Here is a 229,177-nt window from a genome sequence, read left to right on the forward strand (position 1 = left end):
CTACATTGCAGCCGATAATTAAGGATAGCAACTGTGCTGCAGGGATCTGTTTACCTACATTGCAGCCGATAATTAAGGATAGCAACTGTGCTGCAGGGATCTGTTCACCTACATTGCAGCAGATAATTAGGGATGCCAAGCAGATGTGAAGGAGGTGCTAGTTAGGTACAGCAGGGAATCAGTCCTTCATTTTGTAGGGTAGCAGGAGAGCATGTTCCCTACCCACCCTCCCTGTTTAGGTTAGGTGTTGGCTAAGTTGGCATCACCCAGGAAAGTCTTAGCGGTTACAAATACAATGAGGGTGAATTCTGACATTTGGCACTACAAAATAGAGTAAAATTGCATTTCCTGGTTGTGTTTTGTGATCAGCAATAGAAGGAAAGTTGATGACACGCCCCATGAGAAGTATCCAAGAGGAGGGCAGGAGCAGAATACTTATTATTTACAGGAAATTATAAACATAGAGAAAAATATTAAAGTGATACTGACACTAAAAAATACTTTTTAAAATAGTCATTTATATAGGATCATTTTTTTTACCAACAGGTTTGCTTCTGTCTGACCTCCTTCCTCAGTCAGAAGGTGATCATTTTCTTTGCTTCCTTGTGCAGAGTGAAACCCCGCCCCCACTTCCTGTTCAGGTCTCTCATCAAAAGAAAAAAACCCTGCTCATGCACAGACTGGCTCCTGCTGCCTCCAGGCATGCGCAGAAGGCTCTCCAAGTCGACTACAGTCGAATTGAAGAGAGAACTGAACAGGAAGTAGGGGTGGGGCTTCAATCTGCACAAGGAAGCAAAGAAAAACAAAGAAACAAGATGTGAAAAAAGAGATCACATATATTCTTATGGGATAGGGAGCAAAGGAGAGGAAGTTTGATACAGAAGAACATGTTTACATAAAAGGAAATAAGATATCCTGTGTTTTTTTTGATAAAGGACTCAATGCAGCTTTTCTTAAATAACATTGTTAATTGAAGATTCAATGGTAACTTCAATCATAGGAATAACAAGCTTAGCTACTTCTTTAGCTAAAAGGGAGTATTCATAACCAGATGGATTTGACTGAGGTACATTTTTTTTTAGAGCTAAACAACCAGAGCCAGTAACCATCTCTGGATTTTTTTCTAGGTTTTAATTTATTTTTCTGTTTTCTGAATTTTTGCTGTTGCTTCTTTCCATTTTAGAGTAAATCAACAGTATTTGTATCTCCTACTTACATTTACCAGCTTAAATATGAAGCAATCAGCAAAATTTTAAATTGAATAAATTCTCTATAAGTTGGTGAAAGTTTCAACTTCCAAAGCAAAAACACAAACTCATCAAAAACTACTTGCCGTCATTTTCTCCCCTCCCTTTTTTTATTAGTACATAAATTAGAAAATTTGGAAGTTAACCAAAATAGACCATAAATAAAGTGTCCAACCTTCAATCAGAAGTTTTAGAAACAAATGTAGTAATGTAAAGTATCTAGTTAAGAATAAGGGCAAGGAGGACGGCCTGGAAAATGTCTGCTTTTGTGTTTTTCAGGCGGTCCTCCACTCCACTCCACGTGCCCACACTCGGGCAGTTGCCATAATCTTTAATGCAGGCACACAGAGCAGCATAGGGGAGCGGATATGCTTCTCTCGGCCTGGCTGAAAAACGCAGGGCTGAGAGAAGCAGATATATGCTTGATTTGGCTTCGCCCAATAGCACAAGTCTCACTAGCATGATACTTTGTAGGTTGAAACAATGTATAGCATCAACAACGTCAATCATTTATGGCAGCATGGTTAGAGTGAAAGGAGAAGTTCATTAAAACAAAGAGATACCCAACAAGTGAATTTCAGTGAATGTCTGGACTGAATAAATCAGAAATGTTTCCAGTTACAACTAAGAAGTTATTTGTATGTGCACCACTTCAAAAGTCATATAAATCACTATCTGAGGTCAGTTGTAAAACTGGAGAATAGAAACTCAAATGCCAATCTAAGCAATAATAAAACAGTATTTCTAAATGAAAAAAATAAGTCTCACCAAGATCTAAATGTCACGCTTGCCACCATACCTGGAAACTTTCTAAACCAGGCAGAAAGTTTTGAAGCAGACAGTCCCTACAGTGAAAGAAAGGTCAGAGGAATTCCAGCTGCAGAACTGTACTGCAATTTAAAGTCCCCGATCAGCAGGCACTTTCCTTCATCTATAGCACCTTGTTGTTATGTTTGGGGCTGCACATTCAGGGACTGGGGTGATTTAGTGCACAAGTGCTGTGCAGCTTTAAGATGGAGAGCATCTTGTCTGCTGTGTGTATGCTCCAGATCTTCTTACTTTTATAAAACTTGGTGCAAATGTAACATATGGACATATCATTTATATCCCCATTAAAACAAAATTCAGTTCCTTTTAAAAGCAAATGTGCATTCATGGGCGCAGATATTGACCCTTTTTTATGTGACAAACCATTATATGAAAGCTGCAGTGAAGTCTCCTGGTTGATGCTACACGTGACTGATTCTCAGCCTTCCTCTCTGTCTGCACTTGGAACCACTAGATTGGCCCGGGTTCTATTAATAATGAATTAATGATTCTAAGGTAACGTATTCCTTTTCCCCTCCCCCTACTAGGCTATTGACATATTGCTGGTCTTTGTATGCAAAATAAACATATATTCTGGGGAGTGTAGGGCCCATAACAGTAAATTCAGTTTGCAGGGCTTCTTCTTTTAAAACTCCAGTCTAACTGGCTGAATTCTTTGATAGACAGTATATGGCGGCTTGTATTCACCCAATCAGAATGGACAGATAGCATTCATATATAGGCGTCTTTGTATTGTGCCATTCCCTCAGGCCTCAATTCACTTGAAGCCTGAGCTATTTCTTTTTACCATTGATTACTCGTATGTGCTCTGTTCTGCTTAAGATGGTTGTAATCCCACTGTACAGACATTATGCATCTTTAATGTTAAATTATTGGACTTTTTCCAGGCACACTTGATAAAAAACCCTTAATTCAAGAACCACAAAAAATGAAGAGCTACAGCAAATTGTCTAAGTATATTACTATCTACTTCATACTAAAAATGAATTTAGAAGTGAACTACTCCTTTAAGGAAGGAGGGCTTGTGGAAAAAGAAATTTGGCACAAAATATCCTCATAAACTGCTTTTATGATGTACTGCATCCAGCAAATAACAGCTTGATAGGGATGCTACAAATCCATCACTTTCACATTTGGCAGAACACCAAAGATTCGGATAACAGAACCTAATTTGCATGCTAAAATTTAAGGATTTGAACAAAAATTCAAATGCATCAATTAAGAATATGAAAAAGATTTTTAGTTGTCCAAAGATAAAAAGGTCCCATGAGTTCTGCAAACAAAAGTGCTGCTACTTGGTCACATCCCAAACAGAATACTGGACCTACAACATGCTTTGTTTTTTTCTTTAAAAGAAGGAAAGTAATTTTGGCATTTTACTGCCAATAGATTCACTACATTAGTGCCACCTAGAACGATATATTTGTTCTGCAGAAACATTACTTTATCTGAGTAAAGAAGCTTTCTCTGTTTAAGGTTGCAAATAACTTTGCTCTTCTATCTTTCTCTGCTTTGGGTTTATGCATGTGTCCATTTAAAGGAACAGTAACATCAAAAAATTAAAGTGTTTAAGGGCTCTGGCACACGGGGAGATTAGTCGCCCGCGGCAAAACTCCCTGTTCGCGGGCGACTAATCTACCAGAGTTGCCTTCCCCCTGCCATCCCACCGGCGAACATGTAAGTCGCCGGCGGGATGGCAGACACGGTGGGGCGATTTCGGGAAATCGCCGAGATTTGCGCGAAATCGCGCCACCGCGTTTTAAAAATGCTGTACATTATATTTTGCGCTTCTGTACCAGCCCAAGGCAATCACATCCCTGAAATCAGTACATTTAGCATCAAAATGTAATAGACAGCCCTGTAGCATCAGCTTATATGGCAAACCCTGCTTGATAATTTTCAACAACCCCTAAGCTTAGTTTCCCAACAGCTGCCCAGAGCATACTGAACATGTGAGTGTCACTGACACTTCTAACAGAATCCAAGATGGGGAGCTCCTGTGACAACTGTTAAGACCTATATCATAACTACTATAGTGATGCTGAAACTTTAAGCCAGTGCAGTAAGTTTAGTGTATAAAATATGGCATTTATAGCCATATTCATCTTTATGGTTTAGTTCTCCTTTAAGCACTTACATATTTATTCTCACTATTCTATTTTACCCTATACCACCCCTCTTGGTTTGTATTTATTCCTTGGAAAGCTGTGCACGCATTTGTGGTGCAATATAAATTAATTAATCCAGCAGAAACAAGGCTTGGAATCATAAGAAAAAAAGTGCCGAGACGTAATTTTAATATACATTTTAAGTGCTGTATTTATGCATTAATTTGCTTTTGTAAAATGTATGAAAGGACTAACCTGATAAAACTGACAATCGTGATTTATTAACATGAATTAAAATGCCCAACCAGTGCTGTAATGTGACAGTATATTACAAAAATTACATGTTATATACTGTACTACTTCCACAAAGATTATAGTTTGCAAAAAAAAATATATATATGTACAATGTTTTATCAAATGAGGTGGAAGCTTTCAGCCATATACAAGCAAAATACAGTATTTACAAAACTTCTAATGAAGTCAAGTTGTTAAAACAGAACTATACATTAATTTACAATGTTGTGTATAACTATTGGAAAAATGTTTGTTGCAACAATGAAACTGAATGGGTGCATATTTATAATCTAACATACACACGGGGCACAAGAGGCAGCTGAACCTGTTAGTGCCACGATTCATGTATTACCACATGTAGAAAAACATACAGTGGAGATCAAATAAATGTTGGGACAAGCAAATGTACAAGTTCCGCAGTAATAACAATACTGCCATAAAGGAAAAACTATGAAAACAAAATTGGAATGTTTACTCAATACTGGCTTAAAAAGCACACAGTACTTAAAAAACAAAATCAGAAGGAAAAAAGTACAATGAAACGCACTGGAATTTAAATTTGTACAAAGTTTCATATACAGGCCATAAAAAGTACCTTCGTAAGGTACATATAAAATATACAGTTTATTTTACACAACATTTAAAAATGTTAACACACAGGTTATCCAATTCTAATGCCATCCTGAGCCATGGTAATTATTCTGGAAGGTCGGAGGTACCTGTGGCCTATGAATAGGAACCTGGCCAGGCACTGTTGATGCCTGCTGAGGTCCTTGAACTCCATGAGCAAGGCTTACAGAGCCAGGATGCGGACAAAAACCTGCAGGTGTTGCAATACTGTTTGGTCCTTGTGTCTGAATATGAGAGTTCTGGCCAGGAAGTGGGAGATGCGGTCCTGTGGCAGAAGACTGGTGCTGTGGTACAGGTCCAACTTGGTTATGATGGGAAGCTTGTGTTGAATATGGTGCTACACTAGGATGAGCTCCTGAAGAGAAAACAGGTCCTTGATGAGTTTGCATATGAATAACTTGTGCTGATGCCGTGTGATTTCCAGCACCACCTAAAACATTTGCTGCTTGTGGAGGGGGTGGAGGTGGTGGTGGGGGAGGTGGAGGAACTGTATTTAAAACATGCTGGTGCTGCACTTGCAGGCCTTGGTGTCCTGCTGATACATGCTGAAGATGCGAATGATGAGGACTTGGGCCAGGTGGTGGAGGGGGTGGTGGAGGTAAATGATGCCCTGGTGTCTGAGAATGAATATGTGAGCTACTGGCTACTGGAACCGTATGACCTGGGCTTGTAACATGCTGAACAGAGTGCTGCTGATGGCAGCTTGGAAGAGGTGGCGGGGGGGGTGGTGGAACCCCTGTAGCTTGGAGATGTACATTAGGGCTTTGAGAAGGCAAATAATGTCCAGAGTTTACATGGTGTCCTTGAATTGCTGGTTGTCCTGCTGCAGTTGGATGACCTTGATTTGGACCAGGTGTAAACACAGTTTGTTGGGACACAGCTCCCTTTATCTGACTAAAGTTCTGGAAGTTTATAGAGGGCTGCTGGTTTTGATAGTAAGTTGCTGTTGGAGGTGGGGGTGGGGGAGGTGGAGCAGGACTGCTGGCGGTCTGTTGATTAAAGGGAGTATAAACATTGGAGCACTGTCCTGGCTGGGTCTGGGAAAACAACTGGCCACTAGAGGGCTGTGGATTAGCAGGCTGAAGGCTTTGCACTACGGGGTAAAAGTTTGGAAGAGACTCTCTTTGTGGTGTTCCCACCTGATGCTGCTGGGGATGATGTGGCCTATATGGAGAACCTAATTTTTGTGAATGAGGCTTTGGTGAAAGATAACCATGTTGTACTGGTGTTGAAGATTTTGGAGGGTGTTCAAGAAGAGGAGATGACGGACAATGCAACTTTAAAGGTGTAGAAGGTAGCTTCTGAGCATGGGGAATGAGAGACTTAGAAAGGAGCTGTTTCTGCTGAGAATCGGTGTTACAAAAATTAACATCAGCAGTTGTTGATGGATTCACCATGGTTTCTTGGGCAGGATCTAGCTTTGAGGGCGTCTTTCCATGAGATAAATTAGGCACCAGAGAACAGGGCTGCATAAAAAAAAAAAAAAAAGAGAAAAGAGAAAACTGTATAAGCATGTAAAGTTTTATAATTTATTCTTTTGTAAAAAATGTTATTCTCCAACCAATGACTAACTGTAATAATGGTGTGTGGGCAGCCATCTAAGTTCATTATGCATGATCACGTGCTTTCAGAAACTGCCAGCACAGCACAATGCCAGTCCATTCAGGCAGCTGTCACCCTCACTTAAGGTCCCCATACACGGGCCCGATTGTAGCAGCCGATATCAGTCCCTTGGACCAATTTGGCAGCTTATCCGCCCATGTAGGGACAGAAACGAGGGGCATGGCCGACCGATATCTGGCCTGAAATTACCCAGATATTGATTGGCCAGGTTAGAAAATTCAGTCGGATCGGGGACCGCAACGGCTCGTTGATGTGGTCCCCGAACCGACTGCCGCCGTTAGAATTCGATCGTTTGGCCCAAAATGCAGATATATATCTATATTTCTATATCTGCTAACAAAGAAAAAGTGACAGCAGGTCTTTATATTGAGTGTGCCCCTTTAAAGGGTGCAATTCCTTACCTTACTCTGTTTAGGACTTCTACAATTCTTACTGGATATGTCTGGTGACTGGCATTCCTTGGCATTAGCAGGGTCCCCACCTTCTATGTCAGCATCTTAATAAAAAAAAAAAAAAGATAAAAGGTTAGCTATGGCATGGTCTTTGATGGAGAAGTTTTTAACATATTTAAAATGTATGTGCTCAGTTGTAACTGGGTTGTTTCCTTTGCCGTTTGGCAGTTCTTGGTCAGCTGTGGGGAAATATTTTTTCCCCTTTCCAGTAATCCCAAACTCCATCTTACGCTTGATTCTTGTGCCAAGAAGATATTCACATGTCTATGAATAGTGCATGTTTGAGCTATTTGTCTGGGCTTCCAAACAGAGGTATAAGCCATAAACATAAACAGGCTGCTTTGAGCTGGCTCATCAGTGTAAGAGCGGTCTGGTTCAGTAATAAAGTGCAGATTATAGAGTTGGAACCTAAAGGTGGCCCTCACACTGGTCAGGTACACTCCCCAAATGATTGTACTCATGGAAATCTTAAAGAACAGGGCCAGATTTTAACGTCCCTAGGATGGCGATAATTTACCTGGCTGCCCCCCACAGAGTGCCCACACATACGCAGAAGTTAGAAAGTGAAAATGGTTTTACTTTCTTGTTTCATTCAGCGAATAGCTTGTGTTGAAAAGTAGGGTATATTGTCCCTTTAACAACAATGTACCTGAACCAAAGAGTGGGTGGGTGCTTATTTAGGCAGGCGTCTGCAGGCACCAAAGCAGACAACCTCACTGCAGGTATTTAAAAGCATTTCTACTTAAACTGGATAGATATATTAGCAACTCAGCCACAATGGTATTTAACAACATTTTTCTTATTTAATCTGGGAAAAGCTGCCAGAACAAAACACTGCAAGAAAAAAAATATTGTACAAATTCATCCATACAATTTTACTTACCATCTTTGTCCTTTCTGTGGTCACTCAGTAACAAAGCTCTTTGATAGCTTCTCTCTCTGACTTGCTCAACACATGTTGATGCAGTCCTAAAAAACATATGAATACAATTAATTTAACTACACAGTAAATGTATAGATATGGACATTAATTTATGTGACACTAGAGCTGTAGTCAAATAAGAGAGCTCTTACGAGCTTGAGTGTGTTTGCTGGGAGTTGCAGGTTGAACCATGCAGTTTATCATTACAAGAAAAGGCAGAAAGCAGGGTTAAGTTCTATTTAACCCGCTCATGCTGATAAAGGTGTGCATAGGTGCATACTGTCCCTTAGCACAGAATCCATAGGGTAGGCACTCACGATTTTCAAAGTTAAACTTGCCTGGGTGCAGTCCTCATGTATATGTACAAAAATCTTTCGAAAGTAGTAGTAATAGTAGTAGTAGTAATTGTTATATTCTACAAATAAAATTTTTTGTTCACCATAAGTCCTGTGTGGAGCGGCCTACTTTCGAAAGATTTATTTATTATATATATCTCAAAAGTATTCGGCCCCCTTGACCTTTTCCACATTTTGTCACATTACAGCCACAAACATGAATCAATTTTATTGGAATTCCACGTGAAAGACCAATACAAAGTGGTGTACACGTGAGAAGTGGAACGAAAATCATACATGATTCCAAAATTTTTTACAAATAAATAACTGCAAAGTGGGGTGTGTGTAATTATTCAGCCCCCTGAGTCAATACTTTGTAGAACCACCTTTTGCTGCAATTACAGCTGCCAGTCTTTTAGGGTATGTCTCTACCAGCTTTGCACATCTACAGACTGAAATCCTTGCCCATTCTTCTTTGCAAAACAGCTCCAGCTCAGTCAGATTAGATGGACAGCGTTTGTGAACAGCAGTTTTCAGATCTTGCCACAGATTCTCGATTGGATTTAGATCTGGACTTTGACTGGGCCATTCTAACACATGGATATGTTTTGTTTTAAACCATTCCATTGTTGCCCTGGCTTTATGTTTAGGGTCGTTGGAAGGTGAACCTCCGCCCCAGTCTCAAGTCTTTTGCAGACTCCAAGAGGTTTTCTTCCAAGATTGCCCTGTATTTGGCTCCATCCATCTTCCCATCAACTCTGACCAGCTTCCCTGTCCCTGCTGAAGAGAAGCACCCCCAGAGCATGATGCTGCCACCACCATATTCAGAGTGATGTGCAGTGTTATTTTTCCGCCACACATAGCGTTTTGCATTTTGGTCTCATCTGACCAGAGCACCTTCTTCCACATGTTTGCTGTGTCCCCCACATGGCTTGTGGCAAACTGCAAACGGGACTTCTTATGGTTTTCTGTTAACAATGGCTTTCTTCTTGCCACTCTTCCATAAAGGCCAACTTTGTGCAGTGCACGACTAATAGTTGTCCTATGGACAAATTCCCCCACCTGAGCTGTAGATCTCTGCAGCTTGTCCAGAGTCACCATGGGCCTCTTGGCTGCATTTCTGATCAGCGCTCTCCTTGTTCGGCTTGTGAGTTTAGGGGGACGGCCTTGTCTTGGTAGGTTTACAGTTGTGCCATACTCCTTCCATTTCTGAATGATCGCTTGAACAGTGCTCCGTGGGATGTTCAAGGCTTTGGAAATCTTTTTGTAGCCTAAGCCTGCTTTAAATTTCTCAATAACTTTATCCCTGACCTGTCTGGTGTGTTCTTTGGACTTCATGGTGTTGTTGCTCCCAATATTCTCTTAGACAACCTCTGAGGCCGTCACAGAGCAGCTGTATTTGTACTGACATTAGATTACACACAGGTGCACTCTATTTAGTCATTAGCACTCATCAGGCAATGTCTATGGGCAACTGACTGCACTCAGACCAAAGGGGGCTGAATAATTACGCACACCCCACTTTGCAGTTATTTATTTGTAAAAAATGTTTGGAATCATGCAAGCCACTGTATATGTATGTGTATATATATATATATATATATATATATATATATATATATATATGTATATGTATATATATATATGTATATGTATATATATATATATGTATATGTATATATATATATATGTATATGTATATATATATGTATATGTATATGTGTATATGTATATGTGTATATGTATATGTGTATATGTATATGTGTATGTGTATATGTATATGTGTATATGTATATGTATATATATATATATATATATATATATATGTATATATATATATGTATATATATATATATATGTATATATATATATATATATGTATATATATATATATATATATATATATATGTTGCAAGAAGACAGGCACTCACGTATAAGTAGGTCCAAGGGAGCCTGGGTGCAGTCCCAAAATAATAGATGGAGTAGCTGTAGAGAGAGTCCGCACTCACAGGTCTTAAGAAAATATAGAAGTTTTATTCAAATCAACATCTAACGTTTCGGCTGCATCTTTGAGAAAGGCCGTGGATGCAGCCGAAACGTTAGATGTTGATTTGAATAAAACTTCTATATTTTCTTAAGACCTGTGAGTGCGGACTCTCTCTACAGCTACTCTATATATATATATGTATATATATATGTATGTATATATGTATATATATGTATATATATATGTATATATATATATATATATATATATATATAGATATAAGATATATGATGATATAAGATGATATGATAATATAAGATATAAGATGATATAAGATAGAGATAGAGAGAGATAGAGATAGAGAGAGATATATATAGATATATAGATAGATATAGATAGATAGATAGATATATATATATATATATTTTTTTTTGTTTAGTTCTAAGGATGTACATGATTACTCGGATTGTAAGTAAACAGACTTGATTTAGTATAAGAACTACTAGAGTCCTTACCACTGCACTTCAGGATCATTTTTTTCAGTGGATGAGGTGTCAGTTACTGAAGAAGTTTGTTCGGTTTCTTCAGAAGGGACAGACTGGACTTCAGATGGCTGAGTTAAACAAGTGCTAGCGTCATTTTGATCAATACACTCTGCAACAGCACTACAACTTTCAGAAGGGGTGCAGTTGACAATACCATCCGGATGAGGAGATAAAGTGACCAGAGATAAATTTTCCTGTTTAGAGCCACTTTTTCTTGCTTCTTTCTGTCTTTTTCTATATTCCAGCAATGACACCTAAACAGAGCAAAAGGAATACAAATATGATTTGCAAACCAGTTTGTGAAATATGTTACCCTTTTGTGAAGAAACAGTTCAGAATGAAAGGTAAATAGGAGAAAGCCTGACTACAAATAAGAGCTGTAAAAATAACAATACAAGGAAACCTTTGCAGTAAATCTGTTTTTGGTTGCAGGTGTCAATAACCCAGACAACCAGATTATGTTTAGTAGCAGGCCAGAAGGAGGCAGATTAGTAGGCTTAATAATTAAAAAAACATAACAGAAACTAAAGCCTGACAAAGGGTTAGGTCTAAAATTATGTACCAAAAGTCTCATAATAGCGAATATCCATGCGGCCCACAGTTTCCTTTGCAGTTCTGAGTTCTATAGTAAGTATACTATAAATGCTTCCTAAATGATCCCTTATCTGGAAACCTGTTAACCAGAAAGTTCTGAATTACAGAAAGGCCATATCTGATAGACCATTATAAGCAAAGAATACTAATTTTTACAAATGATAACCTTTTTCTCTGTAATATTAAAACAGTACCTTGTACTTGATCCCAACTAAGATATAATTAATCCTTATTAGAGGCAAAAAAGCTAACTACTGGGTTTATTCAAATGGAGTCTATGGGAGATGGCCTTCCCATAATTTGGAGCTTTCTGGATAATGTATCTCATATCTTACAAACCTTATCAAAAGTCAATCTCTCATGGGTAATGAAAAACAAGATATCAGTGGTATAGAATAACAACCATTGTCCTACAAGTAATAAATATATGCACCACATAACTGCATGTACTTGTGAAGCATTGCAGACATGTGGTTCAAAAGACCAATTACCAATGTTCATATACCAGCCATACATGTACAATTACGGTCCAAGCCCTTTGTATTGTTTGTAAGGTGTATAACTTCAAATGAACTTATACTTGCACTCATTTGTCACTGAATAGCCACTTAGTGGTGCTGTGTTTTTACACTTTGGTTTTTAACAGGATAATAAATAAACTTGTAGCATTTTATGTTCCACGCTGTGATGGACTGTCTATCATACTGTCTCTTCATATCATCTTTTGATTTACATTTGAGCTGTGTGCAAAAACAAAATTATTTTCCCTTCATGGCATTACTTAAAATGGCAAAAAGTTTGTTCTACTGAACCAATAGGACAGAATCTTTAGTTAATATAGAAAGCAGACAGGACTTGATTATGGTACTAGGGTGTATATCTAAGCAGAGTGAAGTCCATTCAGCAGGATAGGAAGCTGCTATACATCCGATATTTTAAAAACAGAGTTTTAGCATGCTGTCTCATTGCCATTAATGTTAGGTTAGAATCAACATATGATTTCATATTATGGTTAAAGAAAAAGGTCACAAATGTTACAAAAATCACTGGTGCTGCAAGTCTGGACTGAGAGAATTATTATTTAGGAAAATATGCTAAAAAGAAAGAAAAAAAAAAAAGTGCAGTTATTTAAAAAGAAAAACAAAAAACCCCACAAACCTTTTTCTTTTGCGGAGGATTAAGTGGTGTACCATTTCCGTCTAATATCCCATCACCACCAAGAGATCTTCCAAATCCAGAAACAGTTCCCTCCTCTGCAGAGCAGAAGATAGGCCCATCTATGAAAACGCCCCGTGAGTCTTCTGGGATCAAGCATTTGGATTCATTCATTCTGAATCCACCACCAACTTCAAGCTGGTGAGAAGGGGTTAAATCTCTTAAATTAGAATTCATGGACAAGAAGTTCACCCCTGTTCTATTTGGACTTTTAATCCAAGTTGAATACATGGTGCCTTGTCCACTAAGAGCAGTTTCCTGTAGGCTATTTAAATCAGTCCTATCCTGTGGAGGCTCCATGACCTTTTGCAGAGAGCTATGTTCATTTATGTCTGCTCCAAAATGGACCTCTGATGCAGCATCATTTTCACCAGGACACTGACCAGAAACATCAGTCCTATTCCTAGGGCTGCAGTAGCCAAAAGTCTTTATTTCTTGAAGCCCCATGTCAGACAAACTGGTATTTCTGAAAGAATTCAATGCTGTAGATGCCCGGTCATTTCCCTGCAAAGGGGTAAAAAAAGTGTTAAAATTTAATTACACTCACATAGCATGGTCTCTGCTATTAAGAAATTTAAGATGCACTTACTTCCTGACAAAAAGATCTTCGGTTCACTTCTGGTGAACTATCAGGTGAAGAAATACTCTGTAAAGAAAAGATCAACGTTGGTTGTTTCACATCTGCAGCTTTAGTTAGAATACTCAAAGAATTGTAGATTACATCTGTTTAAAGTACTTGAACACATTTTCAGGACCTGGGTCATGCCTATAAACATAAAATCTGTGTGATTAGTGCTCATAGATAGTATGCTCTATACAATACCTCAAAATGCATGTTGTTTCCACGCAGACAGGGTGTTACTGGAGTAACTGGTGAGTAGGTTTGCTTGCAACCGTTGCGACAGATTTCCTCTTCTACTTTTACCCTGGGTGGAGTAGTAAATAAGGATGTATCCATGGAAGTAATATCAGTATGTGTAGGGGTAGCATAAGGAGATGCAACTGGTGTTGAACTTTCGGAAAAATTGCAATCCAAAAAATTAAACAACCTTCGTTTCTTCAGTGGAGTTGTAAAATCTATGTAAATTAAACAAAAAACATAAAATGTATGGAACGTAAACAATACTAATGATATAAACATTTGTGCAAACAAATGGAATCTAACCTGCATGTTGTATAAATAATGATTACTGGAAAGCAAAGAAAAACACTTTTTTTTTATGAATACACAGAAATCATACTGCCAATGAGGCCTCATTTAGCCCTACTTAAAATACATTGTACAATGAACAATGTATTATTACTATAAGAAAATATTAAGCTAGAACATACAAGAGAAATAAGTTACCTGATGAAAACATAAGTGGCTAATAAACCTTTATTATATCACAGGCACCCAATAGCATTAAATTGAAGTATTAATTTTATTAAGGCGATGTAAATCATGCCCTTTGTTCGGTTTCACCTTTCTTTTAAAGGGAAATAGCAGAGAAAACACATTATGTGCAAACTATTTTCCTCTCCCACAATATACATTAAACAATGATTATTTTGGATCTCACCTGCCAGGGGAGAGCTGCCATTCATTATTAGATGGCATTTATTTTCATGTAATGAAACCGGACTTTGAGATCGGTCCTGAGCAGGAGAACCAAATGGATTAACCCCCGAAGAATTTTCTTCTTCCAGAGCTTTCTTCAACCAACGCTGGAGTAATTAAAAAAAGGGTTTTGTAAAGAAAGTTTACTTAAGCAAGCACTCGTGCAATTTAAGAACAAGGAAAGGCCTAACAAACTTGAACCACCAGTGACTTGACTTTAGGTCCAATTTAAAGGACAAGGAAAAGTAAAGTATAAAATAAAACAATAACTCAATTGACTAATTTTTCTATTTTCAGTGCTTTCTGAGACATCACTTCTAGCTTGCAAGTACCAGGCTTTTGGCTCAACAGCCATTCAGAGTGGCTATATGCACACAGAATCAACTAACAAGTTTCCATTATATATCAGGTTCTGCTATCACACAAACACACCTAGTTCTATCTATATAATCTAAGAATGTTTTGTCATTAGGGACATGTCTAAAAAAAATTGCAGTGTAAGGATACCTTTGGGGCTAGTGCTCCAGGATGGAAGCACAAGAATAGCTTCTGTCCAACAAACTTCTGCCATTCCTTACATATTGATGGATTGTTAAACAAGTATGTTTATAGGAGGCTTGGGAAACCGAGAATCACATAACTCTTTCTAGCTGGTAATTGCTTTGCAGTGTTCTATCATATAATTTTTATTAGCCAGTATTATAAAAAGCAGTTCTGTGGGAGTGTCAATAAAGGCTAATATAGTAAGCTAACAAAAAATGTAATCTATAAAACCTAGAGCGAGAGGATGTCTAACATAATTTGCCAAAACTCAGCTTCCTCCATTCAGCTCTCTAACCCTAGTTAGTCAGCAACTTGAGGGGAGGGGGTCACATGAGACACAACTGTTCACTTAATTTGCTTTTGATCCTGAGCACAAACATCAGATTCAAAAGCAAACTCACTGAACAATTAATGTCCCTTATGCCCACCTAAAGTCACTGATTGGTTACTGAATGGTTACAGGTTAGAGAGTTGCAAAGGAGGAAGTAGTGTTCTGGCTATTACATTAGACATCCCCTCACTCCAGCCTTCATAGATTACATTTTTTGCTAACTAACTATAATAAAAACATTTTTTAAAGGTTCAATATTTCTGTAACAGTAATGAATCAGGCCTTCAAATTTGTCACAGAAGCTCATTATGTTGGATTTTGTTCAATGTCAATGACACTGCACATGCTCAGGGAGGGCTGGGTGAGAAGCTAAGCTTAGGGGCTATCACAAATCATCAAGTATAAAAAGATGTTTACTGTTAATCTACTGGGCATATAATTACATTCTAATGCTAACTGCAATGGTTTATGGTTTCAGAGTTGCCATATAATGTAAATCTGAATAAATTACTAATTGTGATTGTATCTTGCCTTTTATTTATTTTATACATTTAGTAAATTTTAAGTCTGTCCTTAGACAGCAGCACAGAGCATGTGCAGTGAATCAACACAAAAGATGATAAGGGGCATCTTTGGAGGCACAGATCTTCACTACTACAGGACTGTGGGGTTGCCACAGTACAGAAGCCCAAAACATATTGTGCAGCATTGCAACCCCACCTTTTTAAGCTTTAACTCTTCTTAATGTAACCTGGTATGCAAAAATAAAAATATTTAGTTCCAAAAAGCATTACATTTCGGTGTATTTGAATACCTTTTTGCAACAACTGGAAACATTCTCTTCATTTTTCTTCTTCTTTTTCTCAGAAAGGAATGGTGATGTAAACCTAATATAATGCTTAGGAGTGGTGTACACATGAGGACTATACATTAAACCTGGTAAGGAATTCAGCTGAGTAGCAAGGACTTCAGGATCTGTGGTTATTCTTAAAGGTCTTTCCAATATGGGCTCTCCAGGTTTGCCAGCTTTCTCGTGCTTTTCATTTAACCATTCATTTACCAAGTGCTAAGGGAAAAAGAAATACAATAACATTACATTTCTTTAGCAGTATATTTGCATGCACAAAAACATAATTTTAGCCCTGAAACTCCGTGGTGGCTTTTAACAATTAGCAAAATGAAAGAACCTGTGGTCTGAATACTTTTGCAATGGACTGTAGATAAAAGGCAAACTAATAAAACATTCCAGAAAGGGCTGATAAATTAATAAGATTACTAATTTGAGATCTATGCAAGATTTTTACGCATTAAATGAAGAGTGTGGCATTAAGGGGCACAATTTTAAAAATGATTGTACACACCCCCTTTAACTTTACTTAACTAACCCTGCAAAAGCTACACAAAAGCACACAAAGACCAACAAAAGGTACATAGTGGCATCTTTGTTGTGGGCAATGGAGAAAAAAAAGATATATATTAAAAAAAAAAAAAAACAACACACCAAAAAAACTATTTCACCCCCATATAACAATGCTCTTAAGAGTCTCAGACTCTAATATTAATTTCCTACCTATTTGGTATGCAAAGAAAACATACCTTTTTTGTTTTTGGGTACTTTATAGAACATTTGCTTTGAACACAAGATTCTGTCTCTGGAACTTCTTCTGTATTATGGGGACTGCTTTCATTTGGAGGTTCTTCAGGTACAGCATTATTTTCTGTTTCAATCTGCTGTGGTACAACCTCAACATCTGGGGAAGATGGCTGGATATCTGAGCAGGTACTTATAGTCCGGTGCCGACGACGCTGTTGTCCAATATGAGTCCTACTTCTTGTAAAACTCTTTCGCTGCTTTGTGCGATTTATTTTGGCAGGAGTAGGTTTGCTGGCAGGTTCTTCCTTAACTGGTTCCTATTTTATAAAATGAGGGAAAGAAATGGTAAGGTGTATGAAAGTCTTACAAAACTACATTTGTTGAACTGCAGTAAGTAACAAATTATCCATCACTGGTAGAAATCTTATCTGATGAGCCCTGAGAATGGGGGGCTGGACAGACTACCGTAAAATCCTATTTGACTTCAGTCTGATTATGGTCTGCTGATACCAATTTTTGTAAAACATGTGAGGTGTTAGGAGACCAGGATGCACAGCTCCCTTCCATAACCAGTTAGATCTACATTTATAGGCTGTTTGAATAATGGCCACCCACAAGCATTAACAGTATTTGGCAAGTCCGCTGACTGGATGCCTTGCTATTAAAATCCATTTTATTTGGTTAGATAAAGAGAACTAGGAACTACACCTGACTACTTTATCACCACCAAAGTACACTGATGCTTTATCCATAAGGAATTAGTGCTCCTCCAGCAAACACAGAATCATAACAAGTGACAGATTATGGTACATTTAACAGGGACAAAGTAAAACTTAAGCTAAAATTACTGATTTAAAGGTGTACTATACCCCCCTTTCAATATGAATTTTACGAAGTGTTTGGGCCAGACATACTATTTGCCTATTGTTTTAATCACAAAAAATTTATGGCCATTTCTTAAAGAAGAACTATAGCCACCCCCCCCCCCCGGGCTATAAAAGCCCCCTTAACTAGCACATATCACCCTGCATAAAGGACTTCTCTTTATCTACCTCGCAAGGAGCAAACATGGAGTAACTTCAGTTTCCCTATTTGCTCTTTTTAGCTTAAAGGAGAACTATAGTATAGCTAGTTAAGCCCCCTTAACTAACACTGCCTTGACCCCCCCTCACCTTTCCCTTATCGCACAGTTTCTAACTTTTAAAGGAACAGTAACACCAAAAAATGAAAGAGCTTTAAAGTAATAAAAATATAATGCATTGCTACAGTAACACTAGTATAATTTATATAATAAGCTGCTGTGTAGCCCCGGGGGCAGCGATTCAAGCTGGAAAAAAGGAGAAAAGGCACAGGTTACATAGCAGATAACAGATAAGTTCTGTAGAATACAATAGTGTTTTATCGGTTATCTGCTATGTGCCTGTGCCTTTTCTCCTTTAAATGGCTGTCTCCATGGCTACATAGCAGCTTATTTATATAAATAGAAAGTCTACTATAAAAGTAAACACCCAACTTTTACCAGTGCAGGGCAGCAGCACATTATATTTTAGTTACTTTTATACACTTTCATTTTTTGGTGTTACTGTTCCTTTAATACTGTCCCTATCGCTAACCCCAAGATAAAAGAGCAGAGTAGCGCAGCTGCGTACCTGGCCGACATCTTCTCTGCAACTGAACAGTCTTTAGGTCGCCACACCGACACTAACCCTGCTTGGACATGCGCAGCTGGTGGTAGCAGAAAATCTGGTCAAACTGCACATGCAGGGTCCGTGTCAGCAGTGAGACCCAAAGACTGTTCAGTTGCGGAGAAGATGTCGGCCAGGTACGCAGCTGCGCTACTCTTCTCTTTTAGCTTGGGGTTAGAGATAGGGACAGTTTTAAAAGTGTATGTACATGCCGTACTGTTTGTTGCTTGCCTGGTGCTAGGGTTTGGTATGTGGTGGAATGAACAGACAGATTACTGGGAGCAAATTGGAATCCTTGCAGCAGGATCTTGACAAACTAGCAACCTGGGCAGCTAAGTGGCAGATGCAATTTAATGGTGATAAATGTAAGGTCATGCACCAGGGATGTAAAAATATGCATGCCACTTATACCCTTAATGGGACTGCACTTGGCAAATCCATAGTTGAGAAACACCATGGAGTCCTTGTAGATAATAAACTTGGCTGTTGTAAACAATGCCAGGCAGCAGCTGCAAAGGCAAACAAGGTTTTGAGCTGTATTAAAAAGGGCAAACTAGATTCACTAAAATAGACAATGTTGATCATTTACTGATAATTGTCTCTATGTGTGTTTAGCAGAGGCAATTCTCACTATTGTCTATGGCAGGGTATTTTCTGGAGTTTAGTAGCTGTGAAAAAGTAGCTGCTACTAGTAGCTCAGTGTGTCTTCACCCTATGGGTGAATAGTGAATAAATTTTAGCAAATCTATGCCCCTTTAAATACAGCTCAAAACCTTTTTTGCCCCTCGCAGCTGCTGCCTGGCATTGTTTGCATACCATATGAATACTATATAACAGTTTAGTAACCAGCCCCACACTGATGTGTGACCAGTTTTTAGGAAGATTATATACAGGTATCGGACCCCTTATCCGGAAACCCGTTATCCAGAAAGCTCCAAATTACGGAATGCCCGTCTCCCATAGACTCCATTTTAATCAAATAATTCAGAATTTTAAAACCGATTTCCTTTTTCTATGTAGAAATAAAACAGAACCTTGTAATTGATTCCAACTAAGATATAATTAATCCTTATTGGGTTTAATTAATGTTTTATTGATTTTTTAGTAGACTTAAGGTATTGAGATCCAAATTACGGAAAGACCCCTTATCCGGAATACCCTTGGTCCCAAGCATTCTGGATAATGGGTCCTATACCTGTACTACTTTTTTTTGTTTCCTATGCAAGTTAATGAGGTTGATCTACTTTTGTGTTAACTTTTAATTTGATGTAGAGAGTAATATTCGGAGGCAATTTGCAATTGGTCTTCAATGTTTCATTATTCGTGTTTTTCTATTTATTTTGCTTTTTGTTTAGCAACAATCCAGGTTGGAATTTCAGCAGTGATCTGTTTGATAGGGTTCAAAGTACCTAAACAACCAGTGAGTGGTTTAAATGAGACTGGTATATGAATAGGATAGGTAAACTATAACAATAAAACTTTAGCCTCACAGAACAATAGTCTTTTGGATACTGTTGTCACTAACCCCCATATAAAAGCTAGAAGGAGCAAGAAGAAGATGGCAAAAAAAAAAAAAAAAAAATTAAGACCAATTATAAAGTTGCTTTGCACAAGCCATTCTAAAACATACTAACAGTTAACATAATGGTGAACCACCCCTTTAAAATCAACATAATGAAGTCCTATGGTAACAGAGACTGTAATTTATGTCACCAAGCTTGCCTGATACATTGCAATAACTAGCCAACATTATGTACCGGAGGGAGCTCCAATTCACTGATAATCTGTAAGTCCTTGCTCTCTGTTTTCACATCTGGTTTGGAAGTGCCAATTCTTTCTAAAGCTTGTTCTCTTCTTTTTTCTCTTTTTTCCAGTCTTGCAAAAGCTTGCAGAATAGCTTCCATTTTTCTTTCTTCTCTAGTCTAAGAAAAATAATAAATATTTATTTATCCTTACAGCATCATGTTAAGTCCTTAAAACAAAAACAATTAAAGCCTTTTCAAATAATAAACACAAAAAATATGTAGAAACTTTAGAAATTTGTAATATTAATAATAATTTATCTTGCACAGAAGCTGAACCTTTTTAAATAGATACTATAATAATTCAGACAAAACACGTAAAAACCATTACACGCAAACGTTGAGTTACATAGATTAGTATTGTAAAAATATAACTATATATAGTTGTATAACTGAAAATATTTCATAGTTCCTTAAGCCAAAAGAAAAAGGTACACCATAAACCTTACATCACTCACAAGGTGAATCTTTTCCAGCTTTACTTGTGTGGAGAATCCTGATTTGCATTAACGGATTCTGTCACTGCAGATTTTGGCCTGAGATGACACAAAAATCCACCTTCCACCCTGACTGTTAAAATCCATTAGCGTACTACCAGGCTTTGAAGCATCTTTGCAGACTGGAAACATTTTTCATTTCTTCCACTGTCAGCAACTCATTAAATTACCAGTTGCGATATATGGAATACAGAATACTTGGATTATTGAGTGCAACGGCACACGATTGGGGTGACTTCGATTTCAGCTAGTGGGTAACAAACCACTTGGAATCACTTCTCATTAATTTCAAAAATATTTTCAGTACTCATTTCTTGCACTGAGGGGTCAGGTGATGGTCACACAGCATTAGCTCGACTGCTCTCAGCCTGAGTTTTTTAGGCAGTTAAAGAGAAGCACAGCTCAGTGTATCTACGCTGAGAAGCACAGCTTCCGCCTGAATGCAGGTACATGTAGTGAAGATCGGCCGCAAAATGCTTGCTTCTGTGTTTTCCGGGTCTATTTCTGCTATGTGTGCCGAAACTCAGGATACAAGATACAATAAAGATACATAAAGCTAAAAAAATAAAAAAAGATACACAAAGCTGAGGGAGAGAGTGGATCCACCTGTCTAAAAACTGCAGGCTGAAAGCAGTGGAGCTGACTTTTTGTGTGCCCTTGCTCTAAAAAGCGGCCAAAAAGCATTTCCAAGCAACCACAACCCAACACAAGTCTAATCTGCACGTTAAAGGACCCCAAAAATAATTTTTTGCCTAATAAAAGAAAACATGATTCTAAGCAACTTCCCAATGTGAATGCATGAAAAAAAATGTGTGCTTTTAAAGTTATTTGTAAATGGAATTGCTACTGAAAACAGCATTTGCTGAACTCCTGCTAGTTACTTTTTAAACAATGCTGCAAGTGCAAAGCTCCCCCGGCAAGGCAGGTCTGTCAATCTGCTGGCTTGCGTTACATTGTTTCAAATGTCATAGCCACCAGGGTATTTAACAGAAAAAGACAGGCAGACAGAGTTTTATAGCAAAAACCATTGCAAATCTGTAATGAATGTATACAATGTATACAAATTATATTTCGGGTTGACTTGTCCTTTAAGTACATCCCAGCAAACCATCTATTTTTAGAACACACATATTCTGACTAAATCAGTTAATACATGTTTTTATATATAAAAAAAAAAAAAAAAAAAAAGTTTCAAAAGCGTAATGAATCTGTTTTACCTACAAAAAAAATGTTTCAGGTCAGTTACAAAGAGATTTGCTGTTTTCAGAATCCAGGACGAACTGAGCAGCATTTCTCTCGGTTTCCCTCAGTTAAGAGTCACCTTTTTAATAAACAACTGAGCAGTGACTAGGCCTGCCCAGGACCTTCCACTGTTTAGTTTTCTCTGAAGAAATGTACACTAAATTCCAGCAGCGACACCTTGTCACAGAGCAGGAATTCTCCTTTGTACTGCATACTCCACAGCTGGGAAGGATGAGAGCCCATTACACTGTTACCTCTTGGAGACTTGCTTGTGTAATATCTTTATTATAGTCATCATGGGTAGACAGACAGATATGAGGATGCAATGTCATTTACACACTAGCCAGTGTGTAAATATAAGATGGTTTTAGAATACAACAAATTCAAGCACCCTGAACACACCCTGAAACCCACTCTCCTTTCATTAAAGGTAAGGTGGCTATACACAGGCAGATTTAAGCTGCTGATTCAGACTCTTCAGACTGATGCAGCACCTTATCTGCCCATATGGGGCCCTTCAACAGGCCTACCTGACAGATCTGGCCAAAAATCATCCAGATGCAAGCAGGTGGGTTTGATTTTCCTCTCAGATTGAGGAGCGGATAGGGTCCCTTGTTGCTATAGCCCGTATTCCAGTTGTTCTAATCCAAATGTTAGGCCCTGTTGGATTAGCCAAATATCACCCACCCGCAGCTCGTATTTCCTTCACTGTAATCAGACCATTTGGCCCTAGTTGGCTACCTTAAGTGGGTATATTGTGGAAAAGATCTGTGCAGTGTATGGCTAGCTATAGTTGTAAATACAGTCCTTCTTGTCCTCAAGTTCCATTTCCTACCTTATGTTCTGAACTTGTAGAGAGCGCCTTTGGAGTCCATGCTCAACTCACATTGAAGGATAAGTAAGTTTTTTATTTTAAAATAACCTAAAATTTGTCTAAGCAGCCCCTAGAATAACAAACCTTTCTCCCTGCATGGAAAGTTGGAGGAACTTCACACTAGACAAGGAAGTAACAAAAAGAGCTGTAGTTGAACTGGCTGTAATACAGAAATAAAATAAATCTGGATGCAGAGGGGAAAAGTATGTAATTATGGGGCTTCTTAAAGTCATTTTAGAGATTTAAAGGCGAAGGAAAGGTAAAAACTAAGTAATCTTTATCAGAAAGGTCTATGAGGTGAATAGAGCCATAAGCACATAAGAGAGTCCTCTTTCATGCTGCACTGAGTGCTCTTTCAAAAGAAACACAGGATTTCTTGTCTTTTTGTAAACATGATATTCCAGTGTCTGACTTCCTCTCAGAAACATCCTTAATTCCTGTAGCCAGAGTCTGCGTAGTTCTCTCCTCTCTCCCGCGTCCCACAAGAATGCCAAGAACTCCCTCCCCCTTTAGGAATGTGTGATCTGAGCTATAATGGCTAGACTGCAGGCAGGAAGCTACTTAAAATGGCAGCTGCTGTCTTAAGCAAACAGAGAAAGTTTCTAAAGCTGTTTACTCAGGTATGGTAATGGTTTCTGCAGAATAAATATATTGTTCTAGGTGGCACTAACGTGGCAAATCTACTGGCAGTAAAATGCCAAAATGACTTTATTCTCCTTTATTAAAAAAAAAAAATTACTTATTGTTTAACTTAATTGTTACTAGCCAATCAGAATCTGACAAATCAACTTTATGGTCAGTCTACAGGTTTATTGAATGGTTTAAATTTTTATTGCCGTAAGGACACAGATGCAGGACCCACTGAAAGGATAAGCATAAGTAAGGCAGATGGGTAGATGTAACATAACCACATTTGGTATTATCTTTGTAAATATCGGTTTTAAAGGAGAAGGAAAGGCTAAGTCACTTGGGGGTGCCAAAATGTTAGGCACCCCCAAGTGACTTTTAATCGCTTACATTTTACCCCGGGCTGGTGTCCCAGTTCAGAGAAAACCGCACCAGCCTGGGTTACCTGCAGCGAATGCTTCCTGTTCAGTGTTCCTGCACGCCCAGTAGAGTGAATAACCGTTCTTTAACAAAAAAAAAAAAGTTGTCTTTTCACTCTACTGCACATGCGCTGGCCCAGGGATTTTGCCGGCAAAGCAAACACGGAAGGAGGAAGCGCTCGCTACAGGTACCCCGGTCTGGTGCGATTTTCTTCTAACAGGGGCACCAGCCCAGGGTACAAGGTAAGCGATTAAAGTCACTTGGGGGTGCCAAACATTTTGGCACCCCCAAGTGACTTAGCCTTTCCTTCTCCTTTAATATTCTATGGAGATTCGGTGTTTTGTATTTGTTTGTCTGTAGTATTTTGCATGTTTATTACTACAGATAAAAATACTCCTAGCATTCATAATTACGATTCATTAAAAAGTCAAAATGTACATTTCTTAACAAAAGTTGTTGACGCCCCTTGATAAAGGGCGTCACATTGCCCAAAACATGTTGTGTATTTTGGTCTGAAATAAATAGCATTTTAGCAGAATTCTGCTTTATGGTGCTCTCCTCTATATTTGGATTGTATTGAAGGGCTCAGCGGTGTGCCTTGCGAGGATTGATGCATCAAGCCTGATCTAAGGACTATGCGGTTGAATACCTATTTGTAGATAAGGAAGTAATTGCTTTCCAAATGCAGGTTTTAGCTTCTATCTTAGAAAGGACATACACAAAGTAGGGAGAGGTATGTCATTCTAAGGGCTGTTAAAGTACAACATTTAAAGTATGCAATTAAGTGGTGATGCTTTAAACAACTCTTGTCCAGGTTATATTTGCTATTGTGTAACAGATTAAAATAGTTTGCCCTGGGAGAAAATTCTACCTTTTACCACTTTGGGAATGTTTCACTAGTATCTATAAACTTTAACAAAAAAATTCTAGTCCAGTGAACTGCATGACACCCCCTATACAGAGGTCTCAGTGTTATAACATAACATGTTTGTTTCATTAAGAGAAATGTGTCACTTTAATTAAAAGGGTAAGAGTCAACACATCAAATTACTGTAGGCCTGGTGCTCTCCTCTATACCTTGTTACAGCTAAACACTTGGGGATAATCAACAGAAGTACAAAATATATTTCCAGTTGGCAGCCGTGCTATAAATGACTATAATTTATAAAGATACCTATTAAGATGCAAATAAATAAGAATCTATGCCTTTATAGTCAACAGAAATGAATGCAACATGTTAAACATTTTTCCACATAAAGATCTTATGATATATTCACAGATGCTTATTTTTTTTACATTATGCTGGTACTTTAATGCTAGTTTTAAGCATCCAAATGCAGGTTTTAGCTTCTATCTTAGAAAGGACATACACAATGTAGGGACAACACCTAAAGCACAACACCTAAAGTATGCAATAAAGTGACAATGCTTTAAACAACTCGTCCGGGTTATGCTTGATATCATGTAACAGAATAAAAGTTTGCCCCGGGAGAAAATTATACCTTTTACGACTGAGGTACTATTTCACTAGTATCTATGCCCAGCATGAATGTGATAATGAACTTAGGTGTGAGTGAGCAACTGATACAAAGCACTGTATAAAATGTGTTGGTGCTATAAAATGTCTGACGTTATATTACTCACTGCTTCTTGAGATTGTTTGCAGTATGGATCATCAAAGAATAAAGGGGGCGTTAAAAGTTGATTGGCATGCCAATATATATATTTTTTTAAACAATACCCATGTTTACAGCAGAATGCATGAAACATTTATTTTCAAAAACTACTGAAATGTTTTGAAACTGTAAATTATCAAGCATATTAAATACATTTTATGATACGATGAGCAAAAAGACGACTTTTAAAGCAGCGCCATAATGCAGAAAATTATTTACCATAACCACATAGAGCCATTTAACAAAAATCAGAGGCATTTAGAAAGCCAAGTGAAATGAATGCAGTAAGCAAGCCTTTTATTAGAGAACAATGCAAACAGGAAGCAATTATTATATCTTTGTCTAAAGCCTAGGAGGAAGCAACAGTCAGCATGGGAAGAGCAGCTGTCATTATGGCCAAGTGACAGCTTAAACTAGCAACTATCTTCCCGACTTACCATCTTCCTTTTTCTTTCTGCAATCTGCTCCTCTGTTTCCATTTCTACGTCATTGCTAAGAGGAGTATTTTCTTCTATATCATCATTAATATCTGGCTCCTGAAAGATGGGATGGAAATGACTGCTTTATAGAAGCTCCACTGCACTAGTAACTCAAGGGACACTAAACCTACCAAGTAACTACCAAAGACTTAAATTATCTCTCTGAGGTGCATCGGTGCAATTTCACATTAAACTGATGATCAATCAGTGTTTAAAAGATTAGGTTTATTTCAAAATAATCCTTTCAAATGGCTGCTACACTGAAACTGAAAGTTCGCTTTCAAATTTAGCTTACAAAGAAGTTTTCTTTGGAAATGTATGCCCTTATCTGAAGGCTCAAATGTCTTTAAAGTCAATATATAGCCCCACAAATTCCAAACTATACACTGATACTTAAGCATAAAGTTCCAGAAGAACTTGGAGTGAGGGGAAATCAGACATGTTTATTTTAAAGTCACACCTACATAAAGGATAACTGTGGCTAAAATCCATGTTGCTTCAAATGACAAGGCTCAAATTTGTAAAAGTGACAGCTAATGCAACTCATTATCTAAAACCCAGTTCTGTTTACCAGTTCAGTTCCTGAAACCTGCTCAGAGCACAGAACTTTATTCAATGATTTAAATGATTTAGTCACGTTAACTTTTAAATCCAGCAATTGGTCTTTTTTTCCCCAAGATAAACAAATGGATAAAAAAATCTTTCAACCTAAGAGCCTAAAATACAAACACCCCTAACTTGGGCAGCTTGCTTCTAGGTCAGTGCTGTCCAACTTCTGTGGTACCAAGGGCCGAAATTTTTCCGACCTAGGTGGTGGAGGGCCGATAATGGAAACCAGTTTTGGCCACTCCCCTTTTTGAAACCACACCCACTTGAAACCACACCCATGTTATCACATGACCATACCCATATTAATGGTTGTAGTACAGCAAAAACCTGCCATACTCTGCCTGCCCTACCCTGCCTGTGTGTGTGTGCCATACTCTGCCTTCCCTATCCTGTGTGTGTGTGCCATACTCTGCCTTCCCTATCCTGCGTGTGTGCGCCATACTCTGCCTTCCCTACCTTGCCTGTGTGTGCGCCATTACTCTGCCTTCCCTACCTTGCCTGTGTGTGCGATACTCTGCCTTCCCTACCCTGCCTGCATGTGCCATACTTTCACTGTGTGCGCCATTCTTGGCTGGTTTTTGCAATACTTGGCCTGTGTGTGCCATACTCTGCCTGCCCTACCCTGCCTGTGTGTGCCATACTCTGCCTGCCCTATGCTGCCTGTGTGTGCCATACTCTGCCTGCCCTATGCTGCCTGTGTGTGCCATACTCTGCTTGCCCTATGTGTGTGGCACACACAGGCAGCATACAGTGACACAATGCTGGCACTGCTCCTACAGTCTGCACAATAACTATATATTAAAAAACTTTTTTAATTGCAGTACCACTTCAATATATGCTCTTTTTGTAGGTGTGAACAACACAGGGGATTACATATTTAAACAATAAAGCCTGATTACAGCCTGAATCTGAGGTGAGAACCATGCAGGGGGCCAGTTAATCACAGTACTGATACCATTTAAAGCTTACACAAGAGTAAGCCATCAAAGCAGCCAGACAAGTGGGGGGCCACACAGAGGGGGGTCGTGGGCCGCATGCGTCCCACCAGTTGGACAGCACTGTTCTAGGTGATACTCAGGGCCAGAACTAGAAGAGGGCAGAAGAGGCATGTGCCTATGGCTCAACGAGGGGGGGGCACATACCTCTTTTGTCGCCTACTCCTAGGCTAGGACTGAGTTCCCATGTGGATCTCAGATAGCTTGCGAGCACGCTCTTTCACACACCTGTGTGCAGGAGCAGTGTAGCTGGCGGTGTTGCCTTGGTTGCACAGCTGGCTTGGCCCCTCACAGGTAATAAAACTCCTAGGAAATTGCCTCCTCTGTAGTTTTAATAGATATACTTTCACAGTATAAAGCTATATACGGACACATGACACACAGAAAATTTCTTTGCATTCTAAAAATATTTAAAATATTGAATATTTTAAATATTGAATTCTACTTAGATTTGTCATAGAAACCACCTTTGAAAGTACTATAAAAAGAGGTAATCATCCAGCCACACAAAAAGTTATGCATTCAAACCTGAACTTAACTAAATGTTAGATTACTTACATGGTAAACCTGTGTAAATCCTATGTCTGTTGAAATATTGGGGTTTTCCCCCAATATTTCAGTCTTGTAGTCTGTGCACTTTGCAATGCCAGTTAAGATCATTACAAAATGGAAATTCTTACCTGGTTGTTTGATATTGACAATCTAAGAGGGGAGAGCTTTCTTTGCTTGTTATCTGATGTTTTAAATTTGTTAATTGCTCCATCTGAATCTATTACAATGTTCTGGTTTTGAGATTCTCTTTCTTTTAAAAGTTCTTTTTCCTTTTTCCCCTTTTTTCTTCTAGTTTCATAGCCACTGTTATTTTCTGTAGGCTCTGTACTGCATCGGAGAACTGGGCAGTCTGGATTGTCTTTGAAGCATGCACAATCCACCTTATATTTACTGCGACCAAAAAAAAAAAATAGATGTTTTAGAGCATAACAAATGTTAAATATTTTCAAAGTTATTAAGAGAAGCGTTAGTAGGCTCTTGTATGTTACAAACAAAACAAAGGTCTATTATCTTCTAGGAAAACACAGAAATCAAGTGCCTGGCTCAACCAAATCTGAACCCTAGTTATCAAGATGCAGTTGGCTATGTTGCTCATAGCCAACTGGGGCTCATTTATAAACATTGGGTAATTTGCACCTGGGCAGTAACCCATAGCAACCAATCTGTAAACAGATTTTCCAGCCAGCTGCAGGTAGAATGAAAGCAAACTTCTGACTGGTTACCATGGGTTACTGACCAGGTGCAAATTTGCCCAGTGTATATGTTTCCCTAAATGTCCCTGGGTCACAGTGACACTGTGGTTCCCATTTAGCAGAGATGGCTGGGTGATTTGCAATATACGTATGTTTTTTTTTTTTTGTTTGTTTTTTTCAAACTTGAAGGGGCCTGTACTGTAATTAAAAGGAAACCCTTAAACATTAAAACCCTCTACACAAATATATAATATAAAACACTGAATATAAAACCTCAATATCTTATAATATTGTTGGGTCATTTATATTTTCCTATATTTTTTTTAATAGAAAAGATATTGAAACATCATCACAAAATATTAAATGTATATTTCAGAAATTCAAGTAGAAAAAAGTAAATAAATCCATCCTCCCATTTATGTTACTTACCAATTTGCATAATCAAAATCAAAAGCAATAGTGATTTCTGCCCCTTTTGGAATGCTTGAAATGGAGTATATATATAGGTGAATAGTTCCTTCTTCAATAACATGTCGCACCTGTAATTTATAAGGGGGAAAAAGATCATACGAGAGGATATTTTTAAGATATGAATGTTTAACGATGCATCCTCAAACTGCAGTGCTCATATGAAAGTGGACTTCATACAGACCAGTCATGGATTCAATAAAAAAAAAAAAAAAAAAGCTTCATGACTTTACCCAGGGCATTAAGCAAAGGGTTTCTTATGTCTGAGAGCCGATTCGTTTAATACTCTCAAAGCCACATTTATCACAGTTTGGCCATCAAAGCCACACTTTCATTAAAGGAGAATGCAAGTCAAAATTTAAAAAGCATACTGCCCAATAGTCCTCCTATTGTTTAGTAAAAACGCCACACTTTTGGCTCACCTAATCAAATATTTACTCAGTCACACTTACTTCACATTTTCTATCTGTTTTCTTGAACAGGCAGCCATCTTTAAAAAGGAATTCTCCCTTCCTTTCCCTCCTTGCTTCATACTGCACATGTGTTTCATTAACCTTTCCTTGTCCTTTAACGCTTATAAATATAACAGGTTTTAGGTATGACGATAAACTTTTTATTTCTAAATTACACTGTTTACATAGCAAATAACTCACTGTACTATTTCAATTGTTATTCTTGAACCAACAAATGTATTTTTTTGTTGTAATATTGGTGTGTAGGCGCCATCTCAGTGCATTATACCTGAGTCTGAGCTTTCAGAAGGAGCCAGCGCTACACATTAGAACTGCTTTCAGGTAACCTATTGTTTCTCCTACTCCCATGTAACTGAAGGAGTCCCAAGCCACACTTACATTTTTTTTTCAATTGAGTGCTGTTATCATATCTACATTTAGCAATAAAGGTGTCAGGGAGCAGCTATCTTGCTACCTTTCCATTGTTGCTGGGGAAATAAGGGTACTGCAGTAAAGTGTGACCATGTGACAGTAAAATATTATCAAGGCACAAGTCACATGACTCTGGCACCCTGGGAAATGAAGAATGGCTGACCCCATGTGAAATTTAAAAATGAAATAAAAATAAAAAAATCAGTTAGCGCTTTTAAAAAGAATGGATTTCAATGCAGGATACTGCTGAAGAAGCTCTGTTAACTGATGCATTTTGAAGAGAAAAAAAAAAAAATTCTCCCCCATAGCAGTATTCCTTTAAGTTAACGTAATTTGTTACAGAATGTCCTATTCCTAGAAACTTTTCAATTTGTTTTAATGTTTATATATTTTGAATTCTGCCCCTTTGCAGCTTTAAAATGCGGTTTCAATGAAATTATTTTTCAAAAGTTTTCAAACATAAATGTTTAATTTATTCAATAGTGTGTAAATCTAAACATACCTCAGCATTAGGTGTGCAGGAACGTCGTATAAATCGAGCCTCATTTCCAAATGTCCTTGCATCAACACACATTTCTAATCCATGAAATTTAGAATAAAACAAAATAAAAGGGTATGGCCTAAGGAAAGCATAAAAAGAAAAATAAGACTTATACCAAACAATATTTTCAAATTATAGGGTAACATTTGTTTTGCTGCTTATAATAACAAATCCAAAGAATTTATTATGCCAAATAAATTACCTTCTCTGTTTCCCAATTTTCTAATTCCCTACTACTTGGGTTTATTTTGCATATATGTTTTGACCTTTATTGCTCACAGTAAATAAATGCTTCTGTCTACCAACACAAATCTGTAGGCTAATAAGGTCACATTGTATACATTTTTTAGAAGACTGATAGAATGCACTCTCCTATTATTCATCACTTGATTTGCCAAAGGTGGTCAAAGGCTTCCGATAAAGATAAACTGCACCTTTATATTCTCTTAATGTTAATCACACTGTAGAAAATGATTATGAGGCCCTAAATATAATTATTATGCACTAGATAGAAGCTGTTCCTTTACCTGGGTGCCAGAACTAGTATAAAACAAAGGACAGAACCAAAACAAAGGCTGAATCTTGTTTTTGTCTCCCTCCATTTTCAGATGGTTATTTTTTAAAAAATATATATGCTGTAGCAACCAAAGCACTATTGTTCTGTGAAGCCAATTATGTTATTGTTACATTGTAGTCTTATCTTTCCAACCAGGCACCTCTTAGGGCTCTGGCACACGGGGAGATTAGTCGCCCGCGACAAAACTCCCTGTTCACGGGTGACTAATCTTCCTGGGTTGCCATCCCACCGGCGAAAATGTAAATCGCCGGTGGGATGGCATACGCGGCGGCGCAAATTCAGTGAAATCACTCAAGTTGCCTCGAGAGGAAACTTGCGTATGCCATCCCACCGGTGATTTACATTTTCGCCGGTGGGATCGCATTTCGGGGAGATTAGTCGCCCGAGACACGGAGATTTGTCGCGGCCGACAAATCTCCCCGTGTGCCAGAGCCCTAATTCATCTCCCATTCAATCCAACAACCAGATAGCTGCTGGAATTCCAAGCTGGAGAGCTGACCAAAAAGCTAAATAATTCAAAACCACACAAAAAAAGAGCAACTGTACCAGAATATGACTGTGTACATCACACTAAACTACTACTTCTTTAATCAGATGCAAAATAATTCAAGAAGAAGAATCATGCATGTATCCGCAGGTCGAGAATCTGCCCTGTGAGGCTTAAGCCCAATACCTATACCTCATTGTAAGTATTGAGGTTCTGTTTGGCAGCACAACTGGTTTTTATGTACCCAAAATTTGCCTCCAAGCCAGGAATTAAAAAATAAGCACCTGCTTTGAGGGCACTGGGGGCAACAGCCAAGGGGTTGGTGAGCAACATGTTGCTTCTCAGTCACTGGTTGGGAACCACTGCCCCACATGTTTAGGAAGAAAGTCAAATCACATAGGTGTTACTGTAGTTAAAGGAGAACTAAAGTTTAACAAAGAAGTAGGGCACAAATGTTGCACAATGTGTTTTGGGCTTCTGTACCAGCCCAAGGCAACCAAAGCCCTTTTGTAATAAAAAGATACGTGGCTCCAAATAATGCCCCCAGCATCTCCTCATCTTTTTGGCTGATTAAGTGCACATGCTCTGTGCTGCTGCTGGGTTACTTGAGCTTAAGTACCAACTCACAATGTACTGCATATAGAATATAAATGTCAAAATATAAGACCTAGCACTAATTCATTCACATTCTTATTACATGGCAGCTCTGAAACCAGTGCAATTAGCATTAAAATTTAGTAATCAGCCCTGAAGCCGCAGCATATAAAACAAGCAAGTCTCATTTTCAACCCCTAAAGCTGGCCATACACGCACCGATAATATCATACGAAACCTTGTTTCGTACGATATTCGGTGCGTGTATGGCAAGTCGGTGATTCGACCGGTATCACAGGAGGCTGCTTATATCGGTCAACTCGCCGATCGGCCAGGTCAGAAAATTTTGATCAGGCGCCATAGAAGGCGCCTGAGCAAAATCTGCCGTCAGGGCTGAATCAGCAGAAAGAGGTAGAAATCCTATTGTTCTACCTCCTTATCTGCTGTTTCAGCCCTGACGGTGTGTGGCGGATCTGACTATGTTTCGTGCGACCAACTTCGACAGATCGCCACGTGTGTGGCCACCTTAAACTTAGTGTCTCAACAGCAGCAAATCATTTACTTTAACACTGAAAACAGTATTTTTTAATTGTAATATTGCTGTATAGGCAGCTACCTCAGTTAATACACAAGTTGCCGCAACCGATCGCACACCATTTGCGGCGTGCAGATTTGTTGCCGCAACTTTAAAAAAAAAAAAAAAAAGTTGTGGCAACTTATCCCCCCCCGTCGCATTGTTCTACTGATCAGCTGCTGGGAAATACCATCCCAGAGGAGAGTATATAAATAGCCGGTGGGATGGCATTTCCGGGAGATTAGTGGCCCGTGACAAGGGAGGTTGTGGGCAACTAGTCTCCCCGTGTGCCACAGCGCTAAAGGGTTACTTAAGTTTATCCGAGAACAAGTCACATGGCTGTTGCGCCCTGGGAAATGAAGAATATGGCTAGCCCCATGTGAAATTTCAAAATTAAATATTAAAAAGGATTCAATGCAGGATTTTGGTGGAGAGGATCTATTAACTTATGTGTCTTCTATGACAGTATTCCTTTTACTGCTATAATGATGCTGAATATTTAGGCTGGTCTAGTATGTTCAGCATAAAAAATTTCTAGCCATATTCATTTTTAGGGTTTAGTTCTTCTTTTAGTACACTTTCCTCCTCTAATGGCTACATTATTTTAACTGTGGCACCTAATGCAGCCATGGAAGTTGCAAATATCTTTGTTTGCTCATTCGATTTAGATAGAGCTATTATAAAAGAATTGTTCCAATTATTTATAGTTAAAAATTAACAGGAAAAACACATTTTCAACATAAGCTAAATGTATTAGGGTGAAAACACACAGAGCTACTAGTAAAAGCTACTTTTCACAGCTACTAATATAGACAATTCTAATCATTTACTGATAATTGTCTCTACATGTCTTTTAGCAGAGGCAATTCTCAATATTGTCTATGGCAGAGTATTTTCTGGAGTTTAGTAGCTGTAAAAAAGTAGCTGCTACTATTAGCTCAGTGTGTCTTCGCCCTTAAGCTTATTTTGAACAAAGCTCAATAATTCAGACACACATAGAAACCACATACCTTTTAAAGAAATACCCATTTGCTTCAAACTGCTCCCGGAGCATAAATTTTCCCCTGTATTCTATAATTAGTGTTTCAGGAAGCAAGTCTTTGGCAGCCTTTAAGATTTTTTTGTTCTTTTGTAGATAGCTCTGTAGGAACAAGACATCTATTTTACTGCTTCGATTTCACAAGACATATTGCTATTGCACTGAAGTGTCATTGCCTCAATTAGAGTTAGTATGCTATCATACCCTGCCACTCCATTTTCCCTATATCATATCCAACATCTGCAGTCTTCTCCAAAAGAAGGCGGTGGTAGTATGGCAGTAATTTCTTCTTTGTGTACATTGCAAAGTAATAGAAAGGTATAAGGGCAATAAAATGTTTTTATTATTCCAGAAACAGAATGTGTAAGATTATAATTAGAACGTTTATTACCATGATATGAAGCCTATATTACATTTTAATATTTGTGATAGTTCCCCTTTAACAAAAAAACTTAAGCAATATGTTCAATTTACGGCATAAATAAAACAAATGATTATGTAAAAAAAAAAGAACACACCTCTACCGGTGGCTTGAAAATTAGATTGCTGGTGTTAAAGTTGGTCTTTATTTGTTCTTTATTATCATTTTCGTTACTGAATCTCAAAGCAATCCTTTGTGCCTCTTTTTGAACCCCTTCACTGTATTGGTTGTTGCTTGCTTCTTCATAGTGGTCCATCCAAGTCTTGATTTTATTCTCCCATCCAAAAGCATAATTGTCTAAGGGATCAATTTCTGGAGCAGAGCCCTAAAATATAAATAAGCAATACAAATTCAAATTCCCACAGAATACCCGATTTATATATTTCAACATAGTGTACTCGTTATTGAATCAGTTTCTCTTGAAGTAGAACTAAAGCTTAACTAAAGTAGTAGACAGGAAAGGTTAACTATTACGTCTACATTTTTGTCCACGTAGAACCTCAATACATGTTGAGGACACTTCCATGTGGTTAGAAACACGTAGATGTAACAGTTATCCAATTATATATAACATTTTAAAAACTTAGGTAAACAAATTCTGGCTTCCACACTCGACTAATATGTGGCTGATTCTGTTTTGTTCCTTTTTAAAGGAGGAACGCTGTGTCCACTAAAAAAAACTTAAAGGATTTTTAGCATGAGTGCATTACAAATTCTGTTCTCTCACTTCCACATAGGCAATACTGTCCTGAAGAAACACAGAAATGGAGGAAAAAAGCAGAAGCTTAGACCTTTAACAAATTCAAGCTGAGAAGAACCGAGAACCCTAAGGGTGTTCCACACTTCATGAGCAAGGATACCCTAAAGGAAGCATTCCAAACTCTATAAAAAGTTTAAAAGCCCAGAGCATAAAGAAAACCTTATAGGGTTGTTTTACTTTGCTTCAAATCAATACTCAAGCGTGCATGAGGTGGGCTTTGCAGGTTTTCCCGCCACATCATTTTCTGTTGTGATGCGATCCTCTAAAAGACTAATTTTTCCAGTCCATAAAAAAAAAAAACCCAGATTTTCCTTCCAGTGTCTCTTGGTTAGTGTTGTCAAGGGTTCTATTCATACCAATTCCCATATTAATTTTTTTCCAAGGCTTAATGTAACAAATAAGGCGTTGTGTTTGGTACTAAGACTGATGTAACTATGGCAGTTTCTAGCATTCTTAGAAATCAAAGGTTTTTACTACATGTACAAGTCTTCTCTGTCAGAAGTTTCCATGGTTTGTGCTTCTTATGAGACACTTTAAATTAACAGCACTCTCTTCTTCCATTCAGGCTCACATTAGCCAAAGGGCATTAAAATAATTCTGTACCTATTAAGACCTATTCATCAAGACAGCATCCAGGGAGGTAGCAGAGGTGAATTTCTTCCTCTGTATAAATATTTTTTGGTCTTTTTGATTTACAATTGAAGGTTTATAAATCATCCGATTCCATATTATTTCTTGTTCCAGTTTTAAGCTCACAACTAAGGTGTTCTTCCCTTCAAGAGAATATCTTTGTGGTAGACTCATGGTTTGCAAGCAGTTTGCATTGTTTCCTTTTCATGGCTTATGCTCCATGAGGGTTGTGTGACACCATGCTTTGCTAGTCGAATTCCACAGTGCTAGACCTCTAGTGGAACATTCTTGGTGTATGGCGCCACACACACATGAAATTCTCTGACTTAAAAGCTGAATCTAGATGTCTTACATTGATTCAAGTCTCTGGTGGTGTCAGTGTGAAAAGATAATAGGATGCAGTATGCAAGGGTCTTTGTCCCTGAAAGATTGGTGTTCCCTTTAAGGGTGACTGAAGTCAAAGGCATTTGATAGAGATTTTTCTGCCTCATGCTAGCACCTGTGGTCATGATAGGCAGACCCTTGGCTAAAAGCTATTTTCTGTCAAAAGGCTAAAAAAAGCTAAAGAATGTGTTTGCTTATTCCAAGAAGAGTAGTCTCCATCACAAGACCGATAAATCAGATCCCTTCCAGGTCTGAATAAAAGCTTACCCTTAAAATGGATAAAATACAAGGACTTCCTAGTTCAAAACTCTGATCATAAATTTAGCCAGAGACATCTGACTGCTAAAGCTAGGAAAGAGGATATATTTCCTTGAAGCTGTGTGATAGTGGCATAACTACAGAGGAGCTGGGTTGCTGGTGAGTAGGCACACATGCAAAGAGGCAGGTAACCTTCAATTTTGTGGGTGGGATCACAGGTGACTCATGACTTTGTTAGCATTGAGGGTCACAACATTTTTTTTCACTGCACACGTGTACATTTTTAAGCCACTGTATACATTAATTTATGGTTCCCAGGATGAATATTGTGCACTCAAAACACATCATTTGGTACCAATCTGTTTTTTTTTTTTGTTTTTTTTTTTAAAGTGTCCTTAATAGCCATATAATAGCAAACAGCCAAAATAAATTAGTGGGGCCACTGGAAAGAAGATATGGCCATTAACCACTGCAGAATTAGGTGCACAAAGATAGACAAAGAATTTACTGTGTATCCAAAGGACCAGATATATCTTAGTGTTAACATAGCCTATGTCTAACCATTCCTTTAGAAAGAAGCTTGACAAGAAGTGACCATAATTTCCTGTTTGCACAAACACAGATGGATCACTCAGTGTAATGTTCCAAAAAGCCCTGTTATAGTTGATTATGTTTAGAGGGGGTCCTTCTAAGGATTTTACCTGCAGTAATTGCATATATGACACTTAAGCGTGAGGCTTTCCAAACAGAAATATGCAAAGGAAAAGTCACTATTGTACGACGCAAAAACCATTTTTAACAGTTAAAAGGGTCACATGACATATTACAGGAATCAGTTAAGTGTATCCAATATGTTTTATCCTTCATCATTTACAAATGGCTACTGCCCCAAGAAAAGTTGCATGTGCATTACTCATATGAAACTGCTTTGCAGTTAGCCTTATGGTGCAGCACAGGACACTCAAAAGATTTTGCTGCTTCAATAGACCCTCATCCCTCAAGCAACAAAGATGTTAAATGATTGTCCCCTTAAGCAAAAACCACAGATGTGCCTGATCCCTGAAGTAAAGAGCAGGGATATGCTTCTACTAAATCTACTATTTGCCAGAATTCACATACCGACAGTTGGGCATGCTAGAAAGAATTCAATTGATCAAGAATCAAATTAACACACACACTGCCACACATATAAAGAAGGTTAAAAGGAGACTCATAATTCTAACTGCAACAGAACCCTATGCTGTAACACTTGTTTTTATGGTTATACTAGCCAAAACACATGAAAATTACACCAAACTATACCTTAACACGTGATGATTTTCTTGATCCTTCACGAAAAGCCTGAAGGAGACAAAACGGAAAAATAATTTTTAAAAATCTAAGACATCAAACAATTTACAGATCTTGTTTTAATTTGTGGCGACATGAAACAACATGTAAGTTGCCTAAATCTGGGTATATGGGGCTATTTATACTAGTAGAGAACAAAGCGAATGCCCTTATTCTTAAAATACTTTTAGTTCACAACTAATTGAAAGCAATATTGTGATCTTCAACTTTGCAAACATGACTGACACAAATCCTCTTGGCTTCAAGTAAATCCTAAGGCCACAAGTCAAACATGGCATACTGACTGCTTTACTCCATTTTTATTTTGTAGGCAGCAGAGAGACGCAAATCCACTCTTATCTGTGGCTTGTGGTTGCGGCACTGAGAGGCACAGAGTCAGTCTGCAGTTTCACAAAGCAGAGATTGGCCCATAAAATCAAAAAGCATGCATTTTCGTGGTGATCTCTGCACCATGTAGCTGCACTCAGGCCAAGGCATGTCAACATTTACTGTACCTGGATGAAGACTGAAATGTTATGTCTTACTGATGTACTTATAACAACAAGGTTAAGTTTAAGCTTCACCCGCTTAGCTAAAAAAATGTGTCCAAATTCAGGCTTCAAGGGTTTTGTTTAAAGCATGACAGTCATTTTAGACTGTTGTATACTATTCATTCACTTAAAATGTAAAAAAAAAGGCTAAATTGCAGAGGACAGGTTAAGGGCTAAGAAGGGTCAAAAGATTGCTTTTTTTTATTGAAAGAGGCAGATCACTGTGAACCACTGTGTCAAAACACAAAACAAACACAAAGCATCACCCCATGATTTCTCTATGAATAATATGTATCCCTTATTGACCCAAATAAACCCCTTAAGGTGGCCATACACGAGCGATGTCGCCAAGCGAGCGGATCTTCCCCCGATATCCCCACCTACGGGTGGGCGATATCAGGGAGCATTTAGGTTAAAAAAAAAATAAACAGCATTCACAGTCTACGTGCCAAACTAAATTACTTTACTTGACTCAGCAACTGTATTGCATACTTATAATGTGCTCTGTTAAGCTTCCCACTACAAATGTAGGTAACAAAGTGCTGAAGGGATAGCTGGACTGTGAAATAGTAAGCGAACCACTGAAATCTTCTGAGTGATCTTCAGAACCATCAAGCTCAAAGCTGGCCTTTCACTATAATTTATTATCTGGCTACACCCTGACATTTTACTAGTACTGAAAGGGTGAGTTCTAGAACAGAGTGAAAATACTGACCAAACACTTTTTAGTACCTTAGTGCTGAAATATCCAATTGCAAAGAGAGAAGTCCAAGCACACTACAAACAGCACATTTCACTTTACGTCACAATGCTTTATAGCATCAGTTGAAATTAATGTTAAACATTTTACAATGGCAATCTATCAAGTAAACAACTAAAGGAGGAGCAGAAGAGCTGCTGCACAGAACACGTAGCGGACAGCTTCTTCTGTAAATATAAACCTAGTGGTCCAAATTCATGTTCATTTATCGTGTTTTTACAGTCATAAGATACATAAAAATGAGTGATGATTGTTTACACTTTTTCCATACTTGCCTTCTTAACTTTAGAATTATTCTGCTCCTTCTCACCACTTTTCTTCCTCTTTTTGTCATTAACCTTATTTACTCTAGTGGCAGTGAGAGTAAGAGTTGTTGGGGTGTGCTGGAAAGCAGTGTACAGTTCCATGGGAACTTCATCACAACTTTCTGTTGCACTGGTGTCACCATCTGTAAAAATACATTAAATGACAAACAGCATACTATAAGAAAGCAGAGCACAAAACTTGATCCATAGTACATTAAGATTAGTTTCCCTGAACAAATAACTGGAAAACAGACTATAAACTAGATTGAAATATATATTTTAAAAAGGAGTGTTCCATATCATCCCAATAAGATAATCTAAAACAATCAGCATAAACTGAGTGTTTTTTTTTTTTTTTTTAAGTAAATGAAGTATTTTTTTTAAAGGACATTAAATAAAATAGCCAAATAGGTCACTACATACATGGAACTGTATACTTACATCTCAGATTTAAACCATTTGTCAAACAGACAATATGAAATTGGTGTAAAAAATATTGTCAAAAAGCTTTCAAATAGACAGAATTCAGCTTGTTTTAAAAATGTAGGCTAATAGAACATGTCATTCACATACGCACAATGGATGATATGGAATTAGATAATTTACAGGACTAAAGTGTAGGAGGAAATTTAGTGTCATTCCTTGTACAAAAAGTTTCTGGGTAATTGAGGTTTGTAAAGGTCACACTTGAGATGGTACCTACCAGATAAAAGGCCTCCGTTGTTGCCTCTGCCATTGTAGCAGGTTTGAAGATCATCTGCATTAGAGTCACAAAAGTTAAAGCCTAAAGGTATGTGGTCATTAGGATTTATTAACTCATTGGCGCATTAACATTCTCTGCCTTTGAGTGAGATCAAGTAAATACAAGATCCCACTGTCAAAGAATGCCATGCCTCCTTAATAGGCTTCACTATTGTCCCAGCTATGGAGATGATCTATAGAGCTGTGTAATTCAAAAATACTAGAAAAATGTTGTATTGGCATCAAATGAAGGGAAGTTTGCCTGTATGCTACATGTAACTTTACCATAACAGAATGTCAATGTACGTTATCAATTCTGTGATTTTGATAATTAGTAAACTTAAAGTCATAGGGTTTCTATGCACTTAAAAATGTTGTTGGGTTTCTTTTGGCTAGTCCCTCTCTGTTTCAAGACAGAAAAAAGGGCAATGTCCCTGAAGAAATAAAAATGATAAATTATATAATAAAAGATGCATGAAGTCTTTAAAATGTGATACTTCTCAGCACTTTAAATTTAACTACCTGTATATTCTATCATGTAGCTTAATTTGTACTGACAATACTTAACATTGGGATAGATCTGATTGGTAGAAATATGAGTTGGGGTAATCAACCTAATTCTAAGCAATTAACTCATGTGACCACTTACAATTATCATTCAGTGACACACAGATCAATGGTCATACAATATGGGCAGAAATAACTAAATTGTATGGCATGCTGAAATGTAACACTTTATCATCCTGTTATTCATCAGATGAGACTGAAAAATAGCTCCCAGCATGAACGCATTAATAACATAAGGAGTAAATTAGGAAATCAAGGTCCCAGTCTCCATGACTTTAAGCGGGAATATGCCCTTATTCAACATCAGTTCAATAAATAGAGCTTGTGCTAAGCATACTTGTTGCCTATTACTTTTATTACCAAAAGAAAAAAAAAAAACTTGTTTTTCTTGAGCTAAACAGGGAAACTGATGCTACTCCATGTTTGTTCTTGCGAGGTAGATAATTAGATTGCAAGTGCACAGAAAATACTCTTGCATTATAGAATCTTGCTAACACACAACAAATGATTGAAGGGAAGGGTTGTATACTGGAAATTTAATAAGCTACCTTACAAGAACCAAACACTGAGTAGCTTCAGATATCCTGTTTGCCTTGTTTGCTTTGTGGTTAAAACAATAGGCAAAATGTATGTGCAGCACAAGGCCTATTCATATAATTGCTCTTAAGTAATAAAAGAGCAAATCTGCCAAACTGCCTAAACTTATTCAACTACCAGTTTGTTTTTTTTTTAAATTGCATACATTTTACTAAACTTGAATGCTTGCTTATTAAAAAAATTGAATCTAAAAAACTTAATTGAAGGCTTCAAATTTGTATTCTAATTTTTAGTGGGTCAACAACAAAAAATAAAAAAGAAAACATTCTTAAATTTTGTCTAGAACAATTTTTATTAGCTTCTACAAGAACTTGCAAGCTTTTGTCTGAAGGCTGACAATCTGCAATGTGAGATGTTTCCCTTAGCAATTAACATTTTTCAGCTAGCTGCAGGCAGAAGACTATGGTTGCTATGGGTTACTGCCCATGTGCAAATGTGTGTAGTGTTTTTTAAATGAATGCTAGTATGTTTCTCAGTACAGTGATTGGGAAGCTGCCAGTGGTGTAAATGCTCAGTTTTCCCTGCAAAGACTGAGGTGATCAGTAGGTCAGCATTCCAGAGACCCTATGCTTAAACCTTATCTTGACCTATCTTGGCCAAATTAACCTTAAACTCCAAAGCAAGGGTAATAAGATTAATACCTAATATGTCATAAAAAACAGACTTCTCAAAGACTTACCATTGTTCAAACTGGAGTCATTTTAAAGTACCTACTTTGCAAAGATAAATTCATGTATCTTTGCTTATTTTTAAAAAAATAGATACATTTTAAACCTACCTGACAAATGTTCTCGCTTTTTCTGCTGAAGTAAAACTGCTCTCTCTTTATCCAAAGCCCTGTCAATTGGCAAGTAGAAATTTCTATTTTATTAAAGGATACAATAAAAGCATGACAATTTGTAATATTACTTTTATAAGACTCTCATGTAGATATTCAAAATATATTTGAAAATAAAGACTACAGTGGGATATTTGGATATATATTGGACAGTTGCTATCAGCATACTGGTATAAATATAAATTATGTAAAATTAAACCCAACACTGGGTTGCACCAATTTCATAGGCACATGTAGTGACCAAATGAATTAGCACAGAATACTCCGATTTAGAGCATGTAAAAACAATCTTTCCTTTAATCCCATGCATCCCTCACAAAGGCTTGGGCATGTGTGCATTAAAGTACAGCTCCCAAGTAGTAATATACTCGGCATGCAGAGGCCGAGGTGCTGAAACAGGTGCTTTGGGCAGCAAAAGCTCTTCAGCTGGTTGTTCTGACATGCTCTAAATCGGAGTATCCTGTACTAATTTATTTGGTCACTACAAGTTCCTATGAAATTGGTGCTATCTATATATAGATATATTTCTATCCATCTATCTATATCCACCAGGATATCCACACAGGTCTTACAAAGAAATACTTAGGTCATTTATCAATGGAGACTGACGTTTCGGCTACACTACTAATAAATGACCTAAGTGTTTCTACATAAGACCTTTTTTTTCTGGTGGATTTGTTACCTGCATATTGGACTGCACCCAGGCATCTCACACTCCAGTATATGTGAGTGCCAACTGCATTGAATAATATTATACACATAATGCGGTCTTAGAAAGATATTGAAGAGACTTTTATTGTGGAGACATCATTCTGGATTCCCTGGGTTGATCGATAATAAAATCAGTTGCTAAGTCTTTAAATTCAATCACAACAGAGTAGAACAAATACTTATGTGACAAACTCAGATGAGCTTTGGTATATTTACATTAAAGAATAGCTGATCTATAAATGGCAGCTGTCATTCTAGCATGGGTTTTGCACATAGCTGAAAAATTGTAACCATTATCAGCTGTCCTGGCTCCCAAACAAGTGATATAAACCCAATGATGACATTAGTTTTACAAAATAAGCTATTGCTGTTATTTAATATAATGCTGCATTTTCAGGAAACTAAAGACACTTGCATGCATTAAATGCTTTGAAATTTTACAGGACAATAGAACTTACCGAGGCTGACAACGCTCACATAAGTAGATGTCTGGAATATTTTGCCTGTCAATACCCATACAATCAATATGTTGCCAGACACTGTGGGGGGGGGGGGGAAATCCTCATTAGAATCTTTTGCAACAGCATGTTGAGTACAAAGATTTTAGTGTAATACTTAATACTATATTACAGTGCCCATACTATACCAATACTATATTCAGTAGCTTGCAAATTATTCAAGCTTATTTTTTTTTATAGCAATAATAATGCGTGGACATCATTCACCAAGTGGCATGTGGATACAAATACATAACATATATGAATCAAAGCCTCAACTGCCTCACTGTAAATAGGATATATATTTTTCCTGGAAGTCACTATTACTGCACCATTATTTACAAGACCAAGCACACACACATTATATATAATGACGTGAACTGAAACACTACCGATACACCAAGTGCATACAAGCAGTGCATGCACATGTGTAAAACATAAGGAATAAAAAAATAAATGATAATAACCACCAGCATCAACTGTTTAAATTACAGTTTCAGTTAGAACTAATAAACACAAGGAGGGGTAATTTATTAACACAGGGCAAATTTGCACCTGGGCAGTAAACCATAGCAACCAATCAAATTTGTATTTTCATTGTTCGATCTGCAGATGGCTTAAACAAGCTAATCACTGGTTGCTATGTATTACTGGCCAGGTGCAAATTTGCCCAGTGTTGATATTAGAGCCCAAAGGTGTTTTGTTCGCCAGCAGTCAGCAGCAACTAAAAGGTCAGTTTCTACTTTAAATAAATTGAAAGCGCCCTCAGCAACTTATATGAAGAAGCGAAAGCAGGAACCGTGTGGCAAAATGCTTGTGTATGTGATTTTGCCAAAGTCAGGGCCAGAAGTAGGGGTACGCAGAAGAGGCATGTTCCTAGGGTGCAACAGTGGAGAGAACGCTAGGCACATACCTTTTTCACCAGAACCCCCCCCCCCCCAATCCCTCCCCTCATCTTCAGCACATGCGCTCATTCACGCATGCCTCATGTGCAGAAGGGCGTATCCGGGGAGGCCAGGTTGCCTAGGGCACATGGTGCCACACAGAGGTCTGCCTGTAACTGCTTCATGTGAGTTGGATGTGGCACTTTTCATACTATATTATCAAGTTTTTTCCCAGGACAGCAGTAGCAGTCTAAATACTCATGTGAAGTAGACCTTGAAGTGAAAGGGACAACATAGGTAGTTTTGTCCATTTTTCATATAGCTAAATTACAGGATGGTTTCTCACTGGCATGTTCTATTTAGTCCAAAGTAAAGCTAAACTGGTAGCAGCATAGACCATAGCATTCTTATCAGTTCAGGCAGTTAAATGATTCAGAAGAGGTGCCAGAGAAAACTTATCTTGTTACCTGCCCACTGTCCTGCGGTCAGGCTCTGCTTAGATTAGTTTGGGGGTACTAATATCAATTTACAGGGCAGCAGTAAAGAAAGACTGAAACTTCTCTTCAGGAGACTAAGGGCAGTGGCAAACAGGGAGATTAGTCGCCCGAGATAAATCTTCACTATTGCGGGTGAATAATCTCCCCGACATGCCATCCCACTGGCAAGAATGCAAATCGTGGGAAAAGAATGGCATGTCTGATAACCTGATATTGAATACAATAAAACTACTTACCCACCCCACTGTAGTATACTGAGCTTGCACTGCCCCATGACCATGTCCTTTTAACTTTAACAGGAGACCCAGATAACATCTGTACATTTACATTAAAAATGAACCAAACACCTTATTTGACTTAATACCGTAGGATGACCGTAATGTATTCAATCTGTTTATAGCAAGCATAACATTACAGCAAGGGACACAACTTTTTGACCCTGGCCTACAACTTAAAAAGTCCCTGAATTACAATGTCAGAATTATATATTTATTTTTTCCCATACAAGTCTTTGGTGGATTACATTTCAATGAGATACTACACATTGTAGGTAGGGTATACTTTTATGTTCTCTTTCTAAAAACACACAAAACCACACAGAATAAAAATATTTAACACTAACAGGGAAAGTTTGAAGCACAAACAATTAGTGAGTGGCCTTTCCCAGAACACGTCAAGAGTTTCCACAGGGAAAATTATACTACTTTGACAGAATCTAAATCATAGGTTTAGGAGAGAGTTGAAATTTAAACACAGACTATTCATTTGGAGTTAGAACTTAAGCAAAGCATATTTTACCTGCATTTGTCACAACAAATCATATATCCATCATCATGAGTAAAACCGCAGATACATCTAGTGACATCAGTTCCATAGCTCCCATCTTCTGAAGTACTTATTGTTGTACCACTGGAAGTCTCATCAAAGTTAGGAGCAGTAAATATGCTTACTTCATTCTTACTAAGGACAGGAGGAGGAGATGCTGGAGGTGTTGGTGGAGGGCGAGCACCATAGTTGTGATCCTATAGATTCATAATTACAGATCAATTATAATAGAATTTAAAAGATAACTAAATAAAACACAACCACCTCAAAACTTTATCATTTATCAACTAACATTATACATAAATGAAGTAATTTCAGAACAATTTAAGAATCTCTTTTTAAAATTAACTTTTATTGTTTGCAGTGCCTTTAGAATTTACATCAAGTTTGGGTTAGTATTTCTAAACTAATTATCGAAGCATACTTACCGCATAAGGCAATCCAATATAACTGTGCGAATGATGAGAACTGCTGGTATATAACTGATGTGGATAACTATTTGACTTATCAATGACGACAGGGCTAGCTTCTACAGATTCTGGTCTGTAAAAACAAATATTTTTTGCATTACAATATAATTTTAGAAAAACATTTTCAACAGGAATTCTACGGTGAAATATTAAGTGCTCCATAAAACCAACTAGAGGTGTGCCAGACAACAAGTGTGCACTGTCCAGTCAAATACAACTGAAACAATGTCACAGGTAACACAAATGTATCCAACAATGGTCATATTGACTTGCGATTCCTAAGGTAATGGAAGTATACTTGTCAGTATAATATAATAGAAAATAATGTGCAAACTGTCTGATCTCAAAATGTTTACATATACAAAGATGCACTAATAAGACAATCACAGAAGATCACTATAGATAAGGTCTGTGCAAAAAACACAGGTTCACTATCTGGTCATCACAAATAATCAATCATGGGGCACTGTGGAAACTACACTTTGAAAACGACCTTGTGAGAGTAAAACTTAAAGAGGCACCATTAGTTAGTTAAATAGGTTTCAGCTGAACACACTTTTTGCCTATTATTTTAAAAGCATTTCAACATAATTTTTTTGCCTAATAAAAGAAAATATAATTCTAAGCAGCTTTGCAATATACATTTATAACAAATTTGTAATGGTTTTTAAGTTATTAGTTATTTATTATTGCCATCAAAAACAGTGTTTGATCTCTTCTATTGTCTGCCTGGTAGCTGTCTTTTGAAACAATGTAACACAAGCCAGCAGACTGACTGACAGACCTGTCTTGCTAAAAGAGACTGGCTTTTGCAACATTGTTTAAAAAGTCATTACCCGGAGTTAAACAAATGCTGCTTTAGGGCTCTGGCACACGGGGAGATTAGTCGCCCGCGACTAATCTCCCCGAGTTGCCATCCCGTCCAATGTAAAGTGGACCTGTCACCCAGACATAAAGAGCTGTATAATAAAAGCCCTTTTCAAATTAAACAAGAAACCCAAAATCATTTTTTTATTAACACATCCATATCAATTATAAAAGCATTTGAAAATCCCAACTGTCAATCATATATTGCCTGCCCCGTCTCTATGCCTTAGGCATAGAGGTGTGGCAGAGAGTTACTTTCACTTTCAATTCAGAACTTCTTAGGGCTCTGGCACACGGGGGAGATTAGTCGCCCGCGACAAAACTCCCTGTTCGCGGGCGACTAATCTCCCCCGAGTTGCCTACCCCTGCCATCCCGCCGGTGAACATGTAAGTCGCCGGCGGGATGGCACACGCGGAGGGGCGATTTCAGGAAATTGGCGAAAAAGACTCGCGAGTCTTTTTCGGCGATTTGAGCGAAATCGCCCCGCCGCGTCTGCCATCCCACCGGCAACTTACATGTTCGCCGGCGGGATGGCAGGGGTAGGCAACTCGGGGAGATTAGTCGCCCGCGAACAGGGAGTTTTGTCGCGGGCGACTAATCTCCCCCGTGTGCCAGAGCCCTTAGATGTTGCTGCCCTCCTCACCACATAATTTTGTAACCAGTGCATGGACATGGGCATCAGGTCCCCCCATACTGGCACAGAGACAAGATTTTGCAGGATGAAATGCCTGCTTTGATAACAGTGTCCACAAAATGGTGCCTGCCTGCTTACTGCAATTGTGAATTCCAAGGCTGAAGAAAATATAATTTATAACAATTTATATAGTGTAAGTAAAGATTATTTTGCTTGACAAACACAATAGAAAACAATTTGGAATTATTTCTCAAGGTGACAGGTCCCTTTTAAATAGCAATTCAATTTACAAATAACTTTTAAGCACTTATGAATATGAATTTAATAAATTCATATTGGAAAATTGCTTGGATTGATGTCCTTTAAAATAAATAAAGGAAATAAAATAGTTTAGCAATTTCTTGCAGTAAACAGAGCAAAATCTTAAAAAACAAATGTAAAGTACCATTTTACTTCCTGTCCCTACAAGCAATATCAAAATAACTGAAAATCCTTTTGTATAAAGCAAACAGGTATAGCTGGAGAAAGGGAGGCATTAATTTATACACAGGGCCCCAAACCACTATCCAGTGAACTAATGTTAAAAAAAGGACCCATATTGTCTATTTAAAATAACTTTTATTTATAATGCAGTCATTTTAAAATAGAGCATTAGATTGGATATGGTCAAACATAAAATTTTATTTTCCAATTACTGTAAAACGTTCCTCATTCTAATACATATCAAGAAGGAAAATATTTATGAACCACTTATCAACATAGAAGTAATGATTTAAGGACTAATCTTGCCAACAAATGAAAAGTAATTATGTTGTTGATGTACTGCACTGGTAAAAAAATTGCTTTAGAAACACTACCATAGTTTATACAAAAAAGCTGATGTGCAGCCATGGGGGCAGCCATTCAAGGATTCAACAATAAAATGTTTTTTAGTTCTTACAGAGAAGATAAATTGGATCAAGTGTCATTCATGACTATCTGCAGGACTATAAAATCAAAACCTCTCATATAAAATAGGAAATTTGTTGCAAGGAAACAGTTCATGTGTAGATCAGACAAACCTTAAAGGAACAGTAACACCAAAAAATGAAAGTGTTTTAAAGTAATTAAAATATAATGTACAGTTGCCCTGCACTGGTAAAACTGGTAAGTTTGCAACAGAAACGCTTCTATAGTTTATATAAATAAGCTGCTATGTCAACACGGGGGCAGCCATTGAAGCTGGGAAAAAGGAGAAAAGGCACAGGCACATAGCAGATAACAGAGAAGATTTGTAGAATATAATGGGGTTTTATCTGTTATCTGCTAAGTAACCTGTGCCATTTCTCCTGTAAATGGCTGCCCCCGTGGCTACACAGCGGGGTATTTATATAAACTATAGTAGTCTTTCTAAGGAAAACACACCAGTTGTACCAGTACAGGGCAGCATTACATTATATAATAATTACTTTTATACACTTTCATTTTTGGTGTTACTGTCCCTTTAAATTAAAAAGGCTATAAGAATCCACTCTAATATTCAGTGATGTAAGTGCACGCTTTGTCACTATAGGCATCAACCAAAATACCTGCAAAGCACTTGACAGCCGGCCATAGTTCAGGGTAGAATATAATACATACGAAGGAAAGGCTAATAAAGAGTTAATCTCAAGCTGCAGGCATGCCTCCAGTTCTCTCAATAGTGCCCTTCAGTCTCCCCATATTTCTCCCTTTCAGATGATCAGAAGCCTCATAGGAAAAAAAAAAGCTGAGCTCTGTAAAGAAAGTTCCCATAATGCCGCACCAAGACCAAGACTGGTGTACATGCTCAGTTAGTAAGACTATGAGGAAGCTTCCTGCCCATTGGCTCAGATCCACATTCCTAAGGGTAGGGGGGAGGGAGTTCTTCTTGTAAATACAGCCATAAGCACTCACAAAAAAGCTGCACTGTGTCCTCTATCGAAAGAAACACAGGATTTCTTGTCTTTCTTTGTGTAAACATGTTCTTTGGTCTCAGACTTTCTCTCTCAGAAAAATCCTTAATTCTTGGGGTTGGAGCCTGCCCAGCTCTCTCCTGCTCCCCCCTTACATAAGAATTAATAATAATTCACTCCCTCACCATATTATCTGAGCTACCAACGGCTAGAGCAACAGCAGGGAAGCTACTGGGACCAAGCGAAAATGGCAGCTGCTATCTTAAAGGACAAGGAAAGGCTAAGTCACTTGGGGGTGCCAAAAGGTTAGGCACCGTTCTAGGTGACACTGATGTGGCTAATCTATTAGCATTAAAATGCCAAAATGCCTTTTCTTCTCCTTTAAAAGGTGGTTTTAATAGTTCTAAATTTATTTGCAGGAAAATTTGTTTAACCTGTGGTACAACTTGAACATAAATAAGGCCATGAAATACCCCACAATAATTTCCCACCAGGGCAGCTACCTGGGCTTACTACCAAATAAAGAAAAATGCTTAATTATCTAACATAGTACAAGTATGGGACCTGTTATCCACAATGCTTGGGACCTGGGGTTTTCCAGATAAGGGATCTTTCCGTAATTTCGATCTCCATAACTTAAATCTGCTAAAAATCATTTAAATATTGAATAAACCCAATAGGATTGTTATGCCTCCAATAAGAATTAATTATATCTTAGTTGGGATCAAGTACAAGGTATATTTTATACTATTCAAATGCTGCAAAAGGGTCAGTGCTCCCTAGACGTGAATTTGTTTTTTTTTTCCCCAAAACTGAACCAACTGGTTTATACAGTGTGCACATTCACGTTTATTTCAGAACCACTGGTCCTATGTTTCCCCTCAACCCTCTTAAAATCCACATTTTCTGTAATCACACTGCACGTGCATGCACCTTTCAAAAGAATGGAGAACTCATTTACTTGTAGGCTGCACCGCAACAGAATCTCATCTTTAAAAAAAATCTTTATTTGAAAAAAAAAGGACTGTGAACTGAACAGCAGCATGGAACTGCATACGAATGGAGAACTAGACAAGAGAAAGGTGCAAGCAGAATAATGGACTTGCTACTGACTACAAAAATAACCCCCAAATCATCAGTATGTTATACCCTGGTAAAATATTATGGAAGAACTTAAGAAAATAAGGATCTGCCACATAACGTTGCTTTGCACAAAGCATCAGAGAAAACTAGTCAGTATTTTTTTTTTTTTATGTTGTACTTACTCTGAGCCTGCAGCCATTTCTAGATAAGGAGCCTCTGCTGTGTCAACCCGCAAAGGGATCGCTATACTCATGACGTTCGCTTTTGATAGATTCGATTGCTACGGAGTCCTCTGCATCGGGATCCAAAACACTGGGGCATGCCAGCCACAGTGCTCATTGCAAACATCTAAGTGCATCCACAAACCTTTGAAGGGAGAGAAAAAGGCACATTGTATTTTTATGGACTTCACAAAAATAAATTAAATAAATCCAACAAACACAATTTCAGCAATCATACAAGCAAGGGCATAATGTCAAATTACTGTTGTCAAAAGAGAACAGCAGAGCATCACCTATATATATATATATATATATATATATATATATATATATATATATATATATGGACAGAGAGCCGCACACACAAGGACTTAACGATAAAGTGAAAAAAATTTATTCAAAAAAATTTATATAAAAATTATATATATATATATATATATATATATATATATATATATAAAAAAAAAAAAAGGGAAAGTTGTGCTCAACCACTAAATTTTAAACCATTAGGCGGGGGTGCAATGAGGTTGTGACCACAAAATACATAGAAACAACAACAAGAGATCCTCTGCACTCACCCATTATCAATATATAGGACATTAAGACATTCGGTGCATTTAAGCTACTAAGAAATGCCCTTCCCTTTAAGCAAAACAGGGATTGTTTGTCCATATATTGCAATATACTTCAAGCTGGCCAACTGCGTCAAAGTCATCCCTTTTGACCAGTTCCTACACTGACTTATGCGATTCATTAAGAATTCTACTACTTCAATATACATTTAGCCAAGGGACTAAGTTTTACCTGCAACTTTCTTGCTTTCAAGGTTAAAACCCCCATATGGTTGCCCTTTTATTGGCTCCACTGGGATCATCTGACTGCAGCTGGGAAGGGTGGGAGCTACAACAAGGAGCTGGCCACTGCTCCTGTATAAGCTATAGCAATAGCTATAGAAAGTTGAGCACAACTTTCCCTTTTTTTGCTATAGCTTATACAGGAGCAGTGGCCAGCTCCTTGTTGTAGCTCCCACCCTTCCCAGCTGCAGTCAGATGATCCCAGTGGAGCCAATAAAAGGGCAACCATATGGGGGTTTTAACCTTGAAAGCAAGAAAGTTGCAGGTAAAACTTAGTCCCTTGGCTAAATGTATATTGAAGTAGTAGAATTCTTAATGAATCGCATAAGTCAGTGTAGGAACTGGTCAAAAGGGATGACTTTGACGCAGTTGGCCAGCTTGAAGTATATTGCAATATATGGACAAACAATCCCTGTTTTGCTTAAAGGGAAGGGCATTTCTTAGTAGCTTAAATGCACCGAATGTCTTAATGTCCTATATATTGATAATGGGTGAGTGCAGAGGATCTCTTGTTGTTGTTTCTATATATATATATATATATATATATATATATATATATATATATATATATATATATATATATATATACCACGGATAGCTAGCGAGGGATGATTTTACAATCTTTTTATTTTTATGTGTTATTGTACTCTGTTCCATTTTCTCTTATACTGTGGTTTTTTGGTCGCACAATTCACACTAAAATTTTAGTTAAGTAAAGACAACTTTCGTGTGAGGTTTTTTAGGAACACTGACGTCACATCCTCACGTCACTAGTGTATGTTCCCGCCACAATTTGTATTTAGGCTTGTCTCACAACGTTGTTTGTAACTTTGAGAAAGGCTGGTATTCCAGCCGAAACGTCAGTCTTTGTTATTTTGCCTTTAATAAAAAACCTTTATGTTTATAAGTCCTGTGTGAAGCGGTCCTGCTCTCTACGGATACTTCTACTTTGTTTGGGACTGCACCCAGGCGATGGATCTCTCCTTATTCGTGAGTGCCCATCCGTTTTGTGTTTGCATATATATATATATATATATATATCCAAAAAAGACCAGCAACACCGAGTTATATTCCAAAAACAATCAATTGTGTATTAAAAACGCATGAACAGCCAACGTCACGTTTCGGTCCCCATCGGGACCTTTTTCAATGGCCCCTTTATTGGAGCTCCCTATAGATCCTCTCACTTCTATGTACCTGTGAGAAATGAGGGGTGGGCGTGTCCTAACGGTCCCTGCCAGAGGCACAGTAGGAGAGGGGTAGCCAATCACAGCCTTGCATTCACACAAGCAAAGACAGGCTTCAGTTCTCTATCAGATCAGCCTATCTGCTGATTAGTTCCTATCCTTCAGTGCTGTGTACTGAGGGCCGCCGGCTCTCCTGCACATCCAGAGAATTCAGCCAGCAGGAAGTGGAACAGGTGGGCGGGGCTAGTGAGGTTTTGGTAGAATGTCTCAAAAAATCAGTTTGAAACAACATTTTTAAGCACAATCCTTCTATATCTAGAGAAGTGTAATTCACTGGCACATTGATCATTTTTATAGGATAGGTCTACTTTAATACAGTAAAATTTCCTCCAACAAAACATCTATAGACAATATTAAAGACAATATTATTTAACAGGTGATACATTATAAATGCAAAACAAAAGTTCAGTACACAAGGCAAGTTTACAAATGTGGGTCCCTTGCACTATTAACCAACAAAAAAAAAAAAAACACTCATAATGAACACAGAGAAGCAAAGTTTTTATTCTACTTGGGAAGGAAGCTAACTTGACCATTCGAAATAAAATCTTAGTCATGTTTCACTTCCATGTTGTACACAAGGAGTGACGCTGTAGAGCACCTATTCATCCCTTTCCTTCAATTGTTACTTCAGTTGAAGAATCCACAATTTCATGCCAGTTCTGTTCAGTCAGATTTTAATTAAATCTTTAACGAAGTTCGAAAGACATCCTTAAAAGGGCTGTGTTATGCACAAATCTATTCTTATATTTGGGTGGTCAAATATTAACACTTAAAATGAATTAGGATCATGAAAAGTGGGCAAAAAATTGTCCTTAATAAGCAACTGAAACCATACTGCACTTTAGATGTCTGATGTGCTATTATAGTACCACCTCCTGAATATAAAAAGTGAAAATAGAGAAGATTCTGCTTGGTCAATCTGCTTAGCTGATATTATTTTAATAATAAATAATGTGTGGATCCCCACTATCAAGGTATCTTAATTAGCCAAAAGCTAAATTTTTCGCCAGGTTTTGCTGCCAAAAAATTTTCATAGACTTCAATGGCTGGAAAAAATAGTTGCTCAGTAGCGGTGAAAAATGCCCATGGACTTCAATGCAAAATAGGACAGAGTTGTCCACCATTAATAATAAATAGGTAAATCCGCAAATAGGCACATGCAAGTCGGCCACTAACATCCACCATCCATCTGTAGTGTCAAAAAACAGGACCCATAAAATGCAGTTTTGTAGCATATTTGACTGATCAATAATTACTCACTAGGCCCAGCCATATTCACACAGGAAGAATTAGGCTTGCAAACAAGCAACCAAGAGTCAAGCATTTATTTTGCTACAAATTCCTTAAGATTGACTACTAACTGCTAGATAAATTACAATTACATTTTTGCGTGCTGTGTACCAAAAACATGAAAGTAAAGTTCAAAAGCAAGCTCTGTGAGAGTCACTCAACTGACGAGCACAATAGAACTTGACTCAAATATCAACCTAAGCCTAAATCTAACCTTGGAAACAGGCCAGAAACTCGATACCAGGTCATGGAATTCTAATGTGGCCAATATTCCTATAACTTCATTTAAGGGGTATATAACTTCTTATAACACAATTTTATTAAAGGGGAATTCCCACTGCCCACTAAGGGGTTGATTCACTAAAGTGCGATAACGCTTATCGCATGCTTTTTTGCGTTAAAAAGCACGAGATAACACCCGATTCGTCAAAGTAATTTTTCACGCATTAAAACGCATATCACATGCGTTAAATCGCGCGCTACTGCAATGCGTTATTTAACGCATTGCATTAATTTGCGCATAGAAATAACCCTAACACATGATTCACAAACACATATGAAGCGTTATACGACATTAGTCTGTGCGAAGATTAACACCTACTTGGGGTAGGCGGTACTTAATGTGGTTCGTGAGCTTTTGGCAACACAATATGGACTTTGCAGGGGGATTTTTTCAAGTATGTGTTGGTCCTAGAGAGATGCAGCCTCCAGTTTTCAGGGAAATGGTCATTTTCAGAACAGTAGTTTTCTGAAAGTAATGATTACGTGCGTAACACGGCGAAAAATAACGCAAGAAAAACATTCATCTCGAGTTAAATAACGCAAACAGCATTGCGTCTAAATTTTGACGCATGTCCTTTTTTAGTGAATCGTGCGTTAAGTGGCAAAAAATAAAATGCGATAACATTTTTAACACATGCTATAAATAGCACTCGTTTTAATGCACTTTAGTGAATCAACCCCTAAATCTCTTTTCATACAGGTAAAGGATCTACTAGGATGTTACTATAACATCAAACAAGAGCACATTAAATACCAAACTTATGTTTTTATGATTTATAATAAATATATCCCCAACTATCAGTGTACACTTCAGTGTAAAATTGTTATTCTGTAAAATGAGAGAATTAACAGAGGTTCTGAATTCTTTTGTAAGGCATTGTATAAACTAAAAGCACACATTATATAAACACCACCCACACATTCTGGATATGAACAGTCTACACACCCTTATGGATTACTGCAGTAAAATAAGTCTGCTTGGATCTCTTTAAATGCCTTATAGATTTTACAATTTTAACTTGTTCCCCATCACAAAGTTTAACCTTTACTCAAACGGAAAGGGTATTTCCTTTGTATTACACATACTTGATACAGAGCTATGGTCTGATTTCTGACTGGGATATTCAACATGGCTTTTTTTTTTTTTTTAATTAATTCTGTATACTAGCTTTAACCTTTGTCCCAAACTTTATATCTAACAGGTTTTAAACAAAGAAATATATTGGAATCTGGATCTACTGAATTTCCCCCTCTGCCCTGTTCCCTTCAAAGCAGAAAAAAGGCAGAAGACCAAAACCACAAGCTTGACATTAAGCACAGCATTGTATGGATGATGAGCTATAATTGCTTTGCACCAAGACATTATTTTGTATATAAATCTAAAAAAAAAAAAAAAAATCTGCCAGATCAGCATTTGCAAACTATTTAAGTGCACATCTTTTTATGTTCAAACACCTTTACTGGTTAACAACTTCTGCAATATAGATTTTGTATATGGTATTCATAGGCCTTAGATTAAGTATGCATCAGAATTAAATAAACTAAAGCATGGCAAAGGTTTTTAGTAAATTAAAGGTACTCATTAATTACAGTAAGAATTGCTTCCCCTAAGCTATAAGTTTGGGACATTCAACAATAAAAAGGTCAGAAAAGCCTTCTAAGCAAATTTACTCTTGACATCAGAGATTAAACATAAACCGGCCATAAATGTTAAGATTTTTAAAAGATATTTTCAATATTTTAAGATCACGTTTATCTCAAAATGATTGTTTAAAAGTATATTTTGTCAGTGCAGCTTCTTCCACTATGTCCTCTTCCTGCTGAATAGGTACAGCTGGGCTGGGGGCAGTTTTAGGGGACTTTTGGCCCGAAATATTTATGCTGCTGCAACCCTTTAGTAATACTGACATTTTATTATGGACTTACATAGGAACCTGCTAGTGTCATTTCAATGACAGAAAACAGAATGCTATTTCAAAGGGGGAAGATATATTTTACAATTATGAGGTAATTAACCTTGCAGAACAAATACAAGAACTATACAAAGCCAGTATAGGCTTGCAACTATACAGCAGCCTTACACATCATAATTGCATACTTTTCATATTCACAGTTTTGGCGTAAACATGAACTACCACAGGCAAATACATTCTGGATTTTAGGTGTTGGCATGAGCTGCACAACAGGAAAGTTCAAGTACAGCTTTTGAAGGAACTGTATTGAAATACATAGAGCTGACTCACTGATGAACAGGAGCCAGAAAATAGTTCTATGTAATAAATAATTTTTACAGAAGTCAGCTTGTAGCTTACAGTACATTTTGGGGAAAATTACTTTCATATAAGTCAGAAAGGACAATGAGACAAGTACACAGAAAGGATACATATAGATTCAAATGTTATTGAGAAAAATGTATGCTTTTACACTATCAAAACTGATTGTTTTGAGAATGAGGTCACATTGCAATTCTAAGTGCACAACTCTAATTATAATTACTTTGAATTTTCGGTTGCATATAAATCTACATAATTTCTAACAATAAAGCTTGTAGCTTATGTCACTACTTTTAACTTGTCATTATGCATTTACATAACAGAAAAGACACCCACTAAGTACAGGAACAACTGCCTCTTCTGAAGATACTGAAACAATATCCAGAACACCAACAATGTTCACTCAATCTTAACTTGTCACTACATGGCGAGTGAACATTAGTTTTGATGCCAAAGCATATAATTACATTCTGTGGGAATGCACTCAAATGGCAGGCTTTACCACACCTTTTCTAAAGTAAAGGACAGGGACACTCAGTGTAACTTCAGACAGAATTCTGTGTGTTTTACTCACAATAGTTTTTCTCAAAGAAATTTTTACCAGTGCATAACAAGCAACAATAACACAGTCCTTTTGAACCAGAACAGCCAGGGTGCCTATATATAGGTCTTGCTCTACAGTAAAGCTGTAGCTAGTATTAGGGCAATAGCACAGGTGAAGATTTGTCTGGAAATGTACACTACCCACAAGTGAGAGGTGTCCTCCCAACACATTTAAGGGCCCTGTTTAATACCATTACCTCCATATAGTTGGGGTACCACTAGGGGGCGCATTCATTGAAGTACGAATCCGAAACATGCAATCCGATATTTTCTGATAATTGCAAAAGTCACAAAAATTCAGTTTGTTTGAATGCGAAGACTTCGTAATCCCAATCCGAATGTTGAAACAATCTGAAAATCACTAAATTATTGTATACGAACGATCGTAAACGGCGGGAATACCTTTCTGATTTTGAACCTTCAGTGCATGATTTTGGAAGCCTCCCATTGGACTCAATGGCACTCTGCAGCTCCAACCTGGCTCAAGGAAAGTCACGATACCAAAGCTTAAATGAATCCGGAACTTTCTTACTCGTTGCGACAAATATGATTTTGTTGCGCAAATTGTTGCAAAGTAACAAGAAAAAATAAAATTTTTTTATATTTGGACCAGTCGTGCTTTAAAGGAGAAGGAAAGGCTAAGTCACTTGGGGGTGCCAAAATGTTAGGCACCCCCAAGTGACTTTAATTGCTTACCTTGTACCCCAGGCAGGTGCCCCTGTTAGGAGAAAACTGCACCAGCCTGGGGTACCTGTAGCGAGCGATTCCTTCTTCTGTGGCGAAATCCCTGAGCCAGCACATGCACAGCAGAGTGAAAACCTGACTTCCTTGTTAAAGTTCGGCTTTTCACTCTAGTGCGCAGTGCACTAACGCCGACGAACGAAGCGCTCACAGGTACCCCAAGTCACTTAGGCTTTCCTTCTCCTTTAATGAATGTGCCCCTAGGTGTTAGTATTTTGGTACAAAAAATCTTGGTTCATAACCAAGTGCAGATATACCTTTTCCCAGGCCCAGAGAATTGAGATTGTCTATTCAGTGCCTTAATATTTCCCTTGGGTTTTAGTAAAAATGGGTCCCCCAAATGGGAAGCCTCAAAATTATCATGTAAAACCCCTAAAATCAGGCATATTGGAAAGCCCCAGACTCATTGACCCCCACAACTAAAATGAAGGGGAAAATTATTGTATTCACCAGTGGTTGGCTCAGCTGATCAACAGGTCCGGCCTAAAGGTGGCCATACACGTAGCAATTTTGATCTTTCGTGCGACCATTGGTCCACGAAAGATGATTCCCACCCCCCACTGCCTTCAATGGCGCCTGATCAAAATCTCTGATTGGTGCGTGTATGGCCAGCTTTAGTTACACTTTTCCTTTCGTACAGGATTTGCTGGGCCCATACACTCCAAAATAAGGGAAAATTCCATCCCAGTATTACCTTATGCAAAATAAATTTTACCACCCCTACCTCATGACAAAGTTACCACACTGGGTTTTAACTGTAACCAGAGCAGTAGGATATCCCTTAACATTCCCATGTATAAACATTACTTCTATGCAGTGTACTTTTAGTTTGTCTTATCCACATGGTTAGCATAAAATAGACTGATCACACTAGCAGTTGGAGGTTGGAGAAATAATGAATGTGGTCTTGTGGCATCGCAAGTCATTGGTTCAGTAGAATGGGGGGCAGCCATTTGCTATATGGCCAAAGTCATTGCACTGCCAATATCTGACCATGACCCCAACATGGGCTGCTGTGTTTGGCTTTATGGGAATGCTACATTGAAAAAGGGAACGAGAGGTTCCCAAAACGTCTGTATCCTTCTCACTGATTACTCCAATAAACCTGCATGGAGGCAGTTTTTTTGCACCTACTGAATCATGAGTGACTTCCTTTTTTGTATTTTGCACTTAATTTGGCTGTACCTAACTCTTTGGGACAAGTTTCAGCTGTTGACTCCTTTTCTAAATACCCTCTCTCACAGACATATTTCTGGCCTTTATTAAAAGTTACCAGGTGCACCTAGCAGCTTGCAATTTATCTGGGTGTGTCATCCTGGAGGTGTTTCGAAGTAAATCCTTTTTGTAAAAGCTACAAACTGTTTTCTATCTCTGTGGTCTCTGGTTATAGCAATATCTTAAGACGGTCAAGAAGATTATACATCTGGGATATAGCGGGCAGGTAAGTTGAAAAAGACCAATTATGCTCACTTTGGACCAGTGTACCCATATTAACTCTAAGCTGTTAAAAGATCTCTTCTTTCAGTTTAACAGTCTTGCGGCATCTATTTCTTAGGTCTTAGTAGGTCTTTCGGGGTTCAGCAGTTAGATATAGTGTTATCACTCTGGGCCACTGCCCTACTTGTAAAATTTCTCTCTGCATTTAATTCAAAGACTATTAAATATGCCTCAATGTCATCTGTAGAGGTCATTTTCTGTAGAGAATTCTATGCTGCTTTGTGAGCAATTATTGGTGTTGGGACCAGGGCAGTACCACTCTGTTGGTTTTTAGGCTTATACTTTTTGCTCTAAATGACAGTTTACCTAATGTTGCTGCTCCAAGGCAACTGTACTGGCATCTGTTTGTGTGTTTGAGTCATTAATAGTCACTGTTTTTGCTATTGCATAACTATGGCTTCCTCAGGTCTATTCTGCTTTCAGAGCTCCCTGGGTAGTGGCATTTGTTCCTTCACGCTTATTCTTTGTTGCATAATACTGGCTTGACCTAGCTCTTTTCTGAATGATTTCATGTCTCTGCAGTTTATAATATATCCCCACCTACGGGTGGGTGATATCGGGTAGCAAGAAACTTAAAAAAAAAATAATCCGATCGTTTGGCCCTGGGGCCAAACGATCGGATTACATTTGCGGCCATGGGGCAGTCGGTTCGGGGACCGCATCAACGAGCCGATGCGGTCCCCGATCCGACTGGATTTTCTAACCTGGCCGATCGAGATATGGCCAATTTCAGGCCAGATATCGGTCAGTCAGGCCGCTCTGTTCTGCCCATACACGGGCCGATTAGCTGCCGAATTGGTCCAAGGGACCGATATCGGCAGCTATAGTCGGCCCCTGTATGGGGACCTTAAGGCTCCTGGCATGTAATCTACTGATGCACAGCATTGCCAAACGAGGACGAACCACTGCAGTTTGTCACTGCCCGTTTTCTATCATTTGTGTGCTTTGCAAGAATGATCAGAACCACAGAAAGGCAGCCAGGCCCATAGCACATCACCCTTTGTACATTCTCAGTCTGTTTGGCCTATGTCCTGATCAGTCAGAGAGCTTACAAAGTCAGTCTGTGTACAGCAACCTAAACAAAAAACATTGATCCCAGCATACTTACATATTTATAGTAAAAACTGTGACATAATACGGAGCCCTTTCCCAGGACAAAAGCATTATTCTAAGTGTCATCTCGCTGGAGAGAAAACTCATACCTGCCACTCTTACATTTTTCTTGGCTTCTACATTTTTAGTTTACCTATCAGCTAGAAAGGACAAATGGCTTAGGGCTCTGGCACACGGGGAGATTAGTTGTCCGCGACAAATCTCTTGTTGTCACAGGCGACTAATCTCCCCAAAATGCCATCCTACCGGCGAAAATGTAAACTGCTGGTGGGATGGCATATGTGGCGCCGCGATTTCGAGGAATCGCGGGTGACTGATCTCCCCGTGTGCCAGAGCCCTTATGCAGGCTACTGCGAGCGACTATACTCCTGGTGGGAAACCAAACACTACATAGTAGCCCAAAGGACACTAGCTACTACACAAGCACAGGTGAGGCTTATGTTTCTCCACACTGGCGATTTATATAAATGCCAGTAGGAAAGCATTTTCAGGGGATTAGTTACCCTGGGTAAAGCAGATTTTCTGTAGGTGACTAATTTCATGGTGTCCCATGACCCTTAAACATTTAGAGGCATAAACAAAGACTACATCCTGACACCATTACTCACTGAATGTTAACGATAATTTCTGATGTGCGGAAATGTTATGATCCGAAGGTTACGAAATTTTTATATCCAAACGATCATAAACAGCGGGAAAACCTTTCTGACTTTGAACCTTCAGTGCATGTTTTTGGAAGCCTCCCATTGGACTCAATGGCACTCTGCAGCTCCAACCTGGCTCAAGGAAAGTCAAAATACCGAAGTTTGAATGAATCTGAAACTTTCGTACTCGTTGCGACAAATACGATTTTGTTGCGCAAATTGTTGTAAAGTACGAAAAAGTTGCAGGACAAACCTACCACACATTTAAAACAGGCACCATTACAGACCGACAGTGGGCTAATGATCATTTTTAGCTCAAAGTGAAAGCTGCCATATATTTATTATTATTGCCTACAAGATTAGGGGTGGTTCCAATTATGCTATCTCTCTCTTTAAAAGGTAATGGTTCCTGTAAGAGTGTTTGCTACACTGTACAGTACCATCTCTGCCAGCCACAAATTCCAGGTTGGGAATATCTACCTAAGCCTGATGTCCCACAGAGTGGTTCACTTGACCGCTATAGATCTCTGCTGTCGTGGGCAACCAACTGCTTCGAAATGCTTCGACAATAGGAGTTACTGGTGGAGAGCACTTTGCATCGCTTTGGTTCTCTGAAGTTGCGCAAAGTTACCTGCAGGAGGAAACTTTGCGTGACTTTGGAATACCAAAGCAATGCGATAGCCTCTCCACCAGCAACTCCTATTGTTGCCAGTTGCAATTTGCCACAGTTGTGCAACAACCATATTTAGAAGGCAGTTGGGTAGGTAGAGACTGTGCAGGGGCTCCACTGTGTAAAATGGTATAAATGATACTAACATGTTGGAAGTTATTATGAAGTATCAGTGTGTCATAAAGTGTGTCACTTCCTATTATTCCAACCCATGTTAATTACCTATCCCATACCCAACATCTCTTCTCCAAGCAAGTGTGTGGGTTTGGTAAAGGCCCTAAAAAAAGCTAGACTGGACACTGTTTACAAGCAAAATAGACCATAACCCAACTTTGGAAAAACCTGCAGCTACCCAAGCCTTTTACATCTGACCAAAACTGCTGGCAACATCACAAAGGGAGAGTAGCCACTGATGTGACGAAAAGTTAGAGGCCACATGCAAGAGGATAGTAGGCTTTGTGTTTGTAGATTCATGCTTAGATACAACCCTCTAAGGCAAAGGGCACATGAGGTGCAGCCTCAGCTTATCTCTGCCAGCATTTTCTTATGTGCTCAGCTGGGTCTCGACACTGATAGGCATGGAGTCATCCTACATGGAGATACACAGAGTAGATATCAGGGCAGAAACACATTTTGGTGCCAGTATCAGACATATGTCTGTATGTGGGCTGATGCAGTGCCTTTCGACACACAATGGAGAAGATGGGAGCACATTGGCTTCACTTCTCCAGCGGAGAAAACACAAGAGAAGGCCTAAGAGGGTGGTGTCTGGGCTTTGCCTCGTGTACCTCTAGCCTTACAATGTGGTACAAGTATGGAGATCTGTTATCCAGAAAGCTTGTAACCTGGGGTTTTCCAGGTAAGCAATCTTTTCGTATTTTGGATCTCCATACTTTAAGACTACTAAAAAAAATTATTCAATAAACACTGTAAACAAATTTTTGTAAATATATTACAGAGAAAAAGGAAATGTGTAACAATTGTAATGATTTGATTAAAATTGAGTCTGTGGGAGATGGCCTTCCTATAATATTGAGCCTTCTGGATAATGGGCTTGCAGATAACAGATCCCATAGCTGTACTGCAGTTCTGAAAAATATAAAATATAACCCCAACCAGCACTTCGTGAATAAGTACAGGTACAAATATATTTACATTTTTGTGTAATCAAACCATTGCTTTTCGGAACCTACTTTGAAGCTTCCTTGATAATGCTAGCCACTAAACACATCAAAACAATGGTTTGTTGAATGCCATAATGCTTATTCATAACAAGACCCATTCTGGCATTTGGACAAGGTGACTTTTCCTGCAAAAAGAGGGATTGAATTCCCCTGGGTTATGACATGGTGGAAATTGTCTCACAATGTAAATATCTATGTTTTGATGTGATAAAGGCCAATACCCATGGCTATTATCCCAGACATTTCCCTCAAATTTCAGCTATGTTGTCTGCAGCAAGATGCCACAAAAAGTTTCATGTGCCAATTTTTCCTGCAGAGAGATGGTTCCCTTGAAAATGTTTTCATGTATATGAACCAACACAGATAATGGTCACAGACAAATAATTACAATAAGGGCTCATTCTTACGAGTGTTTCTTCCTGTGCTTTTCTGTGGTGGCATTCTCCTGTGTTCCAGCACAAGAAAATCATCCCATTATTTCTAATGGGTCTGTACTAACACAGGCGCATGTAAGTACCGAACACAAGTGGAATGCAGCATGTTGCAGTTCACCTGGGTTCAGCACTTACACGTGCCCGTGCATTACTTTCTGCGCCCAGGAGAATGCCTTCTGAGTATAAGCCCTAATAGACAAGTAAAAATCTCCATTACTACAGGTTTGCTTTTACACAGAGACGCACATACCTCATAAATTTCTATGATGTATATGATATAAGTGAGAGACCAAAGCAACTTTTTATCATTTGCCATTTTGTATGATGCATTACACAAGATTTTATTAGATAGAAGTGTTATCTGATCAAGGTAACCCCAAGTCTCTAAAATATATTAAATCATACTAGTAGCAAAATATGCAGATCCTTAGTCACTTGTATAAATTAAAGTGTTAATTATTTTAGCAACTAAACATTACACATCTTTTGTTAAGGCACAATATTTTACAAAATGTTTTCAAAAGGAAAACAATCTTTAAAACTGCAGTAAAGAAAGCTGATGAACAAAATGATTTTTGTCGGTGGCAGCTAGGGAATGCATCCTATGACGGCAACAGGAGGCAAGAGAAATAAATAATGTGTCAGTCTGTAATGAAGTATTTGGTAACATAGCTGTTTCGGACATGGAAGGCTACATAAAATAAGTGCAAAATAGTGCTGTTAGGTTTATCAGCATTGCATGTAGGAAAGTGCCTGATAATTTGTGATAGCAATATTCTATAATGAAACTGCTATTTTCAAACTAAATGACATGTTCCTTTTTTTATTAAATATACAATAGGTAAGCCTCCATTATTGAAGTTGGGGGATTATTATTTGCCTTTAAACACCAGCGTGTGTGCTGCAGACAAATGTGCTGCATGGGGTGTGGAGAACCCAAGCTGATTAGATTACCACAACATCAGCCGGGGGCCGCCATTTTTAGCCTTTCCAAAAGGACAAAAGAGGGAAATACCATGAAAATGCACACATTCTTAGCAAGTATGAAAATCATTTCTTATGCCAAGCATGTTTACATAGGTTTAAAAAAAAAATGTTTCCCACTGTACATATTAATGTTTTTAAAAAGCCAATTAACATAAAGCAAGAGGGCAAGATACAGGCAATTTTAGTGCAGCAGCTCTACTAAACTCTAAACCAACAAACTAATAAATCCATAGGTTTCTGCCTAATAAAAATAATTTTCATTTAAAGCCACCTACGTTCTAAAGCCTCAGAATTGCCATGACTAACGGAAGAAAACATAGAAAATATGCATGTGCAGAAAGAATCCACCTATAAAAAAAATATATGCACTCAGGCCTATTTTTGCAATGGTCTAAGTTAATTTAGATAAGTTGTTTACTGAAGCTTGATATTATAAAAAGGCATGAGGGTGCATGGTTCCTCATCTATTCTTTGTGAATTGGTGTTGTGTCTGTGCTGGCCTGGGTTACACACACACACACACACAGTGGACCGTTTGTTTCTCTCCACCCCCCTTCTATGTCTGCAGCTTATGAGCAGAAAGCCCTGGAAAGAAGAGACCTACGGGCTTTCAAAAGGGAGGGTTAAGGTGCACACACAAACACACTGATCACAATATTCAACTCTTATCGAATGTGACAAAATTCTATAATTAAAAAAACATGCCATTATGAAAATGCACTTATGAAAATGATACTTTTTAAGCTCACTTATCCAAAGTGCACATTTATAAAATACAATTCAACAGTGCCTAGTGAGTTAACAGATATTTTAAAAATATGCAGAAAAGAATGAATTCTTTACACATAATCCCTATTTGCTGGGTGGCAGCAGCACAGTCCTTATGAATCCATGCCTATAAAATATGAAAACTGAAGAGGCTGAAAAGAGGAAATGGTAGAGGCCTCAGAGAGAAAAAAATACTGTGCAAGATAAACAAACCTTAAGAGGAGGGGACCAGGATGGGGTGTGTGTACAGTGCATTTATGTATAAAGAAAAGTGTGGGGAGTCCACTTATTGCTTTCCAGTGTTAGTGGCAATCGATCTAGAAGCTATAAGTGCAGTCTAAGACGTCATTATTGTAGCCCTTTATCAGACATTAAAATACAGTGGGTGCTGGGAGTTGCATGTCAGCAGCTGGAGAACTACAAATTGGGAGTTTCTTTTGAAAGGCAATTCTGTATATAAATATTTGCCAGACGCAGCTAGACTTAGCATAGCCCCGCCATATTTATCAGTAAAGTACTAACCCCCATCACTTACTGCCTAGTTCACACAGAAAGAACCGCATATTGTCAACTATCGTGTATATGAAGCTATGCAGAAGTATACAAATCCATTCCACAACAATACACACAGGGTATATTTATATATATTATGCGTACATTGTAGTATATCCATGCTATGAAACAGGAAACCCTCTTACTGAAACATTTATAGCAAGGCTAATAATGCGACAGAAGACGATGGGAAAAACGCAGTTATTAAAAAAAACGATAACAATATAAAGCCAGTAGTGAGACTTACCTACTATAATCAAACGCCAGACGAGAGGACCCCGTTACACCACGAACACACCCCCTAATGGAACAGGTTTGGTACGGCCGTACTGAACAATACACAATTACGGGAAGCGTTCCCACTGACAACTACTTTGGCGACTGGAAAATCAGGCGTCAGTAGCAGTAACCGGGACCGTTAACGAGATTTTAAGGACGAATTATCAGTAAAGAATCAATGTAGATGCAACGCAGAAGCTTACAGAAAATAAAACGATAATTTCTACGTGCAAAGATGGTAGGAGAAAAAAAGTAAATAAAATAAAAAACGAAAAAAACGTTGTTCTCTGCGCCCGTGGTAGTAGAACCCCAATGTGTACAAACCCCGCTCCTCCCGTGTTTCAGCCTACGCTGGCTCTATGTCACTGCCTCTCTCTGGAAAATGGCGTCCGCTAATAGCACAGGGCTCCATAGCCTAACTGTCAGGGGCTGGAAACAGAGCCACTGCGGGCATGAAAAACTAGTAGCTAAGGTCTTTGCCCATAGTTAATATGGTGAAGTTACGATAACAGCCGTCGCCATTTTGCGTGTGGGCAAAACCGTACCCTGCTATTTCCACGCCTATCCCACTTTTACAATGTAAAGGGTGGCCCTGTGGTCGCCATTTTGTATGATGGCGAATGCTTGCAGAGTGCACAGTGGCTGTAGACTTGCGATTTACTGCAAGCGTGGGATCTTCTTGTATGCGAAAAAGGGAAAGTTTTAATATCGATTTGTGAAACGTACAGTATAACACCCACACGCTGGGCAAGAAATTCAGACTGGGTTGGTGTCATCTAAAGCCTGAATGTCCAATTTGGGGCCCTGAAGCCAACAAATTCCAAGATTCCAACAAATCCAAAGATGCTGGGGTTATTTTTTAGAAATCCATTTAAGGTGGGCTTTTTGAACTAGTCGTATTCAAATATCTTGTTTAGTTGTGTGACAGATTAAGAGACATACAATGTTGTTTCAGTAATAAAAGGGAACTTTTATCTTCAAATGTATAGTCGCAACACAGCAGTAAAGCTCGCTTTTCGTTATCCAATCTCTGGTAACAAATGAACATGGAGGAGGGGGAAGTCTTAGCTAGAATAACTCGCGGAAATGTTATTGGTAATATGAAGGCGTTTCCTTGCTGAGGTCTGCGTTTATTACCATGGTATTTACTGGCTTGGTAGTGTCTCTTATATCGGGGTTTCCCAGACAGTGGTTGCAGGGGCTGTGACATCCTGCGCAAGCTCGTATCGGCTCATAAAAGGCTGCTGACTACTCCCACCTTGTTTCCATGGAAGGAGAACTCAGTGACTGGAGGAGAAGCCGTAATACTTCACTTACAATGTCGCGTGAATGCTGTACTTTTTTTAAGCAAAATTGTACTACAGCCATACCTCTTTACAGAGTCTTACAGAAAACGATCTCGGATGGTGAATGGACAGATGGTGCACTAAGTATTTTTATTTGTGTTTTAATTCGCAATGACAGACGGCTTTTTCCTACTTTTATTTTTTTAAAATATATGTAACGTAGTCTTTGTATGTTGATCTTATTGTCTTTGTATTGGAAGTTTGTAATGGCGACGGACGCCCTTTCAGCTTCCTGTCACAGTAGTGCGTTATTGCTTGTTGAGGGGGCGGGTTATTTATGTAAGCCAATAGCTGCGCGACTAAGGATTCCCTTTTGTGTGCTGATTGGATGCCCGTGACATCATGCTGCAGCAGGTGGGTGGTTCAGGAGCTGCCTGGGGATGCGGGTGCGGAGGGAGAACTCGTCGCCATTATGTCTGAGTTCGAAGCATCGCTAGAAGAGAGCTTTTCTTTCTTTAAGTTACATTAAATAGTGATTTTGGCGGGGAGGTGTTTCCCTTAATGACAACGAATTACTGGAATGCAGCGTAGATTTGTTGTAGACCGTTGGAATAGACAGCTTTTTATTTTTAAATGCGTCATTTCAAAATGGCGCCGTGAAAGGAGTAGATAATTTGCACGTCCTCTTTGAATCATGTGACTGTGTTGCTTAGCAATATGCTTGGCTCAGTACCAACTAGGCAGACGGATGTGGAAAGGGGGAGGAAGTCCCAGAGCTAGATGGGGGAGGTTAGACTGGGCTACAGTTCATTTCACAGAGCCTTCCTATTGACATTTAAGCCCATTGTGTACTGACCTTCGTCTTTGTGAGACCCAGTCTAAAGTAGTCTTTTGCGTTAATGAATCCGTTTTCTTAATAAAGTGAAGTCATGGAAGAACTAGAAAGGTTAGGGTGTGGTGGAAATCAACCTGAAATTGTGTAAGAAGCAATGCAGGGACTTTTTAGGACTGTGTAACCATGTAGTGTTTGTATGATTAATTTTGAAAGAAAAACTTGAGTAATTTGCATGTATAGAAATTACTGGCAGTTTATATATTTCACCTAACAAGTCATCTTTAGTTAAGTATACAGATGAAAAAGTCTTTGATTGTCGCAGGCGACTAATCCCACTGGCTAGAATGTAAAACGCCGGTGGGATTGCCTTTGTAGGGAGATTAGTCACCCGCGGCAACAGAGATTTGTTGTGGCGCGACTAATCTGCCCTAACTGGAGAACCACTAGAAAGTTTCTCAGATATTGAATTTGGCCATACATTGAAATATCCCCTTGTTTGGTCATCTTTCTGCAATATGGCCACATTGAGATGGGCAGTATCAGATCACAATGGCGTGGATACAGGCCGTCAGTGAGGACCACCTTAACAAGCCAATGCAGTCATTATGCAGAGAATTTTAAACCTGTCCAAACATACTTGTGAGGATGGATGGATTAGCCACCTGCCATAGATTTCTGCTACTGCAGTGACTAATTGCTTTGAAATGCCTTTCCTACTGCAACAATAGGAGTCACCAGTGGAAAGGCCTACGCATAGATATGTCCCATGCATGCGCATAATAAGCAAGCTCATTATGTGCAAGCGAAGTAAATAGGGCCACCCACCCTGTAATTGCTTCCCCCACCTGAGGTGCGGGCTACATAAGTAGAGTAATCCTAGGTTAAACTCACTGAAATGCTAGTTTTTTTTTTTTAATTTTTGTTAGTTTTCTTGTGATGGGTAACATCTTCTGTTCCTTCTGGCATAAAGCATGGCAGCTTCTCCAAGATGAGGTCTTTTCCTTGCTCCATGCTATTTATTTCTTGTGCTTGACTGATGTTTGCTACATCTTGTGACTTTTCTTGTGAACTGTGCATCAAATTTTGCAGATCCAACGTCTCCTCACTGCATGTAATATTTGTTAGCGCATGTTTCGCCAGTCTGAAGGCTAGGCAGAAGCAATGCAGTGGACAGTGATAATGGTGGCTGTGAATGTTTAATTTTTGGTATCATCTATATATTAATATGCCTTTTTATTGAGTTTTGGACTAAAATACATATAGCTTTTCAAGACACCATACTGGGAATGAGGTAAACCATATGTTTCCAGAAGTAAAGAACAGCAAGGTTGAAAGGATTTAGACAAGAGATGGCAGTAGGTGTGGGTAGTGTAAAAAGATGGCGCATATAAGATGGCTGGGAACATACCGTGACACAAGTGAAGAAATATAGTGAGGAGAGCAGAGGAGTGAAGGGTTTTGAAAAAGTATTTTATGTTATCCTTTGCTTAACAGGCAGCCATGATAAAGATTTTTTTGGGGGGCTGAACATCTGCTTCCTGATTTCAGAGAGAATAAGAGTTTAAGGTGGATTGCAAGGGAGAGAGGTGGGAATCTAAACAGCATAGGATGAGGGCATGGATTAGTGTTTTAGCAGTATCTTGGCAATACTGCGGAGAAAAAAGTGTCAGGTTTGGCTAGTTAAAACAGCACTGATTTAATTCTTTGTAGAACTAAACTACACAGGAGGTCTGGTAGGATGTTGGGATATTAGAATAACAGCAGCACAGTCCTCTAAAATCATTAGTCTTTATTTGCTCTGTTAAAGGAGAAGGAAAGGCAAAGTCACTTGGGGGGTGCCAAAATGTTAGGCACCCCCAAGTGACTTTAACCGCTTACCTTGTCCCCCTGGCTGGTGCCCCTGTTTGCAGAAAACAACACCAGCCCGGGGTACCTGGAGCGGATCGCTTCCTGCTTCCGTTGGCTGAAATGCCAGCGGTCGTCGCATGCGCGGTAGAGTGCGACTTTAATATTTAAGTTCGGCTTTTCACTCTACTGCGCATGCGCGCGCGTGCGTGCAGCGAATAACAAAGGAGGAAGCGATTGCTGCTACCCCGGGCTGGTGCTGTTTTCTGCGAACAGGGGCACCAGCCCGGGGTAAAAGGTAGGCGGTTAAAGTCACTTGGGGGTGCCTAACATTTTGGCACCCCCAAGTGACGTTTACTTTATTTCTCCTTTAAGGAATTTAAGACTGCCAGGGCCTTACATGTTTCAGGTGTTAACATGCTTAATAATGGTCACAATATGAGAGTTGGGAAGAACTAATAATCATGCAGCCTTTTTCTTCAGTAGGACATTGAGATGAACTTGTGCTGCTAAGTTTTTTTTTTTGTTTTTTTTTTTTTTGTAAAATGGTGTCCGATCAAAAGAATGCATCCTACAATTCTGTAGTCATGTGGGTCAAAATATAATTGGACTGCTATCAGACCCAACATGCCTTTCAGAAGGGAACACTGCATGCTTCGTCTGCATCCACAACATAAAATCTTGATGGTGTTTGAAAGACACTTTCTCTTTTTAATTCAGATTGTTGGATGTAGATGCATAAACAAGACCCCATATAATGACTTTATCTGACTTATGGGGCGATTAGTCACCACAACGTTTTTAAATAGTCGCATCGACTAATCGCCTTGTATATTAACCCAGGGGTCCCCAACCTTTCTTACTCGTTGCTGCAGCTAATTACCCATTGTGTCTTTGCCCTTACAATACAGCTTAGGGGATCTGATTTTGTAGTATCCCACAAAATCTTGTGCTGTTGCATGACAAGATTTTGTAGGTCAGGTAAAATCTGACTCACAATCTGATTAAAATTTCCTGTTTAGTTTAGCCCTAAGAAGACGAGTTTTGTCAAGATGTGCATTTTGTTTGGGTTGTAACAGCACTTTTTGTTAAATTAATGGCCAGCTACAAGAAAAACAGATGTTCAACAGTATTGTAACTCCGTTTGTCACGGTTTGCTAGCTTATATAAATATTTTTGCTTTCATGTGATCTATGCATGGTTACAATAAAGTTAAAATTTTCAAGTTTGTTTTATTCTGAGTGTTTTATCAGTGAAAAAATCTTTTTACTTTTAAATGGACTGAACTGGATTTTGATATTCAGCATCTGCAATAGCATAAATTACATTTCAAGAGCCTGGGTCTTTAAACAAAAACTATTTCATGAGTTTATTGGATATAATATTATATATAATATAGGGCCAGTTTCATCACAGCCAAAAATGATAATGCACATTCTACTAACCAATCTTGAAAACAATGGGTAAGTAAAGTATACTGATGGATGTTTAGTTATTTAACTTTGATAAAGCTCAGGACTAAGGCACATGGTGTGGTTTTCATGTTTTTTTGCTAAGTTTAATAACTAAACATCCATCCTTCCCATATAAAGGGTATATGGAATTTCTTAACTGTTTAGGCAAACATGTCAGCCTGAAGTTCCAAGTAATCATTAGTGCTACAGCAGCAATGTAAGCAGATCTTCAACTCAGTTAATGGTCATTGCCCTACAAAAGCATTCTACTGTTCATACACTGTTCCTTGTATAAAGCTACTACAATCCGGACTTGGATTTCTTACGATTGAGTGCTATTTTGATATCTTGCTCCCTTCTGCTGATCGGCTGCTGAAAAGGTGGGTTGATACCCTCCAGCTTGCAGCTCAGCAGTAAAGTGTGTCTGAAGTTTATCAGAGCACAGGTTACATGGCTGTAGCACCCTGGGAAAAGAATAATATGGCTAGCCCCGTGTAAAGTTCAAAATTAAATATAAAAAAAAAAATATGTTTTTGAAAAACTTATTTCAATGCAGGATTCTTCTGTAGAAGCTCTACTAACTGATGCAGTGATAGTATTCCTTTAATCTGATCTGTATACAGGTTGATGAGGTTGTAGGTAGTAACCCCCCCTTTCCCCACTTTGGAGAGTTGTGAGCTGGCCATACACAAAGATTTGCCAAGTGATCGGCCACCTGTGTGCTGGGCCAAATTTGGCTGAAAGGATCGTTTGGCTGCCAGACCAACAGTCTGCTCATATGAAAGGATGGGCCAGAGCAATACGCCAGTGTGGTCCTAACGTGATTTTTAAAACCAGTCAAATCTAGACTTCCCCCAGTTAGTTTAGGCATCCAGCTGTTTAGTACTCACATGTAGGTCAACTTTTGTAGCTTAAATTGACCCGTGTATGGCCCTCTTTAATCTAAAAGCACTACTATTCTTTGTAAAACAGGTTGGTTTTGTGTCCCTTTGATTGCTGCAATCACCAGCCTTGGAAAAATGGCAATCTCTTGTCTCAAGAAATTTTAAATAGTAACATAGTAAGTTGGGTTGAAAAAAAGACATGCGTCCATCACGTTCAACCATAATGCCTATATATAACCTGCCTAACTTCTAGTTGATCCAGAGGAAGGCAAAAAACCCCATCTGGAGCCTCTCTAATTTGCCGCAGAGGGGAAAAAATTCCTTCCTGACTCCAAGATGGCAATCGGACCAGTCCCAGGATCAACTTGTACTAAGAGCTAGCTCCCATAACCCTGTATTTCCTCACTTGCTAAGAATCCATCCAGCCCCTTCTTAAAGTTATATAATGTATCAGCCAGCACGACTGATTCGGGGAGGGAATTCCACAACTTCACAGCTCTCACAGTAAAAAAATCCTTTCTGAATATTTAAACGGAATGGGTGCCCTCGTGTCTGTTGGAAAGGTTATTATATGATCCCCTTATATATTAATACATAGTTATTGTGTCCCCTCTTAAAGGAGAATGCAAGTCAAAATTTAAAAAGCATACTGCCAAATAGTCCTCCTATTGTTAAGTGAAAACACCACACTTTTGGCTCACCTAATCAAATATTTACTCAGTCACACTTACTTCACATTTTCTAGAACAGGCAGCCATCTCTAAAAAGTTATTCTCCCTTCCTTTCCCTCCTTGCTTCATACTGCACATGTGTTTCATTCCCTCCCCCCCTGGCAGATCCACTTCTGATTGGCTGGTGGGCATGTGTAGCTCAGAACAGCAGACAGGATCAAGTTACACACATGCTCAGAGAATAGGAAGGCTGCTGCTGGCACCTACAGGAAGGGGAGAGAGATTTCAGTGATGCCACTGTAGTCTTCACACTGCTGTAGGCTGCCAGCACCATATCTCAGAGAAGCAAGCAGGGATCTGGGAATTTAGATATGCAGTAAGTACTTAAAAAGAATGCCTTTAGACTTACTTTTAATTTATATTAACCTTTCATTGTCCTTTAATGGTTTCTGTAGCATATAAGCATTTTGTGGCTGAAATTGGACTCTCACTCCTCGTGACAGGTAGATTCTGTTCTTGTAAATGTGATGCTGCAAGGGGCTTTTCAGCCAGCTGCAAGACACTGGAGAAATAGGGGCTGGCCCTTACATTATTTTTTTTAATACACAAATCCAATAAAGAATAAATGTAATTGGCACCCTCTCCAAAATATTGCAAATATATAACGGTACCAGGCTGGGATACCCTTTCTCACCACTTTGGCTGTAGCAATACACAAAAATGCTAACATTACAGGATTTAAAATAGCAGGGACTAAATGCAAAACGGCTACCGTATTTTCCGGCGTATAAGACGACTTTTTTACCCCAAAATATCTGTGCCAAAGTCGGGGGTCGTCTTATACGCCGGGTACTGCAGCTTGCTTCCTCATATGTCCGGCCAGGGCCGCCGTCATTGGTGGCCAGCGGAGAATTTGATTGGTTGTGCCCCGTACGTACGTACGTACGTATGCACGCACGCATGGGGCGCAACCAATCAAATTCTCCGCTGGCCACCAATGACGGCGGCCCTGGCCGGACATATAAGGAAGACGCAGACGAAGGAGGTCGCTGGTGGGGGAGCCGCAGGGGGTAGCTTGGATGGGGGAAGCTGAGGGGAGCCGGAGGAAGTCGCTGGGGGGGAGGAAGCTGGAGGAAGTCGCTAGGGGGGGTGCTGGAGAAAGGCCACTGCGCTGACTTTCAGACTATGTACATTGATAAAGGGTAACTTTAGCCAAGCAATGATTTGTTTCTTTATGGCTGCAACAGAGAAGTGACATTCTGATTTGTTTATGCTCCATGTACACTCACAGCTGCCTACCTGCATGATGTATTTTTTAGGGGGGCCCTGGTTACCAATGTTTTAGGGGGCCCTGGCTACTAATGTTTTAGGGGGCCTTGGCTACCAATGTCCTGTGTGACCACTCTAACCAATCAAAGCAGTTGTATACAACAACCAGCCAGTCGCCTGGCCTTTGGTGTGTGTTGGAAGAGGGGTAGTCTTATACAGCGAGTATATTCCAAACACTATATTTTAACTGCAAAAGTTGGGGGTCGTCTTATACACCGGAAAATACGGTAGTTATACTGATGATCTTTTACTCATATATATATATATATATATATATATATATATATATATCTCTTAACACAGAGTTTTACCAGATCTAAAGGCTAAATCAACTTAAGCACTAACATTTTTCAATAAATTCATATTGGAAATTTGCTTGGAATTAAGTTTTCTTTTATTTGGCAAAAAATTATTTTTAGGGTTGACAGACCTTTACTATAAACTCACTGCTTTCACACTTAGAGGCCTACCCACTGCTACATGATTGGCATATTTGCACTAGCTGTACTGTGCATGCACCAGCCGGGTGGGAGAGGGTGGAGCCTGGTATTTAACTGGCCACACACCCCAGTAGAACCATCAGGACTTTGATGTCATTTCTAATCTATATAACGCCAAAATTAAAAATGTGAGATAAGGTCTCACCACAGAAAGATTCACCCACTTTCTATTCATTCCTATGGTACTTTTAGAAGCATATTTATCAAAGGGTGAAAGTAAGAGTTGACCATATAATAAATAAGCTTCTACAAATCCCATAGGAATGAATAGAAAGTAAGTGAATTTTTCTATGGTGAGTCATAATCTAGCATTTTGATAAATCTGACCGTATGTGTACATATCACAAAATCCAAGTTTGCTATGGAAAAACAGCATCTATGCAATGGACCTAAATGGCAATTTTGTCCTTGTCATAAATGTTGGGCTAGTTGCGTCAGTGACTTAATATCCCACAGTGCCCTGTGTAAACAGTCGCAACAGTGCTCAATTTGGATCATGAGGCAGGCAGTGGTGCCAAGCAGGCCTGGGCCGGAAATCTGTGGGTTGGTATAAGATTATAGACAGTCACTATTTATTGGGCTGATGGGGGTTGTTTGGGCCTCTGTGTACTTGAAATGTCAGGGCCTATTCAATGACCCCTCAGGATGGCCTTTTGTAGATCTTTTACATGTTTAGATTTTATGTCAACCATGCCCAAAGTGCACTGATTGTCCTCAGAGTTCCTTTAGGGACTTCATGAACTTTAAATCTTATGTCTCATCTGTCTTGAAAAGTGTTTTATGCTGGCAATCTTTTCTTCCAGAAGAGTTTTAGATCTTGTTGGTCTCTCCTGTTGCTCACCAAATCCAGTTTTTTTTTTTTATTTGAAATTTTTATTGAAATTTAGGTTACATAGGATTAATCAATCAGTTAGAGCAATTATTATGAAGTAGGAGAGAGCATAGAGGGAAGAAAAGGAAAGGTAAGTCATAGGGAGGTATTGGTGGAGGGAGGGGTTGTCCGAGGTTGCTGGCTACTTGTTTAGAAATTCAGTACCATAAACAGGTTTTCATAAGAAAAAGGTGTGTCCTTCCCCCTGGGAATATAGAGGGGATAAACCTCATGGTGCCAGTGTTCCCTCTGAAAATCAGAGAAAAGAGAATAATGATAAGTAAAATAAAATCACCATGTCGTATTTTTTCAGAACATCCTAAGCCTTCTAAAGCTGTGTAATTCTCTATAACACTCAATACTAAACAAAAAAAAAAAACCAATATATATTTTAATGTAGAAAAACACCAGAAATGTATTTTTATAAACAAAAAATACTACTGCTTTATAAAGCGCTATGTCTCCCGAGCGTACCATTTTACAGAGATTGCAGATTGGATAGATCCAACCACCCATAGCAGCAGACTACCAAATTTCAAAGCACCACACCAGAACTTTGCTTACTTTAGATTGTAGATACTAAGGGGCCTATTTATTAAAGTACGATCGCTCCGAATACATCTAATTCGTATTTTTTTGTACTGTGTGTATTTTCTGCGACTTTTCCCTACTTTGCGACAAAATCATATTGTTGCGTTGAGTACAAAAGCTTCGGATTCATTCAAGCTTCGGTATCGTGACTTTCCTTGGGCCAGGATGGAGGGGCAGAGTGCCATTGAGTTCCAAAAACATGCACAGAAGGATCAAAGTCAGAAAGGTTTTTCCGCCGTTTACGATCATTTTGATACGAAATTTTGTGACTTTTGGATTGCCAATACGATATTATCGTGACTAATACAATTTTTTTGTAAGCATTTTCGTGATATTTGCGATTATCAGAAATTATCATATCCAATCCGAATTTTACCCATTTCAGGATTCAAACTTGTACTTTGATGAATCAGCCCCTTGGTCTTTCTACTCCAAGCTACTAAACTGCAATGCTTTGCTAAAGTTAGTGGTTTGAGTGAAATCAATGTTGATTTAAAGGATAAACATGTCTCTTTGTTCACACTACAAATTAAGATAAATAAATATTTTTTCATTTGTGGAAATTGCTTCAAAGCCTGCACTTTATCTTACATTTATCCTTTGGTAAGATAGCAGATAGTTGAATGTCTGGAGTCTTAAGCTGGCCATACACGCACCGATAATATCGTACGAAACCTCGTTTGGTTTAGTCATATTCCAGATGACTGGTCTCATTCACTAGACTTGCCTCTAATAAAAGATATGGATGGTATGTCTAACCAGCAGTTCCCCAGCTTTGGCAACATTACCAGCATCCTTTGGCAGACAAAGCAATAGCTGCAACATAACTCATTTTTATTGAAATTAAAAAAAGCTGCAAACCTAGAATTCCCCAGCTGTTGAAGAGACTATGTACTACTATATTATTAGACATATTCAGTTGCTGCTCTATGTCTGTCACATACTGTAGCTTATTTAAACTTACCAGTATATTTATTTCTACAGTCATGGCCAAAATTGTTGGCACCCCAGAAATTTTTCCAGAACATCAAGTATTTCTCACAGAAATGTATTGCAGTAACACATGTTTTGCTATACACATGTTTATTCCCTTTGTGTGTATTGGAACAGAACAAAAAAGGGAGGAAAAAAAGCAAATTGGACATAATGTCATACAAAACTCCAAAAATGGGCTGGACAACATATTTGGTTGCACACCCTTTGGAAAAAATAACTGAGATCAGTCGCTTCCTATAACTATCAATAAGCTTCTTACACCTCTCACCGGGAATTTTGGACCACTCTTCCTTTGCAAACTACTCCAGGTCTCTCTTATTGGATTTTAAGATCTCTCCACAGATGTTCAATGGGATTTAGATCTGGACTCATTGCTGGCCACTTTATAACTCTCCAGCGCTTTGTTGCCATCCATTTCTGGGTGCTTTTTGATGTATGTTTGGGGTCATTGTCCTGCTGGAAGACTCAAGATCTCGGACGCAAACCCAGCTTTCTGACACTGGGCTCTACAGTGCGACCCAAAACCCTTTGGTAATCCTCAGATTTCATGATGCCTTGCACACATTCAAGGCACCCAGTGCCAGAGGCAGCAAAACAACCCCAAAATATCATTGAACCTCCACCATATTTCACTGTAGGTACTGTGTTCTTTTCTTTGTACGCCTCATTCCGTTTTCGGTAAACAGTAGAATGATGTGCTTTACCAAAAAGCTCTATCTTGGTCTCATCTGTCCAGACATTTTCCCAGAAGGATTGTGGCTTACTCAAGTACATTTTGGCAAACTGTAGTCCTGCTTTTTTTGTCTCTATGTCAGCAGTGGGGTCCTCCTGGGTCTCCTGCCATAGCGTTTCATTTAAATGTCGAGGAATAGTTCGCGCTGACACTGATGCTCCCTGAGCCTGCAGGACAGCTTGAATATTTTTGGAACTTGTTTGGGGCTACTTATCCACCATCTGGACTATCCTGCGTTGCAACCTTTAATCAATTTTCTCTTCCATCCACGCCCAGAAAGATTAGCTACAGTGCCATGGGTTGCAAACTTCTTGATAATGTTGCGCACTGTGGACAAAGGCAAATCTAGATCTCTGGAGATGGACTTGTAACCTTGAGATTGTTGATATTTTTCCACAATTTTGGTTCTCAAGTTCTTAAACAGTTCTCTTCTCCTCTTTCTGTTGTCCATGCTTAGTGTTGCACACACAGACACACAATGCAAAGACTAAGTGAACTTCTCTCCTTTTATCTGCTTTCAGGTGTGATTTTTATATTGCCCACACCCATTACTTGCCCCAGGTGAGTTTAAAGGAGCATCACATGTTTGAAACAATCTTATTTATCCTCAATTTTGAAAGGGTGCCAATTAATTTGTCCAGCCCATTTTTGGAGTTTTGTGTGACATTATGTCCAATTTGCCTTTTTTCTTCCCTTTTTTGTTCTGTTCCAATACACACAAAGGGAATAAACATGTGTATAGCAAAACATGTGTTACTACAATACTTTTCTGTGAGAAATACTTGATTTTCTGGAAAAAATTCTGGGGTGCCAACAATTTTGGCCATGACTGTATATAATTCATTTCTATAAGATGTGCAACAACAACATAATTGTGTCCTGTTTTGTATAAGCTAAGAGTGCTTCTGTATTCACAATTAGTGATGAGTGAATCCATCCTGCCTTGCTGAAAATTGCAAAATCGTGGGGAAATTCACAACACACTGAAGTCAATTGTCGTTTTTTCATGGCAAATTTCTCCTGCAGCTTTACAAAGGGAGTAACAGGAATTTAAGTGGTATCATTACTGGTAGTTGGAGAGAAGTAACTATGTTTGACCTTTAATTACATTTCCCCCATAGTTACAAGTAATAAAATTGATTTTTGAGCTTTTTAATTATGATTTGATATTATTTCTGTGCATAAGAATGCAATATAATGCATTTGTAATTCATTAACTAAGCTAAAAGCTTCTCTATCTTAAGACTATTGCTTGCATACTCTTTATTTTTTTACATTTGCATTATTATCATTTATTTATATAGTGCCAGCAAGTTACACAGTGCTTTACATTACGTTGTCATTTATAACTAATATCATTTATAACTAACAGGGTTCTTACAATAATTAACCAAAAAAAGGGTTACAGAATTAGAATCACAGGGCACTGTGATTATAATTGCAGCTTCCATTTTCCTGACTTGTGCAATGATATCATCTAGTGGCCAATTTTAGTTATTACACTGGAATAAGAGCAATTGCAAAACCCTTTCACTGCTAGTAGAATTAATCATTTAGTTTTCTGACAATTTTTACATTTGTTTTTGCTATTTCTGAAATGTATGTATAATTACACTTCTGTGACAAGAGAAGAGAGACACAGGATCTCAAACTTTGAAGAACAATTTAAGCAATGGGAACATCAGCATGTGGCTGAATTGAGAACACTCCACTTACTTGAGAATTCTCAAGTTGCTTCACACAATGCCAAAATTCCAGCAAGTTGCATTTTTACTTGAATTTTCTTGATCGTGACAAGAAATACCGACATCTTATTGGTTGCTATGGGTTATTGCTACCGGGCAAACTAGCCTTTTATTACATATGGAGGTTTATTTGTTTAAATATGGCTGCAGGTGCATGTCAAAATAGCTACATAGAAGAAAAAGTGGGCAGGTATGAAAAGACCAGATGATTACTAAAAACCTATTGCACTAGCACCACCTAATGGTATACATTTTCTTGTAGTGCTCGTACATGATATGGTCAGGCAATGCAGCTGTTATCCAACAAATTACTCAAGCATCAACTGGCATAGTGTAGCTACCAGTGGTAGAAACCCCTCCAGCCAGTATGTATAAGCATAGTACGGAACTAATGAAAAAGGTTTATGTTTTTTACTAGTAACTATAAAACCTGCATGCATGTCAATGCAAAGCAAAAATAAAAATATCCTGATTATCAACCCTAAGTTATAAAACTGCAAAAGTAATTGACATGGTTATTACAAATTTAGTCAGTCAAGCTATCATGGCAGCACAGCAAATATCACTGCTGCCCCTCTGCACTGGGGGCCCCTGAGTTTGATTTCAACCAGAGCACAGGGCTACAAGGCATTTGTATGTTCTGGTGTCTCTACAGGTTTCCTACAGATTCCCTGGAATGTCTGGCCCACAGGGCAACCTAATCAGGTTATTTCTCCAGCCAATACACACAAAGGGAATAAACATGTGTATAGCAAAACATGTGTCACTGCAATACTTTTCTGTGAGAAATACTTGATTTTCTGGAAAAAATTCTGGGGTGCCAACAATTTTGGCCATGACTGTATATTATTCATTTCTATAAGATGTGCAACAACAACATAATTGTGTCCTGTTTTGTATAGGCTAAGAGTGCTTCTGTATTCACAATTAGTGATGAGTGAATCCATACTGCCTTGCTGAAAATTGCAAAATCGTGGGGAAATTCACAACACACTGAAGTCAATTGTCGTTTTTTTCATGGCAAATTTCTCCTGCAGCTTTACAAAGGGAGTATCATTACTGGTAGTTGGAGAGAAGTAACTATGTTTGACCTTTAATTACATTTCCCCCATAGTTACAAGTAATAAAATTGATTTTTGAGCTTTTTAATTATGATTTGATATTATTTCTGTGCATAAGAATGCAATATAATGCATAGTGTAGCTACCAGTGGTAGAAACCCCTCTAGCCAGTATGTATAAGCATAGTACGGAACTAATGAAAAAGGTTTATGGTTTTTACTAGTAACTATAAAACCTGCATGCATGTCAATGCAAAGCAAAAATAAAAATATCCTGATTATCAACCCTAAGTTATAAAACTGCAAAAGTAATTTACATGGTTATTACAAATTTAGTCAGTCAAGTTATCATGGCAGCACATCACTGCTGCCCCTCTGCACTGGGGGCCCCTGAGTTTGATTTCAACCAGAGCACAGGACTACAAGGCATTTGTATGTTCTGGTGTCTGTACAGGTTTCCTACAGATTCCCTGGAATGTCTGGCCCACAGGGCAACCTAATCAGGTTATTTCTCCAGCCAGGCATGTGGGCAAATTAACCAATTAAATTACAACATAATTGGCCAATGTGTGTCTAAGATCAGCTAGCCTGTCTATTATAGTTATATTTTGTATTTAAATATTAAAATACATTCCTTTTGGGCTCAACATAGGGGCACATGAAGATAAGCTTCCATGAGAGGAAGGTCTTTTTGTGTATTTATTGATGTACAATGTCTTTAGTTTAGGTTTGTACCTTGCTGCATTTCTTAAGGTGGATCAGGGCAAAACATTTGAAAGCTTGAAAGTAGTTGCCAAGAAAATCTATGAGATACAGAACAAAACTCCACTTGGCATGTGCAGACAATAGACTGAAGGACCCACCTATCCAACATATTTCCTTTCCATTTTCGAAGGCAAATAAAAAAAAAAAATTCCTCCTACATGCATAAAATAGTATGTATAAACTAGAAAGGGAAGTTTGAGAACAAACTTCATGTTGGGTTAAAAAACATGAAGTCACTGAATGGGCTCTGCCCACTTTCTCTAACCTTGGACCACACTTATACAGTAAATACCACTGTGCAAAGTTTGGGGACCCTGGTTTTAATAGTGTCTGAATGGCAGCAACTTAAATTTCCCCACTGAAAGTCAATGACATCTGATTGGCTGTTGTTGGCTCCACCCACTTTTTCTAACTCTGAACTGCAGTTACCAGGTGACTAGCTCTGCAAAGTTTGGAGACCTTAGTATTAATATTTAAAGAATGGCCGCAGTTTAAATTTAAACATATGAAGTCTATAGGTGAAATCTAATTAGTTGTTGTTGGCCCCCCCCACTTTTCTAAACTTGGAACATAGTCACCTAGTGACAAACTGTGCAAAGTTTGGGGACCCTGACATTAAACATGTGAGAATGGCAGCAGTTAAAATTTTCCCACTGAAAACAATGAAAGAAATGTGATTGGCTTTTGGCGGCCCCGCCCACTTTTTCTAACCTTGAGTACAAAGTCACACAGTGACTGACTGTGCAAAGTTTGCGAACTCTGGCATCAAACCAATAAAAATCAATAGGTGAAATTTGATTGGCTGTTGGTGGCTTCGCCCACTTTTCAAAACATAAACTGCAGTCCCCTAGTGACCAAGTGTAAAAAGTTTCGGGACCCCGACGTTATTACTGTGAGAATGGCAGCAGGTTGAATTTCCGCCAAATCAATAGGTCAAATCTGATTGGCGGTTCACAGCTCCGCCCACTTTTGGGCATCCAATAATCATCCTATTTTCATTTAGGCTGAGCCCATGACTATGTGATTCAAGTTTGGGGAGCGTAGCCTCAAAGCTGTAAGATTGGCAGCAGTTTCAATTTCCCCATTAAAGTCAATGATTAAAATTTGATTGGCTGTTGTTGGCCCCTCCCACTTTGGGGTCATCCAACAAATGTTGCTGCTTCATTCGGAGTGACCCCATGATTATGTTATTCAAGTTTGGGGGCTGTAGCTTTAAAGCTTTAAGTGTGGCAGCAGTTTGAAAATCTTCCCTGTCAAAGTCAATGGGAAAATTGGGGGATTCGGAGCAGCGCCACAAAAAGCTATTGCTCCGCTATAGGGCGAAGATGTGTGGGGAGTTTGGGTGTTGTACCCCTAAAACTGTAGGAGGAGTAGCGTTTAGAAAATGGGGGGCGCTATGAAGAAGAAGAAGCGGAAGAATAAGCTAAAGTCGAAGAACAGTATGTTGGGGTTTTCAACCCAACATAATAATGTCAGGAAAGGTAGAATTTATTACCTGGAAATTGTGTTTCCTTCAGGTCCCCTCAGGTAGCATACCTAAATGTGGCCATACACGTAGCAATTCTGATCTTTCCTGCAACCATTGGTCGTGGGAAAGATCCTTTGTTTCCCCTAATGACGTTCAGGACTGAATTGTCAGATCTGGAGGTAGAAACAATAGGAATTCTACCTCCACTTGCCAATTCAGCCCTCAATGCAGATTTTATTTGGGGGCCTTCAATGGTGCCCGATCAAAATCTTTTAAACCGGCTGATCGTCAAGACGACCGATATCCGCAGCCTTTGCAATATTGGTTTCGTTAATCAGCCATATACACACCGAATATCGAATAAAACAAGGTTTTATATGATATCATCAGTGCATGTATGGCCAGTTAAAGGGAGACCCCTCTTCAAGGACAAAAACTTAAATACTACCTTGTTTTCTACAATCTTCAGTGTTTAAAGGAGAACTAACCCCCCAGGAACAAAAGCCCCCTTAACTGCCCTGCATCGACCCCCCTCGTCTCTCCCTTCTCGCATAGCCTATAACTTTAAAAAGTGGCCCTATAGAAAAGCCCATGCTAAAAAATGCAGAGAAGCACAGCATCGTACCTGGGTGCCATCTTCAATGCTTCCAGTCTCACTGTCGATACGGACCCTGCTTGAGCATGTGCAGTTGGGGCTAGGCAGAAATCAGCTGGGGGGTGAGTGGAGTCATTGCAGGGCAGTTAAGGTGAGGGGGGGGTTAGTTCTCCTCTAATAGAAGATAAAAAACATCAGGCCCACAAGCAGCACACCTAAAGCTGGCCATACACGCACCGATAATTACATAGTTAGTTACATAGTTACATAGGGTTGAAAAAAGACCAGTGTCCATCAAGTTCAACCCATCCAAGTAAACCCAGCACACCCAACCCACACCTACCAATCTATACACTCGCATACATAAACTATAAATACAACCACTAGTACTAACTGTAGATTTTAGTATCACAATAGCCTTGGATATTCTGATTGATCAAGAACTCATCCAGGCCCCTCTTAAAGGCATTAACAGAATCTGCCATTACCACATCACTAGGAAGGGCATTCCCCAACCTCACTGCCCTCACCGTGAAAAACCACCTACGCTGCTTCAAATGGAAGCTCCTTTCCTCTAATCTAAAGGGGTGACCTCTGGTGCGTTGATTGTTTTTATGGGAAAAAAGAACATCCCCCATCTGCCTATAATCCCCTCTAATGTACTTGTACAGAGTAATCATGTCCCCTCGCAAGCGCCTCTTTTCCAGAGAAAACAACCCCAACCTCGACAGTCTCACCTCATAGTTTAAATCTTCCATCCCCTTTACCAGTTTAGTTGCACTTCTCTGCACTCTCTCCAACTCATTAATATCCTTCTTAAGGACTGGAGCCCAAAACTGCACTGCATACTCAAGGTGAGGCCTTACCAGGGACCTATAAAGGGGCAAAATTATGTTCTCATCCCTTGAGTCAATGCCCTTTTTTATACAAGACAGCACTTTATTTGCTTTAGTAGCCACAGAATGACACTGCCTGGAATTAGACAACTTGTTATCAACAAAAACCCCTAGATCCTTCTCCATTAAGGATACCCCCAACACACTACCATTCAGTAGATAGTTCGCGTTTATATTATTTCTACCAAAATGCATAACTTTGCACTTGTCAACATTGAACCTCATTTTCCAGTTTGCTGCCCAGTTTTCTAATTTTGTCAAATCGCTCTGCAAAGCGGCAGCATCCTGCATGGAACTTATAGTTTTGCACAATTTAGTGTCATCAGCAAAAATAGAAACAGTACTCTCTATGCCCACCTCCAGGTCATTAATAAACAAGTTAAAAAGCAAAGGCCCAAGGACTGACCCCTGCGGTACACCACTAACCACACTGGTCCAATTAGAAAATGTTCCATTTACCACCACTCTTTGTACTCTATCCTTCAGCCAGTCCTCTATCCAATTACAAATATTATGTTCTAGGCCAATATTCCTTAATTTGATCATTAACCTTCTGTGAGGTACTGTATCAAACGCTTTAGCAAAGTCCAAGTAGATGACATCAACTGCCATTCCAGCATCGAGGTTCCTGCTCACCTCCTCATAAAAGGCGACTAAATTAGTCTGGCAAGATCTGTTACGCATAAAACCATGCTGGCACAAACTAATAGTATTGTGAACTGCAATGTATTCAAGTACCCTATCCCTTATTACTCCTTCCAAAAGTTTTCCAACTACTGATGTCAGACTAACAGGCCTATAGTTTTCAGGCTGAGAACTGGATCCCTTTTTAAATAACAGCACCACATTAGCAATCCTCGTTTCGTACGATATTCGGTGCGTGTATGGCAAGTCGGTGAGTCGACTGATATCGCAGGAGGCTGCTGATATCGGTCGACTCGCGATCGGCCAGGTTAAAAGATTTTGATTGGGCGCCTGAGCAAAATCTGCCGTCAGAAATCCTATTGTTTCTACCTCCTGATCTGCCGTTCCAGCCCTGAAGGTTAGTGGCGGATTTAACGATCATTTGTGCGACCGATGGTCGCACGAAAGATCGCAAATCGCCACGTGTGTGGCCACCTTAAGAGATACTCAAAAGAAAAAAACAGGGATGGCATCACTGTTAGTGATATTTTATGCCAAATGTAATCTGAAAAGGAGTGCACAAATGACCAAGTTGCACCCTTACATATCTGCTCTGAGGAAACCTCTGTTTTCTGTGCCAGTGGGGTTGAGACAGCTGTCAACAAACGCACTCTGATCTTTGTCAAAGGAGTTTTTCTAGCAGATTCATATACTTGATAATCAGTTTAAACTACCAGGCAAAAGGCTATCCTTGGAGAACAGGAAAAAACACTGAGGACTGTACAGAGGGAGATAGTATTTAAAGGGGACCTGTAACCTACACATAAAAAGCTGTATTAAAAAAAAACTCCTTTGCAAATTAAACATGAAACCCACGTTCTTTTTTTTATTAATACAGCCATACCTGTTATAATTGTATTTAAAAACCTGAGCTGCTGATCATATATTGCCTGCCCTGCCTCAGGCATAGAGGCAGGGCAGACAATTACTGTCACTTTCTACATGCCACTGCATTTATGTATCCTGTACATGGGCATGGCCATCAGGTGCATCAGATTATGGAACATAAACAACATTTTGGGATACAATGCTTGTCTTAATAACAGCATTTAGAAAATGGCAGCCACCTGCTTGCTGTGATGGTGTACTTGCAAGACTGAGGGAAACAAGATGAATAGAATTTATGTAGTGTAAGTAAAGTTAGTTTAACTCAACTAACACGATAAAAGGGGATTTGCAATTATTTCTTAATGTGACAGGTCCCCTTTAAAGGAACAGTAACACCAAAAAATGAAAGAGCTTTAAAGTAATAAAAATATAATGCACTGTTGCCCTGCACTGGTAAAACTGGTGTGTTTGCTACAGTAACACTACTATAATTTATATAATAAGCTGCTGTGTAGCCATGGGGGCAGCCATTCAAGCTGGAAAAAAGGAGAAAAGGCACAGGCTACATAGCAGATAACAGATAAGATCTGTAGAATACAATAGTGTTTTATCTGTTATCTGCCATGTGCCTGTGCCTTTTCTCCTTTAAATTGCTGCCTCCATGGCGACATAGCGGCTTATTTATATAAATTATAGTAGACTTTCTGAAGTAAACACACAATTTTACCAGTGCAGGGTAGCAGCACATTATATTTTAGTTACTTTAATACACTTTCATTTTTTGGTGTTACTGTTCCTTTAAGTGTTTTTCCCTGTACTTGGAGGAGGCGCTCTCCCTCTTAAAGGAACAGTAACACCAAAAAATGAAAGAGCTTTAAAGTAATAAAAATATAATGCACTGTTGCCCTGCACAGGTAAAACTGGTGTGTTTGCTACAGTAACACTACTATAATTTATATAATAAGCTGCTGTGTAGCACCGGGGGCAGCCATTCAAGCTGGAAAAAAGGAGAAAAGGCACAGGTTACATAGCAGATAACAGATAAGTTCTGTAGAATACAATAGTGTTTTATCTGTTATCTGCTATGTGCCTGTGCCTTTTCTCCTTTGAATGGCTGCCCCCATGGCTACATAGCAGCTTATTATATAAATTATAGTAGACTTTCTGAAGTAAACACACAACTTTTACCAGTGCAGGGCAACAGCACATTATATTTTAGTTACTTTTATACACTTTCATTTTTTGGTGTTACTGTTCCTTTAAGTGTACTGCCTGGGGACCAGAAGGAAACCTGATTTATTTTCTGGCTGGTTGATTTAATACTACATTTGTCTCATCCAGTGGTGCCCATTTACTCTGTAAAGTGCTGTTGGAGATGATGGTTCTATTTAGATAATATTATAACAAAAAGGAATTATCTTCTGATCTGTATCTTTTAGAGATAAATGTTCCTTTCTTTTAGTCAGGCTCTAGTGAATAGAGAATGAAAAAAAATAATTTTCCTATAGTTTTCCTTGTTTCTAATAATGATTCTAAGGATTTGTCTAACTCATCTGCCGTAGATTGACATCAGTCTACAAGACAGGACTTAATAGCAGCGGGTCATTACATGTATTTGTGGTACCTATAACTTTTATCCCTCATTATCTATCCTTATATTGCTACACTGCCAGATAACTTTTTCTAATTTATAGAACTATGCGTAATTTCCACGATATTTTCCTTAAATTCTGCGACTATTTCGTGCTTTGCGTCAATTTGTGCGACAAATTCGTATTTGTCGCAACGACTAGGAAAGTTTCAGAATTCACTCAAGCTTCGGTATCGTGACTTTCTATTGGCCAGGTTGGAGCTGTAGAGTGCCATTGAGTCCTATGGAAGGCTTCTAAAATAATGCATTGAAGGTTTAAAGTCAAAAAAGGTTTTTGCACCGTTTCCGATCATTCTGATACACAAATGTTGTAACTTTCGGATCGCACCACAATATTTTCGTACAACCACAATGTGAATTTTTGCGCAATTAACACACATCAGAAATTATCGTGGTTAGTCCGAATTTTTTCAAATCGTGCTTTTAAATATTCAAAATTCGGACTTTTATAAATGTGCCACTTAATGTTAGTGTGTTGGGGGATCCTTATCTGAGAAGGATCTGGGTATTTTTGTAGATAACAAGTCGTCTAATTCCAGGCAGTTTCATTCAGTGGCTACTAAAGTGCATAAAAAATGTAATAAAATTAAGGGATGAAAACATAATTTTGCCTCTTTATAAGGCTCTGGTAAGAGGAAATTATAGAGACATGGGGATATTCTTTTTTCTCATAAAAACGATCAGCGCACTAGAGGCCTGTTAATGCCTTTAAGAGGGGCTTGAACAAGCATAGTATCCAATGCTATTTTGATACTAAAATCTAGTTAATATAGCTATTAGTACAAAGAGTTTATTTATGTAAGTGTATAGATAGGTCAGTAGAAATCTATATATGTGCAATGGGGTTCACTTGGTGGACTTTGGTCTTTTTTTCAACCAACTTAACTGTAACAAGCAGATGAGCAAGTTAAAAGGCACAGATACATCAGGGATATCATGGGTATATTCCTAGCGCAGTGGTAATTAAAAGCTGCCAGAAAGTAACAGGTTACATTACAGTTACATTTCCCAGCAAACACTTCTGCTGTATGTGAATGTTGCTAGGGAATACAAGTGTTTTCCCATGTAACTCAGGCGTAAAGGAAAACTGTACCCCAAAGCAATGTAGATCTGTATTATAATAATATATTGCATTAACAAGCTCATATGTAAAACCCTGCTTCATCGAAATAAACCATTTTCATAAAAATATACTCTTTAGTGCTATGTGCCATTGGGTAATCCTAAATAGAAAATTGCAATTTTAAGAATGATGGGATGCCCCCTGGGATTATAGGATTCACAGTGCACACAAATAAGCCAAAGGCACACATACATGCTAAGCCCCATCAGCCAATTAATGGACAGAGTTCTGTCTTTTGCTCCCACACTGCTTCCTGTTACAGTTAGAGCTGCATTATTTCCTGTCAGGTGATCTCTGAGGGAGCACACAGCCCATCACTAAATGGTGGATCAAAGGAAAGGCCAATATTTACTGATATATATATTCTAGTTTGGTGAGAGTCTTTAATAGGTCACTTCACATGATTTAAACTATCTGTTGGTTAAAGGGGAAGGAAAGGCTAAGTCACTTGGGGGTGCCAAAATGTTAGGCACCCTCAGTGACTTTAATCACTTACCTTTTACCCCAGGCTGGTGCTCCTGTTAGGGGAAAACCGCACCTGCCCGGGGTAGCTGCAGCGAGTATTTCCTCTTCCTTATTTCTTCTGTCTTCGGAATCCCTGGGCTGGCACATATGTAGTGCCAACTTTTTTGTTAAAGTTCGGCTTTTCACTCTACTGCGCATGCGCAAGCGGGCAAAGACAGCAGAAGGAAGAGGAGTGGAACAGAATAACAAAGGCCAGATCATAGAAAGAAACTCAATGACCAAGCACCGAGCATTGGCCAGGGACAGGCTTTTAAAGGGACAAGCTTATGGATGGAAAACACATGAGGATAATGAGGTGGAAGGAGAAAAGGGAGGAGGCAACATTTGCAAGGAGAGTGACAGGAGCTTTAGTCAGGCCCCAACTACCTCCAGTGGCTCAGGAGGCAAAAACACACAACCAGAAACACCCAAACCAGTGTTCCAGTCCTGGCTGAACCTGACATTTTTTCTGTGAGTCTTCATCATGTGGAAAGTATAGTCCAAAAAGAACAGGCATACTCTCCTTGTGTCATACTCACAGAAACAAGTAATAGGAACATAAAACAGGGTTGTCCATAAGGGGTGATCATTTTCAAAAGAAAAAACTATGCATGCAGTATTTACCTAACGTGCAATGAATTCAGTTTGTAGGCAAATATAACCTAAAACCCTTGTCTAAAAAGGTTAAATATTTCTACTAAATCAGGATTGGGCATAACAGTAGCTGGTGGTCTGGGGCCTTTTCGTTGTCCTTTGGATTTTGACCTTTGCCTGACCTTGACTCTGCTGTTTGCCGTCTGTATTGACCTTTTGCCTGTTTTCTGACTATTTCTGGATTTCAGCTCTGTATCTCGGTTGCATGGTTTTGACCTTGGCCTGTTCCACCTTCGTCTCCTCTCCCAAACTCTACTTAAACGCTAGGTTCCCTAGTCTGCCCAGAACATTTGCCCTCTCACAAGTCCTGGCGGCACCCGAGTAGCGGAGGCTCCTCCTGAAGCGAAAGGTGGCTGTTATAGGCAGAGGAGTGAGCTGAGACCGGGACCTTAGCTTTTGTTCTGGGTTTGGGATTCCGTGCGTGACATTGAGACTCAGTAATGGTGAATTTATAATGTGCCTTTTAATTATTCTGTAGTCAATCCGCAAAACCATTTAGTGAACAGAAGATTCAATTAAAATGAAACATTATATTAATAAACCTACCTTATTTACTGATTTGTGGATGGAGATTTGTTTACACAAGATAAACAGCCAGCCCTTTGCAAACTGCATTTGGATTATACACAAGGAAAACAGGTTACCCAGCCAGCACGCTCATTTACTGACTAGAGGCAAAAGCTGTTAATCTATGCCCTTGGTTTGTGTGAAAGCACAGAGCCAGAAGGACACACTTTAGTTCTTATAGTGGTTGTGTCATTATGGAATTATCAAATGGCATGTTGGAAAAATATAATTAAAAAAAAAAGCTTTTACCTGTAATGTTTAAGAATATTATTTCTAGGATATCGTCATTTAAACAATTACTTTTAGCTTCTTCTCTTCATTGTATTGGTGCTGCAAGTTTTGTCCACTGGGATGTCTAGCACTTTCTGTGAAAACAATAATATCATTGTTTCAGGATCAATTTACTCAGTGTCGGACTGGCCTACAGGGATACCAGGAATGTCAGTGGGCCCTCCTGCTTCTAGCCATTTGGCCAAATTCATGGTTATTACTTATTTTTCTATGGGAACAAAGCAACTAAATATATAGAATAGAATATAGTATGTAAAGATAAACTAGGAACATATAGAGACTGAGTAAGAAGTGGATAAAAAATAGTTTGGAGAGTGGGCCCATGGTCTTAGGTTTTCTGGTGGGCCCCTGGCATCCCAGTCCGACACTGCATTACTGGTCATATATTTGCTGCTTCCCACTGGATGGAATCTATTGGAGTGGGGCAGTGGGGGAATAGTTTTATTCATTGTGAGTAGTTTGGGTGTACTGGTGGCATTCATAGGTACACATTTACTAAAACTCTAATTCTAACAATCCTCATTTTTAAGAATTTAAATAAACTCATTTCCACAAATATCTGACATTTCCTTAAAAGTCTGAACAGAAAAAGTCCCTGTGGGGGGAAAAAAAAAGTCACAAAACTGTGATTCGGATAGCTGTTTTGACACATAGTAAATCTTGAAAAATTTTAGACTATTTTTTGCGACCTTCAGTGCTACAAAATCTGAATCTGGAAGAACTGTATGTAGCTGCCTGCTTGGCCTGCAAACAATTGGACAATAGACAACTTTCATTGTCAGCTGCCGATCAATATTCTGACCAATGTCGAAAGAAAGATTGCTTGATTTATAATTGTTCGTACCTTTGTTTCTGAACCTGTTTGAATTTGTCTCTAGATTCCTTCTCTCTCTCGCTGATCCTGCCTTCCGCTGGCTTAGACTTCAGCCTGCTATTGAATTCCCCTTTGCTGGTCCAGACCTCAGCCTGCATACTCACTATGCCCATGCCTACCCAAACCTTAGTCTGCCTGTTGACTATGTCTTAACCTGTTTGCAGACTTCTCAGTTGGCTCCTCTGCTGCTCTTATGTCAAAGCAGGTAGTTGTGTTGAAAGTGGGGTGTAGAAGATGCAATGGCTTTTAATCTGCCACTTACTAAGCTTTTCAGACATTGCTACATCTCAATAAAATGTAAATGTTCTACTGCAGTTGTTCTCTTATTGGCTAATTGTGTGATTTGTTAAGGCAATAAGAGTATGAAACCAGTTATTAAACATCCCAGCACCCAAAAGGTTCCGAAAACCAGAAAAAAATTGTTCCAAAATGTAGTACAGTAAACAAAATGGTTAATACAAATTAGGCTTGTGAAAATTATATCAAATGTATAGTTAAACAGACTCCGTTTTAACTTTAGAAGGAGTTACAATACAATACATTGGATGATGTTTGTTGTCATCTCTATATGTGTGATGTGGAAATGAACTTTCAAACCTGCTTATACCCAATCACCCACATTCCCTCGGATCAAGAGCCCCACCGTTGCTGTAACAATGCACTCACCAATTAAATCTAAGTATAATCCAATTTTTGGTTCCCTTGGTCATTTGTATACATTGCAGGAAAATGAAAATAGCTTTTTATTCCAGCGTGCATCACAAAGCCATTATTTTGTCAAATTTGGGAGTGGCTTATATGTATCCCCAACCCCTCCCCCACAACCACTGTAAATTTTGAAGCTGATCAGCCAGTTCTTGCTAAAATTGATTGTAGTTAGGTAAAATCCCTTATACTTATTAGGAGTTAAGAGACTGTTGGTATCATAGTCTTTAATTTATGGTTGCTGTTTTCTAGAAGTTTTCTATTGTTTTGAAGATAGAAAAAGCCCTCTACTTGATAAAGACACACAAAGTAAAAATGTACAAGAATATAATATAAAGACTTTTTTGTGTGCCAAATTATTGTCAGCATTAACCATATTGCTGAAAAGAATTAAACTAAAGCAAACAAAAGATCACTAGGTGGTGCCAATTAGTTTTGCCAATTAGTTAGACACCCCCAGTGACTATAAACGAAGCGCACTTCTGCATAACAGTTTTGGTTCATACTGAATTAGTGGAAGTGTTGATTAGCGAATGATACACTATATAATACTTTTCATTTTCTGTTTTTCCTCCTATTTGAATGTCCTTATAGCCTAAGACATAAAAGGGCACTTCAAAATTTGGATTGTGTTAGTAGTTGTATTCACAGCTAAAATGAAACAAACTAGACCTACAAATTAAAATTACACGAAAATGGCACTTTTAAGGCATCCATAAAGTATACACTGAAAAAATGGGTTGGATTTTCTGCTTCGACATTTACATTTGACACAAGTGTTTCATTTATGGACATGAATGAAAGTATAACAGCATGACACTATAGAAGTGGATGTGTGGTGATGTTTACGAGGCTCTCTCCTTAATACTGACATGGTAACACACATTATCGTACTAAAAGATTTTACTACCATAAATGTAGGATCCACACAATATTTAGCACATATATAATATATATGAGAAGTTTTCTTATTAAGGTTCCAAAGTTTCTTTAGAGGTGATGGAAGCAAAAATGAATAACATGAAGGAGCACTTAAACAATTCAGATCCATTCTGTGCTACAACAGTTTACCAAGATTTGAATCTTTAAACTCCTAGAGAAACCTGTTTTAAAATCATTACAATTACACACAGTATTTTAGTAGTTCATAGTCATTATTTGTTCTGTCAATTTCTCTTCTATCACAGTAATTATTCACTTACAAAAAAAAATCCTTTACTGAATAAGAAGTTGAACAATTTAGATTGAACAGACAGAATGAGGAAAAGATCCAGAGGTCAGTTTAAGGGTGTGACAAGTAAATCAGTTCAGGGGTGCAGGGTCTGCGATGTGTTTTTCTATGGTACAAGAGAGAATCCATTTACATTTCCCAAAAATGATGATCGGAACTCTTCAAATCATCCAAATTCCTTACCCTCCAGGCAATGCATTAAAACTGATGAAGGAATGCTGTAGCCCTCTACAAAACTCTTGCAGTCTTCATGTGATTGCACAATCCATGTCCCTGTATAATTTATAGTTTATTGGAAGTATACACTCAAATGCTTCATGACCAACAATGATAATAGGCATATTCCACTTAAATATGACCGTGTTAATAACAATCTCAGTGTCTGAGTGCAAAGCTTATAGACAATTTGATGTAGTTAATAAAATATACAATCTATTTACTAGACATCAAATATAACTTGTTAGACAACTTCTAGGATGAGAAACCTATGTATATAACAAGAAGACTGAATATAAAATAGTTCTTTTGAGATGAAATTTAATTAAGTTGTGTGCAGTGATGCAGATTCACATCTTTTAAAGTAATTTTCCTTTCAAATGCTTCTGAAATGTTACCCGGATCTGTATTGTCCACACACAGTGAAGTCTTCTTAACACGAGAGAATGCTGTATAAAAGCTATTACTTTGTCTCATTTGTGCTTCTTTATGTAGATATTAGCTTAATAAAACTGAAAGAAAGATAAAGAAAGAGAATGAATCACTTTTTTTTAATACAAAATGGAACAAAAGATGCTGCCATTTATACAAAAACTCTGAGACAGACAAGGCTTTATGAATGCTAAGATAATTAATAAAATATTTCACACATTTCTCAGAGATTTCTGAATTCCAAACAATGATTATGTAATTTACTCTAACAGCCATGAAAGTTTGTATCATCATATAGCGTGAACAACTTCTTTGCTGCCTATGGAAAAACACTGATAAGAATGAGTACTTCTACACACTACCAGCACAGCCCTCAGTTGGCAATGAATAGAGGCCTACATTTGAATATTTCCCAGTAAGTTTCCAAGGCAGATTACAGTAATAGTTCAGATAAATTTTTATCATCAATCAGCAAATATTAAAAACTGATTATATTGTTGTGGTTCTTTCAGTATTACTATAGTACAGAACTTACAGTGTTTAAAATAATCCAAAGTCAACTGATGCAGGATGTTTTCAACAAAATCCATGCTGGTGCAAAATATCTGTTAATCAGTAGTTTCCAACAGATATGAATTGTGATTTGGGTACATAGTCTTTGTATGTGAAGCACTGGGAAAGCATACCTCTTGTGTGATGTGCAGCGCTAGTGATTGTCGTTTATTTCCATCCATTCAGCTGCTTATTCACCACACTTAAGAAAAAACTGCAGAGTCAATGAAAAAAATATCCCATAATGCAGTGTTCCTGCACCAAGACCAAGACGGGAGCATGCGCATCAGCTAGACTCAGTAAGCAATGAATGCACATAACTTAGATCATGATTCCTGCAATGCCCACCCTGTTTCAGAACACCCCAATAGCAACTGAGTCACATGGTTGCTATGGGGGCAAAAGCAGGAAGTCACACACTGATCGGCAAGGGCTTTATGCTTTTACTTCCTCAGCGCAGATCAGTGTGTGTGCGCCAGCTTTTTCCTGCCTCCTGTCCAGCTCTGCACAAAATCAAGGTTTGCAGGGCAGCGGGGGGGGGAGAAAAGAGAAGAAGCGTTCACACTTGCGCAGAGTAATCACGGCGGCCATGTTAGTGAAGCAGGATGGCACCAAACATATAATAAACTGTATTTTGGGGGGAAAAAGTTACCAATTTAGTACAACAAAGGGCTCCCAATAATATAGTAAAGTCTTGTGGCAAAGGGTTTCCTTGTCCTTTTAGTGCATTTTTTGCATGTTTTCAGTGAATCATAACGTAATGAATGACCACAGAAAAAAGCTGCTGGTGCCCAGAAGGCTCTGCTCTTCCACTACCCTGCAATCGAATATATAAGCTGAAGATTTCAACTTATAAATCAGACACCAGATCAGACTAAATGCAGGGACTAAGGTATGTTATTCTGGGGGTTGTTTAGAGTCATTTTAAAGATAGAAAAAAAAGGATTACTTCTTCTTTAAGCTTTGCATGGTATCAATATTCTCAGACTGTTTGGGTGCACCCTATTTTCTCAATTCGCACTGCTCTTTAGAACTGGCATGCAAGATTCCTTCTGGGGCATACAGTGATAAGAGGGGTGTAATCATATGGAAATACTGCAGCAGGAACCACCCCCCCCTGTCAGTACAGATACAATAAACTAGGTCAACGCAAGTATTCTGCCAACTTCACAGTTAAATATACTGTCTGTGGCCTTTAAAGGTGTTGTTCACCTTTGAGTTAACTTTAAGTATGATGTAGAGCAGTAGCTTTTTATTTATGTAAATTTCTGATCAGCAGTTTTCCAGTTTGGAATTTCAGCAGTTAGCTGGTTGCTAGGGTCCAATTCAACCAGGGAGTTGCTTGAATGAAAGACTGATATAGAAATAGGAAAGGACCTGAATTTCAAAATACGTTATAAAAAGTAATAACAATAAAACTGTATACTACTAAAAGTTATCTTAACGGTGAACCACCCCTTTAAAGGAGAAGGAAAGTGATTTTGGCATTTTACTGCCAATAGATTTGCCAGATTAGTGCTACTTAGAACACATTAGGGCCGATTCACTAAAGTGAGTTCAAACGTGCGTTATTTATAGCATGTGGTAAAATTTTTAGCGCGCCTAATTTTTCGCGACTTAACGCACGATTCACTAAAAGCATACTTGTGTTAATTAACGCGCTATACTGCATGTGTTATTTTAGTCGCAAAGACTATTTTCGTGCGGTATTTGATGGTACATGCGCTAATCAAGCCCCGCATATAAATAGTCTCCTCGTATAAATAGTCGCTGCATATAAATAGTCGCTGCATATAAATAGTAGCATATAAATAGTAGCCGGATATAAATAGTAGCCGCTTATAGATAGTCGCCGCATATAAATAGTAGCCGCATATAAATAGTCATGCGAATAAACGCACGCCATGTTAGCCATACATGCCAATACTTGCAGAAAATTACTGTACTGAAAATGCCCATTTCCCAGCAAAACGGAGGCTGCATCACTCTAGGGCCAACACAGACTTGAATAAATCCCACTGCAAAGTCCATATTGTGTTGCCAAAAGCTCATTAACTGTACTTTTCTATAATTACCGCCTGGCCCAAGTAGGTGTTAATTTTTGCATAGACTAATGCGATAATTAGCGCATCGAAGTGTTTGTGAATCATGCGTTAGTGTTATTTCGGCGCACAAATTAACGCATGTGTTAAAATTAATGCATGTGTTTGCGCGCAAATTAACGCACGCGGTAATACTGTAGTGAATCGTGCGTTAATTTTCGTGTCTATTTTAACGCAAAAAAGCGTGCGATAAAAATTAACGCACTTTAGTGAATCAGCCCTTATATTTATTCTGCAGAAACCATTAACATACCTGAGTAAACAGCTTTAGAAGCTTTCTCCATTTGCTTAAAGTGGACCTGTCACACAGACATAAAAAACTGTATATAAAAGTCCTTTTCAAATTAAACAAGAAACCCAAATTCATTTTTATATTAACACATCCAAACCCATTATAAAGGCATTTAAAAATCTCAGCTGTCAATCATATATTGCCTGCCTCGCTTCCATGCCTTAGGCATAGAGGCGGGGCAGGCAAGTACTTTAACTTTCAATTCAGCTCTCACTTCCCCCTCCCTCCTAACCATCTAATTGTGTAGCCAGTGCATGGGCCTGGGCATCTGGTCCCCCATTCTGGCACATACACAAGATTTTGGTGTGATACAAAGCTTGTCTTAATAACACTGTCCACAAAATGGCACCTGCCTATTTGATGTTATTGTGTAATTCCAGGACTGAAGGAAACAAGATTTATATTACTTATATAGTGTAAGTAAAGTTTATTTTGCTTAACAAACACAATATAAAAGAATGTCAAATTATTTCTTAAGGTGACAGGTCCCCTTTAAGCTAGCAGCTGCCATTTTAGGTAGCTTCCTTCCTGCAGCTCTAGCCGTTACAGCTGAGATCACACATTCCTAAGGGAGGGGGGAGCAGGAGAGAGAAGAGAACTGCGCAGACTCTGGCCACAGGAATTAAGGATGTTTCTGAGAGAGGAAGTCAGACACTGGAATATCATGTTTACAAAAGAAGAGACAGGAAATCCTGCGTTGCTTTTGATAGAGGACTCAGTGCAGCATTACTGTAAGTGCTTATGGTTGTATTTACATAGACCTTTCTAATAAGCTTACTTAGTTTTTACCTTTCCTTCTCCTTTAAGGATAGCAGAAAGAACAGAACATGAGAGGTGGTTTCCTGCTGGCAACAGTGACCCCGTCTGTCACCACAGGGCTGTGCCTCAGCTTCTGTCTGCAAGTGGTGAGAAGCTGATGCACTTCCATCTGCTCCTTTGTGTACCTGCACTCACAGACAAGGAATTAGCCTGTTTGCAAAGTAGATTTTGGAGTGAAAGCATGAAAGTATGAATTTTCGCACTGACATCAGCTCAATGTATCTGGCAGACGCTGCATAGATTAGTGCAAATACAGAGCGCATCGGCTTCTCTCCACCCACAGAGAAGATGCAGGCAAACAGAAGCTAAGGCACAACCTCCTCTGTCCTTAGCCTTAACACTCTCAGTAATCTGAAGGATTCAGACAACAGGCCAACGCCATGCCTGGGAATGCAGGCACAAAAAGCAGCAAATGGGGGAGTACTATGGTTATTTTGTGCCTTCACAACTGAAGAAATAAAGGAAAACAACAACAAACACAACTTTGTTGGAGTTTGAATGGTCTGAAAAGCTGCACGTCCAACAAACACACTTCACCATATATACTACAAATAAGCCAATGCATGTAGTTATTTTTCAGCACAGAACAAAGGACAGGTCAAAGCTGACACTAAACATTATTAAGAATATTAGTTTATTTTTAAGTGCACAGTACTTTTTGATCACAGTGGAAATTACAATCCAATTCAAGGTATGTTTCAGTTACAGTAATGATTGTGCTTATATTGCCTTTATTATCAAGTTTTTTAAAACTCTTTTCCAAAAGTGCTTAAAACCATTCATCCAAAAGACCTATAGGTCATAAGTGGTTCTTAAATGTATTGATATAGCCCCTAGCCTGCCCATGGGCTCCACTGGATTTTTTCTGACAAATTATCTTAAAGGAGCTGTAAAGGCAAAAAAAATATTACATCTACTGCTTCTCCACCTAAAATGAAGCATATCTGCAAAAATCTGTACCGTTTTTTTAAAAATAAGTGATCTTGTGCAGCTCAGTTTGTCTCCTTTCCCTCTGGATGCATGCAGAAATTCTTTGAAAAATGTAACACATTTTGCTAGAAGGTGATTTATTAGTGTTCTACTTCAGTCTGCCTATTGCAAACAACTCAGCCATGCTGTTTTTCAGTAATGCATTGCACATTTCGGACTCATGCTGGAATGCAGCCATTTAGACCAGGTGAAATCTGTCAGTGACTCACAAAACAAGTGTATTTGTTGAGGAAAGAACAAATACATTGTTAAAAATATAAACAACTAATAAAAATGAAGAGACAGATTTATTAACCCTTTCACTGCCAGCCATTTTGAACAAAGTGGAACTTCTACTGCCAGACAGTTTTTGAACATTTTGCACTGTTTCACTTTAGGGGCTTTTCCTAGGGGGAACTTTTAGTTTACCCAGGAAAACTATATATCGTTTTTTTCAGGACAACCTAAGCTTTCAAATTTTTCGAATTTTTGTGTAATTCCAATTCTGTAACAAGATATAGGCTTCTAAATGTCTACAAAGTGAAAAAAAATAATATTTTCCATAATATAAACACATACACCAGAAACAAAAATTATTTTATGCACAAAAATACAACTGATTTGGAAAGTCCCATGTATCCTGAACGCGCCAATACCAAATATATATAGTTTTATGGAGATTTCTCACTGACATAGGTCAAAAACTCCCAGCAGTACACTACCAAATTTCCAAAGCACTGCTCCAGAAAGCTGCATACTTTAGATTTCAAGGTCACAAATTCCACTAACAGAAGGTTTATCCCAGAAAATTATACATTTTTAGAAAGAACAGATTCTGTGGAATCCAGAATAGATAGAACTGCCTGTCTACTCCAAACTACCAAGTTGCAATGCTTTCCTAAAGTTATTGGTTTTTATCAAAATTTGTGAAATTTCTTAAAAATCGCTTCAAAGCTTCCTGTCTATAGTATCTTATCTCTTATAGGTCATAAAGTAACCAGATAAAACACCCTAAATTTGAATGCCAGGGGTCCACTGAACAGTTTGATGCCCAATATGTATAGGTTTACCTAAGTATGTGGCATGTAGGAGCCCCAATGTGAACATACCCCCATATGATCTATCATTTCTGTCATTTCAGCTTCTGCAAAATCAACATATTTCCATTATTTTGTGTGGGACAAAACTACAAAAAAAGTATGCTCACCCCAGAAAGCCATATATTTTTGGAAAGTACACATTACCCGAATCTAAAATGGGTTCCCATGTCTTTCTACTCCAAAGTACCAAGTTGCAAGCTTTCCTAAAGTTGGCAATTTTGATAATATTTCCAAAAAATCCTCTCAAAACTTCCAGTTTACAGCATCTTATCTCCCATGTATCATTAGGTACCAAGATAAAACACCCTGAATTTGAACGCCAGGGGTCCACTGAACAGTATGATGCCCAATATGTTTAGGTTTACCTAAGTATGTGGCATGTAGGGGCCCCAATGTGAACATACCCCATATGATCTGCCATTTCTGTCATTTCAGCTTCTGCAAAATCAACACATTTACATCATTTTGTGTGGGCTAAAGTTAGTAAAAAGTACACTCACCCCACAAAGTCATATATTTTTGGAAAGTACACATTCCCTGAAATCTAAAATGGGTACCCATGTCTTTCTACTCCAATGTACCAAGCCGCAAAGTTTTCCTAAGTTTGCCGATTTTATTACATTTCCAAAAATCACCTCAAAACTTCTAATATGCAGCATCTTATTTTCTATAGGTGAATTAGGTACCAAGATAAAACACCCTAAATATGAACCCCAGGGGTCTACTGAACAGTTTGATGCCCACTGTACATAGGTTTATCAAAGCACATGGCACTTAGAGACCCCAAAATATACCTTGTGCACTCTAATTTCATGGCTTACCTTTACCTAATTCATAAATACCTGGCAGTTTTATGTGGGATAGAAACCGTAGATATAGGGTTACCCCTGAAAACCATATATTTTTGGAAAGTACACGTTACCCAACATGGGTAAAGAGTCCTTTCTACACCAAAGTACCAATCTGCAAAGCTTTCCTAAAGCTAGTGGTTTCTATGACATTTCAGAAAATCTACTAAAAATTTAGCAATTTGCAGCATTTATCTCACACAATTTCTTGCGTACAAAGGAAAATCACCCCAAATAGGAACACCAGAGGTCTACTGAACAGTTTGATGCCCTATATGCATAGATTTACCAAACTATGCGGAGTACAGGGGCACCCAAATGAAAATAATGCATATTAATTTTCACGAATGACGCTCCGGCTCGTGCAGTTTTTGCACCCGGTATGTGTATTATGTGCCATAAGACCCCCTAATAGTACGGAGACCCTAAAAAACCATACATTTTCCGAAAGTACACATTCTGACAAAACAAAAATGGGTAAATACATCTTTCTACTGCAAACTACCAAATTACAAAGTTATGCTAAACAGAACGGTTTTTATGACATTTCTGAAAATCGTCACAAAGATTGCATTTTACCTTATTATGTACCCCCACAATTTGTAACGTATCAACATAAAACACTCTAAATATGAACGATAGGGGTCTACTGAACAGTTTGATGCCTTATATGCATACATTTACCAAACTATGCGTAGTACAGGGGCACCCAAATGAAAATAATGCATATGAATTTTCACGAGTGACGCTCCGGCTCGTGCAGTTTTTGCAACCGGTATGTGTATTATGTGCCATAAGATCCCCTAACAGTACGGAGACCCTAGAAAACCATACATTTTCTGAAAGCACACATTCTGACAAAACAAAAATGGGTAAATACATCTTTCTACTGCAAACTACCAAACTACAAAGCTATGCTAAACAGAACGGTTTTTATTACATTTCTGAAAATTGTTACAAAGCTTGCATTTTGCCCCATTATGTAGCCCACATTTCATAGCGTACCAACATAAAACACCCTAAATATGAACGCCATGGGTCTACTGAACAGTTTGATGCCCAACATGCATAGATTTACCAAACTAAGTGGGGTACAGAAGAAGCCAAATTGAAATACAGCTGACAAAATGTCCATGTGCAAGACAAGTAACAAAGAACAATATTAAATGCAATAAAATCGCTAAAATCACAAAAAAAAACCTAAAATCAATGTTTTTTTTTCCTAGTGATATCTGCAGTCAGAATCACAGGTTGAGTATTCTGGCTTGGGCAAATTAGTTTTACAGACAAAGTCAAGCGAACAACAACTATGCATAACTGAAAATGCTATAAAATGGCTAAAAATGCAATAAAATGACTAAAAATGCACCAAAATCACAGAAAATGTAATAAAAACACCAAAATAATACACAAAAGGTATTGCGCAGTGCGGTTAGCGAATACGATTTCCGCAATGACAATAAAACATTTTTTTCAGGCTAGAATAAAAACGATGCGAAAATAGTTTTTTTTTACAAAATTACATAAGTGTGTAAGTGAGTGTGTACACATGTGTAAGTAAGTGTGAATGCTGTAAGTGCTGTGAAAAAATGTATATGTGTGTGTGTAAGTGTGAGTATAAGTGTGTATTAGTGTATTATGTGTGATTGTGTGTGTGTATGTAGCACTAACCTAGGGTCAGAGGAGCTGAAGATCGCAGGAGAAGACAGGAGACGCCGGGACAGCAGCTGCAGATGGTGAGCAGCGTTACAGGAAGCGGGGGGGGGCGGAGGGGGGAGCGCAGGAAGTTAGGGAGGGAGCAGAAAAAGTCGGGCACGTAGAATCTACGTGCCCGACTTTTTCTAGTAACCTCCCTCCGCTCGTTCCCTAGGGGGTCCTTTACTTTGCGATCGTTCTCTGCGCTCGGATGAAGCAGCGTGCGCAGAGAACGAGCGCAAAATAAAGAAAACGTAGCTCCTACGTGCTGGGCGTTCAACACCTTTTTATGCCAGCAAGTAGGAGCTACGTCTTTGGCAGGGAAAGGGTTAAACATCCACAGCAGTTTAGTGGATTTATTTATTTACCTTGTTTGACTAGTTAGTTACTAGAGTGTTAGGTAATATGTGGTTACCTACAAAAAGAAATGAATTAAGGTCATAATAATACTGATATTCATATCTAAGGATCAAGTATCTATATCAGATAGATGGCTGTTACCTAACGAATGTCATCTCCAAAGTAACCACTTCTACATAGTTAATTAGTTTCAATATTTATCTGCGTCATCTAGCATTCACACTTCTAGATAAATATATGCTAGTCTAATTAACAATTTTAAGTGTGAAGCTGCAGAGGACACAGGTTTCTAATGCTGCTAATTGAATGCAAATATATTTTATTTTGTAGTTAAATCTATTGTCTGGCTGGGAACATTTAAATCCTTTTCAGCTATAAAGGGTTTCCTTCTTAGTTAAAGACAGCAGAACATACTATCAGCACACTTATATGTGGAACAACTTAAAAAAATAAGGTATTTATAGTATATATCAGTATGATTTACTTTACCATAGGTCCATATTTTTGGTTCCAGTCTATTCCATCTAAGTAATCAACCTGCCTCCTACCTAAGACTAAATGATATACCGTATATACTCGAGTATAAGCAGATCCGAATATAAGCCGAGGTACCTAATTTTACCTAAGAAAACTTTAAGAAACATATTGACACGAGTATAAGCCTAGAGTGGGAAATGCAGCAGCTACTGCTATGTTTTAATATCAAATAAATACCAATAAAATTACATTAATTGAGGCATCAGTGGGGTATATGTTTTTCAATATTTATTTAAAAGAAAACAGTAAACTAGCTCTGTAAGCGGAGAAGAGGGTCAACAAAAACAATAAGAGTACTACCCCATGCTCATTGCACATTGGCAAACTGGCAGCAGACCCAGTCCCGGAGGGATGTAAGGGGAAATAAGTATTGCTAGTGGGAGCCTAGGCCAGGGCACTGGAAGGTCTGGTTGCAGGTGGCCTAATTTGCACACAAAGGAGAGAGGGTGTTAGTCTAGAGGGACCCATGGCACCCGACTCGAGTATAAGCCGAGGGTGACTTTTTTCAGCACATTTTGGGTGCTGAAAAACTAGGCTTATACTCGAGTATATACAGTAAATGCATGGCATGACATACTACATACACATGAGCCATTTTCTAGTAAAATGAAATGGAACTTATAAGTAGGCAGGGGAATAAAAAATATTAAAAGGGGAAATTGAACTCCCACAAAGCTCATCACCATGTATAACAACAGGTAAGTTGAGACACAGGTATTTAGAGTATAAATATACTCCTGAACATTGCAGGACTCTAAACTACATAGCAATACTATTTGCAATAAATTAAGTCTTTTCATGCCACTGGATAATCCCGTAAAGTAGTAAACCTTTCCTGTCTCATATGTGGCACTGTACTCACACAAAGGCAGGACATACATGGTGAATCAGCCAAGGAATAGACAGATGTGTATTTTACTCCTACATGTCTTCCTGTTACAGTTAGAAACTACTTTATTTCAGGTGGTCAGGAATGGAGCACGCAAAACAACACAAAATGGTGGTTCGAGTTAAAAGATGCAAAAGGGACATATTCTATGTATATATAAATTTGGTAAAATTCTTTCAAATGTCACTCTGTATGATATAAATGATCTGTTTGTTATATATTTATTTGGCAGGTATAGTATTTCGGCTGGGGGTGGTGCAATCCTTCCATAGGCTAGACTGTTATCCTTCTAAGTAGCCTATAGAAGAATTGCGCCGCCCCCAGCCAAGCGTAACTGAAACAACTATGGAACAGCCTTTAGCCATGTTGCAGTGTCAGGCTTTAGTAAGTATCGCTGGGCTGGGGGTCACTTTGGGTGACTTTTGGCTGCATAGATTTTTGTGCCTCAACTCTATACTAATGCTAAAACATTCCTATGAATTTTCATAGAAATATGTCAGTATCGCTTTAAGGTAGTTTAGGCTCTGTACCAGAGCACAGTGGTACAGTATATTATATAACATTTTTTACTCTATAACCCTTTAGCACAGCTAACATAGTACAGGTATTGGACCTATTATCCAGAATGTTCGGAACCTGAGGGTTTCCACAAAAGAGAGTTCCGTAATTTGGATTTCCATACCGGCTTAAGGCTACTAAAAAATTGTTTAAACATTAAATAAACCCAATAGGATTGTTTTGCCTCCAATAAGGATTAAATATATCTTCTGTGGAATCAAGTACAAGGTACTGTTTTTCTATTAAGAGAGAAAGGAAATTCATTATAAAAATTAGAATTAACTGCATATAATAATATCTATGGGAGATAGCCTTTCTGTAATTCGGAGATCTCAGAGAAGAAATCCAACAATTGGCAACCCAACAAGTAGTAGATTTCATTACCAAAATGTTCATGAATTTGGTACATGATGTGTAATTGAAGAATATAACCAGTTAAAAGACCTATGGGGGAATCTAATATAGGTTGCTAATGGAGAAACAGTTACGATGGGGTTCACGTTGCAAACAATTTTACCTTTGCACGAAGGTAAAATACTGTTTGCAAATCCTTGCAGACCTCCCACAATATAGTTGTGATGCACACAAACCTAACAGTTTATGAGATTCAGTGAGAAAAAGGTTTGCCACACAAAAACTAATGGATGAGATTCAGTTTGAGATGCAATTCATTGCAGAAAAACATCTCACTATTTATCACATGAAAACTCTACTTGAGTTTATGGGAAAAAACTGGAAATGAATGTTTTTTTACATGATAAACTGTAAGATAACTTTTCCTCACTGAAAAAAATCAGTCTCCTTCTCATAATCAAAATTACATTTTAATTTAGGTAGAAAAATAAATAAAGGAAATAAAAACCACAGGATCATGTTAAATATTTAGTTTTTCATTTTTCAATGCAGATACTTAGGAGCTTATTTCTCAATTTTCAAATTTATGAATTTGATTAAACTCAAATCGATTAAACTCGCATATGGAATGTTCGCTTATTTATTAAAGGAGAAGGAAAGTCATTTTGGCATTTTACTGCCAATAGATTTGCCACATTAGTGCCACCTAGAACGCTATATTTATTCTACAGAAAGCTCTTTACCCGAGTAAAGAGCCCTAGAAGCTCTCTCCATTTGTTTAAGATAGCAGCTGCCATTTTAGCTTGGTCTTCTTAGCTTCCTGCTGCAGCTCTACCCGTTGATAGCTCAGATTACACATTCCTAAGGGAGGGGGAAGTGAGTTTTATGAATCCTTAAGGATGGGGGGAGCAGGAGAAAGGGAGAGAGGAGAGAGCTGCACAGACTTGGGCCCGTGAATGAAGGAGTTTGCTGAGAGGAAGTCAGATACAAAAGTACATATATACATATATATATCAGTGCAGCTTTTCTGTGAGTGCTTATGGCTGTATTTACATAGACCTTTCTGATAAAGCTTACTTAAGTTTGAAACTCGAATTATAGACATTCGAGTTTTCAAACCATAACTTGGATACGTTTTTTAAGCACAAAAATAAATGAATCGAAAAAGAAAAAAAAAAAAAACCTCTACCGTTTGGCAGCCGATCTCCAGCCACAGGGTCCTTGGAAAGATGCAGATCATACAGGAAACTTGTTTAATTGCAATTCACAACTTAATGTTGCTTTTATATATCCAGTCATTTACATACTATTACTCATGAACAAGCCTAGATCGTAGAGAATCTACAATAAAGCCTTATTGGTTTATAGTCGACGATGACATTAAACTAAAACCAGGAGTATTCCACAAACTATGAAAAAACTAACGCTACAAAAACTACAGAAAAACACAGCACATAGTTTGCCTAAACATTGCCAAACACAATCTGATGACAAGAAGCCATGCAAAATATTAAGGCAGAAGCACATGTATACATTTCACATATTGGCCACCTAAGTGCCATGCTTACACACCGACCAGCCTTACACTGTACATACCTTATTAATATTAGGCATTTCCATCATCTGTAGGGAAGTGAAAATATTCTTGTTAGGGTATAGTTGGCAGAGTGACTAAGTAACAAATTATGGGAATTTCTCAATCTATACCTTGTGCTCTCTAAAAACAAATTTAAATGGATGGGATTTAAAGGGCATGTAAACCCTACATTTTCCTACCATGTATATAAGGTGGGCACATCTCCCCCACCCACACCGCATCATTTGTAATGCATATATCCCCTCCATTCGCCAGCACCTTTACATTTTCCTTTAACAAATAGCAGCTTTTATCTGCGGCCATTTTCCCTCTCACACATCTTCAGTGACATTTACATCTGCAAACAGCCCATGTGCACCATATAGTTCATGCAATGAAGAATGCAGGCTTACACAGGCAGAACTTACTTTGCTAAAAAGTCCTGCTTGGATTTTGCCCTGTAATGATTAAACTGAGGTTAGGAGAAAAAAACACATATCTCCAGTAGAGTTACAGCTCTTCATTGGTGGCTAACCGAGCTGTTAGCCAAGAGTCAAAGTCAATTTCTATGTTAGGGGACTGAGTGGGTAACAGGAGGAGAAGGAATCCCAAGTGAATAAGGGAAATGCTGCAGCTTTACTATTAACCTTTGAACAACAGGAGTGGCAGGTACTGAATGATTTCAAAGAGGCTGTTACTTTTTTGTGGGGGGTTTACATGTCCTTTAAATTGTTTTGAAGATCTGTCCAAAATATGCCCATCAAGTTGCAAAACAACCTCAAAATATTGAAGCCTGGAACTAGTTTTGAGAAAAAAACATTATTGCCAAAAGTAATTAAATGTTTTACACATTTAAACTAAAGTGTCATCACCCAGCACAATAACCTACAGAATATTTTTTATTCTTTTCCATCAACAGATCATGAGTCTATAAAGATTGATTTTGTGAGAGACACAAAGGTTTCACTTAACATTAGATACAAAACCACAAATAAACCTTGAGCCAAATCTTTAAAAACCCAATGCTTTTTTGCCTTCAAAAAGGAACTTTAGACACATAAACAAAGAGTTGGGTAGGGAGGGTTAAGAAGTTCCATCAAGATCATTCCCTAACTCATATTATTGCTTTATTTTTTGGGGGAAAAAGTGGCTGTTTCTTACCGATTACAAAACAGCAACTGTGAATTGCCCCCACATGATTATATTTCCATTTTTCTACTAGTAAGCTTTGTACTTTTTGGCTTACTGATTTTGCCTTTTTTCGAAGGCAAGAACCTCTTAAAAATTGTATTGTACAATTTCAACACCATGGCGTCTATTTATCATACTGTGTAAAAATGACCATATATAGCATACATTACAAGGCATCACTGCATGAAAAATGGCATGCTTATTAAATTGTGTATAGACTTTTAGTTAAAAATTTGATGTAAAAATAAGCAGCTGCTTGAAAATGCTATAGGAAAATAATAATTTTTCTGAAGGTCTGAAGTAGTGTAAAATAATGGCCTAAAATGCAGCGTTCAGGTGATGTAAAATAATACACACATCTTGACAAATTCACCATTTATTTTACACAGGTTTTCACACTTTTTTTTTTTATAGCATTTTTTTCATGCATTAATTGTATTCATATATATATATATATATACATACACACACACACAAACATAATAGGGGGATGGCACACACCAAAAAATCAATAAATTGCCTGGGTGCGAAGTAGAGAAATAAATCAAATAATCAACAAAGGACTCAGCACTCACAGTACTTTAAACAAATTTAAAATATCAATATCACAATTGCACATTAAATATTTTTTTTTCTCTAACTCCTGTGAGGGCTGAGTCCTCTGACTGACTAAATTAGTCCGGCTTACCCAATTATGTCTTATATTCAGTACAAACAGAGTAATTTCATGCTCAATGTTTGTAAATTCCTGTGTATTCTTATGCAATAAAAACCCAATCATAAAAAAACTCCATAGCAATAAATGTAAGATGCCCAAATCAAAGGCTCATCCACATTTATGGAATATACACAGAATACCAATTGAAACAACAGCAAATGGGAAAAGGAATATACATATTATCTAGAAATATTAGTTGGCAGGTGAACAAAATGATAGCTGCACAATGTGATAAAAATCCCAAAAGCACAGAAGCAATGCACATCAGTCTTCAACAAATATTAAAATAACCTGTTTACAATCAAATTCCAGGTGCCTAATGCTCTTTCTCCAGGTGAATTAGTACTACAGACACATAAACCCCAAGAATCCCCATCGAAAGTGATATTAGGAATCTTTTCCGCTTAAAAAAATACATCCTCTGGACCCACACAGGTCAGGAAAATATGGGCAGCCAAATTATGTTCAATATATGGCCTAATATCTAGAGTGTTATTATGTCATAACAAAGGTTCTTAAGGCACTAAACGATACAGATTTTATTTTAACATATGTTTAAGACTGAGGTCCATCAGTTTTTCTACAGTAATGAAAGGTCAAAAAATGGATAATGTTCTCTTAGAAACTGTACTGGATGTTATAGATGGATTTTCATATAGTTGATGAACGGTGATATAGCTGGGTACAAGCCTTTTTCTAGCCTTTCTATTTAGTTAAGCTTTAGTACTTTAATCAGTGAGTAAGTTCCGCAAAGGAGAAATAGTGCTAGAAGGCATACTGTAACTGTTCTGAAATTCTACTATTAAGATTTATAGAACCCATGGTAATGGATCATCCATAAAGCAAGATGATAAGAAAAATGCCATGAAAGAACAGGATAGCCCTGTCTATACTTGTCAGGCATTACCAGAAGAAATAACGGTTACCAGGGGCCACATTTTGTTTATAGTGGGGAGTGTGCCTTTCTTCCTGCATTCAGTCTTATCTCATTTCTACGTTACAAGAAGCACATTGGTGCAGAAGTGCAGTAGACACCTCTTCACAGTGAGAGAGAAAAGGAGAGCTTAGGAAAGAAAATGGTGCAGAGTTCCACACTAAACCAGGAATTAGCTGAGAGAGCTTAAGTTGATCTGTTTGTGATTTAGAAACCACAAGAGGCAGAATGCAGGGAGAACGGCATGTTATTCTGGGGGCTGATTAAAATCTTTTCAGGGGATTTTAAAATAATATCCTTTTGGATGGCCGTACTGCAATGAATGGAAGTATGTTAAAGGAGAAGGAAAGGCTAAGTCACTTGGGGGTGCCAAAATGTTAGGCACCCCCAAGTGACTTAGATCGCTTACCTTTTACCCCAGGCTGGTGCCCCTGTACGGAGAGAATAGCACCAGCCCGGGGTAGCAGCGAGCGCTTCCTACTTCCTATTCGCTTGCGCACGCATGCACAGTAGAGTGAAAAGCCGAACTTAAACAAGAAAGTCGGCTTTTCACTCTACTGCGCATGCGCCGGCCCAGGGATTTCGCCGGCAAAAGAAAAAGGAAGGAGGAAGCGCTTCCTACAGGTACTCTGGGCTGGTGCTGTTTTCTCCTAACAGGGGCACCAGCCCAGAGTACAAGGTAAGCGATCTAAGTCACTTGGGGGTGCCTAACATTTTGGCACCCCCAAGTGACTTAGCCTTTCCTTCTCCTTTAAGTCTACTGTCCCATTGTATATACTCTATGCAGAATATTTACTGTTTGTTGGTTATGGTGGGACTGTCCAATTATTGTTTGTTAATAAAGCTGTAACTGTCCTTTTACTTTTCCAAAAATTATTTGTGTTTCTTGTGATTAGTTAAGTCATATTCCAATGGGTAACACCTTACCAATACTTAAGTTTAAAAATTTTCATTCATGTTCTCATGCATCTCTGAGAGGGGGTCACCGATACTGCATTGTTCTAAATTTAAACATATGTTTTATCTTTGGGCCTGCTGAGCAAAATCTCTGAGTTTCATTAAAGGCAACTATGATAACTGATACAATAGTTGCTACCATTCCACAGATACCATTCAAATACATTTACCAAGATATAAGTCATACATAGTAGAAGTGTAGTATAAACTTAAAGGATGGTTTCAATCACTAGAATCTGTACTCACATTATCCATATCTTGGTTTATTTTCATTCGAGTCTCAGAGCAGGAGGGTTAAATGCCCTGATTGTCTAACCAGTTGTTGTTTATAAGTTATGACTTTTTGTAATTTTTGTATACTTCTTGTATGTTGGCATTAATACCTTAATGTGCAAGAACTCTTTAAAACATTATTCTGAAAAGTTTTCCCAAGGCCATCTTTCATCCAACTATTATTTCAAGTTCTAGAAATATTCCTATCTTTTAAAGATAAAAATTATGTTCTCAAACCAAGAAAGGACTAAGGTTCAAATTAAAGGAAAATTTCAGTGTAAAAATGAATCTGGGTAAATAGATATGCTTTGCAAAATTTAAAAAATGTTTTCAATATAATTAGTTAGCCAAAAATGTAATCTATAAAGGCTGGAGTGAAAGGATGTCTAACATAATAGCCAGAACACTACTTCCTCCTTTGCAGCCATGAGGGGGGCACATGGTACAGAATCATTCAGTTACTTTGCTTTTGAATCTTATCAGCGTGCTCAGGATCAAAAGCAAACTAAGTTAACAGTTATATCCTATGTATCCCCCTCAAATTGCTGACTAACTAAAAGGTTAGAGAACTGGAAAAGAGGAATGTGTGTTCTGGCTATTATGTTACACATCCGCTCACTACAGCCTTCATAGATTACTGTTGGTGAACTATAGTATAAGCATTTTTTATTTTGCACCCTATATTTACCCAGTTTTATTTTAACACTGAACTTTTACTTTGAGATTAAAAGAATATTCAGTCAATGTTGGTAATGCTCGTTGGTGCATGACAATAAAACTGTTTATTGATGACAGATACACTTATATAGCTAAAAATATGTGTCACTACGCAATACAATGACATTCTTGACAATTCTGTGCTTCCTACTTTGTAGCATCAGTTTCGGCAAGGTCTTGCAACCATTGACAATGAAGGGTCCATACAGAACTGATTTGCATGGATTGGAGCAGTAGAACTTCACTGGCCTGACTTCAACCCAACTGAATTGAATGAACTGGAATGCCGACACTCATATAAATGAAAGCATATCCCACCACCAGTTTTGCAACTTCTTCAGAATAGTACAGGGTAATGCCAGTTATAGCAGCACAGAGGACCAACTGCATATTCACTGAAGCAGACAATAACACAAAAACTCTAAGTCACAGAAGCAAATTCATCAAATATATAGTGAATAATGTACCCCCTATTGTAAAATATGAGGATATTAAAATAGTTGCATGACCATATAAAAAGTGCAAGGAACTCTGAGGTGACTTATAATGTCCTCATATTTTACAACAGGCGGTACATTGTTTATTATCATACACAAGTTTCATTCATGTCATGTGACAGAAATGACATCACTAAGCAGCGATTATAAAAATATAATTTACAGGATATCCATGGCTTTTGTATAAGATTATATATGTAGTTACACATTATAAATTAAAAAAATAATTTGTACCTTTACTTTCCAACTTTAGTTGCTCTGCCATTAAACTGTCCAGTCTGTTACCAAGCACAAAAGCAAGAAACGAAAGTATGAGGGCATCCAGGATTCCAATGATTGCCAGAATGTATGCCCAACGAACCGAACATGCACCAAGAGAGTATTTATCAGTCTTTTCGCCGCACATTCGCTTTACCTCGTCTGCATCCCAGCCATCTGGAAAAATCATGCAACCAAGTACAAGGCAAGCAGCTAAAAGAGAAAAAATTAGGACAGTGTTACTATAGATATTTCTAAATAGTATCACTATATGTGTTGCAATGTGCCTTAGGCTTGGCATCTTCTTACTTTTGGTGTTTCTATAACCAATAGTCACTGTAACATTTTATTAATTATATTTTAGATTTTCAAATGGATATACCGTTAAAAAAATATTTGCCATTTGTTTTTTTTTTCCTTCTGTTCTATGACGGTGTTAGTTACTCATTTTGTAGTTTTGTCCTTGGCTAAGGTACATCTGTTTCTCAGGCTGACTAGGCACATGCTTTATGAATCACTTTTTATAGTCCTCCTTTTGTTTAGCACACAAAACACATCTTTTTGTTCTTATTTTCTGCACACAAATTTTTAAAATGTATATACCCAACAATGTTTTGCAGACAGTCAAAATAAATGACATCTTTAGGCACGCTCTCAGTCAAACAAAGACCCAAATCAACTTTCCATAGCAAGGATGCCCCTCCTTAGGTGTTCACAATAACCTGTACAGAGGGATGCTACAATACAACTCTGAACAATTATTTAACTGTACTCAGCACAATGCACCAAAAATGTTAAAGGTGTAGTGAATCTTAAAGACTGCATATATACTGTGTGTGTAAACATACATTTACACACACATTTTCCACAATGATAAGTAGATGCATTTGCATCTGTAGAAGCTGAAATATACAATTATTGTTTTTAACAGGACACAATTCAGCATCTTAACAAATCAAAGTACACCTGTTTTTTATGGGTTTTTTTTAACCAATTTAAATAATTTAAATGTTTTACCTCGTAAAAATGCCATTATAAATGCTAAAATCAGAGTTGAGCATGTCCAGGGCTACTCCTGCCATAAGGCAAGGTGAGAATATCGGTGGCAGTGAGCGGGCAGTTATCAGGGGCGACAAAAAGTCTCCTCTGGTAACTATAAGAGATGAATTCCCATTTTTAAAAACAGAAATTTGGCTTTGCTACTGATATGCACCCCCCGACCCACTCCAATGCTAAAGTTTAAGTTAAATCGGGAAGGGGTACGGCAATACTATTTGATAAGGCTGGGAGCAGAGGGGCTGGGACTTTGGCTGCTACTGCATTTCCTGACTACATACTGACTACTTCCTTGTGGAGAGAACATGCGCAGCGGCATCATAGATGCTGCCTCAGGCAGCAGCCCCGGGATTGGTGCTGAGCTTGTCCTCTCCAACAAGAAGTGGTCATAACTATGAGTAAGAATGAGAACTCTGCAGTAGCAGCAGCCAGGACAAAAGGCGGCATTTTGTGGGGTTTGTATGCTTTTAATATGTATTTTGGAATAAAAATGTGATTTTTTTTTTCTTGAAATTTGATGTTGAGTTTGGGATACGTTTTGATACTGTTGCTTGATTTGCCCTTTAAATCAGGGGGCTGTGTCCGATTTACCTTGGCCCTTTTTGAAGCAGGAGTAAGATTGTTTTATAGTTACTAAGGGAAGTCAGATCAGAGGAAGGCTTCTTGAGAATAAATGTGACAAGAGCATGTTTGAAGGTGGACAGAAATATACCAGTTGAGAGGGAGGAGTTGAAAATGTGTGTTAATGCAAGTACAACAGGACAGATCTTCAGGAAGTGTGATGGAATGGGATCAAGAGAGCAGGTGGTGGCTGGGGAGGAGGAGAGCAGCTTTGACACTTCATCACAAACTCTTGCTTGGTGGATCAGATCGACTTTAGATATGAAGTGGTTTGCAAATTGTTGGGGTGAGAGAACATGAAGTGACTGAATTGGAAAATACAGAACCATGATGTAATGTTTGAAAAAGTTCAGGGATTACAGGTAAGAGGTAACGATTTTTACTGGTTACTTTATTTAGCTCCCGGTAGTTGATACACATACGAAAGGGGCGGTTGAAAAAGATTCCAGCTTCTTCTGGTAAAGCAGAAAGACAAATGAACCACTTACTCAAATTTTCATCAATGTAGTTCTTAAGAACCTTTATGATCCTCCAAATCACTCTCCATGGCAGGGCAGGGTCAGGCATTAAAGGGTTAACATAAAAATAAATGTAACTGCTCTGTCAGCCAATTTCTTCTACAAAAGAATATTTTTTTGTAGTACGTTTCTTTTAAATTTAATTTGAAAATAAAATAACTTAATTGCCTAATTAACTTTAATCTGCCCTGGGATTAGAGAAGAGCTACTCTGAAAAGCCATCTGTCACTAACAAGAGAGCAGCCCCTTTATTATCAAGTTATTTGCATTTAAATATTAATGCAACAAGATATTTTATAAGTCAAAACAATTTATTAAAGGGAAAATTTCCTTTACATGTAACCTTTAGTATGATAGAGACCATGGGTTCTTAACTGTTATACACAGGGGACCCAAATTATGTAACAAAATTAGCTGTGCAAACCAAACATTAGTTTAGAATCACTTATTTGCCTTGTTTTAATTATTACATTTAAACTAAGGAAAAAAATACGGGCATCATAAACAGTTTAAAGGACATGTCAACCCCAAATAAATGTAAGCCAAAATAAAAGAAAACATAATTCTAAGCAACTTTCCAATGTGAATTTATACAAAATTTTTAGTGCTTTAAAAATTATTTGTAAATGTAATTGTTACTGAAAGCAGCATTTACTGAACTCCTTGAGTATGCAGTGCAGTTTTGGGCTCCAGTCCTTAAGAAGGATATTAATGAGCTGGAGAAAGTGCAGAGACGTGCAACTAAACTGGTAAAGGGGATGGAAGATTTAAACTATGAGGTTAGACTGTCGAGGTTGGGGTTGTTTTCTATGGAAAAGAGGCGCTTGCGAGGGGACATGATTACTCTGTACAAGTACATTAGAGGGGATTATAGGCAGATAGGGGATGTTCTTTTTTCAAATAAAAACGATCAGCGCACCAGAGGCAGCGTAGGTGGTTTTTCACAGTGAGGGCAGTGAGGTTGGGGAATGCCCTTTCTAGTGATGTTGTAATGGCAGATTCTGTTAATGCCTTTAAAGGACAATGAAAGGTAAATATAAATTAAAAGTAAGTCTAAAGGCATTCTTTTTAAGTACTTACTGCATATCTAAATTCCCAAATCCCTGCTTGCTTCTCTGAGATATGGTGCTGGCAGCCTACAGCAGTGTGAAGACTCCAGTGACATCACTGAAATCTCTCTGTCCTTCCTGTAGGCTGCCAGCGACAGCCTTCCTATTCTCTGAGCATGTGTGTAACTTGATCCTGTTCTGAGCCACACATGCCCACCATCCAATCAGAAGCGGCAGAGGGGAGGGGGGGGGGAGGGAATGAAACACATGTGCAGTATGAAGCAAGGAGGGAAAGGAAGGGAGAATACCTTTTTAGAGATGGCTGCCTGTTCTAGAAAATGTGAAGTAAGTGTGACTGAGTAAATATATGATTAGGTGAGCCAAAAGTGTGGCGTTTTTACTAAACAATAGGAGGACTATTGGGCAGTATGATTTTTAAATTTTGACTTGCATTCTCCTTTAAGAGGGGTTTGGATAAGATAATTTCTGAAGATCGCGACTTTTTCGTCGTCACCGCAACTTTTTCGTATCTTGCGCAAATTTTTCATCACCGTCGCAACTTTTTCGTATTGAACGATCATAAACGGCGGGAAAACCTTTCCGACTTTGATCCTTCTGTGCATGATTTTGGAAGCCTCCCATAGGACTCAATGGCACTCTGCAGCTCCAACCTGGCCCAAGGAAAGTCACAATACCGAAGCTTGAATGAATCCGAAGCTTTTGTACTCAGCGCGACAATACGAATTTGTTGTGACGGCAACGGAAAATTTGCGCAAGATACGAAAAAGTCGCGACGCAGACAAAATAAAAAATAACGATCATTGCGAAAAAAATGCATTTGGAGCGTTCGTGGATTGATAAATTTCCCCCCTAGTTTTGCAGCAGCTAATGCTGTTTTTAGGTAAGCAGCTTAGAAAAACCTGGATAGGTGAGTCCATGGAGTAATTGAAAGGTTAATAGGATAGGTCCTCCATTCTGTACTCCAGTTAGTATTTTGATTTGGCCAGCTGTAGGTAGCTGCCAGATTAAGCTGCTGGTGAGCTGCAAATAAAAGAGCTGTGAGATTACACAGCATGGGTGATTGGGGCACAGGGCAGGAAGGCTACCTGCCTGTATTAGGAACTCCCAGAGGAGCTGGGGGTGCCACATACTACTGCAAGGAGCAGAGGGAGCTGTAACCAGCTGAAAGGTCTCTCAGAGCGGGGCACAGAGCAGGAAGGCTGCCTGTGTGAGGAACTTCCAGAGTTGCAAGGGGTGCCACCTGCCACTGCAAGGAGCAGAGGGAGCCATAACCAAGTGAGGAGTCACCCAGGTCTCTCAGAGCAGGTCACAGGGCAGGAAAGTTGCCTGACTGTGTGAGGAACTCCCAGAGGGGCTGGGGGTGCTGCCTGCCACTGCAAGGAGCAGAGGGAGCCGTGACCATGTGTATGAGATTTAGTGAAAAGCCAAAGTGTGCCAAAAGATGGTGAGCTGGTATCCCATGAGGGGAAATATCTGAGTGTTCACAAATGTAAGAGTCATCGTGGATGTGTGAAAGTCTTTGAGGATGGTGAGAAGCCCTGGAAAAGGTTCCAGAGTGTGAGAGCCCTAAAGGGACAAATCATAACCATGTTTGATGAACTGTTTGTTGATAAACTGTGAACTGTTATGTTTATGTTGGGAGGAGTTTGCCCTAAATAAACTTATGCTCCTGATCTTCTGCATAACTGCCTATCATAGGTAATTCCCCCAAAAATGATGTGTACAGACAGAAAGCATGTCACAGTATGTAAGTGTATAGATAGGTCAGTATAGTTTTATGTGTGCTGGGATTACTTGGAAGGGTGGAACTTGATGGACTATGGTCTTTTTTCAACCCTATGTAACTATATTGCAATGTTGCTTAGAATTATGTTTTCTTTTATTAGGCAGAAATTATTTTGGGTTGACTTGTCCTTTAAGCATACATTTTTATATCTCAAGTTATAGATTAAGGTTACAACCACACGGGCTGATTCTCTGCCTTCAGGTAAATGCAGACTGAGAATCAGCCCCTAAGCAAGCATCAGCCTTCTCCTGTGCCTGCACCCTGGAACCACTGCATTTGCCCAGGTACACACAAACAGAGTTGATTACAGCGCCAACAGAGTTGATTACAGCGCCGAAGAATCCCTAATGTAGACTGTTAAATCTGAGACAATCTAAATTGCTCCACTTTTCCTATTTTGTATGGTTTTCAACTTTCCAATACATATACATTTGCAATGGTTTTAAAATTATTTGTAAATGTAACTGCTATTATTCAGAACTGTTTATTTATATCATTTTTCTTTTGTCTTCTGGGCCTTACTCTTAAAACAATGTAACAAGAGTCCGTTCTCCTCTTTGTATTTCAACCAGCTTAAGGGTAATGGCACATAGTATGTGTTGTTGCCTGTCCTTAAAGGGGTTGTTCACCTTTGAGTTAACTTAGTATAATGTAGAGGGTGATATTCCTAGACAATTTGCAACTGGTCTTTATTTTTTATTATTTGTGGTTATTTTAATTTTAGTTCAGGAGCTTTTCAGAGAGGGCCTAAATAGAAAATAAACTTTAAAAAGTAACAACAGTAAAACTGTAGCCTCACAGCAATAGTTTTTTGTTTGTTTTGTTTTTTTGCTGGGGTCAGTGGCCCCCATTTAAAAACTACAAAGAGTTGGAAGCAGAAGGCAAATAATTCAAAAACTATAACAAATAATGAAGACCAGTTGAAAAGTTGTTCAGAATTGGCCATTCCATAACATACTAAAAGTTAACTTAAAGGTGAACCATCTCTTTAAACATTTCCAGTGCGAGCGACAAAATGTACAAAGTTACCTTTGCACTGTTACAAAAAATTCAGATGCATAACTGCTGGGAAATGCAGAAGGCCATTTCTAGGGGCAATGTGATTTAGAGGTTTTATTGGCAGCAATTCACACTGACACCAACGTAAAGGTATTTTTGGATGTTTTGTCACTGTGCTGGAGGAGATTAAGCGTGGGTGACAAAAACGTACCATGTGCCATCGCCCTAAATCAGTTAGTTTGCAATATTATTTCAGGAATCAGACCAAGGAGCACAAAGAATGTGACTAGTCAGGCATATATTGCTTTTAATAGCAATCATATTTGCAAATAACATAAAACCAATCAATTCTATATTAAATATACCAAGAATTACATTTTCTTTCACTGTGCAAAAAAACAGAGAAACTACAAACTTCTGTCATCTTGTACCATATTTATCAGCCTGCCAAAAAAGCCAATTTAAGCACAGTAGGGTCACATATGTTCCCCAGGACAGAAGTGCAAGTTTGCACCCCCCGGGATTGCCGCTATCTGCACTGAGGGCAGATTCATTAAAGTACGAGTTTGAATCCCGAAATGGGTAAAATTTGGATTAGATATGATAATTTCTGATTATCGCAAATATCACGAAAACGGCGGGAAAACCTTTCTGACTTTAAACCTTCAATGCATGATGTTGGAAGCCTCCCATAGGACTCAATGGCACTCTGCAGCTCCAACCTGGCCAAAGGAAAGTCACGATACCGAAGCTTGAATGAAGCCGAAACTTTCGTAGTCGGCACGACAAATACGATTTTGTCGCACTAATTAGTACAAAAAGTTGCAAAAAATATGCACAGTACGAAAACTTTAAAAAAAAAAAATTGTTTTGTATTCGGAAGCGATCGTACTTTGATAAATGAGCCCCTTGGTGTAGGAACTGTATATGCCCAAAAGAATTATATTAAAATGATTAATGGCTGCCATTTAAAATAATACTGTATATACTTGAGTATAAGCCGAGTTTTTCAGCATGAAAAATGTGCTTACAAACGAATGCTCGGCTTATACTCGAGTGAATATGGCATTCGGCACGCACGAATGCCAGTGCAGCCTGTATTCTCCAACCGATCTCCTACCAGAAAGCTGGCAGGGAGCGAGGAGCGTTTAGTCCCTTTATTCCCCTCCAGCTGTGTAATTTCCCAACAGTGTATGACTACTAAACCACTCCCTATAAACAAACCTGACTTATTCCAGGTAGGGAAACATTACTGAGGTGCAATAATGGTTTGATTGGGATGCACAAAGTGAATTAGCAGTTCTGTTTTTCAGGGATGTGAAATCTGCATTCAGCTCTGTAGAGCTGTGTTTCTGTTAAGCAAGGACCCATGGGATTCATGGTATACTCTGCTTGATTGCCGAAAAACAAACCACGCTGAGATGTCAAGTCCCACTGCTGCCACCAAGGCAGTTGCAACCACATCTCATTATTTTAGACAAGTTCACGTCTTAACTTTTTCACTGAGAATGGCTTGTAACAGAAGATTTTTTTTTGCAAGAGGGGTTGGCCACATATAGTTAATGAATGCGCCGATCTGGTACCACTTTGTTCATCCACATTTAGGGCCAAATTGGGCTGACTCCATTACAATTGGATCATCTACTGGGCTTATGGAGACACGTCAGGTGAGGACCACATTAGTGCAATGGTATCAAACACAGAGACAGTGTTTTTGTTATGTATGTTAACTAGTAAATTGGGATCCTGTTGATGGATGCCAACTGCCCAGGATACCCTCTAGATGTAGGTGATAGGATAAGCTTTGATTGGACAATTTGCTTCCTTTATTAATTATTGATTATAGGAACTTAGCAGAAGCTGCTGTATTTCCCACCCTAGGCTTGTACTCGAGTCAATAGGTTTTTCCAGTTTTCTTAGGTAAAATTAGGTACCTCGGCTTATATTCGGATCGGCTTATACTCGAGTATATATGGTATTAAAACCACACAAAACCGGGGTAGCTACGAGAGAGTGATCCTCTTCCTTCTGTCTTTGCACCATTTACACATGCGCAGTAGAGTAAAAAGCTGAACTTTAATAAAAAAGTCGCCATTTTCACCCTACTGCTCATACACCGTCCCCAGAATTCAGAAGAATGAAGAGAGAAGAAAGAGGATCGCTCCCTCACAGCTACCTGGGTGGGTGCATGGGTGCAGTTTTTTCTCCCCAGTGCTTTACCTTTCCTTCTCCTTTAAGAAAAAAATTTAACAGCACAACTCAAGTAAGTAGGTTAATAGCAATGAAAAGGAAAGCATTTAAAAAGTCAGAGGGACCATGGCCTTGAAGTTTTTGGGTAACCCCACACCTCATATATCGCCCACTCTTAGACTTTATAACCAACACACACTTTTACTACATACCAAGACTTACAGAAGCAGTTACCAGACCAACAGGTGCAATTGTATAGGTACTTTAGCTTAGGCACGCCTTCCAGGCACAGTTCCACAGCCTTTCCCCCAAAAACATTAACGACTACTCTAGAGAGTACCCTATACCTCTCCCCTCTCCTTTTATGCAGGCTTTATAAAGATATTATGGAAGTGATTTTTTTGTTAAAAACAATAAAACACAGCAGCTGTTTTCAAAAAATATAAATATTATTACAAGTGTTGACAAACACAGAAAGGAAAAGATCTAAACTGAGTGCAGCATATTCTAAGAATAACCCCCAAATGTTTTTATTATACTTACTGGTATATATTAATAACAAATATGCAGGTAGATAGTGTGGATACATTAAAATGGAAATAATTTGGTTATAAAGAAAATGCAAATGTGCGTTGTCGGGGATTGCTCGTAGCAGCAGGTAGGGAACAGGTGACCCGGTTCCACAGATGAGACAGGATCTGTGGTTTTCCAGATAAGGGGTCTTCCGGTAATTTGGATCTCCATACTTATAGCCTAATACAAAAATATTTAAACATTAAATAAACCCAGTAGGACTGTTTTGCCTCCAATAAGCATTAATTATATCTTAGTTAGGATAAAGAACAAGGTACAGTTTTATTATTACAGAGAAAAAGGAAATAATTTTTTAAAAATTAATTATTTGATTAAAATGGAGATTCCCTTTCTGTACTTCAGAGCTTTCTGGATAACAGGTTTCGGTATAGCTGATCCCATACCTGTACATATTAATCTTAGTAAGGGTCAAAACAGCAACTCCTTGTTTTACCAACTTTATTGCAAGTACAGGTATGGGATCCCTTATTTAGAAACCTATTATCCAAACGGCTCCATGTTACAGGATGGTCCCCTCCCATGGAGTCCATTTTAAGCAAATAACTCGAACTTGTGAAAACCATTTCCCTTTCCTCTATAATAATAAAACAGTACCTTGTACTTGATCCTAACTAAGCTGTGTGAATCCATATTGGTGGCAAAACAATCCTATTGGGTTTATTTAATATTTAAATGTTTATTTACACACTTAATGGTATGGTGATAAGAACTGTGGAAAACACCATGTCCCATGCATTATGGATAATAGATCTCATACATGTACAGCACTAATTAAACCTAAGGTGCATCCAGAGCCATGCCTTTCTACTTCTTGATGGAAATAAGAGCAGATTGAGGGAATGTGAAAGAGGTGGATGATAGAAAATGATACTGAAAACTTGTATGGTGGGTTTTGTGTGGAAAACCTGATCAGCCACATGCCTGAATCTTATATGAAATAAAACAAATTTCATGCTAAATTAGATCTTAGACATTTTTTCAACCCAACTTAATCTGCATTATAACCAAAAACTTGTGCTGCTTGGCAATCTCTGCACCCAACAAACTGCATTGCCTAAAAACTCTGCAACCAACAACCTATGCTCCTTGACAATTTCTGCAATAAACCTGGGATTCCCAACACTTTCCAGGCCCGGACTGGCAATCTGTGGATTGTGGCCAATGCCAGAATGGTTGCTGTAAGATGCCATAGACAGTCACTATTGATTGGGCTTTAGGGGCCTGTTTGGGCCTCTGTGTACATGAAATGCCAGGGCCTGTTTGGAATCCCAGTCCAGACCTGGCACTCTGTAACCAAAAACTTGAGCTCCTTGGCAGTTCCCCTTCCTGGCAGTATCCAAGCAACAACCTGTGCTACATGCAGGCATCACCCCATTCATCCCTGGCCTCTCAATGCCAAGCTCTGTAACCAACTCACTGGCACATTCTGTAGGCAATTCCCTGTGCCGCCAGACACTCTCATCTATAAATGAATGTTATAGCAGCACCTCACAGGGATGCCACCAAAGCCCCACTTTTACACCCAAGCCCAGTACAATATGCGCCCCCACAGAGCCATATTTAATACTGGTGTATGCCAAACGGAATATAAGGCAATAAATGCGCAAATGTTATAGAGCAGCGTAGAGCCCGTGTGTGCGTGATCCACTCACCGGAGCAGAGCTGCATCCAGGCGCAGATCTTATACACTGTCGCTGTGTTACAGAAAAAGAAGAGCCCGAAGGACACGATGCAGCCGATGATGAGGGTCATGGACAGGCCGATGAAGAAGGACGCGGCTTTGAAGGCTCCCGAAGGGATGGAGGAGAAGTCGGTAAAGCTTCCCGTGCAGGTCAGTTCCTTTGAAAAGCCGCTGCCAATGCAATAGTGGAAGAGGCCGAAGTAACCGGCCTGTGGCGTGTCCACTCCGTCCCCAATCCAGTAAGGCTGGATGAAACACACGATGTTTACAATGGCGAAGCAAATGGTAAAGATCGCCCACAGGACCCCAATGGCCCGAGAGTTCCGAATGTAATTAGCGTGGTAGATTTTGGCTGCTTCTTGGGGGGATAACATGACTAATCCAGCCTCTGGCATGGCAGCCCCTCAGCTGAAAATCCCACGGGAAAGCTAGAGAAATCAGTAGAGCGGCGCTAGGCTCACACGGCCGGACCCCGGGCTGCGGCGAGTCATTGGGCGAAGCGGCAGCGTCTGGTTATACTGCCAACCCCATCGCTCTTGCTCCGGCTATTCACTCCTGTCTATTGACTCCTGTCTATTGACTGACAGCAAGCATCCCAGCATCTCCGAGTATATCAGGCAGACTGTACCAAAAGGCGCTGCGGGGGCTTCATGGAACAGAGGATGCTACAGTGTTATGTAGGGGCGTTGCTGCAAATGACGGCGAAAGGTGCAAGCAAACTGCATAAACCTCCACCCACTTATTAAGAAGCGGGATTGGAGTATGGAACATCAGAGGAGGGGAATACTGATTTGAAAATTGCGCTTTCTATACGTTTTTTGTAGGCAGAGCTGGCCTCTTACAACATGTTTACAGGAATCTACGACCTGATATAGCTGAACCCAGGGTATGCTTATAAGATCCAAATTCCTCTAGTGCTTGTATAGTATCAGAGTACTGTGCTGCAGAAAGTGTTTCTGTTTGCCTGAAATGATATTCTTGGGCTATAACTTTGTATCATTGTTAGGAGTACTGGATGAACTATGAACAGTTCTGTGACCTGCTTCTCCTGTCCTTTAACAGAACCTTGTGAATTATGGCTGGTGCAGTAAAAAATAAAAAAAATATTGGTGAACTTTGTATAAAGTACTTACGAAAAAAGCTTCAGCTCCTAGTTGTTGCTCTGTGCTGCAACCAAATACAACTGCAAAAATCCAAAAACTAGGAAAAAAGCTTCAGCAGATTAACTGCAAACCATTTATTGTGGGTAGTGGTAACACGACATGTTTCTGGTCAATACCCTCGGTACACTTGATAAAGGGTATGGACCCGAAACATGTCGTGTTACCACTACCCACAATAAATGGTTTTCAGTTAATCTGCTGAAGCTTTTTTCCTACTTTTTGGATTTTTGCGGCTGGTGGAGTAAGACTGGGGAGGCAAAACATCTACTGTATATACTCGAGTATAAGCCGATCCGAATATAAGCCGAGGTAGCTAATTTTACCTAAGAAAACTGGAAAAACTTATTGACTCGAGTATAAGCCTAGGGTGGGGAATGCAGCAGCTACTGCTCAGTTTCAATAATCAAAATAAATACCAATAAAATTACATTAAATGAGTGGGGGTATATGATTTAAATATTTATTTAAAGGAAAACTAAAGGTTAATAAGCATTCTGGCTGACAACAAAGGCATTCTGTTTAAGCACTTACTGTGCAGAGTGAATCCTGTGTCCTTGGCTTCATTCAACTTTAAAGGACATGTTAACCCCACAGACAAAATTTTAATATAGTGCAAGACACCTTCCTACTTACCCATAGCTGTGGCTCTGGGCGCTGAATTATGGAGCATTCTCCTGCAGCATTGCCATAAATTGCCAGAAACCGCTGCCCACAGACAGTTCCCTGACCCCCTTCCGTTGGAAAGTGCTTTGGCATTTGGTGTATACGCATGCGCTATTTAGCCTGGACATTTAGACGCATGTGCAACGAGCAGAAGCCGAACGCTTCCTCTTCAATGACACGTTTGACTACGTGATGTCAGCCGCGTCATCAGTGACGCTTGCAGTCACACCTGCTCCCCCTTGCAGACAATAACATTTGTGCATTGCTGGTTGCCATACTGATGCGCAAATTTTAAAACTAATCTCCTCGCTCCTGTGCCCAGTGCTCTCCGTCAGTCAAGCAAAGGGAGCAAAAACATTTCAGGATAGGACTGCAGAGCTCACATGCTAAGCCCTTACAAAACATGTAAGTATCAATTACTACTCTACTTTTTACTGGTCTACTATATTTTGTATAAATCGCAAACGTAGAAAAAAAAGGCAGGCACTCCGGTATTGTAAGTGAAGAAAAGCGATTGTTCACGAGAGATTGAAGTAAAATCACAAAACTTTTATTAAGCTAACACATGATATAGAGAGCCTAACGCGTTTCGTACCTCACGGTACTTAATCATAGGCTTATCATAGGCTCTCTATGAACAATCGCTTTTCTTCACTTACAATACCGGAGTGCCTGCCTTTTTTTTCTACGTTTGCGATTTATCCATGATGGCTCCCTGAAGGTCTGGGGCATGAGCACCTGGGCCCACCTATACAGCGGGTGAGAATTTTGAAATACCTATGAGCATATGTTTCATTCTAGTTGTATCTACTATATTTTGTGTTATTCTTACTAAAGTCTTACTACCTTCTTCTACTCTGCTCTATGTATATACTCAATTAAGACTTCATTAATCATTTTTCCTTGCCTGTCAAATATTTTTTTTCCCAATGCATGAATTATTCACTTTATAATAATTAACTGATTTGAACTGATTTGGGATTATATGTGTGACTGGGTGCTTATGTGACTGGGATTACATGTATGAGTCGGATTATGAGTGTGACCGGGTGTATATGTGACTGGGATTACATGTATGAGTGGGATTATGTGTGTGACCGGGTGTATATGTGACTGGGATTACATGTATGAGTGGGATTATGAGTGTGACCGGGTGCATATGTGACTGGGATTACATGTATGAGTGGGATTATGTGTGTGACTGGGTGCATATGTGACTGGGATTACATGTATGAGTGGGATTATGTGTGTGACCAGGTGCATATGTGACTGGGATTACATGTAGAGTGGGATTATGTGTGTGACCGGGTGCATATGTGACCGGGATTACATGTATGAGTGGGATTATGTGTGTGACTGGGTGCATATATGACTAGGATTACATGTATGAGTGGGATTATGTGTGTAACCGGGTGTATATGTGACTGGGATTACCCATATGAGTGGGATTATATATTTGACGTGGTGTGCATGTGAGTGGGATTACATGTATGAGTGGGATTATGTGTGTGACTGGGTGCATATGTGACTGGGATTACATGTATGAGTGGGATTATGTGTGTGACCAGGTGCATATGTGACTGGGATTACATGTAGAGTGGGATTATGTGTGTGACCGGGTGCATATGTGACCGGGATTACATATATGAGTGGGATTATGTGTGTGACTGGGTGCATATATGACTGGGATTACCCATATGAGTGGGATTATATATTTGACGTGGTGTGCATGTGAGTGGGATTACATGTATGAGCGGGATTATATGCATGACTGGGTGTGTATGTGAGTGGGATTACATGTATGAGTGGGATTATATGCATGACTGGGTGTGCATGTGAGTGGGATTACATGTATGAGTGGGATTATATGCATGACTGGGTGTGCATGTGAGTGGGATTACATGCATGAGTGGGTGTATATGTGTGACTGGGTGTGCATGTGAGTGGGATTACATGTATGAGTGGGATTATATACATGACTGGGTGTGCATGTGAGTGGGATTACATGCATGAGTGGGTGTATATGTGTGACTTGTGTATGTGAGTGGGATTACATGCATGAATGGGTGTATATGTGTGACTTGTTGTGTATGTGAGTGGGATTACATGCATGAGTGGGTGTATATGTGTGACTGGGTGTGCATGTGAGTGGGATTACATGTATGAGTGGGATTATATGCGTGACTGGGTGTGCATGTGAGTGGGATTACATGTATGAGTATGATTATATGTTTATAATTATATATGTATATAATTTATTAATTATATTTGATTAATTGTATACATCCATATATGATATAGCAAGAGATGAGTAAAATAGATTACAAACAGAGGTAAGATTTAATGCAGTTTACAAGGTAAGAGAATGTACATCAATGATGCTAATAAAGTTACACTAGAAAAAAACTTCTGAGAAAGGTCACCAGGCGTGTCTGGATATGCAAATGTCAGTGATGATGTAGCAGATAGAAAATGGCCACCTGGTTAAAGCAGATCTTTGAATATGGAAAATGGGACAGTTCAGGCTAACGGAGGGAGATCAGACAGAGAAAATGATGCATTTTAAAGGGAGAATATGTGCCCAACCTAAAGACATGGTAAAGATTTATAGGGTTTACATGTCCTTTAAACGCACTGCCTACACAATCTGAGTCACAGAGTTGGGTGACGTAGTCAAAATCTGTCACTGTTCCCACCCTGCTGCCGCTGGCAGTGGATAGTTGCATTAGAGCATTTTTATGTAACTCTGCGCATGCTTGTAATTTGAATTTCCCTTTTCTTCTTGGCTGATGCCCTCATATCTTTATTTGCATGCGTCCAGTTAGCCCGCCCCCCAGCCAATAGGAATCCAAAGCGCCTCATCGCTAAACGAAGCTTCATACCTTCATGTCAGTTACACTGAGCTGTGGGAAGGATCGTAGCACAAGCGGGCACAGAGTTGGTTGTGTTTCAGTTTTTGGCGCATGTGCAATAACAACTACTGGCAGAAGGAAGAAGTGTATGCTTTAGTAAAATGGCCGCTGTGTTCTACTAAACGGTCTGCAAGTATACAACCTTAATATCTTTCTGAGAAAATGTTTTTGAGGGAAAAAACTTAGCCATTAAGAAGTACGGTATGAGGACTACTGAAGGGGGGAAGAGTGTAAGATTTGCTTTTCCTTCTCCTTTAAACAGTAAACTAGCTCTAGTGGAGAAGAGGGTCAACAAAAACAATATGGTATCAACGATGATACCTTAAGAGTACTACCCCCTTAGCTCAATCAGCAACCAAGCTAAAACACAAAGGGGGGAATTCACAAAAGTGGAGGGAGCCCTTTTTTTGAGTAAAACTTGTGGAAAACACTTTCTCCAGATTCACAAAGAGAAATCCACCTAAATTCCGACTTAACCGCCACTTTTCCGTTTTTGGTGAAAGAAAAACATTTTACAGACACTTTTGTGAATTTATCATTTCAACGACATTTATACAACTTTTTAACAACATTTTTTCCCGACATTTTCAAAATGGAGTAAAGCTCAGTGTTAACTGTCAGACCAATTCTAAGCTCTTCTGTTTTGTTTCACCCAGTCTCCATTTTACACCTCTGGTGGGGGCCCCATTGGGGAGTCAGTAACATATTAATGGGGATTAGCAGACTATTCTTAGGGGACAAGTTTCTGTCTAACCCTAGAACAATAGGTGCAAAAAGCCTCATTAACATATATTATTTATAATCAAGTAACACACTGATTTTAATAAGTTGAATTTATATCTTATATATAAAAAGTTTTTACCTCACATTTGCATGATTATGCTAGTTTTAGCTTAATCAATGAGGCAATAATAACATTTTGAATGAATATATTGTATACATTTTTATTAAAAGTAAAGCCTCCAAGGCAAATTTTTAGTTTTAGCAGCAGTGCCCCTTCTTTAATCACTTCACTGACATTTGCCCCAACTTATCTGTGCCCCCATAGCATGTCCAGAACTACAGAGCTGCCTGACAGCATTGCCCCCCACCTGTTCCCAGCCACCATCTTGGGGATCAGCAGACAGCACAAGCACACTGGCACCCAAACTAGGATATTGGGGTACAGGGTTGGACTGGCCCAACAGGGCACTGGATAAAGACCCGGTGGGCCATAGTCCTGTTGAACCTTTATTCAACGGGCATGTTGGGGTGGGGGTCGGATTGCTGCTGACCAGTAATCAGTAGGGGCTAGAGAAGAAGGTATATAGACCCTTAAATCTTGTTACAGAAGTGGAATTACACAGAAATATAGAACATTAGAAAGCCCAGATTGTCCTGCAAAAATGATGTATAGTTTCCCTGGGCAAACTAAAATTACCCCTCAGGAAATGCCCCCAAAGTGAAATGATAAATGGCAAATGAAATGCAAAATCCTGCTGGTAAAATCCATATCCCAAGGCTCCTGTAGCTGTGGGACTGGGTTTGATGGCACCGACAAATTTACTAACAGCTAAAGGCAAATTCATAAAAAATGTTGACAAAACAACAAAATCTGAAAACTGTCTGTTTAAAAGACAAATTCACAAAAGTGGAGATAGATTAGGTGGAAAATCCAACAAATCTATCTCCACTTCTATTTTGTCTTAGTATCACCACTTTTGTGAATTCCCCCCATTGAGTTAAAATCCTTTAGAACTATATATAGTTTATATAGAATATAAAGTGCAATGTCTAGTGCAGAATGGGACAGGTGAGGATGGTAGATGAAGATGAATTTGGGAGCGGGCCAGGGCACTGGAGGGTCTGGCTGTGGGTGGCCTAATTTCCACACAAAGGACAAAGGGTGCTAATCTGGAGGGACCCATGGCACCCAACTTGAGTATAAGCCCAGGGTGACTTTTTCAGCACATTTTGGGTCCTGAAAAACTAAGCTTATACTCGAGTATATACAGTATTTGCCTGCTTACCAGAGTCTTTAATATTTAGTGAAACAGGTGTGTGTGTAGGGTTACAATTAATTTTGTTTCATTAGCAGAAATTACGGGCCCTGTGCAGCAACACATCTGGTGGTGAAAAATCAAAACACAGATTTGTGACTAGGAGCCCTAATGGTCGTAGGTTCTCCATTAAAAAAATACACCTATTTCCAATGTATCGTTATTAAAAAAATATGTACCAGTTTTATAAAAACCATGGTCCCTTGGCTGCGATTCCCCCCTACTCCACTAGTTCTGATAACGCAAATTTTTACATCATTGCTACCTGTGTTCTGGACGGCAATAAACCAGCGAGCAGGGCAGTTTCTGACCAAGGTTAGCTTTAGTAAGAAGCAAAGGCATGAAACAACCCTGTGTGCTGCAGCACTGATCGTTTCACTGTAACTCAGCCAGCGGCCGCCTAAGGATTTGTGCGGCCAGTAATCAGAGCTAGTGGAGTGAAGGAGGGAATTGCAAGCAAAGGATCACATTTTTTATAAAACGGTATGGATTTTTAAATAAATGTATATTGGAAATAGGTTTTTTTTTTAAGGAAAACCTGGGACATTTAAGGGCTCTTAGTTTTTGACTTCCCCACTATAGAATGTGCTGCAAGTCCCATTCTCTCATCACTTAAAGGAGAAGGAAAGGTAAACATAATGTTTAATGAAAGTAGATTAACCCTATCCTGTTTTCCTCAATGCTATATTTTTTGCTGAGAAATCTGTACTAAAGCGAGTATTCAGCACTCATTCTTCCTGCAGTCTTGTACAGTCCAGGTTGACATCTAAAATTCAGTGACTGTCACGCAATCACTTTGCGCATACACAGCCTGCTACTGCTGACAGAGTGCATCATTGCTAAACTAGAAAAGGCCATTGCTAAACAAGACATGCACAGGGCTTCAACATATTACTCTGCACATGCTATTGCCATGAATAAGGGGTTTTGAAACACAAAATGGACCCTAGGTGATGTCATGCATGTAAGAAAAATTAAAGAATAGATTGTACTTATTAATGAATTAAGAGGAAAATTCAGCATTACAGAAAGATTTGCTTCAGCTTTTCACATCACCCTTGCAAAATACCTAGACATAATTTATATGCTTCCTTCCCCTTTAAGGGGGGCCTGGCTGCTGCCCTTACTGGGATTAGGTGGGATCTCTTGGCGTCTGTGAGCTGCAGGCTTGGGAAGGTAGGGCAGGAGCTTGTGTGCCTACATGTTACTTCCCCTTCACAGCTTTCTGTAAGCTTATTTTATCACTGAATTTTAAGCCCTGTGTGGGTCCAATCCCCATCCCATCCAATCCCCATCCCATCCAATCCCCATGCAACTACACAGATGAAAATGAGTGAAACAAGTGTACAGAAAGCTGTGATGGACATACAGGCACCCAAACTCCATCTCTCCTTTCCGCAGTCTGCAGCTCACTGACAGCCGGGCCACCCTTAAGGGCAAAGACACACAGGGCTACTAAACTGTGGGGATAAGGGTGGAACTAGACTTTGTGGCAGGGCATGTGTATGTGTGGGATTTGAAATGATTAGCTAAATCATATTTGGCATCTGAGTTTAGATTATAAATTTTGTCCAATACTCTATTTGTTGGTGAGAGTTTAGCAGAAACTGTGGCTTTTTGCAGTATAGTGAAGCTTGTTGAAATCCTGGAGATAAAGCTACAAACTGGCCTATTATAGCCGATAGCATCCTTAGGGAGAGCCATCCCACTGCAGGACTTCTCTGGTGGAGATTGTAACATCAGAGTGACTATGTTGAGAAGAAGCCTAGAAATGGAATTTCCTTTCAAGGGTATAAAAACCGTATTTCTCTATTTTTACCATAAACCCTAGATTTGCAAGATGGTTGTAAATCTCCTCCCTTATTTGACTCAATGAATCTCTGCTGTGATGTACCACTAGTAAATGGCTAAGATACACCAAACAGGTTATTTTTTTTTAGGAAAACATGACCTAACACAGTCTTCACCAACCTGGAAAGTTGTACAGGGTGTTTGACCAAAAACTATGACATTACATTGGAACAAGTATGTGCCCTGTACACTGGGCATATATATAGTTTCATATATATTACTTACTGATGGGTCACAGTCTTACAATGTAAACAGTGTAATTTAGAAATGAAAAGTATACCAAAAAAATCATGACTGTATCCCTTTAATAAACAGGGTCAATTGCTATGAACTGAACATAGTTTAGCAAAAAACTGTTTGTTTCTACTGTACAGCGCTGCATACATAAATAGCACTATATAAATAAAGATATACATACATACATACATACATACATACATAGTGGCCCTTTAACATGTTGCCTGTTCAAAACCATGTTAATACCAAATAATTTATAAATCTTGCAGATATATAATCATGGAAAACATTATAGTGATGCATGAATCAGTATTGAATGTGTTGTGTCCGAGTTTTATGATTACAAATTCAGAATCTATATTTTCCCTGTGAATCCTTGCACCTTACTCAAACAGTTACATTTTTTTTGTGGCCAGCGTCAAGCACCTTGTCATGCAAGCTGTGTAGCATTGCTGGTGGTATGCAGCAAGATCCTCCTGTACAACTATGCAACTGTGCCACCCACGAGTCCATATGCCTATGGTTTACCTTTGAATTTGAAATTGCATTTCATTATTTATTTATTATAGTTTTTGGAATTATTATTTGCCTTCTTCTTCCAAGTTCCCCTTTGATTTAACTTTTAGTATGATATAAAGGGTGATATTCTTAGACAATTTGCAATTGGTCTTCATTTTTTATTATTTGTAGTTTTTTAGTTATTTTGTTTTTAGTTCAGGAGCTCTCTAGTATGGCGTTTCAGCAGTTATTTGGTTGCTAGGGTCCAAGTTACCTTAGCAACCAGGGAGTGGTTTGGTTGAATGACTGTTATATGGGTAGCAGAGGCTCTAAATAGAAAAGAAAGTTACAAAAAGTAACAATAAAACCGTAGCCTCACAAAGCAATTGTTTTTTGGCTGCACGGGTCAGTGACCCCTATTTAAAAACTGCAAAGATTTGGAAGTAAAGGGCAAATAATTCAAAAACTATAATTTGAAAACCAAACAAATAAATAATGAAAACCAGTTGAAAAGTTGCTTAAAATTAACCATTCTATAACATACTAAACTAAGTTAAAGGTAAACCACCCCTTTAAATGGGGGTCACTGACCCCAGCAGCAAAAAAAATATTGCTCTGCGAGGCTACAAATTTGTTTTTATTTACTTTTCTATTCAGGCCCTCACCTATTCATGTGCCAGTCTCTCATCCAAACCAATCCCTGGTTGCTAAAGTAACTTGGACCCTAGCAACCAAATAACTGCTGAAACTCCAAACTGGAGAGCTGCTGAACTGAAAAATGAAACACCTAAAAACTACAAATAATAAAGAATAAAGACCAATTGCAAATTGTCTCAAAATACCATTCTATACATCATACTCAAAGGTGAACAACCCCTTTAATCAAGTGAACTTTTCCCACCATTTACCCTATTTATATCCCACCTCCTAATTATTTCCCTGTTACTTTAGAACTTGATGGTGCCCCCTTTTTAACTGCCATTGGCTACTGTTTTTCACTGCTTGAAGTTACAGATTTGCCCTCTTTTGCTGACCTAGTATTTTATATTTAAATTGCCCAACCCTGCTGTATGATTTTCTGTCGTGATTGACCTAGCTCAAAGTTTGGTTACCTGAGTAGTTATTACTGGTTAAAGCGTCTCTGGTTTTCTGTCTCCATTCTGCACCTCCTCTCTTATACAGCTACTTTTAAGTTCTGATTTCTGACTGTTAAGTACATTTTATGAAAGTTAGTAAGCCACAATAAGCCTGCACTCACCTTATGCACCTTGAGCCCAGTAAGTTTGCCTGTAAGGGGTATAACAGTAACATATGCCAATCCCATAGATATATGGGATAGATATTTATATTCTAGGTAACACTCTATGCTGCTTGTAAAAAAAAATCAACTGGTGCAAAATACACAAAAGGGTTAAAACATGCTCATTTGTAGATGTTGTAACTGATATCTTCCCTAGATAGAGATGTAAAGATTTTATTATTTTAAGGAAATTATAAATAATTATGCATCAGCACATAGCAGCATTCCTTGATTAGAGGAGGTTGAGGAAGACTCATCAACATACATTTTATATGCAGATGGTAGATTTCAGAAAATGAAAAGACTAACCAACAAAGACGTCTGACATTTTAATTAAAAACTTTGACCTGGGCTGAAAAATAGAGGTCATTCTTATTTCACTAATATGCTCTTAATATGTAATATAACACTGAAAAGGAGACTCATATTAGGTGTATTTAACTGAAATGCCATTAAATAGCTTTCTTAAAGGAAAACCTTCAGAATGAATACTTAACCAACAGATAATTTATATCATAACAAGGTAACTATTAAAGATTGTTAAACAGTACTAGCAAAAATAAAGTGATTCTCGAAAGTTCGTATATCCACGGGCCGCCAATTGGACAGCACTGGCCTATCAGAAAGAATGTGGGGTTAGTGCACACTGAGGGAGTGGCTGGTTTGGTAAGGTATATCTGGGCATGCTCAGGGGTTGGCTTATACAATTATTAACCTTCAATCCTTGTAGCTGAAAAATACCTAATGATAATAATATTGTTAATTTTTGTCAGCAGAACTCAGGCTTATTCTGAAAATTTCTTCAGAAAATACATATAAAGACATTTTCCAGTTATTGACTGTAAACTCCTTATAAGAATCGCAGGCTGCTATGATGTTATTTAAGTTTTCAATGGAATGACAGGGCTTTAAATCAAGAACTGGTGTACTGAGGGGCTTGTAAAATGAGACTTCTGAATCCTCCAAATATCAAAGTGAGAGACAAAGAAGCGATTTACATTATCAACCTCACTCTCCAATCTCTTCTTACACTAACTGACTTATTAAAAATGGCTCACTGGATCAAACACCTCCTACACCTCCCAGATTTTCACGACATCTGCAAGACCTCTAGACCGAGGGCAAATTCCCAACCCTCGACCAACTAAAAGAGAAACTAAACCAGACAAATATTGTGTTCTACAGATATCTCCAATTGTGCTCCACATGGTCATGTCGCAATTCGGGACCCAGACAATAACCACCACAATGCTATCCTACGAACAAAGGCTATGGGACCCAAATCCCAAAAAGCTGGTGTCTAACCTTTCTAAGGTACATATACAGGCTCTTTGGACCCCATTTGAATCAGCAAAATGTAAATGGGAAGGTGATATCCCGCAGCTGGGGAAAAATCAAAACGCCTCTTGCCCCAAATGTAAAACGGCAGATGTTGGATTTTTTTCACCTAATATGGGCCTGTCCCATAATACTTGATTACTGGACAAATGTAACTAAACACATAAATGAACAAATTCTTCTACCAGGGATTTTATCTTCAGAGGTTTACTAGGCTTAATTGATGACCTGGTGCCTTTGAATAAAACTATAACGCTAGTAAGATCACTGTATTTCTACACAAAAAAGTGGTGGCAATGAAATGGATGAGCCCTCATCCACCCACTATCCAACAAGGAGTGCAACTTGTTAACACCAGACTCCCACTTATTAAACTAACGTATCTTGCCAAGGGCTGCCCCAATAAATTCAACAATGTGAGGGAACCCTGGATAGAGGCTCAACCTGAGACAAACCCCACAATATAGACTCAAGATTCACTACTGGGCCCCCTAACAACTGTGATACCTCGATCAGGACAGGAATGTCCATGCTATACTTGATTGAAGCTTACATACCTAGTGTACCTACACAAATATTACTAACTTTCCCACTGCCATGTACTATTTTTTCTGTGGTCATAGCACTTTATATTTCAATGTATTGTTAAATATGTTGTTAAGAAAACAAAATAAAAACCATTAAAAAAAATGGCTCACTGGAAATAGGAAAACTTAAAAATAACATTAACGAAATGGTAATGTAATGATAAGCAACTACAATTTTTTTGTAAATATGGCAGTGAGCTGCTTTAAATGTATGTAGTAAGCTGCACTCTTTACAGAACTGACAACTCCCTCTATTTTTTCAGTGATTTTGGTGGCTCTCCCACGGTCTCCCATCCCCAGGCAGCATTAACCCAATTTTTTCCGAAATCTACCAGACAGTGGCAGAACTACTGGGCTTGGGATTGCACCCTGGCCACCTGCACCCAGGAATTGTCAGCACTAGTTCCATTATTGCTTCTGGAAGAATGCATGACTTACATGGTGTCATTTTTGGGTATTGTAAAAAATGATCCCCCAGTCAACTCTCTGGATACAATAGTATAGCTCAGTCTTTAATAGTTCTATTTATGATTTCTAGGCAAATAGAAAAGCAAATTTCAAAAATGTACATGCATCATAACACCATACACAACATTTTTGCACTCAAAACTGGTCTATACTACATTGCAGTTCAGTGCACAAATTTGTCAGTTATGCCTACTTTGGTACATAAAGGACAAAGCTTAGCTTATTTCATTACAAAGGTAGCCTCTACCAAACCCCTTGCATGACCAGATGTTAGGTACTGGGCTTCCTTTGCATATATTGCATGTCTATGTCCTACCGAAGTGCCACCCCCTACCTTTCAGACACAACTTGCAACCATTTGGACAAATTTAACTGGCAAAAGTCATTGAACCTCCACTACCTGTCAGATAAATTTTACCAGAATTCTAGACAGTAATGTTGCATTATGGGTAGAAACATGATTAACTGCAACAATTTTTTACAATATGTATCACTGTAGTAAATGAGTCCTTATGTTTAAATATAAAGATCAGTTAGAGACAAAATGAACTGATATCCTAATGTGCAAAATATAAATATAAGCCATATAAATATATAAGGCAAATGTCAGGTACATAGTGACTTAGAACCAGTATGTATGCTAGTTTAGTATTTCCCTCCAAGCCAGACATAAATATATTTCACTAGGGGTTTAGGGCCACCACCTCAAGACCCAGTAATTAATTAATTAATTAATTAATTATTAATTCAGTAATAATATACAATATATAATGTATAAGTGGCATCTCTAGGAAGTGCTTCACGGGTTTGGCTTGGGCACCAAATTCATTCAATGGGTTAAACTACTGTACAAATCCCCTGGTTGCCAAGGTTAGGGTCAACAACTTTATTTCTCCCCCATTCCAACTTCACAGGGGAACCAGACAGGGCTGCCCCCTCTCGCCAGTCCTTTTCACACTAGCGATTGAACCCTTGGCTATTACAATAAGGGGATGCCCAACCATCAAGGGGCTTCAATTTGCTAATGTCACAGAGAAAGTGTATTATAATAGTAATATACTAATATAACTAGCGGGCCCCTTAGAATCCCTCTCCAACCTGTGAACCGTTGACCAGAACTTTGGCAAACACTCGGGACTTGTATTAATTGGGAAAAATCGCATTTATTTCATATTGACCCTACCTCTCATATGCCACCTCCTCAGCAGATGTATTTGATGTGGGTCACATCATTCAAATACCTGGGGATAGGGGTACACCCAGACCCCCAACTTTACAACTTAATCTAGACCCTATAGTTGACTCTTTGTCACAAGAACTGCGCCAAGCTACCACTCACAAGAGTGAATATTATCAAGATGATATATCTACCCAAGCTTTTCAGTTATTGGTCGCGACTGGGTTTTAAAAAACTTTCAGACCTGTACTTGGTCCTTAGTTCCCTATACACCAAGACCTGCAAGAGAGAGCCTCAGGCCAACAGATATAACTTTATAGATACCTCCAACTCAGGCACCACTTTCATGCACAATTCCACACTCTTTCCCCCACCGCAACCGTGGCAGCTCTAGGGGACATCCTTCTCTCCCCACCTCCAGCTAAAGTTCTATCTAGGCTGTATAGAGAGATCATGAAAACAGTTAAACTACCCTTTGACTGTGCTTACTGCCTTTGGACACTGCCTTAGGATATTCCAGGACTCAAACATGAACAACGGGAGGAAGCCCCAGACAATGCATACAATTTCCTAATTTCGATAAAAGATAGGCTCATATGGTACAAATTCCTGCACCAAATTTACATAACACCCTTTAACTTGAAGAAATTTGGTATGAGACAGGACGATCGCCAATGATGTAAATTTCCTGGGGCCAACTTCATCCATATGGCCTGGTCCTGCCCCCCTATACAAGAATTCTGGTCTAAAATAATGGAGACCCTGGTAAACAAACTGGGTACACCACAAATATTGGACCCAGCAGTTTGTTTGCTAGGAGTCATAGACGAAGCACGACCCACCAATGTGGCCAGAGTTAGGCTATGCACACTCATGTTCTAAGCTTGCCCCTCCCTTACATTCTGGATACAGTTGGTGGATGGAGCGCTCCCTCTTATTAAATTAACTTATGAAATGAGGGGGGTATACAACAAGTTTGACAAGATCTGGGGACACTGGTGTAACCAGGATTCCCTGGATACATACGGCGCCGGATTTCTTATCCGGGTGCCCCGAGTCCGTCCCCATTCTTTGCCCCCCGCGCATGGGAGCAAAATTTGTGCCACCGTAGTCCCGGGCCATGCCTGGATACATGTTGTTGCGGTGGGCTGGCATGCCGCCCCTAAATTTGTGCCGCCCTATGCCCGGGCCTTTGTGGCCTCGCCACAAATCGGGGCCTGATTATATAAGACACTGTATTGTATCGTGTTGTTTTTTGCTGCCCCTGGTAACTTCAGGGATGCTGTCACCTGATGCAAATTTTTTTAAGTAGCAGTGCCTTGCTACTTGTCACAGCTACTAAACACCAGAAAATACCAGAAAAGACAATACTGGGAATTGCCTCTGCTAAAACACACATAATGTTATCATTAACAAGTAGCTGTTACTAGTAGCTCTGTGTGTCATCACCCTAAAACTCAGGAGGAAATTCAGTTAAAATCTATTGAAACTAAAATCCCACAGAATGTCAAAAGAATCACCTGGTAACCCTTGCTAGACATAAACCCAACCAAAAAGAGAAAACAAGACTGAAAACACAACACTGAGACAACCCTTGTATAGAAAAAAAACCCATCCCTAATCTTTATTAGCATGCAGTGAATTGGCTAATCCATAAATATAAATGTACCCCATTGTCACTATAAATGCATATGTTGCAAACAAAAGATCCACACAGGTGATGCCTACATTCATGCATACTGTATATGCTCACTGTTACTAATATCGCAAAAAGGTAAGATTGTTTATACAAAGTACAGGACAAATCCCACTCGACTAATTGACACTGGCGGACCACCTCCTTATAAAAGTGGCTAATAAAGGTGATTTTCTGCCTTTCACTTCCATCTAGTGACTGGAAAGCAGAACAACAATTGCTGATCCATATACCCTCTTATCCATTTTTTATGGTTTTTTAATTATTTTCCTTCTTTTTATGACTCTTTCCAACTTCAAATGGGGGTCACTGACCCCAGGAGCCGAAAAACTATTGCTCTGTGAGGTTACAGTTTTATTGTTACTTTTTATTACTTATCTTTCTATTTAGGCCCTCCTCCGTTCATATTCCTGTCTCTCTTTCAATCCACTGCCTGGTTGCTAGGACCTAGCAACCAGATAGCTGCTTACATTCCAAACTGGAGAGCTGCTGAACAAAAAGTTAAATAATTTAAAAACTGCAATTAAAAAATGAAGACTAATTGCAAGTTATGTCAGAAAAGCACTCTCTACATTATAGTTAAAGTTAATTTAATTGTGAACTACCTCTTTAAATTATGTGCAAAAATGTAATGGTGTAAGTCAACCATTAGATTTTCGCACACAATTAGATTTGTGTACATAATATAAGCCCTATAAGTGCTCTGTTTTATGTACTGATATTTTGGACCTTTTTGACTTTTTTTTGTGCTGCCTTTCAAACCCTATACATACACACACACATTTATATTAGTGATGCACCAAATCCAGGATTCGGTTCGGTATTCAGCCAGGATTCGGCCTTTTTCAGCAGGGTTTGGATTCGGCCGAATCCGCGGTCCTGGCCGAACTGAGTCTGAATCCTAATTAGCATATGATATCGCCGCATAAACATGGATGTGTAAAATTTTTACAATTTAACCCTTCCAAATCCTAAAATTAGGATTCGGTTCGGTATTCGGCCAAATCCCTTAACATGGATTCGGGGGTTCGGTACCTGTAAAACTGGGTTCAGTGCATCCCTAATAAAAAAAAATATACATATACACCAAACAAAAAGACAGCATACCTGGGTGCGGGGAAAATGTGTAGAGAGCAACAAGAAAGTACCATAATTTGTTTAGTGGTAACTACTGGGAAATAAATTGCTCTTTTTATTTTACCAAGCCCTGTTGAGTGATATACTTTTTTGAACTTTTGCATACTTTGATTATTTAAGTACCCAGGCATTTATATTTCAAGTGTGGAATTCTCCCCTTTGAAATCTCTCTCACTATATATGTTTATACAATAACCCTTTTTGAATGCAGGCTGTAATGGTAAAACAGTTCCTTGTACTTAATAATAACTCGGCTAGCATAAATCCATGCTAATGGCAAAAAAGTCTTATTGGATTTTTTAATGCTTTATGTAGCCTTAAATGAGAACAAAAGCTCAATAAAGAATTAGGCTATACTGTATATAAACTATTTATTATGACTTTTGTAACAGACAAAGCCTACCACAGCCCTTTAGAGATGAAGGTCCATGCTTCTAAAGATACTACCATTTCCTTATCTGCTGATTCCGAGCACATGCTTTGAGCTAAAGAACTGATTTACAGTATACAAGTAAACAGGTATACAGTATACAAATCCAACATGTCAATATTTAATAGTTTATATCACATTCATATTGCATACTGCAAGGCAGTATCAGAATTTATTAATAATCAGCCCTGTAATCCCTGAAACCCCCAAGTCTAATCAAACATATATCCAGGTTATACCAAAATGTATTTTTATCTTTCCCCAAACCATTAAAATTCCTGACCAAAAGACTGGGAGGAAGCAAGAGATAATGCCTACATCTGCTTAAAGGCAGATTGATACTGTATAAAATGCTACACAGCCTCTATATAACACCTTTCAAATATATGGGCCATACCAGTGATGACCTCTCTCGTAGGGGTACACACTTTTGACTTTTTTCTTCTGATTGGGAGTACCCTGACATCCTTGAATTCTGGACCTAAGTAGGTGACTACCAAGTGCTTAATCTTGAGTTCCTCAGGGTGACTGTACCCACTACCTGCCTCGTGGGGGTTTAGTTGTTTTATGCCAAGGAAACAATAGCAATTTAAGTGATACTGACATCCACTTAAAACATTTTTTTGCACCTGCTGTTGTGTTTTAATTTGTATCAGCTTTAAATTCCTTATAAACTAAATCTGCAAAGTTTTTTTGCTTCATAATTATGGTAGCACGAATTACAGACCCACGGAGCAGCCATGTTTGTTTCCCTCTTCCGGGTTTTAATTTAAATGCCTCCCAAGTGAATAAATATGCCCAATCATAATCCTGCAATGCCCCTTCTGCTTTCAGCTGGTGTGTGACAAGCTCAGCTCCGTTGTCTATGTGTAATGGGGAGGGGGGAGGGAGAGCCCTTAGAAGCAGGCACGGGAAAGCTTAAGCTGGCCGGCTATTTAAATTCTTCATGGGAAGAGCGGGAGGGGGCAGCCCTTTGAAGTAGGCAGGCAATGGAAAGATCAAGCCTGCTATCTAGTTCACAACACCATGTGATGCTATGCGAGGGAGGGAGGGGGAGCTCGTTGAAGCAAACGGCAAGCTGAATCCTCCCAGTTTATGACGTAGTCCTTTTGACAGATTGAGAAGCTACAGTCGGGTTGCCAGACAGTCGGGTTCAGGATCTTCAGTAAAATTTATGTAGAGAAACAGGACTTTTAGGAAAAAACAGTTAGCATGACCTATAGGTAGGTTTGGAAGTAGGTTCATATTTTTATAAGAATTTTTTTGGTGTCAGTATCACTTTAACTGGAAGGATGTGTCCCCTTCACCAGACCTTGGGTTCAACCGGTGAACAATTTTGTCCCTTTTGTCATACATATGAGACCAGTGGTTTGACTATGCAAAACCAAAAATAAAGGTACAAAATGACCAGTAGTAAACAAAACACTCGCCGAATAGAAATGGCGGTCCAGGTGCCCCGGACCCTCAGAATAGGATGCATAACGCAAAAAGCAATAACCACCATGGGCATTAGGCACTCAAAAAACTCCACAAGGGTCACAATTTATTTTTTAAAAAACTATAAAAGACTTTATTCCAAGTTACATTAAAACAACTCCAAAGGCCCTACGCGTTTCATGCCCTACGGGCACTATGTCATTGGCTAAATGTGAGCCACGGGAAGTAAATATTTATAGAAAATACTACCAATCAAAAAAAGGTTAGAAAAAAGGTAGAAAAAAAACATATGAGTAAGAGTATCAAAGTATCAAAATTAGAACATATGTATCTAATAAAAAACAATAAATAAAACAAACAATAAAAACTGACATTTTTAAAAACAAAGCAAAATACTTAAATATACTAGATATTGACACATAACACTATTAACTTTTCATTGCATCGCTAGCAATTACATTTTCCAATAGTTTAACTACCAATGCGGGCAAATGTTGTTTTTTGTCCAATTTTCAATTAAAATGAGGAATTGTTAGTTACTTTTTACATGTAACCCCATAGATTTATTTAGGCAAATCCTATCCCTTAGACCTTATAATTTCAGACATATGAACATTATTTAAGTGACTGGCTTAAGGATAAAAGGAACTAACCCATGACTAAAACAAATACAAAAAAGAAGTAACACAGCTCATTACAGCTAGTTCTGGAAAATATCTGGAAGATTAAAAATTCACATTTACCCAAAAACAAAAGGGCAATAGCAAGGGGGTTTGGGTTCGTGTCAAATTACAGTTTGTCACACTGGTGCTAGTGTACATTGCGGGTAGCACAATGATACTAATAGTGGTGTGGCAGTGGGTTGCATGTTTGAAGGGTATGCAGGGTAGGACTGGGCCCCGGCGGCCCAGACCCGACCCATGCCGGCGCTCCCCTGGCCAACAGTTCCTCCCCTGATGTGTTAAACATTTCCTCCCCTGACGGTGGGCCCTGCACCCCCCCTGCACCCTGAGGGAATGTGTTATGGGAGCTCAGTAGAGACTGATTTGTTCCTGAGGACCAGAGAGAATAGGTAAGTATGGTACACATTATTTACCCTCTATATCAAACCAGTGAACCCAAACTTTTGGCCCATCCAGTGTGTTGCCACTGTGTTTTTTTCATAGAATAATAAAAGCCTTAAACGAAGTCTGCAATATCAATTTGGAATTATGTTTAAATATGGCATTTCTTTATTGTCTCTATGTAGCCTTTTTGATTATCTCTCTAGTTTGCTTCCTCCTATTTACATTGTATGCAAAAATCACTTATGAAAAAGCCACAATTGTTAAAGGGACAGTATAAAAACACCTGGCATTCTGGCAACCTGCATTCTGGCTATTCTTTTAATTAAATTTTAATTAATTTTTTCCTAGTTTTTGCCTCCTATGCTTTTTAAACAGGGCAATTTGTTAAGAACTCCTTATCTATCTTTGAACAAACAAACTCTTGTCCCTTCTCTAAGCAGAAACTGGCTTATTATCAGAGGCTTCTCAGTGTACAGGTAATCAGATCTTCCTATGCTCCGTGGGACCAGGAAGTAGACCTTCCTGGTCCCACAGAGCATAGGAGGATCTGATTACCTGTACATACCTCCCAACATTTGAAAAACAAAAAGAGGGGAAAAAAAAAATTAACACACCCCATTTTTTTCTAAAAATACTCGTTTTATATAGTTGAAATGGTGGGATCAGATGCAAATGTGCTATACCCTCATACTGTACTACCTAAGGAAGCCCACAGAGCCCCCCCCATACACAGTGCCCTTCATACACACAGCCCCCCCATATACAGTACCCCCCATACACAGTACCCTTTATATACAGTACCCTTTATACACAGAGCCCCCCCATATACAGTACCCCCATACACAGTACCCTTTATATACAGTACCCTTTATACACAGAGCCCCCCCATACACAGTGCCCTTCATACAGAGCCCCCCCATACACAGTACCCTTTATACACAGTGCCCCCCCATACACAGAGGCCCCCCAAACACAGAGGCCCCCCATACACAGAGCACCCCATACACAGTGCCCCCCCCAAACACAGTGCCCCCCATACACAGAGGCCCCCATACACAGAGGCCCCCCAAACACAGAGCCCCCATACACAGAGGCCCCCCAAACACAGAGGCCCCCCAAACACAGAGGCCCCCTAAACACAGAGCCCCCCCATACACAGAGCCCCCCATACACAGAGGCCCCCCAAACACAGAGGCCCCCTAAACACAGAGCCCCCCATACACAGAGCCCCCCATACACAGAGGCCCACCATACACAGAGGCCCCCCATACACAGAGGCCCCCCAAACACAGAGGCCCCCCATACACAGAGGCCCCCCATACACAGTGCCCCCCCAAACACAGTGCCCCCCCAAACACAGTGCCCACCATACACAGAGCCCCCTATACACAGAGGCCCCCCAAACACAGAGGCCCCCCCCAAACACAGAGGCCCCCCCCAAACACAGAGCCCCCATACGCGCTCCGACTCCTTGCGCTGCTTCTCTCATGTGGCTCCTTCGCCGGCGGTCCCTGGCCCTTTTATAAGGTTGCGCCCCATGTGTACGTGTGACGTCATTACGCACGGGCGCAACCTTATAAAAGGGCCAGGGACCGCCGGAGAAGGAGCCACATGAGAGAAGCAGCGCAAGGAGCCGGAGCGCTCATCCCGCTGTCACGGATCCTTCTATGAATGTCCCGCATTTCCGTAATCTATTACGAAAATGCGGGACATTCAGGGAACTATCCGGGACAGGGGGACGAGCTATAGAAAGCGGGACTGTCCCGCTTAAAGCGGGACAGTTGGGGGGTATGCCTGTACACTGAGAAGCCTCTGATAATGTGATAAGTGAGACTGGTTTCATTTTCTTGTATAGTGCCAGAAATAATAAAACCCATAGATATTAGGCACAAACTATGTTCAGCACAAGCCCTATTAATTGATCCCATGTTCATAAGGGGTATATACAGTCCCTTATAAAGCAGAACTAAAGCTCAAGAAAAAAATGAGCTAAATGAATATACATAACTTGCACAGTAAAATAATCCAAGGATCACTATCACTAATATCTCAGATACCAATAAAACAGAAAATGAAAGTAATTGCAAAAGTCCTCACTATAAGTTTCTATCAATTATTTTTTTGTGTTTTCCCTTTAGAGTGATTGAGATAGGAAACCTAGATTGTAAGAGCCACTAAACAGAGACTAATCTAAACAATGAACCAACTTGGTAAAGTCTGCTATTTACACTAGAGGGCACTGTCAGCCTGCTTATAGCATGGAGCAAACATACATAAAAGCAAGCAAGAAAGGGAACTGAGGTGTGAATCCATTTGGAAAGAGTGCTTGTAGCAAGAGAGGTATTTATGACCTACTGTAAATGCCAGCATCACTCAACAGTACAGCTCTGAGGGTGGTGAGTCTTTGATGTGGTGTCAAGGTTTTCGAATATGGCTGCAAACTGTACTGTAGCTTTGCCTAGGAGATATAGATTTCCATTAGGCTGAAGAAGATGGCTGGGCCAATGACTTTGCTGCCCTTTGCCACACGATCAAAGCACGATTAACACTGACTGTATATCTGGGAGATATGAAAACATAAATTTCACATAAGCTTCATTTTGTGAAAATAAAAATGTCTAAATATTATTAGTTAATACTTTTGTACCGTCTCTGACAAAGTCAAGTTTATTTTTTCAGCGATCTGTCGGAGGAGTCAAAATTGCTCTTTATAAAAGGACATATAGGACAAATATATCACTAGCCCTTACTTCCTTTGTCTAGAATGATGATGTATGAAACCTAACTTCCCATTAAAACTCAGCTTGCATGTATAGATAATTAACAAATGGTAAAGAATATTTAATTGATTTATTTAGAAAGTTTCTTACATAAACAGGGCCGGAACTAGGGGTAGGCAGAAGAGGGCCTAGGGTGCAACAGTGGGTGGGTGCCAGGCAGGTACCCCTTCTTCCACTTACCCCTATTTCCATGTCTTTTACCCCCACTGCACCCCCTCCAGCCACCCCCTCCGTGAACGTGCATAAGTGTGCTTGCTTGCGCATGTGCATTCACCACGGGAGGGGTATGGGCCAAGACGGCTGGGTTGCCTAGGGTGCCCAGCTGGCTTGGCCTGGCTCTGTACATAAATAATCATAAAATGTCAATTAGATTAAGCTTCTGTTAGATTTTTGTTTTTATGATAGGCCCCCTTTAAAGATGTTGTTCACCTTTAAATGAACTTTAGGATGATGTAGAGAGTGCTATTTCGGCACAATTTGCAATTGATCTTTTTTTTTTACAAAGTATTTGCAGTTTTTTGAATTATTTAGCATTTTGTTCAGCAGCTTGCCAGTTTGGAATTTCAGCTGAATTAATGATATTTACAGTATCTGTGTATTAAAAGACTATAAGTAAACAGAACACTATTGTGTGTGTAAAATTAGTACAGGTATGGGACCTGTTATTCAAAATGCTTGGGACCTGGGGTTTTCCGGATAAGGGATCTTTCCATAATTTGGATCTCCACACCTTTAAAAATCATTTAAACATCATTTAACCCCCATAGGATTGTTTTGCCTTCAATAAGAATTAATTATATCTTAGTTGGGATCAAGTACAAGGTACTGCTTTATTATTACAGAGAAAAAGGAAATCATTTTTAAAAATTAAAATTATTTTCTTATAATGGAGCCTATGGGAGATGGCCTTGCGTAATTTGGAACTTTCTGGATAATGGGTTTCTGGATAACAGATCCCATACCTGTAATTTATTTGAATGCTGGAATTAAGGGGGCCACTATAAGACTGAGTGTCTTACTAGCCTCAGTGGCATAACTTTAGTCGACACCTCAGGGGGCCATAATCGAATAAGCAGGCCACAGGGGTCCCAGGATGTGGATTACGGGAGGGAAGTTTGACTCACAAATACGTAGGTTATAGGGCCCCTCTGGCTGCAGGCCCCCTGCCCAATCACAGGGTCTATTTCCTGCTAGTTACACCACTGGCTAGCACATAAACACATTGTATTAGGTGTACAGTATAGATGATTACATATCCTTAATCTCAGAGCTCAGTGTTTTTAAAGTGAAACCTTGAAAAGCTTCATTTACACCCATGGGTCCCTGGGAAGCTTTAATCTGAGATTGCAAACCGCATTGTGTAAAGGTACCATTTCAGTTATGCTGGAATACTAATTACATTAACTTTCCAAATGACCAACCAGTGGATTATTATACCGAACAAAGGAGAGCTGTATTACTGCAATCTACAGATTTTTTATTAATCCAGGGATTTTTTATTACATTGGACAAAAGCAAACAGTTTCAATAACAGTCAACTCTAAAATATCTGCTAAATTTTCTTTTGTCTAAATGAGACCAGGGAGATCTGCTTTAGTAATAACTTTGTTTGCAATAACAGCTTTCAGTCATATTAAACTGATAAAAGCTGCCCAAAAGAACAAATATTTTCTTGATATCTGCCACTTCACCAGTGGACAACATAATGTTATTGTTAATAAACAGAAGTATACTATTACTCTTTTTTACTATCTAAAGTTACATTTATCCATTTATGTACTTTTAACAAAACCTGAAGCTTAAATAGTCATAGCCACTAGATGGAGCACACTGTTAAAATGCACTTCTAAAATCCATGCAAAATGGCAAGGCAAAGCATGATCATTAAAGGAGACATATTGGATAAATGGGAAACGCTTATTTTGTAGGCAATTATGAATAATATACGGTGCTGGTTTCACTTTGTGCTAAAAATTAATCCTATCTGTAAAAATGGCCCCTTTATTGGAGCTCCCTATAGATCGTATCACTTCTCCATCCAGTGTGAAATGAAGAGTGGGCGTGTCCTAACGGTCCCTGCCAGAAGCACAGTAGGAGGGGGAGAGCCAAACACAGCCCTGCACTCATACAAGCAAAGACAGGCTTCAGTTCCCTATCAGGTCAGCCTAGTTGCTGATTGGTTCCTATCCTACAGTGCAGTGTACGGAGGGCCTGGCTCCCCAGCTCATCCAGAAAATTCAGCCAGCAGGAAGTGGAACAGATGGGCGGGGCTAGTGGTTTTTTTTGTGGAATTTCTCAATAAATCAGTCAGAACTTTTAAAAGCACAATCCTTCTCACAATTCATAATTTTTATAGGATATGTCTCCTTTAATAAAGAGGAGCAGCTGAAGTGATACAAACATAGTTTATTGATTAAGGTGAACTGAAATGTGCCAGTCTAATACATATTTTGCTAGCATATCTTTAGTATAATAGAAAAACTAGTCATGATGGGCTTTTGACACCTACCTGCACTGGCAGGGCCGGATTTGTTGGCCGGGCGCCCCGAGGCCGCCCCCTTTCTGTCGCGCCCCCCCTGCGCATGCGCGAATGGCGAACCTCCCCCCGCGCATGCGCGAACTCACGATTGCGCTTGCGCATGCGCGAACTTCCGATTGCGCATGCGCGGCCTTTTTCAATTGCATACGGAGCAGTGGGGGAGAGGTCCCCATTGCTCCGTATGCGCAATAAACTTTAAAATTTTGGTGCGGCGGGGTGGCATGCCGCCCCCCAATTTTTGCCGCCCTAGGCCCGGGCCTTTGTGGCCTTTCCATAAATCCGGGCCTGTGCACTGGCATGTGGCCGGGAAGCTTGTGTATAGCTTTTGTGTATAGGGTGAGAAGTAGCAATAGTCCACTTAAAAAGAACATCTGAATGACATGTAAAGTAAAGGTTAAGTTCAAGTTTCAAGTTTATTGTCATATACAAATAACAATGAAGCATCATTACTGTAATGAAATTTTTTTTGACCCGTGTTCCTCCCAACTTTACATAGACAAACAAAAACAAAAAAATACAAATATTAATATAATAAAAGTGTGCAATAAAGGTACAAGTATTTACAATAATAAAATGCAATGCAATATTTGAAATTGTGCAGTGAGAAATTAAAGTGGCTTTGCTTAAAGTGACACTGGGAAGAGTCCAGTAGTTATGGGGAGTGTATGTTGGTTTGTGCAGAATGTCAGCAGTTCAGAAGCCTGATGGCTTGTGGGTAGAAACTGTCTCTGTATCTGCTGGTGCGGGTCTGGATGCTCCTGTACCGCCTGCCTGATGGTAGGAGCGTGAAAAGACTGTGGCTGGGGTGGCTGGGGTCAGAGAGGATCCGCTGCATCTTCCTCCTACAGCGCTGTCTGTACAGGTCCTGCATGGCCGGCAGTTCAGTCCTGGTTGGGAAGCACATCTCCTAGTCCACCCCTCTAATTCTGCTCTGCTCAGTGCCATCAGTACTATACTGACAGAAGGAAGGAGAAACGTGTAGGAAAGGGTGCAAAATTGTAAAAAACATGGAGGTTTGCACCCAGTTTTCCTTTATACCGCCTTTGCCTTTAAAAAACAAATGCCCTCATTACAGAACAGAATAGTACATGGTTATGACATGATTATTCACTCTGTGTACAAAAGCCCATGTTTATTTAATTAATCTTAAAATGAGCATTTACAAATTCAGAATGAAGAAGGAACACGGTTGCACTACTCTTAAATATGCCTTAACGGTAACATAAAGATTAAATACAAGCTGTCAGAGCAATAAAGAACATGAGAACCATGTACCTTGACTAATATGCTATATGATGTGCATTTGATTCTTTTCAGTAGACTATAGGGAGAAAAACAAAATCACCCGTGCTGTTCATTTTCTGATGTTTTATTTGAGTAAAAATACCAGTGATAATGATAGCAAAGAGTAAATTGCAAGAATGCTTTCCAAACCCAGTGAAAAATGGTGCTTGAAATGTAATACATTTTAAATTAAACCTGTCCCATGTTTTATTTATAAGGTGCTAACATATTCCACAGTGCTGTACAATCTGCAGCATTCATAGACCACTAACATAATAAATAAAACATATCAGTTCTAAAGAATCAGCAGCCCCTGCTCCCAAGGCTAATGCTTATGTGAATTAAATGACAGGAGAGAGATGTTTCGGAGAGCAGAGCATTTATCGCACCATGGGATAATAAAATCAGTCTGAAGTGCAGTAAGTGCTTCAGATTAAACATGCTCTATCAGTGCCGGTGTATTGACAAGTCAAATGACATCCAATGAAAGAAGATGGTTTTTAAAGCATCCATCAAAAGAATTCTGACACGTGTCTCATTATTTCCTTGATCACCTGCAACAGGGCAAATGTATCTGAACTGGACTAGACTATGTATTTTTGTAAGCCTCTCCAGTTTTAAAAAGGTTAAACTACTCAATTTACTATAATATACACAAGCTATTTCTGGTTAATTCAGGTGCATTATGTAGATTGCACTGGTTTCAGTGGCGGGCTGACAATTTTTGACGACGGGAGCAAAACCAGCAAATTGTCCATGGCTTTCTTATCCACTATATTTGTCAAAACCAAAATAGTATAATAATGTTTTAAATTCAATATGTAATATGTACACATACTTGCTAGAGACTCACAATGGCACCCTATTTGAAACTGGCAGAATGACCCAGCTGACAAATATTCACTTGTCCATATGACCAGCCCTCCCTTCATTTGCCTCTCTGCAATAGTGGTATATAGCACACAAAAAAATAGAGAAAATTAGAACTGAACATGTAGTATGTGTATTTTCTAGGTCTGCAGTTTTAAAGTGATGATTTGGCAAATATCAATAAAATAAACATGTAGCAGTTGTACAATATATGGCTTCATACTAATGAGATGAAATTATACCAAGCCTTCTCATTATAAATAAAAGCTGGCTCCTGCTGCTGCTGCTGCATTAATGCGTGCCTCAATGATTCTAACTAGATTTCCAATGATTAGAGATAAGGTCAGTAGGTGAATAACATGTTATGCCTAGACACTTTATCAAAAGCTTGATCAATGAGGTGTTCATCTCCCTCATGACCAGACTTCTAACTGCCTATGCAGCAGTTTCCTGCCCTCTTTAGCATCCAAATCAATATTTATCATTCTTTCTTGTTGGCATTTTGGTTTCTTTTTTATCTAATCATTTGGTATGGGTATTCTAGCACAGACAAATATGGTTATATAATTATCCCATGTAATGTAATAGTAATGTATTTTTTATCAAATATACAAAATAGGATTTCAGTTGCACACTTTTACTTATACTGATTGCAGTAAATGGCAGATATATTAGATTAGTAGTTTCAAGAGTTACATGCTTTCTTAGCATTTCTTTGCCATCATAAATACAAGCTTACTGGTTTAAATACATGTACAGTAGTATATTTTTGTTCCACGGACTAATTTAATATTGCTGTTTTGGATAAAAGTCTGCAATCGAAATCCTGCTAGGTCCCTGTTTCTTAAAAATGGGGCCTCAGATAGACTACAACTCCCAACTCACAGTAATATCTGGGCTTAAGAACTGCTTCTTAACCTAGACCAAAGCTACGCCAAGAGTATTGTTTTACTTACTCTTCATCAGAATGCAAAAAATACTGTAGGTATTATATAAATGAAATGTTTAACTTGGTATGGTAGAGGGGTTTCTTGTATTGCAGCGTATTTCAATCTTAGCTCTTGAAAGTCAATGGTTTAAAAGGATTCTGTCATGATTTTTATGGTATACTTCTTATTTCTAAGTTACACTGTTTACATAGCAAATATTCTTGCACCAACAATTTTTTTTGTTGTTGTTGTAATATTGGTGTGTAGGCATTGTGCCTGAGTCTAAGCTTAAGAAAGAGCCAGCGCTACACATGAGCTTTCAGGAAACCTATTGTTTCTTCTACTTCCATGTAAATGGAGGTGTCGCAAGCCGGACTTGAATTTCTTACTATTGACTTCAATTCCCATATCAAGCGCTGGATTTCAAATCCGGCCACCCCCCATTTGCACCCCCACCCCTGCGTGCACATACATGAACAAACATCTCTCTCCCCCCGCCGCACGCATACACGGCCATTTAAACTCCCATGTGGGGCAGTGGGGAGAAGGCCCCATTGCTCCGTATGGGAGTAAAATTTCAAAATTTAGTTGCGGCGGCGCGGCATGCTGCCCCTATATTTGTGCTGCCCTAGGCCTAGGCCTTTCTGGCCTTGCCACAAATCCGGGCCTGCCCATATCTACTGGGAGCTGCTATCTTGCTACCTTCCAAATGTTCTGCTGATCAGCTGCTGGGAGAGGGGTGATATCCCTCCAACTTGCAGCTCAGCAGTAAAGTGTGACTGAAGTTTATTACAGCACAGGTCACATGGCTGTGGCACCCTGGGAAATGAAGAATATGGCTAGCCCTATGTAAAAATATAAAAAAATCTGTTTGTGAACAGATTGCAATGCAGGATTCTGCTGGAGAAGCTCTGTTAAATGTTTTGAAAAAAACATGTTTTCTCATGACAGGAGATATTCAGGAAGAATGGAAATGGTCTGCAGCTCTGCATGTCTCTGCATGCTTCAGCTCTTGAGAAGATGTTGGAGGTTATTTTTTTCTGCCCATACTATAGGCAGTCTCTGGTCATGCTTAATTTTTTGATTCTCAATTTGGCGTTGTCCATTTACAGGCTCAAATAGAAGAACATGGTTGCTGCATAATTACTTTTTTAATCAGTACCAACAATAGAACAGCTATGGAATCTACCTTCATCTATCCAATGAAAGAGTGGCAGATGCTTCTCTTTTTCCTCTTGGTTATGTACTTTTCATTCAACATTACCTTATACACAAACAACAACAAAAGCAATAATATGTTATTCCATTAACAACATGGTTAGTGGCTACGGGGACTTTCTTACTGTTCTTCCTCCTTACATACTAGCTTTATTTGAATTTTCAGTGCCTTTTGATCACCAATGTGTTCTGGTTTACAAACATGATTTATATTGGATAATAAACTTATTACATGGAACCCTTTATGGAAGCACATGATCCCATATATTAAATCCTGGTTCTACCTGATTAGAAAAGGGCAGAGCTAAAAGAGGCTGCTATAAAAGATTATAAAGTTGGGGAAGCATTAAGTCTGAAGGCATTTTATCATACAGGTCCCTGAAATAACTGCAGCATAAACACTATTTTTCATAAACAGTACCTGATAATTCCTATCTCCTTACCTTGTGTCTGCTAAAAAAATTATTTAATATTAATTAAACCCAATAGCATTGTTTTGCCTCCAACAAGGATTAATTATATCTTAGTTGGGATCAAGTACAAGATACTGTCTTATAACTACAGAGAAAAAAGTAACTATTTGTAAAATGTTCAATTATTTGGTTATAATGGAATCTATGAGAGATGGGCTTTCTGTTATCAGAGCTTTCTCGATACTAGGTTCCCGGATAACGGATCCCATCCCATGTATTTCAAAATGCAAAAGCTGCCAGAACTCACCTGTTAGATTTTAGTAATTTTGGCGTTGCCATAACCATCAAGTACAGATTGAGATATCATTTTATGAACAAAGATACAAGTAATATTCCCAAAAGCTCCCATCTCTAGAGAAGCCAAAAAATTAGTTTTGTATTTAGGGTATGCCTTGGCAAAGTTCCATTTTGTGTGTTCCATCCTTAGTGACAACCTCATTTTGCTCCAACTTTGCATGCTTTGAAATATATTAGGATATGTTCGAGGAAAATTTTCTTTCCAGTACAGAAGATTAAAAAGCATTTGGGTGCAAATCACCTGGGTGACTGGGCTGTTACCGCTGACGACTGGGTTATGGGGGAGTGGACTCCTAAAAACTTTGGGGAAGATGATATTGAAAATGTGCGTTTTGATCAGTCATTAGGTTTTCTAAATTTTGCAAAGTGCACTGGTTCAGAATAAGCGCTGACTTGACATACATTTGAAAATAATTTAAAGGACAAGGAAAGGTTAATATAAATTAAAAGTAAGTCTAAAGGCATTCTTTTTAAGTACTTACCGTATATCTAAATTTACTAAACAATAGGTGAACTATTGGGCAGTATGGTTTTTAAATTTTGACTTGCATTCTCCTTTAAAATACACAGAAAAATACCAATATAGACAGGCATATATTGATTAATATCAACTTGATTGAGTGGCCCACTCACCTGTGTTTGGGCCATAAAGTACTACCGAAAATGGGCGTAAATTGTTAGACTAACTCAGTTCAGATGCCAGTTTCTTCTTAAATGCCACACATGCAGTGTCGGACTGTGGTACCTGGGGCCCACCAGAAAATCTCACCCTAGGGGCCCACCAAACCCATAAGTGCAGCCGCTGTGACTGCTGCATCATAATATGGGGCCTAAAGTGAAAATAAAGCTTGGGACCTCAAATCATGCACTGTGCTTAACAAGTTGCCAACATTTGTGGCTCTTTGCCACACCCTGTAGGCATAATGACCCACATATGCAAATAAAATTACTGCAGAAATGGATAATAAGCATTAACTGCAGAAATGCCAGTAAGAAATGGACAATGAGCAAATTAACCCCAGACATACCAGGATGAAATGGCCATTAAACATATTAACCCCAGACAAGCCAGTAAGAAATGAACAATGAAAAACTTAATCTTAGCCATGTTAGTAATCACCATATTAACCCCACACAAGCCATATCACTTCATAAAATGGAAATAAACAAATTAACCCCACATGCCAGTAGGAGCAAGAAAAATAATATAGTAAAAACATTACCGAACCCACTGCACAAGTAGAAGGTCTGTAGGGTGATAGAAAGAGCAGCAGAGGGCCCAGCAGGGTGATAAGGAGAGCGGTGGGGGTAGCAAGCAAAATAAAAGCAATGTCAGCAGGGGCCAAGCAGAATGGTTGTGCAGGCAGCGGGGGGCCAGAAGAAAGTAAGAAAAATTACAGTCACCTTGCTGGGCCCCCTACCATACTTGACGCTGTCGCTTTGTTGGGCCCCATACTACCTTCGGAGCCGTCGCTCTGCTGGGCCATCCACCGCTTGCCTTGTATGGGAAAGATGGCCATGCGTTCCTCTGGGAAACGCACGGCCATCTTTCCCATACTAGGCAGATGGTGGAAGGCCCAGCATAGTGCCGTCTCCGAAAGCAGTATGGGGCCCAACAAAGTGACAGCATTAAGGGTGGTAGGGGCCCGGCAAGGTGACAAGGATTGCGGCGGCGGCCATCAGGAAAGGAAACCGGTCATTTAAAGTAAGCGGGCTCAGCAGGACCGGGGCCCCGGGGCCCAAAGCAACTCAATCCTCAGTCATTTGTCTGGCTCAACCCACTTGTCTGGCTGCTTGTGACTGCTTACCTTTGTGTAAGCTTTAAATGGTATCAGTTCTGAGATTAACTGGCCCCCTGCATTGTTCACACCTCAGATTTAGGTTGTAAGGCCCTGCAATTTTCACACCTGGTCACACTCTGCCTGCCTTGTCTACCTGTGGGAGATGATTCTTGTAGGGGGTCAGTTAGCATTTGAAACTAGTTATTATATGGTCCCTAAGGTGTTAATATGCTGGGAGTTGCTGTGCTATCCACAGGGGAGGAGTAGGCATATGGATTTAAAGGTATGTCTTAATATGACATGAACTTTTTTCACAAATGGGTGATAGGTGATATCCCTGCAGTGAGCACCATATATTTGTTTTTTTTGGTGTGCTACCACCATGATAACATGGGTGTGGTTTAAAAAGGGAGTGGTCAAGACTATCTTCCATTATCGGCCCTCCACCACGTAGGTCAGAAAAATTCTGGCCTTCTGTACCACAGAAATTGGACAGCACTGACTAAAACATTTATAAAACAGAGCAGTGCAGGCCCATAGTGTGTGCCATTCACTAGTTTATTTGAAAGTGTTTATAATTGCACTTACAAGGTATCCAAAGTACAAAAGCTAATCAAGCAGTTCTGGAGGTATACAGACAATTTGATCCCCTAATGCATAGATGGTAAAGTGTACACTTAACAGAGGGGCTAGATCAGTGGAATGTCTCCAAATGACTAATGGCTACATACGCATTTTATTGTAACTCAGTCTAACTTCATCAGGGAAAAGAGCTTAACCAGTACCCCTGGTAGGTGTACTTTTCTCCTAACAGGAGCACTGGCCCAGGGTATCAGGTAAGTGACTATAATCACACTCCTCTGGTGATTTCATCTATCCTTCCTCCTCCATAAAAAAGGCAAAGATGGGATAATCTGTACGTGAATTTTTATGTTACATCCTAAATATACTGTACTGGAGAATAAAAAGCTGTAATATACTCCCTCTATGTATCCCCACAGAGGCCTCAATAAATCTGGGTCAGCATTTTCTTGAATTCACAGCGCTACTAATGATATAACGTTTTCTCCTCTGTGTTCTGTTGCTATGTTACAAATGAATAGGTTTTATCTGTTGTACAACAAGAACTTAGTACAGCAGACAATTTAGCCTAAATTATATTACATTTTTTACCCACCTTTATGTTACAGGGCATATTGTTTTATGAATATATATTTTTAGATTTGGGACTGCTTTGAAATTAAGGTATTGTGCAAACAACACAAAGTTTGGTCTTGTACAGTGTAACTACTCCTTAATTTAATTCATAGCTTTATTTGTTTGTCCCCTAATTTAATTATGCGAAAATATTGGAAATTCATTGGTGCACATTCATTCCTAAACACAGTCTAAACACTTACATATTCTATGTTTGATAAAGCCAGCAGGTGTCACCCTCTATATATTTATTACATACATCTAATACTAGAACCTTCATTGTCTTAATATTCTCTTTGTCATGCCAAACATAAATGTAAAAAGAAACATAATTATTGTATTATTATAGCATTATAGTATTTTAACAGGACAGGATCACATTAAATATGATAAAATACCATGATGTTTTTTAAGTGTAAATGCTAGATAGGACCCTCTTTACTGCTTGAATATGTTATTGTTTATTGTCTTTTGTGTGTAATCTGTATGTTTATGTATACACCCATTTATTGAACAGTGCTGTGGAATATGTTGGTGCTTTATAAATATTTGATAATAATCACAACAATAATAATACTTTGAAGCAAAGTATCTGTGTTTTATGCAAAAGCCTAATACATTTTGATGGTTCCCCATCAGCTGACTGTCCATAACATTATAAATACTATAGCATTTTATGGTAGCTGTTATGCAGCAACACATGGATAGTTAGAGACAGATAGTAAAGGGGGAATTTTGAGAAAACACCCCAGTATGACATTACTGCTAGATCATTGCACATACATATGAATCACAGCAAGTAAATTGCAAAGCCACCTTCTTATTAGCTACAGGATTTCTCATGGAACTTACATTGCAATACATTAACAAACCACATTTTTTAAGCAATGTCCTTGGTTTTTCACATAATCTGGTTACTTTACCCCCCAAAAAAGAACTGTGTGACATTATTCTTAGATATTTTCTAGCCAGCTCTTTAATGCCAGTTAGGGACTAGAGAAATGAAAGCTTAATTTATATAGTTTAACATCTCAATTACCTAGAAAAAATATTTCAACACCCACTTACATTATGGAGAGAGTTCCATTTTCCCTGAAATCCTTAAACAATTTTAATGAACATCCAATATAGGCTAAAATATGTTATTTGCATATTTGCTATTATGGTAACCTGGCAAATGTTTGAATTACATATCTTTCAATACTGGGAAATATTCTTGCAAGTCTACAACTGTATCTTCAATTGAATCCATAATATAAAACACAGCTTTGCCTTGAAGATAAACTGTTCACCTCACATCATGTGGCTCAATGACGGTCCTAATAACTAACATTGCTGTTGTTATCAGGGCCCCTAAAATGGTATCTATTCTAATCCTTTGTTCCTGCACCTTAAGTGTTTCCTGATAAAGAAAAACACTTTGTTTATTTTACATTCTACTGTATAGGGAGAAGCCACAGTTATATATGTTGTGGCAATTATAATAAAGAGCATAACCACCAGGTAAAATGAGTAACTCAGTTAAATATATGGCGTCACTGAGGATTTTTGACTCCACATCTGATACAATGTCTGTTATTGAAATAAATTGGATGATATATTACTACATATCTTTTTTAAAATACATTTTCATTTCACATAAAATAAACTAAAGGATAGGCTGCATCATACATTTAAGAATCACAGACTTAGGCCACTGTGTATTTACTCTTTCCTGTGTATTTACTTTTTCTTCAACCTTGGGATCTATGATGAGTAGCTTTGTAATGCATTGCTAGCCCTTCTGTTAACAGGGAACAAAAGCCAGAACATCTTTCATTTGACCAAGGATTAGGCCACGCTGCTTTATGCAGCAGGCAACCTCAAAGACTGCTTGTTATAGATAGACTCTTGGGCACACTAACCCTTAGGGTGGTACAAGAATGCCTATTGTTTTGGTTGTGAATACTCAGCTCATCGCAGAGATTATAACAATGCTCCTGTTTTATCTGTTACCAGAGAAAAATTAATTAGGCAAATTCTAAGCTGTACTTAGCGGGTACTCTAATCCCTAAGAACATCCCGTAGAAGTGAGCTAGCTGTTCTGTTAATTATTCATTGCACCTGTTTATTATACAGAACTCAATGCCATAAATCTCTGAACTCCCTGATGTTCACAGTGTTTTTTGAGAACCTTCAAAGTTAACTGCAAACCTATTTTAAAAATGAGTATGACACTGTGAATTTTCTTACACAGTTCTTCTACAGACTGCTTTGATGGAACACAAAATCTATGGTGGCAAATATGTGAAAGTGGCAGTAACCTAGGGAATCAAGACCTAAACTCATTTAAACATAGAGTTCACTAAGTCTCCAATTTTGAAAATTCTCCAAAATTTTAGAAAGTATCACATTTGATTAGAGGCAGTTTATTAATATGTTAAAGCTAAGTTGGCCATACACAGAAAGATCTGTTAGTTCGGTGAAATAACAAAATTAGTGATTCTCTGCATAATTTACCCACCACCTGGAACATCAGGGCCAATGATTGGATCATAATAGGGCTATATGCATGGCTGTTGGATGCAGTTTCTGACAGACATGATTTTCAAACTAACCTTTTAGATAGCTACATGATCCCTGGCCAAATTGTTGGGTAGGCCATAATTTTAGACCCATACACAGTCCAATATGTTTAACAGGCTGCCATTCTGGAGTGCCAAAATCAGCAGCCAGTGTTGGACTATATAAAGACTAACTTAAAGGAGAAAGAAAGGTAAAAATTAAGTAAGCTTTATCAGAAAGGTCTATGTAAATACAGCCATAAGCACTCACAGAAACGCTGCACTGACTTCTCTGAAAAAAAGATTAGTTGTGTCTGTAATTCCTGTGCCAGAGACATGCAGCTCTCTGCTCTCTCCTGCTCCCCCCTCCCTCAAGAATGCTAAGAACTCACTCACCCCCTTAGGAATGTGGATCTGAGCCAATCAGCAGGAAGCTGACTCATAGTCTTACTAACTGAGCATGTTCACTTGGTCTGGGTGTCTGTGCAGGAGCGAGGCATTATGGGAACTTTCTTTACACAGCTCAGCGTTTTTTTCTTCCTGTTTGGCTTCAGATCTTCTGAACAGGTGAAATATGGGGATACTTAAGGGCACTATTGAGAGAAGTAAAGGTATGCCTGCAGCTTGAGATTAACTCTTTATTAGCCTTTCCTTCTCCTTTAAAACCTGCACCTACATGAGCATGGCACTGGAAATACACTGCACATCTGACATTATCAGACATTTCTTCCTTCACTTTTATATATTAATTCTGTTATATGAATATGTACTTAAATGCACCCCCGGTTAAGTTACACATTTACTTAATTTTGCAGAAATCAGTGTGTTAAAGAATAAGTAAACCTTTTTTTTTCTTTTATTAAAATTACTACCTGGTTGCTGAGTTACATTCTGCTCTATTTCTCTCCTTCCTTGTTCAGAGCGAAGCTCCGCCCCCACTTCCTGTTCAGGTCTCTCACTACACCGACAACTTGTCGGAGTGGAGAGCCCTTCTGCGCATGCCTGGAGCCAGCCTGTGTATGAGCAGGCTTTTTTTTCCTCAGGAGGGTGGGGGCTTCTGGTCCTTCTGAAGACTCTCAAACATGGCACATGTGACTGCAAAGCACCAGGGGGAAGTGCTGGACACGGTGGATTAAGGTAGTCTTATATTAAAAATTAAGGTAGTGTAAAGTGTAGAGAATAGTAGTCTAAGGCTAAATATATGATTTGTTTTTTTAACATTTACATCTCCTTTAATTTGGAAATGTTAAGGAACAGTTACATTTCATATTATTATATGGTAATTTGGTTATACACATTTTATTTCAAAACATTTTAACTTCAAAACATAGGAACAAAGATACTAGTAATTGCAGCATGTGAAGTTTGGGCTGTCACTTAAGACTCATGGGCTCCTCTAAGAAACTAAGATCTGAAGATGTAGGCAATTGATGCCTACAAAGCAGGGGAAGGCTTTAAAAGGCCAAAGGACCAAGGAAACGTTCAGAGAAAACTGGATGTATGTAGGCCAGAAAAGGCATAGGCAATCCTATGGCTGATACGGGAGTGATGTTTACTGTTCCACAGGGCAGCATTCCTTGAACACAGCAGGGTTCATTTTATCAGGAGCTAGTTAACCTGCCTGTATGTTTTAAAGGAGAATGCAAGTCAAAATTTAAAAAGCATACTGCCCAATAGTCCTCCTATTGTTTAGTAAAAACCCCACACTTTTGGCTCACCTAATCATATATTTACTCAGTCACACTTACTTCACATTTTCTAGAACAGGCAGCCATCTCTAAAAAGGTATTCTCCCTTCCTTTCCCTCCTTGCTTCATACTGCACATGTGTTTCATTCCCTCCCCCCCTCCCCTCCTCCCCTCTGCCAGATCCGCTTCTGATTGGCTGGTGGGCATGTGTAGCTCAGAACAGGAGACAGGATCAAGTTACACACATGCTCAGAGAATAGGAAGGCTGCCGCTGGCAGCCTACAGGAAGGACAGAGAGATTTCAGTGATGTCACTGTAGTCTTCACACTGCTGTAGGCTGCCAGCACCATATCTCAGAGAAGCAAGCAGGGATCTGGGAATTTAGATATGCAGTAAGTACTTAAAAAGAATGCCTTTAGACTTACTTTTAATTTATATTAACCTTTCATTGTCTTTAAAGTGTGGTTGGAAACCAGAATATTCAGAAGAAACTCACGCAGACACAGGGAGAATATACAAACTCCTTGTAGATTGTGCACTGGCTGAAATCAAACTGCAATTCACCCCAATGTTGCAAAGAAGCAGTGTTACTCACTAAGCCACCATGCTTCATGTATAACAAATTTCTGTCAGAGAATATTTGCCACAATAACAATTTGCATAATATCCATGTCTTTTGTGTAAACCTGAGAGGCAAAAATAATCTCACTTCAGAAATGTTTGCATTAGTAAATCACTCCATAGCCATTAGACACACAAGGTTATAACAATGTTATAATGGCAAAGAATCAAAAGAAGTATTCTTGCCTTAATTGTGTGTCATTTATCTGATAAGATGTACATTGAGAACTAATTAGTCTATGATGGATGACGTCTTCAGGAAGACAGAGGTTGTATCCATGAAAGAAATGAATCTAGAGAACAGTGGTTTAAGAACACATACAAAATTATGGATAATTGAGGAAAGGGTTTCCCAAAGTACAGTCTTCCTTTTCTATAAGAAAATAAAAATCATTTCTAAGTTTACACTATTCAGCAAAGGTTGGAGCTGTTTTTCAAGTGTTATAGTTGAAAGTGTTATTATTATTTTTCTGTGCAGCCGTGAGCAACTTGTGCTTAGGTGAGACCAGAGTTGTTTGACATTAAAAGATAAACCCTCTGCATAATAATATTCTACTTACAGTCACAACAGAAGAAAAGGGAGTTGTTAGTTAACTGGCAATCTGATTATCTACCTCGCAAGGACCTGCCTCATTTGCCCTGTTTTCCCTGTTTAGCTAAGGAAATAACAAATTCAGATTTTTTTGTGATTAACAAAATAGGCAAATAGTATGTTCAGCGCTATTCCTTGCACTCAAGTTGAGCAAGGGGTATACTGTCCCTTTAAGGCTATAAGTTTATTTTTACCTTGTAAAATGAAGCTATATAGTAGTTCCCTTACATGTTAAATACACCTATATTCAGAAAAAAGATTTCATCTGTACAGAATAACCTATAACCTATGGTAATTCTGAAATGTAACAAGGGGGACAGGGGGGCTTGGACCACAGGGTCTGCTTCCTCTATAGCTTTAAATAAAACCACCCTCCATGGCCGCACTGCTAGTGGCAGGGAACTGGTGACACACGAGAGAGGCTGGGCAGACAGTGAAGAGGGAGAGCAAACACCCGGTAATGGTTGAAGTACAGTGCTGGGCCCCTTCAAAGAACTTTTTACAGGGAGCCCAAGTAATTTACTTTCTGCATGGCAGCAGCTTCACTTGGTAACAGTCAAAGACATGGAGAATCCCATTTAGGTTCTTGTAAAGACATCTAAATGTGTTCCTTCTAGTTTTGTATACTTGTATTCTGCACAGCTGCCTTCCTCCTGCCTCCTCTGAACCAAGTGGTTGCTTCTGGGTTCACACATTGGCCTGCATCAATAGCTGCAGCACAGTTGCACCAAAATAATCAGGTGCACACATCACCCCTGTAGTGAATACTAGAAATTATGCCAACCAGACTTAGCAGACACAACTTCCCCTGGTGATCACAATGACACTGGAATTGTGGGTAAAAAACATGGCAGTTGTATCCAAAATTGCACTTTGCACACTGCCATGTGGTAAGTGGCACCTTTGGTGCTTTTAGAGATATGAGGGGAATTTATAAAAGGCAGCAACAAGTTTAGGTAACAGGCACAGGTAAGCCTGGCAATATAAATAGAAGACAGGCAAGGATTCAACCATAATAGAACACTAAAGGACATACCAAAGATTAGAAGCAAGCAGCTACTAAGCATTGCTACCCTATAAGGTAATTCATCATTGGCAGGTCTCCCTGCAAAACATTATGTGAATACAGTGATGGACTGGGGTACCTGGGGCCCACCAAAAAAATCTCACCCCAGGGGCCCACCAAACCCATAAGTGCTGCGCCTGCTGCTGTTGCCACCCAACCTACGCTATATATATGCACAACCAGGCTGTCTCACCATAATATGGGGCTTAAAGTGAAAATAAAGCTTGGGACCTCAAAACATGCACTGTGCTTTACATGTTGCCAACATTTTTAGGCTCTTTGCCACATACTGTAGGCATAATGACCCACACATGCAAATAAAATTACTGCAAAAATGGATAATAAGCATTAACTGCAGAAATGCCAGTAAGAAATGGACAATGAGCAAATTAACCCCAGATATACCAGTAAGAAATGGCCATTAAAGATATTAACCCCAGACAAGCCAGTAAGAAATGAACAATGAGCAAATTAACCCCAGACATACCAGTAAGAAATGGCCATTAAACATATTAACCCCAGACAAGACAGTAAGAAATGAACAAGGAGGAACTTAATCTTAACCATGTTAGTAATGACCATATTAACCCCACAAAAGCCATATCACTTCATAAAATGGAAATAAACAAATTAACCCAAAATGCCAGTAGGAGCAAGAAAAATAATTTATTAAAAACATTACCTGACCCACTGCACAAGTAGAAGGTCTGCAGGGTGATAGAAAGGGCGGGGGGGGGGAGCAGCAGGGTGATAAGGAGAGCGGTGATAAGGAGAACGGTGGCAAGCAAAATAAAAGGGATGTCGGCAGGGGCCAAGCAGAATGGTTGTGCAGGCAGTGGGGGGCAGAAGAAAGGAAGAAAAATTACATAGTCGCCTTGCTGGTCCCCCCACCACCCTTGACGCTGTTGCTTTGTTGGGCCACATACTGCCTTCGGAGCCATCGCTCTGCAGGGCCATCCACCACTTGCCTTGTATGGGAAAGATGGCCATGGGTTTTCTGTGAAATGCACGCCCATCTTTCCCATACTAGGCAGATGGTGGAAGGCTCAGCTTACTGCCAGCTCCGAAGGCAGGGGCCCACCAAAGCGACAGCATTAAGGGTGGTGGGGGGACCAGCAAGGTGACAAGGAGTGCTGCTGCGGCTGTGGCAGTCGGCCATCAGGAAGGGAAACTGGTAATTTAAAGTAAGCGGGGCCCAGCAGGACCGGGGCCCACCGGGATTTTTCCCAGTGTCCCGGTGGGCCAGTCCAACACTGTGTGCATAACTAAATTATAAACTATGCTTTTAGTAGACCACCAAACATTCATGACTTGGCAGAAAGTACAAGTACTCAACACTGCTGTTTCTGATTATTGTAGTAATACCTGGGGTATTAAAAGAGCTCTTGGGGAAGGGACACATTGCCTGGGACTGAACTGAGCAATCGCATTGTGCATCTGGAAATATGTTTCCATCCAGAGTGAGATTGTGAGATTGTGGCACTTGAGAGATTGTACTAGGATTTAGACAGACCCCATTTGTCCCCAATGCAGGGTTTATATTGTTTATATTCGCATTTAAGATTGTTTTCTATTCTGCTTTATATTAAGTTTACTTTTTTACTGAGAAAATTGTGTGTGTTTTGTTTTTCTAGTGGAATTCCTCCAATGTGTGCTCCTCAGCAGTGTCAAACTGGCCCACCAGGATACCAGGCAAACTCCTGGTGGGCCCAGGTATCAGAGGGCTCTCCTGCTCACCCAACCAATTGCCTTGTATGCTTATACCATGGCCATTACTCAATTCAAGAAACAGAAGCTATGGAAGAAAGGATAGATAATAGTATGTAAAAAGAAGTAATTAAGAGACTAAAGAAAGTGAGTTAAAAGAGAAGGGGAGAGTGGGCCTAAGGTCTAAGGTTTTATGGTGGGCCCTTGGCACCCTCAGTGTCCACTAGGTAGAGACACTGCACTGTAAATCCCAGTTCCCAGTATCTTTCATAAGCAAAGAGGTTCAGGTCTGCTGTACTGCAAACAGGGAACAGCTATTGTAAGTGAGTGTGATCTTATTCTGCAGGAGAAAGGTGGCAGGAGAAAGGTGGCCATACACAAGCTGATTAAAGCTTCAGATTTGTGTCCTTTAGACTGATTGGGCAGTTTACTCTAGGGCCAAATAGTTGTATTAGCACAATACTGAGGGACAGATTCTCTCGTTTGCGACCTTGTGTATGACCACCTTTACACTTTCTTAGAGGAGGTCAGAGGTCTGATGAAAAGTAAAAGTGAAACAGGTAAAATAATGTTCCTTCTAAACTGTGCACCCAAGGTTTAAAGGGAAAATATAACCCCCATTCTGACATGAGTAAATTCAGTTTGTCAGTTGCAAAAAAAAAATATTGTGCATAAAAAAATACCAGAACTTTTAAAAAAATATAAATGTAAAATTTTATTCCACAGACGGAAAATGGTTTGTCAGAGTTATATAGTTTTATTTCTAACATTTCATAGGTTGACAATGTAACCCTTTCCCTCGTTCTATTTCTTCGTGAAGTGATGGATTCTTCAGTAGCCTTCTGCTTTCTATAGTGGGTGATACACAGATTTTCTTGAATGCAGAGGGACTTCAAGTCCTAGATAACTTCATGTCACAATGGAACAAGGTGAGAGAGGGTTTGGTTTATGCACCTTTTCTACATAACTCAACTGAATGAGCTGATGTCAATAATTTTCCCTTAAACTTCTATTAACACTTTCCCTGCCATGTGGGGGATAAGATGCTGGAAACTGGAAGCTTTGAGGGGATTTTTGGAAATGTTATCAAAATTGCCAACTTTAGGAAAGCTTTGTGGCTTGGTACTTTGGAGTAGAAAGACATGGGTACCCATTTTAGATTCGGGGGAATGTGTACTTTCCAAAAATATATGGCTTTCTGGGGTGAATTTACTTTTTACTAGCATTATCCCACATATAATAATGTAAATGTTGATTTTGCAGAAGCTGAAATGACAGAAATCACAGTACATATGGGGGTATGTTCACATTGGGGCCCCTACATGCCACATACTTAGGTAAACCTATACATATTGGGCATCAAACTGTTCAGTGGACCCCTGGTGTTCATATTTAGGGTGTTTTATTTGGTTACTTTATGACCTTTAGGAGTTAAGATACTATAGACTGGAAGCTTTGAAGCGATTTTTAAACAATTTCAAAAATTTTGATAAAAACCAATAACTTTAGGAAAGCATTGCAACTTGATAGTTTTGAGTAGACAGACAGCTGTGCCTACTCTGGATTCCCGAGAATCTGTTATTTCTAAAAATGTAAAATTTTCTGAGATAAACCTTCTGTTAGTGGAAATTTTGGCCTTGAAATCTAAAGTATGCAGGTTTCTGGAGCAGTGCTTTGTGTACTGCTGGGAGTTTTTGACCTATACAAGTGAGAAATCTCCATAAAACTATATATATTTGGTATTGGTACGTTCAGGAGACATGGGACTTTCCAAATCAGGTGTATTTTCATGCATAAAATATTTTTTGTTTCTGGTATATGTGTTTATATTATGGAAAATATTTTTTTTTCATTTTGTAGACATTTAGAAGCCTATATCTTGTTACAAAATTGGAATTACACAAAAATTCTACCATTTTTTAAAAACTTAGGTTGTCCTGAAAAAAACGATATATTGTTTTCCTGGGTAAACTAAAAGTCCCCCCAAGGAAAGGCCCCTAAAGTGAAACAGTGCAAAATGTTCAAAAACTGTCTGGCAGTAGAAGTTCCGCTTTGTCCAAAACAGCTGGCAGTGAAAGGGTTAAAGGGCTGTGTGCTGACAATTCAGAATGACTGATCTAATTGTAATAAGCACATTAATATCTTGCTGTATCTGGATGAGTGCATTTAAAAGGTGAAAGAAAGGTTACTAAAAAGTGGAAAATATGGCCCCTTTTTTCTGTACCAAGCTCTATATTTTAAGCAATGGTTTTTACATTTGTTTTGTTCATGAAAGAAAGGATCATAATGTCATATATTATTATTTATTTAGTAATTATTATATAAGCTATTATATAAGTCTAAAATAAGTTCTTCTATGCAAAGTGCCTCAAACATTGTGGTAATTATAGAAGGTGGTAATGCTGCCATGCCAAATATAAAAATGGCGCACTGAAAACAACAAAGAAAAGCTGCTGGGTTCCCATGTGCTGCAATGCAAAACTTACTTAAAGCTTTATGTTATCATTTCAATCAACATTAGAAAATAATGAACTAAGGATATGTTTATTGCTGTTTCTTGCTGAAGAAAGAGCTAATGAAACAAGTATGCATAAATAATTTAATTATGTATTCTAGTTTTTTATTTGGCACCACTGGCTTTCCAGTTATTTAAAGGAAATCCAGTTAAAGGAAATCAATACAGTGAAAAATAGCAGGAAAAATAAATACAAGTAAAGTATTAAGGAAAGACAAGGAACAAATTCAGGGCCTGAGTTACACAAGAAGAGGCTCAGGGCTATTGAAGAATGTAAGGTCCTCAGCTCAAGTAAAAATAAGCAAATACTAAGAGTAATAAGAACAGTTGATAAGCCCTAAAGCAAACTGTAATATACTTTATTACTAGTACTTTCTTTTTAATTTGTTTGCATTTATTTCATGGATATATTAAGATGTCAATATATTTCTTATAACTATGTAGTTTTAATCTTGCCAAAGCTGCCTCTGCCCCAGGCTAACATGCCACAACCTTCCCTATCACCTCCCACAGCCCTTCCTCATAGTAAGCTAGCAGAGAACATGGCCAATGTATTGAAAATGTTTTTGCCTTGCTACATGGGAAATATATATTTATATTCAACATAAACCTAGTTAATTGGCATTATAGTGAATAAATAGTTGACCCCGTTTTACAAAACCTGACATGTCTGTTTTGTTTCCAACTGTACTAGATTTTTCTGTTTAAAAAAAAAAAACATGTACACTTGAAAGAGGCTTGCTCTTACCTTGAGTTCCAGACTTCAGGCAGTCATTTACTGCAAAGGATTTTCAACAAAGTATTGAAATGATCATTATATTCATGAATTTTAATTGGTTGTCCAATTACCTTTAAACACATGAAAATGCTTGAAAGATGTATAAATCAATTTATCAAGTTTATTAAAGGGGAGGTTAACCTTTAAGATAAGTTATAGAATGTACTGTTCCTAGCAACTTTGCATTTCATCTTCATTATTTATTTTTATTTTTTTAGAATTTTTATGGATTTTAATACAAACGAATCAACTATACAGAGTGTTCATTTATCATCATATAATGTGGTGTGAACATTGTACATATTGAATCGACAACATAGTTCTTAATCATATTAACTGTTAGATTTGTTACTTTGTCGACATCTGTTTGCATAAGCAGGTATAGATTGTGCTTTAAATAGAGTAAAGATAGGAAAGGTAAGGAAAGAAGAGAAAGGAGAGAGAAGAATGAGGGTAAGGTTGGGGTTCACAGGTGAGCAGGTAGCTAGCTGGTATTTACCGCCTCCTTAGGGGCTTTATGTTCGATGTCTCAGGGTGTCTCATTGGTTCCATTCTGCTGGCTCTCCAAGTACTGGGCCCATGGATACCACTTCAGTTCCACCTTGCAGCTTCTGTGCTAGAGTCTATCTCTGATTGATTTAATGGCTCTGATCCAGTTTATTTTTGTAATTAGTGTTTAAGGCCTGGGATGTGGGGGTTTTCAGTTGGCTGCTAGTTGTGATCTTGCTGCTGTCAAAATGTGTGTGGCTAGTTTGCGTGATTGTTCATAATTTATTTTTTATAGTTTTTGAATTATTTGTCTTTTTGTCTTTTTTGTCGACATCTTTCCAGCTTTTACATGGGGGTCACTCGCCCAAGAACGTTTTCTCTTTAAGGCTCCAATTTTCTTTTTATTGTTACTTTGTATTCCTTATCTTTTTATTCAGACCCTCTTCTATTCATATTCCAGTCTCACATTCACACTACTGCCTGGTTGCTAAGGTAAACAAGACCCAAGCAAACAGGTAGCTGCTGACGTCCCAAACTGGAGAGCTGCTAAATTAAAAACTACAAAAAAGTTAATTTCAAGGTAAACGGCCCATTTAAAGACCTTAAATTAAAACTGAAAGTCTACAATTCAGTCATATCTTGGTTGCTTCATTTCAAATCCACTGTGGTGGTGTGCAGAACCAAAATTATGATAACTGTGTCACTGTCTAAATATGTATAGGTGAAGTCAATTTACATTCCTCATCCTCTGTTTTATTAGTAATTAATTAATCTTTTCAAGTTCACAGTTTTTCTTTTTTTATAAAATTGTTTTGCTACCAAACCATTTTATGGTAAACCCCATAGAATGGTCCTAACAATGTACCTTTTGTTATATTTATCATGGGCTAATACCTTCCTGATGGTTGCATTTATTGGGAAAATGTCTCCTGACGAAGGCATTGTCTCATAAGTTCCATAACCATATAAAAGCAAGACACTGTGGGCCGAGTGCTTTGAAAATATAGTCAAAGGACAGAGAGTCTAGAGCATCTGTGGCCAATCAGCAAGGTCACAAAGATAAAATGTAAAAACCACAATGGAACTCAAGTCCAAGAGCAATGTGGACAAAAAGTGTCTGTGTAGTTGCTCATTATGATTACAACTTGGGTGGTTTTAGGAAATTAGTCCCTCGCATCCAGTTGTTTTTTATCTGTTAGTTGTCAAAGCTCAGATCCAAAAAGCCCAGACAATCTCATTGTTTTACCGGTGGCTTGCACCTGGCTTTCATTTTCTGAATGTTGCCTAGTGTGAAACAGCTCCAGCTTTCTTTGAATTGCTGTACAACTAAACAAAATCATGTTCTTCCATTGTTATAGTGGCCTTGCATTAGCTGCCACTCCGCAGTTATGGTTTGCCCATACAGTTATTTATTTTCTTTTAAATTTTATTCCTAAATTATTGAACATTTATAAAGGTTTGTGTAAGATAGCTCTGCAGCTATTTTCTGCACTCAGATTTCAAGAATGGGATTTTAAAGTTAAGAAGTTTTATGAATTAAATAATACATTATTATAGAAAATGTAATTAACATAATATTATAATATGCCCATTAGTTTAGAAAGTGCTACTTTTCACAATGAATGTAACATATCATTACAGTATTCCATTCTTCCTCTACCCTTTTAATTTGAAAACTTGCGATTCTTTTGAAAATGGATATCCTTAATTATACAAAAGATCCTTTGTAAAACTGATGATTTCTCTGTGCCAAATAATTGCTAGCAAGGGAAGAATGCATTGTGTATTATATTCTAGTAATGCTTTATCCTGCTGCTTTTGCAAGACCTCATTTGCACAAAATGACTTTCTCTCACTTTCAGCTGGTGAGTTTTGTTTTGTATTTGTAATGTAAAGACATATATAGACCACTGTGTATTCAATGATGAAAATGCAAAATGTTTTAATATGAAATACTGGTTTAAATGAATGGCAGGTCTTCAAACAAATATCAAATTCACTTAATTTACATATAAGGTGTTACGTAATAAAACTGTAAATGAAACGTGTAAATGAAATTGAAATAAATCACAAAATAAGAATAAACATTTTGCAAGTCAATAATGTTCATTGTGCAGTTTATTACTTAGTAATAAGTTAATAGTAATTGTTTTTTCATTAAAGTATTTTATTACATGCACTGTGTCACAAACATCAAATCACACAAACTTTTTTTGGTTTCCGGTTGATTGTGTGCAACGGAAAAATTGGTCACACAGAAGAATAACTGTGTCACAATGTGGAGTTTGTTTGTAAGGGTTGAATTTGATGGATTATTTTGGTCTTTTTTCAACCTAACGTGTTAATCTGTTAATCTGAATAAATTACTAAACAGCCTTATATTGTGACATTTATATTCCATGTATACTGTATATTTTCAGTTGGCCCCTAATCTCATGTAAGTGACAGCAGCACAGAGCATGTGCAGTAAATCAGCAAAAACTAAGATAGGGAACTACTGGGGCATCTTCTAAAGGGCTGTGGTTGCCTGGGGCTGGTAAAGAAGCCCAAAACATAATGAGCAACATTTCTAGCCTACTTCCTTAGTAAAGCTTTAGTTCTACTTAGGTAGTTGCAAAAGTTGCATAGATACACAGACCCCATTTTATTGTGAAATACTGAAGCAATTCTAAGGGAAACTGGTTCCTAAGACCACTGCATGAGGTTTTTTTGCTGGCTTGTTCTGATATTGCTGCCATATCAATAACACAGAACTTACTATTATGTGGGAGTAAAAGTGTGATTACAGCACAAAAATGGGAAATAGCTAAAATATAAAAAATATATACCAATGTACACATTTCCATATTACAGCTGCACTGTGATGGAGTTAAGATGTAGTTGGGTTTATTTACTATTGTTGAGCAAATTTGACTTAAGGTGGCCATACACGTGGCGATCCGACGATGTTTCGTACGACCATCGGTCGCACGAAACATCGTAAGATCCGCCACACACCATTCAGGGCTGAATCGGCAGGTAAGGAGGTAGAAACAATAGGATTTCTACCTCCTTCTGCCGATTCAGCTCTGAAGGGAGAATTTTGGTCAGGCGCCTTCTATGGCGCCCGATCAAAATTTTCAAACTTGTCCGATCGGCGAGTCGTCCGATATCGGCAGCTTCCTGCGATATCGGTCGACTCACCGACATGCCATACACGCACCGATTATCGTACGAAACGAGGTTTCGTACGATAATATCGGTGCGTGTATGGCCACCTTTAGTGTAGTAACCCATAGCAACCAATCCCTATCAAGCACTACTAAGGCACCCTTCTTTATATGCTGTATAGTTTGGATCTCCAGTGCTCAGAAACAGGGGCAGGCCAAGCTGAGCCTAGGCAACCCTGTCAGCCACCCGGTCAGCGCGCGCAGGGGGGTCGCAATGCAATAGTGCCAAGTAGCGGGGGGCAATGACTAAGAGAGCGGACTAAGGGTAGGCAGGAGAGGCTCCTGTCTGGCGCCCCCCAATCGTTGCGCCCTAGGCAGCTGCCTCTACTGACTATGTGGAAGAGATATTTTGAGAAAAAGCAGGTCATTTTGTGGTCCATGTTTGCTTTCCTCTGGATCAACTAGCAGTTAGGCATGTTTTACTTGGACATGTGCATTTTTAATCCTAAATTACTATGTTATAATCAAAATTAGCTTTGACAAGTCGGTGGCTACAAGGATTTTAAAAGCAAATCTCTAAATGTTTGCTACGGGTTGTTGCACAGGGGAAAAATCTGCCAAGTTTTAGTAAATTAACAAAATATCACTTGACTGTTTTATGGCCCCATACAACTTACAGTCCTTCCTGTCAATATCCGTACACGCAACCAAGTCTCCTCCCCCATTTTTTTTTACTATGCCCAATATCTTATCTACTCAACACAAATAAGAAGGAAGGTCAACTCTGCACCTTCCACCCCAGGATTATTCCACTCAGAAGTGCAGATGGAGGCCCATATAGCGTGTTGGTCAATCCAGGATTTTGCAAAATGTAAAGATATCCCCGAAAGGGGGATCCAAAGCGGTAAAGTTAAACTGCACTGCTATATATCTGGTCACTATTACAATCCAGTTCTTAAGATATGTGTAGTAATCAAATAACCTATTGTTTCTTTGTGAGATGGTTATGTGCTGATTAACTTAAAACATAACTTTTATTAATTATTTATTAAATGAATCTCTATATACATCCCACTCATTAAAAGCAATTAAAAAACCACTGTATCGAGCATAACGTGAACCCAAATCAATGATAGCCAATTGCTACTGTGTGTTATTTATTGCCTATATGTATATGCACTAAATCTCGTTCACATAAGGATACTTCTCCTAACAGTCAATAGACATTAGCTGTCAGGACCTGCCTGTACTCGAACTCTGGACTTTATATTCGGCAGGTTCTGCATTAATCCATTGAGCCACTTGAGACCTTGGGCATCCAGCTCTAAACATTATATTCACCCCTCTTTGCTCCACTGTTCTGACTTGTCACCTCCTCCTCCCTTAGTAAGCCCAGGTGGTTGCAATTGGACAATTATCGGGCTTTATAAGCCAGTTAGAAGCAACCCCTGGTTGCTTGTTCATTAAGCCTTTTTTGTGATTCCTGTGTCCGTACCTGCCTGACTCCTACCTGGTTCCTGCACCCATACCTGCCTGTGTTCCTGTGACCATACCTGCCTGACTCCTGCCTGGTTCCGTTCCTCGTCTCCTGTCCCTGACTTCTGTTGGATCTCCCGGTATTTGACCTCGGCCTGTTTATTTGACTCCTCTCTGTCTTCAGCCTGCCCCTGACCACTGCCTGTTATTCGGACCTTCCTTGCCTGCTGCCAGTCCTGACCCTTTGCCTGCTTAACGGACTTGTATTGTTTTGCCGCCTGCCTCTGACCACTGGCCTGTTTTATGGACTTGTATTTCTTGCTGAATCCTTAATAAATTCTCTGCATCTCAATATGCCTTCTGCCTATATACAACAGTACCCGTTATATCCATATTACACAGCATATAGGCTCCTACCTGCCAGCCACCCACCTGTGGCTATACCTGCCAGCCACCCACCTGTGGCTGCTCCTGATAGAATGAACAAGCCACATAACAAGGAGCCTGCTGGTAACTCTGCGGTTCAAAGCAATGTTGAACTACAACTCCCTGCAGAATGGCTTTCATCCATTAAGAGGTATGAAGGGGAAGAAGACTCATTCAATTATTTACTTGACTTATGTAAAAAGTTTTCTACAGTTCAATTTTTTAAGGAAGCTCCTGACAATATGAAGAGCAAATTGATTATTCTTTTCCTTTTGGGCGGTGAGGCCGCAGAGTGGGCTGAAACCTGCATCGATGAAGATGCACATTTTTTAGAAGACCCCTGTTCTTTTCTTTCATTTTTAAAGGCAACATTCACAGGAGATTTATGGCCGGTTTCAGATATATTTTCCTCCACCTCAAATCCTTCTGTTGCTGTACGGCCTAAAACTTTCCAACTCACCCCTCCGGTTCCAAGGTATTCACCCAGGCCCAAGACCTGCCCACCTGCTTCAACTTCTTCCAGTGAGTTTTCCGAGGTAAAAGAATTTTCTGAGGAAGAGTTTTGTGAAGATTCACCTGATGAGGAAGATTGGCAAGATATTTTTGATGACGAAGAATGGGAAGATTTGGACTCGGATGAGGAAGAAATACCTACGGCATTTACCACTAGGTTTAGAGGCCGGTCTGTCTCTAAGAATCCGCCTATCCTCCAACCTTCTTCTGTTTCTTTTCCTGTTGTATCAGCCCCTCAAGATCTCAGACCCGAACCTCAATTTATTTGTTTTTCGAATATAACCAAGTCACCTCTGCTGTCTTCAGCTCCTGTGCCTGCACCTCTGCCGGCTCCAGTCTCTGTGCCAGCGCTTCAGTCTCCTGCTCCGGTCTCTGTGCCAGTGTCCCAGCAACAGCGGCCTTGTCCTATTCCAGCACCCAGACAGCGGCCTTGTCCTGCCTCAGCTTCTGTGCCTGAACTGCAACCCTCGGCTTCTGTGCCTGAACTGCAACCCTCGGCTTCTGTGCCTGAACTGCAACCCTCGGCTTCTGTGCCTGAACTGCAACCCTCGGCTTCTGTGCCTGAACTGCAACCCTCGGCTTCTGTGCCTGAACTGCAACCCTCGGCTTCTGTGCCTGAACTGCAACCCTCGGCTTCTGTGCCTGAACTGCAACCCTCGGCTTCTGTGCCTGAACTGCAACCCTCGGCTTCTGTGCCTGAACTGCAACCCTCGGCTTCTGTGCCTGAACTGCAACCCTCGGCTTCTGTGCCTGAACTGCAACCCTCAGCTTCTGTGCCTGAACTGCAACCCTCAGCTTCTGTGCCTGAACTGCAACCCTCAGCTTCTGTGCCTGAACTGCAACCCTCAGCTTCTGTGCCTGAACTGCAACCCTCAGCTTCTGTGCCAGCTCCCCGAAAGCTGCTGCTGCCTGCTCTAGCACCTGCTATTAGCCTACCGGTTCCTGTACCCGCAGTCCAGTCTCCGGTTCCTGTACCCGCAGTCCAGTCTCCGGTTCCTGTACCCGCAGTCCAGTCTCCGGTTCCTGTACCCGCAGTCCAGTCTCCGGTTCCTGTACCCGCAGTCCAGTCTCCGGTTCCTGTACCCGCAGTCCAGTCTCCGGTTCCTGTACCCGCTCCGGTGTCTGCTACCCAGCCAGTGCCTGCTCCGGTGTCTGCTACCCAGCCAGTGCCTGCTCCGGTGTCTGCTACCCAGCCAGTGCCTGCTCCGGTGTCTGCTACCCAGCCAGTGCCTGCTCCGGTGTCTGCTACCCAGCCAGTGCCTGCTCCGGTGTCTGCTACCCAGCCAGTGCCTGCTCCGGTGTCTGCTACCCAGCCAGTGCCTGCTCCGGTGCCAGTTCTCCAGCCAGTAGTTCCTGCCTCGGTGCCAGTTCTCCAGCCAGTAGTTCCTGCCTCGGTGCCAGTTCTCCAGCCAGTAGTTCCTGCCTCGGTGCCAGTTCTCCAGCCATCCGTTCCTGCCTCGGTGCCAGTTCTCCAGCCATCCGTTCCTGCCTCGGTGCCAGCGGTTGTGCCTGCTCCTGCCTCGGTGCCAGCGGTTGTGCCTGCTCCAGCTTCAGTGCCAATACTTCTGCCACCAGCCTCTGAGGACAAAAATGCTTCCGGACCTGCCATCCCTGCTACTGGATCTGGTAGTTCTGGTGTCCCAGACTCTGCCAGTTCTGTTGTAGTGTTTGGTGGTCTTGTTGCTTCCCTGGGCGTCTCTCTTACACCTGTAGTGGGTGTCTATAATGGTCCTCCACCTGTAGTGGGTGTTTTGTGTGGCGACGACTCCGCTGTGGCCCCTGACCCTGGCGACGACTCCGCTGTGGCTCCTGACCCTGGCAACTCATCTGCTGTGGCAACAGCTTCTGGCAATCCTCTTGCACCTGCTCTGGCCCCCAACTCTGATGACCTTTTTGCTCCTGATTGTGGCACTTTACCTGTTTTGGTTTCCAGCTTTGGTGACATTCCTGTTCTGGCCCCTGACCCTGGCATCTCATCCACTCCGGCTCCTGTCTCTGGCAATTCAGTTGTTTCTGCCCCTGGTTTATTTGGCATAACTTTTTGCAGACAATCATTTCAAGTCTTTTTAAGTATTTTCCTGTTTCTTTTTGTTCCCATGCAATTTGTCAATTTTTCTATTAATGCAAAGAATTCAAGTTTTTTGTTAAATGATGTGACGTTAGCCATGGTCAGCAAGGTAAAACGAAAACATTTCAGTGCTTCTCTGGACAATTTGTTCTATACATCACAGCAGATCTCTTCTAAAGGACACTTTCACATTGAGTACATGCATCCACCTGATCTGGGGATCGCCCGGAGGTCGATCCTTCAGGGGGGGATAATGTCAGGACCTGCCTGTACTCGAACTCTGGACTTTATATTTGGCAGGTTCTGCATTAATCCATTGAGCCACTTGAGACCTTGGGCATCCAGCTCTAAACATTATATTCACCCCTCTTTGCTCCACTGTTCTGACTTGTCACCTCCTCCTCCCTTAGTAAGCCCAGGTGGTTGCAATTGGACAATTATCGGGCTTTATAAGCCAGTTAGAAGCAACCCCTGGTTGCTTGTTCATTAAGCCTTTTTTGTGATTCCTGTGTCCGTACCTGCCTGACTCCTACCTGGTTCCTGCACCCATACCTGCCTGTGTTCCTGTGACCATACCTGCCTGACTCCTGCCTGGTTCCGTTCCTCGTCTCCTGTCCCTGACTTCTGTTGGATCTCCCGGTATTTGACCTCGGCCTGTTTATTTGACTCCTCTCTGTCTTCAGCCTGCCCCTGACCACTGCCTGTTATTCGGACCTTCCTTGCCTGCTGCCAGTCCTGACCCTTTGCCTGCTTAACGGACTTGTATTGTTTTGCCGCCTGCCTCTGACCACTGGCCTGTTTTATGGACTTGTATTTCTTGCTGAATCCTTAATAAATTCTCTGCATCTCAATATGCCTTCTGCCTATATACAACAGTACCCGTTATATCCATATTACACAGCATATAGGCTCCTACCTGCCAGCCACCCACCTGTGGCTATACCTGCCAGCCACCCACCTGTGGCTGCTCCTGATATTAGCCATATATTGTATAAATTAGAGCAGGGCTAATAATGGTGTTCCATGTCTAAAGCGTCTAGTATCAGTGGTATTAATCCGTGGGTGACTGCTATAATATCATTAATATTCAGGAGTAGTGTGGGCATTGGAAGTGTGACTGTAAACAGGTGGTACGGGTGGCCAAAGGGATTCCTTACCTGTAGGGCGAGTTGTGGTTAGGTACAGTAGGGAATGGACGACTGGCCTGAATATTAATGATATAATAGCAGTCACTCATGTGTTTGTAACTAGCAGCCCTCTGGCTCATTACCACTAATACCAGACGCTTTGGGTCTATATCCCAAACATGGAACGCCATTATTAGCCCTGATCTAATTTATACAATATATGGGTAATGTCTATTGATTGTTAGGAGCAGTATCCCTGTGTGAACGAGATTTAATGCATAATCATATAGGCCAATGATCCCCAACCAGTGGCTCGGGGGCAACATGTTGCTCCCCAACCCCTTGGATGTTGCTCCCCATGGCCTCAGAGTAGGGGCTTATTTTTGAATTCCTGGCTTGGGGGCAAGTTTTGAAGGCATTAAAACCTGTTGTCCTGCCAAACAGAGCCTCCTGAAGTCTTTCAGTCCACATTGGGCTGCCTCCTGAAGTCTTTCAGTCCACATTGGGCTACCAAATAACCAATAAAAGCCCTTTTTGGGCACACCCTAGGAACTTATTTTCATGCTTGTGTTGCTCCCCAACATTTTTTATATTTAAATGTTGCTCACAAGTAAAAAAAGGTTGGGGATCCCTGATATAGGCAATAGATAACACACAGTGGCAATTGGCTATCATTGATTTGGGTACACATTATGCTCAATACAGTGGTTTTTTAATTGCATTTAATGAGTGGGATGTATATAAAGATTAATTGAATACATAATTAATAAAAGTTATGTTTTAAGTTGGTCATAGCACAGCCAGCTCACAAAGAAAAAGATAATTAGGTCATTTAATTATTACACATACTGTATTTTAGCAACTGGATTGTAATAGTGACCAGATATATAGCAGTGCAGTTTGACTTTTCTACTTTGGATTCCCTCCTTTTGGGGTCTTCTTTAAATTATACTACCTTCTTCTACTCACTGCACTCTCCACCCCGCCCCCCCGCCATGCCTAGTTTAAAATCTCCTCCAACCCCCTAGCCATCTTCCACCACATGCCAAACCCTAGCACCAGGCTATCAGCATACAGTTTGACATGTAGGGTCCTTGTGACAGATTACCATATGACAAGGGCAGCGTCAAGTTTCTGCAGGAAGTATAACCACCAACATATGCTTACCTCATGCGTATATCCATTTCTGGAACCCTTTCCCCCGAGACACAATAAAGACATCCAGGTTTTGGGATAGAGAAGTCACAGCTTTAATTACAGATTTATATTAACATTATCAATGTATTAAATTGTTTTAACTATTGCGAAAGAACCAGGAATCCAAAGAATGCTTGACCAAACCACCTCTGCTATACTCCTTCCTGGGCTACCTGGCATTCCGGCCACCCAATCCCGTAGGGCAGTGCTGTCCAACTGGCGGCCCCCCTCTGTGTGGCCCCCCACCTGTCTGGCTGCTTTGATGGCTTACTCTTGTGTAAGCTTTAAATGGTATCAGTACTGTGATTAACTGGCCCCCTGCATGGTTCTCACCTCAGATTCAGGCTGTAATCCCCCTGTATTGTTTAAATATGTAATTCCCTGTGTTGTTCACACCTTTTAATCTATGCATTGTTTACCCCCTGCAGTGTTCACACCTCAGGCTCAGGCTGTAATCACCCCCATTGTTCCCCTGTTCACACCTCAGGAGCAGTAGAAACCCACAAATAATCCCTGCACACTACAAAAAGAACATATACTGAGGTGGTACTGCAATTAAAAAGTTTTTTAATATATAGTTATTGTGCAGACTGTGCAGACTGTAGGAGCAGTGCCAGCATTGTGTCACTGTAGGCTGCCTGTGTGTGCCATACACACAGGCATCATAGGGCAAGCAGAGTATGGCACACACAGGCAGGGTAGGGCAGGCAGAGTATGGCACACACAGGCAGGGTAGGGAAGGCAGAGTATGGCACACACATGCAGGGTAGGGAAGGCAGAGTATGGCACACACAGGCAGGGTAGGGAAGGCAAAGTATGGCACACACAGGCAGGGTAGGGAAGGCAGAGTATGGCACACACAGGCAGGGTAGGGCAGGCAGAGTATGGCAGGTTTTTGCTGTACTACAACCATTAATATGGGTATGGTCATGTGATAACATGGGTGTGGTTTCAAGTGGGTGCAGTTTAAAAAAGGGGAGTGGTCAAAACTGGCTTCCATTATCGGCCCTCCACCACGTAGGTCGGAAAAATTCCGGCCCTCGGTACAACAGAAGTTGGACAGCACTGCCGTAGGGGGTAGATGGGCAAGTGAGAAATAGGTAACCAACTTGTCACCCCTCTTGCAGGACCCATGGCCGACAAGAGCCTGCATCAGCACCAGTTGACTATTCAGCCGTAACAATCCATGGCAATAGGCCCCCAAGGCAAGCATTCCACCACCCGCTGTGACAAAAAACATTTTTGGACCCAAGTGAGTCCCCACATGACACTATTATAATGTCTCCTATAGGGCAGGTGGGAGGGACGCTGCTCCGCTCTTCCGTGCCCTGTCACTGCCCTCCTCCCTGCACTGCGGGCCGTCCGGTGCCCCTTTTCACCTTTCTAAAAATGGATTCCCCTATAACTAACCTTCTTACCCTTCCTAGCACTACTCCCCCCACCTGTATTAGAGATGCTGCCCTCCAGGGTGCTCTGAGAGTCAGCCTGCTCCATACATACTAGTTCTGAGCTGTCCACCCTAGAATCTTCACCCAAAATTGCAAATTGTTGGTTTGGACATGCTGTGGACCAGCCCCCTGCCCTTTCGTCCCCTACTTCCCCTCTTGACTGTACAAACCTATCTCCCTCATTAGCCTTTACTGTCCCTTCTCCCCCCATAGAGTATGCAATTTAAATTCCAAGAGGAAAACCCACCTGCATCTCTCACAAGTAAATGTTGCATGAAACTGCTGCTTTTTTGTTTCAAACACCTTTTTGGCTTTTATTGGCTGCTAAACACTTAATTCACATGCAACACTTAGCTCACATGCAACACTCGCTTAGCAGCTCCCACATTTGCTGTGCAGCAAATTATTGAGGTACAAAACCCCAAATCCAGGTCTCTTAAGTCACCTCTTGTGCAATTATCTTTTTCAATAATTCTCTGACTGTAATCCTCTATTCTACTTTGTACTTGCCCTTCTTTGTCCTTGCCAGCTTTGTTTGTATTTTGCTTTTAAATAAATTTGTACCCTTTACTACTTTCAGTAGTACATTAATAGTGTGGCCATCTATATGCTTATTTCTGTATTGGTTTTATTGAGTATTTCAATAGCCCAGTATGTTCCAGCATGAATATATTTGTATTTGTGTGCTGATGTACTATAATCTATAAACATGTGCTCCAACACTATATTTCTATTAAGTTGTTGCATTTGCTATAGCTGTCAAAATTGTGTTTTTAGGATTTCTATTTTCTTGTGAACCTATGTCAAAACCATATGGACTAAAGCATGACTAAGCCAAGCTTTGTTTTACAATTGACATAACTGGCCAGGCAGAGTATTTTGGCTCTACTGGATCTGTCCAAACAGGTGCTGTCCCAGCATGGACTCTGATGAAAGAGCTGTGATTGGGCCGGTTGGTTTCTAACAGAACTCTATTTACTGGGGGCCCTGGAGGATTTGGAAGCAATATGTTAATTATAAACAGCAGGATTTGAACACAATCTGTTCCATTCGTACTGTTGTTATCTTAACTCTAAATTCCCCTAAAATAGATTTACATAGGACACCATTTTGCTCAATGAGTTATCCCTGTGTTTGAACATGGCAACAGCACTTGTTTGTATGCTTAGTTATCTCAACAGGAGACACTGCAGATGTCTGGCAAAGCAGCTTTTCCTAAAGCATGCCTTTTAAGAGATTTAAAGAGACAATATTATAATGTAAGTGTATACCGAAAATCAAGCTGGCTTCTACTTATCACAATATTTATCACTTGCAAAATATGTTGAAGCATTCTTTATATTACTAATGTAAATACTCTCTAAAGTACATCTAAAATCTGAAGACATATAAAGATCTGGTTGCCCATTTCTCAGTGATTTATATAAAGAAATGTCAGAATTACTCCCCTTAGCTGTTGTTTGATTTTAACTCTGAATATTTCTTGACCAACACTGAATGTTGGGAGATGCTGGGTTTTAGTGAAAGCCTGTAGGTTAAATTGACACTTATAACTACAGACATTCCACGCAAGCCACATGAAAGACACTCATCATGAAATTACGATACAGTAAGTACATTACTTAATAATGGGCACTGTTCTGAGACAATTCCATAAGGATTTGCACCAGTCAACATATCTCTTTGCCTACTGCTATTTGTTCACAGAAATGCAGAGTGTTTTAGGGGGACAGTCCTTTCATCTTCCTAATGAAGGAAGCATTTGTGTCCCTAAAACCTTGAATTTATGGCCAGATGGCCATGCATGCAGCCTGCCATTTTGCTGAAATGCTCTTGAGAAAATGAATTTAAAAAATATAAATGAATATACAAACATTTACACTGACAATTCATATAAATAAATATTGTCCTTTAACATCTAGTGCCCTTGGTTTGTGTGTGAGCACAGTGAATCGTATGAGTGAGCGGGCAGTACTATAAAAGTACATTTTAATGAAAATGGTTATGTAGATGAAGTAGTGTTTTACATATGGGCTGCATTATGTGATGTATTTTTACCATCCTGCAATGTTCAGAGGTATAGTTTCCCTTTAAGAAAAAACAGTCCTGATTAAATCTAATTATCTACCCTGCAAAGACAAACACTGTGTAACTTTAGCCTCCCTGTTTGCATTATTTATCTTGGATAATTAAAAAAGCTTATTTTTGTGTGATTAAATGGATAGACAAAAAGTATGTTGGGAACAAGTCCTATTCAGTAAACTCATGTTGAACAAGGGGTTATACTGCACCTTTAACACACCTTAAAAGGCGCTTGGTTTACATAACTGTGGCTGGGATTTTAGGAAGGAGTGTCGTAGCTGTGAATAGCCGCTGCTGACTATCGAAACCTAACCTGATGTCCAGTTTTTATTTCTCTACTAAATAGAATTTTCAATGAATAGTGAAATATGATCTTATGTTTCAAAAAGTCTGCTAGCATAAAATAGAGAATCTAACTAAATGCATTTGCAGCAAAATTCTGCATTTCACCACTGGCAATTTTTTTTGCAGTGGAACAACAATTCGCTGAGTGAGGGAAAAAATTAAGGTTGCATCAAAAAAGCAGTAGCTGCGTTTCACAAATTTTTCAGCAGTTTCAAGAATTTTCTGGCGAAGACAAATGGGACTAGTAATTGTTAATCAACCTATCATGTAATTACAGAGATAAAGTACTGTGCATGCATCAACATACACATCAGTTAGATCAGGGCTGTCCAACTGGCGGCCCACAACCCCCCTCTGTGTGGCCCCCCACCTGTTTGGCTGCTTTGATGGTTTACCTTTGTGGAAGATTTAAATAGTATCAGTACTGTGATTAACTGGCCCCCTGCATGGTTCTCACCTCAGATTCAGGCTGTAAACCCCCTGTATTGTTTAAATATGTAATCTCCTGTACTGTTCACACTTTTTAATCCCTGCATTGTTCACCCCCTGCATTGGTCACACCTCAGGCTCAGGCTCTAATCACCCACATTGTTCCCCTGTTCACACCTCAGACTGTAGGAGCAGTGCCAGCATTGTGTCAGTGTACCCTGTCTGTGTGTGCCATGCCATAGGCAGGGTAGGTCAGGCAGAGTATGGCACACAAGGGCAGCATAGAGAAGGCAGAGTACTGCCTGTGTGTGCCATACTCTCCCTGCGCTATGCTGCCTATGTGTGTCATACTCTGCCCGCCCTATGCTGCCTGTGTGTGCCATACTCTGCTTGCAATTGGCTGCCTGTGTGTGCCATACTCTGCCTGCCCTATGCTGGCTGTGTGTGCCATATTCTGCCTGCCCTACCCTGCCGGTGTGTGCCATACTCTACCTGTCCTATGCTGCCTGTGTGTGCTATACTCTGCCTGCCCTTAGCTGCCTGTGAGTGCCATACTCTGCCAGCCCTATGCTGGCTGTGTGTGCCATATTCTGCCTGCCCTACCCTGCCTGTGTGTGCCATACTCTACCTGTCCTATGCTGCCTGTGTGTGCCATACTCTGCCAGCCCTTTGCTGCCTGTGTGTGCCACACTCTGCCTGCCTTATGCTGCCTGTGTGTGCCATACTCTGCCTGCCCTATGCTGCCTGTGTGTGCCATACTCTGCCTGCCCTATGCTGGCTGTGTGTGCCATATTCTGCCTGCCCTACCCTGCCTGTGTGTGCCATACTCTACCTGTCCTATGCTGTCTGTGTGTGCCATACTCTGCCAGCCCTTAGCTGCCTGTGTGTGCCACACTCTGCCTGCCTTATGCTGCCTGTGTGTGCCATACTCTGCCTGCCCTATGCTGCCTGTGTGTGCCATACTCTGCCTGCCCTATGCTGCCTGTGGGAGGAGAACCTGGCAAGGGTTTGTTCTGGGAATTTGTTAGTATTTGAAAATAGTCATTATATGGTCCCTAAGATGTATAATTTAGGGTTTTGCTGCGCTATTACCATTAATGTGGGTATAGTCTTAAAAGCTCTTGTGATAACATGGGTGTGGTTTAAAAAGGTAGAGTGGTTAAACTGGCTTCCATTATCGGCCCTCTACCGCGTTGGCCAGAAAAATTCCGGTCCTCGGTACCACAGAAATTGGACAGCGCTGAGTTAGATGGTTAAGGCTTTGCATTTATTGGCTTGCTGGTCACTATTTGCAAAACCTAGAGCAGAACTACAGAGCAGGATGGTTAGCTTAAAGTTTTCTTTTTCTAAAGAGAAAACTCTTTGTAAGGAGTATGTCAGTAAATGTTTTATTGCAACTAAGCTACTTTAAAAAAAAGTAAAAAAAGAAAATTAGTGTAAGCTTCATTGCCTGAATAATGGTCTTTTTTTGCTGCTGACCTCTCTATTACCCTATAAAATACCACTTTTTAAAATCTAGTTGCTTGTTTCACACTTATTTTTATTTATACCTTTAGGAAAAGTTTCAAAGGGGCAAAAACAGTAGGTCAAATCTGTCAAAACTCTTTTTCTGTGGCTCCAACTCCGCATTTAAAGCTTTTTTTACAGGCCCTCTGTTTTATAGCTAAGAGTGGCTAAAATAATCATTTTAATTAAATGCTTCATCTTGAACATGTTATCTTTTATACAAATCAACAGTAGCTTGACAAGTAAAGCAAGTTCTCTTAGGAAATATTTATAAGCAATGTAAAGCAAAGGCAACAGAAGCTGTACATATTAAATTAACTTGTAATCAGCAGTACAGCATTTTGAATATTCAATTAGTAATACAATTGTATTCAGACAACATTAAAGGGATACTATCACCCCAAGAGAAACTGAACAACTCTCCTTCTCCCCGCAGCATAATCCTGTGACTGGCAGCATGCCAAGCTACAAGGTTCTAAGCCATTCCTAACCACTGGGCTGTGAAGGCAGTTAAGAAGGTACCTTGTGAATTCTGCTTTATATCCTGCTGTCCCAGAAATATAATAAATACCACCTGTCTAATTACCTATGGTCTCTTTCTGTATTTTGTTCCTGGTTCCCTCTGCATAAGAGTTGTGCTTCATTGTGTTACTGTGTTACTGCCTTAAGTAACTCTTGATATAGTGCTCTTTGTATCTAGCATTTGATATATATATATTCCTTGTATCCTGTTTTTTCATCTGTCTAAGCTTTGCCCAATAGTTCCTTGGCTTATCTCTCTGACTTTTACCACTTTCAAACCTGTCTAGTTTATGTGGGTCCGCAGAGGAGAAGAATGCCCATGACATCTCAAAATACCACATATGTTTAAGGGAGTTCAGAGTAACTCCCTTTTCTGTGGGCAATGTGGGAAAAAGCTGTCAGTGCCCTCTCAAGACAAAGTCCCTATGTCTTAAAATATGTTATGGGTAACATTTTTATACCACACCCCACGGAGGTTAGGGAAAAGGGTCTCATGAGTGTTTATCTTTCTAGCAAGTAGAACTAAGAAGTCATAGGACAAGGAGCCATACTGTGTTGTCAATAGGTTGGGGCACTTTGTTTTAATACGGCTTACCCAGCTACTGGGGTTGAAGAAGATAATACACACTATTTCCCTGCTTTTTGTGTGGTTATGTTTGTCTCACATAGCATTGTTCTCTGTTGCACCATTGATTCATTGATAATTTAATCATGAATTCCTGACTGAATTGACAAAGTATTATGAATTGAAAATTACACTCTAATGTATGTGGTCTTTTTTTTAATTTCTTGAAGTTTTTAGGCATTTGATGACTCTTGGTGACATCTTGAATAAAATGATTTTTTGGAAAATAGAAACTAATTGTTCAAATTCCAGAAATAGAATATACAGTCCCGTTAATTTCTAGGTTATCTCTGCAGATCTTAACTGGAAAGATAAAACTTTGCTGAAATCTGTTATATTATAAATCTTGAAAATCATGATATTGGGGTGTCGAACACTTGCATCACAGTATACTGATGAAGAAAACAATGATAATTCAAGGGTACTAGTCAAATGTATTAGCCCTATAAAACACAAATCTCTGACCTTGACCTTTAGTAAACGCACCTCAAAGTGAAGATTATAAGATAATGCACAAAAAGCCTTTTTGTGCTCCTGGCCTGCCTACAGAAAGATGTAAACTATTTTGTCATATATACACATATTTAAAAAAAAAAAACCTCAATTCTGCAATTAATACTTGTATAACCCCTAGCAAACTATGTAATTTTTTTTTATATTCAATGCTTCTCTCTATTCAAAAATTGAGTAATAGGGAATTATTATAAATGGACAAGTTTAATATTAAACAAGCTTTTCATCTAAATTAACTGCCAGTAGCCAGTTATGAGAGTCTGGCAACAGCATTCCCATTGGTGTTTCAATGATTAATGCTTAGAAAAACAAGTAGAACAGTCAAAGGGCAGTATATAGATGCAATTCCAAGAAGTGGGAACAAAAGGTTTTCAGGCCAATGCAAATTAAAATATTATTTGTGCTGTTTAAATTGTATATATTTTGACATAATCTGATATGAGTAGAGAAACAGATTAAATGGTAATAACAATGGCTCATACTACCACTGATTTAACCATGCAGTGTGCTTAACATTTGCCCAAAGGTGATTAGGAGTAGGACACACAGCACACACTTTAAAATGTCACAGAACATTTCTTGTGGTTTTTGTCTGCTTTGCAAGGTTCCCACAGACTTGAGTGGTAAAGCAACTTGAGAATTCTTGAGAGTTTTCAAGAACTGTACAGAAACTTGAGTAATACAAACAATTCCAATGAAATAAAAGCTATTGTGTCCATTGGTTGATTGGACTTGGCAGCTTTGAGCTCCTGAAAGTTTTCATTGAAGAAATGTCTGCAAAAAGGAGCAAGAAATTCTAAAAAAGTACTGATTTGCAGAAAATGTTTTTTAATTTAGATAAACTACATTTTTTGTCTTGACTTTTGATAAATCAGCCCCACAGTCTTCTATAAATTAGTTTTTCTTATTATTGTTTGATTTGTTTGGCCTTTGACTTTTTCCTTTTCAAAAATTCAGCTCCAAGTGGTAAGTTTTGTTTAATTTGATTTTTGCCAGTCATGTGTTTCCCCTTAATATTTTATAAAGTGAACCTGGCGTACTTACTAATTTTTCAAGAGTCACTGTTGAATTGTATTTCTCATACTGAGAGTTGCACTTTCAGTTCTAGGAAGGTTCACTTGGACAGCCCCAAAATAATGCAAGCACAAAATGAATGATGCATTAGTGCAGATTAGTGCATTTCAATGAAAATCACTAAGCTCTACAGGTTGACTTGTAATGAACTTTCTGAAAGTTTCAGGTGTGAATTTATTCATACTAATCAAATTACCTGTTCAAATCTTTAGAAAATAGCAGGGCATTACAGAACATTAGGGTGTTTTAAAGACAGGACCCAATGCAGTACGAGTTATACATGGTCATTTACAGTTCTCACTGTAAAAACACTGCATTGCTGTGTGTTGCAAACTGCTGATATATCTGCTTTTCTGAGTGCCTTATCCTTCCAGTATACTCACCAGTGCACAAAGAATATTAGTCAGTACCAAGAAGCTGCATTAAAAAATTATATGTTATCTGATACTTTGGGGCAGATGGATCATTATCAAACTATTCATTTTGGTGTTGCCACCCCTGAACTAACTGGTGGGTAATATGAAATGTATTTTATCAGCTGCTTCAGACTTAAGGTGCCCAAATGCCTTGGATATCAATCCTCTCAACATTCAGGGTGGATAATTTGAAAGTGCCAAAGCACTGGCAAACTTTTAGTACTGATTCATCAGACAGGGGTAGAATTATTTTGTTTCTATCTGCATACCTGACAATTCAGCTCTGAATGTTAGTAGAGTGGAAAACAATCTTTGCTGCAACCAATGGTCACAGAAAAGATCGCTATTGTAATGTGTATGGTCACCTTTACAGACAGAAGTTCAAGGTGGCTGCTCTGAAAAGTTTTCTTTACCCACCACGGTACAGCACAGGGGAGAGCGTAAGGTTCAAAACTCTGGAAAGATGACAAGTCAAAAGGAAAGATGAAATGTGTGCTACACATGAGAGAAAAGTGTAATGGCAGAAGAGGAGAATGGTGGGGGAAAAAGTATTGGATTTAATTAATTTGTCACTTACATTTATATTATATAAATGTAAGCAAAGCCACTTTAAATCCTCACTGCACAATTCCAAATACTTTATTGCATTTTTTATTGTAAATACTTGTACCTTTATTGCACACTTTTATTATATTTAATATTTGTAAAAAATGTTTTTGTCTATGTAAAGTTTGGAGAAACACAGGTCAAAAAATGTCATTATGGTAATGATGCTTCATTGTTATTTGTATATGACAATAAAACTTGAAACTTGAAAACTTGAAACTTATATGTAAATTGACTTTTATTTTCCTTATGTTAGGTGGAAATATCTGTCTCTCAGAGGTAAGGCTTGTGGGTATCAGTTTGAATGTAGGAGGAGATTCCATAGGGTTGCTACATGCATATGTACTGGAATGTTATTCCCTAGTCAAATGTGAGGCCCTGACTTACTTTTGACAGATGTTATATAGTACATTTTTGCACATATTGAAAGAGAGTCCAAAGAACAATTACAGTGCTGCTTTGTTTGCTTTGTTTACCTTTGAATAAGCTTCATTGACAGGATTATTCTGTATTGTGAACTCATTAATAATTTTGTGCTTGTATGTTCTGCCATAAACCTTGAGAATGCCAACACGGTGGACACTACCTTGGCTAGTTTGGCCTAATATTGATCTTTAAATACTGCCAATAGTATCAAGGTGTAGGGTTTATGATTTTTATAGGAAAGAGACTCAATATATGAAAGTGCAAATACCTTGTTGCTTTTACTCCTTCAATGCTAATGCAAGTAATTATGATAATGTTTGAATTAATTTACAACAACCCTTATATTACTGGTTGATTCTTCTTTTTTTCTAGAAATGGTCATAGGAAGTTATGTTTATTGCTGGGCCTGCAATGTTACACACTTAGGGGCACATTTATCAAAGTACTATTTGGTCTGAATGGGAAAAAATTGTATCTTTTCTAAGTTTTAGAAATGTGCGTATTTTCTGTGATTTTTTCCTTAATTTCCACAACTTTTTTCAGATTTTGCGACAATTTGTGCGACAAAATCGTATTTGTCGCAACGAGTACGAAAGTTTCGGATTCATTCAAGCTTCGGTATCGTGACTTTCTTTGGGCCAGGTTGGAGCTGCAGAGTGCCATTGAGTCCTATGGGAGACTTCCAAAATCATGCACTGAAGGATCAAAGTCAGAAAGTTTTTTGTGCCATTTCCGATCGTTCGAAAATTTCAGATCTTTCAGATCGTACCACAATATTTTCATAAGGCCACGATGCGCTTTTAACGCACATCAAAAATTATCAGATTTAATCCGATTTTTTTCTATCATACTTTTAAATGTCCGAAATTCAGACTTTGATAAATGGGCCCCAGAGAATGAACCCCAATCCTCATTCTGCTGCTTTGAACCACATTTTTCTAACAGGATTATCTAACCACCTAATGTAGTATAGTGTAGTGTGCAATCCTTTTAGTTAGTTAGTACAATGCCCCTTTTAAACCAGGGAGATGAAGGTTAATTAATGTAATGATTGCTGTGCTGCTACCAGGTAATGAGGGTAAATCAGTTACTCTTCCTTTACCTTAGGTGCAATAACTTGATTTTAAGCTCAGCAAGGCATGGGTTTACTGTGCATGAAAAAATCCCTATGGCTTATAATTAGTAGTGCTATATAAGAATATAACTAATAATATACACAAATACTATACTTTCTGATGTTGGTATAGCTTCTGCCTCTTACAAACAGCATGAGTCTTAACCACATTAGAAAAAGTACTAATTAATAAATCATTACTATAGTATTTCTGAAAACTAGTTGTCAGATTTGACTCATTTTCTCAGCGAGTCCCCAGCAATTTCTTTTGAATTCTCCAAAATCTTTAATAATATATAACATGTGTAGCGCAGGTCTGCCCAATTCAGCTGTGAGTGCAAGATATTTCCTTTTGAACACATTAAAATTACTTAGAAAGCTGACAGCTTTTGATTGTATTGGTATTCTGATGTTTCTACAATGATAGAAAGCCTATAAACATTTCCATCAACATACATATTTATTAGCTTATGCCTTGTACCACATGTTGAAGGACTGCCTTGGAAAAAGCACTGAGAGCTCAAACCAGCTGTTGATGGATTTGGTGATTTTGTTTGTTATGTTATAACTCAGCATTATGTGTTAGGCCGTAAGCATCCTTAGAATATATACTGATATTAGAATGAGTTTCTAGTTTGCACGCAAAAGCAAATTGTCTGTTTGCAAAATCTGGGCAGAATTGGCTAAAACAATGTGCTATTTATTCAATGTGTGGGTTTACAGGTTAGTGGTGACTATCTATCTTACAACTAAAAAGCTTATAACATACAAAAGAATAAAATGCACAAATTCTTAGTTACAATCTCAAGTGCATTGTGCAAAGTGCAATTTCAGATTCAAAGTTGTTTTTTTCAGCTTTCCCCCCACAATTTCAGCAGAATTGTGTGTAAGTTGCTCAATTTGCACTCTACTAATCAATACTATCCAATGCAATAAAACATTTTTTATAATGCAGGCACAATTGTAGGGAGCCATTTTAGACACTTGCTGTTAAATGACATCTGTTTATTTGTTTTTATACATAATCCTTTAAAAAGGAGAAATACAAAGCTAAACTGCAAGCAATAACCAAGATGCCTTGGATTTTTATCATAGATAAAAAACTGCTAACTTCTTGAAAGTGAATTCTTCTAAGGAAGTCATTTTTCATCACCTTCCAGATGTTCATAAATCTTATTGTCCTCCTATAGGATGCTGAATCATAGCTGGAATCAGTTTTCTTAGTGAATATTTTTGTAAATTCATTGCCTATTATTTACATCCCTTAGTTTTATGTTTACCTACATGCTTTGGATACCTTTAAATATGAAGTCAGTTTTAAATGGGCATCAAGTAATGTGGTTTCAAAATATTCCTACATTTAAGCGTGACAGCAAAGATTATGAAGAGAATCAGGTTTATGTGAAATAAGGTAGAATAAATATAAGGAAACAGCCAATATCGATTTTGAAACAGAGGAAGAGTTCTAAGCATGTGAATTTGTCTGATGATATCACTGAATGCACTGATAATAGCTTGAATAGTCCACTGTCTTCTCATTACCTTTCATCCTCTTCCCTCAAAGGAACAGCAGAACAAAAAGACTAGGAAGTAAAGTACACCAGAGTATACAGGGAGAGGAGGAAGAGGAAAGAGGAACACAAATGAGTAGCTGCCATCAGGATACAAGAGTAAAAAATGAGTTTGGAAGATTGGGGATATAAACTGAGGGAAGGAAAAGCCAGCAATTATAATATAATGTATTGAACCTGTCAGAGGTACCTTTGACTTATAATCAATTATCAGTATTGGAAAAGGGCTTTTTACAGTATTTAGTCCATCATTAGATTTTGATGTATTAGAAACACTGATTTATGTTAGTAAATGTATAAGGAAACTTGTGCTGGATGAGTCATGTGAAAAGGGGATATGGATCACAGTCTTAGGACTCTGGCACACGGGGAGATTAGTCGCCCGCGACAAATCTCCCGTGTCTCGGGCGACTAATCTCCCCGGATTGCCATCCCACCGGCGAAAATGTAAATTGCCGGTGGGATGGCATACGCAGCACGTGATTTCACTGAAATCGCGCAAGTTTCCTCTCGAGGCAACTTATAGAACAGTGGGAAGCCTTTGATATGGAATCCTATCTTTTAGATAGCAGAGAAGAAGTAAATAAATGGATAAGGATTAATTTGCATACACTAAGTGGCCATCTGACTTTTTTTCTATGCACAGTTCGGGTATTGTAGTTGACATGTTTCAAAAATTGGTTGAGCGGGATTTAACCAGATTGTGGAATGAATGGCGGGGTATTAAAAAGCCAGGAAATTTAACATTAGATCAAAAGAGAGCGTTAAAAGAGCTTCAAAGTAATGCAGTCATAACGTTTAAGCAAGCGGATAAAGGAGGGGCTCTGGTGTTATGAAATACCTCAGATTAGGACAGACAATTGTTAAATGTGTGATAGCATGATAGTAGTTGCAAAAGATCAGCAGTACTTCTCCGCAATCATCCAAAGACTCACTGGTGCTCTGCCCAAATTGAAGAGGCACTGATTCTCGCTCCACATGCACATATAGTACAAATTCAGGGGCAACATTGGTAACTTATTGCACAAACAAATATATTAAACATCCATAAATACAGCTGGCATTTCAGGGGACACATTGGGTATATACCAAACCCTTTCTCAAGCCTACCCGCCATCGCAAAGTGTAAACTGACACTGCCAATTCCCTTTGCTAAATGTATATTGAAGCAGTAGAATTCTCGATGAATCGCTTAGGTCAGTGTAGGACTGGCCAGAAGGGATGACTTTGACGCAGTTGGCCAGCTTGAAGTATATTGCAATATATGGACAAACAATCCCTGTTTTGCTTAAAGGGGAGGGCATTTCTTAGTAGCTTAATGCACAGAATGTCTTAATGTCCTATATATATTGATAATGGGTGAGTGCAGAGGATTTCTTGTTGTTGGTTAAACTGACACTGCATCATATGTAAAGTAACAAACAGGAAATGACATTGTTAATCTTTAAACAAAGCATGCTATTATTGAAACGCATTTTTCCACCTTAATATCACTTACTACATAATATTTATCTGTAATGACACTATTCACTATTAACTAATCACATATAATCCTTATTTACAAAAACAAGTATAAATCATAATCCCTACTTAATCCTGATGGAGAAAGGGATTTTATGTATCCACCATATCTTTCTTTCTTTTAATTGTAATTCTCTGTCCCCCCCCCCACATTGTAATGGAGGGTCCACCTCCATAAACTTCAGCTTATCTGCTCTATGTTTCTTTTCCACAAAATGTTTAGAAACTGGATGTTTCATATTAGTCATATTTATAGTAGATTTATGTTGCGAAATACGTGACTTGACCATCTGTGTGGTCTCACCTATATAAATTAGACAACTAGACAACAACAGACATGTTAGCACGTAGATTGAAAATTTAGAAATACATGAGTAGTACTCCCATAGATATACCTTATCTCCTGTACTTGGATGTATAAATTCCTTGCCCTTAATCACACATCAGACCATTGTGTGCAATTAAGGCAATAAAACATACCTATTGCCTTCAACCCCAGAAATGGACTTACAGATTTGTTCTGTGGACTATATGAAGAGAACGTAACACAACTTGCAATTGTTTTACCCTTACAGAATGGAATTATTGGTGTAGATACAAAATCTAATATTTGTGGATAAGTCTGTTGCAAGATGTACCAGTGCTGATGTAATATAGATCATATCTGATTACTTAATTTGAGCAATCAGTTTGAATAATGAGTTACCTGGGAGCTGCCTGAATTTGTACTGCATATATATTATTTATCTGATGTGTCCTGTAATACATAATCCCTGTTTTTATCTTATTGATATGGAATAAAAGATTAAGATGTTATGGGCCTTACTTGCCATCCTTGTTTACAAAATGTAGACACTAGATTCTTAAGAGGTCAATCATAACTTGCTTCTTGAGGTCCATTCTGTACCTGTGTCAGGTATAGCCACAGGTGTGTAGCTGGCAGGTAGTTACCTATGTGTTTGGCAATACAGTGAACACGTTATATGCAGAATGAAGATAAGAAACCACAGGTTACATATTATTCTACTGTTTTGTTTGATTTACTATGCTTTAATGAATAATAAATCAAACAAAAGAGTAGAACAATATGTAACCTGTGCGACAAGTCTATAAACATGCAAGGGGTCTAGGCAGTCAGCAGGTAATAAAAGTCTAAGTAAACAGGCCCTGAGGTCAAAATTGGGAGATCCACTGCAATCTGGCAAGGGAACAGAAAATTCAGAAACCCAGGGACTGAGGAATTAGTAACACAGGGATTGAGGAACTCTAGAAAGAGGCCAAGAAAAAGATTTAATGATCCAGCAACGAGGGATAGGAAGGGGTTGGCTTACAGAAACCTGGCCTTAACAAAATTGGAGGTGTAGACTATGGAGACAGGGGAGGTAGCACACTCTTGTCAGGATGAACAGCAGTTACAACCTTCAAAGGCCTCCAGTGGCTCAGCACTGAAATGCACTTGTTGCTCAACACACAGACATGAGGGTTGATTCACTAAAGTGCGATAACGCATATCGCATGTTTCTTTGCATTAAAATTGACGCAAAAAAAGTGCGATTCGCTAAAGTATTATTGCGTGCGTTAAGTCGCATATCGCGTGCGTTAAATTTCGTGCTACTGCATGCGTTAACGTTACCGCTTTGCGTTAATTAGTGTGCAGAAATAATACTTATGCATGATTCACAAACACGCGCTAAATATCGCATTTGTCTGTGTGAAAAATAACACCTATTGAGGCAGGCGGTAATTATAGAAAAGTACAGTTAATGAGCTTTTGGCAATAAAATATGGACTTTGCAGTGTGATTTATTCAAGTATGTGTTGGCCCTAGAGTGATGCAGCCCCCAGTTTGCAGGTCATTTTTAAAAAAGTAGTTTTACGAAAGTAATTCTGTGTATTGCTAATATGGCGTGCGTTTATTGGCACGCAGCGACTATTTGTGCGTGATGCGTTCATTAGCGCGCGTTCCATCAAATACCGCACGAAAATAGTCTTCACGACTTAAATAACGCAAACAGTGTCTAAATTAGTGAATCGTGCGTTAAGACGCGAAAAATTAGACGTGATAAAATTTTTAATGCATGCTATAAATAGCGCACGCTTTAACGCACTTTAGTGAATCGGCCCTATGGTGTTTGAACACTGATAAGTTGTGACAATCTAACAACATATATTTCAGAATTCTTGGATGGATACAGTAATACTCAAACTGAGGCATTTTATACTTCTTGTTGTAATTACTCTCCATAAGATCCCTTCTGTGGGAACCATCTGTATGCCAACACTGGGCAAGGTTTTTTTAGTCTGCTTGTATTCTTTTTTTCTGGGGAGAATGATAGACATGTTTTCCAGAGCCAGCCTAGAGAAGTCAACTGTAGAGACTGACCCTTACAGGTTACCCCCACTCATAATTAGATCTATTCAACATCCCTTTGCTTTTATTAAAAAAAAGATACACTAATTAGGAACCAACTGCGCAAGGGAAGTGAGTTGGAGATTGACCACTGAGGGGACCGCCCACAAAATACCAAGTGCTTTTGACACCTACCCCTTAGCCAGGCAGTATGTATGTATATCTTTATTTATAAAGCGCTACTTATGTACGCAGCGCTGTACAGTAGAATACATTAATACAAACAGGGTGTTAATAAGATAATAATAGATAAATACAAAGTACAACAATAAATACAAATAGATACAAGATAAATACAGGGGTCTGTCATAACAACAATAAGGAGTAGGGTCTCAGCTATATATAAATGCACCTTCCTATCTACCTATCTATCCTATCTAGAAGGTGTCTACCTTCTGCTACCTAGTGTGATTTAGAAGCCTTGTCCACACATTTTTCCTTGGCAGATAAACTTGATTCTACTTATAAGCCAGTAATTTATTCAGTAACTGTTCTCTCAGCTGTTTATTTGACATGTTCACCTATGAGTAAGTATGGTTGACCTTCCACCTTTACTGTTGCAGCCAAGAGAAAAATCTCTGGAAGACGTGACAAAGAATTTCTTGACTTGGGTCATATAACATTTTTTATACTTGGTATGTTGTACATTTACCCTGGAGAAGTGCTTGTTGACATTTGAAGAGAGTATTTTTAAGTGTTGATGAGCAGTTTTAGCAAAACTCAACATATGGAGTTCTTTAGAATAATAAATGGTTGTATTAGATGGCAAGTAAGAATGTACCTGGAGTTAATTAAGAGTTGTGGATTATAAATGGATGCAGTAATTCAACAGGTACACCATACTATTCAAAATGTTATTGTATATATTTTTGTATTATTCTTAAGACTCTTTAGACATACTGTATGACATTTTAATTAGTTAATTGGTTCTATGTATTCCTTCTCTTTGAAACCCTTCTAGTCCTTTACTTGACATTAAACTGAGCTATACTGGTTATGATGTGTGTTCCTGGCATTGGGTTTTGCTGTATAAAATTTATCCTTGGAAGCCTTAAACCTAATTCCTCAAGCCTTACTTATTTTAATTTTTCCATTTAAAGGAGAAGGAAAGGTAAAAACTAAGTAAGCTTTATCAGAAAGTTCTATGTAAATACAGCCATAAGCACTCACAGAAACGCTGCACTGACTTCTCTGAAAATAGATTTCTTCTGTCTGTAATTCCTGTGCCACAGACACGCAGCTTTCTGCTCTCTCCTGCTCCCCCCTCCCTCAAGAATGCTAAGAACTCACTCCCCCTATTTAGGAATGTGGATCTGAGCCAATCAGCAGGAAGTTGACTGGGTGTCTGTGCAGGAGCGAGGCATTATGGGAACTTTCTTTACACAGCTCAGTGTTTTTTCTTCCTGTTTGGCATCTGATCATCTGAACAGGACAAATATGGGGAGACTTAAGGGCACTATTGAGACAACTGAAGGTATGCCTGCAGCTTGTGATTAACTCTTTATTAACCTTTCCTTCTCCTTTAATGAAAGGCATGTGAAGGCAAACAATTAAATGGTTGTTAATCCATCTTAAGGCAGGTGTTATGCTAGTGCTTATTTTTTTGGAGACTTACTGTAGGGAAATTCTCTTTGAAGGAATTCAGGGATGGCATTCTAAATTTAAGGAGCAGCAAGAAGAAATGGTGTAAAGCACAACAAAAGGTTAATATAAATTAAAAGTAAGTCTAAAGGCATTCTTTTTAAGTACTTACTGCATATCTAAATTCCCAGATCCCTGCTTGCTTCTCTGAGATATGGTGCTGGCAGCCTACAGCAGTGTGAAGACTCCAGTGACATCACTGAAATCTCTCTGTCCTTCCTGTAGGCTGCCAGCGGCAGCCTTCCTATTCTCTGAGCATGTGTGTAACTTGATCCTGTCTGCTGTTCTGAGCTACACATGCCCACCAGCCAATCAGAAGCGGATCTGGCAGAGGGGAGGGGGGGAAGGAATGAAACACATGTGCAGTATGAAGCAAGGAGGGAAAGGAAGGGAGAATACCTTTTTAGAGATGGCTGCCTGTTCTAGAAAATGTGAAGTAAGTGTGACTGAGTAAATATTTGATTAGGTGAGCCAAAAGTGTGGCGTTTTTACTAAACAATAGGAGGACTATTGGGCAGTATGCTTTTTTAATTTTGACTTGCATTCTCCTTTAAGGTGGGAATTTGTAGTGTTAAGTAGTATGACCAGGAGTGACTCTGAGAGGAATAGAGCCAGGAACATTGGTAACACAAGTGAAGATATATAGTGAGGTGGAGAGTAATGAAGGGCTTTAAAAATGATGATAAGGAGTTTATAAGTTCTCCTGCTTTGTGGGAAGCCATAATAAATATTTCAAATGTAGGAGTCTGTTCCCTCTAAGATAAGAGGTGGATTCTTGCAGCAGAATTTAATACAGACTGTAGTGGGGAGAGATGCAAGTTGTAGTAGTGAAGGAAGGATAGAATGAGAGCATGCATGACCATTTTAGTAGAAAACCTGGTAGAAGAACATTGCTCTCATTGCAATGCTTTAAAATCAGATTGAAGGATAAAAGTCATTAAATAAAAAGTAATTTAAAAATATATGTACCTTTCTTCTATACAGGTATGGGACCTGTTATCCAGAAAGCCAGATTTGGATCTCCATACTGTAAGTCTACTAAAAAATCATTTAAAGGAAAAAAACATGTTTTTTCACAATGCATCAGTAAATAGAGCTTCTCCAGCAGAATCCTGCTTTGAAATCAGTTTTTAAATTTAATTTTGAAATTTTACATGGGGCTAGTCATATTCTTCATTTCCTAGGATGCCGCAGCCATGTGACCTGTGCTCTGACAAACTTCAGTCACACTTTACTGCTGCGCTGGAATGATCACCCCCTCCAGGCCCGGATTTGTGGCAAGGCCGCCCAGCCGCACATAAATTTTGCTCACATATGCAGGGCCGGATTTGTAATCCCGCCGCCCCAAGGCCGCCCCTGTCCATCTTGCTCCGCGCATGTGCAAACGCACGATCGGCACCCCCGCGCATGCGCAAATGCACGATCAGCACACCCGCGCATGCGCGGACGTACACCCGCGCGCATGCGCGATCGACACTGCTTGTAAACATTCGCATACGGAGCAGTGGGGGAGAGGTCCCCACTGCTCCGTATGGGTGAAAAACCTTTAGATTGCGGTGCGGCCCTAGGCCCGGGCCTTTGCGGCCTCTCCGCAAATCCGGGCCTGCACATATGGAGCACTGGGGGAAGGACGTGCAGAAAACTTCTGTGTGCCTTGTCCTCAGTGCTCCATATGTGAGCTAAGAGGATGTGCATGGTATCATCCAAAACTGTATAACTGTTAAAGGTAAAGCATTATGCTTCTTTATAGCAGTGAAATCCAGTAAATGGTGTTTTTATGCCTAAAATGTGTTAAATTAGCACAATTAATACATTTTATTACAGGGAACAGTATAAAAACTTACAAAAGATCTTTTAAAGGAGAAGGAAAGGCAAAGTCACTTGGGGGTGCCAAAATGTTAGGCATCCCCAAGTGACTTAAATCGCTTACCTTCTACCCCGGGCTGCTGCCTCTGTTAGGAGAGAACAGCACCAGCCCGGGGTAGCTGCAGCGCTTCCTCCTTCCGGCTTCGCTCGCGCATGCGCAGTAGAGTGAAAAGCCGAACTTTAACAGAGAAGTTGGCTTTTCACTCTATTGCGCCTGTCATTTAGTCGTTGCAAAACGAAGCAGGAAGGAGGAAGCGCATTGCTACAGGTACCCCGGGCTGGTGCTGTTTTCTCCTAACAGGGGTACCAGCCCGGGGTACAAGGTAAGTGTCATGGCAGCAGTAGTGCCCTGGCATGGTAAATTGTTAAACCTGGCAGCATTTTACTTTGTGTCCACCAGACACCCCTAATTAACCCAATACACACTATCAACATCTGGTCTCGGGCTCCCGCAGAGACCCTTAATTAAATATGCAACCAGGGACTGCGGGAAGGTGACAAATTCATCATACAATGCGGGACCAGCCCGTTGAGGCAGGAAGCTGGTTTCTTTGATCTGTTTATCAAAGAGAGGCAAAGTGTGGACCTAGAAACAGCAGGGGGGAACAGCATACAGAAAAATATGGATTATAGAAAGGGATCCATATCTCCTTTGCTTTAGGGTTCACATCCTCATAAATCACGTATTGTTTATGAGGGGGCCCCATGCTTTCCAATGATACCAAACAAGGACTTCCTATACCCACCAGTTAGGAGGGATAGTTTCGGGGGGACTGGGACATGAGACACCCCTCATGTTTGGTATCATTTTAATCGCCCACATATGGGTTAAAACAATCGCCTACTTTCATAATAATATTGGGTACTGGCAAGTACCAATATTATATGACAAGAAACGGGTATGAGAAGTGCAGCCCTCTATGGGGGGGGGGTCATGTGCCATTTCCTGGGCACTCCCTCCTCATGCATACGGTAATGAGGGAGTGGCCCAGCGGCACATAAAAAGCACACATGCCCAGGTATTCTTGTTGGGGGATGGGCTCAACGTTCCAAACTCTTGCCTCAGGAGGACACAAAAGAAACTCGGTAACGTACATAGGGTTTTCTCTGTGTTTTTATTCCCTTTTATTTTATTTACTGTTTTGTAAGTAGATGTCTCTTTTTGTAACACCTTTTTAAAATGCACTGTTTACCTTTGTAGTATTAAATATAAAGGTTCTGTCCTTTGGCTCTATAAAGATCTCCATGTACCTTGTATAACTGCTGAGGCCTAAATGCATTAACTGCTTGGCTGTGTGTGTGTATTGAGTGGGGGGGGGGCAGTTCTGTGGAAAGGCTAATTAACCAGTGGATTGCTAGCAGGAGTGTAGGTTTGACTGTAATATTAACCCTGTGGCTGCTAGTGTGCTTGTGGAATTAGTTTAAAGTTAAACCTAACTACAGTAAGAAAGCTTGTGTGATGTATTTGTGTATTATGTTTCTATCATCTGTTAATGATAGATGGTGGCAGTGAATAGTTATTTAGGGTGGTAGTGTGTTTGGGGGTGCTTGATGTTAGTCTAACCTGTGCGAAAGGTGACTGAGTGTAACCCCTTAGTCCCCCGTCCCGGTGTCAGGCACGTCTGAGAGTGGCGTGTCCCTGACAGTAAGCGATTGAAGTCACTTGGCGGTGCCTAACATTTTGGCACCCCCAAGTGACTTAGCCTTTCCTTGTCCTTAAAAGATTAGATTGCAAGCCTCTCAATAAGAGTCTAGATCCTAATTCATTGGTAATTCATGTTAATATTGCACCCTGATTTACCTTGATAAACAATGACACCTTTTCATAGATAAAAAGAACACATTCTAAAGTGTATATTGACAAATTAGTTATTACAAAATTATTTTCATTTGATTTTTATAGTTCTTAAGGGATTGTTCCTGGTTTGTACAGTTCTTCCCTGGCTTGTACAATTCACACACAAACCAAGGGCACACATAAATGCTATGTAACATCAGCCAATGAATAGACTGAACTCTTATTTTTACTCCCACACAGCTGTATGTCACTGGGCCCCACAACAAAACACTTTTTGGGCCTTCAAACTTTGGCTTGTTTTGTAGTCTTGGCCCATGGGAGTACAAGCATTCAAAGAGTCTGATCAAAATCTTTTTCTTTACACCTGTTTTACAAATTTAATTTAGTGCATTTATTTAAAATTTAAATTAACATTTTTAGTATTTTTTTTTTTTTCATAAAACCCTGTGAGTGCTTCTAATTTTCAGCTTGGAGTCAATGTTTAAAAATACAGCACTTGGCTATCGATTAGTTATATACAGAGTCTTTATCTATATATATCTTTATATATATCTATCAAGGGGAAGAAATCCATACAACTCGGGACTTTGTAGAAATGTGAAAATATTTAATTGTGGAGACTGATGTTTTGTCCCTTCGACAAAGGCCTAATTGCGTGCCAAAATGTCAGTCTCCACAATAAAACTATCTATCTATTGTCCCATAATGTTAACTTGCCTGGGTCCAAATGAAGGAAAACTAAACATCAAATAATAGCATTTCACTCTGAGTGCAATACATACAGTATGTACACACACATGCACCAATAAATGAATGTAAAAAAAGCTTACATGCATTAAAAAAGCTACCTTTGCTGACTGCAGTATGGCTTCCCTAGTGTCCTCTTCTGTTTGTGGGGATTATACTTGGATTGAACAACACAATAGAATGCTTTGTTAACACATGGCACCAACTTTTTACAAAATAAAATGAAGAAAAGGAAGTTCAAACTCCAGGAAACATTAAATGTGTCATGTTTTCATTAAAATAGGCAAATCTCCAATAAAGTGCTATGGAATTAGCTGGACATACCACTGGAATTTCCCTTTGTTACATTTTTGCTATGTGTTTCCTTAACATTTGCAGTTATAAAATAGCAAAACTAATATATGTACCAAGAAACAAATCCCAATGTATAAAACATAAGAGATAGGTCAAAAACTCTAAGGCAAACTCTAAGGTACCCAGAGTTTGTCACAATGTGATCTACTCTTGCCACCTGGCCTCCATCATGAGATCTACTTTAATAAAAATAGTTAATTTTTAATACCTAAATATACATAGCAATATATATAAATGCAGTGTCAAATTCACATTTAATGCCCACATAACATTATACAAGTGTAAAAGCAGCAGTATGACTGCAGTCAAAAGCTCTGTTATGTTGGGTGAAAAAAGAAGTGGTGGGATGGCATCCCGCCTTGTGGTCTACCATAAACTTTAAAGTGATCTACTGGTAGACCGCAATCTACCTCTTGGGCACCCCTGCCCTAAGACATGCCGTACGTACCCATTACCTTCAGGCACGGCACATGTGCGCATTCCCATTAGACGCACCACGTATTCCCTGGCTAAGACGTGTACATAAAGGACAACACATATGTATGCAAAATCGAGGTCTACCTGAAATTCACGGGGATCAACGTATAGGCCACCCCTGCCCTAAATGAAGGAAAGCTTTATGATTTGGTAGTTTGCAATATAAAGCCATATGTACCCATTTTGGATTCCTCATATTTTATTTTCCAAAAATATATGGTTTACTGGGGTGAACCTACAGGATTTTTTGGCCTGGGAACCTGAAGTACAGTATGCTGATTTCGGTGCTGGTGCTTGGAAATTTTGGTAGTGTACAGAGTTTGTGACACATACAAGACAGAAATCTCCATAAAACTATACATTTTTGGTATTGGTCCATTCACAAAACATGCAGATTTCTTAGTGATTACCCATTTTTGTTTTGTCAGAATGTGTACTTTCAGAAAATATATGGTTTCTAGGTTCTCCATACTGTTAGGGGGTCTTATGGCACATAATACTCATCAGGTGTGAAAATTCACATGCACTATTTTCATTTGGGTGCCTCTGTACACCACATAGTTTGGTAAATTTATGCATATTGGGCATCAAAATGTTCAGTAGACCCCTGGCATTCATATTTAGTTTAATTTATGAGTATTATGTGTATTATGTGAAAATATGAAGTTTTCTAGGGTCAACTTACTTATTTCCCATATATATTTCTACTACAAAAAAATACACTGCCTGATTTATATACCATGAAATATGTATTCACTAATTTCCTTTTGGGGTCTCTAAACAGGGGTGGGCCAAGCCGACGAGGCACCCTAGACAACCTGGTTGGCCACCTCGCACCTGCAATGACCTATCACATCGCAACCCCCCCTTCCCCCCCAATGTGTGCGATGTGATGGGTAATGACAAGTGGACTAGGGGTAGGTAGGAGAGGCTACTGCCTGGCACCCCCTAATCGTTGTGCCCTAGGCAGCTACCTCTTCTGCCTACCCCTAGATCCGGCCCTGTCTCTAAATGCCAGATACTTTGGTAATCCTATGCACAATGGCCATCAAACTGTTTGCATAGTTTCTGACTTTTAAACCTGTCCCTATTACTAACCCCAACCTAAAAGAGCAGAGTAGCGCAGCTACGTACCTGGCCGACATCTTTTGCAAGTTAGAAATAGTACATTTTCCTCCAAACAATATTTTTTCTATTGCATTGTAATACTAAATTAAATATATCAATTACCACATCATATAAATCTATTTTACCCTTGCAGTACATGCTATTTCCAACTTTCTAGAAGACAAACATGGTTATAAGTTAACATGTTTAAGTTTGGCAGGCATTTAACAAAATGGAAAATATCTTTCTATCTTTCTTGTTACCAAACAAGCAGATCTGTGTTCAATTCAGCCGCCATAAGCTGGGCCAAATCAGGCCAACTATGAGATCATTCTGTGGTCTGCTGGCAGCAGGACTTCGTTCATGGGCCAATATGCTGATGACATGATCTGGAGCTAGTCACCTTTTATCGATCTATGTATGGCCACCTACAGCTCCCCTTTAACCTATCTATCCTAGTCTTAATGAGTTCAGTTGTCATTAATATTTATAGATCATTCCCTGAAATGAAAAATCAGTGGATCCCATCTACATGTGGTGATCATTTATCTTTGAAAATAAACATCTCATAGGTTACAAAGTGTTACTATATGTAGGAAAACTTTCCCCCCATATGTAATAAAAGGCACTAAGTTTGCTCAGGTGCAGTAACCCATAGCAACCAATAAAATGTTTGCTTTTAAACAGGTCACCAGTAAATGCTACCTGCTGATTGGTTACTATAGGTTATTGCACCTGGGCAAACTTAGTGCCTTTTATTACATAACCCCCTTTATTACTCTGTTTAGATTTAAGCAAAGCTTTGGAGTGTGCAGCTGTTTCTTTTATCTCTATTTAAAACTACTGTATATCCATAACTGTTTTAGGACACACCTTAATTTTTTTCTAAGTGTATTTATTTGTGAAGCATGTACATTGAGGGACTGTATTTTGTATTAACACTGCTCAGTTCCATGTAAGCCAGAAAGGCTTCTACTGGTCATCAATTATGATAGCTGATCAAACCCAGCCAAAAAATCTTCTCATTTGCTACAGATTTGTGCTTTGGTTTTGGACACAATTTCCCTACATCTAAAGGGTATGGAAATAATAATTTTACTCTGTATTACAAATTGTAATTAAAACATGCAACACACACAAACAAGCAACTGTGCATTTTCAAACTATGATCTGCTGTGTGTGAGCAGATGCAGTTTCTGTTAACACAGGGCACCTGTCTTTTACATGAACATGACTCCTAAACAATCTATAAAATTAGGTTAAAGCCTATGACATATTTCTTAACTACAGCAATTGTATAATTCTTTGGGGACAATTCTAGAGTTATTCAGTTTCTTTACATCAGTTTTTGTGAAAAATTGATTGACCGATGTACATTTTAATGATCATGATAGAATTTCTTAAGACTTTGAACAGGTTGTTTCAGTTAAATTCTCTAGGTGGTCTTGCAACTGCATGACTGGCTAGTTCTGCAAAATACGCATAACTTGGCAGAGGTTTGTTTTTTAGTAATATATTGAATTAAATTCTTTTAGCACAATTTGTCTTAGTATCTTCTAGGGATGCACCATACCCACTTTTTTGGGATGGATTTGGCCGAATACTTAACCGAAGGGTTGAACATTTTCCCCCTAACATTTAACCCTTCCAAATGCTAATTAGCATATACTAATTTATGCTAATTGGGATTCAGATTCGGTTCGGCGCAGAGCAAGGATTCGCCCAAAACCGAATACTTTGAAAAAGGCTGGATTCAGCCCCAATCCTGAACCGAATATGGGATTCGGTACATCCCTAGTATCTTCATGATTAAGCAGAAGCAGAGTATACATTGTTTATTTCTTAATAGGGATGAGCGAAATTTTTCCAGACATGGATTCATGGCGACTTTCCACATTTTGTCATTGGTGGGTTGTTTGGCGAAACAGGCCAAAAATTTGCAGCGGAAAAATTAGCCTTGCAACAAAAAAAAGTTGCATGCATCAGAAAAATGTGTGCCAATTTTTTTTGACACAGCATTTTCCACGTTTCGTGAATTTTTTGATGTTTTGCAAATTTTGTGCAGAGCAAAATGTTGCTCAACACTATTTCTTAACAAAACAAATGCCTTTTTTTAAAAAAAAAAAAAGATGGGTTTCTATACAAAGTACAAACATTTGTGTGTTTTACATTTTGCCCCAATTCTTTGGCCATGGGGTACAGCTCTTTGCACTTCTAGAATAAAGTTATTTCCTAGAATAGTGATACAAATAAATGAAAATAAAAGAATAAGTGAAAATGTTCAATGGATATAAATTCACGTGTACATTGCAGTGATCTTGCTTCTTTAATAGACGTGATGTCTGAGGGATGCATGAGATAGCATTTATCTGTATCATGACCCCTTAAAAGTTAAGGAGAAAAGAGGATACTATAAGGTTAATGACACTCTGGGGGTATTCAAATGCCAGCAAAGCAAAGCTGATCCTTTGCCTTTCTCTCTTGAATATGTTTGGGCTGACAGGGAAGGGATTAGCCTGTCAGCACACACTGAGCATAGTTTAGGGTTTCCAAGCAGAAATCTACTGTGCGTTTGCTGACAGGCAGATCCTGTGTCTGTCAGTGCACACAAATTCAGGAAAAGGGAGGCAACCAATTGGAAACTAACCCATGTGCCAATAGCCTTAGACATAGAGTGTAGATTATCATATCAAAAGTTCTGTTTATTAATCCTATTGCTGGCAGCAGTGTGGCCAGGTGTGGTTTTGTAATAGGCACATTCAGTATATTCCATGGTATTTGTAGATTTGTATTGCTGGCAGCGAGTTTTTGTAGTATGCACATACAGTATATTTCATGTATTATATTTTGATCACAATATATTTAGTTACTAAGTTTAGTTATAAGTCAGTGGGTTTATGGGATTTATCATTTAGCAACTGGTTGACAATCACCAATGTATACTGGAAATGGAAAACAAAATGTGCACATATTTTTTTTACAGGGCTTGAGCTTCCTGGCACCATTCTATTCCCCATGGAAAGTCATTTTAAATAGCCCTACATTTGTGGACAAATGTCAGTGTTTCTTCATTACCAATGATTGTTCTTTGCTAAAGCAAAATAAACTTTAAATGTTATCAAGATGTCTGTCACTATTGCAATTCTTCTGTTTCTAAGCTGATCATTTACTGATCTGAAGTGTTTTCTTTTTTATTTTGAACCATGAATGTACTTTAAATAAACAGTATTTACCTTACATGTCATGCTGCTTCTGTCTTTACTACCAGACTTTCTCATTTGCCTATTTTATTTAATTCATCTAAAATCAGTTTTTCACATCTAATACAAATATATTCAGGCAGGCTTCATTTTATTTCTAGTACTTATGGTGTTACGTGCTATGCAGAATTTCTGGAGTAATGTTAATGCACAAAAAATTAAGTGGGTAGATGGTGGTGCAATTGGTCCCCTAGACACCTGGCATGGTAAAATTCACAATGTAAAAGAAATTAAAAGCCACACATGACTGCATTTTAAATGGTGCTTTGCCCATTTATTATGGCCACACACACAGTATGCAAACAAAAATAATGTTTCAAGTGAATAAACCTCTCTTTGTCAGATCGGACAAAGGGACAAAGGGAGGTTTATCCATCCGAAACCTCATTTGAAAACAAAAAGCTTATAAGCATACAACAAAAATAAAACTATATAATAAAAAACATTATAAAAGTGACAGCATTGGGCCTAAAGAACCATAACATAGCAGTACATTTAAGTACACAGCACACATCGCAAAAAAGGAGAGATCAAAACAAATGGCATCTGCCTGTCACTGTGTAAATGTAGTTGATTATTGGCAATGCAAAAGTATTTTATAGCTAAAATCTGCCCTATGTTTCAAATAACAGGCGGTCACTACACAATAATATAAGGATTGTTTTTAGACCATGGAAACATTGAGTACTGAGGGATGAAGGGAAACTAGAGGTTGTAGTAATTTCTAGAAACAGGTTGAGTACAGAGTTAAAAAATTACAATAGATCACAATATTGATTCTCAAGCTTAGCCATGAAGGCATTACCTAAGCTTGAGAATCAGCATATTGGTCTACTATACCAGTCACTGTATAGTCTGGTGGAGGTACAGTATATCAAAATTGTCTTTGTACTATGGCAGAGTTACACTGAGGAATACATCCCCATCTCATTTTAGATAAAAATACAATTTGGGGATATTTTGGTGTACACAGGAAAGGAAGGATGCATGATTACATTGCTGCATTACTATCCAAGTGATTAGATTTTATATTATTCCATGGGGAAAAGGGGCGACAAAGGAAGCCCTCAGTAGAAATCCAAGCCTGATTTTATCTCTGCCTTTCTTGTCCTTCAAAATTTTCATTTGCTTTTACTCCTCCCATGATAATTATGAATTTGATTATGATTATTTCTCTGTCTTTGCCTTTAGTTTTCCTTTTCTGACCTACTTCACTCCTCTTTTTCATCTGCCGGCTTCTTCTCTTTACCTGTTTTACCAGATATGTGCCATTCTCTCTTCAACCAAAATTTGTGATTTCATTTGAAAGGCTGCATTAACTGCCAACTCTTAAGAAGTATGCTATAGGCCTGGAGAAAACCTGTTATCTTGGGCAGTGCTGTCCAACTTCTGCGGTGCCGAGGGCCGGAATTTCTCTAGCATACATGGTGGAGGGCCACTAATGGAAGCCAGTTTTGACCACTCCCCTTTTTGAAACCACACCCACTTCAAACCACACCTATTTTATCACAATGGTGGTAGCACAGCAAAATCCCAAATGCTTGGTCCTTACTGTGGGGATATCAACCATCATTCATATGTGAAAGAATTATGTTATGTCATATTAAGATATACCCTTAAATTCCATATGCCTCCTCCTCCCATGTGGATAGCACAGAAACCCCCAGTACACCTAAGTACACCTTAGGGACCATTTAATGGCTATTTCCAACTGCTAACTCCCACAACAAACCTCTGACAGGCTGCTGCCTGTGTGTGCCATACTCTACCTGCCCTTAGCTGCCTGTGTGTGTCATGCTCTGCCTGCCCTACCCTTCCTGTGTGTGCCATACCCTCCCTGCCCTATGCTGCCTGTGTGTGCCATACTCTACCTGCCCTATGCTGCCTGTGTGTGCCATACCCTCCCTGCCTTATGCTGCCTGTGTGTGCCATACTCTACCTGCCCTATGCTGCCTGTGTGTGCCATACTTTACCTGCCCTATGCTGGCTGTGTGCCATACTCTGCCTGCCCTTAGCTGCCTGTGTGTGCCATACTCTGCCTGCCCTTAGCTGCCTGTGTGTGCCATACTCTGCCTGCCCTTAGCTGCCTGTGTGTGCCATACTCTGCCTGCCCTTAGCTGCCTGTGTGTGCCATGCTCTGCCTACCCTATGCTCCCTGTGTGTGCCACACAGGCAGCATATTCCAGGCAGTACCTACATAGGTACCTACAGTACCTATGTCTGAGGTGTGAACAAGGGAACAATGGGGGTGATTACAGCCTGAGTCTGAGGTGTGAACACTGCAGAGGGTGAACAATGCAGAGATTAAAAGGTGTGAACAACACAGGGGATTACATATTTAAACAATACAGGGGGATTACAGCCTGAATCTGAGGTGAGAACCATGCAGGGGGGCAGTTAATCTCAGTACTGATACCATTTAAAGCTTACACAAAGATAAGCCATCAAAGCAGCCAGACAGGTGGGGGGCCACACAGAGGGGGGTCGCCAGTTGGACAGCACTGATCTTGGGTATTAGATTAAGGTTATAAAATCTATGCCTGAGGCATAGAGATGTGGCAGTCAAACACTTTCACTTTCTATTCTGCACTTCCTAAATGTTACTGCATTCCTCACATTCCCCCTCCCTCCTCACTCTCTATAATGGTAGATGTTACTGGGCTAACAGCAAATTTAACTTAGGGCTCCAAAACATTGGTAAGTTGACCTATTCTATCAAGATATATTGAAATTGTTTATTAATTAGGACCTTACTGGGCCCCCTACATTCCTGGGCCACCTTGCAACTGCATGGTCTGCTTCCTCTATACGTAACAAAGGAAAGACACTATTTAAGTGATCCTTCAGAAGACTCCGAGCATCTGCACCATTACCTCCCACATAGACCAGGTAAGTCGATCCACAGAAGCCAAAATTTTTTAATTAAAACGTAACCTTTATTGATAATAAAACAATCCCCAATTAAATTTTCTCTTGACAAAGCTCCGATGTTCAGAATGAAACACGCAATCCTGCAGTGTTATTTGAGGGTGGGAATGTGGGAGGTTAAAGGGTGTTGAATGTTTTTTTAATGGGCATGGGTGGTGTGGTCTAGTGGGGTTGTGGTTAGAAAAGGAGATTCCGCTTATGCACATTCAGCACACGGACGGCACCGGGCGGGACTGGTCTCACTATTACATTAACCCGGTATTACCCAGTGTACATGTATGCACCGTTTCCCTTTTTTAAGTGAAGCGCATATCTTTAGTTTCCTTATTAGAAGGAGGTTTGGGTACACTTATTTAACTGCAATAAATCATGTGGTGAGTCCGATACATTTGTTGAGGACTTTGCTCTGAGGTAGTATGAACACTGGTTACGTGGGGGGGGGGGGACCTTAAGCGAATTGATACTTTTGTTAATAACCCAGGAGGTAAGAAAAGTAGCATTATTTCTCTATTAGGGATTGACATTTGAGATCAGTTGGTACATTTCCCTTTCTGTCCGTGTGATTTGATAATCGCCTCCTTGCATCCATGCTGCTTTCTCTGGTCAGGCAGGCAGGGCTCAATTTGTTTCTCTTATTTGCCGTGATCATCTTGAATTGCCCTTTATGATTCGGTTCTCCAACCCATGTGTTTTTAATTGCACAAAAAGTTTAACTGGGGATTGTTTTACTTTTTCATAAAGGTTACATTTTAATTAATTACCTGGTCTATGTGGGAGGTAATGGTGCAGATACTCAGAGTCTTCTGAAGAATCACTGAAATAGTGCTCTTTTCCTTCATGTATTTACCTATTACTCTGCATGCCCATTACCTCCTAATCCTCATGACATCGGACATTTTCTTTTTACAGGGGTGACCATATCCCGTGATTTGTATGTGGAGGGTGCAACCTGTTTTCTCTTTTACTTTTTACATCTGCTTCCTCTATAGTCACACCCCTGAACCAGTCTGTTCAAGAATTAACTTTAATTTTGTTGCATATTTTACATGCTATTAATCTTGTTTTGTGAATCCCTGCTGTGAGTAAAATACACACAATATCTCCTGAAAATAGCTTGTTGCTGTCCCTAACTTTGAAAAATGTATTATCACATCTGTCATTTAAGTGAATATCCACAATATATAAACTCAGCAACTAGATCAGTGTACCAGTGTACTGCCCATTTAGTTACATAGTTACATAGGGTTGAAAAAAGACCAGTGTCCATCAAGTTCAACCCATCCAAGTAAACCCAGCACACCTAACCCACACCTACCAATCTATACACTCACATACATAAACTATAAATACAACCACTAGTACTAACTGTAGATATTAGTATCACAATAGCCTTGGATATTTTGATTGTTCAAGAACTCATCTAGGCCCCTCTTAAAGACATTAACAGAATCTGCCATTACCACATCTCTAAGAAGGGCATTCCACAACCTCACTGCCCTCACCGTGAAAAACCACCTGCGCTGCTTCAAATGGAAGCTCCGTTCCTCCAATCTAAAGGGGTGACCTCTGGAGCGTTGATTGTTTTTATGGGAAAAAAGAACATCCCCCATCTGCCTATAATCCCCTCTAATGTACTTGTATAGGTCCCTGGTAAGGCCTCACCTTGAGTATGCAGTGCAGTTTTGGGCTCCAGTCCTTAAGAAGGATATTAATGAGCTGGAGAGAGTGCAGAGACTGCAACTAAACTGGTAAAGGGGATGGAAGATTTAAACTATGAGGTTAGACTGTCGAGGCTGGGGTTGTTTTCTCTGGAAAAGAGGCGCTTGCGAGGGGACATGATTACTCTGTACAAGTACATTAGAGGGGATTATAGGCAGTTGGGGGATGTTCTTTTTTCCCATAAAAACAATCAACGCACCAGAGGTCACCCCTTTAGATTAGAGGAAAGGAGCTTCCATTTGAAGCAGCGTAGGTGGTTTTTCACGGTGAGGGCAGTGAGGTTGTGGAATGCCCTTCCTAGTGATGTGGTAATGGCAGATTCTGTTAATGCCTTTAAGAGGGGCCTGGATGAGTTCTTGATCAATCAGAATATCCAAGGCTATTGTGATACTAATATCTACAGTTAGTACTAGTGGTTGTATTTATAGTTTATGTATGTGAGTGTATAGATTGGTAGGTGTGGGTTGGGTGTGCTGGGTTTACTTGGATGGGTTGAACTTGATGGACACTGGTCTTTTTTCAACCCTATGTAACTATGTAACTATGTACAGAGTAATCATTTCCCCTCGCAAGCGCCTCTTTTCCAGAGAAAACAACCTCAACCTCGACAGTCTCACCTCATAGTTTAAATCTTCCATCCCCTTATCCAGTTTAGTTGCACGTCTCTGCACCCTCTCCAGCTCATTAATATCCCTCTTAAGGACTGGAGCCCAAAACTGCACTGCATACTCAAGGTGAGGCCTTACCAGGGACCTATAAAGGGGCAAAATTATGTTCTCATCCCTTGAGTCAATGCCCTTTTTTATACAAGACAGCACTTTATTTGCTTTAGTAGCCACAGAATGACACTGCCTGGAATTAGACAACTTGTTATCAACAAAAACCCCTAGATCCTTCTCCATTAAGGATACCCCCAACACACTACCATTCAGTAGATAGTTCGCGTTTATATTATTTCTACCAAAATGCATAACTTTGCACTTATCAACACTGAACCTCATTTTCCAGTTTGCTGCCCAGTTTTCTAATTTTGTCAAATCGCTCTGCAAATCGGCAGCATCCTGCATGGAACTTATAGTTTTGCACAATTTAGTGTCATCAGCAAAAATAGAAACAGTACTCTCTATGCCCTCCTCCAGGTCATTAATAAACAAGTTAAAAAGCAAAGGACCAAGGACTGACCCCTGCGGTACTCCACTAACCACACTGGTCCAATTAGAAAATGTTCCATTTACCACCACTCTTTGTACTCTATCCTTCAGCCAGTTCTCTATCCAATTACAAATATTATGTTCTAGGCCAATATTCCTTAATTTGATCATTAACCTTCTGTGAGGTACTGTATCAAACACTTTAGCAAAGTCCAAGTAGATGACATCAACTGCCATTCCAGCATCGAGGTTCCTACTCACCTCCTCATAAAAGGCGACTAAATTAGTCTGGCAAGATCTGTTACGCATAAAACCATGCTGGCACAAACTAATAGTATTGTGAACTGCAATGTATTCAAGTACCCTATCCCTTATTACCCCTTCCAAAAGTTTTCCTACTACTGATGTCAGACTAACAGGCCTATAGTTTTCAGGCTGAGAACGGGATCCCTTTTTGAATAACGGCACCACATCCAATCCGCCAGTCTCTCGGCACCATGCCAGACCTCAATGAATCCTGAAAAATTAAGTGAAGAGGTTTGGCAATCATTTAATACCCTGGGATGAATCCCATCCGGCCCTGGACCTTTGTTTACCTTTACATGTTTAAGTCTCTTTTGAATTTCATCCCAAGTGACCCATGCGTCAGTAGCTAAATTACTAGAACTGGGTATATTAAAAGGGAAGCCTTCATTATCTGGCTCCTCAGATGTATAGACAGATGAAAAATAAGAGTTCAAAATTTCAGTTTTTTCCCCTTTCTCATCAACCAACTTACCCCCCCGTGATAATAAGGTTCCTACCCCTTCTTGCTTCATTATTTTACTATTCACATAATTAAAAAATAATTTTGGATTCTTTTTACTCCTAGCTGCAATATCCTTTTCCATTTCTATTTTAGCTTGCCTGATAGCTTTTTTGCATGCTTTATTTGCTTCCTTGTACCTAATGAAAGTTTGACAAATATTCACAGTAATAAAACATAGGCAGCACTCATAACTTTTCCCGCTGAAAGATATATGAAATATTACATTCAAAACTTTTGCAAATGTGTTTTAAACATGCAGTGTGCCCTTTATAAAGCCAAAAAGATATTTCCAAAGGAGCATAGGACCCAATTCACTAAAGTGCGAAATATCGTGCGCTAAAAATTTTACCGCTTCTTCATTTTGGCGACTTTTCGCACGATTCACTTTTAGTACACTTGTGCTATTTTACGCTCGGTATTTCATGCAATATTCTTGTCGCGATAAATATTGTGCGCGGTATTTTCCGCATGCACGCTATTTATCGCATGCGCTAAATGTCGCGACATTACGCACGCGACAATCGGCAGCATAAAAATGGCGACATTTTGCCCTGGGAGAGCACAGAGTGCTAGAGAGTTGCTGTATAAATGTTTATTTGCAAAAAAAACCCCAAAAAACCTATAAAAATCGAAGTAAGAAAAAAAAAGAAGTGCTAGAGATAATAAAATAGGGGGGGGGGGGGACATTTAAGAATATTTAGCCAAATACTTAGGGGTCCGTTAGCTAAAGTGGCTTAAATTAAGTGGGAGATTTTAGACACAGAATGAATGGCAAATATGTTATGGGCACTTTATTAAACGGGGACAAATATAATATTGCAATTATTCTGGCAACAAAACATTGGATTGGCAGTTATCACACTCACCAGAAAATACGCTACGTACTAATTAACTAAGTTTTACTATTCAGCAAAATGGGCTAAAGACAAAATTTGAAGAAATTTGAAGAATATTTGCAAAAATTTAACCCATATAGCATATTGATGCTGTTACTGATAAATGTAAGAGTGCAGGAGAAACTACATGAAAGTATAGAATAACATATCAAGGAAGGATAAATAATTAGACATTACTAAGTTCAAAAGTACAAAAATAAAACAACTTTTATTTTTACAATAATATGTAAAAAAAACTTTAAATATAAAAAAATAAAAACTTAGGGCTTGCTGCCCATAAATGAGTCAACTTTCTGCTCCACTCTGGTCAACTGGGCCTTCATGGAGGCAAGGTCCTCTTGTATGGACCGAAGAGTGAGGTCCAAGCTGGATGGTGATGTCTGGGTCCCCACTTCTTCGGTCGGAGGACTTGCCTCAACCCAGTCTTCGGCCAGGGGAGCAGAACTGCCATCTGGTGGCTCGGGTGCCTCAGGTAGCTTGTGGGCCTGTTGTCCAGCCTCTGGAAATCTTATCACTCACTTGGCAGTACAACAAAGTCCACCGCCGCTAATCTGGTAGTTAAGCACGGCGTCCATGGCAACCGTAGTTGTGCTTAACTACCAGATTAGCGGCGGTGGACTTTGTTGTACTGCCAAGTGAGTGATAAGATTTCCAGATACATTTAGTCAGACACGAAGTGTATATTCGGATATTATTTTATTACACATCCTTTATTGTTGATGTTTGATATATGTGTTACTTTTTGTTTATTACAATGTATCTGTATGAAGTGCACTTACGTCACATACTTACGTCATTGGGAAGAGTTCCCGCCACTGCTTGTTTTTAGGTTTGTCTCACAACTTGTTTGGTAACTTTGAGAAAGGCTGGTTATCCAGCCGAAACGTCAGTCTTCTGCTATGTTGCTTTGAAATAAATTTTTCTGTTCTTGCATAAGTCCTGTGTGAAGCGGTCCATGTTTCGAGGTTTATTTTGCACTGTTTTTCGGACTGCACCCAGGCATACAATGTTCTTGTTTTTCGAGAGTGCCTATCTGCTGCAGTTTATATATATATATATATACAGTCCAAAAAGAATTTCAGCACACCAAACCTATAAATGCAAATTACCTAGGTGCTACCTCCGTGTATCCAATTATCCACAAGTCCAGAAGTATAAGGTGCACACCAGGATTTTAAATATAAAACATGACTTTTATTACATCATACTGATAAAACAGGCCAACGTTTCGGACTCCACCTAAGACCTTGATAAATATATATATATAGAATATACATTTCTTCAATTTTTAAAAGTTCAATAATTACCTTCCGCTATTTCAGCTATTAATTCGGGACTCCTGCACTTCATATCCGACCATATCCGCTGGAGAGTCCTGAGGTCCATTTGGAGGGCATAGCGGTGTTGTAACCTCCGCATCAGCCTGCGGAGGATTGCCCTCTTTCTCTTGTGGACACCTACCATCCCCAGTGGCTGCCTATCATAGGATGAGCGCAGGAGATAGCGGCAGATGTAGCGCCTCTCCACCAGTCGTAGCTCCGATACCCCAGGCATGTTCCCTCTCTCAATCACTGCAGGCTCTGAAACAAAATGGGCGCAAGTCGCGCCTATCACGAGATTACAAATGGCGAATAGTCGCCAAAATATAACGTGTAGTGTATTTGTCGCAACAAAATGCGCAATATAATATAGCGATTAAATATTTACTGCTATAGTACTGTATAATATCGTGACTAAATAATTACTGCTATTGTACTGTATATTTTGGCGAATAAATATTTACCACTATTCTCCTGTATATTTTGGCGACTAAATTTTTACCACTATTGTACTGTATATTTTGGCGACTAAATTTTTACCACTATTGTACTGTATATTAGTAGCGAAATTCCATACAGGCCAAGACTTTAGTGAAATTGAGTAAAAAGACACATACTTGAATAAATAACACTGTAAGTCCATATTTTATTGGCAAAAACTCATTTACTGTACTTTTCTATAATTTTTCGCCTGCCTGTAGTAGGAGTTAATTTTCGCATAGCCGAATGCGATATTTAGCGCGCAAAAGTTATAGTGAATCATGCGATCGTATTATTTTTCAGTGCGGAAATTAACGCATGCGGTAAAACTAGTGCGAGAAATACCGCATGTGAAAATGGCGACTTATCGCATGCGGTAATGCTGTAGTGAATCGCGCGCTAATTTCGTGCCTTATTTAATGCAAAAAAGCATGCGATAAATCTTATCGCACTTTAGTGAATCGGGCCCATAGTGTTCTGTAATTTAAAAAAAAAGATTAGGAGAAAAATATAAGCATAGCAATATACTAAAACCACAAGACATAGGGCGTGTTATATTTTTTTAATTTTATAACGCACAATAAAAACACTCTACCTTAAAATCATTTGTATACAGTCCGTATTTAAATATGGGCACCAGTGCCTAGGATGGAAGCTTCAGGCGTGCCTATATATATATAAAAAAATGGAAAATTATTTCCCCTGCCCACAACTGGACACTTGTGGCTAAATCCAGCAGCAGAGCTGAGGGGAAGGTAAGGTAACCCTTCCTTTTGCAGTTGGTACATGTGCAGTGTGCTAACTATACTGTGTATGATCTAGCTGCACACAAGATGAAAATACAGCCCTGCACTCATCACAGATACAAATAGAGGTTGTAAGATCCCCTGGGAAAAAAGGATTTCAATTTGTGGATTTACCAAACATCTGTCCCTACCACTTCTTAGAGCTGGGAAAATTCCTTAAAGGCAAACTTATGCCCCAATACAATGTAGGTCTTTATAAAAATATATTGCATGAACAAGCTTATATGTAAAACCCTGCTTCATCTAAATAAGCTATTTGCATAAACTTATACTTCTTTAGTAGTATATGCTATAGGGTCCTCCTAAATAGAAAATTGCCATTTTAAGAATTAAGGGCCGCCTCCTGGGATCATAGGATTCACAGTGCACACAAACAAGCCAGGGCAAATGCTAGACGACATCAGGCAGTAAATGGACAGAGTTCTGTCATTTGCTACCACACTACTTCCTCTTACAGTTATATAGAGCTGCATTATTTCTGGTCATGTGATCTCTGAGCACACAGCCCATCACTAAATGGTGGATAAAGGGAAAGGATGTAAAAGGGCAATATTTACTTATATATATATATTCCAGTTTGGTGAGATTCTTTAATAGGTCACTTAACATAATATAAACTATCTATTAGTTAAGTATTCATTCTGCGGGTATAGTTCTCCTTTAATTACAGTATAACATTGTGCAGTTCAGACAAGATTACATGTCCTGTATGTTTCCAAGAAAGGTGGAAATGTTTTCTTACCACTTAGGAGGTACTGTAACTGTTACATCAATGGTCCTACACCTGTGGTGTAACATCATTGGTGATGTTTCATTAGTACACTTAAAAACAGCACTCTCCAACAGGGATAAGGGCACTGCTCTTCATAGCAAAACTTAAAAGGGGCAAACTTGAAGGTTGACGCAGGATTGTTGTTGTTTTAAGGGGGCTGAAGTATGAGAAAGAAAGAGGAAGGATGGAGGGAAAGAGGAAGGATAGAGGGGAGAAAAGCAGGGGGTAAAAATAAAGAAAGTCTCACTTTGGGGAGCTGAAGGTAGAGAATTGCAAATAGCACAACAGAATTTATTTTTTGCAGATGGCTTTTACAGTCAGTTCTACAAATAACAACATTGTCCACATAGGCAGAGGCATATTTGCTATGGGGTTTGAGAATTATTTTCGTAATTCCCTAAATTCTAGGATCCCATGTACCTCAAAAGGCAACACTGTGTACTGAAGTAGAGAATGCTGTTTTCTCTTTAGCCCTGTCTGTAAGGGTAACTGGTAGTAATTAAGATCAAGCATTATTAAAGGATACATATATACAGCTGAATGCAATAGTTTGGCCACCACTTGCCATATTACATATTGTGACATGTGAAAACGTTTCCACACCTCTCTACTTATCTTGTCTGCAAGATCCATGACCTTAATTACCTCATTAGGCTTTGATAGGCAATAGCCTGTTGACAACAAAAAATATTTGCCCTTCCAAACTTTGGGTTGTTACTCAGCAATTATGGCCTTCTTTAAGCAACTGAGTAAGGATCTGAAAGTGAAGCTCACAATTTTTACTGTCCCTAATATATTGAAGAAATGGCAGCTATGGGAAGCTGTGGAAGTCAAGGTAAGATCTGGTAGGTTGAGATTAGAGAAAATTGGTCACATGCTAGCCAGAAAGTCAAAGACAAACCCTTATATGACAGCAAAAGACCTGCAGGAAGGTTTGTCTGACATAGAAGTGGTGCTGCACCATGTCACAATGCACAAACATAATAATGGTAATATGTAGGATGCTTTACCTCTGACCTAATCACACTTCATCACACAGCATCTGAGGAATACAAAACAGCATATAGATGCCTTTTTGAACAGATGGACAAGCAAATTACAATCACTACAAATTGTATTTCAGCCCGAAAACTAAATATTTGCTCCTCAAAATGTTCTTCCTTGAGGTTTGCTATATCTTCAAACAAGTAGACATTCATAGTGTGTGAACATTATTCATAACCATATAGAAGTAATTAAACATTGCTGAAATAATAACATTTTACTACACGTATTGTATTGAATATGTAAATGCAATGCCTTCTATCAAAAGGTGTTATGAAATATTTTTTTAAATAAACCAAACTGTCTCTAAAGTCAGCGGTTTGGGGTGCATTTCTTTTACCCTTTCAGCAGATTGTAAATTATTCACAGATGCTTTCCTTGCAGATTCTGTGCTTTGCCTGCTCTAGAAAGCCTGGTGTTTTGACCTATTGCTCAACCCCCAGTGTTGGGACACACAGGTCATCTGATGCAAACATCCTTGTGTACACAGCAAGAAAAATAAAATGCAGGCCTTTATAAACTGAATACACCTCTTAGCTCAGAGGGGAATTGTAATCCCACATATGCTGTATATTGTTCTGTAAAAGAACACAAAGCCAAATTTGATCAAGTGAAAAGGACACATCTGCTCCAAACACTTTGCTTCTTTATGTCATCTTTCCCTGATACATGTGGACTTGAAGCTGGCTAGATTTCAAAGCACTTTAGATTACCTTGACCTAAATAAGTTAAAGCTTACTTTATTACACAGAACTGTTTAGATATTTAACAGCATAGCACAAAATAGATCCAGTATGAAGTTGAAACTCTCACAATGTTGAGATGTATGTATGTATGTATGTATAACTTTATTTATAAAGCGCCACAAGGGTACGCAGCACTGTACAATCTTACAAAATACAAAATTACACACAGGAAGGACAAGTGTTATAATAAATACAATAAATATATATAAATGCTCAGGGAAGAAGTGCCATGTGGTATGAGACACAGTAGGAAGGCGGTCCCTGCCCCATAGAGCTTACAGTTAAGAGTGCACTAGGAAGGGGCATTTGTTCTTGTCTTTACCACTGAATGCCTTACAATCCAACAGAAAAACTTGGCTTGTTGCTACCACATTACATTCATATTTTATGCATTCCAGCATTAGAAAGAAAATAAATTAACATTTTCTGTAAATAGGAAGTAAATATCACGTTGTAGCTGTATTCTTAATAGAAGGTGAACAACAACTTCTTCGCATTCCACCACACAGTGGCCACTGAAGATGGAACAGGAGATTGTGGGAGAGAATAAGCAGGAGCGTGAATAGTAGAGCGTAATCAGACAGGCCGAGGTCAACCGGGAAATCAGGGGATCAGGAGCAAGGCAAACACGCAGTCAAACAGGCAGAGGTCAATGGTGGGCAGCAAAAATCACAATCCAGGAACAGGCCAAAGTCAAACCGAAGAATCACAAAATAGATGGAGAAGTCAGGAGCAAGAAGCTACAATCACCTAGCAAAGAGTGATCAAACAGGCATCTTTTAATAGGCAGAGCGCTTGTGCAACCTACTGATGTCACGACGCACCCGTGGTAATCGGCACAACGTGGAAGCACATCAAATAGGGTCATGTGTGTGCGTATGTAGAGATGCGCACATGACAACAGATGCACTAGGATGCCGACGTAAGCCCCACTGAGAATGCTGCTGCCCCGAAAATCGGTAAGTATCATGACAGTACCCCCTCCCTTGGCGCGGTCTCTAGACCTTTGGACCAAGGATGCAAAGCAGAGGAGAAGGAGGTCTGAATCTTCATATTGGAGCAAAGAGTCCTCCAGAAATCAGTAGGTTGCACATGCGCTCTGCCTTTTAAAAGATGCCTGTTTGATCACTCTTTGCTAGGTGATTGTAGCTTCTTGCTAAGCTTCTGATGAAGTGACGTGAGGTCACGAAACGCGTCAAGCGTAAGTCCTGATGCTGTACATGTGCCATTTTAATATGGCTGAAAAAAGACTGGTTTTATTTATTTTTTCACCACGTGGTGCTCCACTTTTTCTGGATGTGATTGTTTAGTTCTGGGGCCATTGGGAGTTGGTCCGCGAGTAGCACACGTGAATGAATAGCGGTAAGTGCTCCCGTGTTGATATAACTATGTTGCGAAATTTTGAACCTCGGTCAGAAATAATTTCCTGAGGAAGACCATGCAATCTAACCGTCTCCTTGATAAAAACACCAGCAGTCTCTACAGCTGAAGGGAGGTTGGCAAGAGCAAGTAGTAAGTCTATCAACAATGACCAAAACTTTATTAAATCCAGATAATTTTGGGAGCTCTACAATGAAGTCAAGGGACACAGAACTCCAAGGTCTCTCAGGAACGGGGATGGAGTAACCCTAGGGGATGAGAATGAGAGTCCTTGGCCCGAGCACACACTTCCCACAAGGATGCATAGGCCTTACAGTCCTTGGGCAACACAGGCCACCAAAAAAGTCTTTGAGCAAGATTGCGTGTTTGAAAAATCCCCAAATGACCCGCGTAAGGACAGTCATGAACCAATCGTAGGGCTTATACACTTAGGGGCTGATTTACTAATCCACGAATCCGAATGAGAAAAATTCGGATTGGAAAACAAACATTTTGCAACTTTTTCGTATTGTTTGCGATTTTTTCGTCGCCGTTACGACTTTTTCGTAAATTTCAAACTTTTTCATAGCCATTACAAATTTCGTGAATTGTCGCGACTTTTTCATAGCCATTATGACTTTCGTGAACTGTCGTGACTTTTTCATAGCCATTATGACTTTCGTGAATTGTCAACCTTTCCCAATGTTGCTCTCTTAACCTATGATCAATCTCCACAACTAGCGCAATTAGATCCTCAAGTTGATCTGGTATTCCAACCCGAGACTCATCCTTAAGAGTATCAGAGAACCCCAGGTGAAGCTGATTGTTCAAGAGCCACGTAATTCGATTGTGTATCAGGGTCAAAATTCCGAATCTTCTACTGGCAGGTGCTCTTGATGAAGAGATCTTAAAGCTGCTTCAGCAGTAGCACCTCGCTTAGGATCATCATAAAGTGTAGCCAAAGCTACTTGTGCCTGCACCCGAATGAATGGAATACGCTCGGGTGCAGGCATATGTAGCCGATATACGCATGAAAACGGGAGACTTTGCATTCTCTCGCGTTTTCATGCGTATATCGGCTACATGTGCCTGCACCCGAGCGTATTCCATTCATTCGGGTGCAGGCACAAGTAGCAGGCGTAGGGCTGAATTTTCACCAATCGTTTTTCCGCTTGCCGAAAATTTCAGCCCTACGCCTCGTGTGGCATCAGCCTAAAGCACAAAGAGATTAAATGGTCATAGGGAATTACAAAAAGGCAATGTGAAAAATAAGCCCACTCTACAATGGGTTAGGCTAATTTCACACCAGGTGTTTTGACTTTTTATTAGCTGCATGTCTACAAAAACAGACAGAAATGGAGTATAAAAGCTCTGTTATTTCTGCATGCACCAAAATGAATCATAGCTTGTGTGAGGATTGAGTAAGCTGCGATTTATACTTATGTCAAAACATATGCTAAACAATTAATTTTTTTCCCGCCCACGTGCGTGGGACAAGAAAAAAGATGACTTAAAATGTATAAAGTAAATTGCAGTCTCCCTTAATTAGGTACATGTATAATTTATCATAATAAATCAACAGCTGTTTTCAAGTTTTTAATTTTCTATAATTTCTATAACATTACTGCCAAAGAAACTAAAAATTAAAGTACTTTTCCACCAAATTTACTTATCTTGCATCATGGGGTTAGGTTTAATAAAGGCTAAATGTTTACCCTGTTTAAATTCAGATAAAATTGACTTTCACTAAGTTCAATTTCACCCCAGCTTTGTGGGAAACATACATTTTGTTTTTTATTTGCCACTGTCAAAATTGGTTTAGAGATAAACCAATAAAATAATTTTTAATGTGCTTCCAAGTTCTCTGGACTAATGAAGGTTCACCAAGAACAAATTATTAATGTATCTTCTATTCTTTTAATTAAATGTGCACAATGTAGATTTTTACAATGTTATTAAGTTATTGGGGTTGAAAATTTGTCACGTCGTGACACGTCAAGTTAAAATTCTATCCTTTGTTCATATAATTTATAAATATTTTTGAATTGCCCCAAAGCAGTAAAAAAGACATAGTTACATAGTTAAGTTGGGTTGAAAAAAGACCAAAGTCCACCAAGTTCAACCGTTTCAAGTGAACCCCAGCACACACCTAAACCTATCCTGACCTATCTATACACTCACATATTGTGCATAAACTATTTATACCAACATCAATACAAATTGTAGATTTTAGCATCCCAATAGCCTTGAATATTATACCTGTTCAAGAAATCATCCAAGCCACTCTTCAAGGCATTAACAGAATCTGCCATCACAACATCTCAATCTGGTCCTGGATCTTTGTCTACCATTTCATGTTCATGTCTCTTTTGATTATCTTCCCATGCCCATGCATCAGTAGTTAAATTACTAGAATTGTGTATATTAAAAAGGAAGCCTTTGTTAGCTGGTTCCTCAGCTGTGTGTCACGGCCAGGAAGACAAGTCGATGTAAGCAAGCCCACAAACGTCCCACACTACCGGAGGCTTGCCTGAAGATGGGAACAGGAAGCACAGAAGTGAAGAGAGGCCGGAGAGCCAAACGAGGTACAACTGGATCAGGCGAGAGAATAGTCAGACAGGTCCAGGTCGAGGCAGGCAGAACAGGTTCAGAAGCGAAGATCAGGTAAGGTTAAAAAACGAAGAAACAGGATCAGGATAAATGTCAAGCACAAGAGTAAACTTGATAACCAAGCAAGGATGGTGAGTTCTAGGCAACTATTTAAACTAACAGGATGGCGCCAATACACGAGAACGCACTTGAGTCAAGATGCACGCTGAACCGTGTCACTTGCGTGCGGACGCTCGTCGCCAAACTTTCATCGCGGCACGAACGTTCTTTCGTGCGCAAGCGCGCTGATCGAGCCCATGCGGATGGCAGACACCCTTATAGCTCTGTAGTCCAGAATTTCTGTCTTTTCCTTGTTCTCATAAACTAACTGACCCCCCTGTGAAAACAAGGTTCCCACCCCTTCTTGCTTCATTCTTTATGATTTACATATTTAAAAAATCATTTTGGATTCATTTTCCTCATAGCTGCTATACCCCTTTCCATCTCTATTTTAGCTTGCCTGATGCTTTTTTGCATGCTTTATTGGCTTCCTTGTACCTGTAAAAGTTTCAGCTGCCCCAGCTAACGTGAATGCTTTAAAAGCACGTTTTTCTTACTAACCTTGACACTAACACATTTACCAAACCATAAAGGTTTGCTTTGTGAAGTTTCTCCTTGTTTACAAGGGCAATATACTGACATGTATACTTAATAAGCAACATTTTAAAGGTATTATATTTCCCTTCTGTGTTAAACCCTGTGGAAAGCCTTTCCCAGTTGATACATTATTTTTTTAATCAAAATTAATCAAGATTGATTTGGTTCAAAGGTACACATGATGACTATTTCGACAGATGGATATATTTTAAATAGACAAATTATTATGTTCCAGTCAATACACACTAATATAATATTTTCAGACTCTTGTTTCTTTAAGCATTTGGAATTTATGATATTTTTCCATGTCCAACATGATCTCATGTTTAAATCTACTGACCTTGGTACAACTTAAAAAGCAGGTATAAAACACAAATTAACAGTGTATTACTTTTTCATTCCAAGCTTATGTCATGTATTTTTTCACTCAAAAACCCTAAAAAAGCCCTACATGTGTAAATTGTATACATAGGCAATATTGATATCTCGAAGGAAGCACATAAAATTAGAAAAAACATGTTTCTTATCAGTTTATACAGAAAACCACAGTGTGGTGCATGCAAATTATAGTTCGACAACACAAAAAATTCCAACTTCAACTTATAACATTACCCTTTCAGTTGTAATATTTAAACCAGCAGTATTGAACTTTATTTTATGCACTTCCTTCTAGATATCATCTATTTATATGTAAACTAATGAATACTTAGGGAAGACCCAATAATCAGAGGAAGCTTCATTGGGTCATTTTATTCTGAACCATCTGGTCATTTACTTTTTACTAACCATGTGTAAATCATATACAGGTATTTTACCTAACTCTCTTAATATCTTGAAATTTGTTTGAAATAAAATGCATATATTTTAAGCTTCGCTTATGTGAAAATTAAGTTTCAGAAATGTTGCCAAAATTGGTCAAAATTTACATTTTACCTTTAAATCGTTTCTTAATCTTGTTCATTGCATCCATCTGTTCATTGGTTTTTCATAGCTTTATATTAAAAAAATATATAAATGTGTGTGTGTATGAATATTTGTAGTTGGACAAAGCAACTACAGCTTTTAATTACATTACAGTATGACATATTCCAAATTTTGAACAGGTGCCAAGCAAAACTGTTGGTTGCTTCTTAAAAAACATGATTGTATTTAATTTTAAAAATCATGAATCCTTTGCTGTCTTAATAGCTGACTCAAAATAAATCTAAAGTTTGCTAATCTGTAGTTTACACTAAATATATTCCAAATATAACTAGATGACAAAAATATCTAAGAATCTTAAATTACAATTTACCCAGATGTACTTCTTCTCTTAGCAGGGCACATTTATCATATTTAAGCCTGGGATTGTTAATGTTTAACCCATGAAAACCACTTTGGCTAAAGTCACGGCAGATAATGTAACCATAATTAGGAATTATGTAACCATAATAAGGAGAAGGAAAGGTAAAAACTCAGTAAGCTTTATCAGAAAGGTCTATGTAAATACAGCCATAAGCACTCACAGAAATGCTGTCCTCTATCAAATGAAACACAGGATGTCTTATCCCCATTTTTGTAAACATGTTGTTCTGGTGTCTGACTTAATTTCCATGGCCAGAGTCTGCGCAGCTCTCTCCTCTCTTCACTCCCCTGCTCCCCCCTCCCATAAGAATTCATAAAACTCACTTCCCCCACCCTTAGGAATGTGAGATCTTAGCTCTAATGGCTGGAGCTGAAGCAGGAAGCTATTTAAAATGATGGATTCTGCCGAATCCGAACCCTAATTAGCATATGCTAATTAGGAGCAGAAAGGGTTAAAAAAATTCCCCCCTACCATTTCAGTAGTATCTTGCCAGAGACTCCTTGAGGTCTGATTCAGTTCTTTTAAAGTATATGGAAGCATTCTGGCACAAGATATTGTAGTTTATTTAGGGAGGAATCACAACTATTTTGAGATGCTGCTTCAGGGATTTTCAGCATTTAGTTTTTTCATCAAGTTTTTTTAAAGGATTTTAACAGGAAGTTAACAGGAAGTTTTTTACTGTTAGTTCTCACTGCATGCTCAGGCCATTGACGAATGCAACATTTATTCAATTGTGGGTATAAGGTATAAAGAAAAAACTGATGGATAAAAATAATGCTAATTATAACTTGTCTTTACATTTTTTATTTGTTATACTTTCTTTCTTTCTAGAAAATGTGGGTTAGACACAACACTGTGCTCTATGTGAATTTTTCACTTCACCATAACCTAAAGGAATGGCACCTAAGATTACCATGTTTGTTATGGGCAAACCTTAAAAGACATGTAAAGCCTACATTTGCCTTCAATGTATATCAGTTGGGCACGTCTCCCCCACCCAAATGGCATCATTTGTACTGCATATATCCCCTCCGCTTGCCAGCACCATCACATTTTCCAAAAGCAAATAGCAGCTTTAACCCGGTGGCCATTTTTCCTCTGATACATAATCAGTTACATTTAAATCTGCAAGCAGCATACACAAACAGACCCTTATTCAGCATACATTTCATCAAGAATACAGGCTCACACAGGCAGAACTGTCTTTGATAAAAGTTCTGCTTTGTTTCAACACTGTAATGATAAAGCTGAGCTCAGGAGAAAAAAAATGAAGCAGACAGCTAGAGCTGAGTTTCTATGAGAACCAGCAATGCCATCTCTTTACTGGCTGCCAGACTGGGGGGTGTGTTTAGTAATCTGAGTTTAGAACAACTGAGCATGCCCACAAGCCAACAGCCAAAGCAAACTCCTGAGGGAGGGGGCCAAGTAGGTTACAGGAGGAGAAGGAAATCTAAGTGATTAAGGGGAAGCTGCAGCCTTACTATTAACCTCTGGACAACCAGTGTGGCAGGTATTGAAAGATTTCAAGAGGCTGTTCACTGATTAAATTTTTGTGTGTGGGATTTACATGTCCTTTAATGGGGTGGGATTTCTTGTTACACTTCCTGTTGTCTACTTTAAATATGGCACTTGATACACTTGGGGGCCAATTCATTAAAGTCTGAATTACGAGTATGATTTATGACAATTCGCATTAAATATGAAAATTTCTGATGTGCATCAATTTTGCAAAAAGTCGCAAAATGATGTAGTCCTAAACCCTATTAATGCCGATTTTGAAATAATTCACACTGTAAGAAGGGTACAAGTGGTTATTACTTCCAACAGCAAAAAAAAAAAAAGATGGGGAGGTCAAAGAGAATATGCACCCTAAATTTTTTTTTTAATATGAGTTTATTCAGTTGGGCTTAGGTAAAACCTGCAAAAAAACATGGAACTTGCAAGAAAAAAAGTTACAAATATATATATAAATATCTTTTACACAGATAAACCTGATTCCTGAAACAAAACAATGATGGGGGACCAGACCCTTTCCTTCCTTTAATCTCTTATCCAATACCTCCCTTACCTTGTATAGTGTTGGATTCTGTGACTTTCCACGCTGCTTTTTATGGTGGGTGGGGAACACATTTTCTGGAAAACAGAGAGACTTTAAATTCCAGAATTCATCACCTTCATCACCCTACAACCAGACAAGAGGAGAGAGGAATCGCATTACACTCTAAGCTCAAAGAATGTTGGGAAATGGATTATCAGAGTAACATAGAGTTCTTTCAATGTGTGGAATCCAGTACGTTGGTATAAAAAATATATATATTTCTGGAGGTTTATCCAGATTTTCTACATAAGCCAAAATACAGTATATAGTAGAATTAAGTCTAAAAAAAAAAAAAATACAACTGGACTTTTTTGAGTTTTTTCTTGAAAATGTTTCACCACTCATCTGAGTGGCTTCTTCAGTTCAAATAGCTGGTAGGGAATTCCCTGGTATTTAAGACCTTGATGGTAGTTCAGACACAGACATCCAATCACAATGGTTCCATTGAACTTATTCAGTTAAGTGTTGGCTGAAACTGACAGGTGTAAGAAGGTATGATCCAGTCAAAATGGTACCATGATTCTCATTGATGCAGATTAACTCCTTCAAAGAACGATTGGAAGTATGAACTGTTGTGAAACCGCCAGGGTAAGGATGTCAAAGCGGCATTGTATGTTGATGACAAGTGGTGTTGCAGCCCCCTTCTCTGTTCAGGGATGGTTTTTCCAGGCTGGCATAAATGGCCTCTTTCACACATCTTTCAAACCATCTGTTATCTCGGTCCAAAATATTTTCTGATGTTCCAGCAACACATGGAATGACTATGTTGTTTCGGCTGCTGTGTTGCTCCCTTCTGTTTGTTGGTCTGGTCTTTTTCTTTGTCTTTGATTTGGTTTTGATAAAGGCCCATTCTGGATACCTTTATCTTTTGACCCGCCGTATGGTGGACAGATGAGAAGACCGATATCACAAACACTTTGGATATCGGTTGTCTTGTCGAACAGGCGGATCAAAAGATTTCGATCAGGCGCTGTTGAAACCCGAGCAAAAGCTGTGTTTAGGGCTCAATTGTCAGATGGATGTAGAATACCTATTGTTTCTACCTCCATATCTGAAGATTCAGCCCTGAACATCAATGGAGGGTACGCGCGATCTTTCCTGCGACTATTGGTCCCAGGAAAGATCGTTATTGGTACGTATATGGCCACCTTTACTATTGAGTGCTATTCTGAAATCTACTGGAAGCTGCCATCTTACTACCTTTGCATTGGTCTGTTGATCGGCTGCTTGGAGGGGGGCGATATCACTTTAACTTGGAGCTTAGCAGTCAAGTGTGAATGAAGTTTATCAGAGCACAGGTCACATGGTTGTGGCACCCTGGGAAATTAAGAATATGGCTAGCCCCATGTGAAATTTCAAAACTAAGTATAAAAAAACAGTGTTTTTGAAAACCGTTTTTTAATGCAGGATTCTGCTGGAGAAACTCTAATAACTGATGTATTTTGAAAAAAACATGTTTTCCCATGCCAGTATTCCTTTAAGTGCATATTTACAGACCACCTTCATTCATACTGCATATAGCCTCACTGGCTATAATGGCCCACTATAACCCATATTTTCTCTTGTGGAGCAGCTATTAAATGTTGCCAGTAGTGTACCATAGCGTAATACTTGCAATTTAAGAAATAGTCATTATGAGAAAAGGTTTTTTTTAACTCAGAGAGTTTTGAAATGAGGGTGTAATTTCCTTTCTGCTTGAATGCTCAAAGGACACAGGCGTTATTTTATTCGCTCAGTTACACTAGGGGAAGCCTGAACAATAAGTAAAGGAAGTGCTTCTTGATATATGGAAATAACAGGACATACTCTTTATTTATATATATTATATAGTTTAAGCTAAACAGTCTAAAGTAATTCACTTTGCGTTGTTATGTTTTTATACGCCATAAGATCACATTCTGTGCTGGTGCCTGGACTAGAACTGAACGGATTGCTTCTCTCGCCACACACCTGTGAA

At 39.1% G+C, this 229,177-nt stretch overlaps 2 protein-coding genes and 2 long non-coding RNA genes across 11 annotated transcripts; 2 read left to right on the forward strand and 2 right to left on the reverse strand.

Annotated features, from left to right (window-relative positions):
* Positions 1-4,355: 4,355 nt before the first annotated feature.
* On the reverse strand, positions 4,356-68,259 carry kmt2e (lysine (K)-specific methyltransferase 2E). 5 transcript variants are annotated; one of them, XM_004913017.4, is made up of 26 exons: positions 66,296-68,259; positions 50,868-51,051; positions 46,146-46,260; positions 45,691-45,914; positions 43,473-43,553; positions 42,244-42,302; positions 40,264-40,317; positions 39,531-39,703; positions 37,918-37,956; positions 34,681-34,908; positions 34,134-34,264; positions 30,853-30,970; positions 29,428-29,537; positions 28,435-28,696; positions 26,109-26,207; positions 20,291-20,455; positions 16,851-17,165; positions 16,069-16,320; positions 14,343-14,487; positions 13,604-13,857; positions 13,370-13,426; positions 12,724-13,284; positions 10,942-11,225; positions 8,066-8,151; positions 7,132-7,226; positions 4,356-6,573 (listed from the first exon to the last, which is right to left on the reverse strand). In XM_004913017.4, the coding sequence occupies exons 2-26, from the start codon at positions 50,936-50,938 to the stop codon at positions 5,149-5,151; spliced, it is 5,403 nt and encodes a 1,800-aa protein (XP_004913074.2). In that variant the 5' UTR covers positions 50,939-51,051; positions 66,296-68,259; the 3' UTR covers positions 4,356-5,148. The 5 variants fall into 5 exon arrangements, with proteins under 5 accessions (XP_004913074.2, XP_012815458.2, XP_017947809.2 ...); XM_012960004.3 differs by lacking the exon at positions 43,473-43,553; XM_018092320.2 differs by lacking the exon at positions 40,264-40,317.
* A 7,775-nt stretch (positions 68,260-76,034) lies between these two features.
* On the reverse strand, positions 76,035-124,041 carry lhfpl3 (LHFPL tetraspan subfamily member 3). Of its 4 annotated transcripts, none has more exons than XM_031897635.1 (4): positions 123,294-124,041; positions 112,784-113,020; positions 91,112-91,227; positions 76,035-76,251 (listed from the first exon to the last, which is right to left on the reverse strand). In XM_031897635.1, exons 1-3 carry the CDS (start codon positions 123,715-123,717, stop codon positions 91,151-91,153), a joined length of 738 nt encoding a protein of 245 aa, XP_031753495.1. In that variant the 5' UTR covers positions 123,718-124,041; the 3' UTR covers positions 76,035-76,251; positions 91,112-91,150.
* Positions 124,042-197,884: 73,843 nt separating this feature from the next.
* Positions 197,885-206,480, forward strand: LOC116409747. The gene is made up of 2 exons (XR_004222000.1): positions 197,885-197,923; positions 206,227-206,480. It is a non-coding gene; the product is annotated as an uncharacterized LOC116409747 (long non-coding RNA).
* Positions 199,807-203,677, forward strand: LOC108646166. The gene is made up of 2 exons (XR_001924210.2): positions 199,807-199,846; positions 203,518-203,677. It is a non-coding gene; the product is annotated as an uncharacterized LOC108646166 (long non-coding RNA).
* Positions 206,481-229,177: the final 22,697 nt, after the last annotated feature.

This window comes from Xenopus tropicalis, chromosome 3 (assembly GCF_000004195.4).
Source record: "Xenopus tropicalis strain Nigerian chromosome 3, UCB_Xtro_10.0, whole genome shotgun sequence".
NCBI lineage: Eukaryota > Metazoa > Chordata > Amphibia > Anura > Pipidae > Xenopus > Xenopus tropicalis.

Excerpts from the sequence above, each read along its gene's own strand:
- kmt2e (XM_004913017.4), bottom strand. The coding sequence starts at position 50,938 with ATGAGTATAGCGATCCCTTTGCGGGTTGACACAGCAGAGGCTCCTTAT. Across the intron at positions 43,554-45,690 it reads ATTTGTTGTGACAAATGCAG|TGTCTGGCAACATATTGATT; the intron begins GTAAAATATGCT and ends CCCCCCCCACAG. Across the intron at positions 8,152-10,941 it reads AATGATCCTGAAGTGCAGTG|GACTGCATCAACATGTGTTG; the intron begins GTAAGGACTCTA and ends TATGTTTTTTAG.
- lhfpl3 (XM_031897635.1), bottom strand. The coding sequence starts at position 123,717 with ATGCCAGAGGCTGGATTAGTCATGTTATCCCCCCAAGAAGCAGCCAAA. Across the intron at positions 113,021-123,293 it reads CTGGATGCAGCTCTGCTCCG|CTGCTTGCCTTGTACTTGGT; the intron begins GTGAGTGGATCA and ends TTTCTCTTTTAG. Across the intron at positions 91,228-112,783 it reads ACTAAAGTTGGAAAGTAAAG|AAAGTGCTAGACATCCCAGT; the intron begins GTACAAATTATT and ends TTGTTTTCACAG.